The sequence below is a fragment of the Mustela lutreola genome, chromosome 3, assembly GCF_030435805.1.
Source record: "Mustela lutreola isolate mMusLut2 chromosome 3, mMusLut2.pri, whole genome shotgun sequence".
Lineage (NCBI taxonomy): Eukaryota > Metazoa > Chordata > Mammalia > Carnivora > Mustelidae > Mustela > Mustela lutreola.
In genome coordinates this window covers 72,641,810-72,863,439 of record NC_081292.1, presented here as the reverse complement: position 1 = coordinate 72,863,439, position 221,630 = coordinate 72,641,810, and the positions used below count along the sequence as shown (strand labels likewise).

The window sequence follows — 221,630 nt, the reverse complement described above, 5'->3', positions numbered from 1 at the left end:
TTTTTACCAAGAACTAGTTAATTTTAATACTTTGTATATCAGTTGGAATTAGGCTTGGCTGCCTATAACAGAGAATCCTCAAATCACGTTAACATAAACAATACAGAAATTTTATCCCAGTTCTGTACAAGTTCAAGGACAGATGGTGTTGGGCTGATGTGTGTTTCACTTCAAATCTTCAGGCATCAACTTTCTTTGACTTTGCCATCCAGAGGCTTTGCTCCTATCTGTGCAGTCCGAGATAGAGGTTGGACTCATCTTCTGGACAGCAGGGTAGAGGGAGGACTAAAGAAAGGGTGAAGGGTGTGCACCAACTGTCTTTCTGGAAAGTTCTTCTGAAGCTCACATCCAGCATGTTTGTTTACACACTGGTGGGCTGATTGAATGACCATTAGGTGCAAGGGAGGCTGAGATATTCTGTCTTTGTTTTGAGCAGTCACATGCCCAGCTAAAAATTCTAGTGGTATAGAAGAAGAGGACCAATGAGTACTGGGGGCAAAAAAAAAGGGTGGGCCACCCCTGAGTTTGAAAATAAATGTAGATATGTCAAAATCAGCATCCAGATGAATCTAGATTTGAAATGTATTCTTCCCAAATCTTAATCTCCTTTGTTGAAAGGTCATGACATTTAGACTCAGGAGTTTTTACAACAAGCAGGTCATTAAATTTCCAGGGTCTCTCCTATTAGCAGGCAATGTAAGAAACAAGTGCTACCGATTCAGTTTGTCTTTAGGATGAGGCTTGGAGGTGAGGTGATGGTGGGGGAAGGGTTGGAAGTGAAGGGTGTGTTTAGAGTGGAGGGCTCAGAAATAATAGAGAAAGGATGGCACATTTTAACCTTCCTAATATGACCCTGAGTCTCCCTGGCTGGATTGGTTTTCCACTTGGCTCTCTGGGGAGTGTTCTAGCCCTTCCTTCCTCAAGCCCCTGCAGTTCCTCCCTGGGGAAGCTGGAGGTCTCTGTTCCACCACTGGCTGCCACGGATGCCGCTTTAGTCTGGGTGCCAGTGACCGCCTTTCACCCATGGCCCCCCACCTTCTCCCATTGTTCCAGTTGAGGAGTCTAACAGCAACAGGACAGGTTGTACACGCCGCCTGCTTGACCCTCCGATAGTGTTTGGGACCCCAGCCTGCACTCCATAAACCTGCCCTCACTCGGCCCCAGCCTGGTTGTCCTTGTCATTCTCGGCCCCTCACCCAGACGCCAAGCCCCGTCCTCAGCTAGTCTCTCTTTCGTTCTCCTTTCCATGCTTCTCTTGTTTCTCCCTTACCTGACCTTTTCTCTCCCTCCTTCACAGTCCTTCCAGTGCTCTTGGAAACCCCGATTCCTCTGGAGGCTTCATCCCGTTTTTATTCTCTACACCTCACTCACTGTGAATCAGCTTCCCTGAATAACCTCACCCAAAGGTCAGCTCTCCATCTCACTTCCTGAGCTGAGGACACCGGTCCTGCCTCTGGGCTGGGTTACTTGCCCTCCATGGGCTGCTTCCTCTCTTCCCATGGACTTGCCAGAGCTCCCTCACTTTGAGAAAGGGCTCCCTTGTCTTTGCTGCTCTATCCCTTTCCTTTCTTTCGTGGCCAAATGCGGAGATACACCGACTCCATCGCCCCTCCCCCCTTGCTTCCCCAGTCCTCCAACTCAAGTCCCAGTCATCTGGTTGTACTGGCCTCATCTTCATGAAACTAAGATGTTGCCATCATCCATGACCTCCAAACCACCTAATCAGATGAAGGCATCAGATTCCTTGATTGTAACCTGGCACCATTGTTATTGCCCTGTCTTTAATGAGTTAATTAATTTATTTACTTGAGAGAGAGAGAGAGAGCAAGAGATCACGTGTGTGGAGGTGGGGAGGGGAAGAAGGAAAGAGAGACTCTTAAGCAGGCTCCGCACCCAGCACAGAGCCTGACAAGGGGCTCAATCTCATGACGCTGAGATCATGACCTGAGCCAAATCAAGAGTCAGATACTTAACTCATTGAGTCACCCAGGCACCCCTATTATGGAACATTTTAAATGTGTGCAAAGGTGGGGAGACTTATGTGATGATGCTCCCCTCCCCCCCAGGTATTACCAGCCACACCCAACAGTCACCCATTTATGGGCACTCCCATTTCCTCTGTACCCCACCATTCCCTGTGTCCTCCTCGCACTGCATTCTTCTGAAGCAGATCTCAGAAATTTGATCAGTTCATTTGCAAATGTTCCACTATATATTTTTAGATTTTAAGGACTCTTTCTTTAAGTCTTAACTATAAAAATATTAATATGTTTAAAAACATCCAAACATCTAATCAGATCCAATTTCCTCAGTTATCTCATAAATATTTCGAAGAGTCAGTTTGTTCAGAGCAGGATCCAAATAAAGTCCACAAATTGCACTTGGTTGATGTGTTTTTTTAAAAGATCTCTTTTAATCTTGAGATTCTCTTTCCCTCTCTTTTTCTTCCCCCTTGCAATGTATTTGTAGCAAACACTAGCTCATTTGTCCTGTGCCATGTCCCACATTCTGGAGTTCGCTGATCACATCCCCACCATGTTGTTTAACACATATCATCCCTCCACCCACCCGAGTTTCCAGTAAACTGTAGAGGAGTGATCTGATTTGAGTTGATTTTTTGGCAAGAAGATTTCATAGGTGAAATGATGCACTTCCATCAGTTTGGATAGCTTCATTTGGATAGCTTCATTCTTTTATCATCAGCTAACTGCTGGATCATTTCCCTGGGATGATCGGCCGTCAACTCAACATCAGCATGTCTAAAAACAAATGTATCTTCCCCCACACAAACGATCCCTATTGACACGACGTCTGTTTCTGCAGTTTCTATGGTCCTCTTAAATCACGTGGGCTCCCGGTCTCAGAGCCAGCCTCCACGTTCCCTCCGCTCTCGTGTTCTTCTGTTGGGAAGACCTGCCAGTTCTCTCTCTACAGAATGTGACGGATTTTCCCTTCGATTCTCATACCTATTGCCCTACTACAGGCTTCAGAAATATTTCAATACCTTCTCCCTTCTGGTCTCTTTTTCCTCAATTCCACTCGAAACTGCCCCTGGCTTAACCACCCACACATCACACGCTCCTTCCCATGTACTTCCTACTTGCAAACCTTTGATGGCTACCCATTACCTTTGAAGTGAAGTGAACTATTGAGAGTACTCTATATAGGTACTCCATTCCCAACCTACATCCCCCTACTCCCTCAGTTTATCTTGCTTAGCATTAGATGTTTTTCTTTTCTTTTCTTTTTTTTTTAAGATTGTATTTATTTATTTGACACAGAGAGAGAGAGAGAGAGAGGAAGAGAGCAAACACAAGCAGGGAGAGCGGCAGGCAGGGGGAAACAGACTCCACACTGAGTAAGGAGCCCCATGTGGAGCTCCATCCCAGGACCCCAGGATCATGACCTGAGCTGAAGGCAGCCACTTAACCGACTGAGCCACCCAGGCTCCCCAGTATTAGATGTTTTTCTAGAGCCATGAAAACCAAGTGACTTGAAAACGTGTAGACCAATGTCCTATCTGACATCCTCTTTTAGTGCTGAACACCAGAGAGTCAAGTGGACAATGATCCAAGGACTGTAATAAGGCAAAACTTCTCTCTGAGGATAATTCTGGATTTTTCTCAAGTGACACCTGTGGCCCCATGCTGGGGAAGGAGAAATTGCCTGTCATTCTGGCAAAACACCACTTGCTAGCTTTCTCAGCTTTCCTAATAAGATGTTCACACTTCTACCTATTGTCTGGTCTTAAAACATGTGGCTGACCATTGACAAGTAATACAGAATGCCAACCACTTAGGCTCTGTCCTGTTACCTGTTCTCTGGCTCTGATTGTAAGTCAAACACACAACCCACCTTCCTTCCCCCTCACCCAACACAAAGAACTCCCAGCTAAGAGAAGGATATTCAGGCAAAATTCTCTAGGAGACATGATATTCACCCAGTCCTTAAAGAACTTTCTTTTTTTTTTTTTTTAAGATTTTATTTATTCATTCAATAGAGATTACAAGTAGTTAGAGAGGCAGGCAGGGAGAGAGGAGGAAGCAGGCTCCCTGCTGAGCAGAGAGCCAGATGCGGGGCTCGATCCCGGGACCCTGAGATCATGACCTGAGTCAAAGGCAGAGGCTTTAACCCACTGAGCTACCCAGGCACCCCTTCTAGAACTTTCTTGAGACAGACCACTGAACATCTGCATCCTGGGTGACCTTCAACCAAGACGCTCCTGATCATGATGCTGGCTTACACGGATCCTGCCCTGGGTCACGACTCACTGCCTTCTGTGTGAATTCTCATGCGACACTTTCTTACAGTTTTTTTTTTTTTTTAATATAATTTTTTATTTTTTATAAACATATATTTTTATCCCCAGGGGTACAGGTCTGTGAATCACCAGGTTTACACACTTCACAGCACTCACCAAAGGACATACCCTCCCCAATGTTTTTTAAAAAAGATTTTACTTATTAGTTTGAGACAGAGAGAGAGTGTGGGTGTGTTCGAGCAGAGAAAGACAGAGAAGGAGAAACAGACTCCTTGTGGAGTGCTGAGCTCGATGCGGGGCTGGATCCCAGGACCCTGAGTTCAAGACCTGAGCTGAAGGTAGATGCTAAACTGACGAAGCCACCTGGGCACCCCACTTTCTTATGAAATTCGATTGAAAGAACTAGTACTCAGAAAACTGCCCTGCATCCTTCCTTACATAGCAAAAGCCATGTGTTTATGGTTTCCTTTCTTTACTCTGGCCATCAAGAGGCACAGCCCCAAGTGCCAAGCTTAATAACTAGTTACTTCAAAAGTTTGATATTTCCCCCTAAGTCGCGATTTAAGTTTCTATTTTTAGAATTTTGTGTTGCTTTTTATTTTAAAGATTTGTTTATTTACTTGACAGAGAGAGAGAGATCACAAGTAGGCAGAGAGGCAGGCAGAGAGAGAGAGGGGAAGCAGGCTCCCCAATGAGCAGAGAGCCTAATGCGGGGCTCGATCCCAGGACCCTGAGATCATGACATGAGCAGAAGGTAGAGGCTTAACTCACTGAGCCACCCAGGTGCCCCTCTTTTTCACCTTGTAACTGTCTTCAAATGCATGTTGGAATGAGCCAGTATATACATTAAGTAAATAAAATATTGCTACATTCCTCCACCCAGGCAAAGGTCAACGGATTTACTTCCTAGACTCTAAGTTTGCTTATTGTGTGCCTTCTCTTTGGACGGCTGTCCCACCCTATCTCCCAACACTCCTCCCCTTGCCCAAAGCCTGCCTGTTTGCCCTTCTCCCTTGAAGGACTGCTCCACTTCCAAGAACCTTCCTGATGCTCCCCCGCCACGAACCAGCCTTCCTTCTTCTGAGAGCCTTTCATGTTGTTTATACACGATTCATTTACCACTTCCCATACTCTGTCTTCTGTTGTTAGTTTTAGAAACATTTTCTTTTAATTGGAAGTGATGTGTGCACACAGTCAAAAATTTAAGCTGTACAAGAAAAGCTGCCTGGGAAAAAGGTATTCCGTCGTCCACAACTGCCTGAGAGGCAACCATGAGTGTTGGTTCTTTGTTCGTCATTACAGAAATATCTGTGCATTTACAAACGCACACACAAATGCACATATTTTATGTGCATACATAAAGTACATATGCATACACTTCTGTGTGTGTGCGCATTTATAAATTCGTTGGTCCTTTTCCCCCCAACTATGAACATACCATATGCATTCTTCTGCATCTAGACCTTTTTTTCCCCCTTATAACAGTAAAGCTTGGAGATTATAGCACAACAGCCCAAAAATGTATACCTTAGTCTAATGCCTATGTAGCTTCTATTGTAAAGATAAACCATAATTTATTTGATTAGTTAGACCATCATGGTCCATATCTGAGACTAAACATACTCTCTCTGAGGGCAGTGAAGGGGAGGGAATATGTCTACATTTAGTCTATTCCTCCAGAAATCCCATAGAAAATGCTTAATAGGGGTGCCTGGATGGGTCAGTTGGTTAAGCGTCTGCCTTTGGCTCAGATCATGATTCTGGAGTCGCAGGACTGAGCCCATGTTGGGCTTCCTGATGAGTGGGGAGCCAGCTTTTGCTGCTTCTTCTGCCCCTCTCCCTGCTCCTTCTCTCTCTTTCTCCCCTCACTGTTTCTCTCTCAAATAAATAAATAAAATGTTTTAAAAAGGGAACAGCTTACTAAATGATTGTCAGTTTTTATCAGTAAATAATCAAGTAGCAAGCAATCCTATTTTATAAAAAATATTTAACTTAAAAAAAATATTTAACTTGAAAAAGTCTTACCGCATTATCCAATCAACCACATCTGCCTTTCACTAAAATTTTGCATGTTGTGGTATACTTTTGCTATTATCTACAGCACGTTTTGAAAAGGTCTGACCTTAAGGCATACTAAGCTTTAGCTCATAAAGAGAAGGGCTGGATATGCCTGATGTTGTGGCAATGGCTTCCAGGGAAGGCAAGGAATAGGTCAAGCTGAGCCCACATCCAGAGACAGGGAGCAGAGAATCTGCAAGGCCAAGTGCAAGAGAACCACTCCAAGGAGAGAGCATAGTAGTACATGAGGAAGCCAGCCTCAGTTTTGCTCACAGGAGGTGAGGCCTTCACCGTGGAGTAGGCAGAGTGACAGGGGAGCTGGAGTGAACCGGTCTGAGAAGGAGGAGTTACAGAGTGGCAGGACCTTGGATCAGTGAGTCCTGATCTTAAAAAAGATGAGGCAGGTGATGGGTATTATAGAGGGCACGGATTGCATGGAGCACTGGGTGTGGTAAAAAAATAATGAATACTGTTTTTCTGAAAATAAATAAATTAAAAAAAAAAAAAAAGATGAGGCTTGGGGCGCCTGGGTGGCTCAGTGGGTTAAGAGTCTGCCTTTGGCTCGGGTCATGATCTCTGGGTCCTGGGATTGAGTCCCGCATTGGGCTCTCTGCTCAGCAGGGAGCTTGCTTCCCCTCTTTCTCTGCCTGCCTCTCTGCCTACTTGTGATCTCTCTCTCTCTGTGTCAAATAACTAAATAAAATCTTTTAAAAATTTAAAAAAGATGAGGCTATGCCCATGCTGATAGTGGTGCTATTCACAGCAGCTACAAGGTGGAAATAGTCCTGTTCCCATTAACAGATGAAGGGTTAAGAAAATGTGGCACACACTATAATGGAATATTATTCAGTCTTAAAAAGGAAGGAAATTTGGACACATGCTATGACATGGATGAACTTTGAAAACATGTGCTAAGTAAGATAAGCCACACACACAAGGATGAGTATTATATGATTCCCTTTACGTGGGGTACCTAGATTTGGTAAATTGACAGGAGAGTACGGAGTGCTGGGGGCTGCTGGGAGAGCAGAATGGGGAGTTAATATTTAATGGGTACAGAATTCCCATTTGGGATGACAATAAAAGGGCTTCAGATGGATTAAAGTAATAATTGCACAACATTGTGAATGAACTTAATGCCACTGGCTTGGACACTTAAAACTAGTTTCTTCTTATTCATTTATTTATTTTGGGGGGAGAGGGGCAGAGGGAGAGAGAGAATCTTAAGCAGGTTCCACGCCCAGCTCAGAGCCCAACAATGGGCTGGATCTCACAACCCGGAGATCATGACCTGAGTGGAAGACAGGCACAACCCACTGAGCCACCCAGGCCCCCCAAAATTCAGTTGTTCCTGTGCCACGGCCTCGATCTATGTCATCTCTGAGCCTGCATGTACTATTTTATCCTTGATGATTCAGGTCTGGTAATGATACATTTTCTTTTCCTGGAGGGGTAATAAACAAACAGGCTGTTGGTAAAACATGTGAAATTGTACTTAATTGACTTTAGACACAGGTGACTTTGGAGTGACTCAAGGGCTGTGGCTTGTGAGGGCCCCACAATGGAACCAGGAGAACTGAGGACGGGAACAAGAATGGGATGGTGGGTGCCTCTGCGGCCAGTTGGCTTCTGTCTTGTTGATCCCATGAAGCTCTACCCTGTGAACTGAAGTTACAATGGCTTACACCACGGAGGAACTCCAGGAAGGAGCTTAGGAGCTGGGTTAATACAAATTCTTGCTAGCTATCTAAATGAAAAGCCCCAGCCTAGCAGCTCAATCATATTATAAACACATTAGAACGATATTAAAAAGTAATTACTTTGGAGGAACTTTACTACGTTAAAATACAAATGAAGATAAAATTAGGAATGTTTCCTCCTTTCAGATTCAAGCACACAGAATCTTTTAAAAATTAGTTTTGCCTTTCTGTACCCAGTCATCCCACTCCTTAAATGTAACTCTCTTTGTGCAAGCATTAGTCGCTGGCCTCCTCCGCGCCAGACACTGTCCTAGGAGCTGGTACTGAGCCGACTGCTCCCATATCCGAGTGGTGGCCTGGAGAGGTGTGTCCCTGTGACCACCATATTTGAATGTGGAGCAGTTAGGCTGAGAGTAGTGATTCCACCCTGGAGAAGGGATTGTTTGTCCAATTCTCGAGTCCATCTTATCTGGAGATGCAGCCTCAGGCAAGATGTTGTGACAGGGTACAGACCCGTCTATCAAATGTGACTTTTCTTCCTTTAAATAAAGCAGAGGAAATGGCAAAAAATGGGTGTAAAGGAGGTCAGCCTGAAGTGGCTCATGGGAAAGCCAAGTAGTCCTTTGGCAGGTATTAGATTTCTGTTTGGGAGAAAACACCGAACAGGGGTTTAGGAGGCGTGAGTTTGGCCCCACCTTTGCCTTTCACAGCAGGGCAATCTCGCAAGCCTCTGATTCTTCATCTCTAAAAGAGGGTTATTGTGTACACGATCTGCAAAACCCAGATCTTACATTCTATCTACCGTGACCAACGAGGAAAATCCTGGAAAATCCTGGAGCATCATGTAATAGCAATAATTACTGGCAAATATCTAAACCAGAGTTGAATGTAGGAGTATCATGAGATCTGACCCATGAGATACAGAATTAGGCGACCTTAAATTATGACCTGTTCTCATTTTACATCTCAAAGTACATCTTTGAGTTTGACATAGTTTAGCCTAGAACCGTCCAAGCACTTGCAGCCATAATGCTATATCCCACTGTCTGACGTTGTCACTCCTGAGGTCACCAGAACAAAAACAACACTCAAGCCTTTGTTTGGTCTGGTTAATGTTCGAATCCAACCTAATGGGCCAACCAGCCAACCAGTCTTAATGAAACAGAAGGAAGAGGAGACATACTTAGTTATTTACTTGTTGTTACGAACATATCTATTCCCCAAAAAGGGATTTGAGATGGCCAGAAATCTCCATCTATCGCATTATTTCATATACGACTCATGTCCTACATTTAAACAAAGGACCCATGATTGTGGCTCCTGCATGGCTCCAGGCCACAGTGCTAGCTGATCTGGCGTGGCTCCAGGGAACCCTACCTTGGCCATGCAGCCAGTGATCCTTCTGAATCTCCGTGGAAGAGACTAACTGCCCCACTCTGGAGTGAACCTGAGAATTCACCATTTGTATTTCTTTTCTCCAGGGGTGAAAGTTACTTAAGAAAGTTGCATAACAATTTAGTGCTACTACAATCTCAGCTCAGGACTCAACGAGTCTTTTTACTTTCTTTTTGCACCTTCTTTCTTCCCTGTAGGGACTGTTCCAAAACTTGAACTCTTTTCTCAGATCTCATGACCATCCATGAATGTTTTAATCTCAGTAAATGATCAGCCACTGAAGTAATAAGAAAACCAGAAGCGACTATAAATAAATTTGCTTAACTTTCTGTCATCTCTCCCTGCCCCCACCTATAAACTTACTGCCATTTTCACCCACCTTTCTTGGGTTCTAGAAAGACAGGTGTCTTCCCTGTCCTCCGCCCACAGCTTGATGACCTCCTGTTCCCCATGAGCCTCATTTCCTGACATGCTTGCCCACTCCCCTCCTGCTCCTGTCTCTCACTCTTCGGGGAAATGCTTGTCATCCTGATGGTTGTTTTTGTTCTGTTTTGTTTGTTTCTTAAAGGCTGCTATCCTCTCTTTGATATGAGGTCTTCTCCAGCTACTATCCCATCTCTTTTCATTTCAGGACTACACTTCTACAGTCTGAAGTCTACACCAACCGCCTACACTTCCTCAGCTCCCATTAACTTTCTCAGCTTTCTGCAATGTAGCTTTTGCCTTCAACACTCACAGCTGAAAGGTTAGCAAAGGCCAAATCCAGTGAACGCTTTTCATTCCTTTCCTTCATGCTCTCTGTGACATTTGACATGTTGCTCCTTTCCTTCTCGAAACTCTCCTCTCTTGAGGTCTTATTTTCCCCTTCAGATTTGTGAGTTGTCCTCAGTGGCTCCTTTTTTGATGTCTCCCTTTATTATTTTTTTCTGCCCATCTCCTAACATGTGTTTCATGTGGATAAGTCATGCTCCCCAGTGAATTACTCCTCAGGGTGGCCATGCAATTTCCCACTTTCCTTCTCGAGTCACATTGATTCTGGGCTTGACCTTGCAACTTGCTTTGGCTGGTGGAACATCAGTAAACACAAAGCCAGCAGAGGCTTGGTAGGTGCTTGTGTTTTGGGAGCTTGCCTTCTTAGAACACTCCTCAGAGACTGCCATGTCATCTGGATGATGAAGATAAAGACCAAGTGGAGAGAAAGGGGAGAAGCAATTTCCAATTGAGCACAACCCCCAGTCAGTCCACCAGATGAATAATAAATTTTTATTTTAAGCCACAACCTTTAGGGGTGGTTTGATACATAGTAATAAATAACTGAGAAAACACAGTATTTTAAAGATTCCTGTTAGCCTGCTTTGGTCTCACGTTGCTTATCTTTCCAAACAATGCCATCCATGCTAATGGATTTTTTAAAAAAAGATTTTATTTATTTGTTTGACAGAGAAAGAGAGGCAGTGAGAGATGGAATACAAGCAGGAGGAGTGGGAGATGGAGAAGCAGGCTTCGCACTGAGCAGGGAGCCTGATGCGGGGCTCGATCCCGGGACCCGGGCATCATGGCCTGAGCCAAAGGCCCTGCTTAAACGACTGAACCCCTCAGACCCACCAGCTAATAGATTTAAGTACCATTCATACTTCATGATTCTTACACCTACATTTCTAGATGAGATCAGTCTTCTACATTCTCATATCTGACTTAATGGGCAACCCCACTTGAATATTCCACAGATCACCTTGAGTTCCCACACCAAAGCACTGTATTCTACAAACTGCTCCTGCCCCTTCTTTTGTCTTTGTTAATGGTGCAACTGGTTACCAGTCACTCAAGGAGGACACTTTTTTTTTTTTTTAAAGATTTTATTTATTTATTTGACAGACAGAGATCATGAGTAGGCAGAGAGGCAGGCAGAGAGAGAGGAGGAAGCAGGCTCCCCGCCGAGAAAAGAGCCCGACATGGGGCTCGATCCAAGGACCCTGAGATCCTGACCTGAGCTAAAGGCAGAGGTTTAACCCACTGAGCCACCTAGGCGCCCCTCAAGGAGGACACTTAGAAGTGAATTTTCATCCTTACTTTTCACTCACTTAACAATAATCAGTCATTCACCAAATCTTATCATATCTGTCACCTAAATATCTCTTGCATTTATTCCTGTATCTCCATCACCTCTAATGCTGCCTTGGAAGGGCTTTGTCAAGTCGTACTTTGACCATCAGCGATATCTCTTCATTGTCTCCTTGCTCTGAGGATCGGCTCATCTGGCCAATGCGTCCATGTCTGTCCTGATCATTTTCCCAGTGATAATTCTTTAGTGCCTCCCTTACCACATATGGAATAAAGATTTCTGAAGTGGTTACAAAACCCTCCCCCACCTGGCTCTACCTATATTTCCAACCTCATCTCCTGTCCTATCCCTGTTTATGCTGTCCTTGTGCCAAATTACTTGCAGTGCTGACACCAGCCATCTGCCCGGTAGATGTCCTGGACAGTTTTCCTGCCTGGTGTACCTCTCCAGCCCTGCCATCTGCAGAGTCCTTGAAGACCCAGTTTAAATGTCACATCCTCTGTAAAGCCTCCCCTGCCTCTCTGCGCAGAAGCAAAATTAGTTGTCCCTTCTTCTGTGTGATCACCCTGCCCAGTAATACCACTATTGTATGCATTTGAATTGTAACGACATATTTCAATGTGTGTCATATCTGGTACATTCGGAGAACTCCTCTAAGACCAGGGTTTGCTTTATTTCTGCTTTTCCAGCACCCAAGCAAGTGCTCGACCACTATTGAATAGAACACTATATTTTGCCACTTTAATGTCTTTTAAAAGAATCTGATTATAATTGGCTATGTTAGCACAAAGGATTTTCATTTGTTAGTCAGAAAGGGAGACAATGAGAGACTTGGGTTTGGCCCCATATTATTGAGGGTAAGTTCAGTGACGACAAGTCACCCAATTTTGGAGCTGGTACCTGAGGGAACAAGAGACAAAGTGGCTCTCTCCAGACTGGGCCAGGCTGGAACCACAGTCTTCACCCTCCCCATCAGTGCTCCTTCCAGAAAGAACACTGCCTTCCTTCACCACAGGGCGGAGCGGTTCTTCAGTTCTGCTTTGTCTTCCCTATGGGATGACAGCCCAGGTGACAAGCATCTAGTAACTTCTTGAGTCTGAAGAGTTCAAAGAAGTAGTTGGTAATTGTTTCTATATCTTCGCTGTTCTTGTCTTATGGGGGCCACCTGACTTTTCTCCCTACTTCGGATCTAATCTCCTACATTCTGCACCTTGTCACAGAAATATGGGTCTGACTTGTTACTCTCTTGCTGGACTCATCAGTGACGCCAAAACCTTTGGAGGTGACATCTAGAGCTCTCCTTGGAACTATCTACTTCTCCAGTCTAGTCTACTACCTCGTCCCCACTCCCCACCCTATATATAAGTATGTGAGCATTTACTGAGCACCTTCATTTACTGAGCATTTACTGAGCATCTCTTGTTGGTTCTAGGCCAACAAGGGATGCTAAAAGACAAGGTGAGGTCCTTGTTCCCAACTGGCCCACAACCCAATGACAGAATAGGATAGCAATTGATTATAATCCATTGTAAACCAGTGTTGATGCAGATAGGCACTTTTTTACTTTTTTGAAGAAAAAAAAACTTCCTTAGAAGAAGAAAAAAATATCTTTATTTTTTTTTATTTTAAATTAACATTTAATGTATTATTAGCCACAGGGGTACAGGTCTGTGAATTGCCAGGTTTACATACTTCACAGCACTCACCATAGCACATACGCTCCTCAATGTCCATAACCCCACCCCCCTCTCCGTACCCCCACACTGCCCAGCAACCCTCAGTTTGTTTTGTGAGATTAAGAGTCTCTTATGGTTTGTCTCCCTCCCGAACCTATCTTGTTTCATTTATCCTTTTCCTACCCCCAACCCCCCCCCCCCACATTGCATCTCTCCTTTCTCATATCAGGGAGATCATATGATAGTTGTCTTTTCTGATTGACTTATTTCACTAAGCATGATACCCTCTAGTTCCTTCCACGTAGTCACAAATGGCAAGATTTCATTTCTTTTGATGGCTGCATAGTATTCCATTGTGTATATATACCACATCTTCTTGATCCATTCATCTGTTGATGGACATCTAGGTTCTTTCCATAGTTTGGCTATTGTGGACATTGCTGCTATAAACATGCGGGTGCACGTGCCCCTTTGGATCACTACATTAGTATCTTTTGGGTAAATACCCAGTAGTGCAATTGCTGGGTCATAGGGTAGCTCTATTTTCAACTTTTTGAGGAACCTCCATGCTGTTTTCCAGAGTGGTTGCACCAGCTTGCATTCCCACCAACCAGATAGGCACTTTTGAGAGAACAAACGAAGGACAGCCAGCCCATTCTGGGAGGATCAGAGAAGACTGAAGAAGATTGGCTCACCCTCCATGTTCCTTCCACTCAGTATGGAATCACTTGCAGTAACAAGTGCTCAAGAGGCTTTAAAACCACGGGACCACTTTGCTGTCTGTTGGGAATGCCTCCCACCCTCCTTGTTCATATTAATTCCTGTGCTTACTTGAGACCCAGGTCGAGTCTCCCTTCTTCTAGGAAACCTGCTCTGCTCTCTCAGGCAGCAAAAATCACTTCTTTCTTTATGTTGCTGTAAACCATGAGCTTCTTGAGGACAGGGAGCTAGCCATGTTCTCCAAGGCTAATAGATTGGCACATGCCAGGTACTCAACAAATATTTGCTGGAAGTAGGCATTCAAAACAATGTTTGCTAAACCTTAGTTAAACATGGTATCTTCGAGAGAAAACAGTGGCTAATTGTAACCCTAGTAGCTTTCTTTTCACCTAAAATCTTGACCTTAATAATCTTGGCAGTGGCTAGCAAATGCCCATAGCAAGTGCGTCCATTATGAGTAGAACATGGGGGGTGAGCTTACATATCCAACTGGATTCTTTCCCTTATGAAGAAATTACAGAGGAACATCAATGCTGTTTTTCTAGTAATGCAAGCAATGCTTTTTAGAATTTTCTTTTTGGAGCTTCCTTCAGCATTTTTGACCCTTTAAATATCTGTACCTTTATCTTTCTTTCTATTTTCAGTGGTAGTAAATCTTCATCATTCAAAGGCAAAATATATTGTTTGGAGCTTGCCAAAGTCATTTGGATATGAATTTGGTAACTGATGAAGTAGAATAATACATTTTTAGTGGAGAAAAAGAGAAGTTGTCCTAAAGAGAGTTGTTTCCTATGACTTGAAAATTGGTTGCAAACACATTTTCAAAAGACGAGTTGCAAAAATACATCAAAGTATGTCCTCAACACTTGATCTAGTGTAATATCTGTAATTTTTAAAAAAGATTTTATTTATTTGACAGACAGAGATCACAAGTAGGCAGAGAGGCAGGCAGAGAGAGAGGAGGAAGCAGGCTCCCTGCCGAGAAGAGAGCCCGATGTGGGGCTCGATTCCAGGACCTTGGGATCATGACCTGAGCCAAAGTTAGAGGCCTTAACCCACTGAGCCACCCAGGCGCCCCAATATCTGTAATTTTTTAAAGTTCATAACATTTGGAAAAATAGATAGGGCTCTAGTTTTAAATTGGAGGTGTTCCTAAGTTTGAGTAATTTTCCGTTGTTTGTTTGTAAGTGGTCTCTACATCCAATGTGGGGCTTGAACTCATGACTCCAAGATCAAGAGCAGTATGCTCAGGGGGTCCAGATGGCTTAGTCTGTACAGCATACAAGTCTTGATCTCTGGGATTTGAGTTGGAGGCCCACCTTGGGTGTAGAGATTACTTAAAACAAAACAAAACAAAAACAAAAACAAAAAAACCCCACAAAAACAAAAACCAAAATCTTTCAGGGCACCTGAGTGGCTCATTTGGTTGAGCATCTGCCTTTGGTTCAGGGTCCTGTCCTGGTCTTGAGGTCCAAGGATGGAGCCCCATGTCCAGCCCCTTGCTTGGTGGGGAGCCTGTTTCTCCCTCTCCTCCCCACCGTGCTATCTGTCACTCTCTTTCTCTCTCTCAAATAATTAATTAAAAATTTTAAAGAAAAAATTAGGGGTGCCTGGGTGGCTCAATGGGTTAAACCTCTGCCTTCAGCTCAGATCATGATCTCAAGGGCCTGGGATCAAGCCCCACATCCGGCTCTGCTCAGCAGGGAGCCTGCTTCCCCTGGCTCTCTCTGCCTGCCTCTCTGCCTACTTGTGATCTCTGTCTTGTCAAATAAATTAAACAAAACAAAACAAAACAAAAAACCAAACCAAACCAAAACAAAACAAAACAAAAACAAAACAAAACCCACCCCTAAAAAATCCTTCACATGTATCTCTTAAAAAAAAAAAAAAAAAGATTATTCTCTCTCCCTCTGTCCCTCCTCCACCTCTCTCTCCCTCTCTTAAAAAAAAAAAAAAAATTTTTTTTTCTTTTCAGGAAAAAAAGAAGAATAGCATGCTCTATCCATTGAGCCAGCCAGGCATCCCTCAGTTACTTCAGATATGCACATATTCCCCCCTTCTTCCCCTGCTTCCATGAAGTATTATATATTGATACATTATGGCAATGTTCTCAAACAGAGACAACTATTCATTCCTCTAAACAGTGATGCAGCTGAACTATTGGTCACTTAGTAACAGTTTTGATCCTTGGAAGTCTTTTCATCCATTTCTCCTGGGTGAGAAAACCTTTTTGTAGCAGGTTGTCTTAGGTATTTTTCTCAACTGCTTTCGGCAGGCACCCAATTCATACTTTTCCCATCTTCCAGTCCTTAGTAACTTTCCAATGCCTTCTGGCTGTGAGGAACAGAGGCCTGCCCTTGTCCCCCAAGGGCTCAGACTCCCAAACTACCATATTCTCTGACCACTGCATCAAAACCAACAATCCGTTAGACTGTAAACTTCAGGAAGGCAGGAATTTGGAGTTGTTTTGTTCTCTACAGCATCTTCAGCGCCTAGAACAGTGCCTGGAATCGCATAGGCACCGTGTTGAATGAATAAATGGATCTCTAAATTTGTTAGTTTCAGCTAGGTGTTGGGAGGAAAATGACCCATTGACCTAATTTACAATCGTCTGTGAATGACCACAAGTTCCTTACTGCTCCTTAAGGTATTTGCACATTTAAAGGGAACGCTTGTGAATTCAAATGATTCTCATTGGCAGAACTTCAACAGTGCAACAAATGGAGAGAAGACAGTTGAAGCTAAAGGGTAGTGGGGACGGGGACGGTGGTGGTGGTAGGGGTTAACGACTTCAGTAGGCCACAGCTGCCTAGAGTTTGCCCCAGAAGCTCCCTGTTTTTCAAGGCCTGTGAAACTCTGCAGTCATGCAACTTCTAAAAGCTTAGAGTCTTCTCCATCATGGCTGTCAGGACGGGGGTTGGGGTAAGGAGAGAGAATAAATCAGGAAGGGGCCATACAGCTGTTTTTTTTTTTTTTTTTTTTTTTCCACTTTGAGCTTTGGCTTTACTACCTTGCCATTTCTTGTGTTTCAAGAAAAATGTCCTACCTTTCTAGTTAAATTACAAGGGCACAAGGGTACCCCTTCATAGTCATTTAGTACTATTTGCTGATTAAAGATTAACTAATACACTTTCATTATATGCAGATGTCATTTTTGTTTTGTTTGGTTTTTGCTCAGAATTAGCCTTGAAACATATTTACATCTGACAGTGAGCTGGGGTATACTGCAAAAGATAAGAAATAGTTCCTTTTATGTCACTTTTATGTCCTCTGATATAGCAAGGTGCTAGTGATTTCTTTGTAGACATTGTATCCTGTCTTTAACCTTTCTCTCAAACACAAAACATATAGACCAAAGCATCCCCCAGATGCTTTCATTGAGAGATATAAGGGAAATGTAATGGAAATGTAAACCTAACTTCAGAATTCTGATTCTTGGTTTATGATATGTGGCTCTAAAACAGGGAGAAGTTGATTTTAGTGTTTTCTAGTATTTTCATGTCAGAATTTTCTGTAGTGTCAATCTTATTTCTGCTTTTTATCTGTAAATCTCTTGAATGAAACATTTATCTCTTTTAAAACACCACTCAAATGACAAAAGAAAGCCAAAAGCAATGCGTCTTAATAAATGGAACAAATCTTTAGAAAATTATTACTGATAACAGAAAAATAAATGTTTGAGTGGTTAAATCCCTATAATCAAAATTATTGAGTAGTTCTAGTTGTTATGCAGCAAACTGGTTTTGATTAATCTTTTGAGCAAGTAGAAATATTGTGATTAGTCTTAGCACTACAGGTGGTGAATGGAAATGTGTGTTTTGCATAGTTTTGCAATTTTCTCAGTTTATTTTGGAGTCTAATAATAGCAAGTTGCTTTACTCTATATCTATTTTAGGACTATCTTTGACAAAAGTCCCTTCCTTGAGACAACAATAAATGTCATCTTCAACCTAATAACATCACCTTAAAGTATACAATTGTTGAGCGTTTAAAAGAATAATAATTGCTCAGTAACTTGCACGCAGAAAGTGCTTCGTAAATGTTTGTAGATTTGTCTCCTGAAAGGAAAATTAATAAAGGAAGATTTTCTTCAGGGTTACTCTTCCTTTTGTACCGGGAGGAGAAAAAGAAGAGGTGTGGACATTAAAGGTTAGGAGATCATATAAAAGTGCCAATTTTTGCCAAAGAATGATGAAAACATTCTAGTCCTGACACGTTTAATAATGGGCACACAACCTATTTCTTTGTTTCATAACGATTGCCCTCTCTCTCCCTTTTTTGGCATGGTAACAAATTCAACAAAATCAACGCCATCTAGTTAAACTTTTTTTGATTTAGTAGTGGATCCGGCCGTCCTGTCAACGAGGAGGTAGGAAAAGCAGTGTGGAGAGGCAGGATAAATCTAGTTGACATGGTACGTGTCCATTCTGAATAATTTCATGTGGGAAAATAATTTCAAGTTGAAGGATAATTACAGAAGAGACATCCAAAGCCCTCGAGCCGCCGCCGTCCGCGGACCGTTGGAAACCCCTCGCCGTGGCCAGGAGGACCGCGGCCGGCTCCCAGCCGCCGCTTCCTGCCCCGGGGCGGCGCACCCTGACTCCGGGAAGGTGCCACGCGGGGAAACGTGGCACCCTCTCCAGCCCGCGCCCGGGGCGCTGCCGCGCGGCGGCCGAGCGCTCGGAAGAGCCGTTGCCAGAGGGGCTGCGCGGCGGCCGCGCACCGGCCGGCGGGGAGAACCGCCCGCAGCGCCGGCGCCCGCCCCGGGAAGGGAAGTGGCGCCCGGCCCGCCCTCCGCAGCCCGCCGCCCCGCAGCCCCGCGCCGCCCCTTTTCTCTCGGCCTCTCCCTCGGCCTCCGCCACCCCGGCCGAATTCTTGCATAAATTATGCCAGGCGCGCCTGACGTCAGGTGGCGGCGCGCGGGCGCGGCGCGGAGGGAGCTGCCGGCGGGCGCGCGCGGCCCCGCGGCCTCGGGCGCGCGCGGCGTGCCGGGCGCGCGCAGGCGCTGGCGTGCTGGGGCCGCGGCGGCGGCGGCGGCGGCAGCGGTGGCGGCGGCGGCGGCGGCGGCGGCGGCGGCGGCGGCGGCGGCGGCGGCGGCGGCGGCGGCGGCGGCGCGGGGGTTGAGCCGTGGTAGTGCGGACGCGCTCGTGCTCGGGAACTATCGGATTAAACTTGAATCGAGTGAAATTACACAAAGGAGCGCCGCTGAGGAGGCGGCCCGGGGACCCGGAGACCCTGAAACTCGCCAGAGCCCCGTTCGCCCCCGGCCAACTCCGCGCCCGTGGATTAGACCCCTGGCCGCGGCCGCCGAGCCAACTCCGGAGCCCGTTCTGCGTTTTGTTTTCCCCTCGGCACAGGACAGCTGAGGAGCCCTACCGACCGACCCGGTGAGTGCGAGAGTTCGCCGGGCGCCTCCGGGAGGGGCGGCGGCAGGAAATCGCTTCGGGCCGGGGCCGGGGCCGCGCGAGGAGTTGGGAGCGAGGAGTTGGGCGTGTGCGGGGCGAGGGGCGAGGGCGGGCGGGGGCCGGGGCCGGCGCAGGAGCGCAGCGCCGCCCGTGCCTTGTCGCCGGCGTCGCCGCCCGCGGGGCCCGAACCCGCGCCCCGAGCGCCGCCCGGCGCCCCAACTTTTGCCTGCGTCCGCGGGGCCGGCGGCGGCGGGGGCGCGCGGTCCGGCCGAGGGTCACTTCCTCGCATGTAAATGGCTTTTTGTTGTGCTGCCGGCGTGGGGGGGGGACGGGGGACAGGAGGGAGCGTGTCTGCGCGCGGGGGAGCGCGAGCGCGTTTCCTCCCGCCGGCGCCGAGCACGAGTTGCCGGCTCCATTCGAAAGAAAAAGGAAGGAGGAAAAGTTGGGCTCCAACTCAAGTGCGAGTGGGCGATGGGCGCGCGGGCGCGGGGCGGCTGAGCGGCGGCGGCGGCGGCTCGGGGACGGCGGCGACCCCCGCCTCCCGCCCCCGCCCCCCGCTCCGGACCGACCACGCCGCGCTCGCCGGGAGCGGCGGCCGCACCGGCGCGAACAAAGTGCGTCCCTCCTGGCGCGGTGGCGCCGACCCGCGCGGGGACGGCCACCGGGCGAGGTGGGTCGGCGGCGGGGAAAGTGCGCGGGGCGCCGCGTAGGGCGGGGGCGGCAAGAACACGCGGCGCTGGGGGCGTCCGGACCCCAACCCGTGCCGGCCGCGGGCGCGGAGTTGCGAGCCCGGAGCTGGAGGTTCTCGGGGCTCCCCGGCAGCTCCCAAATGCGCGAGGAGGAGAAGAAAGGGAGCGGGGCCGGGGCGAGCGCGGGGAGGCGCGGCGAGGAGGGGACCCCACCTTGCCGAGCTAGCCGGGCCGGCGGCGGCGACTGCATAATAGCGACTTTAACCCCCCGAGGCAATTCGGCTCCCCCACCCCCGACCCCGCTGGGGGTCAGCGCCGGGCGGGGGGGGGGTCACCAGGTGGCCCCCGAGGTGGCTCGGGTGCGCTCTGCCCCCGCAGAGATCCGCGGTTCGGAGCGTGAACGGCCGAGGTGGCTGGAGGCCAAGCGGTCAGCGGGGAGAGGAAGGAGGGCGGCGGGGGACGCGTTGTTTGTTTGGTTCGCACCGGGGACTGGGCTCACCGGGGGTGCGGGGGCTCGGGCACCGGGTGAGCTGCGGTGCGGCTGCGTCCGCGCGGGGCGAGCGCGGCCCGGGGGGGGTGGGGAGGGCGGCGGATCCCGGGCGGAGGGTGGAGGGGGGGGGTCGAGAGGCTCCGGGGAAGGAGCCGCCGGCCCCGAGCAGCCATCATTACCGAGCCGCCTTTCTCCGGATGGCTCTGCCTCGAGGAGCCCCGCGCCGTGGGAGCGCACCCCAAACTCCCGGCCGGCCGCCCGCTTTGTGAGCGCCCCCGTAGAGCGGGCGGCGCGGGGAGTGCTCCTGCTATGGGTCGGACGGTTTTCCCGGAGGTCACTTTTAGAGACTGTTCACGCCTCGATTTTAAACTAGTTTTTTCCCCCCTCTTCTGAACAGACAATGGACAAAAGAAAAGTAGCAACCCACATGGAGAGTTTCCTTTTGAATTGCTAGAATTAGATACACTATCCAGCTCTCTACTCGCTAAGTATACTTTTTAGTTTCCCATTGTATATTATCTAGCAATCGATTTAAATAACTTATCTTGAAATATGTCCATCCTCTGGGCTCGATTGCTGGGGTATGTTGAATATTTTAATTTATTTTAAAAGGACTTATGTGAAGGCCCTGATTTTTATTTTCTAAGATACTAATTTAAGCCGTCTTTGCAGTGGGCATTACCTTTCGAAGAGGTTGCGTGTATTTTCCCCCCAATTCTCTCCCAATAACGAGAGGGGGGAGTACTCACTATGCGTAATAATCCAATAGAAAAAAAAAATAGTTCTCTTTATTTCCTCACAGATCCATTCTAACGATGACAAACAAATCTTAGTGACTGGGACCTTAACAGCATGGGAACCTGATTTATCCCAGTTATAATTCTATTTAGATTGTAGTAATGTGTGAGTACTAGGTAATTCTTATTTCAGAAATAACTTGAGCAGTGATTTTATGAAGTTGAATCCGTCTCCCAGCCCCCAGAGTACATCTGTCGCGGAGTGTTTTTGTCTTGCTGTTGCACAACAGAAGCCCTCCAGTCTTTACCCTAAAATGGCAGCTTTCATTTGACTGGGGCCCATTCATTGACAATGATAATAAAGAGGCTGAAAGCTAGATGCTAGGGGCACGGAGCAGTACTCGGTTTGCCTTTCTAGGTGATAATAAGTAGGAGACATTTTATGTCTTCCAGATTTGCTCACGAAAACTTTATTTTCCCTGGAAAAATCTGTACTGTAGAAAAAAGTTACAAAGTAAACAGAATTTGAAAATGTATAGGGACTTGCAGTAAATTTTAGGAACCAAATTTTCTTATTTTGCCACTAGTTAAAATATGGCATTCTCCCCTCTTGGATGACCTGATAAAGGGAATAATGGATTTTTGTGAGGCTTGTAACAGGTGAATTTCCTAACCATGACACTTAAGAATTATTTTCCAGCACTGTGTATTTTATAATTTATATTCTCTTGATATGTTCTTCTTTTTTTTTTTCTTCCTCTGTGCAAGCCAGTAAATTGAAGCCTGAGGAATTCTAGGTTTTTCAAGATTCAAATGAATTTTTAGGTAAGAAATGAATAATAATAATATAGACTGGAATGGGAATTCCAAACTCTAGTTATATTGGTTTAATCAATAGGTGTATTTTTAAGTTAATTTAAAAAATTACTCCCTTTTCTATGTCTTGACATGGAAGTCAGGACAGAAAAATGATACAGGTTGTGTATCATACATGATGGTGATGGTTTAAAAACTCAAACATTATTTTCTTCTTTGAGGAAAAGATAACTCCTTTTCCCCAAGTTTAAAATACAGAAGTCAAGTTTAAAATGCATCTACTGACTTAGTTTTAAAATAGAACTTGCATAGATTCATCTGTACTTGGTTTAGTTTTTAACCAGTGGACTTAGAGGACTAGTTCCCAAACTAGTTCCCAAACTCCATGAGTTTTTCTTTTATTGAATTAAAATGAATATTGGTTTACCTTTATAATAATGTGTCAAAGAAATGTTACAACTTTTTTTTTTCATACAAACACAGTCAATAATGTAATATTTATAGTATGGTTTTTAAGCAATTAGGTCAAAAGAAAACGCGTTCTTCATTTGTGACAGAATACTATTGAGTGCTTCAGTGTATGAGTTGTGTGACCCATAAGAGCAATCTAAGTGCCAAGTTAGAGTAGTTATTTCAGACCTAGCTTTGCAACATTTTATTCCCTGTGCTTAAGAAAGTTTGCTTGAGATAAAGTCACCATCCATTTATTTACTCTTGTTTCAGTGATCCTCAGCCTTTTGGTGCATAACTGACAAAAAAGAGGCAGGACTTTCCCTCAGGGAGTTTACTGTCTAGTGGGAGAGAGAGTTCTTCAGGTAACCAGATACTCACATTTAACTTTTAAGGTTAACTTTGGAGGTAGTTATCTTTCATCCTTTATAATCCATATATGGCTTTTTGGATTTGATAGCAGACACCATGGCTATCCTATAAACATCTATAAATAAGGCATTGCAAGAATAAAAATACTTAGTCAGGGCAGAGTAAAGTGTGTGACTATAAAAAATGGCCCTTAAAGCTTCAGCTTTGTAATAAACTGATTTACTTTCGGTGTTCAGATGGTTTCTAGATATAAACAAACGTGCACTGAAATAGATATAGGTCACATAGCTAAATTCACTAAAAAAAAAAAAAGATGGCGAAGGAACATTTTGGATGATCTCGAGATGATGTCAGGAACACATTGGCCCTGTGTGACTCTTTCGTTGTCTTGTCCATTCTTTATGGACGTGTTTATGTATCTTTTTTAAAAAAGCTGTTCTTTTTTATGTCACAGGAAATTTTGAGTTTAGTATAATATCTTCTCAGGGTTCTAAAGCCATTATTGCTTTATTTGGGTGATAAAATTTTCCTTTTTTTCCTAGGAATCTTTATTATTTTGCATTGCTTCTTAAAAAACAACCCTTTGATATTCAAAGATGATGGATGATGTTAAAGTATAAAAGAAATTGGGAGTAAGTGATCACTTTTTTTCTACAAGAAATAAAAAGATGTCATGTTGTATTTCAGGTTGGTTTGCAATTATGCCAGGCAGAAGTCCATAGCCGATTATGGTGGGAGTTAGGAGCTGGGAAGGTAATTAAAAATGCTACTGCTGCTCTTTTATATTTTACTTTTATCAATATATTAAAATTCTTAAATGAAACCACACCTCTCTGATAAAAATAATGAATAGAAGTAGGAAATCATCATGATACTGTCAAATAGGAATTTATCTTGTGATCATTAGTGAATCTTTGGATATTTAGAGAGTTGAGGACCTTAGAGAGCTAACCTAACTTTCTCATTTTACAGATTAAGAAACTAAAGCCCAGAGAGATTAATTAAATGAGTTGCCTCTGGCTGGTCACCCGGGGCTGCTGGTCACCAAGACAGGGCTGTCTTGGTCATGGTTGTCTTCTTGGTGCCCAGCTTGGTGCCAGTGTAGGGGAGGTACTAGGTTTGTTTGTTTGTTTTTTGGATGACTAAGCTGGGTCTGGAAGAATGGAGCTCTACCTCTTAGGTTTTCATCAAAATCACCTTTGGCTTCAGAATTTAGCACCCCTCTTAAAGGTGTTCTGAAGCCTGTAAAAATTTGTTTCTACTGTGTAATGGTTTGGAGGTTTTTTGTTTTTTGTTTTGTAAAACTACGATTATCTGTCTAGAAAAATGCAGAGATAATTATTCCAAGATTTGATTACTGTTTTCATTTAAGAAGCTTGTATTCATTATCATAACTAGATTTCTGTACCTTTTAACTAATGTTAGGTGACTGGAAACATGATTGTTTTCCCAGTGAAGTATTTTTAGAGGGTTCTGTTAAAAAATAATGTAGAATAGTAATACAGAAGCATAACTTGGTAGTAAAAGTCTGATTGGTCCTTGGATTTGTTCAGTTATGTGAGGTGACACTTTCTTTAGTGGCCCTTTTAGCCTCTAAAGTGCTGTAGGTGTCAGCCTTGGCTCTAGTGGCAAGTGACTTTGGACCACAATCAGTTTTCCTGGTTTGTCTGTTTTCTTGTTCATCCATTCAGGTACTTACTTATTGGTTACCTTTCAGGTGAAGGGTACTGTATTGGGAAAACAGTGGTGCCACAAGAAGACGTGGTAGACCCAGACAAGACATGAATAGAGCAACTGCACTGTCCTAGGTGCTGTGCAGTGGGTACTGGGAGGAGTGAGAGCTAGATGGGGGCCCATCTAGCTGTGTGGGTTTTCAGACCTTAGGTAGTGGTTGTAGCACTGCCATCTAAGTGATGCTAGAAAAGGAGGGTAGCGTTAGCTAACTTAGAGGGAGGTAGTGTGTTTGAGGTCTACTGAGAGCCACTACTCTACTGAGAACCACTACATGCGACTCGAGACAGGTGGAGGCCAGCGTGGGTAGGGCCCGTGGAATACTGAATTTGGGATTTGAGAAAAAGTTACAGAGCTACTGATGAGTGTTAAGCAGTGGTTGACAGGGATGGATTTATTTTCTGAAGAAGATTGGATTAATGGGTAAGGCAGCAGAGGGAGAATAGGTTAGGGGCCGCATCCAGCCTGCTGTTGCTGTGCTCCATTTGATGGGGAAATAATAATGGTTTGGACGAATTTGGTGGCTGTGAGGATGGAGAAAAATAGACTTGCGTGAAAAGTACTCAGGAGGTATGATGGCTAGGACTTGGAGGAGATATTTCCTCTTGGGGAGCAGAAGGTGTCAGGGAAAATATACATGTACATGTATACATACATATACACACTGTTCAGCCAGCCGGCTGGTTGGTGATGTTGTTCACTACGGCAGGGAGCACCCCATGAGAACCAGATCTGAGGACGGTGCTGGTCTGCTCTTACAGCCTATGATTGAGGTAGCAGGTAACGGACCATGATGCCCTTGCTCAGCTTTCTTTCCATTGCTAGTGGCATTCCAAAACTTTCCCGAAATGATCTGCAAGCTTCCTCAAAAAGTGGTGCGTGGCGAGTCCACCAAGGAGTGCTGGTAAAGGTCCGTGAGATGCAGCGGGGAGAAAAGAGAAGAAACCATTGTTATTTGCCTAAAACATGGCACTTTGTTTGTTACTTGGCTGAGATGTAGCACTTGGAATGAATTTGCTCATCACAGACTGATAACAAGCTTATGGTAAGCAGACTTGGCCACATTTTGTTCTTCTGCATCTCCACGTTGTGGTGGTGGCTTTCTCTTGCTAGTTACGTACTGACCAAGGTGCTCAGGTTCCCAGCAGATAGCCCGTGGGTCGCACTCTGCTCAGTGAGGGGAGTTAATTGTGTTTTAGGAGATGCTTGCAGTCGTACATGGGTGTGGTGTGGATCCTACATTAGGATCCCTACCTGTCTTTTAGTGGATGATGTATAACTTTGCTGTGTAAATTATCTTAAAAGCCACTTTGTTCAATTATTATAAAAAGTGGATTATATAGCATGGTTAGTAGCAAATGAGAGATGCTAACTGATAAATCTAGAAAAGCTTCTAAAGAGATAAATTATGAAAATCCTGAATGTTTGTCTGGAAACAGTTTTTGAGGGAAGTGTTCAGATTTTTGTGTTTGTTAGTTTATGTAGGAAATGATATTACCCACTTATTTTTGTTATAAATCAGACTTTGATCTTGGTGTGCATGAAGATATCCTTCTTGGGACTCCTTGCCTTTTGGTAGGGTCTGTTTCAAAAGTACTTTCATTGACATTGTTCTTCATAGGCTTTTCTGGTGGCCAGTGTGACTTGGGCAAGTCTCTCCAAATTCTTCCTGGCTCCTTCAGGATAGGCAGGATTGTGTGGCTCTAGGGACATAGACTGATTGTAAGGAAATGCTTCATGTGACAGTTTTACCTCTCGTTCTGAACGATTATTTGAATAAGTTTTAAAATTCAGGAATAGTGTTTCCTGTGGTGGAAGAGTGTACCAGCTGGGCTTGCTTGCTCTACCTCCTGATAAACTGTTGTCACCTACTCCGTGCCAACTTCCTTATTGCACTGCTTCTTCAGCATGGTAGTTTTCAGTTTTTCAAAAACTTTATAAGATGCATTTTTTTTGTTTGCTTGCTCTCATCAACAGTACCTTCTCATAATTTAAGAAATCATTGCCTTCTCCGAGGTGTAGACACTAAATGGAAAGCTGCATGCAGGTTCCTGTGATGTGGGTTTTAGTGGAAGAATATAGAGGATGTTTATTTGTCCTGCCCCCTCCCACCTCTACTCTGCAACGCCAGTGAGCTAGCAGGTTTGAGTTTTCCACTGTGTATCTCATATATGGGGTTGGGGCGGGGCAGGTCAGGCAAAGAGCTACTGTCAGCATGGGGACAGTGGGATCTGGATTGCCACAGTGAGACTTTGTGGAGGGAAAGGCAGGGAATTAGACACTTGTGTCTCTCTCCCTGGGATCCACCACTTAAAATAGTCAGAGATTTTTACACTGTAGTTGCAGTAGGTCTAATAAAGGATACGGGATATCTTAGTGATCAGTTTTTTCCCCTAATCCTGTGGCAAGTTGGGGGACTCTTTCAGCTTTTTTAAAGGGTCCACTTTTTTCTCTTTTTATTCTTCTGTAAAATATCCATAACAGAATCTGTTGATAATTAGCAAGTGTGCTATGCTTTAAACGCACATAAAAACTATTATCTTTGATGTGATACTAAGAGGCAAATGGTGAGAAGGTCCCCTGTAGAATCATAAGCATGCTTTAGTTTCTAAGATAGTTCCTGCCATTGCACTAAGTGAATAATAAAATCAGTTTGAGCACAGGTGTACAATCAAAAATATGCCTTGCTTGGTGATGTATTTTAGGGTGTATGGGTCTAGAAATTACTTCATTTATGGATGGGACTAATATATTGAAACAGTGAAGCCTACATCCTCAAGGTGAACTTTTTTGAAACCTCTCTATTGCAGTATTTCATATTCTTGTATACTTGACCTTGTTTGTGCTTGGAATTTTGCTTTGGCCAATTGCAGGTGTATTGATCTTGTCAGAAAAATCATGCAGACTCATCTTGAGAATTTAAAAATCTTGATTAAATTAAGGAGCTTTATTTTTCTATTAGGTGTGTGTTGGGGCAGTCAGCTAAAAAGGTGTGGAAATAACAAAACAGCATTACAAATAACAGTAATAACTTTAGCTACTAACCAATAGTTAGTTAAGGAGCATTTCCAGTCAAGTAGGTATTATGCTAAGTATTTTAATGGATTGTTTCATTTACCTATCAAAACCTAGGAGAGAAGTAGAATTACTTTCTGCATTTATAGATGAGGAGACCTCAGTTGAGAGGTTAAATTGCCCAGGACCTTAAAATTCTAGCAAGTGATGAGGAGGAATTTGAATCCAGATTGGCCAGTGTCCAGAATCTGCATGTGTAACTGTCTTTCTCTGTTTTGTCCTCAGTAAGCTCTGAGACCATCATTTCTGTCTTAATAGACAAAGGTCTGTTAAAAATACTGGTAGCACCCTGTCATCCTCTGTCGTACCCTATTACTGTGTCCACTCAGTGCAGGTTATTTCTGTCCACACTCCCTCTGTTTGGCCTTCCTGTATTTCTGGGGCCATATGTCTTGATGTCTACAGTGACTAAGTCCCATGTCTTTCACTCTTTCTGTCCCTCCTTTGCCGTGGAGGTGAGAACAATTGTTCTTATGGTGGTTTTATCCTGTGGTGGCTGAGAACTTGAGTTCTGACATCAGATCAGAGTGAACCGTAAAAGTGGAAATAATACTCCTACCAACTGGGGCACCTGGGTAGCTCAGTGGGTTGGGCCTCTGCCTTCGGCTCAGGTCATGATCTCAGAGTCCTGGGATTGAGCCCTTCATCAGGCTCTGTGTTCGGCGTGGAGCCTGCTTCTCCCTCTCTCTCTCTCTCTCTGCTTGCCTCTCTGCCTACTTGTGATCTGTCAAATAAATAAATAAAATCATAAAAAAAAAAATTACTCCTACCAAGTAACCAGGGTTGTGATGGGAGATTGAGATACTTTAGCTAAAGCACTTGGTATAGCAAATGGCATATGTATTGAGTAGTTATTATTATTTTGAATAGTTATTATTATTTGCTTACTCTTAATCATTGAGTTTATCAAACCATGTATCTTGATTTTATTTTTTAAAATTTTTTAAAAAAGATTTTATTTATTTATTTGACAGAGATCACAAGTAGGCAGAGAGGCAAGCAGAGAGAGAAGGGGAAGCAGGCTCCCCGCTGAGCAGAGAGCCGGATGCGGGGCTCGATCCCAGGACCCTGAGATCATGACCTGAGCTGAAGGCAGAGGTTTAACCCACTGAGCCACCCAGGTGCCCCTTGATTTTATTTTTAATTTAAAAAGTCCCCATAACCCTAAATTATGACTGGAAAGATTAAGTGGCCTGCAGTAGTGATCGGCTATACCTTTTTCACTTTTCCCCAGGAATAGACATAAAATTATTTGTCCCTTGTCCTGGTGTATAACTAGACGTTGTTTAGCTAAGTTCTTGTAGTTACTGAGAGGCAGTTGTGAGATATCCCAACTACTAAAAATGACAAATTTGAGGAACTAGTTCTTCCTTTTGAGCTGTAAGATACCCATTTGCAGCCTGAATCGTGGCTGCCTCACTGGCAAACCAGTCATTCTTTCTTTTCCTCAAACCTGCACTTCTCCCCAAATGCCAGAGGATGTAATCTTAGGCCGTCAGTGGTGTGGGCATGTTCGATCAGTTCTGGAGTATTAGAACTTCCCAGTTCAGACTGGAGGGTTACAGAGTATAAGAATACTCTGGAGCTTTTGGTCTTCAAGTCGCTGATCATTTGTTTCAGCCCTGTCCTCTCCAAATTCTCTTTATTGCTTAAGGAGGAAACAAGATGGGATCTAAAATGAAGGTAGATTTGGGGCCAGGATTTGGAGTAGCTACAAGTGAATGAGATGGTTCCCTTCCTCTGGAAGGGTAAGGCTCTGGGATAGTTCTCTTGGAATTCCACTGCTATCTAGACAGACATGACAATGGAAGAGGTGGAGTATAGACAACTTTCATTTTTTAAGATTCCATTTTCTTTTCACTTAAAAGCAACTTTACGGGCACAATAAAATGGTCGGGCAAAATGTAAACACTTGATCAGTATGGACGCAGGGAGTTCCTTGTACTGTTCTTGCATCTTTATTGCAAACTTGGGAAGTTGTCCGCAAATCAAAGTTTCTTAAGTAACATGACTGACTCTAAGGGCTTGATCTTAGTAGCTAGCCCTTGGCGTGGACTTCTTGTGAATTCACATTTTGTTAAATTTCTTATTTATGTGAACTGTTTCCACTGACTCCTGAAGTAGGATTAATCAAAATGCTGAGGTAGCGGGGCACCTGTGTGGCTCAGTCGGTTAAGCATCTGCTTTCAGTTTGGGTCAGGGTCCTGGGGCCCTGGGATAGGGCCCCGATGTGCCCTGCTTCACAGGGAGTCTGCTCCCTCTGCTCCTCTCCTGCTTGTGCACACTCTCTCTTCATGTCAACTGAAAAAATAAAATCTTAAAATAACCAAAAATGCTGAGGTAGGTGAGGGAATGGAGTTTTAGAGTTTGTTTAATAAATTTAATAAATTTGCCCCAAATCACAGCTGTTAAAGATGGAGTTGGGCTCATTCATTTAGTAGCTCATTCATTTAGTAGCCTGTGGCATTAACCTCTCTGCAGAACTTGCTTTGTTTGGATGGACCCATCCAACAAACAGGATGTAGGCCTTGGAAGGGTAGGATGAACTTAACAAGATCTTACATTCCTGTGCTTTGGAGGGCTGCCTCCTGGAAAGAAATTGAGAGGCAGAAAGGTGTCTCTTAATGGCTTATAATTAGTGAAGTTTCTTTTCCTCAGATGTTATATCTTACTGTGAATGCTTTCAGCCCAGAAGACACATGTTCATTGTAAGACTTCCTGGTGTCCCAGCCCTGTTTTTGTTTACCAGTCCAAGACCTAGCCAGCATCAGAGTATTCAGCTTGCAACAGAAAGGTGTTCCCGAATGTTCCTTCCCAGTGTTTATCCTAGATGTGATTCACTTAGTATCTTTTCCTCCTTACACAGGCCTTAAGTTGCCTGGGCAGGAACCCAGGATGCTGCGTAGGCTCACTTGTTCCTCATAGATGCATTATTTGGGGGAATATGCATCCTCCTTGTAGACAGCGTCTGCTAACACATAAGATGGCAGGCCATCTTCTCCAACCATACGTTGCATGGTTTCAATTGGTATAAAATTCAAATGCATTAATCAGTAGACTTTTATGTTTTGGGGTAGATGTGGGTTCCTTTTCCAGAAGGTTAAAAAAGAGAAAAGAAAAAAAATCCTAAATGCTAATACTACTTTGCCTCATAGAAATATTTATGGTGATATGTTTCTACATTTTCTTCATGTTTATAGATTTTTCTTTCCCCTTTCACAACTGAAGAAACTGTTGCCTAGTTTGAATACAGTGAGCTTCTAGTTGAAACTTAAGTTTTGCCATTTTTTGGTACAATTAAAATTAAAATGTTTGTCTGGATTGTGTTAAGTTTCAGAACTGGGTTTATCACCAGAATTAGCATTTTAAGTTTTCCGTTTCCCCCCTCATTAAAAACCAAAAATAAACATCTGGGCTGGTGTCATAAAGAACTTTGTGGCCAGTATGGGCTGCTGAGAGCCATGGTGTTTAGCTGGGTGCTGCAGGAGAAGGAAGCGTCTGTCTTATGTGCTGTCAGATCCAGTTGTAAGGACACAGTACAGTAGCACAGTCGGGTGCTTTCCCCAGGTGGCTGAGCCCACCGGCGTGGACACTGCTGTAACCGGGTTGTGGGCTGGCAAGTGTGTGCTGTAGTGCTGTTGGACTGCTCTGTGCGGGAGCAAAGGTCATGTGCTGTCCAGGGAGCTGCACGGGAACCAGGCTTTTGCGAGCAGAATGGCTGATGTTGGGACCCCCTGTCATAGTCTACAGCTCAGGCTTTTCAGAACCTCGGGAGATGGCCATATTGTTGGGATTTTCCTTTATGGGTCACTGCTGCAAACCAACAGTAATGTCTTCCTTTAGCAGATCTAAAAAATGACCATTTCTTACCTTTGCCTTCTCTAAAAATGACTGCTTGGGCCAGCTGTTGGCTCCGGTAAGAGATTTGGCTCTTGTTTCACCTGCCAGGCTAGGGGTGAGAAAATGGGTCAGTGATTCAGATGATTAAGGCACGACAGCATTAATTCATATCCCTGTGAAATTTACTTAACTATTTCTTACTCCCAATGTTGTCCTTCGTGAGAGCAACTCCACCTTGCCCTTTTCTCACTGTTTTGAAGCAGTTGCATGGGAAACGATCGATCATTATCCTTGGGGCAGAAAGCAGCTTTTTAACAATGTTTTTATCTCCTCCTTTCTGCCTTCCCCCTTCCACCTCGCCAGGATTCAGAAGGTGTACGAGGCTGCTTTGCAGAAATAATGCAGTCATTGGTCTTTAGGAAGAGTGGAGTTTGAGCTGGTCTGAGGCACCTTTTTCATCTCTTTTCTTCAAGGGATTCATAAAATGAGTCCATGTGGGTGATTTTTTGGATTTTATGTAGTTATTTTACAAGTGCACTTGGTAAGATTCAGATAACTAATAAAATAGGTTTTTGTCATGCTTTAGAATTGACACAGTCCTCTGGCGTACTTGCTAAAAATGCAGATTCCTCTAGGTCCATCCTACTGAGTTGGAATCTCTGTGGGCCATCTAAAATCTGACTTTTTATCTTGGTGTTTCAGTACTCTAAAAAGCCACACATTCAGGCAAATGTGGTAGTTACACAGTGGGCATACCTGGGAAGTAGAAAACAATTTGGAAAAAAGGAAACCCCACTCATATGTACTCACAATATTTTTGGTGACTTGTGCAAGTACTGTTACTCGCTTACATGCAGAGGAGTGAGGTGTGGCTGCTGTTGGTGTGTCAGTTGATAGAAAAGGCGAAGATGGACGGGTGGATCAAGAGTTTAAAAGCATAGTCCGCTTTAGAGGTGGTGTCAGAAAGGAGAGGAGAATAGCTCGTTTGTATTTATTTGTTACATTTGATTTTCCTTCCTGCCATGGAATAATTACAACTTTGTTTAGTGTGTACTTCTGGTTTACATGGTGCGGGTGTGAACAGGGAATGGGCTGACGTGCAGCCGTGCTATTTTTGGGCAGCCCATTTCAAGCGAGTATCACTTCCAAGGACATGTAATAACTTTAAAATGAGAGTTCTCTCGAAACGTAATTTGGCGAGTGGGTTAGTGCTGTCTTTGAGGACTTGTTAGCAGAGTTCTCTGGAGGAGACTCGAAGCCCGTGTTGAGAGGATGGAAGGACGCATCCACACGGAGGATTTTGCTCAGCCGCCCCTTCCTCTCTGGCTTAGCACTCACAGTACTTGTCTCCCTGGACCCTGGCACGCAGGCTCCGTCAGGCTCCTGGGCCTTGCGTCCCATGTTCCCGCGGGTCCTCCTTCCTCTCCGTCCTGTTCCCTGCGGACGCCGGCACTCGGGGTTCCCTCTCGTCTGCGGCCAGCACTCGGGGTTCCCTCTCGTCGGCCCCCGGGCCTGGTTGAGCCCACAGCCTCGCTCTGGTTTCTGTGTGACGGACTCCTCAATCTGTATTCCTGTTTCCGGTATCTCTCCCGTCCTCTCCGCTGTGTCCCCAGACTGTGTGAAACCTGGCTTTTTAACACCTCCTCCTCCCTGCCCAAGCGTAACAAAAGCCCGAAGCTCCAATTCCAGTTCTTTCTCTTGAGTTCTGGCTGTCCTGAGGCCTGCACTGCTGGTGGTGGTTCCTGACTCCTGACTCCTGGCTCCTGGTCCTGGTCCCGGCCGCCGGCGGTATGTTGCAGGCTCCTTCTCCTCAGAGGGTGCCCCATCCTGGTGTCCTGGCATCCTGGCTCCTTCCACTACGTTGCACTCTCCCTGACGCCCGCTCGGCTATTAGAGCGCAGTCCCGGGCCTGCGGGGCCATCGCTGTCATTGTTAGTTGCACTGGAGGAGAGCAGGGCAGGAACCAGTGTCTGGTGGATCCCCCTCCACCCCCCAATCCCCTTTCCTGGCCTTTTGCATCTTTGGTCTGTGCCCGGGCTGCCACCCCAGGCATCCCCACCACCCAGGCCGGGAGTTTAGAAGGAGCCGGCTGTGGGGTGCAGCAGGCTGCGAAGCGTGGGCCCCGCTCCAGCTCTGCTCCTTGTGGGGCGGCCTCCGTGACGGCGGCCTTCGCGTGGTTGCTCTTGGGGCCCGGTGTTAGTGCGAGGTTGCCCTGTGCCTGAGGCCTTGCTGGCCTTCTCCGCGGCAGGTAGCACCTTGTGCCTGGCTGGCTCCTAGGTAGTTCAGAACCTGGGTGGGAAAGCAGGGGGAGAGTTACTCTGGCCTCCTCAAACCCCATCGTTGCATCCCTGGCGTTTGATCTGAACGTGGTTTCCCACCGTGGCATTGTTTTGACTCAGTACGGAAGCTGCGTCACGGGTTAATTCAGTGTGTTTGTAGGTTAGCCCAGTAATGTCTGTTTTCTAAGATTGTGTTGGAGGGAAAACTGTTAAAACTAGCTCCTGAAATCCTTTGGGAGGGAATTGCTGGCTGCATTGGGTGTGACCTAAGTAAGTACTGGAGTGGGTGATGTTAGCATGAGGAACCATTTGGTGACACTGGAATCTAGGTGGATGCCTGACTTCTGAGCTCGTGCGAGCACATCAGACTTTTAGAAATGGGGTTAGAGAAAACTGGACCCAACCTGATCTATGTTAGAGTGAGCTTTTAAATAAAGGGCCGTACCCACGTCATTTCTAGGAAGGACTTTAATGAATGCAGAGACATGGCCCGTAACGGCAGGGCAAAATTCAATAATGTTTTCAGATTTACATCTCTAAAGAGAAAAATGACAATTTCTGTGGGAGGTTTGTAATACAGTCTTTTTGGTTTTGGGGAATCTGGATATGCCTACTGAAAGCTGTTATTTCATTAACTCTTTCAAAGGTAATAGAATTATGAGTATGTAAATCTTGATAATATTTTTGGTGCCTAGGACTTTGATGTTTGTGAAGGCGTGCCCATGTAAAATTATAAGTTCCTTGGGAGGTACTGAAATTGTTCTGCAGCTCTAGGAATTGCAGGTTCATCCACACGTGACAGTGTGGGACAGGACGGCACAGTGTATGTCATTGAGTGCTAAAAAGGTGTGATGCTGTCAGTCTGGTAGCAACTGGAAGCAGCAAGTGCAGGACTTGGTAATGGAGGAAGAAATCAGGAGGTCTGATTTGCACTGTCTTTTGGGAGGTTGGAGTAGCTGAGAAAGCATATGAACAAAAGCACAGAGACCTGTCAGCCCAGGATCCTGGCAGGGAGCAGACAGGTAGCCCAGAGTAGCTTGAATGGGCCAGCGCAGGGGACTATTTTCCCAGTGCCCTCCCTGGGAGGACACAGCCGCTGCCATGCACCTGCCCCCTCCCCCTCTCTGTCCCTGAGTCAGTCCCCCATGGCTGAGTGAGGCCTGCCAGCTCAGGGAGGATCCCAGTAGGCCAGGAAGAAAGGAGCAGGGCTGGGAGAGACAAGAAGGGTGTGGGCTGTGGCGAAACTGGAAGTTCAGAGTGTTAGATCCTGACTTCCATTACGTGATGGAATGGAGTTGAAAGGTTAGTTTGGCAACATGTGATGGATTGCAGTTGAAGAGGGACTAGAGGCAAAAAGTCAGAGCGGCTGGAGTCGGCCAGCCGGCAGTGGTAGAGCCCTGAGTACCGGGAAGCTGAAGAGGAGAGCTTGGGACCCCGTGAGCAAGGGGAGGGCGGGGTGGGAACCCGTCACTCCAGGAGGCCTGGTATAGAGCTGAGAGTGCTTCGAGGAGAACTTAGGTTGGATATTGTGAACTGAGATTGAGAAGTAGAAAACATTGGAGGAGGGTAAGATGTATAAAAAGAGAAAGTGATCACATTAGAAAGGTTCCAAAGGAAAGCTTCTTAACTGGCGAAGTTGTGCAACTTGCACGTCAAGAAACAGCAAAATACTAAACGGTTTTTGTTTGTTTTAAATAAAAGGATCTTATGAAGATGACTTTGGAACTGTTTTCACATGTAGCTTGACTTTATTTTTGTAAATATCCTTTACAGCTTGGGCATCCTTGGAATAACGTGACAGTATCCTATGGAATATTAATATTACTCTCTCAGAGTCAAATCAGCGCCATGGCAATTTGATCAGGAGTCTGTAGGAAGGCCATACAAATAGTTACTACAAACCGAAGTTCACCAGTTTACTGTAGTTCAACTTTCTTTTAAATGTGTGTGTCCCAACATTAGGAAGGACAGTCTCATGTTTTATACTTCGTCTACTCTATGTGTGGATCTGTTAAAAAGACACATCAGCATTTTCGGGGAGAGAATACAGCAGAGACACAGTTACAGCCCAATGGAAAGCCATAAAGGGTATCAGTAGATAATGCATAGAAGAAAATTCAGTTGCCAATAAACATAAACATTTCCAAATTGTGGAGTAATAAAAGTGCAGATTAAAACGAGATCGTTGGGGCACCTGGGTGGCTCAGTGGGTTGAGCCTCTTCCTTCGGCTTGGGTTGTGGTCTCTGGGTCCTGGGATCGAGCCCCACGTGGGGCTCTACTCAGCAGGGAGCCTGCCCCCCCCCCCACTCCCCCCGTCTGTTGCTCTCCCTACCTGTGATCTCTCTCTCTCTGTCATATAAGTAAAGTCTTTAAAAAATACCAACAAAAACGAGATCCTTTTTTTCTCCTTGTCAAATAAGTAAAAATATAAAACATATTCTTGATGCTGCCAGAATATCGATGAAGCTTGCACACTCAGTGCTGTCTGAAGTTCAATAAATACAAATATTTTGGAATGAAACTGGGGATTATATGTCTCAAGACATTTATAAATAGCCATTGAAGTGTTAACCATGTATCCTAAGAAAGAATCTGAAATGCAATCAGCTATTATGAATAAAGAGTTGCAGCATTTTTTCTGAGTGAAAAATTGCAAATGGTTTAATTTGTGTTCTATCATATGTTAGAATATTAGGCAAACATCACAAATCACGTTTTTAAAAAAATAAAACTTGTAAGAGTAGGGTATAAAATAATATTAACTGTGGTCCCAATTTTATACAGATTAATTTATAAGCATAGGAAAAGACTAGAGGGAAATATATCAGTTTAAAAACATGAGTGATTTCAGAGATTGGCAGTTTTACTTAGTTAAAAGCTCCGATTCCTGAGTTAACTAGATCTGGTTTGAATCTCTAACAGCTTATTGGCTGTTTGACTTTTGGACAAGTGACTTCTTAGCTCTTTGTGACCACAGGCAAAGTTTTTTTTTTTTTTTTTTTTTTTTTTTAACTTAACTAAGACTCAGTTTCTTGAGCTCTAACTAGGAGATGATAATAGTACTTACCTCCTGGGCTTACTTAGATTAATGTAATAGTGCTTTTAAAATACTTCACACAGTGCTTGTTGTATCATTAGCACTCAGTAAATGTTAGTTTTTTGGATTACAGGTGATTTTTATTTTAATCTTTTTGTATTTATTTACTTATTTATTTGACAGAAATCACAAGTAGGCAGAGTGGCAGGCAGAGAGAGAGGAAGGGAAGCAGGCTCCCTGCTGAGCAGAGAGCCTGATGTAGGGCTCTATCACAGGACCCCGGGATCATGACCTGAACTGAAGGCAGAGGCCTTAACCCACTGAGCCACCCAGGCCCCTCTAATCTTATTATTTTTAAAAGTCTAAACTGAAAGATACTTTTACAATCAAGAAAAACAATAACCACCACCAAGAAGCTGTCTGGTACCTTATAAGGAAGGATGGACTGACAATTTTTCCCTCTTTTATGGTAGGGCTGGGAAAATCTGAAAACAAAACAAAACAAAACAAAACTTAGCTGGTTATTGGGCGCCTGGGTGGGTCAGTGGGTTAAAGCCTCTGCCTTCGGCTCAGGTCATGATCCCAGGGTCCTGGGATCGAGCCCCACATCGGGCTCTCTGCTCAGCAGGGAGCCTGCTTCCTTCTCTCTCTCTGCCTCTCTGCCTACTTGTGATCTCACTCTCTGTCAAATAAATAAAGAATCTTTAAAAAAAAAAAAACCAACTTAGCTGGTTATATTGTTTAAACAAATAGTCCCAACTTTTCCCTCTCAGGGTTTTTCTTTTTTCTAGGTCACTTAGCAATAATTAGCTTATTTTTTCTATCCCAAAGAAATTTTGTTCTGTAGTGAGTTGAATTTTAAAGACCCCCCCTTTTAAGTTTTCTGAAGTCAAAACAAGAATCATCTTTTTCCTCCCCTTGAAAACAAATCATCTTTAAAAATATTTCTATAGATGAGATCTGAATTTGGTTAATATTAACTGCACATTTAGCACTCAAATTTCAGACATATTTAGTGCTAGCTTCTGTACGTCTCACTTAATTGTTTAAATATGTGAGCATGATTTTGATATTTGGGAGGTGGAGGAGAAAGCCCTTGAGGTTTTCGAGCTTGAGTTAAAAGGCTTATTGTGTCTTGGAGCAAGTTGATGTAAGCTAGTAGGAAGACTTCAGCATCTGGAACTCTCTCACCTTGGAACTGTGTCTTTCTCGTAGAAGAAACACATCTGGGCTGCATGCAGCCTAGAGAAACAGTCTCTGTTTCCTTCACAGGAGGGTAACAGATTTGCACTTAGAATAAAATAACTTCAAAGCCTTTGTCTCCTTGAAGTTATGTTACCTTGCATTTATGGCACACATTCTTTATTATATCTTCTGTGGCAAACAGAGTAGGGTAAGAAAAGAATGGAGACAAGTTGTTAACATTGTCCCCTAAGTTAATTAATAAGAGTAACAAGTTGATGGTGATATAAAACTTGAAAACCGTAGAATCTGGAATATAAGCAATTACATTTTATTATTACACTTCATCAAATTAAGATGGCATCAGTCGTAAGACCTATTTCTGATGTATTGAAATGTGAAGAAAAAAAGTATGTCTTGGAATTGATGAAATACAGTGAGTAAAAAAAAAAAGCAAGAACCCTTCAGTTTACAGTTATGTGTAATTTTTTCAGTTTTGTTTACTGAGTAAAAAGGAGAATCAACTGAATGCATCTGAAATTGGACCCTAAGCCTCTAATCTTGAGCAGAAAGATTTCACAGTACTGTGTCACTTTGATCATACCTGGTGCCATCTCTAACCCGCCTTCTCTGTATGTTATGAGTGGCCGAGATGGACTGATGAATCAGGTATTTCAGCATGACCCTGCTTGGCCACTGGTCCTAATGGAAGCAGACTGTGGGCAACTTTCTGTAGTGTTAATCTTCCAGACTGCTCTCAACACATTGGGCACCATAACAGTGTCACTGAGACTATTCCATAAGACCGAAGCCAACCTTGATTAAAACTCACAGGAAAACAAGAAATGTACTGTTAACCATGAAAAACCCGACTTGACAAACGATCAGCTGTTTGAGTATAGATTCTGAGCTTCTTACTAGGCTAGTGCCCACATTTTACATATGCAAAAGTAGTAAAATAAATGGTTCCTGTTTATGAAGAAGTTTAAAATCTAACTACTTGGTGATAAAACAAAAGGAAGGACGCCTTTTAATATTTTTGTATTTTCGGATAATTTAAGAGGATTTTGCATCAGATAGTGAAGAATTCAGATCAGGTGGACTTCTCCAAACCCAAATGTGGACCTGTTAAAGGGACATCAGAACTTCCTCCTCCACCAGCCCTAAGAAAGAAAAACTGCAGATAAAATGATGCAGATAAAAATTCCTCAATGGGGATGCCTGCTGGCTGAGTCGGTTAAGCGTCTGCCTTTGGCTCAAGTCATGATCTCAGGGTCCTGGGACTGAGTCCCCCATTGGGCTCCTTGCTTGGTGGGATCCTGCTTCTCTCTCTGCCTGCTGATCCCTGTGCTTGTGCTTGCTCTCTCTCTGACAAATAAAATTCCTTCCTTCCTTCTTCCTTTCCTTTCCTGCCCTCTCTTTCTCTCTCTCTCTCTTTCTGTAAAGCTTCCCTAAATGTACAGTTAGAGATTGGAAAGGTAGCATGGCATAAATGTTAAAGACAAGACCTCTGGAGTCAGATGACCTGGGTTTAAAACCCAGTTCCAGCACTTAACTGTCTTTAGGACCTTGAGCAAGTTAATTCAGTTTCCTCACTTGTAAAATGCGGTTCATAATAGTGCCTTCCTATTTAGTGCCTGGCACATACTAGGCATTCATTAAAACGAGCAGTTACTGATATTGTTATGGCTTGCTGTTTCTTTGTAAAGAGAGGATGAAAGTGAGGGGTGTAAAGATTTCAGAGCCCTGGTATCTATTTGCATAACAAAGTTTCAAATAAAGATGGTAGCTAACAGTATTCTTGGCATCACAATGAGCACGAACCCAACTGGAGAACAGTTAGTTTTAGTATCTTTAAAAGGAAAGGTTGAAAGTATGATTGTAGCATTACCTTTAGAACATTTTGCGAGTAATATCTTGGTCAGGGTTTTCTGGATTTCTCTGTGTGTTATGTGGTTAAAGAAGGAGTGGTTTTAAGATGGCAGTGTGGATTTAGGATGTAGCCAAGTGTGAGCAGAATGGTGCTTTGTGTAATGTTACCGGCCTCTCCTGTTTTATCCCGTAGATTCCCTTATCAGTGATACAACCAAGTAATTTAATGTCACCAAAAAATTACGTGACCATCAAGAAGAACTGAGATGATTTAAAAATTGCCAAATACTGATATTTTAGCCATTGTTTCTAGTAATGTAGAGTGAGCCAGTGCTATGTGATGGGTATTATTACATGTTATCTTTTTATTTTTTTATCTTTTTTTTTTTAAATTTAAAGCCTCAGATGGCTTTTTCTGCATAGCCAGTCCTTTGTCTCCCCTCATTCCTATGGAACATGTCCCGGCTCCTCTGTTTCCTTCCTGAGGGTGGGGAGGGCATAGAAAACTCGAGTTAAGAAATGGGGCAAGACTTTAAGGAGCTTACAGTTGAATTAACTTTCATCTCCTCTTCAGCCTCGTGCTCCACTGACTTCTAGCGTCACCCGTCACAGGCCACCCTCTCCGCTGCCTCCTGGGTTAGGTCAAGTGTGTGTGTGTCTCCTCCCCTTCTTGTTTGTTGTTTCATAGCTAGAGATTGTTTCTATGGAAATATTTTAGATTCTAAACAGTCAAATTTCAAAAGATCATGAGGGATAAAACTAAATACTGAATTGATACTTGGTGATTGCTTGCCTTAGGTCTTTCCAGCCATGCTAGCAGCTTTTTACCTTCACGGATTAGGTCTAGGATGTCTCTAAAAGCTTATTACTACCTTAGAGTAAGTGCAACAGCCAGTGGTGTTCTGATGTAGGTACACATTATCTAGCAGGTCTTTTTATTAGTTGCTGTGCTGAGACGGGATATTGACCTGATGAAAGCCAACGTTCCATGAATCTGTCTTAACCCAAACTAGATGAAGACAGCACTAAACCCAAAGGAATCAGAACCACAGGATTAGGAGTTGACTGTGTTTGGGCTAAGACGATGAGCCGGTGGCACAGCCAGTGACTAAGTAGTTGTAGAAACTTAAAAATACAGTCAGCTGAGGTGCTGGCTGGGTGGCCGTTGAAACCAACTCAAAGGTCTGTGCATGTGAGGGAGTTTGCAAAGTCTCTAGCTGCTGTCAGTAGCCATTGGAGGCAGTATAACCTAAGAGTTAGGAGCATGGGTACTGGAGTGGGAACCTGGTTCTAATTTAGACGGCACACTGTACCACGTGACCTTGGGAAAGCTACTGAAATCCTCCAGGCTCAGTTTCTGAAGTGAGACCAGTGCCTGGCGCGCGCCGCTAAGCGCAGCCACGGGCACGATGACGATGGGCGATGGGGTCGCAGCTCTGGCAGGTCTGTCATTGCCTCCGAAGGTGATGCTTTCCAGAAACGGTGGGCTGGTTTCACAGATAAGAACAATATGCTCATCTGAATCTTGTGCTGAGTGAGGTTTGTGAGTAAGGTGTATTTGAGCTAGAACATACTTTGGTGGAAAGTGAGCACACGTGTGTACGCAGATGTAAACTGGAGGTGCTGCGGGATCTCTCCTGTGATGGGGGCATTTGGATCAGGTCAGCAGACAAGGTCAACTGAAATGAGAGTCACGGCAAACACGTCTTCATGAGCAGCAGCTCTGGCTTAGTGACTGTGTGGGGGGGAACCGCTGGTGTCCAGTGTCTTCAGGGGCGTGCAGACCTGAGTGCCCACCCAGGCCTCAGTGAAAGGCCGTCATAGTGGGAGAGATCCCAGCCCAGAGAGCCAGTCTTCCCAGTCACACGGGTCTGTTCACCTGTAGAGAGCCATGCGGTCTGTGCCTGTCTGAGGACTCTGCCTCTGATGGTTCCAAGTAAGCAAAGCCCTCACGGTGCAGTGGGTTGTTTTCCCTCCTGTTTTGTGCGTGCTCACACTTGGGCATTTGTTTGGGAAGAGAAGGACTTCCTAGTTACAGCGGAGGGGGAGGTCATCACCCCAAGATGATCCTGCGGCTGTGCCACATGTGCAGTTGTCCCATTGTGGGCTGTCGGGTCATAGCGTTGTTCCTTCTTTTGTGTAGCTGTCTGCATGGTACGACGGGGGTGATTTCTTAGTACGGGTTCTGTCTCGGAGACACCTTGTACCAGGTAAATAAAATCTTTAAAGAATGAATTTTATTTGGAAAACTGGGTTCACATGAGAAGGAAACTGCTCGTTTGAGAGGTATTTGATTTAGCGACAGCTCCAAATGAACTTAGAAGGTATTTTTAACCTTCCTGGGGATGTTGAAAAGCCAGTTGTCCCCCACTCTTTATGGGAGGAGACGCCCATCACCACTGTGACTTGTTTGGTTTCTCTGTAAAGGATGTTTACTTTGCTGTGTAGGGTTGTTTTCTGCCTCTTGTGCAAATCCTTAAGCCTCTGGTATAGCTGTGCGTGGTTGGTGAGGAGTGAGGATCTCTGCTTTCTTTCCTGCGGTGCCAGTTTCTGAGGTGGGACAAGATGAGGAAAAACCAGCTCCACTACTCACTAGTTTTTATTTTGGAGAATTACTTAATTGCTTTGATGTCATTTTCCTCATCTACAAAATAGGGAAGAGGGGCAGATAATACTTAAGGGGTATTTGTGAGGACGGTGGGGGTGTGTGTGTGTGTGTGTGTGTGGTGTGTAAAGCACCTAGCACAGAACTTGGTTTGTAGTGAGCACTTACTAAATGTTAGTTACTCCCCCCTTGCTTTAGTGGTGATTTCCCACATGTGGTGTATAATTGGGAAAATACAGGATTCTCTTCTTATGAATATTGCACTTGTTTTAGCCTAGGTGTCCCTACTGATTTCTATGTCGGTGAATAGTTACTGCGTCCGTATCACACCTCGCCTCTTGCAGCTCTTACTTTGGTTTCCTCCTCAATGAAACCATCTATTCCAACTTCAGAGAACAACTGGAATCTATTTAGTCCACTAAGTAAAGCTTTTTATGTCAAGACCTCCTAGCAACAAGCTCCTGAGAAGGTGGAGACTATGGTTTTAGTTGTGAACTTAAAAACAGAATCTCTTCTACTAATCCCTTTTCTATCCAAGCATTTCAGTTGCTGGTAACAGGAATGTGAAAGTGACAAGGAATTAGCCTGTAGTCTGAGATCTAGAGTCTCCCAGTGAGTCTCAGTTGTTTGCTCACTTGGCCAGGCAGTGAGGGAGGGTCTACTCTAGGGAGGTGTGAACGGACTGGGGCCATCACTGCAACTGGCTTCCACAGTGAATGTGCAGTCTTAATTCCCTTTTTTTTTTTTTTTTAAGATTTTATTTATTTATTTGACAGAGACAGAGAGACAGCAAGAGGCGGAACACAAACAGAGGGAGTGGAAGAGGGAGAAGCCCTTGATGTGGGGATCAATCCCAGGACCCTGGGATCATGACCTGAGCCAAAGGCAGACACTTAACAACTGAGCCACCCAGGCGCCCCCATAACCTTAATTCTTGCATGAAATACCTTTGGCCAGTTGACCAGTGATAGTGCTGAAATGGAGGGACGTGGGGAGAAGGTGTTAGAATCTCATCGTTTCTCTTCCTCTCATTGGTCAAGATAGGAAAACAGAAGAAAACAAAACAAGAAAAGAAGGCTATTTGTACTTTCATTTTCCCCATTATAGTACTTAAGCCTTAGAAGCTGTTTTAGGTAAATTCTTAAAATCCTATTTAGTTTCAGCTCTATCAGAAGAAATTACTGTCTCTACTCTAACATGCCCCGCCCCCCCACCCCTGCCAGGGAAGAAGATAGATTCCTAATGCTCTGTGACTGGAACCACTGCTTCAGCTCCCATCATAACATTAATATTACATCCCTGTCTTTCAGTGTGAACTGAATACTGTGTTGTTCCACCCTTCCTGGAAGGGCTGTTCCACCAGCAGCCCTGCTGTCCTGGTGCCATCTTAGACAGCTTCTTCAGACTTCAGTCTTCCAAACCACCCACATTCCCTGCAATCAGCCAGTTACTGTGAGTCCATTCTGTTGTTCTGCCTGGTTCCTGAAACACTTACGGCTCCTTTCTGGATCAGACTTCAGTCTGCCAAATTAATCTTGGTTTAAGCATGTCTCAGCTCTTGGATCTACAGTGTCAAATGTTTACTTACTCTTTCAAGACCCTCTGCTCCCATCGTCCCTTTTGTCCTAGCTCTCCCTTGCCTCTGTAGCATGACCTCCTCTTATGCCCTTCTCTGAACTGTGCCCAGTCCTAGGGCCTTGTTAACTGGATGTTCTCCCTGCCCCCCGCTTTGTCTTGACTTATTAACTCCAGTTGTAGAAAAATTTCTCCCTTGAGTTTCCTCAGTGCTCATGCTCTTGATCGTGAGTTTTATCTCACCCTTCCTGCGGTGTTAGCTATAGAATTAGTTGTTTCATGTTTATTTGCTGATCCAAAAAAGTAATTATGAATGTTTGTGGGATGGGTACCACGTTGAGTGTTGGATATAGAGGTGGGCCAACCTCTGCCAGGTGCCCAAGGCTAGTGGGATAGATGGATGTTAATCAGGTAATTACACAGATGTGTAAAGGTGCAGCTGTTAACACTTATTTTGTTTGTTTGTTTGTTTGTTTTTCAAGAGGAGCTATGGTGTAGGTGACAAGGCCTTTAACTTAGCTGTGAAGGACTGACTTACCTGAGGAGGGTAAGCCTGAGCTCTGGTCTTCCTGCCTGTAGGCTCAGCGGCTGAACTGGGGAGAGCTTGATGTACCACAGGAACGGTGGGGAACAGGTACTGTGATTGTGCTTGGCACTCAGACAGGGGCTGGAGATGGCGGGGGAGGACTGCTACCTAGTCTCGGGAGAGGTAACAGTGATCTAATGTGGTGTTCGTGGGGCAATATGGACAGAGACAGATGGGGCTGAGAGTGATGTAGCAGGTAAAATCAATGTGGTTTGGAAATAGATTGGATGTGGGGAGGTGGAGAAGAAAGAGGGTGTCCTGGGTGATTTCTGGGTTTCTGGTTTGCTTAAGTGGCTTGCTGGGTGACTCTGTTCATGGGGCTGGCCCTCACTCATAGGGCACCTACGCAATCTCATGAGAGATGCTCTTTCTCTAAGGCAGACGGCTTGGCTAGTGGAGTATTGCCTGGATTTTCATGCCGTCTTGCTTCCCCCAGCCTCTGATGTAGCGAAAGGACTCTGCAGTCACACAGCTGACTGTGGCAGCCCCTGGCCATCACCAGCAGGCCCGCTCACCAGCTTTTTCTGTTTTCTCCTCCACATCAGGTGGGATTTGTCTTTTGTCTTTTGTCTTTTTTTAACCAAATGGCAGAAACTAAAGTATATAGAAGCAAGTGGGAAAGGGTACACCAGAGAGATGGATATGTCGGACTTTGTGGGAGAGCAGAGGATAGCTGGTGGAGTAGGAGAGAGAGAGAAAAAGAGAGAGAGAGAGAGAGAGAGAGAGAGCAGGGATAGAACCCAAAGGTAGAGAGAGGGACCATGGCTGCTCTGTGGTAACAGGAAGGCAGGAACACTGGATGGGTACTGGTGTTAGGGAGCGTATTTAAACTTCGAAGGGCTCTTATTTTCCCTGTTGCAGAATGGAAGTGAGGTTACTTATTTATGCCTTGCCCCTTTAAACAGAGTATACATTCACTGAGGACAAAATGGGTTGTATGTGTAAATACGTTTGTTTCTTTCATTGCGCTAGGTTGGTAGATACTTAGTTGTTGGGTTTTGTTGAAAAGTTGGACTCATTGAAGATTTAGACTTGTTACTTGGGGTTCAGTATGAAATTACACATGAAAGAACTCACTATTTTATCCAGTTTTCAAAAATTCTAAATGTGGGAAACATGTGCCATGCTCCATTATTCCTAACTACATTCTGAATATTAGTAATTTACCTTATGATAAAGTATCCGTGAGTAAATCTCAGAGGGTAAAAATGGCAGGACTCTTGCTAATAGTTGGATGCCTGGACTTTAGAGAAATGCACACCATCTACTCTTGGAGATTTAGATACAAAGTACAGGAATAATGGTGACACATGCTGAAGAGAAAACAGGGAGGAAAGCTAGCTACATGGAGTAATGGTTCTTTACTTCAACCCATATGTTTTGGTCAACATTATGTAATGAATTACACCTGTACTGTGTTTTATTGCTTACTTTAACACACACTGGCACTATAACCTATATGGCATTTTATAGAAAAAGAAACTTTTTTTTTTTTTTAACCGAAAGCCACATACTTGAGTCTGGTCCTCATGGCTCCAAAACAGAGTCAAATGCCTTTTCACCAGGAGCATCCTGACAGGGTGAGTTAACGTTTTTCTTTAGTGGACCCTGGCTTTGCAGTTCTGCATATCCCAACATATCTAATACACACACACAGCCCCTTTTATGCACTAGTGATTATGTACATTTAATCCAATTGCTGTTGGCTGAGGTAGCAAGTTTTCTGAATAATGTTTTGTTTTTGAATCATGGTTGTACAAAATTATTTAAAATGGTGAAAATTTGAGGTTCCCAGGTGGCTCAGCTGGTTGTGTCCAACTCATGATTTCAGCTCAGGTTGTGATCTCATGGGTTTGCTGGGGCAGGCTCCATGCTCAGTGGGATTCTCTCCCTCTGCTCCTCCCCCACCTGCATGTGCGCTGTCTCCCTCTCTCTCTCTAAAATAAATAAAAATCTTAAAAAAAATAAAATGGTGAAAATTTGAATTTGTATTAGGTGGTTGAGCCATTATGAATTGCTTAAGTTGGCAACATTTAGGAAGCAGTTAGGAATAATTTAGCATGGTCTGTTTTTATAGTACTTAATATTTTTAAACCCTGGTGAAATAGCAAATTTTATGATACCAACCAATATTTTTGTGCTTGGATAGAATTTCACTATAATTAAAGAGAAAAACATGCTAAATAGAACACATGTTTAAACAGTGTCTGGATGGGATGCAGTTGGTTAAGCATCTGCCTTGGGCTCAGGTCAGAATCCCGGGGTCCTGGCATCCATGAGTCCTGTATCGCGCTCCCTACTCAGTGGAGGGTCTGCCTCTCCCTCTTCTCCCTACTTGTGCTCCCTCGCTATCTCTATTTCTATCTGTCTCTCAAATAAATAAATAAAATCTAAAAACAAAGCAGTATCTGGACATTGTAGGTGATGAAAAAACAAAGGATGACACTAGACCCGTTGTTATGTAATTGCATGTTATGGAACTTCTCGTTAATAGAGGATCTTGCACCACTTGTTGGATTGGCATAATGAAAAATGAGAATTAGAGTTGTAAGACATTAAAAGATAAATCAGAGAGTAACACATTGGACTTCAAATTATGAGGACAAAAATAATGTAATTTAGCTATGATTTGGTGACTTAAGTTTAAATCTATTGGTTAAAATATTTTGCCATTTAAAAATGTCATTTTGGGGGCACCTGGGTGGCTTAGTGGGTTAAAGCCTCTGCCTTCGGCTCAGGTCATGATCCCAGAGTCCAGGGATCTCGCCCCGCATCGGGCTCTCTGCTTAGCCAGGAGCCTGCTTCCTCCTCTCTCTCTCTCTCTGCCTGCTTCTCTGCCTACTTGTGATCTCTCTCTGTCAAATAAATAAATAAAATCTTTAAAAAAAAAGTCATTTTGTGTTAATTTTCAATAAGAAGAAGGAAGTACTTTTAACACTGCTTGCTAATCTGCAGAGATCTTTAAACATGCATGTTAATATCAGGATTTTGCATAGGAACTCAACCTGTGGTATAAAAATGGATTATTAATAAAACTTTTTGATGCTAGTATCTTGGAATCTGTTTATTTCTGCATCTACAGAAGCTGAAACAATGCAGATGTTGACAAAACTAAATTTATTAATAGTGATTTCAACTAAAATATTGTGTCTGTGCATTCCATAGTCTTCCCTGACGGGCAGCTCCCTCTATGGAAAGGAATTTGACTGCTTTCCTCCTAAGTGACTCTGCCCTAGCGCAGTTAAATTTAAAGATTATAATTTACTGTCTTACTCTTATGTCCTACACTTGTTCCCCCATCAAATGGTATAACGTTGATACAATCTTACAATGAAACAGATGTCTCAATTACTGATTAATGGATTGGATCAATGGAAAAAGTTTACAAGTTATCATTCTCTAAGAGTTTACTTTAAGGGGTTTTAATTATGAGGAATTGATTTTCAGAATTGGGTAGCTGTTGGTAACTCACCCAGCACATATCACCAGTCTGCTATGGCAAAGCGGGCTGGGTACATGCAAACTCACAGTTGAGTCAGACACTAAGGGTTCAGACCTTAAATGTTGGTAGTATTTTGCCAGTGAAAGTGTTGCAGAGACTCTCTGGAGGAAATGGCTTTTGTGCAGAGTTTATTTTTTTTATTTTTTAAAATTTATTTATTTATTTGACACAGAGAGAGCGATAGAGCGAGAGCTCGTGCGCTTAAGCAGGGGGAGGGAGAAGCAGGCACCCGGTGAGCACAGAGCCCAGTGCAGGTCTCTATCCTATGACCTGGGATCATGACCTGAGCTGAAGGCAGATGCTTAATCGACTGAGCCACCCAGGTGCCCCTTGTGCAGCATTTAAAGAAAGGGTGTTGGAAAGGAGGGAGGAAAGTCATGTGGGAAAAGCAATAAAGCTTTGTATAAGGAAATGGGAGGAATTTTATCTGGTGAAATAGAGGAGGTGTGAAGATTAGCGTAAAGAGGGCTTTTTGAATGAGGCTGGTTTTATTTTATAGTCAAAGGGAGCCCTGGAAGGATGGAGGACACTGGCCTGTGCTTTCGGGTATCACACCTTCAAAACCACATCGTGCTTTCCGGTCACCCACAAGTACTGTCTCCATTTCACTTTCTTCTGCTTTGACTCTCTCTCTTTCCATATCCAGAATGTTGTCCAGGTTTGTCCATTCCGTCTCCTCAGTGTGGTCTCTCAGATCCTGCCCACATTTCAGGTCTCTTGGCCGTCTCTGCTGGACTCTGGCAGCGACTTCTCCTGTGACTCCTCTACCTGTGCCCGGCAGAAGCCGCCCCACAGCCCACATCTCCCCGTGTCACACTCTGCACACCCTTCATTGTGTTTCCCCCTTGAAAACCAAGTTGCCTGCTTGTCCCTGTCCGGCCTTCCATTCTTAACACCAGTCTGACTTTCTAGCCATAGTACTGCCTCTTAAAATGGGTCCCGCCATCAGGCTTTAACTGGATTACTCGTGGCCCCTAAACACACAGTAGTTCCCCTCTTCAGTTTCTTTACTCTTGCTGACCCTGTTTCAAATGCCTTTTTGTCCACTCAGACCCATTTTTGCCTGTCAGAATCCTGCTTGCCTGCCAGTTCTGTAAAGACATTTGTAATTATTTTCAGCTGAATGTAACTTCCCTATCTCACATTGTCTTCTGTTTCTAGTTATTTGGGGTACATGTCTCCTTGTAGATGATTCGGTCAGTAAACAGGTAAACACAAGTGAGGTGCAGAGGTAAACATGGCCACACCTTGCCCTTGCATCACTTGAGTGTCCGTGGAAGAGTTCTCAGCCCTTTACCTCTGTAGGAGGATTCGGTACTCTGTCCTTGGTGCTCCGTCTCTGCCTGTAGCATGCTGCTTTTGCCGAATTTCTAAAACGGTATCACTGTACAGTGCTGTTTTCTCCTGTGTTAGGAGTTCTTTGAAGGCATCTAGGGTTACTTTATATATATATATATTTTTTGTTGTTGTTGTTGTTGTTGTTTTGTTTTTACTAATATTTTCCTGATTATTCTTGTTAATGGTTAAGTTCTGATTTCTAAAATAGGTAGATGTACACTTTTTTTTTTTTTTTAAAGATTTTATTTATTTGACAGAGACACAATGAGAGAGGGAACATAAGCAGGGGGAATGCGAGAGGGGGAGGCAGGCTTCCCGCTGAGCAAGGAGCCCGATGCAGGGCTCAATCCCAGGACCCTGGGATCATGACCTGAGCCAAAGGCAGATGCTTAAGAACTGAGCCACACAGGCGCCCCTACATTCTCTAATAAGTAACCAAAGTGCTTATGTAAAGCTTGCAATATTTTGATTAACTTGAAAAAAAGGCAGAGTCCCTTAAAGGAGGGAATCCTGTGAATGCTTGGCTAGAATTTAGTAAGGTTAGATAGAGGAAGTAGGGAAGGTAAATATAGTGTAAGAATCACTGAAGCTTATTGTTATTTTTGTATCCCCGTAGAAGCCAGCAAAGAGCCTAAAAGAGTAGGTTTATGGGTTTGATTGAAGTAGGTTTTGGTTTAATTGAAGATTAAATAAAAACTCTTAAGTGAAAGCTGTTACCTTGTAACTAAATTATTATAGTGCTAAATCACATTGTATTTGTAACTTTTTATTCCTAGGACCTAGCGCAGTATCCCTCACATCCTATATACGTTTAGGTTTTTAAATAGACTGTAAGGGTGAAGGGAAACTTTAGTTGCAATTTTTATCTCTTATTAGAGATGATAATAGAAATTGATATTTAAAGGTAAGTGATTTCTTACAGAGGAGTTTAAAGGTGTCTTACAGTAATAATTTGTATAAATTCAATCAAGTATTGTAATTTGTTATTAGTAGTGAGGTATTTAAGACTGGAGATTCAGAAATTTAACTTGGTATAGTTTTGGAGATGGTTTTAAATCTCAGGTTTTAATCTCCTTAGTTTATGGTAGTTGTTTTTCAGGTGATTACAGAAGTTCACTTTTAGTTTTTAGGAAAGAATTCTCCAAATGCCAGTTTCTTCTGTACATCTTGTTTGTATGAAAGCTTCTCTTATGTTGATAAAATGGGGAGTGGGAGGGTAGGATCCTTGAAAGAAATATTAGATCTCGAAATACCTGTTTTTTTTTTTTTTTTAAGATTTTATTTATTTATTTGAGAGAGAATGAGTGAGAAAGAGCATGAGAGAGAAGGTCAGAGGGAGAAGCCGACTCCCCAAGGAGCTGGGAGCCCGATGCGGGACTCTATGGTGGATGTCCGGGATCATGACCTGAGAGCCGAAGGCAGTCGCTCAACCAACTGAGCCACCCAGGCACCCTCGAATTACCTGTTTTTAACTCATGATAACTATTGTGTAGACTTTTAATTTTTAAAATCTGTCTTTGTCTTACTGATGATGGTCCTCACAGCAGTGCTCTTTTCAGTAACACAGCGTTCGTCCTTGAAGCACTGATCACGTAGAGGATGGATGCCGTGACTGCCATGTGGCTAGCCAGGAAGTGGGTCACTTGTACTCAGAATGCATCAGGTTAGCCCTTTTCTCTCTGTCTTGTGGAAAACGACATCTTCTCCTTCTTCACTGTACCAACCGTACTAAAGTTGGTATGTTATCGTTCTAGCATACAGTTGATTTTGCCAAATTTCTTTTTTTCCTGATCTTAGTTTTATTTTTTTTTAAAATCGAGGTATAGTTGACATGTGACGTTTTCTTAGTTTCAGGTGTACAGCACAGTGATTAGACAAGTTTATAACTGTGCGGGGCTCTGCACAAGTGTGGCTGCCCTCTGTCACCGTGTAACACTATTCCAGCACCACTGACTGTGTTCCCGGTGCTGTGATCATCCCTGTGACTTACTCATTCTCCTTTTCATTCTTTGAAAGATTTTATTTATTTGACAGAGAGAGAGAGTGTGTGTGCACAGGCAGAGGGAGCAGCGGGCAGAGGGAGAGGGAGAAGCAGGCTCCTAGGCAAGCAGAGAGCCCGATCAGGGGCTTGATCCCAAGACTGTGAGATCATGATCTGAGCTGAAGGCAGATGCTTAATGAACTGAGCCATCCAGACACCCCTCCACCCTTTTAAAGGATTTTATTTATTTATTTGAGAGAGAGAGAAAGAGAGTGCATGTGTGAGAACAGGAGCGGGGAGGGGCAGAGGCGAGAGAGAAGCAGGCTCCCCACTAAGCAGGGAACCCCATGCAAGGCTCAGTCCCAAGACCCTGAGATCATAACCTCAGTCAAAGGCAGAGATTTAACCCACTGAGCCACCCAGGTGCTCCGTGACTTACTCATTCTATAATTGGAAGCCTGGTATTTCCCACTCCACTTCACCCACTTTGCCCGTCCCCAATCACCCACCCTCCCCTCTGGCAACTGTCAGTTTATCTCTGTATTTATGAGTCTGTTTGTGTTTTTTGTTTTGTTTTTTAGATATCACATATAAGGGAAATCACAGTATTTTTCTCTGACTTATTTTACTTAGCATAAGTAAAATGTGTGTTGTCATTGTCATGCAAGTCTAGGTCCATTCCTGTTGTTAAAATGGCAAGAGCTCATCATTTTTTTTTTCTTTAAGATTTGAGTATGGAGGGGGAAGGGACAGAAGGAGCACAAGAGAGAATCCTAAACAGACTTCCCATTGAGTGCAGAGTTGATGTGGGGCTTGATCTCACCACCCTGAGATCATGACCTGAGCCAGAATCAAGAGTCAGATGCTTAACCAACTGAGCCAGCCAGGCACCCTAAGATCTCAATTTTTTATGGTGAAGTGATGTTCCAGTGCCTGTGTGTGTGTGTGTGTGTGTGTGTGTACATATGTACATATACACATACCCCATCTTTAACCATTTGTCCTTTGATGGACACTTGGGTCGCGTCTATCTCTCAGCTGTCGTAAATAATCTGCAGTAATCATAGGGGTGTATACCTTTTTGAATTAGTGTTTTCATTTTCTTTGGGTAAATAAGAGTGGAATTCTGGATCATGGCATTTCTTTTTTTAATTTTTTTGAGGAACCTCATACTGTTTTTCACAGTGGCTGTACCAGTGATTTTGTCAAGTTTAGAATCAGTTCTAAACAAAATTCAGAAACTCAGTGTATTCTTTTGTTGAGACCATAGATCTGTTTTTATCTGCTCTCCATTCCTCTTGACATTTAAAGAATCCTGTAGTTCCACACGTAAATCTTTTATCTTGAGATATTTTAAATGTGGATATGTGTATCACAGATACACATACATATACATATATTCTGTGAGGTACACAGAATGAAACGTGTACCTAACAGGGCAGTATGGTTGTCAGGGGGCAGCACCAAAACTTCACTGAGGAATGCTTCCAGATGAGGGACAGCCATCAGGTTCACCTCCTAAATTCCCGCCTGAAATACCTGATGGGTGCAGACACATGTCCATGTGAACAAAAGGGCAGGAAATGACACGAAAGAGATGGTTGAGTCGATTGTCTTTGGAGAATGAGATTAGCGTTGGTGGTGGAAGAGAAACAAAACTCGTGTTTGAGTTAAGTGTTAACAATGTTTACCTTGTATTAAGGACCTTTGCTAATAGATTTAAGTATAGTCCTCCATCACAATTTTAAAGGAAAAATGTGGTAGCTCCTGGGGAAAGCATCTCTGAGTGCCGAGTTCCGTTTCTGTGTGAATGAGATGAGAATGTTCAGGAATGGAAGTCCAAAGCAGTTTCAAGGCAAAGGGTGGCAGCCTCATCAGATAGAGCTTTGTGGCCTCATGACTTATAATGAGGGTGGCATGTAATTAGAAATTGTCCCTGTCTTTTCTGAGTACTGATGAAAACCATGGCTCAGAGGTTAATTCAAATAATAATTAATATTGGTCTCTGTCAGTACAGGGTGGTAATGAAATCTTCCGTTACTTGATGACTTTGACTTTAAATGTTGAGCGAGGAGTAAATGGTGTTATTCCTCACACTAATTGTGGGAATGCTCCAACAAACTGAACACAGGATGGTAAAGTATGCTATTCGGAAGGTGTTGAGCACAACATTTTTTGTAGCCTGTAATTGCCTACCATAGAAACTCTAACATGACGTAGAGATATTAGGGTTATTTTATTTCCTAGAGTGATAATTATTTAGAGATACTAGGAAGGCAGTGGACCAGGCAGGTTTTCCTGACACTTCACATATTCTGCTGTGGGGTAGTGTCTGTGGTGTGCAGCGTCCAGTCACCCACTAACACTTATCAGGTTACAACGCATGTTAATCTGAAAACAAAACATCAAACAGCTGGTTGACCAGGGAGCCTTGAATGTCCTTTCCAGCCACAAAAGTCAATGATTCTATAAGCCAATTCATGCTTAGTGACCATTTTTCATACACAGAGTTGGGAGTTTCAAATGAAGTAAAAGACATAAAAGTTGATGTAAGACGGTGACTTGGAAATGGATCTATTCCATTTCCAAATTATTTGCAGCTTTATAAATCCATATTGCTAAGAACTGTGGGCCTAAACTAGTTTTGGTGGAAGGAAGATATTTAGGCATGACTGTTTTTTAAAAAAAAGTCCAAATGCTTCATTGAGCTCTTTGCTCTAAAATTGCAGTTTTCTCTTTTGAAGTGCTTATTGACAGATTGCTACAGCTTGATTTTTGAGGGTTGCATTTGGTGTCATTCTAAGCAACATCATCTTTCATAGGGAAAAGTAACAGAACAGAGGAAGAGGACTTTCTGTTGAGTCTGAATACTTGGAGGCCCAAGCAGTAGAACCTTTCCACCACACAGAAGGAGACAGAATAGTGGAAGCACCGTCCCAGCCCGATGTGCTCCATTCCCGCCTCTGCCAGCTCCTGCCACATTCTGTTTAATTTAGAAGAAATCTTAGGCGGCATATTATTTCATTTTAAAATATTTTGGGGGCGCCTGGGTGGCTCCGTGGGGTAAAGCCTCTGCCTTCAGCTCGGGTCACGGTCCCTGCGTCCTCGGATCGAGCCGCGCATCGGGCCCTCTGCTCCACAGGAAGCCTGCTTCCCCTACCACCTACCTGCCTCTTTGCCCATTTATGATTTCTGTCAAATAAATAAATAAAATCTTAAAAAAAAATATTTTGGTATGGCGGTGCCTGGGTGGTTCAGTTGGTTAAGAGTCCAACTCTTGATTTCAGCTCAGGTCTTGATCTCAGGGTCCTGAGATTGATCCCCAAGTCAGACTCCATGCTCAGTGGGGAATCTGCTTGAGATCCACCCCTCTCTTCCCGCTTTCTTGGTCTCTGTATCTCCCTGTAAAATAAGTAAAGAAAATCTTTAAAAAAATATTTAAAAAAACTTTCAATATGTATCACTGAAAGGAAAGAATTCCTTCCAAATTAAGTTGCTGTAGAAGCTTGTGTGAACTTTTTTAAAAAAAGATTTTATTTATTTATTTGCTAGAGAGAGAGAGAGAGAGAGCGCACAAGTAGGTAGAGCCGCAGGCAGAGGTAGAGGGAGAAGTAGGCTCCGGGCTGAGCAGAGAGCCTGATGTGGGAAAGGGTCCCAGGACCCCAGGATCATGACCTGAGCTGAAAGCAGATGATTAACCGACTAAGCCACCCAGGTGCCCCTTGTGTGAACATTTTAAGGAAATTTTTGTTTTAATTTAGAAGCAGTGTTGTATTTTGAGGAGTGGCTTGTAAGCATGTTTTCTTTATTAGAGTATAGTGGGTGATGGGCGGTTACTGTATGGTTAGGATCAGTAGGCTTAGTGTGATTTCAGGAGCAGTCACAGCTCTGAGATGAGAACGACAGGATCAAAACATTGTTTTATTTGCAAAGGCATCATTCTCTACAGGGTGTCAGTGTTGTGCGTGTCTGGAGGCCAGAAGCTTTGAAGGAGGGGCCGGAGCTGATGAGGAGCTCTTCTAGAGTTGCTGTGTGTGGGCTAAACCGACAGACATGCTGCAGGAAATCAGGGAAAAAGCATCACATTGTAATTAAAATGACTTGCGCCCCCCCCCAAAGCCTGATCTTTTCAGTTCTCCCCTTAATACCCTGTGTCGACTTCTCATTGCCTTCGTGCAGGCCAGGAGTTTTGACGTGGTTTCGAAGGTGCTCTTGCCCGTTGGGCCTCCCGGACTTGCTCCCTGGCCATTCTGGTTGGCGCACTGCCCTCCTTAAGTATCCTGTCCCCCTCTGCCCCGTGCATACCAGCCACTCCCACCCATCTCCCCTCCTCTGGCTGGTTCCTGCCCAGCTGGAGGCCTGGTTAGGCCCCTGTCCCTCGGCCTCAGACACCCGTTCTGCTTTCATTGCCTTAATCCCACTTGGAGTTCGTGTTCCATGTCTGCTGGTGGGGAAGCGGAAATCTGAGTGCTTCAGATGGGCTTGGCTCTCATCGGAGACGTGCTCAGGGAATGACTGAATGAATGGAAGGAACTTAGCTGGTAAGGGTGGTCGGGGGCCACTGCGGCTGCTCATGGCTCAGTGGGCAAGGAGGAGGAATCTTGGCAGTGACGGAAGAGTCAGAGGAATAGTCGGGCGGAAACCATTGTTCTGTGAGTTTATAGGGTAGCTGAATTCAGTGTTCCTATGATCCACGAGAAATGTGATTGGAGAGAGACATGAGGGTTTTATAGGTGATGTTAAGCAGCTGTAACACTGACATGGATTTGCCTCCTTAAAGAGATCCAGGTAGATAGCTAATCACCGGGGGCTAAACTTTGGGGTGCATTTTCGATTAAATTTCAATTAAAACAGCAGACGGGTGAGCCACTGCTGTTCTTCTTGTTGTATATATTCCTTATAGAACCAGCTGGGGCCCAGCTACATCAAGGAGCTTGTCAGCTTACAGACAGCCCTACAGATGCCTGACGGTTTGGTGCAGGGCACCTTCTGACCTCTGGCTGCAGAAGCGTTCATGTTAGTGAAATGTCCCAGAACAAGGCTTCTCCGTTTTCTGAATATTCTGTATATGGTAACATTCTTCCAAAAAAAAAAAAAAAAAAAAAAAAAGGGAAACAAAAAGCCAGTTATATGATATAATGGAAAAACCCTAAACTTGGGAAGGAAATCTCGGGTTCTGTTTTGTTTCCAGTACTCCTATATATGGACAGAACACCTGTTCAGGCCTCATTCCTGCGTTTATAAAAGGTGGGAACATTAACCCTGCACGGCCTCCTTTACCGGACTGCGGTGCAGGGGGAAAGGGCATGGTGACATGAGATCCGTTCCGCCAGCTCTGCCTTCCTGACCTTTATGGCACTGAGGGCTTCGTGGGAGCCTTGGAGTTCTCTTTGACTCCTCTCTTTCTTTGACATACTGCCTCCGATTCGTCCTTAGCTCCTGTCGGCTCTCCCTTGGAAGTCTGTGCGTCTCCACTTCTACCCCCCTGCCGCAGTGGCTGTTTCTAACTGCTGGCACGCGGCTCCCTCACGGGTCCGCTGTCTGCTCCTGGCTCTGGCAGACTGTTTCCAGCAGAGCCGGTGGCTGAGCCTGAGTCAGATCGGCCCCTCCTCTGAAAGTGCTCCCGGGCCTCACCTTCCTCCTTGCTGCACCCTGTGCAGTGACTTCCCCCTGGGGACATTCCAGCGGGTTCATGGGCCCGTGGGACCTACAGGATCTGCAGGTGCAGGCCTACCTGGTGGTCTCTGCACCCGGCTCCCTGTCTGGGAGCAGTCCTCTGCCCGTGTGGCTTCTTTCTCCTCCTCAGCTCCTTCACATCCTCAGAGCCCTTTTCCCTGGGAGGCTTGTTTTGCCTTTTACTTATTTAACTGTATTTGACTTACTCTGTTTGAGTCTGTTGTCACTAAAATGCACTTGAGCTCCATGAAGGGGAGATTTGTTGTCTGTGATGTTTACTGATGCTTCCCCAGAGCCTAGAACAGTATCTGACCCATGGCAGGTGGTCAGGACATACGTGGTGGATGCAAGTATACGGAAGTTATACATTTGAGGGAAAATATCATTGGTTTGCTTCTTTGTAAAATAGTTTTTGGCATGAGTATAGCAGACAAAGCTTGATGAAAGATAGCAAATATTGTTATACTGTAGTGGCTTTCAGAAATTAGACATCTCAGGGCGCCTGGGTGGCTCAGTGGGTTAAGCCTCTGCCTTCCACTCAGGTCATGATTGCAGAGTCCTGGGATCGAGCCCCGCATCTGGCTCTTGGCTCAGCGGGGAGCCTGTTTCCCCTTCTCTCTCTGCCTACTTGTGATCTCTGTCTGTCAAATAAACAAATAAAATCTTAAAAAAAAAAAAAAAGAAATTAGACTTCTCTTTGAGGTGGCCAAAATAGTAACCTAATTAGCAAATTAGATTTTTTCCCTCCTCTTTAGAATTAGGTTAAGCCTTTTTTGGCCAGAGTAATGCATGGGCGATCGTGTGTCTTTCCTCAGGGTGCCACACCAGAGCACATGAAGTCTCTTCGTCCTGTTTACTGGTGTTGCTTTGTTCGGTCATTTGGTGAAGGTGCTGCCTTCTGTCTTGAAAAGCAAATTATTAGAATTCCATTCATAACCTCAGTTTATTGTTAAGTTAGAAGTATGGTGATGTATCTGCTTGAAAATGAAGGAAAATATATTACCGCAGTGTTTTTATTTAATTACTTTTGGTTATGATGTAAATGCCTTGGATAGTTACTAGACTTGGCTGTACCTTTGTATAGGGTTTTTTTGAGAACTCAAGATTATGTGACATTTGTTGTTTCACTGTGCATTTTGTTTGTCTAGAGAGAGGGGGTTCCTGTGGTCTAAATATAGATGGGCCCTTTGAAGTAGCCCAGGAAGGCCCAGCTTCTTCACCAGTACTTTGCTCTCGGAGCCCCTGGTGCTCCACTGGTTCTGTATTAAAGCTCAGCAATGCAGGGGTGAGGAGGTCCAGGGGAGTGCACTGTAGTTGGCAGAGTTAAGTCCGGGTGTGTGTCCGTGTGTAGCGGCATGCACTCTGCACTCAGGTAAATGCCTCTCACTGTTGGGAGGTGGGAAAGAAATTGTCACCCAGGGGTTGGGGAGCTTGGGAGATGACAGACTTTCTTTTTGATTCAGATAAGTCTAAATTATAATTTCAGATGAGTAGACTGAAGTATTTTTTAAACTTTCAAAACAGGAATGTGGAAAATGCGGACATCTTTCATTTTGAAACTCTGCAGTGAAGACATTTAGACAGGCAGAGCAGTTTTATTTACATGATTGTTTATTTATTTATTTATAAAGATTTTATTTATTTGAAAGGGAGAGGGCACACACGAGTGTGGGTAGGGGCAGGGGTATGGGCAGCCGGAGAAGCAGATTTCCCTGCTGAGTGCAGAGCCTACCTTGGGGCTTGATCCCAGGACCCTGAGATCATGACCTGAGCTGAAGTTAGATGCTCAACTGACTGAGCCACTTAGGTGCCCCGGTAGATCAGGTTTTTTGTTTGTTTTGTTTTGTTTTAGATCAGTCTTATACCTTTAAAATATTTGGAATGTGTATGGGGTTTCAAGGATTCATAAATGTTTTTTTCCCAAAATTCTCTTGAAAGCAAAGTATCCGCCTCAGACTGACACATTCTTACATTATTAGTATTGGCTAAATATGCTAGCTGTAGAGTATCTCGTTCATGAATTACTGCTCAACCAGTATTTTGTACGAGGCATTCTGGGGGACCCTGAGACAACAGAGGTGCACAGGGCACACAGACCTTACCCTCAAGGAGCTCTCCATCCTGCACGTCCTTGTCACAGTCTGCAGGGTTGTGTGGCCTGCCTTGGTGAGCACTGTGAGGGAAAGCCGAGGAAATATGCTAAGAGCAGACAACAGGTGTTTTTGCTCCAAAGTGGTTTGTGTGAGAAAATTGGGGCTTTGTGAGAATTAGTAACCCAGTTGAGGTTACCAGCTAGCAGAACTTGGATGGAAGCTGGATCCATGGGACCTGGGGGGGAAAATTGTAATAAAATTTTTCTTTAACATCTGCTGATTATAAGGATGCTTATTCCAAAATGTTTCACACCATGTAGTGTGTCTGAAGTAGGAAATGAAAACCCCCATGCTTTCCTCTTGGCCTTTTAGTGGGAGAGAGGTTTTCTTTTTCTTTCTTTCTTTCTTTTTTAAAGATTTTATTTATTTATTTGTCAGACAGAGATCACAAGTAGGCAGAGAGGCAGGTAGAGAGAGAGGAGGAAGCAGGCTCCCCGCTGAGCAGAGAGCCCGATGCGGGGGCTCGATCCCAGGACCCTGGGATCATGACCTGAGCCAAAGGCAGATGCTTTAACCTACTGAGCCACCCAGGTGCCCCAGGAGAGAAGTTTTCACACTGCAAACGTATTATACACATGTAATTCACTTTTTTCAGAATACCATGGCTGATCTCTTCATCAATACATAGAGCTGTACCTTTTTTTTTTTTTAAAGATTTAAAAAATTTATTTGTCACAGAGAGAGCGATCACAAGTAGAGGGAGCAGCAGGCAGAGGGAGAAGGGGAAGCAGGCTCCCTGCTGAGCAAGGAGCCTGATGTGGGACTGGATCCCAGGACTCCAGGATCATGATATGAACAGAGGGCAGAAGCTTAACTGATTGAGCCACTCAGGCGTCCCACTATACCTTATCTTTTCAGGTGACTCAAACAGTGGGATTGTGTACCATGGAACTTCACTTACCTGTCTACCTGTGATGGACATTTAAGTCATTTTTAGGGCTTCACAGTTGAAAACAGTGCAGCCACATAGCTTAGTCCTTCACGTGTGTCTCCATGCTCCTTCAGGATATATTCCTAGAAAGGATTGTCATGGGGTCACAGGCTGGGTTAATTTTCTGCACGGTGCATTTTCCTGGATTGCCCCGAAGGGCCACATTGTTTCATAATCTTTTTGGTGGTGTGGGAGCTGCTCATTTTTCCCTGCACTTGCCCACTTAGAACATTGTCCTTTTGCCAGTCTGATAGGCACGCTTTCATCATCAGTGACGTTGAGTGTCGTTCCATGTGTGTTTTGGTCTTTTGTGTTTCCTTAACAGCTGTTCTCTACACCATTGTGCTGGATGGCCTCTAGTGCCTGGGCCCGCTCTCCGTGATGGACGATCAGAGAGGAGCCTGCCCCCTCTTCTCCCTTTGAGTAGAGTGTAGAGGTTAAGATTGTCTTGGGGATTATTTTGCTGCTTCTTCCCAGCAGTGGCTCCTTGGCAGGCTACTTAACCTTTAAATCCTCCGTTTCCATTTCCATAATGGGGGTAACGCAGATTAAATGGACCAGTACATCGGAAGCCTTACCACGGGGCCTGGCACTGAGCAAATGCTTAGTGAAGGTTTACTGCTATCAGTTAGCATTAGGCACCAGTGTGGGAAGTGACTTTCCCTCCTTCCTGTGTTCCTGTGGAAATCCCCGGGAGTTCTTCTCAGCTGCTTTGGATCCTTTGCTTTGGGTCAGTGCTGGGATTCCCATGACAGTTGCTGCTTTCCCAAGTAAACATCTTTGTCTCTGCCCGTCCCATGTCTCGGGTTCTGCAGGTGAGGTCCTGGCCCAGCAGCAGCAGCCTTTGCATGGGGCCTGAACGTTTTCCTTCTGAAGTCAGTTAGGGACCGAATCTTGTCCCCCTAGATTCATAAGTTGAAGCCCCAATCTCAGCGTAATTGTATTTGGAAATAGGGCCCTTATGGAAATAGTTACCATTAAATGAGGTGGTATGGGTGGGGCCTGAATCCCATAGGATCGATGCCTTGTAAGAAGAGGAAGAGAAGGATTTTTCTCTCTGTGTACAAAGAGGTTATGTGAGCACGGATGAGATGGTGGTCACATACAAGCCAGGAGAAGAAGGCTCAGAATGAAGCCTGTCCTGCTGATTCCTTGATCTTGGACTTCAAGCCTTCAGAGCGGTGAGAAGTACATTTCTGTCTTTCACACCATTCAGTTTTTGGTGTTTCACATTGTATGAGTAGCAAGTTGTTCATATTATTTACACAATTGTCCTGGCAATTGTTTTGGGGTGTCATTGTTTCTAGGCCCTCATTCATACATCAGAATGACCTGGAAGGCTTTGTAAAACACAGATTGCTGGGGCTCACCCCATGAATTTCAAATTTAGTAGGTCTGGGTTGGCTTGAGAAGTCGCATGTCTAACAAGTTCCCCGAGGCATTGAAGCTGCTGATGCGGGACCACACTGGCAGAACCGGTGACCTAGTACTGTGTGGTAGAAATTTCAAACAAGAGCCCAGAGCACTCAGGATAGGGATATCAGTCCTTCCACCTAATTCTCAAGACTCAGTTTCACCATCTATAAATGGGGATAATATTTGTACTGCTTATCTCATAGGCTTGTTGAAGCTAAGAGACATATAAAAAAAAGCTTTTGGGTTCTTCTCTCATCTTCTTACAAAGCAGAGAGAGTAGATGTGTGGATATCTCATTCTTGTAAAAAGAAGAACAAATGGGTGAATGTTGAAGTGTTTTTCACAGTAAGCTCCAGAGCAAAAATAAGGTATTCCCTTCTCTTTCCTCCGCTGGATGAATATAACCTGGTTATTTGATCTGCCGGTTCTGGAACTTTTTCTTCTCTGCATTCCCCACCCCACATTTCTTGAAAGCCAGACATTTTAGCCAAATAGCCTTTGTCATAGAGTCTGTGGCTCCTTATTCTGGCTCTCCTTTGTCAAGGATGTCTGTGGCCTTTTTGGTGATTGTGGCAGTGGAAATTACTGAGTTTCTAGTTCTCTGTGGGTAAGACTTGTGGCCATGCTGTTCATGTCCAGGGTATCATATGTGACAGGTCTTTTTTGTTTGTTTGAATTATTGTTTTGCCGTGTTGAAATGTTTTCATGGTATCTAAGTTTTAAATGTTTGTAGGTTGTATGCCTCAGCAATGCTGTTGACCAACAATATATTACATATTAATACAAACAACTTAATTTTTATTTCCAAAGCAAAAGTTTAGTGAGGATGAAGGGTATTACTTTATGTTTTTATAAAATCTCTTTAGTGCCTGACTCAGTAGAAGACTGTTAGATTTTGATAGCTGCTTCTGCATTCCATCTGTTATAATATGTTGTTTTGGTTGAAGAACATGAAGAAAATCTGGCAGGCAGATTTGTAATTGAAAAGAGAGGAATATTTGAATAGCCTTTTTAGATTTTTTATACTATACTAAGACTATAAGGAGTAGTTTCTTACAGGTTAAGACTCTGAAGTCGTTATCAGTGAAATTTTCATATTTGGTTTCATTAAAATGCATTGGCGTATCCTGCACTTTGAATGAATCTTTTTTTTTTTTTAATTTTATTTATTTATTTGACAGACAGAAATCACAAGTAGGTAGAGTGGCAGGCGGGGTGGTGGTGGAGGCAGGCTCCCTGCTGAGCAGAGAGCCCGATGCGGGGCTTGATCCCAGGACCCTTGATCCCAAGACCCGAGCTGAAGGTAGAGGCTTAACGCATTGAGCCACCCAGGTGCCGCTGAATGAATCTTTTATCCGTGTGTCTAATTTTGTAACATCGTGCATTGGTGATTTGGAAAATATGGGTTCAGTGAGTTACATAAATCTTTCAGATGTCGACACATTTTGTTACATAGTATTTTAAAAAATCTTATTCTTCTTACTATCTAATCAAAAATTCTTTAAGTATTGGGAAGCTGTCAAGTTCATGATGGTGGATACAGATTTTTCCAAAATTCTGATTTTTGCTTGAAAGCTCAAATTTTATCATTGGCAACAAACGGTCAATTGTTTTCCTTAAGTGACAGACTTATTTTGTTCATTTTTGAGAAAATGCCTGCCACACACGAGTCTGAGTATCAGTGGTTTGTAAGTTGGTTTTTTTTTTTTTTTTTCCTTTACTAATAAAAATGGTCTTGTTGGGTCATGGGCATTAAGGAGGGTATGTGATACGATGAGCACTGAGTGTTATACGCAACTGATGAATTACCGAACTCTACATCTGAAACTAATGATATGTTGGCTAATTGAATTTATTTTATTTTATTTTTTTAAAAGATTTTATTTATTTATTTGACGGAGATCACAAGTAGGCAGAGAGGCAGGCAGAGAGAGAGGGAAGCAGGCTCCCTGGTAAGCAGAGGCCCGATGCCGGGCTCGATCCTAGGACCCTGAGATCATGACCTGAGCCGAAGGCAGAGGCTTTAACCCACTGACCCACCCAGGTGCCCCGGCTAGTTGAATTTAAATTAAAAAAAAAAAAAAAAAATGGTGTTGTTTGAAAAAAAGCTTGCAGCTCAGTCAACAAACTGTTTCTCCATCTACCCTGAATCAAATGGCTTATGGCATTAACCACCATCTAGAAAGATGCAGGTGTATAGAAATGATGCAAAGAAGGCAAATATCCTTGTAAAAGGCCTTAGCATTTGGAGACATTTTGGGGAAGCAGCTCCTCTGCTGGTAAAATAAAAACATTCTCATGACATAGTTGACTTTAATATGCCAGAAATTATGCAAACGAATGTTGTTTCCTTTAACATAGTGACCTTGGAGACACAACACCACATTCAGTGATAACGCCAAGGGTTAGAACACAACGTTTTTAGAATGTCACCTTATTTGGAATCGCTTCAAGTTCTGACTTTAGCTTACTCCGTAGATGGTGTTTGGATGTACTGTTTTAAAACTGTATTGCCTCAAATGTCTGTTAACATTTTTTCAGTGATATATACAGTTGTCTAGTCTGGGAGGACGCTGTTGCCTAGGAATAAGGGGTTACATTGGCAGCGGTTTACCGTATTTATTATAGTGAGAACCAGCACTGGTCTTGGAGTCTTCATACTCTCTGACTAGCTGAATGACCTTGAATAAAGCATTTACCTTCGCACTGTTTCTCTGTCAGGTCAAGTGGTTGGGTTAGGAACTGGGTCTTACAGCGCTCCTTTCCTGTGATTCCCAGATTCTAGATGCCTGAAAGCAGGATGTCCTTCATTGTCTGTGAAGGTGTCCACCCAGGGACTCACTCTGCAGCCTTCTGGACTCTTTCTGCCTGCCCCCTCTCTGCCCTGGCAAGGTGACAGCCTTCTGTGGTTGTGATTTTTAAAAGGCATTTTTGATTCTTAATAGGGCAGAAGAGTTAAGAAGTTGGTAAAATACCATTTTTGTCAGCTCCGGTGGAGATACCCAGTATATTTGGCGATGAAGCTGGGAGTAGGGAAATCTAGATGACTAGGTTAAGGTTGGTGAAAAATGTGGGGAGAACAGCTAATATTTACCATCTGTGGTGTGCTAGTCATTCTGTTAATGGCTGCTTGTGACAGATCAGTTCTAAGTAGCCCTTTGAAGGAGGTGATGGAATACTTATTTTCATAGATGAGGAAGCTGAAGTCCAGAGAGCTGCTTTAATTTGCTTGAGGTAAAGAGAAAGTGTTTGAGCCAGATCTGGCTGGCTTTACAACTGGTTTTCCCCAAATTTCTAGATGCTGCTTTCTTCTCCAGCACCAGCCCCCCACCCCGGCCATGATATTCTTTTCTTCTCATGTTTCCTTATGATTATTTTAAGCTTTTCTAAAGTGTTGAAGAGATGTCAAAATTGTGCAACATTAATTTTGACGAGAGGTGGTGATTTTATAAATAAGCTTAACGTTTATAAGCTAAATTTTTGACAGTGGTCAAAGATAAAGGTGAGAAAATGCTGACGTGAAATCAAAACTTGTGTTGAAACAGGGTCTGCCCAGGGCTATTAGATATGTAAAATCGAGGGGGGAGGTAAGCTTTGGGACAATTTCTGAAACAGTGGTGGGGTTTGCAAATACAGCATTGAGGTGTCTTCCAGTTTCCCTTTCCATATCAACAAGTAGAAAGTCAGATTTTTGTGGCTTATTTGTTGGGAAAAAAACTCTTTAACTTTTTATTTCTTCTGTAAGCGTGTGCGTGTTCCTGCTTTATTCTAGCCATGTTGATAAATACTGGGGATAAAATGATGACACAGAAGTGGTATTCCAGGAGTCCACAGCCCAGGCACAGCAATGGGCACAGCACCCTGCTGGCCACAATCACAGTTTCCCCACTTCTGGGGGCTCTAGAGAGGGGACCTGTTGGGCTTGTGGCTAAAGCCCTGAGAACTGAAAAGATGTGCTGTTCTAGATTTCAAATATGGGGAAACCTACTGATGGTGGCTTGTTCGGGAAGGAGATGTTTTAAAGAATTGGTCTGTGATCTTCTCTAGAAGTTTTTAAAGTTGTAGAAGCTGAAATTGTGTGTGTGTGTGTGTGTATGTTTTAAACTGGAGAGCTCTTCCATCTGTATAGTCAGGGAATCTGAGTAAAGAAATGTCCTAAGCTAGACCTTTAAGACTAATCATAATGGATAATAAAAAATTTTAATATATTTTTTAGAGTAAGTATATTTATGGTAGGAATTTGAAGAAGTTGTCCTTACAGTATCCCTGAAGATGACAGCTGACATTAACCTATTTTGCGTTTGGAAAAGGAAATTGAAGAGATCATTTCTCAAGTTTGTGCAGCAAATAACTGGGAAATGGGAAGAATACACTTAGCATCCATTTCTTCAGGGTTTTATAGGATGCCTTGTAGTTATATTCTGAACCCTTAAAATGTTAATTTAATGGAAGGATTACAGTTCTGTGACCAAGAGTTTATATTATTGGTGATTAGGGAGAGATTGTGTGCTGCTGGCCTTGTTTAGAAATAAAAAGAGGATGAGGTTTCATTCTTCTGAGAAATTTGCTTTAGGTGACTGCTTGGTCTGTGGACCAACACTTCAGACATTTAGGAAAGGACCTGGCAGGACTCTGAGGCTTTTTTCGTGAAGAGGTACCTGCAGGTGTCCATGGCCTCACCTCCCTTTGTCTAGGTGGCTTGAGGCAGAGGGATGCCCTGGGATGCCCCTTTATAGCCTTCCAAGGGAACGTGTTCTGAGAAATGGTGGTTTCCTAATCTTACAATGTAAACCGGGTGCTAATTTACCTTGGGGGAGAACATTTACTTGAGTGATTAGTGGTTCCCACATTTCAGTAATGGGGTATTCCTTCCAAAATGTGTATCTTTCTAAATAGCATAGCTTAAAAACTTTAGAGTGATTTACTTCTCCATGAATTCAGAATGAATTCTGTAGAGTGGTAACTGTACTTTAGAGTTACTGAATTATTTACATAATATATGTGTCAAATTTGATTTATCTGAATAGTCACTTTTTATTAATTATCTGTGTTTTCTGAAATTTTGATTACTTTTCTATCACTGGAAGTGTGAATTTCAGAAGAGGACATCTGTACTTCACCTATTTCTAATTACTTTAGTGGGTTAGACCAATAAGGCATTTGCCATTTTGTTCCACTACCTTTCCACTCCCCTCTCTACAGATGAAGAACCAAGAACCAGAGAGGCTAACTAACTGGATCAAGGCCACACAGCCTGATTGACACATTTTGCATATTTAAATTTCTCACATTGAAGGAGAGAGTTGTCTGATCATCTGCATTGCCTACTAACTGTGTGCCAGGAACTGTCTTAAGTGCTTTGTGTATACACTAATTTAGTCCTCATGAATTAGAGATAGATGGAATTACCATTTCTAGAACCAGATGTCATTTCACCGTTGGTCTCAGACCTCAGTGGGTTCATCATGCCCTGTGACCATGCCACTTTCTCTTTTGATGTGTGGATTCCATACAGATTTTGATGTGTGGTTCCATACAAGTTTTAGGCTTGTTTGTTCTATTTCTGTGAAAAATGCCACTGGAATTTTCATAGGGATTGTATTGAATCTAGAGATTGCTTTGGGTAGTGTGGACATTTTACTTTTTAAAGATTTTCTATTATTTATTTATTTGAGAGAGAGAGTGTGTGTGAACATACAGAGAGAGCAGGGTTAGGGGGAGAAGCAGACTCCCTGCTGAGCAGGGAGCCTGATGCGAGGCTCAATCCCAGGACCCTGAGATCATGACCTGAGCCGAAGGCAGACCCTTTTCCTGCTGAGCCACCCAGGTGCTCCTGTGTCTGGACATTTTATAACATTAATTCTTCAATCCATGAGCACAGTGTATCTTTCCACTTATTTTTTGTCTTCATTTTCTTTCTTTAAAAACTTATACCTCAGGACCACTGCCTCCTTTGGAATTCAACAAGCCAGCCAAAGCCATGGGAATGAAGCCACATTTACTTTTTGTTAGTTCTATCTGTGCCCATTCTTCTGCTTGTCCTGTTGAAAGAGGCACATCCCATGCCCGGTGCATGGGTCTTCTCCCACCCCTGCCCCCTCCTCTGACACTCATACCCTTAGCTGTTTCCCTTTTACTATGCTCCTCCTTGGACGTCTCACTTTTTATGTCTGTCTCCTGTCAGTGTTCTGTGTCTTACCTAAAAAATGCTTATACCTGCTTACCCTGTGGCAGGCACCCAGCACTTTACCAGTATACCGAATTCTAATCACCCTTGTGGAGTCAAGCTGTGGCTATCCCCATTTTACCTTGAGGCACCGGGAGACTGAGGAATTTTCCCCGGGGTTGCGTGAGTTGTGTTTGGGCACAAACCCCCTTTCTCTCATGTTGAGTCTGCCAATGCGTGTCCTTGGTCAGTGCACTCCGCTGCTGCCTGTTGTCTCTTTGCCTTCTGTGTGGGAGGCTGGCAGCCATCTCTGCTTTTCTGTCCTCCCATCACCACTTTAACTCCAGCCCTTGAGCTTTTGGCTCTGCTTCCTAGAAGCTGTTCTCAGCAGAGTTCCTGATACCTGCCTGTGGAGTCTGGTGGACCCTGTTCTTGCTCTGTAGCTTTTGAACCTGTTGATCACCTCCTTCTTAAAGCTTTACTCTTTCCTTCCTTTTTTTCCCCATGTTTGTTTTTGTTGTGCAGAGGGACGCTTCTGCCTGCCTCCTCAGTGTTAGTATTCTTCAGGATTCTCCCCTTATTCTTTCCTCTTATCAGTGAGCACACTTTCTGGGTGATCTGATCTGCTCCCAGCCTCCCTTCTTTTTGTCAGTGGCCCCGACAGCCTTATCTCTAGGTCAGCTTTCTTTCTTGAGCTCTTCTCCTTTAAATTGTATAGCTTCCTTGGTGGCTCTGTGTGCATCATTTCTACAACTCTCCCCTGCCCCGTGTAAATTCTGGTCGTCCTCTGTTCCCCATGTTTTGGTCAGTGGTATAACCATCTGCTCGGTTACCCAAGCCAGAGCCCTGTCATCCTAGACTCTTCATCCTCCAGTGTCTGATCAGAAACTGAGGCAGATGGTTGTGGAGTTCTGTCCTTCAGTGTGTCCCTCTCCTTTTTGCCCCTGCACCATCATCTTTTACCTGAATTCCTGCAAGAGCCTTCAAACTGGGCTTCTTGTGCCTCCTCTGTACCATTCCCACCTCTCCCAGTCTGTGATGCACACTCTAGTAAGGGGGATTCTTTCCAAAATGTGCATCTTTCTAAACTGTATGGGTTATAAACGGGAGAGTGGCTTGACTTTTCCTTGAATTCAGAATGAATCGTAAGGCCCTGCAAGATTGAGCCTCCACTTAAGGCATATCGAGGTATTTGCAGACATCTGAACCTACCCTGCTTCCCTAAGCCTCAGGAGTGGATTTCTTCCACCCTCCTACTCCCCTCTGCCTGCTGTTCTCCTGCTTGCCCTCTACATCTCTGCTTAGACAGAGCCCTCTAGACCAGAACCACCTGTATTTTCCACCGTGGTGGAAAGTCAACAAGGCTCTGTGTTTGCTGCATCCAGTCGATAGCCACTAGCCACGTGTGCCTTTGAGCACGTCCACGTGGCTAGCGTGACTGAAGAGGATTTTAACCTTTATGTAATTTCACTTAACTGAAATAGCTATATGGGGCTAATGGGAGGGTTCTTGTGCTTCTGTGCATTTTGTTCTTATCTCCTCCACCAAAGCACTTTGCCCAAGAACAACAAAATACCAAGTGATAGTATTGGTGGGGTCAGGAAAAATTCACAAAAAAACAAGCTCAAGAACTCAAAGTATATTTATATAAAAACAAGAATAGCATAATGCAGAAAAATAATTTTATAAAACATGATTTTGATTCATCAGGAACCAGTTATTATTTTTATCATGTTCATTCACATAGTTGTTTTATATTGCGTTTACATCTGAAATGCTTAAATATAAGCTGAACCAAGGAGCCAGGTGAAATTAACAATCAAAATTTATTTCAGATATTCTAGTGTTTGTGGATGCCAGATAACTTTTTAGTTTTCAGTGATAACTTGTTATTGGGTGGTTAGTAAATACTGATGGAACTTAAAATGGTTCATGATGAAAGAAGTATTGAAATATTTTTTATATTTGCAAGTTAACGTTTCAACAGGAAATCATTTATTCAAATGAAAGATATTTGCAAAATCAAAAAATTAAAAGTAACAAAATTTAAATTCATTCTACAAGAAAGTTGATTCTGATAGGTTAGAAGCTGCTAACTACCAAGTTTGTATGCAACTGATAACAATTATTTGAATACTGATTATCTCAGCAATTTGAAATATGAAATGGTATTTTGAAGCTCTTCTCTTTACCATGGTGAGAAACAATCTTTAATCTCCCTGTTTTAGTTTTAGTGCTAAGGGACGTTGATCTTGACAGCTGTCCAACCCAGGCATGGAGGGCTTGTGCGTTCACTTTTATTTATTTATTTATTTATTTATTTTGGTTAATGGTTTGCATTTTAAAGATTTTATTTATTTATTTGACAGAGAGAAATCACAAGTAGATAGAGAGGCAGGCAGAGAGAGAGAGAGGGAAGTAGGCTCCCTGCTGAGCAGAGAGCCCCATGTGGGACTCGATCCCAGGACCCTGAGATCATGACCTGAGCCAAAGGCAGCGGCTTAACCCACTGAGCCACCCAGGCGCCCCTGTGCATTCACTTTTGAGGTACAGTGTGAGGTCTGTGGTCTTCTGGAGCACTTTGTGCCCTTTCTAGGTGTTCACGGCAGTCTGGAAGACGTAGTGCACGGCAGTACTCTATGTGGTGTGATGCTCTGATTTATATACATAGTCTGTAAGGCTGTTTTAAGAGATTGGAGATGTGTTTGTCATAGCCACTGGTTTTTAAAGGCATTGTACTCTTGGTAGCGTGGTTAGACTAAAAACTTTATGTTCTGCGGAATTGCTTTAGAGGAGAAACTGAGAATATTTTCAAATTATTTCTGAGAAGTGGCATGGGACTTGGGTGTGTTTAGAGATATAATGAATATGGGGCAAGAACATGAACAATGTGGGTAGGTGTAATATGACGTGTGTATTGCTGATGAAATTTAACTGTTTTCATTTCCTTACCTGCACCATGATTTTATTGGCAAATGATGTATACTAGTTAAACTCGGAAAAGCCGTACCGATGGGTGGGTGCAGCAGTCTGAGGCCTTAGAAAGCTCTGTATTTTACAGGTGGGTAGATAGGTGTCTGTTCTTTTTGTAATTTTGGATTAAACCAAGTATAAATTTCAATGATAAGATCTTATTGGTGATCTTAAATTATCTTGATCATCCTCATTATGTGAAATAAATGTCTCACCTGGTAGTAGCTCCTCTTCTCACTGTGCCTTTTTTTGTTTGTTTTAAACATGTTACAGTCTCTTTTACCTGCTCACTCGAGGTGAACTTAATATTGATCTCTAATCAAAACGAACACAAAGTAGAAATTCCCAACTACATCAGTGGGATCTCTTTTCAATCTGAAATATAAAGTTTACCTACCAGTTAGAACAACAGCTTAGTATCAGGCATCTTGTACACTCATGTAAAAATTACTTAATCTGAGATATGTTTCATTGAATGAGTTTTAGGGGAAATATTTGAGGCAGAAGTGGCCATTACAGTCAGCTTTCAGCAACGTAGAATAGTATGGTGCTGCAGTAAAATAATACAGGAATTTGTTGCAGAATGTATTGTAATTTGATGGGGGGACAGATTTGGGTTATGAATGAATTTGCTTAGAATAGTATAAAAGATATTTCATTTTGCGCACAGTGCTCAGCTAGCTGGGGAAGGAAGCTCAGAAAACTTCTGGGTTAACAAGGAAAAGGGCTTGTTTAGTGTTGAGCCTTTGCTGTGGACACAGGAAAATGTAAAGTTAAATTATAGAGTTTATGGAGAAAACTGTTGTCCTTTATCACGTGCAAATATGAAGACGTTTAACTTGGCTAAAAGGTGTATCAGACTTGGGTACCTGAGTGTCTTAGTTGGTTATGTGTCTGCCTTTGGCTCAGATCATGATTTCAGGGTCCTAGGATCTAGCCCCACTGCATCGGGGACTCCCTGCTCAGTGTGGAGTCTGCTTCTCCCTCTGTGCTCCTCCCCCCTCTGCTCATGCTCTGTGTCTCACTTTCTCTCTCAAATAAATAAACAAAATCTTAAAAAAAAGATATATCGGGCTTGTTTAGCTGCTTGAAATTGATGGTTTTGATTATAAGTTGTTATATTTTAGAATAGTTTTTTAAAAATTTTAAAAAAGATTTTATTTATTTATTTGACAGACAGAGATCCCAAGTAGGCAGAGAGGCAGGAGGAGAGAGAGGAAGGGAAATAGGCTCCCCACTGAGCAGAGAGCCCGATGTGGGGCTTGATCCCACGATCCTGGGATCATGACCTGCGTTTAAGGCAGAGGCTTTAACCCACTGAGCCACCTAGGCGCCCCAGTTTTTTTTTTTTAATTAAAAATAATTATTTATTTGTCAGAGAGAAAGAGCACAAGCAGGGAGAGCAGCAGGCAGAGGGGGAAGCAGACTCCCTGCTGGGTAAGGAGCCCGATGTGGGACTTGATCCCAGGACCCTGGAATCACGACCTGAGCCACAGGCAGAGACGCTTAATGACTGAGCCACCCAGGCATCCCTGGAATAGTTTTTGGTAATGGTTTTGGTTATCAAATAGTTGTGATGATGGTGGCATTGTAGAACCAACTTACATTTATAAGTGGCAGAGGCACAGAAAAAAACGTTTCCAACCTTGTTATAAGTCAGAATATCACGATATAATGGATGTGAAGCTGTTTATTATGTATTCCAGCCTTAGTTCCATTTCCTTTGTTGGTATAATTTATATTGAAATAGAGATTTAATGTAGTTACTGAATAAGTGACATTTGTTTTCTTCCTTTTCCCCCTTTAGACTCACCTTTCTGAGAGCATGTGCAGTTTTCCAAAATAACTTTTTTTGTGACGCTTTTCCAAGGACCTCCTCAGCTTTCCTTTACAGCTCCTTGTCACTTTTATATCACTTGCTTCCCTGATAGAAATTTGGATTTTCAAAGTCCTGTGTATTCCTCTTTTGCATGAAATTCCTTTTTTTAAAAAAACCTTCCAGGTTCCCGTGTGACCTCTACCCGCGTCCTGTGACACTTGGCCCGTGTCTGTGCTGAGGTTCTTCATGATGGATAAGGCTTCTCCTCACATGTGCTCCTCTCTAGCAGAGATGATAAATTATTTTCAGCTGGGATATTGCCAAAGGTTCTTTTCCCCCTCTGCTAAGGAAAAGAATGTTAGTAGTGTGTATCAGAGAACACTGTTTACTACAACCTTTCTCTCTCTGCATTTCAGACCAGGCAGAGTTGGGTACAGAATTGGGAGTTTTTAAACTCCCCCTGGCAGATGAGACAAGATCCTCTTTTCAACTTTTTAGAACCCTTGAAAATGAAAAAGAATGTAGGAAGTTGCCAGATCAGTTAATCAGTGACAGCTGTAGTAAGTATACAGAAAACACAGTTCTTACAAGAGCAGTTGGCTGCCTTTTTTTTTTTTTTTTTTTTTTTTTTTATTAAAGTCCCTCAGCACTGTAGCCTGTGTCCCCCTGTGGCATCTCTCAGTGGTTCAGGATCAGCTTTATAAGGGTTTGTGACAAGCAGGGCGCCCCTGGACAGAGGGTGGCCCTAGGCAGCTCCTTCCTTCCCTCCTCCTATTCTCTTCTCACCCTGATGGGGTGTGTGTGTGTGTGTGTGTGTGTGTAGTCAGTTGCTTGAAATAGGTCTAGATAGAGCGAATAGGGAAATATATTTTCAAATAGGCTAATAAACATGTGACATATTTGCCTTTATAGATCACCCATGTTTTGTTTGTTTAAAGTATGCCAGGATATTTTACAGTATTAAGCTAGATGTACCCAGCAGTGACCAAATTTTGTAAAATTCGTATTACTCTTCCATTAGTCTGTCCAATAAACATCCTTGCTAGGTGGATTGAAATACTTTTCTGAAGTTTAGTTTTTCCCTGTCCCAGATAAATTACACTAAAAAAATTATCATTTATCTATTTGTGGACCTTTCTCTGTTTGGTTTCCTCCTTGTCTGTAATACAATTAAGATAGCATTAAGAAGATGGGGTAGATTCACATATTTTACAGAGATACATATCTTGTTTACATATATGGATATGGTGTGTACAGATATGTTTATAGGTGTTTGTTCTCATTTCTTTTGCCTTATTATGTTGAATACTTTCAGTGCTTTTAGAATGTACTGGTCTTTTGCTGGGCCATGCAAAGTTGTGTATGGAAGGAAGGTCACTATGGACTTGTTCTTATGTCTTGTGGTGGGACAAGCAGGTTAGCTGTCTGCTGGCTGCCTTCTCAGTGGGCTTAGTCTTTGAAGGAGATAATTTCAGAGTGATAATTCAGTGTGGAATTGCAGGGCATAAAGCTTGTTCTCTACGGGACATTGATTTCCAGGATTCTTGTGGTGTAGTGGCACAACTTATTTATAGGACAGTATGTACCTTTTGGCCAGTTTAGAAAAAAAAAAAATTAGTGTTGTTGCCATGCACTTGGTATGAACTGTTAGCTGAGTGCTGTTTCATGGATTGCCTTGGAGGAAACCACTGGCCCCATGGTTTGTGATCAGCAGGACATCCATGTATTATACAGTAACATTATATAGAAAAAAGAACCATCTTTATCTGAAAAGCAGTTCAGAATATGCAGACTCTCAAAGTTATGTAGAAATAACTGAAAGATTTCTGCAAGAAACCTGTGAAATAGTGTGTTAGGTAACACGGTGTTAGCTATCAATGTTAACTGCAGTTTTGGGCGGCGGGTCATGTAAAATGATTGGCAAGCAGATGGATGTATCTTTAAAATTAAGCCACTTTTAGAGCCCAGTCCTTGTAAACCATTGCAAATTAAAATTTGTCACTAAGGAGTCCTCATAATTCTCTGGATGAGGTCAGCATTAGTCTTGTTTCTTTGTTGGTCAGGAATGCCAGGACTACCTTTCCCAAACAGTAAGATAGTACAACTTTGTATTACTTGCTTTGTAATTCTTTGGGATGAGTTATTCATTGTTGGTTATTCATTCTCGTGTTGATTGAGGAGCACTGAGAGCCACAGCTGCTGGAGGGCCTGAGTCTTGAGAGCAGGACTTCCCAAATTTTCATCTGTGTAGGCATCAACGGGGTGCATGTTAATAAAATGCAGATTCTGGGTCAGGAGGTCTGGGTTAGGACCCCAGGATTCTGCATCTCTCAGCAGCTCCTAGGAAGTGCCCGCACTTCTGGGACCCCCTTCAAAAATGGCAAAGGAAACAGAGGAGAGCGACTGTGCTGAGTGGTTTTGTAGCCCTTTCCCCAGTGCAGCGCAAATACTAGGGAGGACTTCCAAATCAGCCGGAGGAGGAGAAGGGCTGAGAGTCAGGAAGTTTCCCCACAAAGGTGGTAACAAAGGAACTGAGAGGAAAAAGATGGCAGACTGGATAGTGATGGGGTGAGGATAGAGGGGTAAGGAGGCTGGTGGGGAGGCAAGGAAGGTGTGAGGAAGTGAGTGTTTGCTTGTTGGTAAACTTCCCGTGGTTTGATAGACCCAGCCCAGGTATTTGTGCTTGGGGAGTTTGGGGGTTAGAATGGAGTTGACAGAGATCCGATTATGAAGTGCCTTCCCCCATGCTGGAGCATTTGGACTTGATGCGAATTGTGGAAACTCCTTCAAGGATTTTAATCAGGGGAGAAAGATGATGTGTTTTGTGTTTTGGAAGATCATTCTGTCAGCTGGGTGAACTTGTCGAGACTGGACTTGGGAGAAACAGCCAGCCTTTCATGTTCTGTCCTTGACTAACACACGAAGGCCTGACTTCATCAGAGGCGGTGTGAACCAAGAGAAGTGCACTTGTGGGATATTAGGCAGGCCGGGTTAGCAGGTTGGTTGGTGGCTGGGATATGCAGGCCATCCAAGGGGCATTTATTAGAATAGCAAGCTGCACGGGGAAGGGGCCATGCCTGTCCTGTTCAACTCTCTGTCCCTGAGGTCTGGTAAATGCATTAAACAGGGTAGGCACTCATTAAATATTTTTTAAATGAATGAAATGAATGAATGAATGAATGCCGGTGTGAAGCCCACCATCACTTCATACAACGTCAGTTCTGAGCATAGTTTTTCCTGTACAAAATGTATCTCTTCAATTGATACCAGAAAATTGGGAGATTATCTAGTGTTATAAATGGAAGCCAACTGTAAATGCAATTTTACCTTTTTAAAAATTATTTTAAAAAAATTTTTCATAGGGTGCTTGGACCAGCATAGATCTTCTGAAGGACTTCAAGTCCTTTTTTGTTTTTTCTATATTTTTTTCAATTCCAATAAAATTGTGAATGAAAGTAATATACAAAGCCCATAAGGAAAATAGTAGCCTTACTCTATAGTTACATAGATTCTTGGTTATAAAACTTAAGCTTGCAAATACTTTATTAAAGGGCAATGGTAATATGGCAATTATAAGTGAAAAGGATTTTGAAATTAATTATTCTTAAGGGTTGTATTTTGTATAGTTGAGACTCATTCTTAACATAACAAAAATTAATTCATTAAGAAATAGAAATATATGTTGGGTGATATAACACAAAGAAATTTTATAGGTTGAAAAATAGTTAATTAACATAAAATGTGTTAAATGGAATAGGCACTATAAATTTCATTACAAGGGGTAGGTATGGACCTTTGAAGGAATGCTTTGAACTCTGAACAGGAGAAAATATTTTTCATCAAAGAAAATTTCTACTATCTAATATGGTGTTTGTCTAAAAAGGTTACCTCTAACAAGAAATATGTAGTAGTGCTGTCCATAGGTGTTTCTGCGATGACAGAAATGTTCCGTGTATGCACTGTGCATATATGCACAGCGAGCACTGGAAATGTAACTTGTGTGACTGAGTTCCTGAATGTTAAATTTTATTTAGTTTTAATTAATTTAAATAGCAACATGTGGCTCGTGGCTGTTGTGTGGGATAGTCCATCCATAGCATATTGGCATTGCCTGAACATACTAATGAGGAAGAAAATGTGGTCTTTCCCTGGGTGGGGGGTGGGGGCTTCCGAAGGGGCACCAATTGATCCATGAGGGAAATCTAGAATGGACTTGGGATCAACTGGTGTTTCTGACTTGGAGGAATTTCTGTTGGATACCTTCTCCCATGGTGAACATTGGCCTGGGTAGACTTTCTCTTTTCCAAGTGGCTCTTGGGGGCCATTAGCGGGCATCACTGTCCACAGGCCTCATGATATAGCAGATCCATGAATATGAATACTCAGCGGTGCGGAGTCCTTTATCGTGCGTGTGTTCACCCATCGGCTCATGGATTCTCCCTGTTTTTGGTATGATCTGTAACCTTGATGATGGAGAGGCCTCTTCCCAGGTTGTACTGCGGGTGGTTACATGTGTTTTTCCAGCTGCTAGACATTGCCACGGAAATGCTGATACATGCTTTACCCAATCCCAAGAATCACTGTCACAGTCACGTTACATGCCTCAGGCTCTTTGGAGGTGGGGGGGAAGAGACTTAAAAAGAACAATTACAAATCAGGCTACAGAACACAAAATAGTCTTCATCATCTAAAAGGCAGTTATTCTTTGATCCCACACTTGCCCATATATGTTGGCTATTTATGAAAAAAGTTGGCCCCAGAGTAGCACTCTACTTACACAATTGGATAAGAGGTGGCTGGACTGTGGAAAATACGGCTTCCCAGGCACTGTGATACCACATTGAAGCTTGGCTGGAGAACTGCCGTATTACTCTGGGAAGAGCAGCGGAGTTAAGCATTCATCTTTTATGTAAGTTTGAAGTGGTCAGAAATTCACTTCAAGATATTAATATATATTTTTGCACAACTTATTTCTTTCATCGTGGCTTGTTGTACGCCTCTTGCTTTCATCCCTGGTCCTCTGCATGCGGCTTACTTGTTTTGTAGGATCTGCCGGTTTTCATCCTGCTTATTCCCCCCCAAGAATCAACCAGGAGCCTCAATATGGTGCTAATAGGTGGTTGCTTCCTTAAAATTATAAATAGTATAATTAAAAACATTTGTCTGAAAGGAAACTCTCTTCTGTTTGTTGGTGTCAGCAATTTAGTGACTTATCTGAACAAAACAGACCCCAATTTAGGCCTTTAGTAATTTACTCTTACTAGTAAGCTGCCATTTCTTCCATACATCTCTCTTTCGTCTTTGGATATTGTTAGTCATGAAAATATTTTTTAGAAGACGTTTACTTCTCTTAGTCTATAAAAGGGTTCTTTAATCTGTTAGAGGAATAGGGGTTTGGATTAGAAGGTCCCCAAAGTACTTGCTAATTCTCAGCTTTTCATAACAGGTTTCACAGTGAGGTCTCTATTGCAGGCGGGCGATTCTCTTGCTTGAGCTGTCTCGTTGGGCCCCTCTTCACCCCCAGACGTGCATGCGCTTTCTGCACTGTCATTCTTGTCTCAGAAAATACCCCGTGCCCAGTAGGGCACTCCGTGGAAACTTACATTATTATGCTTTCACTGTATGCTTCCGTACTGTTTACTATCTAATATCACACATAGTTAAAACACTTGTCATTATAAATTCCCAAGAAATATTTTGTAAAATGTTATCCTAAATTTTCATTACCTCCGAATCTTTCTTCTCTAAGTGTCATCATTTACAGATGAGTTCCATGAGGATAAAGGGAATTTTGTTTGTTTTTATTCGCTGATATATCTCTGGTACCTAGATCAGTGGCTAAATCGTTGTAGGTACTCAGTACATGTATTTTGAATAAGTAAATGCGATTTGGGATTTAGCTTGATTTTTTATTTAAAGCCAAATCAAACATAAAGACAACTTGAATATTTATTATCTGAGTGATAATTATGAGAATTATTAGAGACCACTGACAACTTGAATTTCTAGTCTTCTTTTCAATAATCTGTAACTATGCTGTCCAGCATGGTAGCTGCTGTCCCCAAGTGCACATTTTTTTCTTGAAATGTGGCCAGTAGAAATTGAGATATGCTGCAAGTATAAAATACATACTTTGGGTTCAGACTCTGTATCAAAAAGTGTAAACGATCTCATCCATTTATGAAGTGGTGATATTTTGCATATATTGGGTTAAATAAAATTTATTATTAAACATAATTTCATTCTTTTTTGGTTAATTTTAAAATGTGACTACTACAAAATTTAAAATGACATGGCTCTGGTTTGATGGCTCATTGAATAACTGATCTATCTAGATATAGAAAATGTAGATACTGAATGTAGAGAAGCGGCCAGCCTCCAAAAAGGAGTTCTAAATGAATATCTTTGATAGAAACAAAATTATATGTTGCAGCTGTGACTTAGGAAAGTGGGTATTCAAATGGACTTGATCAAATTAAAAAAGACCAAAATAAATTAATTAGATTAGCTCAGATCAGAAATATGAAATCCAGCTACCAGATGGATTCCTAGCATAGTCGCCAGCCAAGTCTTGAGGTCAGAAAAGGGGCAGAAGGGTGGTGGTGGCCGTCCCGGCACGCAGGAGCGGTCACTAATGACAGGCTCAAGCTGCAGTTTCTGAACGCCTGTGCCCAGAGCTCACCTGATGGTGGGCTCAGTTGTGGTGGGTGGTGCGTTTGCTGGATACCAGGTAGTGCTGTCATTTTTCCTGCTGCTGGGAAATGGGAGTGAGTCTTTGTCGGAAAGATTGGCTAACTGGAAGCCTATGCGTCAGGTAGGATTACTCTCAGTGAGTGTTCTGTGTTGTCCCTTCCGGAGCCTGTAGGCAGGTTCTCTTTCTCCTTTCTGCTCAGCCTTAAGTTAATACAAAGTAGCGTCAACGTCAACGCCTGCAGCTGCTGCTCCAGGCTGGCTGTGCCTCTGGGCTCAGTGGACCAGGCCGTCCCCTCCCCATCCGTGCCTGTCCCCCAGAGCTGGCGGGGAGCCCCATGCACGCAGTGGCATTGCCTCCTGTGATGCGTGGGGGACCCTGGAGGGGGAAGCCGTTAACCTATGAAACAAGGCCATCCGTCCATATGAGTAGACGGTACCTTCCTTAAGCTAATTTGAAAGGTTCCTTTGGTAGGTGGTAAGTCTGCACGGCTAGTTTAAGCTATTAGCAAGTGCACTGTAAGATTTAGTTCCTTGAAAGCTAGAATGGGTCTTCAGTAAATGAAGACCGACTGCTTAGGCCGTTCAGAGGGAAATTCAGTTTATAGATATTTGATGCATTTGGCACTGAAGATTTCTGCGTCTCTTTATTTTGGATTCGAAAGTGGTCATGTAGTAAAGCAGCATGTCGGTAAATAAAATGGTTTTCATGCTCACCTTATTTTCACCCTTCTGACCTCTGTTTTGGAGAAAGTCGATCAGAAAATTCATGGCAGTTAGCGGCGGAGTGAGGAGACCTCTGACTTTAGCTGACAGCTGTCACCTGAACACTGCAGACCTGCAGACCTTCTCAGGTGTTCTGTCTGTAGTTCTGACAGTGAACAGGAATGTTGTTTACGTTTTCTGTAAGCAAAATTCTCCCCTTGTTAGGAATATGTTAGAGTAGGACAGGCAGAACTGGGTTTTCTTCCTCTCTCTCTTACCGGTAAGTTCTCAGCAGTGCTGGTTGCCCGTTCTTCATTCCCATGCTGGTATCGAAGTGTGTCAGTAGAATTTATGACTGAGCCTGTTTCTAACATCACTTTTGAAATTCTTCAGCAAGATACTGCTTTTTTCAAGTTGGGCAGTATCACAATGCTTCGTAGACTTCTGAAAGAGGAAAAATGAGTTAAATTCCAAAGATGTTTAAGATTTCGGACATTTTTCCTATGTGAATTAGTTCTTTATTAGGTTGTTGATTTAATTAGCGTTCGACAAAAACACTTTCCTCTTTTGATTGGTGAAGCATTCTTTAACTGCTTATTTTAATCAGATGCGCAAAATCTCTTAGGAACCGTTTAAATAAAATGTAGAGCAGTAGGTAGCATATATACCTGGTGCCATAAACACAGGATGCTGACGGTCTTGCTTTTCTCCCACGGCTCTCATCCTGCCTTATCTCTGAAGAGGAAAAAGCAAGAGGGAAGCCTGCATGGATAATTTGAACTTTGTTGCGTTAAAGTGATTTTCAGTTTTGACCGGTTTGGCGGGGGAAGGAGGAGTTTTCAGTTTCTTCTGATGAGAACAGTCATCGTCTAGTAACTCCATGCAGCTGGGGTCTCTCTGAGCGGTCACATGGGCTCTGGGTCCATCCCCAGGGTCTGGCACCTGCTGGGGAACCGTGACCTGTGATCGGACCTCTCAGTCTCCAGTGCAGAGTGGGGACACGCTGGGCCCAGAGCCATGAGTGAAATTGGTCTTCTTGCAGAATGAAAACTTTCTCTTTCTGCAACTTGTATATCCCTGCCATTGAACGTAATGGATTTATGAGGTTATTATACTGTTCGAGGGCATGCTTCCCACCATCATCACGGACGCTCTCTTGTCGAACGTCATCGTGGACATGTTCTCGTTTGACACCTCTGTTGCTGTCACGTAGATGTATGTGAGCCGAAAATATCTAATTTGTACGAAATGACTGATTTTGCTATTTGTATAATCCTCTAGTCAATTTAACTAAGTTGAGCTTTTCACAGCCCTCGGTGCCGCGGCTGCTCATCTGATTACACTGCTCAGGGGAATAAGGTTAAGGGCGGGCTGTTGGTAACCAGAGCATTTCCAGGGCTTTAGTTCAGCAGATGGGCTGCTTGGCTATATTCATGCATCTGCTTGCCTGCTGTGGCAGCTGCCGCTGCTTCATGTTGTGTTCTTTTGTTCTGTTCCATCCAAGAATGGAGCGCTAGGAAGTGGAGTGAATGGATTAATTTAAGGTTAAGGTTAGTGTTTTGCTTGCTTTCTAAGTAACCGATCATAATAATGCTTCTGGTAGAAGCTAATGAGTTTCTCTTAAAGTGAACTAGATTTATAAAATACAGCTCAGCAAGGGGGCTAGATTAGTATTGTTGATGGAAACCAAATTCAAATGTGTAAAATACTGGCAGTTTTTATCATTTGTTCCTAATTCTTTGTTTTCTTTCTCCCCCCCCCCCGCCCCCCTCCCCCACTCCCCGCTCTCTTCTAGGACCTATATCCAGACTTTGCCTGACACTGCAGGGTCCAAGAGAATTAAAGAAATACGGAATGACATGAAGAAGATTAGTTAAGGATTATAGGCTTTGAGGACAGACACCTCGGTGAGGTGAAGCCCAGACAAGCTCCTGAGCTGTAGTGTGGAGGAGCCGTGTGTTGGAAGAAGATGGCGGATCCGGGAATGATGAGTCTTTTTGGCGAGGATGGGAATATCTTCAGTGAAGGCCTCGAAGGCCTTGGAGAATGTGGTTACCCTGAAAATCCCGTGAACCCCATGGGTCAGCAAATGCCGATAGACCAGGGCTTTGCCTCCTTGCAGCCGTCCCTCCATCATCCCTCCACGAATCAGAATCAGACGAAGTTGACCCATTTCGATCACTATAATCAGTATGAGCAACAAAAGATGCATCTGATGGATCAGCCAAACAGGATGATGAGCAGCGCCCCTGGGAACGGGCTCGCGTCTCCTCACTCGCAGTATCACGCCCCTCCGGTCCCTCAGGTCCCCCACAGCGGCAGTGGTGGCGGTCAGATGGGAGTCTACCCTGGCCTGCAGAATGAGAGGCACGGGCAGTCTTTCGTGGACAGCGGCTCCATGTGGGGCCCCCGGGCCGTGCAGGTGCCGGACCAGATACGGGCGCCCTACCAGCAGCAGCCCCAGCCGCAGCCGCCCCAGCCCGCCCCATCGGGGCCCCCCGCGCAGGGCCACCCTCAGCACCTGCAGCAGATGGGCAGCTACATGGCCCGTGGGGATTTTTCCATGCAGCAGCACGGTCAGCCACAGCAGAGGATGAGCCAGTTTCCCCAAGGCCAGGAGAGCCTCAGTCAGGGCAGTCCTTTCATTGCCACGTCGGGCCCCGGCCACCTGTCCCACGTGCCCCCGCAGAGCCCCAGCATGGCGCCTTCCTTGCGTCACTCAGTGCAGCAGTTCCACCATCACCCCCCTACTGCTCTCCACGGAGAATCCGTTGCCCACAGTCCCAGATTCTCCCCTAATCCTCCTCAGCAAGGGGCCGTGAGGCCACAGACCCTTACCTTTAGTTCTCGGAGCCAGACAGTCCCCTCACCTACTATAAACAACTCAGGGCAGTATTCTCGATATCCTTACAGTAACCTAAATCAGGGATTAGTTAACAATACAGGGATGAATCAAAATTTAGGCCTTACAAATAATACTCCAATGAATCAGTCCGTACCAAGATACCCCAATGCTGTAGGATTCCCATCAAACAGTGGTCAAGGACTAATGCACCAGCAGCCCATCCACCCCAGCGGCTCACTTAACCAAATGAACACGCAAACTATGCATCCTTCACAGCCTCAGGGAACTTACGCCTCTCCACCTCCCATGTCACCCATGAAAGCGATGAGTAATCCGGCAGGTACTCCTCCTCCGCAGGTCAGGCCCGGAAGTGCCGGGATGCCGATGGAAGTTGGCAGTTATCCAAATATGCCCCACCCTCAGCCGCCACACCAGCCCCCCGGTGCCATGGGAATCGGACAGAGGAATATGGGCCCCAGGAACCTGCAACCGTCTCGTCCGTTTATGGGCATGTCCTCAGCACCGAGGGAGTTGGCCGGGCACATGAGACCGAACGGTTGTCCCGGTGTTGGCCTTGCAGATCCCCAAGCGATCCAGGAACGACTGCTGCCTGGCCAACAGCATCCTGGGCAGCAGCCGTCTTTCCAGCAGTTGCCAACCTGCCCACCGATGCAGCCCCACCCGGGCTTGCACCACCAGTCTTCACCCCCACACCCACATCACCAGCCTTGGGCACAGCTCCACCCATCACCCCAGAACACCCCGCAGAAAGTGCCTGTGCCTCAGGTAAGGGAACTCGGATCCTGCCTGCCTCGCAGTAGAAAGGGTAACACGGTAACCTTCCCTACTAGGTATTTTCCTTCGAGTTTCGCAGAAAGCTTTCTCGTTACGAGTGCCTTCATTTTTATCTTGTAAGCTGTGCGAGAATCTCAGTTTTCTCCGGGAGTGTCTCACTCGCTGGCCTATGTGTTTGTTCCCCGACTCAGAGCATCTCAAATCCTTCTGTCCCAGGCATTGTGGGGGGGGGTGTTGCGGACATGTCCTAGATACCTAATCCCTGGGCTCTGCTTGCGGGAGTTGCCGCTGCCTGCGGGGACAGGGACGTGGGACTCCTGTTCTTTCTCTTTGCCTGTCTGGTTTCAGAACACACCAGAGCTTGGTTTCCAGCAAAGTTTTCCATGTTTGTGGCAGTCCCTCCCACCTCTTTTAGAACATTATGGTTTTTTTTTTTTTCCCCCTGGGAAGCTTCAAAATGTGTTCTTCTGTAATATTTATTTTACCAGCTATTGGATTTATTTTACCAGCTAGCATGAACTTAAATTGCAAAGTGTAGAAAATCATAGGCGACATTAATCTGTAGAAAATGTTTGGTCTCTAAGAGATTTGGGTACCCAGCACCACAACAGGAGTCTTCCTTTTCGTAAGCTGGCATTTTTGTTGTCCTACCGAGTTTACAAGCGGACATTTACGTTTCAAGCCCTTGTAGTCACAGAGATGTCTGTCCCTTATAAATGTTGGTGTTTGTGCCCTCAGTCTAGGGAAGTTATATTGTTATCTGTATAGGTACAGACCATTCTGCACGCTCTTCAGAAACAGGTCTTCTACCATGATTTCTACTTAAGTTTGGATGGCATAGGAGGTGATCTTAGAGCTGTTCTTAATGAACTTAGAATCGGTGTGGAAGGAGAAGTCTACCGAAGGACTACACTTGGTTATGTGACAAGTGTCCAGAGACAGGAAATACCCGGGGATGTGGGTGGTTGGCATTTGGCTAGGACTTAGCCAGGAAAGTGAGCTGAGGACTGCATTTCTGGTTTGGGGATGATGTGATAACTGAGGACATGGGATCTGGAGTTTGCCACAGGGCACGCCAGATGGTGGAGGTCTTGTGTTCTGTTCTAAGGAATTCAGGCTTCAGTGGGGGGAGCTCGGGGTATTGATTAGACAGTCCACAGAAACCTGGGGGACCAGAAGTTGAACTTGAGCCTCTGGTGCAGGGCTGCAAGGACAGTTTGCACCGGGGATTGATGAGTGGAAAAGGAAGAGATTAAAGCAATGTGAAAGTAGAAAGTTTTGGTCAGGAAACAAATCTGTGTGGGGTAGCCCTAGTGGAGAGATGTTTACAACAGAGACTCTGAAGCCTCAGCCCTGGTGGGAGCAGGAGAGTGGAGATCAGGAAGGTCTCCTAGGAACCCGGGACACGAGAATACGTAGGGGTTTTGGGGGAAACTGCTCCTAGAGATCTGGCACACTGGGATATTCTCAGCAGGACCCCCGAGGTCAGTGGGAGCTGCCTGGGAGAGAGTTGCTCCCTGTCTCCCCTGGGAGCAGACACCCAACCTACAGCCCATGAGAAAGGACTTGTGAGCCCTGTGGCTCCTGCACCAAGTAAAAGGGGAGGTGAGAAAGCCAATCTGGCAAGAGGCTGGAAGCAGAGAGCCTCAGGGGGGGACATGTGTGCAGAGGAGTTAGTGGAGAAGATCGAACCCTGCTAATTTGTTTGCCCTTCTATCAATCTCAAGGCAAGATGCCCCTCTTCAGAACTCACTGAAAGTGCCATCCCTGAGGCCAGCCAGCTGGGGTGCTTTCTAGGGCAGAAATGAATGTGACTTCGTTTCCAGGAATTTTTCTTTTCTTGTTTCTCAGAAAGCATCTTATTGGATAAGGGATGTTTCCGGAGCAATGGTTCTGACTTCTTGTTCCAGCATCTTCTTGCTCCGCTGGAGGACGAGCACAGTTTGAAGAAGATACCCCTGTGGTTGTAATATGACCTCTAGGTGGGAATTGTTGATCTTCTCCAGCTTTCTCTAGTTTTCAGAGTATAGGACATCCCCACAGCCATTTCAGAGGATGGATGCGAGTCCGCATGGCGTTCGAGTCGCTCAGGACTGGAGGGTTTCATAGGTTCTAGACTCTGGGGGACACGAGATATAGCTCCCTTTATCTCCAGTGCCATGTTCTTGGGTATGCCATTATGGACAAACTCAGAACTGTTTTAGGGATGTTTGTAAACAAGTACATTTGAGGTGTTTTTATTTAAGTTCAGTTGCCCTTAAAAATGTTTTGTCTGTCGTATTTGCCTTCTCATTTCATTCTCTTCAGACTTCGAAGCACTCAGTTCTGAAAATAATTCTAGGGAGGTATAAAATCTTGTGAAAAGCATTAACTTTATAGTCAGGAAAGTGTGCGAATTTCAGCTCTGCTACTTATTAGCTTGGTGATCTCAGGCATTAAGTTAACCTCTCTGAACCTCAGATTCTTTATCAGCAAAATAGGAGAGAGAGTACCTGTCCCAAAAGGTAGTTGAAATTAATATATACCATGTGCTTAGCATAGTGCCAGCTGATGGGGTATACTCATGTTAATTCTCCTCCAGGCTTTCGTTCTGATCTCCTGCAATACGGACCTTACTTTATAATTATGTCATTTCACATGTAAATACAAAGTAAAATTTTTTATTTTTAAGGAACAGGTTAAATATGATTAAATATAGCCTGAGTTATGAAACATTAAATTTGATTTGTGCAAATATTTCCCCTCCTTTAGCCCATGTTGACAGGTGTGATGAGGATAATGATGTGGTGATTCGAAGTGCTGTCGCATAATCCTAAAAACCTCTCTCTCCCTGTGAGTGACTCACATTCAGCTCTAGCAAATATATCTATCTAATTATGTTTTGCTTTAGAATTACTGAAATTATTTTGCATTTCATATATGATAGAATGGTGGTTCAAAACCATGCTGTGTAGCAGGGGAATGGCCAGATGAGGTTGAAATCAGTGATGTGATTTGCTGAATTTCCACATTCAGATAGGATGGTTGGCTTTTTTAGCTTGAATTTTTCACTTTTTAAAAATGTAACTTGTGCCTTTTAAATGTCTCATGGTCTCTGAACAGGTATTTTCTAGTTATATAACACACAGAAGTATCTTTAAAGATGAATTTAACTTTTTGTTGAAGAGTCAACAAAGGAAAATGTTAGAAAGGCCGAGTTCATTGGACTGTAATGTTTGTTGTGGAGTGTGGCCATAGTTTTTGGTGCTAGCTCCAGACTATCCTGATTATTTGGTATAGTTTACAAGGGAAGAAAGAAACCTAGCTTATATTTGTTTTTAGTAGATAGTAAGGAAGGATATCAGCTCCTGAACCTTTTCATTGCGGACCCATTTACATGCTTAAAAATTATTGAGGACTCCACAGATCTTTCGTTTAGTGGATTATATGTGTTGATATTTATTGTCTTAGATTTAAACTGAGGACAGTTTGAAATATTTGCTTGTTGATAATTTAAAAATTATAAGCCAGGGCAGCTTAATAGGAAGAGGGTATGATTCTTGATTTTGGGGTTGTGATTTCAAGTCCCACGTGGGATGTAGAGATTACTTAAAAATAAGTAGATAAATAAACTTTATTTATTTCATTATTTTTGATGATTTTGTTTATTAGAGAGAGAAAGAGCACAAGAGGGTGGAGGGTCAGAGGGAGAAGCAGATCCCCCCCCACCCCAGCAGGGAGCCTGATGTGGGACTCGATCCTGGGACTCTAGGATCATGCCCTGAGTGGAAGGCAGTCACCCAGCTGAGTGAGCCACCCAGGCGTCCCAAACTTTAAAAATAATAAGCCATTGTGTGTTAACATCAGTAATAATTTTAAATGAAAAACAACTGTTTCCCAAAACAAAACAAAAAAAGAAAAGCATTGTTTTACATTTTCTCAAATGTTGGATTCTGACATCTGCTGCTGCATAGAGTCTGCGTGCCAGTTATGGGCCTTCAGAAGAGTCTGCTTATGCTCGTTTAGAGAGAATGAGAGGGAGGCAGATTCCATTGCACGGACCCCAGAGCCCCAGTCCCATTCTCAGAACCACCAGCATGAAGAGAAGCGTACAGGCTTTGGAGTCTGCAGCTTTTGAGTGAAAACACCACTAACCACTGGCCCTGTGAGCTTGGGCAGGTGGCTTAACCTCAGGACCTTGGTTTGTTTGTTTTGTTTGTTTTTTTCCCTAAAATGAGGGTAGGCTGGGGTGCCTAGGTGGCTTAGTCAGTTGAGCGCCCAACTCTTTATTTTGATTGAGGTCATCATCTCAGGGTCCTGGGCTTAAGCCCTGTGTCATACTCTACATGCAGCCTGGAGTTGACTTGAGATTTTTTTCCCTCTCCTCCTCCCCCTGCTCGCGTTCTCTCTCTCTCTCTCTCTCTCTCTCTGTAAATAAATCAGCAAACAGAGTCTTAAAGAAGTAAAATGAGGGTAGATTTACCTCCCTGGTTTGAGATGTAGCAAGACTAGCAATAATATCTTTTAATATTTAACATGGTGTTGGAGACATGGTGGGGACACAAAAATTATCATTGGGCCAGTGTTCAGAATTGCTTGTTGCAAAGTTTAAAAAAATCACTTAAACACTTATTGCAGTGTTAACTATTCTCAGAGTTGTTTCCCTTCATTTCTGTGATTTTAGGGAACAGTTACCAGATATTGAAGTTCCCAATAATATTGCCCTTTAGGAGAGACAGAAACAGCTTGTTTGGGGTGGGGGTGGGGTTGCTGGGAGCAGCGGGGTGGATGGTGTAGGCAGGCATCTGCCATGGAAGGCACTCGGCAAGAATAAGCACTGTGTGCTTTGGAAATAGCTTCCACTCCACTCTTAGTGAGGGTGAGGTGGGAGGTCTTGGGGGGGCGGGGATGGGCTGGGGGAAATGATGGCTTCAGTGAGAAGTGAGGGATCAGTCCGGGTTGAGAGGAGGCTGGGTGAAAGGGGGAGGAGGGAGAAGAGTTTAAGGCTTAGGAAATAGTGCGGAGATGGCGCCCCAATGCCGCAGTGTCATTGAGAAGTAGGGGCTGGGATGTGGGAGAGGAAGCTGTGTCGTCTCCTTGTGGGCAGGTTCTGTGCCTGTGGGGGGCACTGGGAGCTTTTTGGCAGGGATGTGGCACCATGGGGTTGGGAGGAGAGCAGACAACGGAATGTGTCTCCGTGCACGGTGGCTGCGGGTGAGAACCTTCTAGAAGGACAGTACAGAGCTTCGTTTTGTCCTTTTGAAGCGCGTATCTAAAAAAGACTGATTAAGTGGATTGTCCTTCAAGTTAAAGGCAAATCCCTCAGTTTCTGAGTAAGTTCTACTGCACAAGACACAGGTATCTCCGTTCACAGATTTTGCTCAGGGAGGGCAACTCCTGGTGGAATTTAGAATCTGCAGTGTTGTATCCTTAGAATACTTACATTTTGAATACATTTGTGCCCCTTTCATTAATTTGGGCCTGAAATACTGTCCTGGTCAAGTAAATAGAAGCAGAAAATTTTTTTAAAGAACCTTTAAGGTTGAGGAGATGGATAATAATTTCTGTGTTCTAATTTTTCCCCAGGAGATTAAAAAAAAAATTAATACCAACTAGACGAATCAGTGGTTGTAACTTTTCCAGTTCTCTCTCTTTCCATGACATCTTTTAAGTATCTTTTAAAAAATAGCCTTTCTGGGAAAATCCTTTCCTGGTGAATTTCAAGTAGAGTGACTATTCTGAAATTCTCTCAGTACAGCTAGTAAATACAGAATTCCAGACATGAGTGGAGTAATTGGCAACTACTAAGTAAATTTTATGGAAAATGTGGCTGTGCATCTCAAGCCTCATTTATGCAAATGGTGACCAGAAGTAGAGAAAGGGGCCTTTTTAATAGAGAGTAGATGCATCTCTGTGAATATTACTCTTGACATACTTTCGTACTCCCATAGATGTCTAGTGGAGATGGGGAGCGCAAAAATATATCTAAGGAAAACCCAGCTTTGACCTAAGTGGCATTCAGGGGCTGTCCTGAGTGTAACCATGTTCAGAGAACAGGCAGCCATAGTTAAGACCTTGGTGGAAAAGCCTGCCCTACCATGCTCCGCAGAGGTAAGGGTAGTCAGGGGAGGCGTCGCTTTCCCCACGTGCTGGTGGCTTGCCTGTTATTTCTTCAGGATACCTTGGTTACAGTAAGCCATCTGTCCTTGACTGGCCTTGGCTTTACTGGTGGATCTGGTGCTCTCAGCGGCCTGTTGTTTTCCGGTGAAGGGTGTTAGGTATTTCTTCTGTTGCAATTTGTGTATGCTGCAGCTTAATGAGAACCTCCCTGTGTCTTCGCTCAGCAGAGCTGGTTTATCCCAGAGGTCAGAGATTCAGTGGGTTAAAATGGAAAATACCAAGTGTAGAGTTAAAGCAAAGGAAAACAGTCTGCCCTATCTGTCCTTTCAACCCCGTCTGAAAGCATGAAGTGAGCCGCATACTAAACGGTAGCCTTGTCTCCTAGTGGCTTTTATTTTGTAAAAGGGTATTGTTTTCTGTGAGTGTCAAAAATATTGTCGGTAACAAGGAGTTAGTGTTTTAAATTACTTTTGAAACCCGGATAGTAACCATTGGCTAAGTGTCCTAAGCAGCCTATGAATTTTCTTAACCTTTAAGAAGCCGTGTTTCGGTACTGCATTTCAATCTTCTATCTTGTTGTTTTCATTCAATTCCATTAAAGAAATATTTATTGAGGGTTATGTGCTAAGCATTCTATGAAGGGCCGAGGTTGGCAGTGTGGGCAAAGGCAGGGAGGAGATACCGAAATGGACAGGGAGCTCTGTTTTTTAGGTAACAAAGGCTGTCGTCTCTTCAGGTACCGCCCGGGTTCTAGGCCAGTGCTGTCCCATGGAAATGTAGTAGGAGTTGCAGATGGAAAGGACACGTGTTGCTTTAAATTCTCGGATAGTTACATTGAAAAAAAAAAAAAAGAACTAGTAAAATTAATTTTAGTAATATGTTTAATTAACCCAGTATATCGAAGGTGGTATTCCAACACATAGTCAGTAAAAAATTACTAATTAGATATTTAAACAAGTACTTGAAATCTAGTCTAGCATGTATTTTCCACACGTTTCTCGTTGTAGCCCATCTGTGCTTGTCTCTCCATCACAGGCAGACCCGGAGCCCAGTGCGGCTGCCGGACGGAGGAGTGCAGAGCCGGACTCTTTCAGCTGCAGTTGCTTTGAGTTCTTTTTGAAAACAAGTCAGGTATAGATAAGTCTGTGCACATACAAATACGTTTTAAGCTGTTTAATTATGGCAGTAAACTTCAACGTAGGTGTTAGCGCCCATTTTGCTTTCTTGTGAGTTTCTCTGAAAGTGGACTATAACCATTTCCGAGATTCTTGTTTCAAGCGGCTTTCGGATACTTGTAGTGGCTCTTCTCCTCTTCCCGCCCCCGGCCCCCGCAGGGTCTCCGTGCGCCTCACCATCAGTAATGCTTATTTATGACATTGGTTCTCCGAGGATAAGGGAGTAAGCCCTCATCTCTGCTCTCACACAGGCCTCCCTTTCCTCGCCCCTTTTTTGTCTCTGCTGCTTTTTTCTTCTTTATCTTAGCAGTCACTCAGAAAGGCCATTTCTGGCCCTGCAGAGCAATAGTTAGCTGGGGAAGGAAAATTGGGAAGTGAGTCAGGAGGACAATTAGGGGAAAAGCATTGCTAGACCTAACTTGGGGAATTTACCTTAATCTTCACATCTTAATATTATTCTCCATTTGCTGTAGTTACAGCTGTCAATCTATTGGTAGTCTCTAAGTAACCGCGGAGAGAGGGCCCGCACTCTTCCTTTGTTACTGAATAGAGTTCCTTTATCGGTGAAGGAAGTCAGCAGCAAACTTGTGCTTTTGCCTTGCAAAACTTAAGTAGGTGAGGCTGCATCAACGTGGGTGAGGTTTCATGACACACACAGACACACACACACACACACGCATATTTATTTTATTACTATTATTATTTTTGGCTTAGTGTGAAAAACACAGGAGAGCCTTCTAGGAATTGGGGCATACTACTAAGAGTGGTGCTAGTGGAAAAGTTAAAGGAAGCTGGAAAAGTGCCGAGAGGTTGGCACCATTTAAAAAAGTCAAAAGTCAACAGAGATCAGAGATGCTCATTATCCTGCTTGCTTTCTTCCTGATATGATTGGATGGTGAGAGAGATGGCCAGGTCTTATTTTAAAGAGTGAATTTATTTATTTATGAAGGAAGGAGAGAAGACACATGCATGCACAACGGGGGTGGGGTGCGTGGCAGAGGGAGTGGGGCAGGCAGGCTCCTTGAGAAGTTTACAGCCTGCTGTGGGGCTCCATCTCAGTGTCACAACCTTGAGATTACAACCTGAGCGGAAACCGAGTCCAACTCTTAACTGAGCCACACAGGCGCCCCTCCCTATGTCTTCTTTTAATGATTGCATTAAAATCATCACCCATCCAGTTATTTAAAGGGAACATGCCTTTTTTTTTTTTTTAAAAGATTTTATTTATTTTTTTGACAGTGAGATCACAAGTAGGCAGAGAGAGAGAGAGGAGGAAGCAGGCTCCCTGCTGAGCAGAGAGCCCGATGCGGGGCTTGATCCCAGGACCCAGAGATCATGGCCTGAGCTGAAGGCAGAGGCCTAGCCCACTGACCCACCCAGGCGTCCAAAACATGCCATTTTGATTCCCCTGCTTGAAGAGCATATATCTGTTCTGCTTTATAGTATGTTCAGCCTGTTCTCTGCTGTCTTCTATGTTTAATTCTACGCAATTCTTACCACCAATTTCAGGAGAATTCTTAGATTTTAACGCTAACAGTGAAGGCAGAAAAATTTTTTGTTTTCATTTGAAGTAAGAGGTGTTAACCTTGAGAGTAGTGTTGTTTGTTTTGGGCAGGGGCAGAGAGTGGGAAGGGTATCGAGTATGTGGTATTGTTCGAAGCCTTGCTCAGAGTTTAGTGAATGGCATTCTAACTTAGCTTGTGCCCTTCCTGTCTCTTTATGGGCAGGCTGGAGCAGGTTTGTACCTCTGGGGTATGAATCCGTCCTTCAGCCATTTGGTGGGCTGTGGAGTCCCTGCTTCTCGCTTATTGGGACGGGGGTGGAGGGAGAGCTGGGAGCATGGCAGTGTGGATTTCTCAGCTAGTGAATAATTTCTTATGGTTTCTCCAAAAAATTTTTTGGAAGTTTATTATTTCTGAACTTTTTAATGACGGAGGCATGCATGGACTTGAAGTTCTTATCGAATATAGGAATATTTGAAAGTCAAGTTCAGTTTTTAGATCATGCATCTTCCTGAACTCTTATAGGTTAAACATTCTCTAAGTTAAAAAAGCAATCATATAAAACTGTAGGATTAGTCAGTTACGATGTGTTTGTTTTCACTGTTAATGTCAGTATGAAGAGATGGCTAAAGTTTAATACCACTGTGGAGGTTGACAGAAACAGACAGTGAGGACTAATGGAGAATTTACCGTAGTCTTGACATTTCAATGTTACTCTCCATTCTCTGTATTTGTAGCTGTAAATCTATAGATAATCTGTCAGTAACCACAGGCAGAAGTGGAACTGGGGCAATCACCAAGTCGGATGTGCTGATGTTGCTTTAAATTGGTCCATTACTAAGCTAACTCCATTTCTGGCTGCTCAAATATTGCAAAGACATTTTCACAAAGAGAGCTGTTGAAATGCATGGAGGCATACCGTGGATTAAAGGAGACAAGTGAGGGTTCTTTAGGGAAAAAGTTTGATGATTTAGAAGGAGTTAAGTAGTATTTCATTTTTATCAGCTGTTCCTCTGGATACTTTCCCCTTTCACTTCAGCTGTATTCTCTTAAGCAACGGGGACTGTTAACGGAGCGCACGTGCACACACACACCCACCCACCCACCCACCCACCCACCATGCTGGGGTCTGATGTGAAAGCAGCATTGGTGCTCCGGGTCTTATATCTTGACTTCTCATTCAATCAGGTGTCCCTCCTAACTTGGTAACAATGGTAGAAGACAACTGAAGGAAAGAAATACTCCAGAGCCTGATTTTGGAGAAGGTCTGTCCTTCGAGCTGGGCTTAAAGCTCACACCTTTTGTGTTTGCAAGAAAGTTAAAAACCAAGATATATAAATAAATATTCATGGTGAAAGGAAGAGGCAAAAGAGAACAAAAAACTAAAACCGGGCAGTCGTAGAGCAAAAATACGCCAGATTATAGGATCAGTTTTAAAGTTTCCCTCATTGAAGACTTAAGTAAGAATCCCTTTTTAAAAAAAGGATTATTTATTTGAAAGAGAGAGTGGGGGAGAGAGTGTATGTCGGTGTGTGTGTGGGGGGGTGGTGTGTGAGGGGTAGTGCAAAGGGAGAGCGAGAGAGAATCCCAAGCAGACTCCTAGTCAAGTGTGGAGCCTGGTGCAGAACCTGATCCCATGACTCCAAGATCACCTCCCCAGCCGAAGCCAAGAGTCAGAAGCTCAACTGACTGCACCAACCAGGTGCCCCTGAGTGAGAAACCTTTTAATGCCATGCCGTGTTGGATGCTAGAGGAAGATTTCAGATTAAATATGAATTTGGCTTTGAGAGTGAGTTAATGGGAAGAGGTGTTCCGTTTACTTGCTGCATTGCGCGTCTCCCCTGTCATGTCTGGGTGCCCCTGCAGCTCTGTCCAGTGGGCCACATGCTGGTTAGTAAGCCAGGGAGCTGCGGTCTCCACTGCCTGTCGAGGTGCTGGCATTCAGGAGTGCAGACCGTGGGCTTTACCCATGTGGGAATGGCTCCCGAAGCTTACTCTTCCCGTTTTTTGCCTCATCAGAAAATTGGGTACTTGGTGTTCCTAAACTTATTTCCTGAGGATAACAAGTACCAATTGCTTCAGATCATTGTGGGGGCTAAATGAGATAGTGGCTGTCAAGTTTTTAGTACAGTGTGTGGCGTGTAGTAAGTCGCTGATGAAAGTTAAGTATTTTATTGTAACCATTGCTAATGTGGTGTGTTGACATGAGTTCTTGGAATTTCTCCCCCACTTTCAACTTCTCACCTCAAAGTAGAAAAGCTTGCCCTTTATCTTGTGAAACAGAACATTATTATATCAATGGCTTAAAAATCAGTTTATTGGAATTCTATAAAGCAAACAGGAATTCATAATATTTTGAGGGTGGTTGGAAGTCGCTGTCATATTACATTTCTTTTTCATTTACTCTCTAGGAAATGGGGTACTATATATAAAATACCAACCTTCTCAGTGTTTAATTTCTTCCCACTTTTAACCAAGGTCAAATCATCTCTTAGATTTGGGAACTTGAAGTGTCGGAGGTTAAGTTGACATCCTGTTCTTAGGAATGTTAACTAGTATTTCCTCTAGCATCCAAGAATTATACACTCCTGTATATAGTAATTCTTGACTTTATCAAATGTAAACTTACAACTGTTAACCACAGTATGGCGATTCATTGTACCCCATTGTTTTTACCAGCATCTTCCTGTATTTCCATGCTGTATTCCCCTATATCTGTGATGACATCTTCCTGTTCCTGTGGAACAGTGCCAGTGGCAGTTTGAAACTCCGCTGGTTTGTGAGGGCCATCCCACTTATGATATTTTTAATGTTTCTTTATCCTAATCTGTTTTTTTTTTCCCTTAAAATGTAACTTCATTGTTTCAAAGTAAGACAGTCACAAAAGGGAAAAAAGAGGAAAAAAAAGAATCGTTGCAGTTTGTTGATTGAATAGCAACATTTTTTAAAAAGTGGTCAAAGAAGGTGGATCACATTTTTTTAGTATGTGGGGTTTGCAATTTGGGGAACATTTGTTGTACAACTCAATACCGTTGCCACTTAAAAAAAAATTATTTGGCGAGAGAGTGCATGGGGGTACAGGGTAGGGAGAGAGGGAGAGAGAGAATCCACAAGCAGACTCCTGCTGAGTGTGAGTCTCCTGTGGGCTCCATCCCAGGACCCTGACAGCTTGACCTGAGCCAAAGCCAAGAGTTAGCCACTTAACCAAGAGTTGGCCTCCTGAGCCACCCAGGCATACCAGAAGTTTACTGTTTAGAGGTATAGAATTTTAGAGCTAGATAGGAGAGCCATGTGATTTAGGAAAGATCACATATCTTTCTTCCATTTGAATGCAGGGGAAAGGACCTTTTTGCTTTTCATCTTCCAACTTCATACACTATAATTTTTCCTTTTTTATAAAAATATTGGGGAGCATCTGGGTGGCTCAGTGGGTTAAGCACCTGCCTTTGGCTTAGGTCATGATCTCAGTGTCCTGGGCTCAAGTCCCGCATTGGGCTCCCTGTTCAGCAGAGAGCCTGCTTCTCCCTCTGCCTGCTGCTCTGCCTACTTGTGCTCTCTCTCTCTCTCTGTGTCAAATAAATAAATCTTTAAAAGAAAAAATATTGAAGAAGAACAGGATTAAAAAAAGTAGATGGAAAACCTGTTGGTTATCAAATATCCATCATGTGTGTTTATAAAATATCATGTATAAAGTTTGTATATATTTATTGAACTATAATCTACATATACTCTGTGAATATTTGAAATGCTCCCTTCGTATTAAGGAAACACTGTAGAGTGGTTGCCATCCAGCCCTGGTGTATACTTTCATCTAATTCAAGATTTAGCACCTCTTCAATATACTTAACTGTGTACTGAGGTTTGTCAGAAAGTATCTAGTACTTTCCAAGTTGTTTTTCAGAAAAAAGTTTGCCACTTGTTCTTTGATATCACACTAATAATGTGTTTGTAGAAAATGTGTGAACTCGTACTGTCTGTGAACATTCCCTTGATGACCAAATGTTCTATATTTGCTCTGTCCTATATGGTAGTTACTCGCCACCAGTGGCTGTTGGGCACCTGAAGCGAGGCTCATGAGAGTGAAGGACTGAGCGTTTAGTTCTTTTTCATTTTAGTTAAAGTTAGCCGTGTATAGCTAGTGACATAGATATCTGACATCTCAGCCATAACAAACTCTTTAGATTACCAGGAAATAAGGTGTAGGGCACAAATAGAACCAGAACAGGTTTTTTTTTGTCACCTGTGTCCCTACTCTTTTAATCTCTCACCTCTTACCAGGTGGACTTAAAGCATGGGCACCCTATATCTTTTGGCCCTGTTAGATGGTGATAGAATGTAGTGATTCATACGTGGTAATGCTGACACAATGCCCATTGTTATTTTTGGAATAAATCCTTGCTGTCTATCAGCCAGTTGTTGCTAAACATGGCATACTATTTTAAGTAGTGTGAATAGAGTATCTTAGTTTAAAAGTATAAGTAATATTTCAGAAAGTTATTATTTAATTTTTTTTTTTTTTTTTGCCAAAGAAGTCTTAGCCATAAATGGTTTGTATGAAACATTTATTACTTGGTTTTGTAAGTTAGAAGCTATCACAGTTGATGAATTTTTTTTTTTCTCCCCTTGAAAAACATTTCTCACAATGTGATACTAGATTCAGTCTCCCTGTTCCTGGAAGAAAAATTTCAAAGTGTGTTTTCTCCAGTGCTTATGGCTGACAGCTATATCTTGCTTATTGGTCCCTTATGATATACTTCTCATATTTCGAGGTGGGTGTATATCTTTTTTTTTTTTTTTTTAAGTAATCTCAGCACCTGTGTGGGGCTCAAATTCACGACCTCGAGTTCAAGAGTTGCATGCTCTACTGACTCAGATGGCCAGGTACCCCTGTGTGGCTCTCTCTTGAGCAGAATGTGCTAGTGGCTATTTAGCATTGAAGACAAGTAGAGAAACATTAGTTGTTATAAGATGTTACTTTAAGGTAGATTAGTCATGTACTAAGATTGATCTTGTCCCCAAGTGGCAGAGGTTAAATGAAATAATAGAAATTTGCATTATACTCCTTAGTTGATAGTTTTCCAAAAAGGACTGGAGGGTGGCCGGAGATTGAGAGAGTTGGTGGGGGGGGTGAGAGAGAGAGAGAGAGAGTGTGTGTCTGTGAAGTAGAGACAAGAAATTGGGTCCTGGAAATATAAGGACAAGGAAATACCCTAATTTTTGCCTGGACTTAGCACCACATTATATTCTGAGCTTCCTGATTAGTGTACAAAGGGAAACATGGCAAGATGTGTAATTCTCATCAAAAAGAAAGAAATAATCTTTTTCTTCTCAGAAGGATGTTTTTTTCCTCACTTCAAATCCTAAAAGGAATTTTGTGTGGTATGTTTTCTATGTGTAGGAGATATGACTGACATTACAGATACGTTTCTTAGCTAGGGGTCGTTTTATAACAAATATAGAAATAGTTGTTTCCCTTCATGCTGGTTTCTATCATGCCCCTTAATAATCCTGTCTGAGAGTGACAATGAGGGCTACATGGTGACAGCTGTCTTGTGAGGGTTACATTGATCTGACCTAGGCAGCGCATCTCAGAGATCCTGCTTGGTAACTCAAGTGGACTTACACTGCCAAACACGGATGGGTTGCATATCTTAGGCAATATCCCCTAGATTTTTGTTCTTTTAATTAGGTCATGAATAGAACCTTGACAGAAGATGATTTGACAGATTCTTCAGGTCATCAATAATCTAAATTGTTGTGACTATATTAAATGCCACTGAATTGTTTACTTTAAAATGGCTTATTTTATGTCTGTTATGTGAAACTCAATAATAATTTTTAAAAAGAGGCTTAAGTACTGGTTTTCTGTCTTATCGGTGGAGAATAGACCCTCTTCTTTGGAAACCAGATAAGAGGGTTGTAGGGTGAACGTTTTGTTTTGGAAGTTGAATTCCTCACATGCATTGGTACCTGGGTAGAAATCTCTCACCTTCTTATGGTACTTGGGGGTCATAACAATGATTGTAGGTAGGTCCAGTATTTCCCCTAGAAAGGAGTTCAGTGCTTTACTAAACAATTAATCAGAATTCCAGAGTAGCTCTGTCCAGTGGAGTTTTCTGGTATGATGCAAATGTCCTCTATACTGTCCATTATGACAAGACGTGTTAGCACTTATGGTCATGAAGACTTAAAAATGTGGCTAGTGTGATAAAGCAATCACATTTTAAATTTTATTTAATCTGAACCAATTTAAATGTAAACAGCAGCATTTGCCTACTGATTACATATTGGACAGTGCAGTTTTAGTCGTATTTGATAGAGCAGTAGTACTTAAAATCTTTTGTCCCCCTAAGAGAGTTTTGAAAAATTAAAAAAAAAATTTTTTTGTTTTTGTTTTTCAGTTAGGATAAATGCATTAAAATTCTTGTGTCACCATCATTTCACTGAGTGGGCTTTTGTGTCCTTTCTTCACACCTCTTTCAGAGGAAGGCATTCTCAAATCGCCATTTGATTGGTGCCCCAGAGTTGTTTATAACTTAGGGCGATGTACTATAATAAGGTTTGGGATGAATGAAAGGCATTTTGGTAAAAAGAAGTGATTGTAAAAAGGAAGACGGAAAAGGAGAAGCAGCAGAAGGCTGGTCGTTTTTCTTAGAATGTGTGTGTTCCTTGGGAAACTGGAAAGTGACCCCTCAAATTCTCCCTGGCCTTCAGAAACCCCTCAGAGCTCTCCTTGCTCACACTCATCCTGGTTCAAAGACCACAAGAATGTCAGTATGATGTGGTGCTCTTAGTTTCTTCTGCACACCAGTGTCATCGAATGTTATCTAATCAGAGACGCCCAAGCTGCTGGTGTGGGCCTCACGGTCCCTACTCCAAAGCTGCTCAGTAGGGACTTGAATGTGTGTCCAAGGCTGCGGAGGCCTGCTTTTAAATACAGCGGGGATAGTTGTGGCCCCAAAACACTTGAGAGCAGGTTTTGCCACCTGTCGAAAATCCCGAGTAACTTTTCTGTAGATTGTTGAGTCGCCTGGTCTGCTCGTACATCCACTGGGATGAGTTCGGTAATTGAACAAGTTGGCTTTTGCAGGACACTATGTAGTTGAGAAAGGAGCGTGGTTGCCCTGGTGGACCTTGGAAGGTGGCTGGTCTTGGTGGGGTCGTTGTTTCTTCACTTCTTTCCTTCACCACACATGTTCAGTGACTGATGCATATGCAATAAGTGCTGAAAACGTGAAGATGAACAGTACCTTGTCCTTACCTCTGAGCTCGCCTGTAGCTGGTACTGAGAGGTTAAGCGTGTGTCTGTATCACCATGTAGTAAATGCCGGTGAAGAGGGAGTACTCTTTAGGTATGGTGATGGCACAGAGAGAGACCGTTTTGTTTGGGTTAGGGCTTTACAGAGGGTTCTAGCTTTGGAAATCTAGAACATATAGACGTTCAGAGTTGATTAGAATCTTTGGGATTGACCCAGTTTAACAAGATGGTACTTGGGTGTGTGAAGACTGTGGAGGCCACGCAGAGCTTTACATTATTTACAGTATGTACAGTTCCCACTGCTGCCTCTTTTTGCTGTCAGCGTACATGGAAGTCCAGATTCATAGTGCAGGGAGAACAAAGGTTGATTTCCTTGAGTTTTACTTTATTTAGGACTTTCATCCAGCCTCTTCTGTACCTCTGCCGCATAGCAGAGCTCCCCTTCTTGGTCGAATTTTCCTTGATCCCTTGTATCCTTTGGTCCTTGTTGGCTAAATGGCTAAATGAATGTCCTTTGAGTTCTTAGCAGACTATACCTTTCCTGTTAATACCTTCTTTCTTCCTATTAGGTTTGATAAAATTGATTATTGTGCAACTTTTTATTTACTTTATTTTTCTTGAATGCACTTGGCTCTTAGGGTTTCCAAAACTCGTATAGGTGCCTTTTCACTGTTCTTTAAGAGATGTTTTCTTTGGTAGATGTTTCTCTCATCTATATGTTTTTATCAATTGAACAACACTCAACAAATATTTATTACTGCTTGTTCTATACCGGGGATTGTTCTAGGCATAGCTATGAGCATAGCAGTGATCATGAAGCTAACATTCTAGTGAGAGAGGCAACCAGCCAGGTAACTTCAAAATGTATGTGTATGTGTGTGTGTGTGTAATATTAAGTGCTGTTAATTATGAAGAAAAATAGAACTGAATGAAGGGATAGTGAACTATAGAGAGTGATATTGTAGATAAGTTGGTTGAGGAATGCCTCCTTGGGAGGTAACACTGAGCAGAAAACCTGAATAAAGTAAAGGGAGTAAGCAAGTTATGCAAACATCTGAGGGAAGTGAGTATGGCCTGTGCAAATGCCATGAGGCAGGAGTGTGCTTGGTATGTTTGAAGGGCAGCAAAGAGGCCAGTGTGTTTGGAGTATAGTGAGTGAAAGAGAGGTAGGAGCTTCGGTTGCAGGAGTAACTGGGGGTCGGATCAAGTAGGGCATTGTAAGCCATATTGTATGGAGTTGGAATTTTCTTGTGAATGAGTTGGAAAGTTATTGAGTTCTGAGCACAATGTGATATAATATATTGTGTATTTTAGCAGGTTCACTGCTCTTCTCTATGAGGACTGGATAGGGCCAGTGTGGTAGTGCAAGGGGACAGTTGATCAGGCAAGATATAGTGGTGGCTTAAATTAGGGTTGTGGTAGTAGGAAGTGAGAACAGATTTCATGTAGTGCTGACAGGATTTACTGATGGATTGGAAACAGGGTTTGAGAGAATGAGAGACATGAGGTTTTCAGCTTGAGTAGTTGGGAGTTCAGGAATACTGAGAGAAGCGGTTAGGGCAGAAAACTCACATTTTACTCAGACATGTTAATTTGGAGCTGCTTACTGATGAGACTCAAGTAGAGGTTTCAGATGGGCAGTTGTGTAAGGGAATTTAGAATTTAGGGGAGGAATTAGAGTTGTCATTATACAGATGGCATTTTCTGCCATAAGCCTGGACCATGTTATCTAGAGTGGATGGGTAAGAGAGAAATGTGAGGAGAGGACCCTTGTGCAGTCCCTTATTTCATACTCTACACCAGGAGATCCAGGACAGTATGACGAGAAGAGTAGTCAGGAAGGTGGAACAGCATCCTGGAACCAAGTAGGGAAAGGGTTGCAGGGAGTGAGGGAGTCATCAGTTATGTCACGTGAGGCTGAATAAGATGAGGACAGAATCTTGCCTGTCTCAGTCTTTATTTTAAAGATTTTATTTTTAAGAAGACTCTAAATAGACTTGAACCTATAGCCCTGAGATCAAGAGTTATGTGCTCTTCCAGCTGAGCCAACCAGATGCCCTGTACCTGTCTCAGTCTTAGAGGCCCACCTTCATATTCTTATATGCTTCCACACAGCATAATGAATTAATTCTTCTTTTGTTGTTGAATTTTAACAGAAGTCTGCATCCGAGTAGTAGTTCACTGAGAGGTCGTTATAATAGCATTTAGCATCTGCCGTGTACTAGGTGGTATTGGCTCCTGAGACACAAAGATGAATAAGGAAATCCCTTCTAAAGTTCTCAGACTTGTAACCTTGGAAGAGAATGTATGTACATTTTTTAGGGCAATGCTCAGCACAGTGAATGTGAATATTGAATGAATAGCGTATAAAAGCTAACGATAAAATGGTTATAGTTCATTGGTGGCAAGACTAGGATTAGATTGACTTTTGGTTTCTATTCTCTTTCTTCCAGTGGACATCATTTTTTTTTTTAAAGACTTATTTATTTATTTTAGAGATAGAAAGAGAATATCGAGCAGAGAGAATATCAAGATACTTAACTGACTGAGCCACGCAGGCGCCCCAGTGGACCATCTTTAAATGTGAAAAATAGCCATCTTAAAGCTTATGAAAATATTTATGGGAGGTTGTCTGCTTAAAAAACAGCAGTGCTGCACTTCCAAGGTACCACACATTAGTAGAAAGCTTTCAGTCAAGATGAGCAATCAGATTCCCATGACGCTCTTGGATAAGGGATCATACCAGTTTTTGTGCATTGCTTGTTCCACTTTCCTGTTGTCTTCTTTTGCTAAAAGTGAAGGAGAATGAATGTGGCGGGGTGGGGGGCAGTTTGGGGAGGGCAGTCTATGGTATTGCTTGAATTGGCAAGCTAAGCATTTCTTTTGAATTCTTTTAAAAGCATTTCTTTCATCTTTAAGATGGATGTAAATTTTGCAATCCACTTAAGTATATCCTGTTTGCTTAGCTGTTTGGTTGTTTAACACCCCCTGCCCCTGCCCCATCCTCAGCTGCGCCCTACCCCCCCAAGGAAATATGTGCTTTTTTGGTTGTTTTGAAGCCCTGTTGGTATACTTGCCATGTGGTCTTGGGGAAGTGCTTATGTTGGTGGTTTCATAATATTTTTACTTCACAACCTTGTAATCAGACATTTTTTTAAAAGTTTAGATGCATGTCTCAGTTGTGTGGAGTTAGTAAAATCTTCAGAAACCCTTGGCCAGGGCTGGTAGAGAGTATCTGCCTGGTAATTCCTCTTGAGGACTGGGGATGCCCCGGTTTCCCTTTGGTAAGAAATGTGAGGTTCTGCCTAGACTCATCTGGATAAGGACTGCAGTACTCCCTTCTTTAACCTTTCAGATACCATGGGAGGGGGCCTGTCTCCTCTGGGTCTTCACCAGTCTTGTATCTTCATGAACTCTCTGTGCAGCTTCTCTCAAAAAGTTCCTCCTCCTCTTTTTTTTTTTTTTTTTTTTTTTTTTTTTTTTTTTTTAAGATTTTATTTATTTGAGAGAGAGAGAGAGAACATGAGTGGGGATTGGGGGCAAGCAAAGCCTGGCGGGTTCAATCTCAAGACCTTAGGATCATGATCTGAGCCGAAGCCAGATGCTTAACTGACTGAGCCACCCAGGTGCCCCTTAAAAAGTTCCTTCTTAAAAAACAACCAAAGCCCTGTCTTCTTCTAGATACAGCCCTTGCTTTCTTCTCCCCAGGCACAGTGAACTGATAATCAGTTCTTTCAGACCTTCTCACCTCCAGGCTTTTGGCCCAGAATAGTCACCTGCAGTTTAGAAATGGCTTCTTCTGCAAAGCCTGTTCTTACCTCACCAGTGTGGGCTCTGGACTGTTCCTCTGTGCCCCCACAGTGGGTCATGTCCTCCCCATGTTGTGATCCTTCATCTTGGAAGGCAGTAAAGCACAGTGTTGGACAGTGTGGCCTTGGAGTCCTGGTTCTCTCCCTTATGAGCTGTGTGATCTTGGGTGAACTGCATAGCTTCTCTGGGCCTTAGTTTCCCATCTCAAAAATGAGACTTCTACTAGAACCTGTTAAATCCTGTTGTCAGGAAGATGAAGTGAGGTAATACATGTAGTGTGCTCGCAGTTGTAGCTGACTACACAGAGTGTCTGTAAAGTCCAACTGCTGTCCATGTCACATTGTAATATTATCACTGCTACTGTAATATTTTTACTGAAATACTCTGCCCCCCTCCTGTGTATTCCGAGCTGAGTGAGATCAAGGTTTCTGTCTGTCATCTTCTTTTGTACCCTCAGTGCATGGCACATGTATTCTGAGGGTGTTTGTCCAGTGTGGTATGCTGCGGCAGGTGTGGGAGAGAAGAGGTCTGGAAGCTGTGGGGAGAATGACATTCAGGAACCCCCTGTGGAGGAGACACCTCCTGGGCTGTGTCGTGTCTGACAGGTAGAAGTTAGCCGGGTCTGAAGGTCAGTGGGCAGCTGCTCCGAGGGCTCCGGGGAGGGTACGTGGGGAAGGTGAGGCTGCACGGGTGGGGCCAGCAAAGAAGCTGAGCAGTGCCCCGGGCAGTGCTGTCCAGGGGGACAGGATGTGAGCCACATGTGTCATGTAAAATTGTCTAGTCACATAAAAAAACAATAGTGATAATGATTTTATAATATTTACAAAATATTTTTTCAGCATGTAATATTTGTATATTCTTTCAACAAATACTATTTAATATATAAATCTGAATGAGATAGAGGTTGTTTCCTTTTGCTGCTGCTGCTGTTTGAACTCTTTGAGCCCTGGTGTCGTTTTACCCCTCTCAGGGCAGACCTGCCACATCACAGGTGCTTGGTAGCTGCTGTCTGCCAGGGGGGCAGCGGATGGCCTCAGCCTCAGGAGGACTGGGTTGAGAGGTAACGGGTCTGGAACTGAGACAGCAGCAGTGTGCATGGAAAGGTTGAGGAGGGGGAGTAGGACCACCATGCTGCCCTCTTGGGTACTCTGTGAGCAGTGGCTAAACTGCTGGGCTGAAGAATTCAGGAAAAAGAACACGGGATTTTTTTGTTTGTTTTCAGGAATCAAGGGGCGGGAGGTTAGGATGGTGAGTTAGGTTTTGGGACTGGAGGTTTAGAGTAGGACCTTGGACTCCGTGGCTCAGAGCTTCATCTGGGGCTGTGTGATCTTGGAGCCTGGCAGGTGGAACGGAAGCTCTGTGGCACACCCAGCACCCGCTCCCTGGACCAGCCATTTCCCCCTCTGTCCACCGCCCATTCAGGTGTCCTCTCTGGTTCTCCCCCTCTCTCTGGTTCAAGTACTCCCTTCGAGGACTTCAAGGGAAAATAGATGATCAGCCCCGCACCCCCACCAGTAGATGGGTTGTGGTCAGAGCCAGCAGGAGAAACATATATGTGTCAAAATTTGCAAACATGTTTCAACCTTCCATCTAAAATGACTGAGAAGTGTTTTGCAGTTTGTAAGCCATTAGAGTTTTAAAGTTTATTTTAAAATGTACACACTCTTAAATTCTAACTATTTTTGATACAAAGTATAATAGTTCAGCAATTCCTAGAAAAGGTACTGTTTTCATTTTTAGAGGTCAAACCGAGAATTTTCTAGGTCTCTTTCCAGGGAGTGCTTCTGTTGGGCACTGTCTCTGTGGGAATGAGATGAGTGATTGCAATGAGTTCACAGTAGAGAGGCAGTGCTTGTCGTCTGTTGAGTCTTACTTAGGATAGTCAGAGGTGAGGTGATGATCTCACCCATCCATCCGTCCATTCATTCATTCATTTGTCAGTGAATGTTGTTGTGCATTTATGATGTGCCAGTCACTGTGAGGTTGTAGAGGTATAAAAATAAGCTATTCTTCCTTTAAAAAAGCCCCAGTTACACAGGAATGTAACTGCAATGAAGAGAGAGAAATGCAGACTTGTATGGCATTAGGTACTTAATTATTTCAGGGCCAAGAAGAAAAGGGATGGTTAAATCAGGGAAAAAGAGTGCTGGAGAAGTTTGTGCAGACAGAACCCAGGCCTTGCTGAAGGACCACAGACGTTTCAGCCTTGCCTTGGACCAATCAGTCCAGTGTGCATTATGTGTGCCTGCACTCTTTAGGTCCACAGTGGCCAAAGGCATTCTTCTGGGTACCATGGAGGTGCAGCAGCTCTGAGGTGTGATGGTGGAGGGCGGGGGATGGCTGTGTAACATCCAAGTGAGGCTTGGGGAGACTCTGACATTCACTCCGTGGTTGCTCAGCCTGCGGTGTCAGTCTCCGCTTTAGGTGTTAGGGACATGTACACGCGTACGCGCACACATGCACACACTGTGTATACATAGAAACAGGAGCATAACGTGCTTTCCTTCGGGGCTGTAGTGCAGAGGGCTAGAAGGATCTCACAGTAAGTAGTCAAGCAACGTGGTAAGTAGTCCTTGGCCTCGGAAGAGTGTTTGATCAGGCCTCAGGAGGAGATTATGTTTAGTTATATTTCGAAGATTGAGTAGGAACGGGCATTCCAGGCAAGGGGGTGACACATGTGCAGGCACTAAGTTGGGAGAGAGAAAAGTGTGTTCTGTGACTGTATTTGTTAGCCTGCGCCGGCGCATGTGTTAGGTGCAGAGAGCAGAGGTGATGGGAAAGATGGAGCCGGCAAGGACCCTGGCCAGCCACACTGGGAGTCTCTGTTTTAAATGCCGTTGGTGGGGATCGTTGACAAATTGTATGAGCAAAGCAGCACAGGTAGTTTGTGTTTTCGAATGACCTCTTTATTCCCATACAGAGAGCACACGGAACAAGGTGAACCCAGCGGCAGGAGGACTGGGAAGGAGAAGTGTGGGTAGGGTCCAGTGAGGGAGAGGGACAGACAAGGTTGCGTGAGTGGGAGTCATAGTGACAGTAACCAAGATAGGAAAGCAAGCTGGTGGAATAAAGTGTGTTGGATTTTTGGGCTGCTGATTTTAAGGTGCTGAAAGAAAATCGAGTCCCAGGTAGAATCAAGTATCTGGATTTGCTGCAAATGAGTGAGGAATGGTCAATGACGAGGTGTAAGGTGAATACTGGTGTGGTAGCACAGAGGTTTCCCTTCTCCAACTTTGATTTTTTGAAAAATTTTAAAGCTCTAGAAAAGTTGAAGGAATAATGCAATGAGCTCCTGTTTGTCCTTTCCCTAAAATTGCCAAGTATTATCACTGTGTTACATTTGTGTTTGTCTGTTACTGCCTAAACCATCCTGAAGGAAGCCAAGGGAGATAGCCATGGAGGTTTTGGGTAAAGAGCTCCGAGGGCAGAGGCAGCTCATGCAAAGGGCCTTGCCTTTGCCCTTTGTCGTTTGTCTGTAAATAAGGAATCTATGCAGTTGGGAGTGGAAGAGCACAAAGGAGGATTATAGGAGATGAGATCAGGGAAGCGTCAGGAGTCCATATCATTCACATCGTTTAAGGTCTTGTAGGCCATGGCAAGGACTCTAGATTTTACTGTGAATGAAATGAGCAAATTTTGGAGGTTTTGAAGAGAGCTGTGACATAGTCTGATTTACATTTCTAAAGGATCCCTCAGACTGTGCAGCAAATAGACTGGGGTGGAGGACAAAGTTAGAAACCAGGGGTTAGTTATAGAGGATGAGGATATAGAGGATGATGTATACAGACAAGGTCTTGCAGTGCCTGGACCAGGAGATTATTGGGAGAGTGGAAGGGGCAGCCAACGGGACTTAACAGATTGGATCGAAGGAGAACTAAGTGAAGAGTCAGGGATGACTTCATGTTTTTGGCTTCTTCTGCTGGTAGAGTAATAATGTATGGCATTGGAGTTTGGTGGACAGAATTAAGGATTTGTTTCAGAATGCATTAAGTTTGAGATGCTTGTTAGGACATCGAAGTGAATATATCAAGTAGACAGTTGGATAGAGAGGTGTCGAGTTCAAGAGCATGGTCTGGGCTCAGAAAGAACTATGGGTTTCATCAGTCTGTAGGTGCTCTGTAAAGCAGTGGAACCTGAAGAAAGGAGGAAGCCTGCATGGAGCGGAGATCCAAACATGGAAGCTTGGAGCATCTCAGAAGTCTCTTGTGGAGAAGTTGACGAGAAACTGGCCAAGAAAGAGCCTGCAAGGCAGGAGGGAGAGGACTGTCCTGGAGGTGGAGATCGCGTGAAGAAGCTCGGAGTGGGAAGTTGTGTCAGGTCCTGCTGTGAGGTGAGGAGCACTGAGAGGGAGAGGAGGCATTGGAAATCACCTTGATGAGAATATTAGAGTGGCTACATAGAGCAAAGATGGCAGTGAACGCAAGGAGGAGGAAGACAACAAATATGGTCACTGTCCTGAGGATTCTGCCCAAAGGGGAGCAGAAAAGATGGCAAGAGCCGGAGGAAGATGTGGGGTCAAGTAAGGGTCGATAAATATTTGAAAAACTGAATGGGCCATGGAAGGATGCCGTAGGTGGAGAGAAGAGTGTAAAGGTGACAGGCAGATCCGGAAGTGGGTTGGTAGACAAATTTGGAGGCTAGAGCTACTTGGTTCTTTGTGGCAGACTTCTGGAAGGGGCCAGGTAGACTTCTCTGAATTACTGAAGAGTGTTCCCTGTCCGGGAGTGGCTGGAAGCCAGCCTGGAGTTTGGCTTGAACTGGTGTCTCCTGGCTCGCGAGGCTCCCAGGGCTCTGGTAGTGCCCATCAGTGCTGCTGCAGCCTGCGTCCTCACCTGGGCTGTGGGGGGTTCGGGTCCCCGGAAGTTCCTTCCTTCCTTCCCTCAGTTCAACTCTGCCCCCCTGCCTAGAAGTGTCAGCACACTGTTTCCGGATGAGACAGCGTCAATTTCTTGGGGCTCATGCTGAATGACTTGGGGTTTTTGTTCTTTCTGCCTTACCCGTGCTTCCCCTTCCCTGTCACCTTTCCGTGGTTTATTTGGTGTGGATCTTCAGCTTCAGAGGTGTGCAGACATGAATGCATTTTGTATTCCAAACATTATTATTCTGTGCAGACGGAGATGTTTAAGACACATTACTTTAGGGCCGTTAGATTGAGCAGAAGCTAAGCTTACTGCGGGAAAACCTAGCAGATGTTACATGTCTGTGAAATGAGATTCTCTAGTATTGGAATACTGTTCTGAGAGTTTCCCTTTTTTACAGGAACGGAAATTGTACACTTCAACATTTTGTTACAGTAATTTGGGTCTATCTTATTTAATTTTGTGCTGGCTAATGCAGGTTTTCACATCGGTTTTACTCATTTTTTTGTATTTATCTGAGAAACTCTCTTAATATTTCCTTCTGAAACCATCTTCGTTTTCTAGGTCCATCTTTACAAACACTCATTTCTTTTTTAAAAGACAAGTTGCAGTAGCTGTGGTTTGAGCAGGACTGAAGTCAGGCTGTAATAGCAGACCCGAGCTGCGGAGTTAGGTGGGATTTTATAGATCAGTGCGTCTGGCTTGTCCGTCTCACAGATCTTGAGATGACTGTTTTCCCACTTGATTGTTAAAGCCCCACAGAGTAAATGGTCAAACACCAACCCTAATACTGAATCCTTGGGTCCATCCTGCTGTTCTTCCTTCTGACAACCTGTCTAAAAAGAGCTGCTAGCACAGAAAGGAATCTGCCCAAGTACGCGTCTGGCGCTCTCTGTCTAATGCTGGCGTACTCAGTGGGGGCTGCGGACCCGCATAACCCTGAGGACCTTGGCCATCTGGGCCGCGACCACTCCGGCTGCCCCGCCATCCCTCTTAGTTTGGTCTTTCCTGGTTGGAGGTAAATCCGTTCTGCATGTTGTTTCCTGTTTGCCAGCTGTCCCTGGAGATGATGGTGGTAACGGATACAAAAACTTGAGAGGCTGTTCCTAAGATCATTTCTATTTACATTTCTGAGTTTGCTATAAGAGAAGCTTAAAGAGAACATCTTTAGGTTCTTGAATTAGAGAAGTGTTAGCAGACATATGATTATTATGTTTTGTAACCACAGATCTTATTATCCTAATACTTTGAAATAGTAATGTTATAAAATATCATGAAAAATCTCCACTCCTTTGTTGGTGGATGTTCTGTATTGCTGAAATGCACCATCTTATTGTGAATAGTTAATTATTTGTTCCCTCTGAATTGTACTTTGAAAGTGCAATTTATATTTATATTAAAATATAAATACTGACATTTTAGGTACAAATGAGGATTTTGTCAAAAGTCATCTCAAGTTACACATTTTCAAAACATGGATTTTTTAAATATAAAAAGTTAAAGTAGAAACAAGTTGCCTAAATATAAATTGTTACATAGTAGCCTCATTGAAGCATTTTCAAATTGTTCAAATATTTTCAAATAGATACAAGTATCTAAGAACTATAAAGAAGGCTGCTGAGTGGATGTTGACAGTAAGACACAGGGTAAATCAAACGGCAGTTTAAACTAAAACAGCTTAGTTCAGAGGGTACTGCTGTTTTATAACCATATTTAAAAATTTGTTCCTCTTTTACTCCCTCAAACAGAGTTCAGGGATATAATGGATCCCATTATAGGTAAAAGGTCTGTGACTCAGCCATCGAGCTACTCAAACTCTTGGCTGTTTTAATTGCCACCATTAAAGCTTTAGTACTTTTATCTCATAAAAATAGATATCATTGATGTAAAATGTGTGCCTGTTGAAGATACATTTGTACCTCTGCCCTGATGGTTAGCTAATCATCCATTTGTGTTTGAAGTTAGTTAGATTTTTATGCAGATGGGAACTTGACATAGATCAGTGATTTGTTCAGATTTAGTCACTTAATTAAGGAAAAAAATGCCATGTAGTAATAAGGATAATGCCTAGCTAGAATATTTTCCCAAAAGAAACTTGCTTTGTTTTGGCTTGCATTTTAACTACATTTAATTGATGGAAGGATGGTGGACTTTTACCAAGCTTTGTCTTGAACCCAAGAGAGTAATAATGTTTCTCTAATCTAAATGCTGTGACTTTAACAATTCAAGGGAAATATAGAAGTCACTCTCTTGTGACACATCTGTGTAAACTTAACTATGGTAATTGGCAGTATTTCTCTGCCCATCTTCTGCAAAGGGGAAGATATCAAGGTGTGAAGGAAACTCCAAGAACACAGCAGGAACTAAATGTTAAAATGGGAAAAGCTACTTTGTTCTGGGCTTTTCCCTCCAGTATGCTAGGGAGTCATAGTCATTCATTATTCATATTGCTTTGCACAAACAAGGTACAATGTATTCATCTAAAATGAGTACATCTCAAGAAAGTTTAAGTTCCCAATTACTATGTACACACGTATTTCTCTGTAGTATAAACAGAAGAGCAAAAATTGGTGGGGCAGTTCATTAAGTTCTTTTCTGTTCTACAGCCGTAATTACGGAATTGTATTCAGATAAGAAAAAAAAAATCTGACTTTATAAAAGGGACTCAAATCTGAAACAGTTCTGAAACTAAAACCTACCCACACAAAGCATTTGTGAGCTTAATATACATAACCAGGCTTCTGTTCTTGCCCAGCTGTGTAGATTCAATTATAATAATTTTCTCAGTTGCATAACATTGCTGTTTGTTTATTACTGCGTTATTAGTCAGTGAATGAACCTCCCTCTTTTTGACCCCTCAGCAGTGTTTATAAAATACTTAATTGCCTTGGTATCTTCTGTTTCATGTGTAATTCCAGCTGGAAGGAGTCATCGGGACACCATCCCCTTTAAGTGTTAAACAGACTGTTTCTAAAATGCAATAAAATTTCTTTTAAAATATCTGGAACCTTTAATATTGTTTGTAGTGCAGTTTCTTACATTTTTTACTTGAAATGGAGTGGTTTTCTTAGAAAAATCCTTGTGATGATCTCTATGGCAGTTAACTGTGAAACAGTGTTGGGCTCCAGCCTTCCTGAAAAAGCCACCTTCTCTGAGTCGTCTGAGCAGGTCCCAGTGCCCCCAACACTCCTTCCCTTCTCTGCACCCCACCCCACCCCACCCCACCCCACCCCACCCCACCCCACCCCATCGTTACCTTACTCCCAGCTCTCCTGCCATCTCATCCTCCTGCGTCCTGGAGTGTGGGAGCGTCAGGGGTTAGGCAGCTGGTATGATGGCTGAGACGCAGGCTCTGCAGAGAGGTTGCCTGGGTTTAACCCTGACTCCTCTTCTAACCAGCATTTTGTGAACTTTGGCAAATGTTTTGATCTCTTTGTGTGCCTTAGTTTTCCTGTGCAATTGGATGGGGTAGTTTCCCAAGGTGCTTGTGAGCCCAGAACAGTGCTTGGCACCAAAGTTCTCAGCCTTAGCTGCAGTGGCAGCTTCACAAAGGTACACACAAAGGGTGCTGTCTGTTGTTATGTGGAAGGATCAATGTCTAGCTTGAGAAGAGGGGTCATTTGTTGTTTATTGCTGTGTAACAAATTACTGCAAATTTCATGGATAAGACAACACCCCTTTCTTATCTCCTAGTTTCTGTGAGTCAGGGTTTGAGCACAGCTTCACTGGTCCTCTGCTCGGGGTTGCAGCAAGGCTACAGTCAGGTGCAAGGACTGTGTTCTCATCTGGAGACTCGACGGAGGAAGAATCCATCTCCCAGACCATTCTGGCTGCTGGCAGAATTTGTTTGCCGTGACTGTACGTTGAGGGGCTTCAGTTCTTGCTGCCTGTCACTTGGGGCTGCGCTCCCCTCCTAGAGGCTGCCTGCTGTTTCTTAGCATGCTGGGTTCCCCCACTGTGGCCCCCTCACTCTGGTCACTTGCTCCCTGGGTGCCAGCAACAGAGAGTCTCTGACCTTCATAGAGAGCCCACATCCTCTTTACAAACCTTTCCTAGTTAAGCAAGGCTTATCCAGGAAAAATCTACCCTTTGAGTAACTTCAAACCAACTGATTTGGGACCTTAATCACAACTACAAAGTTCCATGACTTTTGCTATATTCTGTTGCCTGGAAGACATAGATCCCCTCTCCAGCCGGAAGGTGGAAATCCTTCAGCCATTTTAGGATTCTGTCTCCTATAAAAAGTGAAGAAATTTTTATAGGACCAAAGTAGTTTATCATTAAGCCATTTATAGCCAACTGAATTTGCTAGACTCAGTCTCTGGGTTCTGGAGAACTTGCCTGCCTGGAGTGTATAAATTAGCTTTATCACTGACCTCCTTATAAATTGATTTTTTCCCCTCAAAGATTGTTCTATTTCCATTTCTACATGAACCCTTGGGACTGGCCAGTGCTAGAGACACACCTTCCTTTCAGTCTACTGAGTTTGACTTTTTAAATTCATAGGAATAGCATAATAAGTTACATGTAATACTGACATTTATAGAGTGGTGGAAACTTAAATGCAAACTTGGTATCAGTTGCTTTACCAGAGCCAAACTGCATATGTTTCACCTTTCCAGTTCAAGAATCAAATTTGTTGTTGGGTATACCAGTGACAGCAAAGTGCACTGTTCGTGTACAGTAAAAAGTTACTGAAGTGAACTTAACTATTTTAGTATGTAAGTTTGGTCTTCATCCTTAAGTGTCTTTGAATAGGATTTATTTCTGCAGAACAGTTGCCCACTCTAGAAGCACTGTTTTGTGTTTTGCTAAGTTTGATCCCAGGTAAGCTGGGTTGCTTTGGGTCTGGAGGTCTGCTGCCAAATTCCAGCCCCCAGACACCTCTTTGAGAACTGCAGGCACCTGAGAGCTAACTTGAAATAAGGAAGACAAACGCCTGTGAACTGGGGATTTGTTCTGTAGCTTCTCATTCACTGAGACTTACTGAGTTGAGCCTGCTAAGGAAAACACTGTGCAAAGAGGTGAAGAAAAGAAAGAAAAAAGAAGGAAGGGAGACGCAATAAAATGAACTCATTAAGGCCCCTGAGCAAATTCGTTATCTTTCCTACTTTTACTTCTAGAGAGTAATGTCTGGTAAAAGATAATACTTGATGTTTTACTTGATGATATTTGATGTTTTACACAGTGAGGAACTGTGAGCAATTCAGAACAGGAGGCTGAGGGTATGACTGTGTCAGACTCTTTGAACGGGTGTATATTTAAGTTTGCTTGTTGTAAGTCAGCTGCACCATGATACCCTGCCTTTTTTGGGCATTTCTGCTGTGGGAATTGGGTGTAGTTTTTTTGGGGAGGCAGGCCTGCTTTCCTGGGGGGTGGGGGCACCCTCGTGCTTGTGGCCCCAGAGACCTGGGAAGCGCTTCACCATTTATTGTGTTAGGCTTTGGAGTGTGTTAAATTTGAAGTGGTTTCTGTTTTTCCCCTGGCCAGAGTAGCAGTAGGTTCTGTTGGCTCCCTCTCCATTTCCTTTTACCAGAAGAACTTCAGGGATAGGAGAGTCTTCTGACCAGGAATGCAGTCTGATTACCTCTATATACTTTTTGGAAAGCTAACACATGTAAAAACATAATTCAAGTCTTGTATAAACAATTAGGCTAATTTTTCCAAGCATTTATGAAGCAGTGGAGGTACATCAAAAGTATGTTCAGTTTACATCAGTTCAACTCTATGCCCTAGGGTGTGTGTGTCGGGGCGGGGGGGCATGCACGCATTTGTATAAACACGTTATTTCAAGTACGTGGTCCTTAGATACAAACCTATTACTTCACCTGGTGCTTTTCCTAAGAAGTAGAGTGATGTGTTACCAAACTGGGGAAATGAACTGTGTTAGATTCCTTGAAATATAGTAGATTGAATTTTTTTTAAATCATATAAGCTATTCTTTTTAAGTGGCTTTGGGAAAATTTTCAGAGCAGGGCAGAAAGTGGGCTAATTTTCTTCCTGTTCCTCGAAAACCCCATTCATTCCCGGTGACAAAAAAGCAGATTGATTGACTTGAATTCAGCTTCTGTCCGACAGAGTGATTTTGATGCTCAAACGGGATAATGTTTGTGAGCAGCAACCTGAATGCCAGTTCCTAGCTACACTTTTATCTTTGGGCAGAAAAGTTAGTGATTTTCCAGAGCTTTAGTTCAGAGTTAAACTAGAGCTCTCTTCTAATCCTTTGAAGGCAGAAGTCCCAAATTTTATAGTAAATTAAAAGCCATTTTAACCTGTAGATTAGTGTTAGGCTCTTAAAAGTAAGGCTGAAGCCGCAGTTTCCTCATTTATAAAAAAGCAAGAATGTCACCCACCTCGGCAAACTCATGTGGTTATTACAGGCACTGAAGGAGAAGAAGGTTGTGAATTGAAATGCACATGTAACTGTATAGTACATGGTTGAAAAACTTCATTTGGTATCGTGTCTAGGGCTGGCTTCAGGACTTCCTGTCAGTCATGCTGTTGTCTCTCCCCTAACTCCAGGGCTATTCCTTGATGCTCTTCCCTGTCACCCTGAGTGGGGCCAGCTGGAGGCAGCATTGCAGGTACCCAGCAGGGTTCCAGCCTGCACTAGAACCCCTGTCTCCCTGAGGCCACCTCCCGCCTCTGCGGGTCATTCCCAGCAGAGTGTGACCGCCTGCACAGAACAGAGACAGGGAAAGGGAGATGGCCAGAAGGGCAGCGATAGGGTGGCCCGGAGGGAGGTATGGTGCACAGATGCCCCTTTGTCCAATGGGAGGGAGTCTGCTGTGCTCAGGGTCTCACAGACACTTGGAAAGGATTTAGCATTGGTGGAATTTCACTGCTCTGTTACTCTAGCTAAAGTGACTGTAGAAACACTACAGGAGAGCCTTACAAATGAGAGATGTAGTCTGACTGTTCCTGTGGTATAGTTTTACTCCTACATAGAGGATGGGCAGTATTCAGTATCCAGTGTGAACTATTTAATATTAAATGTAACATGATTGCTTGGCTCTTTATTTTCATTATTTTGGACTCCACTTATATTCAAAATGTGTTTATAATTTAGATGCCATTAAAGTGGTTCATGTTAATTTGCAGCTATTTAAGATTTTGTTTGTATGACACGTCTATTCTAAGGGTGGATTAAAAACACAAGCAGAAAACTGAAGTTTTGGAAATGCCTTCAGATGATTTTTAAATGAGATATTTCAGCAGTAATTAAAATTTTCAGTTCTAAAATTTAATGGTTCTGAAGCACTCATAAAGATGACTCAACATTCATTATATTTAACTCGGTAATTATTTTGACTCTATCCAACAAAAATTATACAAGTCGTCTTTATATGATTATACCAATATTCCTATTTTATTCCTACCCGTGACTTAAATTGAGCATAAAAGAAACTGCCAATTCAGTGCAGCGTTTGAGCACATTTTATATAAAATTAGCTTTGTTTATAGAGTTACACGCTATATTGTAAAATATTTGATAACCACTCTTTGAGATACATAGACACATGCGCACACATACTCTCCCCACCCCAGAGAAGCAGATGAATTTTCCCCACTTTAGCTGTATTGGTATAATCCGAAGTGTATCTTGAAGAACATTTTTATTCAAGGTATAGTTAGAAAAAAAGGATGGAGTGGTTAAGTACCTTTAGGAGCACCCTGCACATTAATCCGCCACTCAAGGTAGTAAGGGCTGGAACTTTTGCAGTAAAGAAAATTACTTATTTGGTTAGCCCAGGATTCTCTAAACTTATGTGACCTGAGTCATCTTTTCATGTACAACTTTTTAATATCCAAAACTTTAAAAATGTTGTTTTACACATCTTGCCTTTCCAGTTCATATGACTCACAAACTTGATAATTATGCATTTGGGTGTTTTTGTTCATAAAGGTACTCATTCAATAAATCATTATTCCTGGAAATTAAGAATGAGCTGAATAAAACTAACTGACATTTAAAGGCTTGACCTCAAGGCCCTGACTCTAATACCAAATTTAGCCAAGCAGAAAATAGTCCAACCTTTAATTGTCATCTGAAGAATATTTTTATACTTATTTTTAATTTTAATTTTTTTAAAAAGATTTTACTGATTTACTTGGGAGAGACTGAGAGCGGGAGAGCGAGCGAGCGCAGCAGAGAGAGAGGGAGAAGCAGGCTCCCCACGGAGCAGGGAGCCTGATGTGGGGCTGGATCCCAGGACCTGGGATCCTGACCTGAGCGAAAGGCAGTCACTTAACTGATGAACCACCCAGGGGCCTCATACTTGTTTTATATCAAATAGTCATAGTTGAGAAGTGTATCACTTGACTCTTGAAACTCCTGTCTGCTCCTCCATAAACAGGGCTTCACAAGCTTGCTTGTCATACATTATATATGCTTTCAGTCACCTGATCTCAGGCATGAGTTGTCGTTCAGGCCCATGGAAGAAGTGACCTTTGGCCAGCACCAGGCTGACCACTTTCAGGAAGCCCCCTTAGTGTCAGCCCAGGTCAGGTGCCCTGCTTCCCCCCGCTGGTACCGTGGCTGGCTTGTTTACTGTTGTATCCCTAAATATTTGTTGAATGAACAAATGAATTGGACACCAGATACTGAGTGCATCTTCTTTTTCTCAGTGTCACTGACAAGAAAAGGGTGGTTCAACAGGACTCACGGAGCCTTTGCTAAGTGCACCCTGTGTGCTCTTTTGGCTGAAGATTGAGCTTCAGTTTTCATACTGGAATTCCTTTTTAAAAGAGTTGTCAAGGGACCAAGAACCTGGGGAGTGATACTGGAAAAATAAAAGTGAAGCGCGTCAATAAAAGAGGTGTTTCCAAAGCCACCAAAAACCAAAACCAAAATCTAAAAAGGAAGCAAATAGTACTTTGCAATCTTAAGTGAACACTTTGTATTTTTACAAATCATTGAAATCATAGTTTAGCATGTTTTAAGTTTGTATCTGTCGTTCCTTTAGCCTTGGGTGGCCTGCGGCTTCTCCCCCAGAACCTCAGGTTCTCTGAGAGCACAGATACCTCCCTTTGGCTCAATGTGCAGGGAAGGGACATGCTCCCAGAAGTGCGATGTCGTTACTACAAAGTAGCATTTCGATTTTAGATTTGTTTGTATCACTCAGTAAGTACAATGTTTTGCCCTCGCTGTCCCGCATTACTGAACATTGTTAGTTTGCAGAGCTTATACCTGTTGGAAACACTGCAGTGTTACTCTCACGTGGCTCGTGCCTGTTACTTGACATTGCTACCATTTTGAGGCTTTACGGATGTAATTAAGGCAAAACATGAGTAAACTAGCTTTTAAGCCAGGCCAAGCTGATGAATGTTGGATGGAAAGCATCCCTGAGGTAAATGAAAAGTTTCCTTTTAGGTACTTTCTCCTTTTCTTGCGAATGCTCCTGAATACTTTGGGTCTCGTTTGATTGAAGGTGAAAGAAGGGTTGCCTTCACTTCTTCATCTCTGCCCTCCTTTGGTTAACTTTGCATCTTGTCTATTCTGTGGTTTTACATAAGGTGACTTGCTTCTGTGTTTGCCTGGTGTGTACATTTTGAACAGTGGAGTTAAGGATAAAAGTGATTATCTTTAGGTTCTGGTAATTTTTTTGACAAGATACACGTATACACACCTTGAATCATTTTTGTTTACCGTTTAAATATTAGTCATGCTGTTTTCGTTCTGGAAGTCCATGGCACCATCCTTACAAATCCCATAATATTCCAACAGGCACATGGAATTGCGGTAGAAAATGTGTCAACTGCAAAGTCCTATGGTGTGTATTTAAAAATACCTTTGGTATCTAACATTCTCCACGTTGCTCTAATAAATGAGGGGTTTTGGCAGTGCCCTATATGGTAATATCAGATGTTAATGGCATTGATTACCTGTCAGGCAGTGGGAATTGATGGGAAAATGTCCGCTGTAAAATTAAATAGCATTAGAGAAGACTGTACCATGCGTGGGGAGGGGGGGCACGGCTGGGCCTGGGAGACTTTGTCAGGGTATTACTGTGAGCTCCAGGTTTTTTCCCCCACATGATTAAGGCAGGCCATCTGTTCTTTGTTAAATGTTTACAAAAACAGCTTTTCTCTAAAAGATTTAAGGAGATGTGGGTCTGGTAAACACTATAATATTTCTGAGCACCTTTTTCACCCTATTTCATATAGTACCAAAACATAATTCTGCTGCATATCAAACAGGATTAATACTTTTTTGTATTTACTCTTTATGTTTTTTCCTTCTTATGGAAGATTAAAAATTTTAAGGGATACTAATTTATGGCTTCATTTATTACCGGAAGGAGCATCTAAAATCATTTGTATGCTAAAATGTGTAGATAAATTTTCAGTCTTTTTGTATTAGATGCTCTGTGCTTTATCGAGTTCATGAATGTGTACCAGGTATTTCTCATTAGAAGCTGGCACTTTGTTGCTGCGGTTAATGCCATGCAGATTAAAGCAAGGTATGCATACGTGGGATTAATTCACCGTTCTATGCTTGAAGCTTTGTTTACTGGTGGACTTTTCTCTTTCCATCCCTTTCCAGGAAGTACTTTTTCTTCCATTTCCTGAAAAATAGTTTGTCCCAAATAAGTTTGACCTCTAAGTCTCTTAGAAAAAAAAAAAGGCTTTTTCCTTTTTCCTTACCTTGGAAATAATAGGTAACAATTAACTAGACTTCAGCTGAATTTGAATCACACAGTTAAATCAGATGCTGTGAATTCTCAGGTAATGGGAACATGGGCGGCACCTTGGTTGATGTGTGTTGAGTGTGTGTGTGAGGGGGAAAGGCAGGACAGAGGGTGACTTCTCTGAGTGTTTGGCTTGCTGTGCTGTTCCTGTGTGGGAACCTGCTCGCGGGGACTCCCTCCCAACGTGTGCTTTTCCTCAGACTTCTGCTCTTGCTTCTTTCTCTTTCTGTATAGCTTTAATCTTCTGCAGGTTCATCCTCTTTTAGCTGTGACTAGGAAAAGGCCATATGCATTTTAAGATTTTCTAATACCATTGAATTTTAAAAGAGACTTTGGAAATCATCTGACCGAACCCCTTCATTGTGCAGATGAAGAAAATGAACCGTGGATGAATGAAATGATTTTTCATTGATAGTAGAGTTAACGGCAGGACTCAGACTAGAGTTTGTGTTTCTTACCTTGTAATTCTGGGCTCAGTCTCTTGCACCAGTGCAGATGGGAGAATTGAATGTGGGTTTCTTAAGTTACCACGGTAAGGGGTAGTGGGGATAGTATGCCCACTTTCTTTTCAGACAGTAATGTCTTAAAATGTTGGGATGGGGGTCACTGGATACTTGGGAAATCAAATGAAACCCATGGAGTATTTCCTAGAAGGATGCCCATATGTAAGATTTCAGAAGAGGGGGGAAAAAAAAGATTTCATAAGCACAGAGCCTGAATACTGGTTTACTGGTTTAGAAAACCTAGATTCAGATCACAGCTCTGTCTCATGCTGTGTGACCTTGGGTGATCACATAACCTCTTCAGACTTCCCTTCCTTTCCGAAAGATGAGGGCAGATCACCACATTTTTGTTGGTGAGATTCAGGTGAACTAATTCTTGAAAGTGCCCAGTTCAGTGCATGGCCTGGAACAGATGCTCAGTTATTCGGACTGGAATTTGATTTATAGTACCTTGCTGATGGGGAGTACAGCTTTTGGGTTACTCATGAGTCCTCTGCAGACCTGGATCTGGGCTCTTCTACCCCCTCTCCCCCCACCTTTTGGAAGTGGTATGGTCAGGAGGCATGTAACTTCTTGGGAATAGGACTGCATCCTTGAATGTCAGAACCCATATCCAGCTCCTGATTGGGGCTGGTGTGGGGGTTGAACGGTGTCAGGGGTATCAGGTGCTTAGCATGTGCGTGGCCCATAGTAAGACTGTTCAGTAACCACTAGCAGCCATTATTGTTACTGTTTCTGTTATACTTACTATTCAGTGTCTGGAGAAGCAGATGAAGAAGTCAAAAACAAACCCAACCCCGAGTGACATTTGAAGATATGACATTTTAAAGTATTTCGCTGAACTACAAAGGTTCACGAGATGTCGTAATTTGTAGTGCAGATGATACTCTACCCCTGTCCTGGTTTGGAGTGGACTCTGCTCTTGGCTGACCAGTTAACATCTCATCCTAACTGTTAATGGTCTCTACTGTGTTAAGCCCATCTCTAGATGCACTTCTTGTGAATGTCAGAAATCTGCAAGACTTACCAGCTTGACTGTTTGGATTTTCTGTTCCTCAGGAAAATGTGAAAACGTGAAGCTTCAGTAACTTAAGATAAACACTCTCTGCATTTCATGTTAGTACAAGAAATTTAACGAATCGCGAGTCATGAAGTTTGGCTATGTGCTTTTAATGTGTCATTTTCATGTCATTTAAATCAGAAATGGCCTGTACCATATAAGATTTGTGTGTGATATTTGGATTTCAAACTTTTACAGTACCTGAATCATGCGGTGCTCAGTATACTTGTTCTTGTTAAAAGCGGCTTAATTATGTATCTTTAATTTGAGTTCTCATTCCCACAAGAGGAAAAGAACTCCATTTAAATTCATTCTTTGGGTTAGCTTCTGCCGCTGTTCTGTCATTCGCCAAGTCCCACACACGTAGGGGCTGCTAAGAAAATGGACAGTGTCTTCAGGTGAATGAGAGTTATTTTTCTTCCTGAACCAGAATTTTTACTGTATTGCTTGGTTGCCCTTTTTCTTTTTTAACCGTTTATGTAAGTGCTTTCTTGTCTTTTGGGTGAGAGAAAAGGATAGATTTTACAACTGTATAGTCGGTAAAATATTTGCTACTTTGAGTGTAAAGTTTCAGAAGCATCAGCTACTAACTTTCAGTTCCTTTCTTAAGTATGAAGAATGATAAACTAATTTCAATTCCCATTTGTGTCTCTTAGCATTCTCCGTCGGAGCCCTTTCTGGAGAAACCAGTGCCGGATATGACTCAGGTTAGTGGACCGAACGCTCAGCTAGTGAAGAGTGATGATTACCTGCCGTCCGTAGAGCAGCAGCCACAGCAGAAGAAGAAGAAGAAGAAAAATAACCACATTGTTGCCGAGGAGCCCAGTAAAAGTTTTGGTAAAGATGACTTGCCTGGTGGGGTTGATAGCCAAGAACTAAATAGGAACTCACTAGATGGGTCCCAAGAAGAGAAAAAGAAAAAGAAAAGGCCGAAGGTAAAAAAAGATCCGAAGGAACCGAAAGAACCCAAGGAGAAAAAAGAGCCCAAGGAACCCAAGACCCCGAAAGCCCCTAAGATTCCCAAAGAGCCAAAGGAAAAGAAAGCAAAAACTGCCACGCCAAAACCCAAATCCAGCAAAAAGTCAAGGTAGGCTGTGGGCAGAAATAACCACCCTCAAACGCAGTGTAGAAATGAGTGGGGGCAGCGACAGCCCTTGAAAGGGGGCGGGGTCTGGGGATGGGGGAGGGGCAGCACTTTGCTTTTTGCTACCGGGTTCCTTTCTCTGATAACCCAACCTGAAAAGTGAAAGAGTTTTATACATTCTGGGATTTAGGACTCAATTACCACAAGCTGTTTATTTGGATGGTACATTGTAGACTTCACTGGGTAAAAATTCTTTGTAATTTTAAAATCATTTGCTGCCTGTATTTTTGTGAAAGTTTGCCATTGACCAAATAGAACCAGATTACCAGCTTACTTATTTATAAGCCTAGACCAGCAACCTCATTTTCAAGGACAATGCAAAACAGGGAAAGAAGGATTACAGGAGCAAGATAGGTCACTGTATTTCACTCAGCATTTCAGCCCTGTTTCCCAGAAGTTGAAACAGGAGAATTAATTCTCTCCACTCAGCGGAGTAAGCCTTCCAGGGGCAGGGTTGAAATGCTAGTGGGCAACGTGGGAGAAATCAAATAGCAGTTATCCATTAGATATGCATGCAAGAATAGCACACTCTTTAGCTTCTAGGAAATACCCTCCTCCACTCCATACTTCCCTCTGTACTTCCCCTACCGACTCTGACCCCCCAGAAGGCATATTTACTCAGTAAGAAAAGCTGAGAGGAGAAGACATTGAAGACTAATTTTTTTCATTTGTACTGAACATTTCTTACAACCGTTCTGAACCAATTCCAAACATCTGAATCTATTTTTCGGAATATGGCTCATGTTAGAAAATATAGTTTCCAGATGGAAGTATGGTCAGACTTGGTTAATCTGAACCTGTTTGCAAACTTCATTAGAAAACACACTCCCCCTCTGACCCCCATGCACATGTGTACACACACACCCGCGCTCGTGTGTGTACACACGCACGCTCAGGTCTGCGACAGACGTGCTTGATGAGAACTTTTTGAGCTCGCTGGCCTGCAAACCTTTGACTTGTAGGCTTTCCTGTGGGTGCATATGCAAATACAGAGCGGAGATGATTTCTGTGACTATGGAGATGTCCCTGCAAAGGGAAAGAGCAAAGTTGGATTTTCAAACTTCTGCTCAGAATATCTATACAACCCCCAAATAAGTTACTCTGTAGTGTTTTGAAAGTCTGTATCACAGTCATTTAAAAATTTTTGTCATCAGTACTTTTTATGGTGCCAAAATAACAGAATTCTATTCAGTAACTCAGTCTTACAGGTAACTTAACTTAACTTAGGAACCTTCTTTGATGCCTCAGTAAGCGGTTTCTTAATTAAAAACCATTTTTCTCCCATGTGAACACTCTTCTAAACTTACAACCCATTATAAATTTTGCTTTCATTTATTGAAATATTTCATTTATTTAAATGCTTCATTAAGTACTTATTCTTTGTAGGTGCTCTGTTAAGTGTTAGGATGTGAGCAGGGAGGGTATGGGTAGACTTTCAGTCTGATTTATCAAGGGTTTTTTAGAAATATAATTGCCTAAAAGCTAAGTATTGTGCTTTTGGTAGGAGGAACCATATGGTTATTTTTCCCAAGGAGAAATTGTAGCAAAATTTTAAAAGAATGTATTATTATCACTTTAAAACTTGAAACGTAAGAGCCTGTGTTCTAAAGAAGCTTCCTAGAACTCGGAAAATATGTCACCAAGACTAGCTTTAGCCTCAAGATCTATCTGTCTTTTTAGTTTGTATCCTTAATTTTTTGAATCTAGCACCTAATGATAAACGTCGATTAAAAAAAGAAAAAAAAAAGAAACCCACTGTGTCTTGGATCTTGTCATAAATTTCCAAGTATGTTACCTTCAGGTTCTGAGTCTACCTTGACCTAGTCCTGTCTTTAAAAACATACTTTTAGCTTACCCTTGCCTCTTTTGGGATATATTAGGGCAGATATCAAAATGCTGTATTGAACAGTGAAACTTACTGAAAATTTCCCAACAACTGTAAACAAGTGTTAGGAACTTGGGGCATCAGATCCAGTCAGTTCTGATCACCTGGGCTGCCTCGGTGCGGAGAGAGGCCCTGTGTTTACCCACGAGAGAAAATTCCAGTGTGTGCTCTCAGCTGCTCATCCTTAAGTTTGAATTGTCTGTGCAGAGTAAATTTTTGGCATTGCTGAATCCAAGTAATGGCTTTGCATTAGAGTCACATGTTTTTGATAGGAGAGAGGGCATGTGATTATTTTCTCCCAGGAAGAGTGTTGGGCACCCCCCCCCCATTGCCTTAGGGTCATAGTTCAGTGGATGCCTCCTAGAGGTGACAGTTGTTAATCCCCAAGTGGTGTGCAGATAATCAAATGAAACATTTCCACTGAGTGTTAGGTAGTTCATGCAGAATGGGGGCTGTTGTAACGGGGCCCAGAGACATGGGCCCTGTTGAGGGGTGCCAGGAGTGTTTGGAGGACCTCTGTTGGCCTTGGTGACTTGGCCAGTTACTTGTTGGGCCACCTGCTGAGTCATGACAGAGTGTGATGAGGACATCCCGGGAGGCTTTCCTGTCATTGATGCTCAGATGGAGGTGGCTGTCCAAGAAGATGGTAATCGAATAGAGATTTTCAGTAAATTAACAAACCAACCCATTATTTTGTTGAGCCACAGTTTCTACTGGCCAGATGAATTGAGTATGTCAAGTTGTGGTCTTGCGTTCTGCTGAATCTAGGAAGGAAATCATGTCCCTGAAGTGCAGATAAGTAGAATGCTATACAACTACATGTAAATTCTGAATAGCATAGCAGAATAATTATGTAAATTGAATATGCAGTGATGAAGGTAATAGGGGGTTTGGGTTATGTTAGCACTGGGGTTGAATTGCCATAGCAGTTTGCTTTTAAGCACTGGAATACAGCAGTGGCAATTTTGTTTTGCAAAATGTTATGTGATACCAGTTATTTCCATCCTTGAATAAGTTAACTTGATGAATTTGTTTATACAGAAAATAATTTTCCTACAGAGGGCTGAAATAGAAGGGAATAAACAGAAGTGAAATGAAAAATTTAGTGTAGAACTGCTCGCATCTTTCCCACTCGGCCCTGGATGCCGGATCATTGGTGACGTTCCGCAAACAAATAACGCTCTCTGAGCGGGTGGTGACAGAAGTAACCACTGCTGGTCTGCCTGGCTCTGTGTTATGTCTGTGGCAGGGAGAGAGCTTGTTCTGCCTCAGTCACACACTCTCGATGCTAGAGCACATTTAGAAAGGGTGGCTGTCCTCAGGGGTCTGACTCTGTATGCCTTTGGGATGTCTGTCTCACCACTTGCCATTCTCCTGCATTCCGGAAGGCGGCTGGGGCTTGCATTTGTGGCCATTCCCAGCAAACTGGCCCTTTTGGCAACCCACATACAATGATATTGCCTTGCCTGTGCAGAAAAACTCACAGAATCCACCTAGAAGCTGGGACATAGAACGATAGAGAAACAGAAAAAGGTATTCAGCACTTCAGGAAAAGGCATTTAAAATCTTAATAATGAGAAAAATGGGCCACATTCCACTTTCCTATTAGAAATGTATCTTTCTTTCCTCTTTCCCTTTTATGTTAAATATATATTTTTCTACCCATTTTTTTTCCTGGTGCTCTCCCCAGGTGTCCTTATAGCCTTCAAATATTGGCAGTAAATATTGAAAATAAGAGCTAAGACATTTGTGGGCTGGAGGGGATGCCATTTTGCATATTGGAAGAATTCAAGGAGCTGACACAGGAGAATTTTGCATTCTTCTCTTCAGTGTGTTTTCTGTTGTGTAAGCATGGGCCTTGTGCAGTGAGAGAGAATTTGGAGGAAGCGCTTCCTTTGAATGACTCTTGAAGGATTTAGTGGTCCATTTAGCTCTATAAAGACTCTTTGAATGGGCATAAAGAAGGGAACTTGGCCCGAGGTTGTGACTTGACTGGTGAAGCCCTGGTTCAAGGGAGCCGCGGAGACTCGCTTCTGGTGCAGCCTCCTTGCCGTTTCCCAGCCTCGGCATCCCAGTTAGCAGGAAACTAAAATGCCGTTTCTCAAGGAGGATGGACGCAATATTTTAAGTGGACGGCAGATGTACCACTCTTATTTTTCAAAAACACAAAGTGCTAAAAATATGTAGAGTACATTTTTGGCAAACCACACTGTCATTATCATTATTAATGTGGCAACTTTCCTCTGAGGATCTAAGAAAGTAGCAGCGTTTTACCTGAGGAATACTTTTATTCAGCCAACAAGCCCCGTGGTGGTTTATGTTAGGTAACCTAGTACATAGTTTATATAGTGTGCTCTTATACACATAAAATTTCTCAGCAGAGATTAGACACAAAAGCAAACCATTAAACTAGTTTTGCTTAATCAGTACAGAAAGCCTGGAGAGTCAGATACCTCTCCCTCAGGTACGTAGGTAATAAAGTAAATTAAACCTGCAGATTTTCTTCTGTTTCTTTGTTCTTTCTTTTATATCCTATGATTTAGTTTTGATTTGTGGCATTGGATAATTGGAAATACTGAATTAGGTATTTTGGACAGTGTGCCTGCAGAAGAGGGTACAGATTTTTTAACGTGTGGTCACAAAATGGACTTTCGAGCCCTTTCAGCATTGGAGAGGAACAAGGGGGAAAATGTGCCTGTGGGCGTTGTGCTTCTCTGCCCCTGGTCTGCCCTACCAGTCTCTGGTTCATTAAATCCAAGCTCCAGGTCAGGGATACCTGGAGGTGGCTGCCTTCCCTGGTGGTCTCAGAAGTTCTCTTCTCTTTGAAGGGGGGCTATTGAGAGTCTTTCTTTCTCTCTCTCTCTCTCTCTCTCTCTCTCTTTTTTTTTTAAAGGATTGATTTATTTGAGAGAGAGCATGTGAGCAGGGGGAGGGGTTGAGAGAGAGGATCTCAAGCAGATCCCCACTGAGGGTGGGGATGAGATTGAGTCTCAGGACTCAATCCCACAACCGTGAGATCATGACCTGAGCCAAGATCAAGAGTCAGATGCCTAACTGACTGAGCCACCCAGGCGCCCCACCATTGGCTCTTAATCCCAAATCCTTCTTTTGCTTCAGGATGACCATCTCAAAGTCTTTCTCTTCTCAGTGACAGGCCACCTTATCACCCTTCCTCCGTCTGATTTGTCCTCAGTTGGCTGAGTGAGCAGAGAGGGAGTAGTCATCAGGCACTTTTTAGTACAGACTGTGCTAGATTTAGCAACACGTGGTTTGTTTGCTAGTCCTCGGGGCAAGAGAATGCCCAGCACCACTGACCCTTACAAAGCAGGTTCTGCTGACTCCTTCCCTGGGCCTGGCTGACCTTTGTTTCTGCCTGTCCAGGGAGCTGGGGTGGGCTTGAGAGTGGTGGCCTGCTGCCTCTGTGGTTGATGTGGGAGAGTGTGGCTTCGACCTTGCTTCCAACTCTCATTGTGCCCATGTGATGGAAGTTGAATTGGGGAGGAGGCTGGTGGTGGCAGTGGAATGCTAAAGGGGGTTATTTTTAGAGATGTGTTCCTTCAAAGACTTTCTTAAGTGGCATTTTAGGGTGGGGCACATGTTGCCATTCTACATTGTGGTGGTGACCTTAGAATCGTAGGATAAAGAGCAGGAGGAGTCCTAGGCTGATTGTTTTTTTTTTTTTTAAATGATTATTAAAAATGTCCATATAAGGGACGCCTGGGAGGCTCAGTGGGTTGGGCCTCTGCTTTCCACTCAGGTCATGATCTCAGGGTCCTGGGGTCAAGCCCAGCATTGGACTCTCAGCTCAGCGGGGAGCCTATTTCCCTCTCTTTCTTTAAAAAAAAAAAAAAAAAAAGTCTATATATGAAAATGCTTTTGAAAGGTATGAAAATCTGTACAAATGCAAAATTTGTCACATGATATAGAAAGATCTTTCTGGGGGCGCCTGGGTGGCTCAGTGGGTTAAAGCCTCTGCCTTCGGCTCAAGTCATGATCTCAGGGTCCTGGGATCGAGCCCCGCATTGGGCTCTCTGCTCATCAGGGAGCCTGCTTCCTTCTCTTTCTCTGCCTGCCTCTCTGCCTACTTGTGATCTCTGTCTGTCAAATAAATAAATAAAATCTTTAAAAAAAAAAAAAAAAAAGATCTTTCTGCTAGTTGTCTTCTGCCCACCCAGGTAAGGGCCCCTTCAAGTCTAGATGCTGTGCAAATCCACCCTGAGCATGTCATCAGCCATCTGAAGCACCAGCCCTCCCTCCAGCTTCTCATACAAGTCTGTGTGGCCTAGCTTTAAAATGTTAACTGGGAGACAGGTGGCAGGGGTGCCGGTCCTGGGGGGCTCAGTTGGTTAAGCATTTGCCTTTTGCTCAGGTCATGGTCTTGGAGTCCTGGGATGGAGCCCTTTGCTGGATTCAGTCTCCCTGCTCAACGGGGAGTCTGCTCCACCCTCTTCCTCTGCCCACCCCCAACTCTCGTTCAAATAAATTAAAAAAAAAAAAAAAAAAAGAATCTTAACTGGGGAAATAGTATGAATTAAAAAAGACACCATTCTTCTTAATTTTGATGTTGGAGAGAGAACTTGAACTTCCATTAGAATGCTAATTGTGTATGTAGCCCCGAAGCCTATATGAACAGTATACCGTCATGGTCCTTCGGCTTCTCCTGTTAGGATGGGTAAGAGTATTTTCTCCTTGTGGGTTTTACTGTTTGCTCTGCCTAGTTCTCTACCTACCTGTGGCACCTGTTTAAAATGTGGACAAGCTGCCCATCTCACTTGTTGTGTTGGCCATGCTGGCCGATCTGAGAAGATCCTTATGAATCCAGGGGATGGGGTTCTAACTGCCACAGTTAGCCCAGCATCAGCCCTCTGGGGTCATGGGAGCACAGTGCCTAAAAATAAGAGTGGCATCTGAGAATTGGACACTGACAGTTGGCACTTGGGGGATATGCTCTAGGATAAGGGTGTACTATTTGCATCCATTTTGTAATGTCTGATTTACTCAATTCTTTATGTTCCATCACAGTGCCAGGCGGTGCCATGTAGCCAGAGCGGCTGGTGTTCATGTTGGCTTCTGGGATGTGATAACGTGTTAGCTAACTAGAGTTCTTTTCCTTGTCACTGGCAGACCTTAATTCAGTCCATAAAACTCAGTGACCCTGAGGTTTTCGATGACAATTCTTGACTACATGAGGAGTTTCCCCCCAATATATTTAATATATTAAAAATGAATTTGGCTGTTTAGAAGGCTTTCTAGCTTTTTATTATACTTTCTTTCCCTCCCTTCTGTCCTCCTCCTTTAAGTAAGGGGCAGCAACCCTGTAGCTGTCCTCGGGACTGGGTTCTGATGAACCAGGGGCCCCAGAGATGGTCCCAGGTAACAGAAGACATTCACCAGGACAGGTCGAGGTCTGAAGTGTACCCCCAAAAGGCCAGGCATGCACTGGACTCTTAGAGAGAGTGTGTGAGGAGGTTGGATGCCTTAGGCCAGGTCTCGGACTCAGACCTGGGCCCAGGAACAAGACAGGTATGGCTCCCGTCTTAGCAATGCCACTTCTCTGACTGAACATGTTGCCTATCTGGCCCTCAGCTTCTTCATGCTTGGAAGGTTTGATTGTAAAATGTAAAAGCGAGGCACGTTGAGTTGAAATATACTTTTATTTTAAATGAAAGCAAATTAGGTTTTTGTATCTTTTCTAACTTTCTTTGTTCTTTCCTAAAAATTCAGCATGGTTAATATACTTAAGGAGTACTTGATGCTAGAAGAGCTATTTAAGGTAACAATTTAGATTAAATTCAATGTCTTAGAGGTGTTTTCATCCAGTGACTTTCAAGGAACTTAAAAAAAAAAAAACCCTATTAATTTGTCACTGAAGTCCTATGTTTGTTGTTCAGAAATAAGATAGAATCCCCTCCCCTTCTCTCTCTTTTTCTCAACTCTTCTTTCTCTTTCTCAACCAGAAGAGCTGGGTGAAGAATCTCTAGGTGGAATTTAGGAGCTGGCGGGGGTGGGGGGGGTTGGGCACCCCCTTGGAGTGACGCATGTGACCCCCAGCAGGCAGCTCAGCATCCATAGGCGGCCCTGAGGGCGCAGAGCGCAGGTCAAGGCTGGTGCTCCATCCCCCCATCCCGCCCAGATGCTCCCAGATGCTGTCTGCCCAAGATCGCCCTGTGGAGCATCTCCGGAATGCTCCCAGGCCTTCCCCTTCACCTTGGCGGCTCTGATCACCTTTGTGGGAAGGAGCTGGCTTTTGTGTCCACTGTCTGCTGCGCAGTTTATCTCTTCGTCCTTAGTTTATTCTGTCACCGGCATTTCATTACGTTCTAGTTCAGCCACTGCATAAATCTTGGCCCAAGGACTTTCTCTAAAATTTTTATTTTGTTTTGTGGCTTTAATTTTACTTGATGTATCCTATTTTATGTTGCCTTAATTGACACTTTTGAGCTCTTAGTGCTTTATCTTGTCTCTTTTTTCCTTCACTTCTTCCTCTTTTAAATTTCTTTCTCATGGTTCAGAAACTTAGAGGAGAATCCTACACTCACGTTGAAAGGCTCGATGCTTTTCTCTCCACCATGACTGGGCCCTTGACCCTCACAGCTTTACTGAAGTTTTTCTTACGGCGCCTGGATCTTTTAGAGCTGGAGCACACTGCAAACGCCCTATGCCAGGAACGTCTCTCTCGCCTCTGGCTTCTCATCCATTAGTTTTGAGTCTTTATTAATAAAGCCTTTTGAGCATATAAAATATAAGGATATTTTTCAATAGCTTTTACTCTTCTTTTAAAAGATTATAATATGACATTTTGGTTTGAGTCCCTGCAAACAGATCTGATTAATCCTCACGACCTAAGCCTCAAGGTTGATTTTCCCCAGGGTGAGGCGACTCTTCACGGACTTCTTCCATCTGAAGTGTCTGACTGATGGAGGATTCCCGCCCGTTGTCCAGACCTTCACGAACCATATGCTCATCACCTGTGGTTCCTCTTCAAACTGCCTTTTTGTGGAGGACTTAGGTCCCTCGGCCAATGCTGTCAGTGTTTAACTGCATTCTGTTTTGCAAGACACCAGGGCAGCTAGTGGGATTTCTTGTAAGTTCTGGCCCTTGGCTTGTTTGAAAAGCGTATACTTGTTCTCACCAAAAAGAATTCGTTATCCCTGTGCTGTGTCTTAGGTGGAATGAGGTCTTGCCACCCCGTTTTAGGTCCCGCCACGTAGCCCTTCAGTGTAGACCCTTACAGTTGGAAGCTGACTACAAACTCTTCCGTAAAGGGCATGAAGTGTCCTTAGTTCATCCCTCCGTATAACATGTGTTCTCTGAAGATAAAGTTTGGGTTCTCAGAGTTCTCATCAAGGCGGCTTGTGTTTTGACCATACTGGGGGCCATTATAGCACTTTTTAGAGCCTGGTCTAATGGTGGTGACCTAAATGTCACTAAGCTGTGGACCCTCAGCACGTCCAGCTGGCCACCCGTGTGACCTGGCTCTCATGGTAAAGTGCACAATGGAAATAAGTCCTTCAGACTACTAGCACCGTCCCCAGAGAAATGTGCTGCTTCTGAGGGTGTAGGGGTTTGCCTGGCCTCAGGAGTGGGTGGCTCCGTATCTCGGTCACACCAGCAATGGCAGAGATAAGGCTGAGGAAATAAAAGGACTTGGTGAGGGGGGGGCGTATAGCGATGTACTGGTTTTGAAAACTTGCTAAGTCTCACTCTATTTCGGTAGCACATCAGTCCTATTTTACTGAGCCTCATAGGTCTTTCATCATAAAGATAGAATCTGTGGGGTTTTCTTAAATGAGTTAATGAGAAAAGCACTGGCACATCATAAGGGCTGTATATGTGAGTGCTGTCGTGGCTGTGACTTGTGCTCTTTAGTGAAATCGATCTGCTAAAATTGATAAGGAGCCTACCTGACCAGGCACCAGGAAAATAAAGATAAATAAGACAGACTTCTTCCTCTTTCTGAGCTTAAGGGCTGGTTGGGGAAAGACCTGCACTCACACACACACTCAGGTCCATATACAGCTTTGGTTTTGGATCACTGCGGGAGTGCGACCACCACATTTTGTATATTTTAAATACCCCTTCCTTGTGTGGGGTCCATATGACATGTGGCTGGTGATCCGGTCTGCGTTGGCTAGGAGAGGCTTCCCTGAGTGTGTGATGGCCGTAGGTGGAGTGGGGAGGGAAAGGAGGTGGAAGAAACAGGCGGGTCCCTCAGGGAGCAGTTCTGGGTGTCTGCAGCATAAAGGGGAGTGGAGGGTTTGGGGTGTGAAAAGAGTAGAAATATACTGTTGCCGTTTGCAGATGCTGCAGAAGGCCTGACAAGCTAGTGCAGACTGGCAGGCCTGTTAAACATGGGATAGGACTTCAAGCAGGATGGTGCGGTCAGGTCTATACCGCAGCTGGTCACCGTGGTGATGCGTAGAGGGTGGGTTGGTGTTGGTTTTGGTGGCAGCGCCACATCCCTGAATTAGGAAATGTGGAAGCAGAGTGGGTTTGGGAGAGCAGAATGGAAGCAGACAGGATTTCTCCGGGGCGGAGGCCGGTTGGGGCTGGAGTGAGATAGTGGTCCCTGCACGCCCCCAGTCATCCTTGTGATCCTCGCCGGCAGGTCACCTTGTGGAGGCCAGTATCACCTACACCCGTGTGCAGCCAGCACGGCAGCTGCTAGAGGTTCTGTGGACTGTGCCAAGCCACTCGGTGGCCCGGTTCTCAATATTGGAGTGTCAGCTTAAGGGATGTTTCTGATCAGTAATATTCTCTTACCCTCAATGGGAGGACTGTCCTGTTTGTACCTTCCAGCTTTCCAAATTGTAATTTGGGGAAGGAATGTTTGTATGGCTGTGTTTTGGCTCTGACATTAGAAAAGACTAGCTTTGTGCCGGAGCAGTTTATATCACGACAGTGGAGGTGCACTGTGTGCCCTTTCCCTAGCGGTCTGAGAGTGGGCCACGCTGCCCGTGGGACCCCAGAGGCAGCAGTGGGAGGGGGTGTGGGCAGTTGTGATGGGCAAAGTGGGAGATGACACCTGCCTGGGCTGGAGCAGTGGTCCTGGGCTTGGAGAGGAACGGCCTTTGGGATTGTCTGCTGGTTTGTTCTTCCAGCTTGTGTTGGGCACGGTGGACAAAGGGCCTTCCTTCTCATGTTGCTTAGAGGAAATGATCTGTAGCAAGGTGGGGTTCTGTTTCTCAGTCTTCAATTGATTTGGCCCAAGCGGGTCTGAGTCATGTCAGAGGATTTGTTTGCAGACGTTTCAGAACACGTTCCCAGCTGCATATCTTCCGGATGTGTGTGCATCCTTGGCCATTTGTGTCAGACATTGCCAAGGCCTTCATCCACTATCTCACTTAGACCTCCTAATGAATCTTGGAGGAAGATAGAATTTCCAACCTCCTTTTACAGAAGAAGAAACGGAGGCGCAGGGAAATGGAGTGGCTTGTCCCAGGTCCCAGACAGAAAAGGTTCTACATGACAGAGTCAGAACTTGAACTAAGGTGTGTCTGACCCTCATCAGTGCGCAGAGCACCGTTCTGCATTACACCTCATTTGTTAAAAATTCTGACTTTGGCTTTTTCTGGGGACAGAGCAGTTTTAATATAACACTTAGTTGAAAATCCAAATGAGCTTCTTGCACAGTAGCAAAGGCGGTTTAAAAATCAAAGTAACTTCATCTTGTCCTCAATTGTAATGTGTTTGGGTTGGACAATGAGGATTTTGTAGCTTTTTTTGACTTCTTGACATGTTTTTGATTTGTATATTGATGTCATGAGAAGATGTCAGCGTAGAAATGCTTAGCTGTCTCTGAGCAATATTAATAGCGCAAAGTCTAATGAGTTTAGAAATCTTTCAGTAATCAGATCTGGGGTGAGTGCTTCCCTTGGCTACAGGCTTTTTCTTCCGAAGCATTTGGAGAGGTCTTGTCTGACTTTTAACAGCCTTGGAGGTTCCACATAGTTCATTCATGGGAAGGGCAGATGGAAAATCATTAGCACTTCTTTCCTTCGGCAAATTGATATTTCATCAAACCTGGGCTCTGGTGGCTCTAAGACAGTAAGCCTTTTTACTCCTATAGGATAGTTCACACAGGGTGCAGTAACCCCACTAAATTAAATTGTGTACTTCGTTCTGGTGCGGAGAGGTCACCGTGAAAAGCACCGGCTGCCGACTTACTTTACCTGGCAGTGGTTCAACTCTGTGACAGGCCTACCTCTGATTTAAACAAATTTGAGAAATATGTAAAGTTTTGGAAGCAGTTTTGCACTGATTTGATAAAAGAAACCACAAAACACTGCAGCGCAGGTGTTGAGAATGTTTGAAAGCTGATTGAGGGAAGCAGATGGCTTTAGTCAGTGGCATCCAGCCAAAAGAGCAGGTGCTGGTCATGTGACCGCTGGTTACCAGGGTAATCTGATTGCTCTTGGCGTGCAGATGAAAGGAAAGGGGCCCAGCGTTCAGCTGTAGTATTGTATAATTTGTGGCAGTTAGAGCGGAAATAAATGCTGGAAATGGAGCCTCATGGTAGGGGAGACTTCTGTCCATGTGTAGCGTAAACACTAGGACAGTCGGATGAGGAACTGTTGTATGGATTTTTTTTTTAATTTAAAAAATATTATTTCCATGAATCTTTTGGGGACTTCAAGTTTTTCAGACACTGCCTTTAAAAAAAAATTTTTTTAAATAAAAAAGCTCTTTAAATCTAACTGCCCTTTGCTGTAATCTTGAATTCTTTTAAGTTACTTCCCTATGTGGCTATTTACCATGCTACAATGTTCACAAAATAAAAACAAGCTCTGAGTATTTAGAAAGAACTAGTTTAGGATTACCAAATATTTTATTTACTCATGATAGAAATTTTAGGTGAGTGATGGATACTTTATTATACTAACATACTTCTGAAATATTTTACGTGTTATGTTTTATTGAAATAAAAGCAATAGAGATGTCTTGGTGTCCTTTGTAGTAACTGAGGCTGAAAAAATGCTGTTTAATGCATTCTGTCAGCATACTTTTCTGGGATTCATAAACTTCAATAAATAAACTTTTTAAAGGCTTTTGAAATACATCTTTTTTTCAAGTTTCTTAGAATTTTAGGTTTTCCAGAAATAATAAATGTAATCATTACCAAGGTTAGATGAATCTAAATGTTGGATAACATGATAATGTTAGAAAACCTTGGGGCTTGTTTAGAAATTGGAATGGAAGATACCATTAAATGTACATTCTAAAAGAATGTCAAATGAAGGTTCTAAAGGTAACGGTAAAAAATTAAAAAAAAATTTTTTTCTTAGAGTTCATTCATGTCTTTTGACTTATGTAACATTCAAATCCTATCAACATTTGACAGAAACATAGTATGGAACATGCACTTTAATTATTGGGGTCGCCTTGCTATATTTTTGTATTTCAGAGACCTAGCTTTTAAAGGAAAGGCTATTGTGACTGCGTCAAAAATGCCTAGCACCAAAACAAAGATTATTTTAAATGAAGAAGACAGCATTAAGTAAAATTATGTAGTACAGGAAATTGCCATATATTTTGTTATATTTTAAAAGGCTGTCATTGGATAATAATATAGCTGGATGACATAATAGAGGACACCTAGTAGTGTTGGTTATGAAAAGGACTTAAATAGGAGTATTTAAAACTCTCTGCAAGAGAAACAAAGAAATGATCATTATAGTGTCGTTTCCTGAGACATTAAAAAAAAAATCATTCTGTACCTTAAAAACTTAATAGCAAAACTACTTCTTGATCTGATTTTTCATTCTACCTTGGTGTATTGGCAGGGATTTTGCATTGTCTAGAAGAACAAATGTATTCCGGGTGGTATTAGGAGTTTTTGCATGAAATTTCTTTTTAATTAGGTCAGATATTTGCCAGAGGTCATCATTGTGGGGTTTTGCTGTAAAAACTTACTTGAGAGTGCCGTTTAACTGTAAATGGCCAATGTGCATCGATTTATCAGTTGTCATTGATACTTTAGGGATATTAATGCGGGAAATATAAGGCATGGGGACATGTGGAAAACCTCATTAAAAAGTGAACACTAAGTGATCCACTTTGAATTCTAGTAATAAGAAACCTGATTCAGAAGCAAGTGCTTTGAAGAAAAAGGTCAACAAGGGAAAAACAGAAGGTTCTGAAAATTCAGACTTAGACAAAACGCCCCCACCATCTCCTCCTCCTGAAGAAGATGAGGACCCAGGTGTTCAGGTAATACCATCATTCTGATCCCGAGCCTTGGTTATTTAGCATGGGTAACTTTAGCTGCGTATCAAGTACACTAGACCTCCCCTGTCTTTGTTATAGAGCTGCTTTAAAGGTGGCTTTATTGTTGTCTGGAACACTAGAGCCATAATGGTGAGAGCTGGGGGCCAGCACGAAATTAGACCCCCGACTTCTTGGTTTTGTCATCTTTGACCCCGTGATAAAGAAAACGGAGGATCTTCATTTACTTCTGTAAATGTATCTTTCGATGTTGATGTATATATTAATGTTAACACGTTGTTGATATATTGGTTTGTGTAAAGCTGCTTTCACATTTCTCATTTTCTCTGATGTTCGGTTGCTTGTCAATTCTTTTATTTTGCAGAATTAAAAAAACCAACGTGTAATCTGTAGCTTGTCTTAAGATTTCTGACATTTGAAGGCCAGAGTTGAGCTTTATAGTCATATAATAAGTTTCTGTGAACAAGTTTGTGACTTTCTGGATGGCAGCGGTGCAGAACTTTTCAGTATTAGATTCTCCTGACTCTTGGAGAATTTTGTAGGAAGCAGTTGAAAAACTGAAATAAACATTAGGAATTTAGATTCTTACCTGTAAAGCACACTGCCTTCACTGATTGGACTACAAGGTAAGAGGCCCTTCCATGTGACTGTTAAAAATTATTTCCTTGTTACGTTCTCTGGAAGCATGCCAGTATGTTACACTGGGATGGCTAAGAATGTCACTTCAGTGATTGACATCTAAGTTATCAAGGAGCAGTTACTGAGGAGCCCTGCTCAAATCAGAAGTCTGCCCCTAACAGCCTGCTTGCCTTTTTCTGAGAATTTGGTCCACTCAAAGTACTTGCTATCTGTACTATCTACCAAGTCGCTTAAAAGTTAGAAAAGAAAAAATATGCCACTTGCAGCTCTCTCCTAAAGAATTTCAGAAAGTTAGGGTTTTGTTTTGTTTGTTTAAGAGATTTTATTTTTGAGTAATCTTTGCACCCAATGTGAGGCTCAAACCCACAATCCTGAAATCATGAGTCATGTGCTCTACTGGCTGAGAACTCCCTGATGTCTAAAATGTCACGGAATGGCTTAAACTAAGAGGGCCCAAAAAGGAGAGGAAAGATAGAGTACTTGTGAATTAATGTGGTTTGGTTTGATTCTTTAACTAACTTGTGATGCCTCTGGCCGTTTGGGTAAATTTTGTAATTTCCTTTTACACATCACTGAAGAGATAGGAAAGGTAAGTGGATGTCTTTTTTAATTGCTTAGGGACTTTTAAACTAAAGTATTTGGATGGTTTTAAATTTTATTTTAATGCGCAAGTCTGTTTTTTCCTGCATCATGTTTGCTTCAACTAGGGCCTTTATGGCAGTAGTATCTGGACAACATTAAACAGATTTATTCATACAAGTCAAGAAAATTCTATTGTTTCCTCACAAATAACGCTGCTGTTTCTTAAAAGTGTTTGTATTTATAGAGACACAGTTGGACTTTATGAAATACTCATTTTTTTCCTTCTGCGTTTCAGTTCTAGAAAAAGGCCAGTCTGTTCAAATGAACATCAGTGCATCCTTTCTAATTGGCTAGTGCATAACTGTTGCAGGTTCAGTAGCTCATATAAACAACCACACAGGGTTTGAAGGCAGGTCTTCTTCTGTCTCCTGACACAGGAAGTGATGCTGTCTGCTGTTTGTTGTTTCTTCCTGTGTCCTATGCATAAAGGGCTAACAGTTCTTGGTTTCTGTGATTGGTTTAAACTAGTAAATGCCATATAATGTAAACTGAAAATTGTATCTCAAAGTACTATTGCGGAGAGATATTGAAAGCATGTGTAAGTCTTCTCTTTGGTGTAGCCATGTTAATTATATGCAACTTTTCTAAAGCAATCCAAGTTTAACAAGTTGACCTATTATTTTAGTGTCAGTTCAGAAGTTTTGAGTTATGGTTAATTTAATTTAATTGTATTTTATTTTATTTATTTTTTTAGATTTTAATTTATTTGAGAGAGAGAATGAGGAGGGCATCCAAGTTGATGTGAGGACAAACTTCCACAAGTAAAACAGTTATGTCCACCAATCATAAATTTCTGCTCAAGAAAACCAAAAGCTTCCTATTTTATTGTACTGTAACATTTCTTCAGTAGTGATATTTAGTGTAAAGGGGATTTGTCTTAGGCTCCCTGTAAGCTGTTCAGTTACTTAGGCTGGACGAAGTACTGTGACATGACCCCAACCAGGGCAGCCTGATAAAACATCACAGGTGCATCACTGGTAGCACATTCCTCCTTAGGTTAAGGACGACAAGAGGAAAATATAGATCAGTCCATTTCAATTTAGTTAAATGGATATATTAGATGAAATACAGATATTATGCTGAATTTTATAAAATTGAAATATTGTTCCTCTTAACAGCCTTTTATATCTGAAAGAAATGGACAGTTGAGAAGTAAGGGGAGGTTAAATGGGCACAGGAGCAGGAGTTAGGAAGAGAGATCAGCTTTGTGAAGAGAGAAGGGAAGCTGTGTGCAGGGTAGTCTGACCTTGTAGCCTCAGTGCTTTCTGATTTTTTATTTTTTTGGAAAGGCGGAGCTAGTTAATGATGACTTTAAACCTACTGATTTCATTTGTCATTCGTATGTACCGTGCACTGTTCTAAATGTTTTCAGTGAATTCTGTTATGTAATCTAATTGCTTTATGTGATCTTCAAGTATACTTATGACATAGTTAACTATCATTAACCCCATTCTGCAGACCAGGAAACTGAGGTCCACAAAAGACATGTCCAAGGTCACATAGTGAGAATCTGGGCTAATTCAGACACTCAGCGCTCATTTTGATGGCCCACAAGTTTAAACTGCCTTGGTGGTGTGGAGAAGGGTCACAGATGGCAGAACCACTGCTGATTTTTGCGGGGAGTTGGGGGAGGTTCCCCCCTCCCCAACCTGGAATTGGTTCCAGGCGGGGCTGACAAGAAGGTTCAGTGGAGGACCTCTGGTTTATGTTACTACTGCTGCTGGTCTAAGCTGCTAGGAAGTCTGTTACTAAGAGGTTATTCCACAAACCTTGAGTCAGAAAGGTACTTTGCCCCTCTACAGTCACAACTGTGTTAGGACTAAGTGCTCATAGTCTCCAACAACTCATTTGATGGTCATATTATATCGAGTTGGCACTGTGAACTGCCTCACATTCCCTCTTGAGAGCAGAGAGAGCAGAAACATTAAAAACACAAAACAAAACAAAAACAAAAAAAACTGTCTTACCCTTTGAGGCAAGGTACTAGGCTTCCTTGGTCCTGACTTGAGCCACGAATGTCTTGCTTGTTCCTCCTCTGCTCTGCATGGTGGGGTGACTTGCCTTTCTGCCTAACTGACCAACTTTGCAATTCATGAGTCTCTTTAAAAAGTTTTATTTTGGGGTTGCCTGGGTGACTCAGTGGGTTAAAGCCTCTGCCTTCAGCTCAGGTCATGATCCCAGGATCCTGGGATTGAGCTCCGCATTGGGCTCTCTGCTTAGCAGGCAGCCTGCTTCCTTCTCTCTCTCTGCCTGCTTGTGATCCTGTCTGTCAAATAAATAAATAAATAAATCTTTTAAAAAATTTTTTAAATTTTTTAAAAAGTTTTATTTTGTAGTTCTTAGTAAAAGGTTCACTAGTGTTACTTTTCTCAGTATTTTTATTCATTCTGTGTGCTTCCTAAACTCCTCTACAAGCTATAATCTTACACTTACCAGTGATTTAAACTTACATATGTCATTTTATAGTTACGTTAGCTTTTATCAAATACACATATTAATGAAAAGTTATTCCTCCCCATTTTTCATTAACTCACAAAACTAATTCTTCATCAGAAAGGTCTAACAATACAGAATTATTTTGAACGAAAAGTGTAAAAGTCCTCCTGCTCCATTCACTTCACTCCCTAGAATTCATAGCTGCTAATAATTTATGTGTCTTTTCAGATTTTTTTTGTGTGATTGAAAACGTAAACATATACATTCATTTTTTTTTTTTAAGGAAATGTGCACTGAGTCATAGAGAAGTACACAAAACATTCAGTGTCCTTGTCTTGAGTTTATGTATTGATGAGCCACACAAAGAGATCTTATATAGAATTATAAGCTACTTCTTATTATGTGACTTTCTTTTCTTTTTATTTTACAATTTATCCTGCAGCTATTCTGAAGATCTAAAAGTTTGGGGCTAAAAAACAATTGCGGTATCTTGCAGCTATTCCGAAGATATGTTACGTACCTGACTAGAAGCGTCATTGCTAGGTCAAAGGGTGGGCATGTTTTAAATTTTGATAGCCATGGCCACACTGTCCTGCTGAGGTGGAGTGGGTTCTTTTGACCATGGGGTGGCAGGGAACCTATTTTGCCAATAATCTTACTAATACCTATTAGCTATAGGTAATAGTAATAGCTATTACCAGGATTTCACATTTTCATCAGTGTGGTTAAAAAAAAATTTTTAACCAAAAAAAGTAAAATTACTTTTCATAGTCATTCATTATCACTTCTGCCATTTAGTCCTTCATCTTTTCAAAAATTTTCAGACTGTTGCCAAAATTAAAATGCAGACCTTTTATTTAAATGGCCCTCTGAAGTACTATTTCAGTATTTATGTGGAACTTTATAATTTGCAGGTTATCTTCTAATACCTTTATTTTTGCAGACCTTTTATTAGAGGAAAAATTTTAAAACATACAGAAATAGAATAGTAAAAGGAATTCCTATGTAGCTGTCATCCGGCTTCTGTACTGTTTTCACTTCTGAGCAATATGCCACCCAAGTAAAGAATCAGTTACGTGGTTGCTTATAGTCTCCAGCTGAAGGTCTGGTAGCTGGAAGCAGCCCAGCCTCGCCCAGTCCCCGGTGGCTGACTCCAGACTTCCCCCATCTCTGTCATGTTCATTGCCACTCTGGTTTCTTAGGCAACGTACAAGCTTAAATTCATCAGCTTTTCTTCAAGATTAATTTAAAAAAAAATGTACACGTGTATCGTACCATCTGAAAAGTTATCAAGAACGTCAGTGATGGCTTTTTAAACCTGCTCCGTTGGGTTTGTTTGTTTGTTTGTTTGTTTCTGTTTTAGAAGAGACGTTCCAGCAGGCAGGTGAAGAGAAAGCGATACACGGAAGATTTGGAGTTCAAGATTTCCGACGAGGAGGTAGATGATGCGGACGCTGCTGGGAGAGACTCCCCCTCCAACACCTCGCAGTCGGAGCAGCAGGTCAGCGGCCCTCCCTTGTGGTTCTCACGTGCCTTGGAGAAGGTGGACCAGAGAGCTCCTAGCTGGAAACCTGGGATTTGAGCCGGAGAACATTCAGCTACTGTTGGCTGACGTGCTGTGGGGCTGTGCTTGTGCAGTAGTATCTTTTAGAAAGCCCTGCTTGCTGAAACTTATTTATATAAGCCTATGATATGTAATTTGACACAGTTTTGGAGAATTAATGGTCTGTGCTGAGGAAGAGTCAGAGCTAGGATGCAAGGAGGGTGAATTTACCTCTGAAGAATTCAGGGCTGCATCTTCTGGGACTTTAATAAACCACTCAAGCTTGTCTCCTGCTGTTAGGCACCGTCGGAACCCCTTTATGAAATTACTGCCTTGTAGTGCCCAGCAGGGCATACTTTATTTTCTGTGCAATGTAAATGATGGATGAAATAGTTTGTATCAAATATGGGTAGTAACGTAGGATTGATTATTGTAAAGATCTTTTATTTTTTTTAAATGCCCTTTTGTTACCATTACTGTACTTTAGTTAACAAACTGGTAACCCGTTGCAAAGTATATTAAATGCAGTTCTTTACTTTATTTGGTAATTTGTGCTATGTTAAGTTGTTATATAACGTTTTATGTGACCAACATAGATAAAAGCTGCCTACAATAACAAAATGATGACTCTATTTACCCCATGGGTATAGATGAGGAAAAGTTATATTTTTGACTGCTGTCATGCGGAGATTATTTTCTTTTGGCAGCTGGAGTTTCTGAATGTTCTCTGGCTTTAGGGACCCATGCTAGTCCACGTAATTAAACCACATAATCATGAAGTAATAAACACAGATCTTCTTTTTGCCTATCTGGAGAGTGAGGGTCTTGTTCTTTTCAGTCATATTTCCCACTGGCGACTTTGAACCCAGTGGTGTATAAAGGGCAAGAATTTAAAGGGGATAGATGTGCAAGGGGAATGATCTCTTTTTCTGTAGCATGGAATGAAAGATTTCCATTTGGACTGATTTATTCTACTTTCTTTGATTTTGTTTTGTTTTGTTTAGGAATCTGTCGATGCAGAAGGTCCAGTGGTAGAAAAAATCATGAGTAGTCGTTCAATAAAAAAACAGGTAAGCACCATTTGGAGTGATCCAAACCTATGGTGTACGTCTGACTCTTAAATTGTTTTTTGCTTTACAATCTCCTTTAAAAAGTTCACTAATGTACAACAACCACTATTGTACAATAACACTTTTGGTGATATTTCTAATCCTGTTTGATTTACTAGCCAAATATAAAACTTTGGGGAGATTTAGCCCCAAATGAAATGGAAATTTCAGTCAGTGCTTTATTATACCATTTAGAGTAGACAAGAGACTCAAGATGTCACCAAAGAACTATATTGGGCTTTTAGAGGCTTAGTCTGCCTTTTTCAAAAATATTCATAAAAATCATAGACATGAATTTACCCCTCATCTCCCTTAGGAAAGTTTCCTGCCTGCCCCTGACACCCCCAAGATGGAGGTTTATCATTTTAGTGAGCAGGTGTTTTCTCATACTTTTCGTAACATTCTTCATATCCAGTTAAAATACTCACTGAAATCTTTTATTTTTCAGTGCAAAGGTGAGACACAAAACCGCTTCCAGTGTAATTTTTTTTTTTTTTTTTTAAGATTCCTTTTTTTAAAAAAAGTAATCTCTACACCCAGCATCGGGCTTGAGCTCACAACCCCAAGATCAAGAGTTGCATGCTCTTACTGATTGAGCCAACCAGGTGCCCCTTCAGTGTAGTTTTAAAAGATAATATGACTTTCTTCAATATGATTTCTTCAAAATTAGTCAAAATTTATGTTGGTCTTGCAAAGATGAGTCTGGTAACTTTGTCAATGAGGAACACATATCATCAGTGACAAAGTAGTCCAGTAACACTGCATTTTCTTCCATCTCAACCATCTCTCTCTTGCCCAGTTGGAGGAAATGCTTTATTTTGTTTGAAGAATTACATAGTCATCGAGATACATCTCTATATTCCGGCATACAATTTACGGTGTCCTGAGAAAATGATATCCTTTACATATAGGGCGTCTGTCTTTCAGCTTGAATCATTGTCAAATGCAATTCTTTCTTTCGTATTTGCTTTCCAGGTTGGTGGGAAATCAGCCTTTCTCTCTCTCTCTCTCTTTTTTTTTTTTAATGTAAGATGTATACAAAGTGTAACTTCCCATTGAGGGAGAGGAGGCATGGAGGAATCCGTGAGAAGAGACACAGGCTTATCAAATAGGGAACCTTTGCTTTTCAAATGCTACTGTCTGGAGACCCTTGAAAATGGTATTAGACCAGCAGGGCATTTCTCTTTACCTTTGTTGCAGTACTGTTTGCTTTTCTATTGTGTTATTCAGAGTGTGGATTTTTATCAGAATATGCAACTGTAGTTCACATGAAAATAATCAAGAATGACATATCAAGATATTTTCAAATTGAGTGTAGGAGATAGCAGGGGTATAATGGAGTGGCTTTCTGTTGACTCTTTGAACTGACGACTTCCTCTCTGATGGATTAAATGATGAAATTTCAACCAAATTTCCCACCTGTTCAAGCAGAAATGAGCGCTGTTTAACTCATTAGAAAGGTTGTGTTTTTGTCCTGCTAATGACTCTGGAACCGATAATTTGCGAATTGTAGATATGTAGTAAAATTTAAATCCTTGACATGCTTCAAAGAACAGTACCCTTCACAGAATTGAAGTGACTTGTTGGAGTGAACAGCCTGTGGTTTGGTGGGATGTAGGGCTTCTCACCTAGTTGATGGTGCTTCAGCAGACATGCTTGGCAGGTTTGGGGGTGGACGTTGTAATTAGCTCTATTATTCAGAGCTACCTAGAGTGCGGGTTATGTAGGACATTGCTTTTTCTTTCTGCTTTGCGCACTTTAAAACTCATTTTCTTTTCTTATGACCCTTGAGAGGTAGGTATCCTTGGTTAGGAAATAGGTATTATTACCATTTACGGACAACCGGGGTGGTTTTCTCATAGGAGGTGAAAAATCACTTGATTTTTATAGGAGGGTAGAGTGTTTGTTGAGTAGGTAGGAATTTTCGGATGGCGAAGATGAATGGAGAAATTGCCCCGGAAGGGGAGGGGAGCCTTGAGGTGTGGTTTAAAGTACGGATGAGATGTAGAGCCCACTGACGCATCTTGCTTGTATGTGACTGGTATTTCATAAAGTGTGATAAAAACCGTCCGAATGTTGTAAACATGAGCAGGTACCAACTTTCGACTGGTTGTGTTCTTGAAATAGCTACTTTAGTTATCAGCTTTATTAACATTGGAGGAAAGTGTGGCAAATAGAAACAAAAGGAAATTTGAGATTTTCCTGTGGCTTCTAGCTATGCCTGCTGGTCTGCATCCTCTTACCATGAATAATTGAAGAAGTAGCTGCGAGAAGAGGCCTTTATCTCCCGCTGGCAGGGCTACAGAAACTCGCCGGGAGCTCTCCGAGCGTACCCTCCATGGTGCTGACACATAGTGGGGACTCAGATGATGGTTTTCCACGTCCGTTGACCTCATCATTGTAGCCTGAGAATCATTTCCCATTGTGAGGGAGTCATGTAGACGCAGAGCTCATCTGGCAGGGCCTCCACGATTCAGCGTCTCGTGCTGACTAGGGACGGCTCAGTCCCGTGTGTCATTCTAAACTCACATTCATGTGCGTGAGATCCAGCGGAAGGGATGTCGCTAATTCTTGTACTTGAATTTTATGGTACATTTAAGAATGGACTTTTGGATTGTACAACGTTTTAATTCTTTCGTTTTCCACATTTAGCCCATCATGTAGCCCTTTCTGCTTGGAGCCATCCGTCCTTGGGGAATGATGATTCGAATCCTTTTTGTATCGGAAGGCCAAAAATAGTTTTAAAAGTGAATTCTGATTCTATTTAGTGGAATTCTTTGTTTCTTTAAGTTATCCCATATGTTTTCTTAAGAGCTAATTTAAAATTCCAGGGTATTTGTTTTAATCCTCTTCAGCTGAACCCACTAATAAAAACAACAAATAGTATGTAAAGCAGGCAAAACGCTTCATCGCATTTATTATGTCCTCTTTTCTCCGTAAGTGAACTATGATTTGCTATCTCTGGTAGAGTAGAATAGGTTGGGTCAGGAGGAGGAAATGATTTGTACCTTTGCTTTATTGATATATCAAGGTGTTCTCTCTTTCTGTTGTAAATTATGCAACAGCATTTTCCCTTTTGGCACTATAGTTTAGCTGCAAATGCTTAGGAAAGGTCATTCATTATTTTAGGCTGCAGGATTATCATTTACCTAGATTGCTGTTGTAGAATCCAGGTGGCCAAAGGTGTCGATTTAATACCTGGTCAAGGTTTCTGGTTCCTGTGAACAATAGGAACAAGTATAGCTTAATATATTTGTAACTTCAAATTTCATATGAATAATAAGGATTTTCATAGACTAGCTTTGGAGTCTAATGAGATATACACATTTTTGTTAAATGTTCCATTGAACACATAAAATTACTTTAGAGAGCTCTCAAAGGTGTGGTTTAAAGGTGCGTGCATGCGTGTCCAGAAGTAGTGCTATGAGTCAGTTATTCATTGGTTATGCCCATTACAGAATGGTGTCTGAAAGTTGGACATGGGGACATGTAGTTGTTGGGGCTGTTTCCAACTATCACCAGAGGCTAAACTGCCATTTAGTGAATAATTAATATCTGAGGGCTTATGAATTCACAGACTTTTGTTAATTGTTTTGCTATTAATAAAGGAGAAGAGGTCAGCAGGAGCGTATTTATGGGAAACAAAAGGTACAAAACAGCTCTACTTACAGCTCTAGGGGCAAGAAGGTGATCCAGTATGGGTGGGCACTTAATCAAAGAACAAGCTTATAATTTGGGGCATCCAGAAGAAATAGGCCCTGGTAGAATTTTACACCAGCTCCCGGTGCTACTACAGAACTCCTTGGAACCTAATTGCTGCCCCTCAGACAGTTCTAGACCTAGAGGAATAGCTGATCATGACAAGAAAATGGGTATTGATGAAAGCCTGGGATGGACAGCTGATGGCTTTGAGTCAGAGCTTTCTGGCAACAGGATTTGGACAGAAGGAAAACTATCCCTCTGGTTCCAGAGTTGTTCCTGTGTACCTTGGTGCCCACTTAGAAATTAATGGGCCAGTGAGACTATTTATAATGCAATGAGAAAGACAGTATAGGAGGAAGGATTGGGAAGAAGGAAATCAGGAAATAATAGACCTAGAAATGATAAACCTTGTGTTTTTGTTTTGTTGTTTATTTTGTTGTTGTTGTTTTATTACTTCAAAGATAGCATAATTTTGAAACACCCTTTCTGAATTGAAAGAAATATAGTCAGCATCAAAAGAGTAAAAATGGTAGACCAGATGTTTGAATTCCATTCTAGGACTGAATTTCATGATAATGCTGTGACAGGTGTTAAAGGATCTAGGCTCATGCTGGCTTTCCCTTTACCCTGGCTGTCTTCTGATTTGTCTTGGCCTTTCTACTGGAATAGCCAGTTGTGTGCAGAGATAATACATTTCAAATGACTGCTGAAACGTGTGAGTAGAAGAGGGAACATTGGGGCTCGAAAAAAGTAAAGTGGGGGCTGGATGGATTGTCACTTGAATTGACTAGAACTTATTTCTAAATTGATTGCAGATTTACCTTGCTGTTCTTGAGGGTATCTGACAAACATTTCTTTTCCTATTTTGGACATCCAAACATTTGGGGTATTGATGGTGTTCTCTATATGTTGGTTAAAAAGCTGTTGTTTATGGTTATGATCATTGATAGGTGTTAGGTTTGAACCAGTTATGAATGGGCTTTGACTACACACTTGAGTATCCTGTCTTCTAATTGCTGATCTCTACGCAGGTGGAAGAAACAGTGTAAACTTTAGGTTTAACTGATACAAGTGAGGGTTTTAAAAAAAAGTTGAAGTTCACAATCTTTGATAGCAGCTTGGAGATTAGGGATTGAGGGAAACTGTAGGCTCTTGGAGCAGAGCCTGTGCCTGCTCGTCATCCAGTCTAGAAGTCTTTGCTCCTTTGTTTGTCCTCTGCCATGTTCCTGCTTGCCTTAATTTTCTGTGCAGCATCTCTGAGGCAGCTTCGCCAAGTGTGACCCTCCAGGCAGGTTTGGGTGCACTTGTAAGAGTGTAAAAGCAAGCCTTAACCCTCTGTAAGTGGTGTTTACATTTTCATCCCTGATTTATCTGATCCAACGTTCCAGGAGAAAATTACATATTATGACTTGTTTAACAGCCTAAAACCAGAAGGGAAAAAAATATTGAAAGAGATACTTAAAATATCATTTGAGCAGTATCTCCTGCATACACAGCAGTAGGTGGGATCAAGGGAGATGGTGTAGATAATCTTACCATTGACCTCTTGATTCGGCTGATGCGTATCACGATTCTAACCTTACCTAAATGTAGTAGTTGGAGTGTTAATTTTATTTGGCTGCTATGTGTGTGAGACATCTTGTCTGAGAGATTTTAATTGTACCATTGAGTAAAACTAAAACTGTGAATTGTGATGCACTGATATTACAGCAGAAGAACAAGGTTTAGTTTTATATGGTTTCTTGTTTAGAGTTATTAACTATATGGAGGAATAAATGTCTTTTAAATATTTTAAAACATTACAAAACCCACAATGTAAAGTTGCCACGAGGCAGCCAAAAATAATACATATGGCATTCAGGAGAGCAGTTGCTAATTGGCTGCTGCCTGAGAAAATGGTACACTTGGCGTCTACTTAACACTGTGGGTTTGGCAGAGAGCCAGGTTTGGGGTCAGGTTGTTGTGAATGAAGCTGCATGTGGTTAGGGAGGAGTTAAAATGATTCATGTCGTAGGAGCTGTAGCCCATCGAGTAGCAGCATGGGCCTAAGTGCATGAGTCCTCGTCTCCCTGGCCGCCTTCAGCTCGCACCGCACTCATCCTCACAAGAACGGCCCGTGCTGCCTTGGTCCTGCCTGTTTTGTGTTCCTTTGGGAGTAAATCATTACTTTTGGATTATTCTGATAGTTGGTTTTAAGCATGTGCCTAAAAATTATCTTTTGTTGCAGAAGGACTCTGGAGAGGAGGTAGAAGTTGAGGAATTCTATGTGAAATACAAAAACTTGTAAGTAAACTCTGACTTTTTTTCCTTTTAATCGGGATTCCCAATTAAGTTCCAAATAAGGATTTAAAAAGTAATTGGAAAAATGAAGCAGGAAGTGGGAATTGGGAAATATTAGTATGGTTTATTTAGTGCTTTGGAGGCCATTGCTTACTAACTCTTTTGTCTTTGAAATTTCATGAATTTAATTTTTCTGGAAAATGTGTGATTGGTATAAAAGTTGAATAGCTTACATGTATAACCAAGAAATTCTTTTCAGAAGGGATAAAACCTCCTACAATAAGAGAAAAGTGAGTCAAGTAATATTTGCGTGTCCTCTGAGAGTGACTCTTCCTCCTCTGCCAGGCACTTGAGATGAGATATCTACTGTCAGGGGAGGGCTCTAGAAAATCATGACATCATTCACGTTTTGAAATGCAGTCAGCTGTGATTTTGTTTGTCTCTTTTTGTTTAGTAAATCCGAATGCATAACTTTTTAGGAAACTGAATTAAGAACACAGTGGGTTGTTGTTGTTTACTGTAGACTGAAGACCAGACTCATTTTGAAAAGGCAGTGTGGTTATGGGGATCAGTAGTCATCTGGCTGAAGAAGTTTGTGGCCTTTTTCTAGTCTAAGCAACCATCACAGAACAAGGACAGAAGTCTTCATGGATGATGTAAAAATTAAACCTCAAGTACCGTATTAATAGATTCTAGAATTTAAAGAGAGGCTTCTGGGAGTTGCTGTCAAAACAGCCTAAGAAAATTTACCCCACTGTTAGAATGTGAAAGCATCGGGCCCATGGTTTCTGTCACCCTCCTTTGTGGCAACCAGCACTGTGTTAATAAGCTAATAGAGTTGTGCACTTCTGAGCAGGACCTCTCCCCAAGTGAAAAGATGCAGAAGTCTCTTGCCAGTGTCATTGGGGGAGTGCAGTGACATACAGAATACAGCAATAAAAAAATGCTTGGTCTGTATTAGACGGGTGTTGTCATCATTTTGTACTTAGAGCAAGATGAGTGTGCGCGTGTAGAGATGATACATATGATGGGATTTCCTGCAGGGTCATTTGAGGGAGGTGTCAGGATTGGTGAGGAGATAACTACGTTAGCCAGAGTGAGTTCTCCGGTAGACTTATCAAAGCAGACACAGAGCAGAGAAGTTTAAGTATTGATTCCCACAAAGTGGCACCACCAGTAGGCATCCATGTAGGACAGCCTGTAGAAGCAGAGCTTCAGGGGCTTGACTGGTTCGTGACTAGGTACCGCTGCCAGGCCAGGGGAGGCCTGCCATCGTTTGTCGTTCATGGGAGATGATGCACATGGAGTTCTGAGAAAGAGCTTTTCTGTCTGATAGTATTGAGTTCTAAGGGAAATTAAAATTTCCATAAAATTAACAGTTTCCATTGACCTTTTATTTTTGACATAATTTCAGATTTACAAAAAAAATTGCAAAATGGGATAAAGAATTCCTATTTTCCTTTTTGTAATTAAAAAAGTATCTTCTGGAAAGATATTTTTGAGACTCTTAAATGTGCTAATGGTTGCTAAGTGGTGATTTACTAATTCTATCACCCATTCTAAATGTATTAGTTGGGTTCCTGCTGTAAGGGAGAATTTGACCTAAATTTGCTTCTTTGTAGCTCTGTAGACTTGCAGAGTCTTATTTTATTCAGTGGGCCATCATTATTATCATATCATTATTTATGATAAAACTATTTGCTCACATTATTTCAAGTTTGACCAGTGGGAACCCCTTCAGGCTGGGTCCTATTTCCCTTTGCCTTGTCCCCATCCTTCTTTGAGCACTTCCTTGCTCTCTGGCACCAGAGGATATTCCAGACTCATGTTGTAATTTACTTCTTTAAGTCCTGGAATAGGTAATTTCTCCAAAAGCCTTGGTTGTTTCTACTGGAGAACGGCATTTAGAAACCACAATCTGAGTCCTAGGTGTGCTCATTACTGCAGGGGAGTCAGTGCTCCTGGGGCCTCTCCGTGGAGAGGGCTAGGTGGGCCCCCTGCACATGTCCATGTGTGTGCGTGCACATGTATGCAATACAGGTTACATGTACACACATATGTTTGTTACACATACACACATAACTTCTGTGTACCTACGTGTCTACTTACCTAACAGTGGTGAAAATCAATGCCTTTATAGCAATAGTTTTGGTTTTACATATTATTTTAAAGATTAATTTGACAGAGACATAGCGAGAGAGGGGATACGAGCATGGGGGGGTGGGAGAAGGAGAAACAGGCCTCCTGTCAAGCAGGGAGCCCGATGCAGGGCTCGATCCCAGGACCCTGGGATCATGACCTGAGCCAAAGGCAGACACTTAACAGCTGGGCCACCCAGGCACCCAATTTTGGTTTTATTTCAGAAGCATGACAGGGTTCATTGAGTCCTTTCACCTTCCAATAGTAATGATTCCCTTCTTCAACCAGGAGACACCTGGCTCTTATTATCTCTACTGTCTTTGTTTATTTGTCAGTTCTATAATATATAGGAAGTGTTTTCTAATTTATTAGATCATATTTTTTGTGAAAAAGAAGGCTACCAGGTATAAAGTTCATTCAGTGTTTAGAATTTTTTGTGCTTAGCCAAAGGGTTTTTAGAAGCTAAATACTTGGTTCAGAATTTCCTTGGGTTAATTCTTCCCCTCCCCTTGCGCCCCTTTCAGGGTGACTGTGTTATTTATTTGATACTCAGTTTGGTCTTTAGTTTCTATCTGTATCTGTATTCCATTTTAGCACCCCATCATTCTTTTTCTTTTCTTTTTTTTTTTCAAGATTTTATATGTTTATTTGAGAAAGAGAGAGAGAACACAAGCAGGGGGTAGGCCAGAGTTTGGAAACGGACAGGCAGACTCTCCGCTGAGCAGGAAGCCAGACACAGGGGTCAATTCTAAGACTGTGAGATCGTGACCTGAGCCAAAATCAAAATCAGACTCTTAACCACCCAGGTGCCTCAACTACCCACCATTCTTGTTGATCTTACTTATTTTCTTTATTTCAAGGTCACAAATTATTCACATGGTTCAAAAGTCAGAACTTCTACATAAGGGTACTCAAAGACACATCCTTTTCTCTTCCCCTCAACCCCTCAATCCCTACTTACCGTCTCATTACTCCCAGATTTAGCCTTTCTGTACTTTTGGGCATGAACATGCAGATAATGTGTGTGTGTGTATGTGTGTGTGTGTGTGTGTGTAAATATTTATACATAAAAAATATTTTATACATATAAAATATTATTTTCCCCCTTTTCCTTACATACAAAAATAGCAATGATCAGTAGATATTTGCACTTGGCTTGTTAATAATACTATATTTTGGAAGTTACTCAATATTGATTCATAAGGTCTTCTTCATTCTTTGTTACTGCTGTGTAATACTCCATGGCATGGCTGTATCATCGCTCATCCAGCCAGTCTCCTGTGTGTGTGGGCGTGTAAATGGCTTCCGATGTTTTATAGCTACAGACAGTGCTATAGCAAATATTCTCATGCCTGTATATTATCAGATTGTTGGAGGCACAGTTTGAGGATGAATTCCTAGGAGTGGGGTTGCTGTATTCAGAGGAGAAAATATATGTAGTTCTGTTAGGTATTGCCACATTCCCTTTCATAAGAGTATGGCCCTCTGCATTCCTACTGACGATGTAAGAGACCACCTCTCTGCCTACAACCTATCCAGCGTAGTGTGGTGGTTTCACTTTTTGCAAGAAATTGTATTTCGCTTTTGATTTTTTTTTTTAAATTTATGAATGAGAATATCTTTTTGTAAGTTTTATGACCATTTTTGTATTTTCTTTAATCAGTTGCATGTTCATGTCTTCTGCCCACTTTTCTGTTGTGCTTTCGTCCTTATTCTGTGTTCTATGTTGCAACTGTGATTTCCTAGTTTCAGTGGTCCTTTGACTTTTTGTTTTTATTGCACTGTAAATTAATTTTTTTGTAGTTAAGTTTATTAATCTTTTCTCTTATTGGACATTGCTCTTGAGCCATAGCTAGAAAGCTTTTCCCTACCACCAGCTTAAAGAGGAATTTGCTGTGTTTTCCTCTGGTATCTGCATGTTCTCGTTTTCTGTATATAGGGGCTTAAACATCCACTTGGTGTTTATTTTGGGTATGGTATAAAGTATAATAATTCTTGTTCCAATTTTATACTTTCCCAAATATTGTTGTTCTAACACCATTATTGAAAAGTCCATCTTTGTCCTGGTGGTTTGAGATGTAACCCTTATCATGTGCTAAATTTACATATTTATTTGGAAACATATTTGTACCTTTTTTTTTTTTTTTAAGAGAGTGAGCAGGGGCAGGGCAGAGGGAGAGAGAGAATCTCAAGCAAGCACTGCACTGGGCTTGATCTCATAATCCTGAGATCCTGACCTGGGCTGAAATCAAGAATCGGGTGCTCCACCCAGGAGTCCTGTATCATATTTTAATCCTTTGGTCTGCCTGTCTGTTCCTGAGCCAGTAGCACACTGTTTTACTCATAAAGGCTTAAATTTTATTTTAATATCTGGTTATGTAGTTTCCCCTAAAAACTCTTCCTTTTTAGTATTTTCTTGGATGTTCTTGCAAGTTTATTTTTATATATAAGTCAGTATTAACTTGTCTAGCACCATAAAAATGCTTGTTTATGGGACGCCTGGGTGGCTCAGTTTTTAAACATCTGCCTTTGACTCATGTCATGATCCCAGGGTCATGGGATCGAGTCCCACGTCGGGCTCTCTGTTCAGTGGGGAGCCTGCTCCTCCCTCTGCTTGCTCTTTCCCTGCCTGTGCTCTTTCTGTGACAAATAAATAAATAAAATCTTTTTAAAAAATGCTTGTTTATGCATTTATGGATTTATGGTTTATGACGTTGTGTCATGCCATCTAAAAATAAGGATGTCTTTCTAGTTGGTTCAGCTCTATTTTTGTGTCTTTTAGAAGGGTTTTAAATATTTCCTTACATAAATTTCACACATTTTTTGTTAAGATTTATGACTAAGCATTTAATCTTTGTTGATAACGTAAAAGAGGTTTTCTCTACTGTTGTTTGTGTAAATGGAAGCTATTGATTTCTGTGTGTTAATTTTATATCCTGGTACACTGCTAAATTATTTCATTTTATTATTTGAATTAGTTTTCAAATTGATTCTCTAGGATTTTCCAGTAATATAATCATACCGTTTGCAAATAGAGATAGTTTTATTTCTTACTTTCTAATTACTTTTCCCCTTGTTGTTTTCTCTTGTCTAATAACATTGGCTAATGCCTCAAATACAATATTGAATAATAGTAGAAGCTGTGGACATCCTTGCCTTGTTTCTGATGTTAGTGGAGGAGGCCGTGGCTTTTCTCCATTTAGTAAAACAGAGTCACTGTCCAAATATTTCAGCCCAGTTTGCAAGAGGAAGAATGACACTAGAGGCCTGTGCTCACGTTCCAGCCACACTGATGGTGCTGGAAAGGCATGTGTACCTCAGCAGACACACATTGTTGACTTGCACCTGTGCCTTTTTCTATCCAAGAAGGAGATTAGACTCAGTTATTTTTAAAATACTTGTTTCTTGATAATATGCAGAAACAGTATTGCGTATTACTTACTGGAAATTAGGAAAATACTTGAAAGTAGAAAAGAAAATACTTGCAATCTTACCACCCAGAAAATATCATTCTCAACATATTGTTGCATTTTCATCTAGTCTCTTTTCTCTGTGTGCGTGTGTGTACAGGTTTTATATCGACTCCCAGCCTATCAGGGCATACGTATTTAACGTCCTTATCTCCCTCAGTCAATTGTACAAGCACTAAATCAGTCCTACCTTTTGCATATTAGACTTTACATAAATATAAATGATACAATACTTAATATTGTAAGCCTTTCCCATGTCATTAATCATTTTTGACAGATTTTAGAATGGCTGCGTAACTTCTAAGAGTAGTAGTACCTTGATTTTGAAATAGGTGCATATTCAGGCACCTCATTTCTTTTCAATGTCCTCACCAGAAAGAGAGATAAGAGATAGTCCAGGCTATCTGGGGCAGGGAGAAAATGATGGTACAAAAGAATATTGAAATAGCAAACCAAAGAATGTCAAAGCTACCATAAAATATTGACTATATACCTTTGAGTCTCGGAGAAGTAAGAGGGAGGGTGAGAGTGTTCGAGATAGGGTTAGAGAGAACACCTGTGCTTGGAGCGGGCCGTGGGAGTCTGAGGAGGAGGGCCTTGCCCTGAGTGAGGACCAGGTAGACAGTAGAGAGCGACAAAATCACAGTGTTCCAAGAGACGGCATTTCACAGCTCCTGGAAGAGTGAGGCTGGGCGGGCAGAAACTGCCCAGGGGCTGGTGGGGCATGGGTGTTCAGACAGTAGGTGAGGGTTTTCGTCCTTTGGATTGCTCTGGAAGGACTAAGTTATGTTTACCTTTGCTGTTTTAAATCAGAATTCTCTTAACTTGATAAAAACCTTTTATTTCTCAATTAATGATAAAAGGCTCAAAATGTAAATTCATAATTAAGGCCACCCTGTAGTGCTAATTGTTTTGTATTGAAGTGTAATCCGTTCACTTATGAAAACAGCTTTTGTTAGTAGGTCCTTTTCTTTTTTTAATGGGAGATAAATAAGAGAGCTGGAGCTCAGGACGGAAGACAGATTTCAGGCACAATTATTGATTTTTTTCTTATTCTCAAACATGAATAATTGTATTGAGTGTTGATCAGCAGCCTCTATTAGTAGGTGAACTGCTTATTTCATTAATTATTTAGTTGATTTTGGGGGAATAACAAGGTTATTTTCTACATGTTTCAAGTATATTATTTTATTCTTTTAGCTCTTATCTTCATTGTCAATGGGCATCTGTAGAAGATCTGGAAAAAGATAAGAGAATTCAGCAAAAGATCAAACGATTTAAGGCAAAGCAGGGCCAGAACAAATTCCTTTCAGAGGTATGAAATACCCAGTTAATTTTCTTAAGTAGTAACCTTATTAAAATGTTCTGAATTTTGAGTTTTAGGTTAAGCAAATTACTAAGAAATACTAGTTTCCCTCATTTGGTGCTGTTACTTGCATATTGGTAACTGGTTATTGCTAAAAAATAATTGGTAAACAGGAAATTTCTCATTCTTCCTATTGCTTAGTCTAGAAGATACTGGTCCCTATGATATTATGTGGAAATATGATGGTATCATTAAAATCTTGTAATGAAAGTCCAGTTAGCCGATGATGATAAAAGCTGTTAAAAGTTCTATTAAGACTTAGTGAGGTATAAAGACTCTACAGTGACTATTAAATACAGTTTCTAGAATATAAGTTACTTCTGTTAAGGAAAGTATGTGGCCGATTTCTTCTGTTCAGGTTAATGCCTGATTACAGACTTTACCAAACTTATTCTTACAAATAATGTGCTATGGTATAGAAATTGGTGTTGTGTCTTTGCCTGTCTCGCTTTATCCTAAGTTATTGATGATGAAAACGTAACCATACCTAGGGCAGGGAAGAAAATCTGCATTTTTTTGAAAGAAGTGTTATGATCCCCTTCAGCCCACTCGATTGCATTAAAAAATGCTTTTGCAGACTACTTACTGGGGTCTCTGGACTTTTGCTCACCAGTTTGGTTTCACTTACAGCCTCAGGAAGATAAAAGAGAAACCTTCACACTGAAAGATTAAACTTGCTGATTTATTAGTTTTCCTCTCCATAAAGGAGTTAACAGAATGTAAACTGTAAAGAAGTGTGAAATTTGATGCAAAATAATACCTGTTTAACAACCTACTTCACACCCCCTCCCCTTTTTGGACATGGAGGGGTGAGGACGGAAGAGTGTTCAGTATTTTTATGTCATAAAATCCTTATAATCTGAGGTGAGAAGTCTGTGTTCTCCTGGAATCTGATTTCCGTGCTCCCAACAGGCAGATTGTAAAGTTTGTATTAGATGTGTGATTAGGTGGTGGTGGTTTTATTGGGCATATGTCTCATCACCACCTTTCCTGATCTGAGTATTCAGCTTCTTTGCAGTGCAGTAATTAACACTGAGGGGAATGGCGTCATCACATGTGACTCACCTCTTGGAGAATATCTAAGTGTTGTTTTTTTTGGAAGGGCAGTTCCTAAGAAATATCATAAAGTCCCCTATTTTTGTGCCCTTCTTGATGATTAAATGTTGGTGACATTGGGCAAGTTGAAATCATCGGCTTTCTTTTAGAAAGAGACATATGTTCTGTTGACTTTTTTTCTATGGATCAGTGTAGGGATAAGGAAAGAGTGTAGTGGTAGCTGTCTCCCCCATCCCCGGCCCAAACCCCATCCCTAAGTCCTGGTTCTGTTTATGAAATTTGTTTGGACTCTGCTGGTGTCAGTTGCAATTTAGGGATTTGTACCTAGCCCTACCTATGTAGCTTTATCTATTTGGGTCTCCCTATATGAATAACCTGTACCACAACTGAAATACATTATCTTGAGTGGTAACTTGGCAACTAGACATCTTAATTTTTGTCCCAAGTGGAAGTAGCATAAACTCCCGTCTGAAAAAGTGATCTGAGGGCAAGCCCAAAAGGATAGCAACTCCCTTCCTCTTTCTCGTTTACAGACAGACACACATACGCACACACATGCGCAGACACACACATACAACGGGCACACATGCACGCACACTCGCGCGCACACACACACACACCCTGTTCCATATACAGTCCCGGCTTCAGGTGTCCCATGGTTCTGCTACTTTGGCATTTTTAATTATGACGGCTTTTGCATTCTTTGTTTCAGCTTAGGCACCCTTGTAAGTCCGCTGCCACTGAAATCTGTGTTTAAATTGGAAATTGCATCTCATGCACGATGATGCAGGTTACTCACTAGCAGGTTGGAAGTGTTCAGGAATAAGGTGAAGGATTTTAATTCATCAATGAAAGCTGCTGTTTAAGAACAAGGTGTCTTAAAAGGAGCTTTTATCATCAAAACCTAGTTTATGGAAAGTTTTCAGTGTTCATGCTGTATATGAATAATGCATACAGTTGTATGCCTGAACCTAGAAGCTTTTGACAAAGCCAGTGCATTAGTACATTAACATTTTAAATGAACTGAACATTTCAATGAATTTTTTGCCTTACTAATCAACGCTGTGTAAGGGCCCGAGGCATTTGAAACACATTTTTGTATTTCTAATTCTTTTTTTCATAATTCAGAGTTCAAAGGACCCAAACCAGATGTTTTAAATGGACACAGTAGCCCAGAGAATGTTTGCTATCCTTGAGCCGACTGTGACCAAACAGCTTATCTTTTCAACCTGTAATTTAGAGGATATGAACAGTGTCTAAGTGACTTCTAATATGTCTTGCAGAAGCCTTTTAATTGCAGTTATGGTACTGATGAATATGTCTTCTGTTTTCTGACTGGCCTGACTCTGACTTCTTTAAAGTATGGCATAGTCTGTAATTTCTCTTTGAGCCATATTCTGTTACTTTATTATTTTATAGGCGATAACTTGCAAGCAAGTTAGTATTACTATACTTTTATAAAGATTGTTAATGCGTTGGCTAAATAACCCAATTATTTAAGCCTCATTTCTTTAGCCTTAATATTTTTAGCCAGATGCTCTATTTTCAGTGCAAATAAATCATTAGAATGCTTAGATTAATGATAAGACTATATTCAAATGAGGTACTAATATTGATAGGCAAAGATGACCAGACCCACTAAACTGTTCACACTAAAATAGGAAATTCACTGGTTTCAGTGTTCTTAGCTTTGGAATAGCATTCTGTAAATGATGCTAGAAGGCCTCAGACAACTCCAGCAGTTCAGAGACTCCAATCGCACTTACTGTGCATGGCTCCGAGTCTTTATTGCAAGCATAGTTTCGAGAATGCTAAATGCAGTGCATGCCATAAGCCTTTTGGATTGCTCATTAGTGAATTGTAATTTCACACTTCATTTAAAATATTCTTAAACATTCTCTCACAGTAAAAAGGTTTCACACAGTAATTAAAAGACCCAGTTAACAAAGTCTGAGAAGTCTGATTTCCTCATGGGGAATGATTTTGCTAAATTGTAGCATTTCAATTAATATAATAGAATTTGCCAAATATCAGTTTTATTTTGCTGTGACCCAAAATATTATTGTCTGGCGAAAAGTGAAATAACGTTTACTCTCAGGAATTAAATAAACATTTTAACTTTTTTGTCCTTTGGTGCAGATTGAAGATGAGCTTTTTAATCCAGATTATGTGGAGGTTGACCGGATAATGGACTTTGCACGTAGCACAGATGAGCGGGGAGAGGTAACAGAAGATCATTTGTATTAGGGGGCAGTGACTCAGACGGCTTATGTGTGTTTACAGAGAGTGATTATAGAATCCTAGATCTCGTCCTGGTTAGAGCCTTGGATCGTGATACAGTTGGTCTAAATTTAACTGAAACTTATTGACTGTTAGTTTTATGACCTAATAATAGTGCTAAGTGTGTTCTTTGTTTACTGTGAGAGCTTTTAAAAGAAATCAGTTTTCAATATGAATCAAATACATTGGCATTTTACATGATTTCAGAATGTGATCAATAAAGAAGAATACAGTACGGTTTAGTATAAACCCAGAATGAAGCGCAGATTTCCCATACATAATTAAGAGTGCTGTAAGATGTAGCAGAATGGAATTTAATGTTACTTAACATTGTACATCCTTAGTGAAGCTGATGAACCTCATTTAATGTACTGCACAGAGGACAACGTAAAATAATCTTTATGAGATCTTGGCATTTCTCATGTTGCTTTGCAAAACTCTGTGAGGTTGTAAGGATGGTTGATTAGGGCGGTAAAAGTGAGGACGAGTCTAGTGCCTGAGCTTACTGTCTCAGTAATGATGTATGCACCACCATGAGTTCTGTCATTCCTGGCTTCTTCAAGTTAAGTTCGTCTTATATAAAATGTTTAGATCTTGCTTATCTAGTGAGAGTCTGCAGTGAGCTTCCTTTTTTCCCCCCCAAACTCTGTGTCATGAAGTCCATGATTTTTTAAGGACCATATCCGTAATGTGATGTTTACTTTTCTAGCTTTACTTGGCTGTACTTAAAAGAAAATTGTTTTATCGCATATTTATGTAGTACAGTGAATGTTTTTAACATCACTACCAGGTCAGAGTACCTTAATCTTGAAGTGAATGCTTGACAACCCAAGTATTTTCTAGAGGAAAGACAAAGGAAATCCTGTTGATCTGCATTACCCCAAATATTTTGTTTTCCAGTCTACAAGAGCCCACTTTATTATTTATTTGTTTGTTTTTTAAAGTTTCAATTATGTAATCTCTACAGTCAACATGGGGCCCAAATTGACATCCCCAAGATCAAGAGTTGCCTGCCTTCCGACTGAGCCTGCCAGGCACCCCTCAAATACTTTATTTTAATGTGATTGAATACAAGTAATACTTACTCTTTAAGAAAAAGGCAGAGATGGTAATAAGCTTGTTTCTCATTCCTTAAGAAACTAGCCAGTATTGTAAACATACTATGATGATTTACCATATAAGTCTGAATCAGACACCTGATAAATGATTTTGCACAGGTAAGAATAAGGCTTAAAATTCAGCTGTGTTATTTCCTGGCCATTTCTTCATATTTTTTGGCTTTTCAACATAGCAGTGAATTAGATAAAAATTAGCTGGTTCTCATGATACCTAGTAATATTATTTCCAGTTTACACTTGTTACGATTTAACTAGGGATGACTGTGTTATGGTCGCAGTTTTAAATAAACTTCTCCCAATTCACTCTCACTGTTGCTGGGGTGTAGTATCTATCAGGAAGTAGGGGTGTGTGTGTGTGTGTGTGTGTGTGTGTGTGTTTCCATCCAATGAATCCAATTCTAATTTATTCCAATCTGGCCCAGCCGGTGACTCACTACCTGGTGAAGTGGTGCTCCCTGCCATATGAAGACAGCACTTGGGAGCTAAGGCAGGACATAGATCAAGCGAAGATCGAAGAGTTTGAGAAACTAATGTCCAGGGAGCCAGAAACAGAGCGTGTGGTAAGACTTGGCTAACGGTGAAGGATTTAATTTGAAAATAGCCTACTGTGGTGTGGCCTTGGAGAAACCACTAATGGGATTTACTATATTTGAAACAGGAGCGACCTCCTGCTGATGATTGGAAGAAATCGGAGAGTTCCAGGGAGTACAAAAACAATAACAAACTCAGGGAATACCAGTTGGAGGGAGTAAACTGGCTACTTTTCAATTGGTACAACATGTATGTACAGCACGTTTTTCTTCACCTGTATGAAGGCCTGTAGCTGTTCTCTTTTGTAGTCACTGAAAATATTGATCAAGTAATGTCACACTTTAATGTCTAAAAAGAATGATGAAAAACAGCTAGGATTGGAAGTATGCTTCATATTTATCTGACAAACATTAATGGAGAGATATTAATAGAAGTATGTAGAAATGATTTTTATGCCTTAGAGGATTTTGTTGAAAAAGAAATGTATTTGGTCGAACTAAGAGAACATTTGAGATATGCATTTGTGATTATAATAGTATGTATTTTGTGAAAAGAAAGCAGTGTCTAATATTTGTGCTTACTAAACTTCTTGTGTTTTATTTCCTTCCCAAAGGCGAAACTGCATTTTAGCAGATGAAATGGGTTTGGGAAAAACTATCCAGTCCATTACATTTCTCTATGAGATATATTTGAAAGGAATCCATGGCCCTTTTTTAGTAATTGCCCCATTGTCCACAATCCCCAACTGGGAAAGGGAGTTCCGTACCTGGACAGAGTTGAACGTGGTTGTGTATCATGGGAGTCAAGCTAGTCGTCGGACCATTCAGTTGTATGAAATGTACTTCAAAGATCCCCAGGTATTCTTTATGCCTGTTATATACGTTTCAAGGTTCTGGATAGTAAAATGGTCTATGACATTTTGGGGGAAGGTCTAGATTTTACAAAATTGAGAAATTTGCTCTAGATTTCTTACCCAGTTGTGTTATATTTTCACATCTTGTAAGTATGGCTAATTTGTATAGCTTTGGTTATTCAGATTATCTGATCAGAATAAATGAAATATTTATCATTTAATGTTTTGATATGCTAATTGGTTTTATTTTGCAAGCCTAAGAAAAGCTAAACAAAAAATGGTGTTATTAAATATAAGTGGAAAGAATATTTTGTTAAACTATTACTAGAAGTAAAAATTACTAGGCATGCAATGAGTGAAATATACCCAAAGGGAAGAGCTTCTGCCCTCTTAGGAGCACTTGGTACAATTTTTTACTTATTTTTATTGCCTGTATACAGTTATTCTAGGATACCGACAGTAAAGCATTGTAAATGACAGGGAAGAATAGTATCTGCTAACATAGTTTTAAGCTGTAGGTGGTAAGGAGAAGTCATATTACTGGTAATAGGACAGAGTTTTTATAGTTTTGCTTTAAGTATAAAATCTACAGTTAAATACTTCAAGGAGAAAAATAATTGAAATCTGTTTTAGTATTTATCTCTACATTTGAGAGATAGTTAAAAGTAAATTTTTTTTTTCATTTTAGTACTTCAATAGTCAAAATTAAGTTACAAGAAAAAAAAAAAAGGTTTAAAACAGTAGTAAAGTTTTTAAAAGCTACCTTAGTACTTAATCCCCTTGGCTTTTTGCCTCTTTGGGGTCTGTAGGCTATAACTGGAATGACCACACTTCATGGCACTTTATTACATAAGATCTGTAGGGAAATTAGGTAGGAAATTTTACTAACAAATTTCAGATTTCTTTATAAAGGAAAAAGTTTTTAAAGCTCCCCTGCCAAACACCTGAAAAACAAAATACAGGTGTTACGTAAAATAAAGATGTCCCCAAAAGATAAATACATCTGTTTTATGCTATTTATTAATCAAAGTTAATGCAGTCTCTAATCCTAAATAATAATTTAGAACTGTTCTCATAGGGTCGAGTGATAAAGGGGTCCTATAAGTTTCATGCCATCATCACTACATTTGAGATGATTTTGACGGATTGTCCTGAGCTGCGAAATATTCCATGGCGCTGTGTAGTCATTGATGAAGCCCACAGGCTGAAGAATAGGAACTGCAAGCTGCTGGAGGGGCTGAAGATGATGGACTTGGTCAGTGATCGTCTTGATGACTCCATTGAACCCGCATAGAATCGTTACTGACTCAGTGTTCCCACTGCTCTGAATGTGACTGATACCTGTGTTTGCCAAGCCTGTCCAATATGGTGATACGTCCTCTCGAGCTTTTAGTTTCTCAGAAGTTGGTGCCATTCTTGATTCTTATGTTGTTGGCTGGTGACTTTGCACAGTTACAGTAGGGGATAGTCAGGATGCTTTCTCTGAAGTGAGTTTCAAATATTTGCTTTTGCCTTTTATTAATAAATATTGCCATTTCATAAACTGGTAGGCCAGGCTTTGTCCCAATCGTTATAGTGAAGCTATATTCTAGGGCTCAGTGGTTTTGACACATTGGATCCGGTAGGACTTGTAGGTGCAAGTTTTTTGCACGGGTTAATACCTGGCATTGGTCAAGTTCACAGAGATGTGTAGACGTTTGGGGCATTTTAAGACCTTGAATTTGATCTGGAGTTTTACGCCACACTTACCCCATCCTCTCCCTGCTTCCTAAGAGGTGGTCAGGTTTTCCTGATGCGATTTTTCTGGATTGTTTTTGGTAGGAGTATTATGGGATAATGTAGAGGTGTTAGGATTTGTTTGATTTTCTGTTCCATGCTTCTGTGTGTTTGGTTTCCTGGCAGAAATGACTTCAGTCATCCTCAGACTTCTTTGTTCTCTGTAGTTTGCAAGGTGGGTTTTGATCACTTGTTTTCATTTTTAATGTACATTTTAAAAGCTATGTTACTGTCATTCAGTATGTCTTGGATGTTTTGCTGAGTTTTTAAAAAGTGCAAAAGATTTTAAAATCTCTTTGATGTTGACTTCTGTAGATTAATTTGATCTCTTGTTAATTGAGAGTTTGAGATGGGAAGAACATTCTATACGTTCGTGGCTATAAATTTTTTTACTGAAGACTGGTGCCACCAAAAAAAACACTTAAAAGCTTTCTGTTGCAGCTGGTTCTTTGAAGCAATTTCTTTTATTCATTAGCCAGCGATTCTTTTAATTAAAAACAAAATCTAGTTTTATTTAAAGGGAAAAAGTCGGACTGAATTATTCTCTTAAGGATGGGATTTCCCATCCTAAGACCTTTCTCAAATCAGTTTTTATTGGTGACCAGTCCACAAAAGAAAGGAGAGCACTTACGAGACACTGACTAGTCTTGAAGACATAGGTGAGCATGTGGAAAATAGAAACTCTGCAACTGTATTTGGTCTTTCTGGGCAGCACCTGAGCTTTAACGTTTGCAGGCAAATGTGAGCGTTGGTGAGGTACTCTATGGCTACCTGAGTAGGGACCCATCTTCACAGTGGTCCATAGAAAAGACAGTACTATTTTCTGAAGGCTTAAATAGTTACCTAAGCGTATCTAAGTTGTTTCCTATTATTAGTTTCTGTGCTCCCAGGGAGTTGATTCTAACTGCAAACTATCTTCCATTGGTGCATACAGATGAGTTAAATGCTTCAACATCATATGGTCTGATTGTCATTGGGAGACGCGAAATGATTTTCTGTTGTTTATTAGTAACCCTTCATTAATGGATAGAATCTCTTACCCAGATAATTTTTCTGTTACATACTGCAGTGTTCCCTTTTTTTTCACATAATGGCACATCTAGAAAGTGGTAATGTTCTGTGTGTACATTACAGTATGTCCTCGTGGGGCAAGCTGAGAATGCTGCCCATGGCCGCAGGTGACTGGCTCTGGGATCCTGACTCTCAGCCCTGCTGGCTGCCTCAAGGACTTGCATACCTCTAACTCATTCTTGGCTCACCCACTGGGAATCTATGATAAGCAGATGAACAAAATAATAGTTTTTCTGATGATCAAGAATCTTAGAGGAGATGTTTTCAAGATGGAACACAGTATGGTTGTTTTGAATTAGAATGCAGTTGTATTTGTCTAGTTCTGAAGAACTCATTGGTTGGCCTTTAAGTCCTTACTTACAGTAAACACTATGAGAACTTATACACTGGCCATTTCTTATTCTTCTTTCCTGGAATTAGTCACGGCAAGAATAACAACCAGTAAGTTTACCAGCTGCAGAGGAGGTCGGAAGGGACCGCTGTTTCCCGCACTAGGACTCAGTGAGGATGAAGATGGGCTTGAGGAGGGTCATGTTCTAAGTGCATTCTCAGAAAGAGAGGGCCACTGAGTGTCTTCAGCTCTCCCATTGCAAAGGAAATGCTTGTGAAGATGATCTGTAGAGGGACAATTGTGGTCTCCACCATCCTCCACAGGAGCTCCGGAAAGCAGAGCTGTCTCCTTGTCCCTCGGTGACAAGGAGGGGATTCTCTGGAGGTGGTAGGAGTTCTTCATTGATTCTATCATCTCGTCATTGTCAGGAGGTCTCATACAAATTAAGGAGTCTGCTGAAATGAAATTAAATGGTCATCACTCCAGCAGAGCTAAAAAGAATGGTAATGTTTTCAAGCCAAAAGCATATTTGCTGACATAGTTGAGCTTGGAGGTGAGAAGCTTGCTGGTCCGAGTCTCTTACATGATGTTGCATGACACTCTGTGTATTCACCACGTGTTATTCCACAGTCACTTTCAAACGGAAACCTGGTTTTATTCCACTACTCATATGTAACCGTATGAAAATGTCTTGTGTGTAATCATTTGGGATAACTGGCTTTCAACAGCCCTTGAGGGAAAGTAGCGTAAAAAAGGAGTCCCTCTCGGGACGTCTGGGTTGCTCAGTTGGTTGTGGCCAGCTCTTGATCTCTGCTCAGGTCTTAATCTCGGAATTATGACTTTAAGTCTGCTGTTCAACTTAAAAAAAAAAAAAAAAAAGAACCCCTTTCCTTTTTTCAGGTACACTTATTTTGAAATGAGTAATTTAAAAAGGTTTTTTCTGAAGTATTTGTTTAGAGGTTAAGGATTTAATTCAGTCATAAGGGATAGGAGAAAATTGTGAGATAGTCTTTAGTATCAATATAGCTCTTTCCTGAGTCTGTGACAGTTTAAAAAAATTCTTTGATAAGGTAATTTAAAACCAAAGTATGTCAGAGACTATGGCCCATGTTACCCACCAGTATGGTTATATATTAGAATATCATCTCTCTTTTTTTTTTGAGAGGGGGGTGGGTGCAGAGAAAGAGGGAGAGGAAGAATCTTAAGCAGACTCCACAGCCAGCATGGAGCCCAATGCAGGCCTGGATCTCACAACCCTGAGATCATGACCTGAGCTGAAATCTAGAGTTGGACACTTAACTGACTGAGCCATCCACACACCCCTATATTAGAAAACCATGAACTGATTTGCAGACTCCTTACTCTTTGTGAATTTAGTGAGTCTGAAGATGACTTTGGTCTGTGTATCTTCCTGAGAGACATCTTTATTCAAAAGGGAGAAGAGGAGAAAGAAAAGCAAACTGAACTGCTTTACCTTACTTTCAGAGAACTTCCTTGACATAAAAGATATGGTGGATATTACAAAAATGAGTGTGTTTTTACCCTCCTTACATCACTTATCTCGTATTTACTGAGCATATATTCTCTAGTCGGCAACCAGGTCTTGTCAGATTGCACGTTAAGTCCGAATAATTTGAACCTACTAGAAGGTAGGGTCACTTTCTGAAATAGTTTTATTTGCTGTACTATGTATCAAGTGGCCAAACAAAATACTAAATAATAAGATCCTTAAGATTAATAAACTCACCATTGTTAAAACTGGTCACTGAGAAATAGCTCCTCTGTGTTGGATAAAAAAAAAAATACAAAGACGAGGATACAGATGCATAAGGAAAGTTAGAGCAAGAGCTCGTAAACAGGAAGAATTATCTTAAAGAAATAACCTAACTTGGTTCAAAGAAACAAAGTTAGAAATAGCATCTGCTTTAAAAAAAAAAAAAAAAAAAAGTGATTGTGGTATTTAAAACCAAGCTGACCTCTTCACTAGTTTGAAATTTTTGCAGAACAAAATAGTTTTTCATATGCTGTTGCATGTAGAAGAACTTCTTTTGTCTCCAGAGTGAGTCATGCAGGAAGCGGATGGGGAGAAGAGAAAGAGGCATGTGCGCGTTCTCGGAGTCTAGGGACTTTAGGAAAAAAACTTCGGTGGAGAAAAAAGCATTGGGACCCAGGAGACTTGCAAAGCCATGGCTCTAAAATGTTGACCTAATAACCCCAGGAAGAAATGAAATGGTGTGGCATGTTTATGGAGTCTGCCGCGTTCTAGAGGGCCCACGCTGTGAGTCTGTCTGAAGCAGGGTCCATGATTTTCTCGTGTCTCTGCCTTTGTGCCCTCTACCTTTACAAATGGTGGATGCTGAGGGAGCATTCATGAGATGTGGGGAAAAGGATATCTAGAGAGAGGTTTTGGCTTCATTTATTTATTTTTAAACATTTCATTCATTTGAGAGAGATAGAGCATGTGTGCGATCAGGGCAGAGAGGGAAGGGAGAGGGCGAGAATCTCAAGCAGAGTCCTCTCTAAGCACGGAGCCCGTCTGGGGCCTGAACCCGCGTTCCCGAGATCATGATCCGAGCCAAAATCAGGAGTTGGGCACTTGACTGACTGAACGTCCCAGGCGCCCCAGGGGAGAAGGTTTCGTTTTAGGAAACTTTCTGTTCAGTTGCCTTCCTTGCGCACCTGCAGGAACACAAAGTGCTGCTGACGGGGACGCCTCTCCAGAACACTGTGGAAGAGCTCTTCAGCTTGCTGCATTTCTTGGAACCGAGTCGCTTCCCTTCAGAAACCACCTTTATGCAAGAATTTGGTGATCTGAAAACAGAAGAACAGGTACTCATCATGTCTACTTTGTACTTGAGTCATGTAACTGAAGGTTAACCCATTAAATGGCAAAGCATTGCTGTTTAGCTTCTTAGAAAAAGTCAAGTCAAGTGAGCTTTGTATCTCCTTTCCTTGAACGTTCCAAGTCTTCATTACGGAGGTTTTCTTGTTTGTCTCTTTGCCCTCAAGAAGGGCAGTTGGAATTTGTTGGGAGAGGTTACTTACCTGTTCATGTTCAATTTTCAGAGACTGCCGTGCTATTCAGGTCAATGATTTTGCTTTGTGTACTTTTTTTTCTTTCTTTAAGATTTTAGTTATTTGGGGAGAAGCAGGCTCACTGCTGAGCGGGGGGTCTGATGCAGGGCTTGATCCCAGGACTCTGAGATCATGACCTGAGATGAAGGCAGAGGCTTAACTGACTGAGTCACCCAGGCGCCCCTGCTGTGTATACTTCTGAGCACAGTGTTAGAAGGCATGGGAATTTGTAGTTATCTGCCTCCTTGAGTTTTGGGATTCTAACTTTATTTTTTAGCTGTGTATGCTTGGCCACATTGCTTACTTTTCTTGTCTACATATTTTCATTTAAACTACTTGAAAAGATTTCTGTGATAAATAAATGAAGTTTGTGTATGAAAAGCAAATAGTTATTTTATACATCCTAGGAGTTATGGGAATATTTTATTATTATACTGGTTTTGAAACAGATATGCTTGTAGTTTTGGTCTTGGTCTTTATGTCCGCCCCTCTACAGTTTACTGTCTGAAGCCTCCTAGTTTAGTTCAGAGCGAAGTCTGTTTTGTTTTGGTTTTTGCTTTCTTAAGATAAAAATGATCTTATCTGCTATATATCCTATTGCCAGTCAGTAGAAATGGGAATCAGAGAGCGACATCTCTGCTTATTGATGCAGGGACTAGGGAACTCTTGGCCTACTCATTCTGTTAGCTCTTTCCAGAGTGGGAGGAACCTGAAGCCTAGCACTCCCATGTCCCATGAGATCACCTCTTCCCTCTTCCTCATCATCCCTGTGGCTTAAGACACACAGAAGGGAAAGTTTGGTGAATCAGTTGGGTTCTTTTCTACTGTTGGGTTCTTTTCTTCTGGCTGTTCAGGCCCCCAGGCAGCTGAAATAGGCCACCTAACATGGCCTCATTCAACCTTCATGCACCTCTGTCATGAAAGCTGGGAGATTAGTGCCTTCGTGCCCTTACTGGGCTTTGACAAATAAAAACCGATGCTAAGTGAATAAAATAATCCTGATTTTTCATGTTAAAGTATGCAAGCGAATCACGAAACCGGCATTGACCTAAGGTCCTTTTGTAGGTGCAGAAACTCCAGGCTATTCTAAAGCCAATGATGTTGCGGCGTCTCAAGGAGGATGTGGAAAAGAACTTGGCCCCCAAAGAAGAAACTATTATTGAAGTTGAGCTAACAAACATTCAGAAGAAATATTACCGAGCCATCCTGGAGAAGAATTTCACATTTCTCTCCAAAGGTGGTGGTCAAGCTAACGTCCCTAACCTTTTAAACACTATGATGGAGCTACGGAAGTGCTGCAATCATCCGTACCTTATTAACGGTGAGCCGTGGCACCGGTGGACGTGTTTGGGCGACTCCAGAAATCCTCTCCCCCCTCCCAACGGAGGATTCGATGCGTTGTGGTCGTTACTGGATCCTGTCGCCTCAGCACGGGTTTCACCAACTTCCTGTTCTTCCTGACCCCTCCTTCTCTGGTGGCTGCGAGTGAGGGACCATTGCCCCTGCTGAGCTCTGCCACGGGGCCTCAGCACACCATTCTCCAACTTCTCTGCCTCCGTGTCTCACCCCTCGGAAGGAGGTGTTGGTACTAATGCCTAAAAATCATCAGAAGTGCTAATAGTTAACGAGAGATTGGCCTCAGCTGAGACTTTTTTGCTGTGTGTGTGTGTGTGTGTGTGTGTGTAAATCAGAGAAGTTGAAGAGGAACTGGTGTGAGAAGGCAGCTGTCAGCTGTCTGGAGTCTTTGGCAGGAGGGAATTTCGGTCTAGAGACCTCTAGGACCTATTCCCTAGGAAGGAGAGATCATTTTAAAACTTTGATAACAGTTTGTTTCTGTTACTGATGGGTACGTTATGGTCTTCCTGTTTTCTTAACTGAATTGACAGTGTCACATAACTGATTTGGGTAAAAACCTATATTGTATACTTCCCAAAATCATTAAAAGGGTAAACATTGCATGCCTGGGATGTGTGGGACACTCTGGAGGATACAGGAGGCTCAGGCTTGTCAGCGATGGAGATGAGAGAAGCCACAGGGAAAGCAGTGGCACTGAGACAGTCCCATGGGGGTGGGAAGGAGTTTGCCAGTCAGGGTCAGAAAAAGGAAGGGCATTGAGGCTGATGTAATAACATGAGCAAAGACAAAGAGACAGGAAAGCAAAGGGGAACTTGCCCAAAGTGTAAAGTCCGTGTCAGAAACAGTGGGGCAGTGAACGTCAGGCACATACTGAGACCCTGCTGTGGAAAGCCTCAAAGCCCGGGCCATGGGATTTGGGCTTTCGTCTGCAGGCCCTGGAGAACCAGGGCTTGTGTTTGAGCTGAGAAATGATTCAGGATGCTTGATCTGGCAGCATCGTATAAAACAGATGGGAGGGAGTAGGGAAAGACATATAAGCTGAAAGACCTGCTCGGAGGCTCTTGCTGCCTGCTGTTGTGGCCGGAGCTCATACAAGTTAAAGAAGGGGGCTGGCCCGCCACGTTGCGGTGTTTGTGTGCAATTTGGTTCCCTTGCAGGGGAGTAGGAACAAAGATTGGTTCACAGTCCATGAAGTTCAAGGACAGCTAATTTAAAGAGTTCTTGATCTTTGACCCCCTGTTCCTGAGGGACACACCTGTCAGCTACCTCAGCCCCACAAGTTCCTATTATGAGATGACAGAGTGGCCCACCCCTGCAAGACCACCTCAGCGCTGCCTCTGTGGTCACTGCCGTGGTGTGACATCGATGAATTCCCTGCTACGATGTTGTGCTTTTAGCTCTGTCTTCCATAGAGAGTGCTGTGCGTGGTGATTCCGTGCTTGCTTGCTGCCAGCAGCGGTCCTGCCAAGCACCACGTGTTTAGGAGCCCGTGAGGCCATTACAGGGAGCGTCAACCAGCCTGTGCCTGAGCTTGGGAGCTGGGGTTGGCGCCTAGGGTGACTGGTGGTGTGAGTACAATGCCTGTGCTTATGTGACACACACACATGCTTGCATTTAATGTTTGCTAAAAAGAAAATGAGGAAGAGTAGCCTCCAAGGGGGAAGCGAGAGCCGTCGCAGAAGAGCTGAAATGCCGCTGCAGGATGCGTGTGAGAGGGCTGACCTCGGGTGGCCGTCAGTTCCGTCACGTCTGCCTTGTCTGCTTACATACTAGTCACCCGCATCGAACACGTCGAGGGAGGAGTTTTGCGTCTGGTCCCCCTCGCCCCGTCCCCTCCCCAGCACAGCTGGTGGGTCCTTTCCTTGGCTGATTGCTCTGCAGGGTCATCTGCTATACTTCTTGGTTTACCTGGAGTCTTTTAGGACTTGTGAGACTTGGGTCTGTGGCCATTGTCCTAATTGATCATACCTTGGGGTCAGTGTTTCTGCCTCTCTAGGTGATGAAGTGTCTGTGAAGCCCAAAATATGCCCTTAGTTGAGAAGTCGTAATTTAAAGATACATGTGCACCCTGCCCTCCACGTTAGGCATTACAACTGCCTAGATAACTTAACCTGGATGTTGGGGTTCACCGAGGTTGCTCCATGGCCCTATCGCCCATTTTCATCTGCAGTCTGGAGCAGAACGTATACCGACGTGCTGGCTCTCCACACATGTATCGAGCCAGTTCAAGGGCATTTTCAGTGTGGCAGTTTACGTTGACATTTATACGGGCGGTGGCAGGGTCAGGCGGCCCCAGCCAAGCTCAGGTTCATTCCAGGAAAGCACGACACACTCTGTAACTGTGAAAAGTGGAAGCAACTATACGTGCAAGTTGGTAAGCTGTGGTAATGTAAGCAAAGCAGAAGGAAGAAAATTAGAAATGACAGTAGAACACAAACCGAGTAATATTTTAAATGTGGGTTGATGTCACAGTGTTTGGGGTGCTCTGTGAGCACTTGTAAGTGTCTGCAGCTGCTGCTTTACTTCAGTAGAATGGAATATCCAGTTTTAAGTTCCTGGTGTGAGAGTGCAAGTGATGTCGGAAACTTGGTCAAGGTCCCCTAAGGGTCATTTGTTGTCATTGCTGGGGGCCGGAGGAGTTACTGAGAAGAGCAGACAGAAAGAAAACCAGCCAAAGCTTGCATGATGGAATGAATTTCAGATAGAAAACTGTAACTGTTTTCCTGGTAATCTTCAAAAGACAATAATACCTTGTTTGTGGCTGGATGACATTGGCTAGATAATAACTTCTCGTGAAAGCTAGCAAATATTGCAGTTCCTGTCCTCACCATGACCATCTGTTTAGTGAGAAGACTTCCATGCTGGTTTCAAGTTGTCTTTGATATCTGCCCCCCCACACACACACATTTTGAAATATAGCATGAACAATAATTTAGGACAGTGTGAACAAAGTATTTTGGCTTGTGATAACCTATTTCCGGTTAATTTTCACACTGATATTTAGAAATCTAACATCAAGGTAAATAATTGGTAAACTTGGGCACTTTGGCTATGACATCGAAAGGTAGAAATTGCTTTCCATCATCACCTTCCCCGACCTTCTTTCCTTTAATTTGTCTATAATAAGTACAGTGCTAGGAGAATCCTATAGGAAATCTGTTTGCTGATATCTTTAAAACTGGCTGCGGTTTTAAGAACCTCAAATTCATAGCAAAGAGCTGGATTGAGTTTCAGCAGTAGCTTTTGTCAGGTAAGAACAAATGTATTTTAGTTTTGACTGTTCTTTATAAGATGAGAAATTATTAGTAGCAGTCAAAAAGCAAAGAAGTTATTTTTCTTATCTCTGAATAAATTTAAAATGAAAAATATTTCTCTGCTAATTTGAGAAATTATTTGTATTTTCAGTTTTTTACTCAAATATTCTAATGTCTGATATTTATCTTGTCAAATGATTATTTCATTTTTGAAGACTTCATTGACCCTTAGCTTGTTTTAAACCAATATACTGATTCTGAGTTAGAATTTTCACATAGACAAAAAAATAACTGCCCAAATACCAGGAGTAAAATCTATTTCTGAGTTGTAAAGCACTTACACTGTCTTGCACATGAACAAATTTTTTAAAAAGACATACCGTAATATATAGACTTAAACCTATTTCCCTGTCTCCTGAGGGCCACCTTGTCCTGAATCCAGAACCTAGATTTCTGCATTTCATGTTTTGAAAAATATGATTCAGCTTTATTCAAGAATATTCTTTATTCAAGAACTTTCCTATTAATGCTCTTCCACAGCATTTTGTTTTTACCTTTTCCTCATTAAAACCTGTCCCCTCTTCTCCCCACGTGGAGGAGGGTCTTGAGTGTTAGTTAGCCTCTTACTCCTGCGGAAGAGGGAGCGAGGCACTAGCGATGCCAACCCGGCTGGCCTTCTCAGCCCGGCCACCTTCCTCCCAAGGAACAGTGTGCTTTGCAGAGGCCTTAGTGCCTGGGTAAGGGCATTAAGTGACTTTAATCTGTTCTCAGGGAGAGTCTTTGTTGATTAATAATTAACAAGCTGTATTTCCGCGTATGGCCGTGCTGTAACTGAATTTGCACAGGTGCCCTTTGAGTGGAAATAGGACGGTGCCTTCCTTCCTTCCGCTGCTGCTGGTGGCAGTTCCTACGGGCTGTGTGGTCTCCCTCACCTAGCCTGTAAGCCCCGTCCGAGACTTCCACGTACTCCTCTCGTGTGTTGTTAGTTCACACATGTTTCAAACTGGTGGTAAGAAGAGTAGTTTACACTCTGGCACAGTCGAAGGCTGGGAACCAGTTGCATTAGGTGGATTTGTTTGTTTTTCCTAAAGAATAGTGACACCCCTCCCCCCCTCTTTCTGGAGAGGCGCTGAGCACAGCAGCCCTGGCCTGATTAACTCCCCAGACGGGAGGCGGCCAGACCAGGGTGCCCTCATGTTCTAAGCTCAGCAGCTAAGCAGTTGAAGGGAGCTTAGCCTGGGTGTGTTTGGGGAATGGGGCGGCGGGCATAAGCGCTTCTTCCCTGGCGATGTTGTCATTCTCTTGAGGCGTCTCTGCCTCAAGCCGAGTTCTGCAGGAGGCTAAGAGAAAGAGGGCTAAGCATAGAAGCCTTATGTGAGACAAGGTCGTTTCCTGCTCTTGTTTTTGAAACGCTTGAAAAGCTCTGGCTACTTCAAGATAAGAGTTTTTGTATCTCATGAAACTGCCAGATGAGAATGAATGTAGAGTGGGGGTTTAGAGATTGCAACAGAAGACGTGTGTTCAGAAACCCCACCGCCCCCCCAAAATCCCTAAGAATTATCCTGAGAAATGAATTTCCTTTTGTTGCCCTCCTTTGGGCTGTATTTACACGCGATTATATACAAAAATTACTGCCCCGACACCGTCATTATTAGAACCCGATTCCCTTGTTTCTTAGCTTCAGAACAGATTTTGTTGTTTGTGTTTATATTCAGCTAGTAAACAGTTCTTCATTTCTTTAGCGATTGAGTTCCAAATTTTCTGTAGGTATCTGGCCCTTGGCTTGTTTCTGCCACTTCTGGCTTGACAGTCTGTTGTTGAAATTCAGTTTCTACAGACAGCAAACATTTGTTTGTTGGAAAATGTGGGTTCCCCCCCCCCCAAATGTTTAAATGTGTTGTGCTTAAAACTTTGATCCCTTTTATACTTCCGTGGTTTTGTTGTAGACCTGACTTCTAGTAAGTGGCCGGATTCATGTTCATAAGCACGAGTGTGGCATTCTGGTTCCTGTAGTTAGCAGTGGGTTTTGAAAGCAAGTTCATTGTTTTTAGTAATAAAAACCTTTTACAGTATTCACGTTATGCTGTCCAATCTCTGCAGGTGCTGAAGAGAAAATTTTGGAAGAGTTTAAAGAAACACACAATGCCGACTCTCCAGATTTTCAGCTCCAGGCGATGATCCAGGCTGCTGGCAAGCTAGTGCTGATTGACAAGCTGCTGCCAAAACTGAAGGCTGGTGGCCACAGGGTGCTTATCTTTTCCCAGATGGTGCGCTGCTTGGACATACTGGAGGACTACCTCATTCAGAGACGGTGAGGCCACTGTGCCATAAGAATAAAAAGGAAATAAAAATGACCTTTCATGGGGCTCCAAGTGGCTCACCTCGAAGTGACATTCATAACAGAGGGGAAGGAGGGGGGGAGCTGTGTCATACCCCTCTCTAAAGACCGTCGGGGTACAGGGCCTGGTCACTGCATGCGGTGACTACAGTAGGACTCTGCGTACTTTGGACGGCCATTTTGTTTCCCACTTCTTTCTTTTGGCTAGGGGAGAGTGGGTCTCACCGAAAAGCAGAATCATTTGTTATTTGACTGCTAGAGATGTCAGATGTTTTTAGACTTGTTATTTTACTAGCGAGGAAGTAAAGTAGAACTTAATTTTTGAGGATTCCACCAATTATATGCCAAACTACCATTAAAACCTGTCTGCTCTGAGATGATTTCTCGGTAATGTATATCCTATGTTGTAATACTCGCTTTACGAAAAGAAACAAGCTTGCCCTAGTCACGTGCCTGTTCCTGGCTTCCTTGTTAATCCTGACGTTTTCTAGGTACCCGTATGAGAGGATCGACGGCAGAGTGAGAGGAAATCTCCGCCAGGCAGCTATCGACCGATTCTCCAAACCTGATTCTGATCGGTTTGTTTTCCTCCTGTGCACAAGGGCGGGAGGTTTAGGCATTAATCTTACTGCTGCTGATACCTGCATCATCTTCGATTCCGACTGGAATCCCCAGAATGATCTCCAGGTAAACACACAACAGAATCATCCCTGGATGCCTTTTTTTTTTTTTCCAAAGTCCTTCCACTATGATGAAAACTCCCTAGTCAAACCAGTAAAGATGGATGGTTACCACTCAGGTGGTGTCCCACGATCGGGCAAATGAACCAACTAGTAGTCACTGCCTTGATAATGCCCGAATGATTTCTTAGTGTGTGAACCTTCTGGACTGCGCCTCTGCGTGTGGGAACGGGGGCCCTGGAAACGGGCACGTGAGTCTTTTCTTTCTTCGGTAGCCATTCGTTTTCTTTTTCTTCCAGGCTCAGGCTAGATGTCATAGGATAGGACAGAGCAAATCTGTGAAAATCTACAGGCTGATTACGAGGAATTCTTACGAGAGGGAAATGTTCGACAAGGCGAGTCTGAAGCTCGGCCTGGATAAAGCTGTGCTGCAGTCCATGAGTGGGAGAGAGAGCGCCGCCAACGGGGTAACGCGCTGGCCTGGGCCCTGCTGCTCTTCGGGCTCTCCTTAGCCTGGCTTAGCTAATGGGAAGAAGTGATCTGGCAGCGAATCACTTTCCAGCCTCACTTTTTTCAGCCTGTTTTGTTACAGTGTCTCTTTTTTTTTTTTTTTTTTTTTAAAGATTTTATTTCTTTATTTGACAGAGAGACTGAGCGAGAGCAGGAACACGAGCAGGGGGCACGGCAGAGGGAGAAGCAGGCTCCCCGCTGAGCAAGGAGCCGATGTGGAGCTCCATCCCGGGACCCTGGGATCATGACCTGAGCGGAAGGCAGACGCTTAACGACTGAGTCACCCAGGCGTCCCTGCCACACTGTCCTTTTTATGAGTCCAGTTTATCCTCCTTGAGAGGTGCCGGGGTGGCTCTGCCTGTGGCTGCAGTCATGATCTCAGGGTCTCAGGATCCAGCCCCACATCAGGCCTCAGTCTGTATCCTCCCTCTCCCTCCCCGCTTGTGGTCTTCTTCTCGCACGCACTCTCTCTCTCTCTCTCAAAGAATTAAGTCTTCCAAAAAATAAAAAATTCCTCCTTGAGTACAATGAGGCATTTGTTTTGTCTACAAACATTTTCCCATTCTAAATGACTTTAAATATCTCACTAAAACAGGTACAGCAACTTTCCAAGAAAGAAATAGAGGATCTGCTCCGAAAAGGGGCCTATGGTGCCCTCATGGATGAGGAGGATGAAGGGTCTAAGTTCTGCGAAGAAGATATTGATCAGATTCTCCTGCGCCGCACCCACACTATCACCATTGAGTCTGAAGGGAAAGGTTCCACATTTGCTAAGGTGTGAATTGACCTGAAGAGGCAGGTTTTCTATAGAAATGTACTAGAGTTTGCTTAAAGCAGGACCTTATAAAGTGCCCGCAAGGTGCATACATAACATTGGCTTTATAACTGAGAATTAGGAAAGGACTTACGACCGCCCCTGTGGAGCCCTAAGGCATAGAAGATGCTCTGTATGCTTTTGGGTTCCCTTCTCTGTGTTTGGCCTTGGTAGTCCCCTCACCTTGGCCTCATATCTGCTTCCTGTGTCCTTGGCCCCACCCTGTCCACTCTGGAGCTCCTGCTCTGACATCATCTTGCTTCCTGAGATCCTGATTCCTGACGGAGCCTGTAAGAACAGTTGAGTCATTCCTATCTTCGTAAAAAAAAGCCTCTCATCTGTTTTGCCCTCCAGCTTCAACTCCATAACCCTTCTTTTGTAGCTAAAATCCACATGGAGTGGCGTTTGTACGAGCTGTCCCCACTGCCTCTCTTTCTGATTGTTTTTTTAGCTTCCATCCAGCTTGCCCCCCACCCCGTCCCCCCGATCCCTCTTTCAGACCAGCCCTGGTGAAGGTCACCACCCAGCTTCCCTTCCCACTGCTTGATTGAGAGTGCCTTCTGAGGCTTTCCCTGCACGTGGTTCCACTCATCCACACCCAGGCCCTCTTTATACCTTGATTTTTAACAGCTTTATTGAAATGTTACTTACTTGCCATACAATTCACCAATATCAAGTGTTCGGTTCAGTGCCTTCACCAGATTTGCAGACTTGTGCCCCCATCACCACATCTAAGTTCAGAGCATTTCCATCACTCCAGAACCTCTTGCCCATTAGCAGTCAGCCTCTCCGTCTTCCCCTCCTGCACCCCTCCTCCCCCCAAGTCCTTGGCAACCTCTAATCTACTTTCTGTCTCTATGGATTTGCCTACTCCGGACATTTCATAAAATGGAATCCCACAACACGTGGTCTTTTGTTTCTGGCTCCCTTCACGTTAGCATAGTAGCTTTGAGACTCACCCATGTCCCAGCATGTGTCAATAATTCCTTCCCCTTTTATGCTGAACATCGTTCCTATTGCATAGGGTACCTCTTCTAGCAGTTAGGAGTGGGCATTGGGGTTGTGTATCCATTCACTAGTTGATAATGATTTTGGGCTGTCTCCACTTTGGGGTTATTATGAATGTTACAAACATTTATGGACAGGTTTTTATGTGGATGTATGTTTTCATTTCTCTTACATATAGACCATAAATAGAATTGCTGGGTCAAATATATGCTCCATGTTTAACCCTTCGAGGAACTGACAGACTGTGCTCTAGTGACTGTACTGTTCTCTCTTTATACCAGCAGTGATTTTTAGGGCTCTGGTTTCTCCATATCCTCACCAATACTTTTTATTTTCTTTTTGATTGACTTTTGATTATTATAGCCATGTTTGGGAATGTGAACAAGTATCCCATTCTTGTTTGATCTACATTTTCGGATGCTGTTGAGCATCTTTTCATGTGCTTGTTGGCCAATAAGTATATCATTTTGGGGGAAATGTCTCTTCACATCTTTTGTTCATCTTTTGAGTTACTTGGCTTTTATTATTGAATATTAAGAATTCTTTATATATTCTGGATAAAAGTTTCTCCTTAGATAAAATAATTTGCAAGTGTTTTCTCCTAGTCTTTTCTTAACGGTGTTTAATTTCAGTGAAGCCCTGGGTGCCTGGCTGGCTCAATCAGTCAAGCATCTCCCTTTGGCTCAGGTCACCATCTCAGGGTCCTGAGATTAAGTCCTGCATGGGACTTCTTCTCAGCAGGGTGTCTGCGTCTCCCTCTGCCTCTGCCTGCTGCTCCCCATGCTTGTTTGTGTGTGCTTTCTGTCTCTCTGTCTCTCTCTCTCTCAAATAAATAAAATCTTAAAAAAATTTCAGTGAAGTCCAGTTTATCCATTTTTTTTTTCCTTTTATTGTTCATGCTTTTGATATGTTGTCCAACGTTGTCATCTAACCTAAGGTCATATAGATTTGTTCATGTTATCTTCTATGGGTTTTATAATTTTTCACTCTTACATTTAGGTCTGTGGTCATTTTGAATGAGTTTCTGTATGTGCTGTGAGATGGGGTCCGTCTCCTTCCCTTTGCTTGTGGACATCTGGTTGTCCCCTGCTCCTCAGTCTCCAGAGGCTTCCTCCTCTGGGCTCTGTGCCCCAGCACCTTCTCTCTCACGTCTTTCAGCCTCTTTCCAGGTTCTGTTCTCTGTCCTTAGAGGCACTTCACATTCAGTGAGTGCACAACCACATTCGTCATCCCTGTCCCTCTGGCTCCATGTGCGTGCACACGCTCGCGCCCCGGGGTTCACCTGACTACTGCCATTCAGATGCCCAGCTTGGCTGCTGAGGCTTTTCTTGGCTTCCTCTCCTCCTCCTCCGTGCTTCACATCCACCTCGGTTCTAACTCCTTCCACTTTACTTTTTAAAGAATATATTTCTAGACCGTCTGCTTTTCTCCACTTCCGCTGGAGCCATTTTCAGTCTTCACGGCTTTCTCTCTAAACACTGCAGTTCTACCTTCCCGTGTCCTGGGACACCAGTATGATTTCTCCAACAGGTGGCTTTGGATAGGACTGTGTCCATCCTGAGATTATTTCTATTTTGAAAGAGTTCGTGGCTACCTCAGGATAGAGTTCGGACCCCATTAACAGGACGTGCAGGGCCCTGTGTGACCTGGTTTCTGCCTGCCTCACCAACCTGACCTTTAACTACTCTCCCCTGACCACGCTTATCACCAGTCACATGGCACAGTTGCCTCTCTTCTCTTCCGAGCCTTCGCACATGCTCTGTTGTGAGCGTGTCCACATACTTTCCTGTTCTCAGAGTTTTTAACAGTCAGGGCCAGACGTTATATTCTGGGGAGCCTTTTCCCAGCAATGCCCTTCCTGCACCCCCTCGTGAACCTGGCTAGATCCCTCCTCTGTAGATTAGCTGGACCTGTATGTACCATTGTCACCATTGTTGATTACACCGCACTGTCATCTTTTGCTTCCTGATCTGTTTAAACCCCTGGACAGAGAGCTGCCTGGGGACGGTCTTTCGTCCCAGCCCACCGACTGCAGCATCTGGTTCACAGTGCAGGAATGCATACGTGCTTGGCTGAATGAGTAAATGAAAGCTGCTTTGCATTTTGCCTCTGAGAAGAGCATCTCAAAGTAATGCATATTTTTTCCCCTTTAGGCCAGTTTTGTTGCATCTGGAAATAGGACAGATATTTCCTTGGATGATCCAAATTTCTGGCAAAAGTGGGCAAAGAAGGCTGAATTGGATATTGATGCCTTAAATGGGAGGGTGAGTGAGAGGTCCCATTCAAACTCTACCTAATGTAACCCAAGGGATTTTTTTTTTTAAAGAAGTTTCAAATGTATCTGCTGTCTGTTCTAGAACAACCTGGTTATTGACACTCCGAGAGTGAGGAAGCAAACCAGGCTCTACAGTGCAGTGAAAGAAGACGAGCTGATGGAATTCTCAGACTTGGAAAGTGATTCCGAAGAGAAGCCTTGCACAAAGCTGCGGCGGCCTCAGGACAGGTCACAGGGCTACGCACGGAGCGAGTGCTTTAGAGTTGAGAAGAATCTGCTCGTTTATGGGTAAGTCAGGCTTGTGTGAAAAATGGAATTTTATTTTAAAGACGAAATTCTAATCAGTGTGAGAAAGTGTATCTGGGTTGGGATTTCTGTGATGCCCCATCGTGCACTCAGGCACGTGACCGAGCAGCCAGTGTGACAGGATCCAGGGTGGTTTGGTTCAGGGTTTGCTTCATGTCCTTGTGCATTTGAAGGAGCACGAGTTTGTCCCTTAGAATTATGTCAGATCCACATTTATTTTTTGGTGACTAATAGCTCAGAACCACATCTCAAAATTACAGAATCTTTTCCTACTTTAGCTTCGCATAAAATTTGAGACTGTGGTAGTCTTTTAGTATTTCTCTGCTATGAAAACTTGTTAAAGGCAATCATCTCAGTTATAAAGCTCTTCTAACTCATCTGGAACATAAATGGATGGTTATTTCAACTCTGAACGTGTTGTACTTTTCCTGCTGGACAACGTGTCTCTGAAAGGCAGGGTCCACATCACGTTCATCTCCGAAGAGCCCTCATCACACAGTGCTCGGAATGATGGCAGGGTGCTCACGAAATATCTGAATCTGCAAATAAGAATTCTCTGGCATCTTATGAGCCTCCAGGCAAGTTCCATTCAAATAAAAAAAAAGCTACCACCAAAGCGGTATTTCTGTAGATCTGATGACATCCTGCTTTTGATGATTTCTTCCTGCAGATTGTCATGAGTTTCAGAATGAACACGCATCTTCCGTTAGCATGGCATACAGGGCTCTCTGGTCTGGCTCTTGTCTGTCTTGTCAGTCCTTTCTGTGGGTAGCCCCAGCTTCTGTTGGGACAGACCGCTCCATCTCCTTCAGTGTGCCGTGCTCTGTCTCGTATCTCATCTCTGTCTTTCTACAAGTTCTTCCACTGCCTAGAGCAGCAGCCCCCCTACCCCCGCACACACAGCCCACAGACTTGATCTGCCCACAGCTCCTGTCGCTGACCTCCAGCACCTGCATCCCCAGGCACCCTGCGCCAGAGAGTCTGGCTTGCACGTTCATCACACTCATCGCGTTGGTTTAGGACTCTTGAGTAGCAGGCTTCTCCTGCGGGAGCCCCATGTAGAGCTCCATGAAGCTCAGGACTCTCCTCTCTATGCCCTCAGGGAGGACTGCAGTGCCAGTAGACCCACAGTGAGTGCCAGATCAGTGATTTCATACAGAATCAATGAAGTTCAACTGAAGTCCATTCTGTAACTCAAGCTAATTGTCTGCAAGTTAGACACTCTTCCCTGTGTTCTTAGGTCGTGGGCAGACGCTGGACGCTCTTTCCTATGTTCTTACATAGTGGACAGACACCTGAGCCCTTTGTTCCTTGCACCTGCCTGCATGTTTCAGCCCAGTGATCAGAGTGGAGAATTTTGCTGGTGACTTTAGAAACGGAGTGTCTTGATAATTCCTAAAACTAAGACGTGTGCATGGAGCGCCATGTCTTTGAGGAAGGGCCTTCCTTCCTCCCCTAGGCATCACTGTGTAGGAAATACCTATCAGAAGCTGGGCATCATGCTAGGATCCTCAGAGACTGGGCATGCACCTGTGAGCAGGACAGTCACGGCCCCCTTTTCAAGGCAGGTGGACAAACAGAAATGGCAGGAAACTGTAATGGTGTTATGTCTGGGAAGACTGGGGATGGAGGGTAGAAGCATGTCTCTCTCCTGTAAGATAGCTCTGGTATCATCTCCCTATTTCTGAGGCTTAGGGTTATACAAGAAGGGATTCCACAGGGCAACATGACTTGATGGGTGGACATCATGGCTTAGCGTGGGTAGAAGAGAGAGTTGGACGCTGGGCAGGGAGGAGAGAGTTCGTGCAGAGAGGGCAGTGTGTCCGAAGGCCTGGAGGTGAGGGTTGGCCCTGCAGTTTGAGGAACAGTTCACAGAAGCCAGAGAGGACCAGCCAGGACACATCTCCTGGCCTGCTGGGGCAGGTCCTGTGCCTCTCCTGCCGTGGCCTCCCTGCTGTGAGCAGCCCTCAGTCCTTGAAGAAGGCAAGGGAGTGGCTGGCTTCCATCCTGCGCGGCAGCCTTGGGGGAGACGAGGCACGGACAGGATCTGCCCGGCTGTTGTATGCTCTCACACCACAACACCCTGATCGGGGAGCACAGTGCTGTGTCTAACTGGGATTATAGCCCCGAACAGTCTATTCAGGGTCAACAGTGTGCTGTCTGTTGTGTACCATGTGCGGTTTACATGAGGGCTGCCCGTGAATGCTCTTGTACTGGGGAATTAGCACTCCCTGGGTTGAAAGGAAAGTCGAACCTGTTCACAAGTCTTCCTTCGTTACCATTGCATCCCACTGAGGTAGATTGAAATAGGACCATTCCTCCTCAGCATTGGGTCCCAGGTGTGGGAGCAGCCACATCCCCTCAGGTCACCGTGTGTCTCAAATAGCTGGTCGGTATGGAAACGTGCCAGCCGTGACAGGGTGACGCAGATGCAAGGTGTCCCGGTCCCGGCATCCTTTCCCCCCAGAGTTGTGGCCCCGCCGGAATCTGACTGAGAGAGCCTGTGTCAGGCCCGTGGGCATTACCTCCATGATGGTTCAACCCAGCACCGAGGCGGCGCGAGCTCAGGCCCTGCTCTGTAACGAGTGTTTTTGACTCCTGCGCTCCAAAGTGCTTTCCTGCCCCCTGATGTCAGATACTGCTAGTTTCGAGCCAGGAATTCCTAACACTGCTACCGGACTGTGGAAGGAAAGCCCCAGATCTAAAACGAAAGGTACCATCTACATGCTGAACGTTTGCTTTGCAGCTGGGGACGGTGGACAGATATCCTCTCCCATGGCCGCTACAAGCGCCAGCTCACTGAGCAGGACGTAGAGACCATCTGCAGAACCATCCTCGTGTACTGTCTCAATCATTACAAGGGGGATGAGAATATCAAAAGCTTCATCTGGGACTTGATCACACCCACGGCGGACGGCCAGACGCGAGCCTTGGTCAATCACTCTGGTAGGTCTGCGTCATGCTTTCTGTACCACAGGCTCTCAGAGAGCCACCTCGGACCCTCACAACACCAAGACCCTATGTCTCCCTGCCACATGCATTGCACTGAGTCCAACATTGTAATTGGGATTATAGAAAGCTTCTCTGACTATTGTTATCATTGCTCCGATTCTAGGTTTATCTGCCCCAGTGCCAAGGGGCAGGAAAGGGAAGAAGGTGAAAGCCCAGAGCACACATCCCGTGGTGCAGGATGCCGACTGGCTGGCGGACTGCAACCCGGATGCCCTGTTCCAGGAGGACAGCTACAAGAAGCACCTGAAGCATCACTGTAACAAGTACGTTTTGAGAGGGTCTGCACGACTGGCTGTGACACTCTGCCTCCCGGCTTCCTGCACCTTTACCGTTTTTTCTGCAAATAATGGTGCTGGGCCACACGACGGAACACCTTCAGATGGTGGATTGGTTTGTCTTTTTTTTTTTTTTTTTTTTTTTTGGCATGGTAGATACATAACATGGTCTTCCCATCTTAACTGTTTGTTAGGTAGACAACTCAGCTTTAGTTACGTTCAGAATGCTGTGTACCCATCAGCACTGCCTGTCCCCCAGACCTTTTCACTGACCCCAGTGGAACCTCTGTGTCTTTGAGACAGTCACTGCCCTCCTCCCTCCCTGCCCCAGGTCCCTGCAGGTGCGTTCTACTTTCTGTCTCTAGGAATTTGCCCATTCTAGGTACCTCCTAAGTGGAATCCTAGAATATCTGTGATGGCTGGCTTATTGCATAGCATAATGTTTTCAAGCTTCATCCGTTTTGTAGCCCGTGCCAGAATTTCATTCCTTTTCGTGGCTGAATAATACTACATTGTACATGTATACCACGTTTTGTTTATCCGTTCATCAGTTGACGGGGACGTGGGCTGATGGACACCTTTTTGGCTGTTGTGAGCGATGCTGCTGTAAATATTGCAGATAACTAAGTTGTAACCAAGATGTGTTAGAGAATTACTGTTTGCCCTGTTTGACCCCGCCTTCAGCTGACTGCTTCCAGTGAAGGGACCAGGGAGTTTACAGGGAATTTTTTGCTTAATAGTACCTCGATGTCTGGGTCCTTTTTTCTTACCTGTGAGCTTAGAATCCCATTCCTTATCTTTATGTCCAGAACTTGATCATGTGTAATTGAAGAACATTAAATCTGTGTTTCTTTCATTGGTGGGAGCTCTATTCACCATCTTCGTACGAAACTAGCATCTGTACGTGGCTATTCTTGTTCCATGGCTGTGAGCATGCATTTCCGAGAATCCGTCCAGCCAGCACCGAACAGCTCCAGCACTTGTAGCTTTGTGGGGCCTTGAGCAAGGTCCTCAGCCTCTTCAAGGCTCCCTTGCCTTGTTAACCACCTAGAGCTCTGCAGCAGGACCTCAGCTGGATGAAGCAGGATATAAACAAATGTTTATCTCTCCTAAAAAGGAGGAACAAAAATCTGAGAACATAATTCCTGGCGGCGTGCCAAGCCCTCCACGTGCGCGATCTGTGTGACCTGAGACAAGTAGTGCTCTTTTATCCCCCTTTGCCTGACAGGGAAGTGGAGACTCCGGCACTTACGGTCTCGACTAGTTTGGGAGCAGAGCCAGGGCGGGAGTCTGGAACAGAGGAGGGCAGTGCCCTCGCTCTCTGGGACCCCCCCCCACCGTGGAGCCTGCCAGCCCCACGGGGTCATCCCAAGCGTCACGTGAAGCAACTCCTGGCTGGCAGGGATGAATGGTTCTCATCCCTTTTCAAACATGGAAGTGCCTTCGGGGCCCACCTTTAATCGTTTTCACTAGATTTTGACTGACAATTTTTTTTCCTTTTTGAGTCTGTGAAAAACCATTACCTCAAACCATTTTGGTACCTCGGAAACTGTCTGTTGTTACTACTGTGGCGTAATAGTTCTCCCTAAACTCCCGTCCCACTGAACAGCTGTCAGAAAACTTATGTTTCCTCTGGTTTATGTGAACTCTTTGGGTCAATAGCCTTCTGGGTTCTGGAGTCAAACCAGAAGTGGGATGGTTTGGTGTGGGAACAGCGGCTCCTGTGCCTGGATCCTAGAGTGATGGGGGTGGGAGTTTTTAATTTCCCATTCTCATACCAGTAGCGGACTCCATGAGTACCCTTCCTGGTTAGTATGTGAGATGGTGCTAGTGTGCTCTTCCCCGTGGTCTCAGGGGAAGACTGGCAAGGCTTGCCATCTCCTTTCTGGGATAGACAAGTGGTCCATTTCTTCTTCCTGGTGGGTCATGCCCTGAGACTTCTCAGGATCTAAGGTGGGGAAATGTCGATGAGAAAATGAAACCCAAATCAAGGAACCTCCTAGAAGATAGCTAGCTGGTTCTCTTCAAAAGTTTCAAGACACAAAGACAAGGGAACTGTCTTAGGTTAAAGGAGATGAAGAGGCAGGGCAGTCCAGTGCTCTGTGTGGCCCTGAACGGGATGCAGGTCCAGAAGATGGTCATAGTGAGATAGCCAGTCAGATGTGAGTGAGGTCACAGACTACTAACGAGTCTGGTCTGTCAGACTTACCAAGTGCAAACTCTTTAAGGTGAGAGCCCACCTCCCATCTACTGTGTTATCCTCCTAGCACCACTGAGCTTGCCAGTTGCACTGGTTTGAATTTTTTCCTCTAGAAGAAAGGTGATATTCACAGTTAATTCATGAAAGTCTCCACATAACTAAAATTCCTCCCAAAGAAGAAAACTGTATCTTCTATCAAAAAGGGAGAGAAACCATTCAGATCATTGCCACTGTGCTGTTTTGGTTAAAAAAAGAGTATCCAGCCGAAGATGGAGGGTATTTCCTTTGGAACTACCCTTTTCTGAACATCCTCTATAAGGAGATCCTGGCCGGTGAATTCTTGCCTAAGCAGAGAAGAAACAAGGTGCCTGCCATGGAGGCCCAGACTGTTAGTTTTGTTTTGCCAGTTCTGTGTGGCACAGCCAATTTTTAATCTTATCAAAAGAAAAATCTTAAAAAACTAAAACGAAATACCTATGATAATTGTTTACATTGATGCTTACTCGAAATTGACAGCCTCAGACTGTCCATCTAGAACACATGTTACTCCAAAGCAGATACCGGATGGAGAGGCAGGTGTATTGTGGGGTACCTGTTAGTGTATGTGGGAGTAGTCTGTTTTGGGGAAGCTGTCCTTTGTCCTCCTTTTGACATTTTCAAGGACCCTTGCCACGTCCCGAGAGACATTGTGAGGTGCTGAAGTCAGAAGGCCTAATCCAGTCGTCCCTGCTCAGCACAGCTGTGACCTCGGCTATGTCCCTGGTCTTCTGTCACCCTCAGTTTTCACATTTGTGAAGTGGGGGTTATAACGCGCCCCACTTCACCACGGGATCATTGTGATGATCCGATGAGCTAGTACACGCAGATGTGATACATCAACTGTAAACCATCCTATAAGTGTGTGATAGGATGACCCAGCTACAGAAATAGCAGTTAGAATTATCATCCACTCACGGCCGACAGGGTGAGTCTTCAATAGTCAGTCCTGAGTGCACACTGGAGGCCGTCCAGCGGGAGATGCTAGCCTCAGAGTAGACATGGGCCTTTGGGATTTTCCAGGTGGGCTTTACCAAAAGAATTAATCTGGGTCCTAGAAAAAATCTGGTTCCTAGAATTCCATGGATTTTTAGAAACTTGATTCCTTGAAAATGACAAGGAATGGCAATGAATTGGCCCCATTTTAGCCTCCTTTGTGTCATTTTGTTATTTTTTAAGCTACAACCTAGGCTTCCAGGTAATATGAACTAGAAGGAATAAATAGTGTTTAATACTCCTTAAGGGAGACCTGTGAAGACCCACCCCTGGCCCCACCCCCATCACCATCTTCCTTTCTCGGAAGCAAAGTTGTATAATCTGAAAAACCTGACATTCCATATTGAGGGTTTATTGTAAGGTAGTAAAACCAGATTTTATATCTCGTTTATTCCTACAACTTCTGATGTGCTTCCAAAAATGGTATTAAGGCAGCAGCTGAGGAAATTTTATGAGATAATGAAGCAGAACAGTTACTGAAAGCCATCTGCTCAGTTGTTTACAAACTTGCTTCAATACTTCAGAGGCAATGGTAGGGTACGTGTCTAAACTTCACAAGCTGCACTAGGTAGGACTAAATGAAGTGCGCCTGGGCTGGGCCGTGCTCGGTCCCTCTCCATGCAGCGCGAGCGGTTGCCAGGCAGGCCTGTTGGAAGCCAGCAGAAAGCACCACACAGAGGTGATTATGTGCCACCATCTGTCACGCTTCAAGCCTACCATACAGCATGGCTAATCAGCCTTGGCAGGATGATGGATGAACAGCAGCAGCTGCCAAAAGCCACTGTTGGCAAACAGTCCTGAAGTTAAGAACTTTTTCCCCCCTGTCTTCCTCTCCAGGGTCCTGCTGCGTGTCCGCATGCTATACTACCTAAGACAAGAAGTTATAGGAGACCAGGCGGATAAGATTCTAGAGGGTGCTGACTCAAGGTTAGTGCAAGTGCACGCCACTCCATACCTCCCTGTAGTGACCCAGGCAGCCCGAAGACCCTGCCGAGTATGTTCCGGAACCTTCCTAAACCATTAGTGGCATATCTCCTAGTTTGCACCTGGAATGGAATTTTCACCCTGTGTGCATGGGGATGCGGAGGGAATCGGGGAAAGCATGTTCGCATGTCCGTGTTCCATGGAAAAGGTGGGAACTACGTTCCTGGCATTCTGACATTTAAAATGGGATCCTGTGTGATGAAGTCCACTTCCGACTATGGTAGAAAGCGACTGGCTCGCACCCTTCCCTTCAGCCTTCGCTCAGTGCTCCCCATGATGCTCGGATGCGTGTAGCGGGAGGGGGCCTGTGAGCCTGCACATCCTGTCTGTGGTTCCTGGGGATTATTCCTGTAACGTGAGCGTGTGCTCTGAATACCGTGTGACTGGTGTCTTTGTAGTGAAGCTGACGTGTGGATCCCTGAGCCCTTCCATGCTGAAGTCCCCACAGACTGGTGGGATAAGGAAGCAGATAAGTCCCTCCTCATTGGAGTGTTCAAACACGGTAAGTGATGTTTCCGTCTGACCACATCTTGACTCTGTGGCTTCGTTGTCAGCGCTCTTTCCATCCTCTTTTCCAAAGTCATAATATTAATGAGGATAGTTCCAGAGGACTCTTGGCTTCTATCATTTTCCTGTACTAAAAATCTAATATGAACTGTAAATATCAGATGCTGTTTTTGAATGTTTGTTGAGTATTTGAGAAGAAAACATTTCTTTCTTGGCTGTAAATAAAACCAAAACCATATTTGTTTTAATAATAGCCAAGTTGTCCTATAGCTCTCCCTAAACTTTGCTTCTAGCGTGGCTCCCCTCGCTGGCTCTGCCAACCCGTGTCAGAGTGGACGGTGGGCTTAACCTCTGCTATTAATCTGTACAAGTGCCTCCTGGGCTTTGTTCCAAGCAATATTTCACAAATGTCAGTGCTGAGAACTCACGGCTCCCCTGAGTGGATGCAGCCTTGTTAACTTTGAAAGGCTGGGGATGCAGAACTGGCATGATATATACAGTGAGCGATTCCTGATTATAATCCCAATTCTCTGGAGGTCGCGGAGGTATTCTCAGCAGCCCGGCCTGACTAAAGGGGAGAATGATGGCTTATAAAACCTTTCATGATTACAGTTTGGCTTGCGGCTCTACAGCAGTTAGGAGCGGTGTGTTGTAGTACACATCCTAATTGAATTGTGCTGTTCTGCCTACGTACTGCAGCCGCGTTTTGTGAGCTCAGCCTCAAAATCATTTTCCCGCAGTGCACTGTTGGGATCTGCCATTTTCCATCTAGTCAACTTGGGCAGTCAAAAAGCAAATTGCGGTTTGAAAACCATAGAGGGAACAGTGTCATCTTACTGACATGCATCGTCCTAAACCTAATAAGACAGGTTCGCTGGCCTTACGTAGACAGGGATTTTCAGCCAGTGGCTCGACTTTCCTGCAGGACTGTAGCCGCTCTTGGGAGGACGGGGTGGGCATAGCGTGGCCCGCAGAGGTCATGAAGGAGCATAAGGAAGCCTTTTAAATGTCCAGCAAAATTAGCTCTTGGGGAAAATAGGGTCGGAAATCTCCCCAGGCATCTTGCAGTTAGTTTGAACCTGTTTCTCTGCTCATCTCCGTGGTCATTCGGATACCCCCCTGAACTATAACTTGACCCCCTCCCCCAAAACCTGCCACGTCATGAGCATTGTCTAGAGTGGTTTATGGAAAGAAGGGTTCCTAAGTGGTCGTCTGGGTTGAGAGCTGAGCCTGGTGTATTGTGGCAGTGCTGTGACTTTGTGAGTGACGGCCCTTTTGCTGTTTCTGCGCGTGTCCTCTGTGGGCTGCTGGGGATGGCACAGGCTACGAGAAGTACAACTCCATGAGAGCCGACCCCGCGCTGTGCTTCCTGGAACGCGTTGGTATGCCCGATGCCAAGGCCATAGCTGCCGAGCAAAGAGGAACAGACATGCTAGCAGATGGCGGTGATGGGTAAGAAGGACATTTAAAGATTGTAATAAACTTTATGTCAGTGTCACATCTATTGGCAGGGTTCGGTCCTTCCACTGCGCTGTGCACTCCACTGATCTGATTTCAACTTCGGTGATGTTTCCCAGAGTAGTCTGTTTATGTATCATAATGATTATTTAAATGCAATATATTATCTATATCATCTGAAACTTGTTTGTTTTTTCCAAGTGGTGACACTTCCGCCCACCCACCCGCCCCTTACCCCGTGACTGCGTGATTTAAATATTGATTGGGTTGCCTTTGATGTCAAACCCAGAATTAAAAGTAGCATCAGGCAGAGGATTAGTTGTTCCCAAGCACCCCCCAGCCCCCCAGTCTCTTGCTTATTTGTGCAATTTAAACTTTTTTTTTTTTTTTTAACAATTTTAACGCAGGGGAGAATTTGATAGAGAAGATGAGGACCCAGAATATAAACCAACCAGGACGCCATTCAAGGATGAAATAGATGTAAGAACTTGAGTATACTGACTTTTACAGCAGCATTAAAATATCATATGCCCATATAAGACTTGTTAAACTTTATAGATAATGGCCGTTTCTTTGAAAGGTAATGCAAAATGAAGCCCCAAATTAAAATAATCCTGTTTCTTGCTTTGCTTTCAAGGAATTTGCAAATTCTCCTCCAGAAGATAAAGAGGAATCCATGGAAATTCGCACCACAGGTAAGGCTCCATAAAAAACCCAAAGAGCAGGGCAAATGTGTGCTATACAGACATTATTCATGGACCTGCACTTTTGCTTCTTTATGACAGTGGTATCTTAAAATATCGTTTTTTTTTTCTCTACTGACTCATCCCTTTTGTGAATGATTTTAATTCTTATTTATTGTGGGTTTTTCATTACATTGACTTTCTTTGATGAAAGAACTACTTTTGGGATTAAGATAATTCGTATATATTTATATACCAGTTAGTGGAAACTTTTAAGCGTCTTCAGAAATGTGTCTCGGAGTAGGGCATTTGCTGGGTATCTGAAATATTGCAGGTTTATAGAACGGTACCTTTTCCCTAATGTCAGATAGTTAGCTACCAATTACGTGATTATGTTTTAGGTTCAAGATTATTATTCTAAGTACAGTACAGGAGAGCACCCTTATATTGTAGTTCATGGCATAAAGTATGTTTCTTTACATAAAACTGATAAGTAAATTTGCTTCTCCCCCCTAAAGAGTTAAAAAAGAAAACAGTTGTTAAGTTTCATACTAATATGATTCTTTATTTATATTTTAAACATGAGAGCACTGAGATGCCCTTCCTCACACTGTCATTTGAATGTTAATGAGTCATCTTGTTTTGATGGAAAATCCTGTGTATTGCAAGATTGCAGCTACACATTTTAGAAATCTTTTTTTTCCACTTCCCCAGGCAAGCCCAGCGAGAGTACTGCTGAGTTAGGCCAACTCTACTGGCCCAGCACCTCAACCCTGACTACCCGTCTGCGCCGGCTCATTACTGCCTATCAGCGCAGCTATAAAAGGCAACAAATGAGGCAGGAGGCTCTAATGAAGACTGACCGGCGGAGGCGACGGCCCCGGGAGGAAGTGAGAGCTCTAGAAGCGGAAAGGGAAGCTATAATATCTGAGAAACGACAAAAGTGAGTTTCTTCAGGGTTTTACTCAGCTCTTAGGATGGGCCTCTTTTTTCTGTCCTCGGCCGGCCGGAGGCCGGAATCACTTCCAGACGGTGATCAGAGAAGGTCTCAGTACATGAAAGCACTCTGTCTTCTCACCCCCAAAATAGGTCCCGTGCACTGAGTTTAGGGGAAAAGAGGAAAAGAATGAATAAGCTTTAAGCCTGTGTACACAAGTAGGGTTCAAGCTAATGTCTCCTTGCTCATAGGTGGACGAGAAGAGAAGAGGCTGATTTTTACCGCGTGGTATCTACTTTTGGAGTTATTTTTGACCCCATGAAACAGCAGTTTGACTGGAACCAGTTCCGAGCCTTTGCCAGACTTGACAAAAAGTCTGATGAGAGTTTGGAGAAATACTTCAGTTGTTTTGTGGCCATGTGTAGGCGAGTGTGTCGAATGCCCGCCAAGCCAGACGATGGTAGGTTCTCTTCGTAACACAAGTTCTCTATAGTAAAAGGCCCGCCCACTACAGTGAAAAATAGAGCGTGAGCAACTTAAAGCATACTTAGGGTTTTTCCAAGTGAATACCGTTGTTTTCATGTTACAGAACCCCCTGACCTCTCCTCCATGATCGAGCCAATCACAGAAGAGCGCGCCTCCCGAACTCTCTACCGCATCGAGCTGCTGCGGAAGATCCGCGAGCAGGTTCTTCACCACCCTCAGCTGGGGGAGAGGCTGAAGCTCTGCCAGCCGAGTTTGGATTTGCCAGAGTGGTGGGAATGTGGGAGGCATGACCGAGACTTGCTGGTTGGTGCTGCTAAGCACGGAGTTAGTCGGACGGATTATCACATCCTCAATGACCCCGAGTTATCTTTCTTGGATGCGCACAAAAACTTTGCTCAGAACAGAGGGGCAGGGAGCATGTCCTCCCTGACCCCACTGGCCATCGGATTTTGCCAGACTTCTGCCGTCCTCTCATCTGCTCACGTTCAGGAGGAGAAGGCGACAGGACAGAGTGAAGGCAAAGTGGAGGAGTCTGGAAGCGCAGCTGCCCAAGAGAAAGCCGAGGGGAAGGAGGAGGAGGAAGAGACCGATGGTGGGGAGAAGGACAGTAAGCAGGGATGCGAGGCCGAGGCCAGCTCTGTAAAAAGTGAACTGAAAGGGATGGAGGTCAGTGCAGATACAGGGCCCAAGTCTATTTCAGAAAAAGGTTCTGAAGAGGACGAGGAAGAAAAGCTGGAGGATGATGATAAATCAGAGGAATCTTCCCAGCCTGAAGGTAATGCTGCGCCATCCGGGCCCCCTCCCCGTTCCACTGCGGCAGCTGTGACGGGCCCTGTCACATGACAGGGGCTCTTGTTTACTTTTTAAGAGTAATTAGTGTACATTTTGTTCTCTGGATAGGTAACTTCAGGTTGTGCTTAGGTGTATGTGTTGCTCCCGTGCCACACGTGAACATGGAATTTCGAACAACTTAAGCTCTCTGACGAGTGTTATGGGCATGTAACAATTTCTCGATTAAGAATAGGAGTTAACTTGGGATGCCTGGGTGGCTCAGTCGGTTAAGCGTCTGCCTTCGGCTCAGGTCACGATCCCAGGGTTGTGGGATGGAGTCCCACATTGGGCTCCTTGTCCAGCAGGGAACCTGCTTCTCCCCCTGCCCCTCCCCCCTGCTCGTGTGCCGTCTCTCTCTCTCTCTCTCTCTGATAAGTAAATAAAATCTTTTAAAAAAAACTCAACAGAATAATAGGGGCTAACTTAAAAAAGAAAAAGGGATAGTGGTTAACTTTATAGTAGCAGTGTATTGAGAATTCCAAATGATTTTAATTTGGACAATTTAATGTGAAAGAGAAGAGTCATTCACTGGTAAAAGCACTGGTAATTATTTTTAAACAAATGATGCTTAACTTTAGTTTTAAATCAGAAGTAAAGGTAGAAGCAGAATCTGAAAATGACTGGTTTTCTTTGTAAGTCATGGTTAGGTTGCTGTTCCTGACACAGAGTAAAAATAAAGCCTCCTATTGTACTGTTCTGGAGCTGAGGCTCGGTACTCCGGCCAGTCGTCAGCCCTCTCTCCTGTGTGGAGGGACGTTGTGTGGAGTGGCTCTTGAGTCAGAGACTTGGTTGTCATTCCGCCTCCTCTGAGATGTACATGCTCAACATCCGATGACTAGTGATGTCACCTACCTAAGCCTGTCTGCTTTTTCATCCGTAAAATGAGAATAACAGCGTCTATATCAAGGGGCCATCACCAGCTTTAAACAAGACTGTAAGATGCCTAATGCCATCCTAGCCGTATAGTAGGTTCTCAGTAAAATGGAGCTGATTGGTATTCAAATTTTTACCATGTCCTTTCTAAACTTCTTTTCCCTGGTTGTGAGTAATGTATATTAATTGATTTCTCAGCAGGAGCTGTCTCTAGAGGGAAGAATTTTGATGAGGAAAGCAATGCTTCCATGAGCACCGCTAGGGATGAAACCCGAGACGGGTTCTACATGGAGGACGGAGACCCTTCAGTAGCCCAGCTCCTTCATGAAAGAACATTTGCCTTCTCGTTTTGGCCTAAGGTTGGTGGGTTTCTTGTTATTTTTGTTTTGTGGACCAAAAGAGAGTGTGGGGGATAGGAAATCATTCTAGTTTGATTTTCAAGTAATTTTAAGGTCAACTCTGACATTGTATGAAGACTGGATTTTTCTCATTTTAAAATCTGTGCATTTCTTTTGTAATAGGGTAGGAAAGGTAAAATGAAGGAAAGATAAGAAGTAGAATGTTTTGTATGGATCTTTGGCTCTTTGAGGTTTTTCAGGTTGGCCATCACATTGTCCAGGATAGTGTGTGGATTGTTGTTTCCATAGACACACCTTTTAGCAAAATGAAATGTGTGGGCTCACTCTTTCTTTCTCTCTCTTTCTTTTTTAGTTTATTTCTATTGTGGTAAAAAGTACGTAACATGGAATTTAACCAATTTTCAGTATATAGTTTTGTAGTTTTAGATACATTCATATTATTGTAAAACAGATCTCCAGAACTTTCTTTGTCTGGCATGACTCAAACGTTACACCTATTGAATAGCTCCTCTCTTCTCCCTTCCGCCTCTGGCAACCATTTCTCTACTTTCTGTTTCTGTGAATTAGACTACTGTAGATACATCATCCTGTATGTGGAATCCTGCAATATTTGCCTTTTTGGGACTCATTTATTTCACTTAATTTTACCTTGTCGTCAAGGTTTATCTGTATAGTAGTGTATGGCAGGATTTCCTTCCTTTTTAAGACTGAATAATATTCCATTGTATGTATATATCACATTTTCCTTATCCACTCATCTGTCGTTGGGACATTTGGGGTTCCTTCCCCGCCTTGGCTTATTATAGTGCTTCTGTGGACATGCGTGTAGTAACATCTCTTTGAGACCCTGCTTTCAGTTCTTTCGGATATATTACCAGAAGTGCAATTGCTGGGTCACATGGTGGTTCTGTTTTTTAAATTTTTCTGAGGAGCCTCCTACCATTTCCTATAGCAGCAATTACACCACTTACAGTCCCACCAACAGTGCACAAGAGAAAATGTGGGGACTTTTTAAAATGTGTGTTTTAATGTTTTTAAATCCCAGACAGAGCTTCCAGATTTAAGACATCTCCATAGGTTTGGAAACCCATTGTCTTCCTAACGTGGGAGAGGGTGGGTTAGTGACCCATTTGCTCCAGTACATTACGAGATAATTCCAAATGTAGTTATCTGTAACCAAAAGCAAAATGGAAATTACTTTTTTGGCTAACTAGCGCAATTTTATAATAAATCCCTATGTAATTTGGGTCTGCTTTTCAGGGTGGGGATATAATCATCCTAATCACCATAACAGGGCTGTCTGGTTTAAAACAAGCAGCACAAAAACAAGCTTCAGTTGACTCCTCCTGAGGCTGCTCTTCCATAGTGAGCAGAGTGTTCTCTCAAAGACATTTTTTCCTCCCTGTACCCTGTTAGGCTGATCTCCCTCATTGAGTACAGAAGGGAGTTTCCCAGATCAGTCAAAAGGTCTATCGCAGCAGACACTTTTAATCTATGGAATCTGGGACTAAGAGCTGTAATTAGAAATTTTTAATGTACACGCTTCAATGAAATTTGAAGTGAAAATAGGTGGGGACTGCAAATTGACATTCATTAGGTGTTCCTCGGTTGGTGCCCGTTTCGTAATGCTGAACTTTATTAATAGTGACGCTAACGATGTCCCACTTCCCGGGACAGACTGCGATCCAGCCCGTGGATTTGTAGCACCAGAGCGTCCAGAAGCTAGATGCAGGGCTCCATTGTTGTCTGCTGGTGTTCGCCAACAGTGCTCTCGCCTGAATAAAAGTGACTTTTGAAGTATTTTAGAGGTGGCTATGTGATGTGCTCCAGTGCTCAAATTTTAAAAAGAGTGAGTTTTCTGTGTTGGGGCCCCCTTCAGGACCTTCCACCAGAGCAGAGCAGGTTCTGCGGATTCTGGTTACTCAGTCGCTTCTTTGTTTTCTTTTTACCTTTTGCCCATGGATTGACTTTTAAACCTCTTATGTGCTTTAGGATCTTGATGGAAATATTTATCCGGTAATTTTCACCAGGTCTTCATTACAACAACGTGTGACTTTCCTTCTCCCTCCAGGACCGAGTAATGATAAACCGATTAGACAACATCTGTGAAGCAGTGCTGAAAGGCAAATGGCCAGTAAACAGGCGCCAGATGTTTGATTTCCAGGGCCTCATCCCTGGTTACACGCCACCCACCATGGACAGCCCCCTGCAGAAGAGGAGCTTTGCCGAGCTCTCCATGGTCGGCCAAGCTAGCATCAGTGGCAGCGAGGACCTCACGACTTCCCCTCAGTTGTCCAAGGTATGTTTGTTTCGCCGCGTAAAGGCGAGCCGTCCAACTCTGGGAGCTCGCGGCTCACTGGTCCTCCCCGGAGTTAAGATAAGGCTGCCCTTTCCTTAGCTCTCTTCAGCAGTTATGAATGGTTAATTCCTGAAGCTTCTAATTCTTTCTTTCTGAAATCCAGCCTGTGTAGAGCAGATATAGTTTGGGCTCATTATTTTTGTTGGAATTTTTCAATAGGAAGACGCCCTAAACCTCTCCGTCCCTCGCCAGCGGAGGAGGAGGAGGAGAAAAATTGAAATCGAGGCCGAAAGAGCTGCCAAGCGGCGGAACCTCATGGAAATGGTTGCCCAGCTGCGGGAGTCTCAGGTGGTCTCAGAAAATGGACAAGAAAAAGTTGTAGATTTATCAAAGGCCTCAAGAGAGGCAGCAAGCTCTACCTCAAATTTTTCATCTCTTACTTCAAAGTTTATCTTGCCTAATGTCTCGACACCGGTGTCCGATGCCTTTAAGACTCAAATGGAGCTGCTCCAGGCAGGCCTGTCACGCACACCCACGAGGCATCTGCTTAACGGCTCCCTGGTGGATGGAGAGCCTCCTGTGAAGAGGAGGCGGGGAAGGAGGAAAAACGTGGAGGGTCTTGATCTGCTTTTCATGAGCCACAAACGGACGTCATTGAGTGCAGTAAGTTCAGGAGCTCACTCCCTTTGTGTCTGCCCACAGTGGCAGCCAGAGTCCTGCCATTCTGACGACGCCGGCCTGGGCTCCTCTCAGTGACTCAAGCTGGCTTCTTGCACTAAAGAGATAGGATCACAATGTACAGTCATGGTTTTGAACTGAAAATATGTGTTGAGCATTGATACAGATCACTCAGCCTGAACCAAATGTAGCTTGAGGATTTATTCCTCCCAAGATCCTAATATATTGATTACTCTCGGAAGAGTAGCCCAAAACAAAAACGTGTTCTTCTGAGCCTATAATTGTTATCTCTGAATTCCTGAGGCGGAAAAAGCTTCTGCTCTTAGAAATAATGTTGTTTGGAGCCTGGCATCTATTAGATTAGTATAAATATTTAGTTTCAGACTCAAGATTTGTGTTCAGATACAAAGCTAGTGATCGCTAATTCTCCTACCTCCGTACGTGTAGCTGTTCTATAAAATCTCAGCTGAATAAAGCTCTGTGCTAGTTTAGGTTTGTATGAAATGTATGTGCCGATGGATTTTGACATTTTCTTTCTCAATTCAAAGGACATGAGTGCAGTGCAATCAAAGGAACTCTCTTCCCTAGTCTTCTTCAACCATGCTGCCTAAAAATGCACTGCCCGCTTAAGGATGAGGGTTTTACCCCCAGAGAACCTGCTTACGTGTGCTCTCTTTCTAAAAGATGCGTTAGTACTGAGTATCCTAAGCCTTATTGATTTGGAACCCGAATCAGCCTAACGGTGCCGGAGCTTGTTTGTGTGTGAGCCGCTGGCATTCCAGGAACACTGGGCCTGTTCCCTGCGGATCACAGTTTGCGAAGCGGTGAAATTTGAAACCGAGAAGAGGGCGACATTTGTTTCAGCATTTTTTACTTTTTCCATCCCTCTTCTTACTGCCTCTGTGCTATTTCTTGAAACCTCCAGAAAGTTTAATGACCTAAGTAAGGGGAATAAAAGTGTGGTCGAGGTAAAGTTTAGGAATGACTAAATGGCACTCACTGGAATTTGCTCTCCGGTGGGGTCTGAGGGAAACAGAAGCGTCTCGGTAATTAAAGGTTAATTTTCAGGATTCGTTACCATGCACCAAATCGTAATAATGTTTCTTTTTTGTGGAGCATATGATTCCTTTTAGAATCTTATAAAAATACACCTTGTAATGGATCAGCTGTGACTGCTTATTCTGTAAGTTAAAAGTGCGGTTCCGAGGTGTGTGGTCCCCCGCATTGTACCACTAGTGATTAATTAGCCTCTGTACAGGAATCCACCAGAACACATCAAACCACTTTGATAGATTTTGTTCCCTGAAATTCCTTCCTCCATAAGCATCAACAAGTTAGTGAGTTTCTGCATCTCATGCCTTTGTTTACTCTTGGGTTTCATATATGAATCCCAGCACAAAGCTGTCTGTGGTTCAGGCATCAGGAATTAATAGTGTGAGCCAGGTGCTGTTTTCCTATTGTAATTATAGATCCTGTATTAAACTGCAGGCTGATTTTGCTCATTTTACACATTTTAAGTCATCCTAAAGAACATACTGATGTTTCTCTTTTTCTAAAGTCATATGAGCTACCCAGCCTGAAACTCCTAGTAGAGGTTAGAAGATGTATTTTTTTTGTTTGTTTGTTCATTTTACTGTCAGATGTTAGAACTTAGGGATTACTCAGTGGATATTGTGGATAGTTGTGTGCGTACACATACAATACAAGGTAAATGCCGATTAATCTATAGATAAACGGAGTACTGAAGAGGTGTAAAGGTCAGCAGAGTTACTTGTATGGACTGGGACAAATCCTAAAATCTTGTATTATGTCAGAACTTGGACTAGAGACCATTTTGCATTGCCAGGAAAAAGTAAGGGCGCAGTCATCATACTGCGGCAATACACCTGGGAACATGGTGGAGGTGGTTCTTTGGGGTCTGGCCCCGCCCCCACCCCCAAGGACAGGGATGTGAAGAATAAAGGTCTAGCAAGAGCTCGCCCTAGAGAACTCAGTGTTGAAGTTGAGTGACAGATAAATAGTGACGTCCCATAGCTGGGAGGCGTGCCTGGAGTACTTTGGGAGCCCAAAGGAAGAATGGAAATGAAGGGAAGAGGATATGGGGAGACACAGATCAGGAAGTTGCCTTGGACACGGCCATCCTTTGGTTGACTTTTGAAGATGGTATAGGAGTTGGTCCTTTGAAAAGAGGTAGCAGGGAGAATGTATGCAAAGGGACAGGAGACGGAGAGAGACTTCCACGTTTGCTGAACTGACAGTCACTGGCAGCCCGGGAATCTGATGAGGAGATCAGGTTTGACAGTAGCAGGCTGGGACACAAGGTACGATGTAAATCAGGGAGGTTCTCGATTGCCATCCAAAGGACTTGGATTTTATCTTGAAGGTGAGGGGGATTCAATTATCAAAAGCCTTTAAACAGTTGATTTGGTTTTGACCTAGGAAGAGTGCATTTTAGAAACCTGACTCCGAAGTAGCAGTGATGGAAGTCAGAGTCCAGAAGGGTGGGAGTAGGATCGGGGAGACTGTTTAGGAGTACTGCAGTGACATAGGGCCGGGGCGGCGATGAAGAAGGCCTGAACCGAAGTCAGAGCCATGGGAATGGACAGATGGGCTGCCAGAAAAGAAGTCTGGTGGTTGGAGTAACAGTTTGTGGCCCGCCGGCTGGACTTCAGATCAACGCGGTATTTTCAGGGTTGCCAGACGGACCTGCCACAAACGTTGTAGCCAGTAAGATCGTATGGTTCAGAGAGATCTGTGTACAGGTTGGCTGTGGGAACATTCCTTTAATTATAACTTCTTGGAGCACCCGGGTGGCTCAGTCAGTTAAGTGCCCCACTCTAAATTAAGGTTCAGATCATGATCTCAGGGTCATGAGACTGAGGCCCCATGCTAAGCTCTGTGCTCAGGAGAAAATCTACTTGAGATTCTCCTTCTCCCCATATACCCCTCCACTCGCACATGCTTTCACTCTAAATAAAAATAAATTTTAAAAGCTGGGGGAGGGGGGGTGGGGCGCCTGGGTGGCTCAATTGATTAAGCGTTTGCCTTCGGCTCACGTCATGATCCCAGGGTTCTGGGATCGAGCCCCACATCAGGCTCCCTGCTTGAAGCACATGTACTCTCTATCTCTTTCAAATAAATAAATAAACAAGTAAATATAATTTATTTAATGAGGTTATCCCGAGAGCCCCGAGAGAGATTGAGAGGGTACCTTCCATGCATGTCCAGCTCAGACTACGCTGTCCATGGCCTAGTGGCTTGCTTAAGGTTTCAAATATGGAGCATTGATGGACTGTGAATTTCCTACCTAATTACCAGTTCTACAGTGTGGAGAATAATATTAAAGTTTCATCTTCTAATTTAATAGCTGTTCCAAAACTGAGATTGTTTCAACTAACTTTTTTCCCTTTTTGGCCCAAGATCCATTATGCTAGGATAGTGTTTTCTTGAGGTAAGAGGTCAGGCATTTTTGGAATCTTTCTTCATATGAGAAGAATTGAGACCCCTGTCAACTTTCTGCAGGAGGACGCTGAGGTGACCAAAGCTTTCGAAGAAGATATAGAGACCCCGCCTACAAGAAACATTCCTTCTCCTGGACAGCTGGACCCAGACACACGGATCCCTGTGATAAATCTTGAAGATGGGACTAGGCTGGTGGGGGAGGACGCTCCTAAAAATAAGGACTTAGTTGAATGGCTGAAGCTGCATCCTTCCTACACTGTTGATATGCCAAGTTACGTACCAGTAAGTACCCCAGAGTTCAGGCAGGAGGAGTCCTGCCCCAGAGTTCAGTCAGGAGGAGTCCTGCGTGGACAGCCCTTGCAGCTCTTCTGCACAACGCAGAAGAGATCCCTGGTCCCTCTGCCTTTTGCTTAAATGTCTCCTTACCGCGGACATTTTCCAGTTTCTGTCACTGTTTATCTTACGTTCGAGAAACTAGCTTCAGAGCTGATGGGCAGGTTTGTAGTTTGTTGAAGATGCCTGTTTTGCACTTTCTTTCCTTTCTCCTTCCACCAAATAAACATGATGTCTTTGGTTATTCTTTTCATCACCTGGTTTCCAGGTGGTCTCACCAGGGGGGTGACACTCATGAATGCACTTTTTTTTTTTTTTTAAGATTTTATTTATCTGACAGAGAGAGAGAGATCACAAGGAGGCAGAGAGGCAGAGAGAGAGAGAGGGGAAGTAGGCTCCTCGCTGAGCAGAGAGCCCAGTGCGGGGCTTGATCCCAGGACCCTGAGATCATGACCTGAGCTGAAGGCAGAGGCTTAACCCACTGAGCCACCCAGGCGCCCCTCATGAATGCACTCTTAATTGGTGTCCAGACCAGGTCTGAGCAGCACAGAATACTGTGAAGCTTGTTACTTGTAGAAATTTGACTAGCTAATACAGCCAAGACTTCATTAGCTTCTTCTTCTTTTTTTTTTTTTTTTAAACAACTCCTACTTATGTCCTATATTAAACGGTATCTGTAGATGATTCCATCCTATAAACCGCTTGCTAGCTGGCAATGCAAATCTTTTACTCCGTGTATACCTAGTGACTGTTTTTTTGTTTTTAAACTTAAGTGTAGGGGGTTCTCTGGGGGGGGGGGCAGTCTGCCTTTGGCTCAGGTCATGATTCCAGGGTTCTGGGATCGAGCCCAGAGTAGGGCTCCCTGCTCAGCACCCTGCTCAGTGGGGAGTGTGCTTCTCCCACCTCTCTGCCATTCCCCCTTGCTTGTGCTCACTCTCTTGCTCTTGTCAAATAAATAATAATCTTATTAAAAAGAAGAAGAAGAAGAAGAAGAACCAAAACTGTAAGTGTAAGATTCAACATTTTATTTTGTTGAGTTCAGCTTTAGTTGAGTTCTTGCCTCTCAGAACGTCCCCTCCTGTGTATCTTTTTACCTGTTGCCTCTCAGGTACAGTCTCATAGATGGGACATCATCTCCGTATTTGTCCAAGTCACCGAGTAGAAATTAGTTAGCAAAGGTCCTTGAGAAAGTTTCTTTTGAAAAAACCATGACTTGGGGGTGCCTGGGTGGCTGAGTTGCTAAGTATCTGCCTTTGGCTCAGGTCATGATCCCAGAGACCTGGGATCAAGCCTCACGTTGGGCTCCCTGCTTAGCAGAGAGCCTGCTTCTCCCTCTCCCACTCCCCCTGCTTATGTTCCTTCTCTTGATGTATCTCTCTCTGTCAGATAATAAATAAAATGTTTTTAAAAAATACCATGACTTGGTTAAAAAAGATATGAACATAAAAATACCATGGCTTGGTTAAGCATTGGAAGAAAAGACTTTAAGCGGGGTTATTGGTAGACAAAAGGAAAAGCAAATACTCAGCTTAGGTGATTGTTGAGTTCCTCAGTGTACAAAGAGAAAAATAGTTTTTCCTTTTAAAGAAAAGTGTGGTTTCTAATAACTAAAATGATTGCTGAAACTTCTATAGCTATTAAAAATGGCTTGACTGAGGGTGCCTGGCTGGCTCAGTAGGTAGAACATGTGACTCTTGATCTCAGGGTTATGAGTTCGAGCCCCACGCTGGGTGTAGAGCGTACTTGAAAAAAAAAAAAAAACTGCTTGACTATATTCTCTTTGTCATTTATGCAGGAAAGTAATTACTAAATACATTTTTACTAAATCCGCATTTTGGGTTTGTTTGGGGTTTTTTTGCAGAAGAATGCGGATGTGCTGTTTTCCTCATTTCAGAAACCGAAACAGAAACGACATAGATGTCGAAACCCTAATAAATTGGATATAAACACTTTGACAGGAGAAGAAAGGGTTCCTGTTGTCAATAAACGAAATGGAAAGAAGGTGAACGTTTGGGAAAGGGAGTTGATCTCCATATGATTTCTTATCCCGGAAAGAAGCATTTCATCCTGACATGTTTTTAAGGAAGAACAATAATGTTTCTTCTAGAATATCTGTATATGATGTGTGTGTGTGTGTGTGTGTGTGTGTGTAGGTGGGGTGGGGAGCAGGGGGGATATATGTGCTTTTAGATCATTTTCCAAATGCCTCTCCCCAGATGGGTGGAGCTATGGCACCTCCAATGAAGGACCTGCCCAGGTGGCTGGAAGAGAACCCTGAATTTGCAGTTGCCCCAGACTGGACTGAGATAGTGAAGCAGTCTGTAAGTACGCACTGTGTTTCTGTCGGGAGAGGTTTCTGTACAAAACTGTTGTCCTGAACTTTTCTTTCTTTTCTGTCGACCATCAATTTTTCTATTATAATTTATTCATAGCTTAAAAGAATTGACATAATACATCCTCATTTCTTATATCAGTATATCATTAATCTGAGGTAGATTCTTTGGATGGCTCTGATTTTAAAGGATTATATAGAAATACACGTTCATAGTCTTAAAGGTAAACCTCGTTAAGAGCCCACCTGTGGGATGGAATTCATGGTGGTTGAGATCATTAAGATTAACTGGGACTTTTTTAAAATTTTAAAATAAAGAATACAACTTTGCCTAAAATTTTTTTCCACTTCAACGTCTTTTTAAGATTAAGTGGTCAATGTCCTGATTTCTTCCTGTTTATTTTTTTTAAGATATATAGTAAGACTTCTTATTTTTCTTTTGTGTGTAGTTCTATCAGTCTTAATACACGTACTTTCTCGAACCACCACCACAACCAAAATACAGACCGTTCCACCACCCTCCCCCACCCCACGTTCCCTCATACTACACACCCCCACTCCCAACCCCACCCCTGGCCCCCCACCACTGCTGATCTGGTCTCCATCCAAAGTTTTGTCTTTTTGAGGGTGTCCTATTAGCAGAAGTATGAATTCTGTGACCTTCGTAGGATGACTTCGCATTGAGCTTTATCCACGTGGGTTGCACGTGTCAGGAGTTTGTCCTTCCAGTGCCTGCGCCTGCCCCTGGGTGTGGTAGGCCATCACCCAGAGCAGGACGGCTGGGTGGTTTCCAGACTTGGGCAAATGGGGGTACAGCTGCTAAAAACATTTGTTTTGGGGTGACCGTAGTTATTGTCTCTCCAGGGTAGATCTAGTACGCTGTAATTTCAGTTAATGTTCCCAGCATCTCATAAAACGTCATGACGTTTTATTGTTCCTGGAGTTCTGGATGCTGGTAGCTTGACATCTCCCTCACCGGTAGAGTAGACTTTAACAGTTTTTCTGCAGTCCTGCATAATTCAGTGAGTTCACATAGTGCAGAGAGATAGACTTTTTGCTTTCCTGAGTTTGGCCAGAGTGCTCCTAGAAGGGGACAAGTCGCTGCCGCCCTTGCATCCAGAGTTCTGCTTTCATGCATCAAGAGGGCCTGTCGGGATCGCGGTCTCGCCGGCCGCCCTTATAGCCACTGTTTGCCTGTCCGTTTGCTTCAGGGTTTCGTTCCCGAGTCGATGTTTGACCGGCTCCTCACCGGCCCCGTGGTGCGGGGGGAAGGAGCCAGCAGGCGAGGACGGAGGCCCAAGAGCGAGATCGCCAGGGCGGCGGCGGCGGCGGCCGCGGCCGCGGCGGCCTCCACGTCGGGCATCAACCCTCTGCTGGTGAACAGCCTGTTTGCTGGGATGGACCTCACGAGCCTGCAGAACCTACAGAACCTGCAGTCTCTCCAGCTGGCGGGCCTCATGGGCTTCCCCCCGGGACTGGCCACGGCGGCCGCGGCCGGAGGCGACGCGAAGAACCCCGCGGCCGTGCTGCCGCTGATGCTGCCGGGCGTGGCCGGCCTGCCCAACGTGTTCGGCCTGGGCGGGCTGCTCAACAGCCCCCTGCCCGCCGCGGCCGGCAACGCCACGCCGGCGCCGGGCCAGGGGGAGCCGGAGGACGGCGCCTCCCAGGCCGAGGAGAAGGGCACCGAGAACGAGGACGAGAACAAAGACTCCGAGAAAAGCACAGACGCTGTTTCGGCCACTGACTCCGCGAACGGCTCTGTTGGTGCTGCTACTGCCCCGGCCGGACTGCCCTCCAACCCGCTCGCCTTCAACCCTTTCCTCCTGTCCACCATGGCGCCAGGCCTCTTCTACCCGTCCATGTTTCTACCTCCAGGACTGGGGGGATTGACACTGCCTGGGTTCCCCGCGTTAGCAGGACTCCAGAACGCCGTGGGCTCCGGCGAGGAAAAGGCCCCGGACAAGGCCGAGGGGGCCGCCTTCCAGGAGGAGGAGAACCTGGAAGGCAGCGACGCCGAGGAGAACCTGGACAAGACTGCGGAGTCCTCCGTCTTCGAAGACGAAATAGCACAGGGTGAAGAGCTGGACTCGCTGGACGGGGGGGACGAACTAGAAAACCATGAAAATGATGAATAACCAGTTCCAGTTCCAGTTAAAGTGTTTAAAACTTTTGACAAGTGGTAGTCCTACTGTTTACACTCACAGTTAATGTTCATACCTAGTTTTATAAGCTGTTCTGTAACATAGTGTAGCAAAAAAAAAAAAAGAAAAAAAAAGTCCAAGTCATGTTATACAGGTGTGTCAAAAGGTATCTTGGTCATTAAGTATTGTGCAGTGCATTATTTATTATCCCTAGGAGAGATGAAATTTGAGAGGTGATCATGTCTTTTTAAGGAAACTTACATAATGCTCTGCTTTTTTTTTTTTCCTTTTCCTTTTGGTACCATTGGTATTATAATAAAGAGCAATTTGTAACTGAGTGGCACTAATGGAAGGAAGTGCTGCTCAAAGGAAGTATGAAGTTATATATTTAATTTTTTAATTTTAATTTTTTTTTTTTTTTTTTTTTTTTTTTTTGCTGTGAAGGTCAAGATGAAATTTACCATACATATCATACTTGCTCATTGGTTTCCCTTTTGACTGTATGGGGGTTCCCACCCTTGCGCATCCACACACATCCATACACTCTGACAATCTCCACGTTAGTGTGAACGTCTCTGTCCCGAGGCGCAGCAATAATAAGGCAGCTGTTGAATGTGAAGGGTCCCTTTGGAAATTAACCTACTGGGAGGGTTTTCTTGCCAGACAGAACTACAGTTCCATTGTCTCGTGGTCTTGTAATGCACTGGTATAAACAAAATAAATAGATGAATAAATAAAGAGTGAGAGAAGAAAGAATCAGGTACCTTTTTTAAATTAAAGGACTTTGTTACTTTAGCCACAAAGCTAAAACAGCATTACCTCAGCTCTAAACTAGCCTTGAAGTTTACAGACATGACTTTGTAAATGTATTGTTTTTCTTTGTTGTGATGTCCTTTTATTTTTTTCTTTGAAAACTGCTATCATGTAAGATAAAATGTAAATTGCTGCCAACTGTAGTAATGATGCTTTTAATAAAAGTGACCCATGATATGCAGAGATGTAATTAGAGAATGTAGTGTGTAGGGGAACTGGTGTTCACTCTATTTTTTTGTATTCGCAATAGATGCAAATACAGCACTCTGGCCTTTGTACAGTTTCTTGATATATCCTCTTATGCTAGATTAGCTGTTAGTAATACGCTAAACTGATTGTCTTCAGACGAGACAGGAAGAAAAACCTTAAATTACCTTCACATAATTCCACTCCAGATATCTCCGCAGAACCACACACAAAAACCTCCTATTACTCCCTCAAAAGGGCATCTGAGACTGAGAATACTTTAAAATGTGTGCAGCGTCTGATAATGTGGTACACTAAAGAACAAAAGGGCAAAAGAAAAATGAGGCTTTAATAGGCAGAATATCTAGGTCATTTATCCTTGGTTAATGGGCAGAAAAACACAATGCCGGAGTGTCAGCAAGGGACACAAAGGCACTCTTGGTGTCCTGCAGACCAGTGCTTGATGCCAGAAACTGTGTGGAAAACCCATGTGGAATGAAAAGGGGCCCACTTAAGCTGCCGCGTGCGCACGCGTGCAGTCTGGGGAGCTGCTGATGTGTGCACCCCTTCGCGACCTCTGATATTTGAGGTTAAATATAATTTGAGAGCTACTGTTTTCACCTTTTATGTCACCTGACTGAACACAAAGCCGTTATTTCCGTGCAGCTGGAAACGGAGAGGAAGGGATGTGGATGGAGTTGTTGTGTGTGTGTCGCCTCCGTCCATGCCCTGTACACACACACACACACACACACACACACACACACACATGCACACACGTAGTCCATCTCTCACTGGATGTGTGAATGTGTTACAGGACATTGTCTGAATTCCTTGTAGACACTAACGTTCAGTTAATTTATATCCCAAGATGGAAAATCTACCCATACCATTCTGGAAAGGGAACAACTGGAAGCCTCCATGTTAGAGACCCTCGGGTTGCTTTTCTCCTCCATCGTTACTGTTCTCTCTTGAAAGTTAACAAATGGGTCATTTGCACTGGAGGGAAAAGTGCCTTTAAGAGACTGTTCTGAAATGGAAGTCTTTGAACATGGGCAGGGGGGTGGGGGGGAGAGGCTAGATCCACACGAAGTATAGGGAGTTTAAATATTTAAAACAAAGATTTTTTTTTTAAGCCTTCAAATAAGATATTACGTAGGGAGAGTATGTTTAATAAAATGAGTCCGAGAAGGGCCTTTTTCTAAGATACTTTATAGTACTGGAAGTTTTCCTATGACCTTGTGTAAATAGAACACGCGATGGGACTCTCTGTTAGAGAAGAAAATGCCAAGAGCAAAGGCATTGGATGCTTGTGGCCAGAAGGAGCCCTGAGTTGAGAGATGGGTCACCAGCTGGCTCTGAGTTATCTGGGATTTATTTGTTAACAGGGCCTCAAAGTCATTCACATTTCCATGTTGGAAAATGCACTTTTTTTTCCTTCTAATGGTATCAATTCTTGATGTTAGATTCTTGAATTCACCTAAGTAAGAAATATTCTAAGTCTGTTCATTAATAACTGGTGTTCACTGTGTGCTTAGTGTCATAAAGTACTGAGGTGTTCCGTGCTTTCCTCGGTGTCACTGCCCCATCTCCCTTCTCTGGGAGGAAGTGCTTTTCTTCCAGGGGAAAACCGAGCCTTACAGAGGTTGAGGAGTCGGCCAGCGGTAAATAGAGGAGCTGGGTCGGAACTCAGGCTGACATCAGAACCGACTTATGGCTCTCTCCGGTCTCTGAAAGAAAATTAGTACAAAATGACGATGTGGAGTGTTTGGAGCTTCCCTAGTCTTATACCCACGCCTCACCCACCCACAGGGGATCTTAAGTTTCAGACCGGGATTTAAGGGAGAGCCTGTGTCAAGTAGAACAGTGTGAGTGCTGGCTATGGATACTTGAGTCCCAGTTACCTCATTGAAATTTCGGTTTATCTTGCACCATGAATATTTGCACTTTATAAAGAAATCAAGTCCTTGGAAAAGAGAAGCTTACTCAGGCTTCCAAGTTAGTAAATTGCCGCTCTTTGAATCCAGGTTGATCCAACTCCAAAGCCCAGGCACTTAACCTCGGGGCCAGTCTACTTTTCATCAACAAACATTTGTGGGGTGTTAGGTGAGGTTGGTTTCAGTGCCAAGAATATCACAACAAAAACAAAAACAGACTAGTCCCCTACTATCATGGAGCTTACATTCGAGTAGAAAGAGACAGGTGATAAGCACATTACACATAAAACTTTTATAGATCAAGGAAGACTATTAAATAACGGAATGAGACAGGGAGGTGCACGTGGACAGGGCAGCTCTGCTTCCTGCTTGAATGACGAGAAGCAGGAGCCAGATGAAGATCTGGTTGGAGGTTGTTCCAAGCAAGGGGGAGAGACCAGTGCAAGGACCCTGAGTTTCAGAGTGTGCTTGGAAGAAGGGGCATCTGGGGCAGCTTCTCTACCTAGAAGAAGTGGGAGACAAGGACCAGGATGACCCTGGTGGGGGACTTGGATTTCCTGTTAGGTGCTGTAGAAAGTGCTTGGTCAAATCCATCTTTTTAAAATAAATAATCCACAGTGCTCACAACGTGGGGGGCTGGGGGGGGGATGGCTTGTAAAGAGGAGCCGGGAATTCTAGTCGGTGGGGGGCTGCTGTAGCAGCCTGGGATCAAGGAAGCAGGTGTTAATAGAGGCAGAAAGCTGTAGGCAGATTTGGGATATATTTCGGAGAGCTAGAGCCTCCAGTTTAAATTATGTGAATAATTTGAATTAACTTCAGGATTACTCCTCCTGAAATATATCCAAAGGTGAAACCAATGTTTGCTATGCTTTTTTTTTTTTTTAAGTGTTACAAGAAAAAATACTGAGAACAAAATTTTCCTTCCATGTTCTATTACAAAATTCTCTCTTCAGTTCAGTGAAAATTGTTAATTATCTTTGGGAAGAGTTCTCAGACATTATTTCTAACAGGTAGGTAGGGGTGGTCAGAACGTATGTGCATTGTTGAAGCGAGGTGTGTGTGCAGTGAACATCACTGCGTCTAGAGTCATCAATAAATTTAAATTAGGAAGTGAAACAATGTAAATGACTTCTACTAACAAGCACTTAAAAGTTAGAATATATCTTATTCATTCAACGGGGCTCTCTAATGAGCAATTTTATGTATTTTCTTAGCACAGATAAGATTTACCGCAGTTTTATAGATATTTTATAGGAAAGTAAACTACATTTGGCAAAATAGATGAATAAATTTCCTTGTGGAATATTTAATGTAAGACTCCTTCAGTGAAAAGGATTTCATCATTGAATTTTTTTGTTGAGAGAGTCATCCAATTGGAGATCTTTCTGGCAAGGGTTAGGATAATGATTTACAAAGTAGTCTGGACTATTTAAGTCATTTGTGTGTTTAAAGGTTTCTCCTTAACTCTCCTCTTGCTCCCATTCTTATTTTTGAGTCTCTAAACCAAAACTAAAACAACTCCTTGTGTGTATATGTGTTGGCAAGGTAGCTCTAATCTTCCAATGGGTCTGTTGACCAATCTTGCTTTGGATCAACCAATGTAGAGTTGAATTTTAATATCCATCTCCTCAATGAATGAATGCTTACCATGTAATTTAAATGAAGTCAGAGACTAGGGTAATGACAATTAAAACTTCAAATAGAGTCTTCTTTCTTTTTTTTTTTAAATATATTTTTTTAAGATTTTATTTATTTATTTGACAGAGAGAGATCACAAGTAGGCAGAGAGGCAGGCAGAGAGAGAGGAAGAGAAGCAGGCTCCCTGCTGAGCAGAGAGCCGGACGTGGGACTTGATCCCAGGACCCTGAGATCATGACCTGAGCCGAAGGCAGTGCTTAACACACTGAGCCACCCAGGCGCCCCTAGAGTCTTCTTTCATCGGCCATCTTTATCTTCAGAAGCATTTACTTGTATAATTTCTTTAGCTCCTAAGCTGGTTGAAATTTTATCAGCTGAGCAAACATTACAGAACCCACCTCCATATGCTTACAGGTGGCTCCCCTCCAGGTTCCTTCCCATGAAACTTTGTTATTCATGAGGTCTTTCTGGGCTCCAGGTTAAATGTTGTAGGGAATTTTGACTTAGAGCTAGAGAACAGCATAATAGGTTTCTAATGTATAATAAAGACAAACCCAAAGTCAAAACAATGTTTAGGGATCACTTTGAGCTCTCCTTTAGATGGCTCCCTCCACTGTCCGTTGCCCCCGCATGGATTTCAATTTGAAAGCTCGATTTTGAAGTTACAAATGAGAGAGACCTGATTCTCTTGTGACATGATCCAGGTCTGGTGGTGGCTTCACACTCCTTGCAGCCCCAAACCACCTCATCATTATCAGCCGCAGTTCAAGAGACCTCAGCTTGGATGTTGGCTGAGTTACTGCAACCTTCAGCAGGCTACAAATGTCATAGCCGGGAGAGGACGTGTCCCGTTTTAGGACAGAAATTTCATCCTGTCCGACATGTTTCACCATGTTTCCCTAGGAGTCGGGAGGCTCTTCACATTTTAGAAATCAGCATTTTCCTTTGCTAAAGGGCACCTATGAGCTAACCCACATTACATACCAGGGAGGTAGGTCAATGTTCTTCTCACCTCCCCTGTTTAGATGGTGGGGTGGGCTCGCTCTCAAGGCCACGTGGACAGACCAGCATGGTGGAGGGGACTAGAATCGAGGCTTCTCCAGTGTAAGCCATATGGTGTGGTGGACTGTCTTAAGTAAACACCTGCCATTCGTGTAAGCTTAGGTCTACAATCTTAAAAACCCCCAACAACTGATGTTATGATCTGAAGAACAAACTGGAAGTTTCCAGAATCTCATGTTGCAAGACAAAAGTACTAGTAAAGGATGACTGAAAGATGTTTAAAAGAAAAAAAAAATGTTTAATCAGATCAGGCTTCACATCTGTGTTGATTTTAGGGCATAACCTATGCAACTGTGTGACAGTCCACGTATTTTTGCACCATTATTGAAGCCTATTCTCTAGGATCTTTGGATAGCGGACCTTGTATCTGGTCTTAAAAGGCCAGCCCAGCAGAGCCTGGAACTTCAGGTCCCCAAGAGGTTGGGAAATGGCCCTGGCAGAACGGGAGTGCTCCCTCAGCCTCCCCCAACCCCCCAGGCTTCCCCTGGGCTGTTGGAGCACTCAAAGCAGATTTGCATATCTGTAGCTGCTGAGCTAATGTTCTCTCCCTAGCTGGGGGCCCTGTGAGGCAACTCCAGGATCCTTTCCATCTTATTGTAAGAGCTCCTGGAAAATGAGAGGCAGCCATTGTGTCTGACTGCGGAGGCATTGTTCTTCCCCAGATGAAGCTGGCCTGTTTCTCAGCTCCTCGCTTTCTGCTCCTTCAGCCATGGCTAGCTTCTGAGGAGCAGCTGGGCTGCCTCGGAATAGCCTGCAGGGTTATGTAAAGACCATCTAAAAAGTTCCCTTTCTCCTTTACTCTCCAAAATGTAAAGCTGCACACAAACCCCCAACCCCCACTTCTGTGGAGTCCATTTTGTACAGAACCTGCTTGTTCTGGGAGAGAAAACAGAGTAATACAGCAATGGTGACCCCATGACAATGTGCTTGGCTCTGCCCCTCAGGCCCTAGCTCACTTTTTTTTTTTTTTTTTAAATTTACAGACATAATTAAAAAAAAAAAAAAAACAACCTTATTTATTAGAGGGCACCAGGGTGGTTCAGTTGGTTAAGCCTCTGCCTCTGGTTCAGGTCATGATCTCAGGGTCTCTGGATCCAGCCCCCTGTCTGGCTCCCTGCTCCGCAGGAAATCTGCTTCTCCCTCTGCCCCTCCTCTGCTCCTGCGCACACTCTCTCTCTCTCATCTCTGTCCTATGGATGCTCTCAAATAAACAAGATTTTTTTTTTAAGTGTATTTATTTGACAGAGATCACAAGTGGGGGGGTGGGGGGGGAGGAGCAGGCTCCCCGCTGAGCAGATAGCCCGACATGGGTGCTGGATCTCAGGACCCTGAAATGATGACCCCAGCAGAAGGCAGAGGCTTAACCCTGAGCTGCTCAGGCACCCCTAAACAAGATTTTTTAACAACTTAAAAAAGTATATTTATTAGAGAATGTGGACCTGAGATGGGGAAGGGGCAGAGGGGGAGGGAGAGAGAAATTCAAGCAGACCCTGCCTTGAGCGCAGAGCCCTAGTGGACCCAAGGGCGCACCGATGTTTAACCACCTGCGCCATGGGGCGCCCTACATGCGCCCCCCGCCCCCAGAGAAAATGTCATCGGCCATCAAATCACATGGCAGTGGGAGGGCGACTACCATTAAAGCCAAAAATGTCCCTTTCCATTTCAAATGAAAAGCTATCGACTGGTGAGGTACAAGCATGGGTCGTTGGCTGCCACGCACCCCCTCTTGTTGGGGACAGTTCCGCAGTACACCCAATGCCGTTTGTGATGTCAGGGAAACAAAAGCCTTTTGTAGTTGTGTGAGTCTTTCATGCGGTTTGGGAGCAGGCCAGATGCACAAAACAACGCTGACCCGCGAGAGGTGGGAAGGAACTAGGACACCGAGGTGTAAAGTGCACACACGTAGAAAGGCCACTCTGCCGGTCCTGGGTGGTTTCTCGGTGGGTGTGGAGCTCAGACGACCGAATGGCTAAAATCTCCTCTCCAGCTGAGTTTCAAACATTTCATGTTTCAAAGAGCCCTGTACTTTTGTGTGTCCAAAGCCTCATCAGAGTAGCTATCGATTCGATTCTGCCGCAGGCCATGGCGGGGAGGCGTGGAGTAGCAGGGGCCACACAGGAGATACCGCGGCTGGGCCGCGCTCCGGACACTTGCCGCAAGAGCCCACGCACTCGGGGAATGGGGCACATTTATTCCCATGGCGGGTACAGATCATGGCGCCTCTCCCTGCCCTCGCAGAAACACAGAGACAGCCCCCAGAACTTGAACGGCCAGCCAGGCTTGAGCTTGCCTAGCGTTAGAGCTACAAATGATCCCAGCCACTTGATTGTCCCATATGGCTAAATGGGTCGTATGACCAGCCCATACGTGCTGGGAGAGGGCAGGCGACAGGACTGGTTGTCCTCAGCTCCAGGTAATTTCAGTCCCCTGGACCTGACAACCTTCATCCAGAGCACGAACAGCTTAAACCAATCTTCTGAAGGCGAGACAGCTAGGCTTCTGAATTGAACCACAAAATTTAGAAACTTAGGTTAAACGACTTGTGTATCAGCCTCTCCTGCAGGAATGTGGTCCTGACCCCTGCCACCTCTCTAGGAAGTACCACCACCTGCAATCGAAAAATGGCTTCTGTGGGGGTCCAGGATAGCATCCTGGGGCCGGTGTCCACAAGCTGATTTCCTTCGAGGTGTGGAGACACTCTTGCTGGATGGATTCAAGGCAGCGAGTCTGTGCTTTCTCCATGAAGCCTCCTCTCTCTCAAGGACAAATGTCAGGGAGTCTTTTTTGTTGTATTAAGGGCACTTTTTTAAAGCTCGCTAGAGAAAGGGAATAATAGGCATCATTCTTGTCCTTAAGCAGCAATCAATTGGCAAATATTTAATGTGCAGCTGGAGGGTGTGTCGGGGGATGGGGATGAGGGACAAAGAATGCAGTCAGGGTCCTTGCTCTCAAGGGCCCTTGCATGTCGCTGACTGACGTAGTTTACAGAAATAGCACATAGCTGGCTGCAGTTTACAGACTTCAAAGCATGCATGCATTATCTCAACTGATACAACTTCGAAATCGCAAGTTCCTCGTGACTTCAGAGATGAAAGAGATCAAATCTCAGCGATGTCAAGGTTAGCGAGTGGCTGAGTTGGGTCTTACAGGCAGGTCTTTGGACTCTAAAGTCAGAGGTCTTCCTAGCACACTGTGACACCAAACAGGGCACCCCCTCCTAGGCAGGCTGGGTCCTGCTCACAGCCTCTCTGTGCTCATTTGTAAATCTGGAATAATAATACACCAATCAGGATCATGCCTTCCCTGTAGTGTGGTGTGAGGATTACAGAGAGTGAATATGCCAGGTCCTTATTGCCACAGCTGAACTGACACTAGGTAAATGTTGACCTTACACCCATCACCATCTAAAGAGTTCCAAAAGTGGCTTCAGAGAGTGCAGTGACGAGGGGCGCCTGGGTGGCTCAGCTGGTTAGACGCCTGCCTTCATCGTGGGTCATGATCTCAGGGTCTTGGGATCAAGCCCTGCCTCGGGTTCTCAGCTTCCTGCTTCTTCCTCTTCCTGCCACTCCCCCTGCTTGCGCTTTCTCTCTCTCTGTCAAATAAATAAAATCTTAAAAAAAAAAAAAAAAAAAAAGGTGCCGATGAAGTGGCTGGGGTGATCTGGTCGGTAGGGAACGTCTGCAGAAATGAGGCTGATGGCGGCCGGCACAGAGCAGCGCAGAGCCCGGGGAAGGGACTCAGGCTGGGTGTGACTCTCGCAGAACTCTCGACCTCAAATCCTGGAGATGCGCACAACTGCCCCTGGGACCCTCTGCATATTCATATTCGATTACGAATTGTTTTCCCCAAAACTTCATACAGCATAGTCTTACTCCCTTTCATATACTCAAATCCTTTCTGTTGTGTTTTATTTCAGTAAAAACATAAATGGTCATGACTGTCCAAAGTGATTTTATGATTCAGTAGGAGGTGAGGGCCTGCTCTTGAAAAATCGTGCTTTAAGCAAGAATTCTTTTTTTTTTTTTTTAATTTAATTTATTTATTCGACACACACAGAGAGAGAGAGAGAGCACAAGCAGGGGGACTGGGAGAGGGAGAAGCAGGAGCCTGATGAGGGACTTAATCCCAGGAATCGTGACCTGAGCCGAAAACAATTACTCAACTGACTGAGCCACCCAGGTGCCCCTAAACAAGAATCCTTACCCTGGGTTTCTGGATGGGCTTTGTGGCAGGGAGGTGAAGGCAGCCTCAGATCTCCCGAAGCTGATGCACAATGGTGTATGTGCATTTTTCTGGGAAGGGTGTCCTTCAGTTTCACGTGGTCCTCGAAGCACCTAAAACTCTCTCTTTGTTTGTTTGTTTGTTTGTTTAGAGAGAGCAGGAGCCAGGTAGGGCAAAGGGCCAGGGAGAGGGATACTCTCCAGCAGACTCCCCTCAGAACACAGGAGCCCAGGCCAGGGCTCAACCTCAGGACCCTGAGTTCAGGACCCTCACCTCCTACTGAATCATAAAATCACTTTGGACAGTCATGACCATTTATGTTTTTACTAAAATAAAACACAACAGAAAGGATTTGAGTATATGAAAGGGAGTAAGACTATGCTGTATGAAGTTTTGGGGAAATCAATAGTTGCCTGCTTCACTGGCTGAGCCGCCAAGGCACCCCCGTGACTCCCTCTTTGAGAGGGTTGTGTGAATGAGGCGAAAATTTGATTTGAGTAGGATGTAGAGGATCCCCCCACATGCTGCCTGGATGCGCCCCCCCCCCATTCTATAAGGGCCCACGGTCATCGGGACCTCCCGCTGGCCACGGGGATGGTAACAGCAGCCACCAAGGGGGCCTGCTCTGAAGACTGAGTGAGATCATGGGTTCGTACTGAGCCCGCTGACCCAGAGTAAACACTTCTACAATGTCGACTATTGTGCACACGGTCCCCGCGCAGTGACAGGCCCACAGAGAAGGTTGTACCCATTGTATCAGCCCAGTTCTTGTGTGAGTTGTGTGTGTGTTTGGGTGAAATGAATTCTTTCCCTCTGTCATTAGCATGGAGGCCAACAGAAACCCAGGACCCTCTGGGGTGCCAGGCAGGTTCTGTCAGGAGAACATGTGACTCTCAATCTAGGGGTTCCTGGACGGCCTTGGCTGTGGTACACTCATGATACCCACTCCTGTCCCCATCTGCCATTTGGGGTAAAAGTCAAACCCAAACAAAACCAAAGGTCCAGGGGCGCCTGGGTGGCTCAGTGGGTTAAGCCTCTGCCTTCAGCTCAGGTCATGATCTCAGGGTCCTGGGATCGAGCCCCACATCGGGCTCTCTGCTCAGCAGACAGCCTGCTTCCCCTCTCTCTCTGCCTGCCTCTCTGTCTATTTGTGATCTCTCTTTCTGTTAAATAAATAAATAAAATCTTAAAAAAAAAAAAAAAAGAAAAGAAAAAAAGGTCCTAGAGACTTGCCCCCAGTTTTCCATCCTTATGAGAAACAAACTGAGGTCCAAGCAAAAAGGCCTCTTTACGTGAGTTACTTGTCTTTGGGGGAGTCTGAATTTCTGCCTTCTTATTTAAATCTACCACCTCGGTTGCCCCCATGCTGCTCAGTCCTGAATTCTAAGGCCCCATGTGGCAGCGACCCCATGGGTGGATGTGGCAGATTTAGGCTCCATGGGACTCCATTCAGCGATGGGCTCAGGTCCCGGGCTCCAAGGAGTGGATGACATGCACACAAACGGGTCCTCTGCCAGGAACCAGCTCTTGTTTTCCAAAGATTAGTTTCAAAGGACACGAAGACAAAGGCTTTGCTGATTTCAACAGCTCACAGCTGGTAAAGAATGAAGATTTATACCCCTGTAAGTACTGAGCCCGTTTGTTTTTAATTGGGTGTTTTTTAGAACACTGCGTGTTATAGCTGAATTGTGTCCTGCCCCTCTTAGTATATTGAAGCCCTAACCCTCAGTAGGTCAGAATGTGACTATATTTAAAAATAGATTCATTAGGGGCACCTGGGTGGCTCAGTCCGTTAAACATCTGCCTTTGGCGTAGGTCATGATCCCGGGGTCCTGGGATCAAGTCCCTCATGGGGCTCCCTGTTTGGCGGGGAACCTGTTTCTCCCTCTGCCTACTGCTCCCCCTGCTTGTGCTCTGTCTGAGAAATAAATAAATAAAACCTTAAAAAAATAGGATCTTTAGAAAGGTACTTAAGGTAAAATGAGGTCATATGGGTGACTCTCATCTGATGTGACAGGTGTACTTATAAGATGAGGGGAGATTAGGAGACAGACACAGAGGGAAGACCGTGTGAAGACACAGAGAGAAGACAGCCTTCTGTGAGCCAAGGAGAGAGGTCTCAAAGGGAACCCAGCCTGATGACAGCTTGGTCTTGGACTTCTCACCTTTAGACTGTTGGGGAATAAATTGCTTGAAGCCACGCAATCCACAGGACTTTCTTACAAAAGCAGTAGTGAACGAATACCCCATGTTTTTTATGAATTCATCTAGTAACAGTTTACAAGTCGGGCCACCCACGTCAGGAAAGGAAAATGTAAAAAACCATCTTGCAGAAGTAAAACAGTGTATAATGTTGTGGTTAGAAACATGGATTTGGGCCGGAGTGAATCTGGCTGAATCCTGCTAAGCTGTGTACCCCAGGGCAAACTGTGCCACCTCTCTGGGCTTGCTTTCCTGGATGTAAAGGAGGGATGGATCATGATGGTGAGGACAGTGCCCACTCCATAAGCCTGCAGTGAGAATTCAGCGGGATAATGTGCGTGAAGCACTTAGCAGAGCACCCGCCTCTAGGAAGCACCATGCGAGTGCTCTTATGAACCCGAGACATGGCTCCAAATCCTGAACCTCCTGGACCTTTCCAGCAGCGTGACCTTGGGGAAGTCACCACCTCCCTGGGTTTGCTCCATCTGCACAGCAAAGATGTCTGTGATGTGTGAGGACTTTTTGAGCTCTAAGATTTTATTATTCTAATGTTGATAAGAACCATTTTGTAGAGAAAAGTGGAACATCTTGGTAAGTTGTGAGAAGCACAATGCTTTCTGGGGTTTCTGTGCTCCGTGTATTCATGGTTGGCAGACCCAAGTAAATGGGGATGCCCTGAAGGAATGACCTTCCAAATGATTTCCTTTAAACACACACACACACACACACACACACACACACACACTCTACCCTTGGATTCCATAGGCATTAACCCCCAAAGGGGGAAGAAAGCAAACTTCTATTTTTAAGCCGTGCAAAGTGACTGCCGTAAATCTGTTCAGGTATCATCATGTTTGACTTTAAGAAAATGGCTGAGCTATGGGCAAGGTAATTCAAGAAGATATAAATGGCTGCATTATAATAAGCAGACACCTATTTTAAGCATGATCTATGTTTTTGAGAAAATTCATTACAATGAGTCTTACAATACCAACCTCTTCAATGAATTTTTCATGTCTGCATACCAAGATATATATAAAACGATCGTAATCATATACCTTTGGGGCAATGCTGAGCGCCAGCTGTTTCGGGGATGATTTATAGGTTGCCACACTCAAGGTTAATAATCAGGAGAAACAGGTTACAGTATGCAATGTATTTATGTCAGGTTAGAAGTTCAGTTAGTAGAGATAGCATGCTATAAGGAGGCACACACTTTTAATTATTTTCAAAGTGCCCCCCCCACATTTTTCTGCAATAAACTAAACATAAATGATGTTTTATGCAGGGGAACTCTCTGCCAGACATAGCCGCTGGTTTCTGTTGGCTTTATTTAAAGGGGAAACACAGCTAGGAGTTATTAGCTGTGAGTACGAAAACACAGCTTGACCATACTTAGACATCTGTGCAATGGGCCTACATAGTGAGTGTGATTGGCGTTTCATAAACTTGGAAGTAATTAAGCCCTTATTCGGATGGCAGCATTTCCCGGCTGGCAGGATTTCTAGAGGCTTCTCAGAGCTGTGGCATATACAAGCCTCAAGTGGACCTCCAAAAAGCGCTAAGATGTAATGCATCCCCCTTTGAAGGCAAAGGATACAAATTATTGTATCCATTTCATAAAAGTCTCAGTGATATTCCCTTTCTGGATTGAGGTAAGAATTTCCCTTGCCCTAAGTAACTTCTCTTAAAATAATCAATGAAGGGAAAATAACTATTTTTTGAGCAGAGGGTGGGGTGTATTGTGTACCTCGCTCATCTTTATTGGTCTATATAAGTCTGCCTTTTTTTTTTTTTCTTTCTTCATTCTGTTTCACCGGGTTCTGATTTCTCAGCGGGTAACGTGTGCATATATAGGTGTGTTTATTTTTGCTTAACATATTTCCAAAATGAGTGTCATTTTGTGTGCATCTTTAATTACATACATGGCATTTGTTATGTATCTTGTTCTACCTTCTTAACTTTCGTGGGTTTACCTTATTTTTTCTTTTGGGTTTTTGATTGTTTGCTTTTTGTTTTGGGTTTTTTTGTTTGTTTGTTTGTTTTATCTCATTTTTAAGAGTCTTATTGTGGTCTTATTGGCATGCGTTATACTGAACATGTTGTGTCAGTGTGGACACCTGTGAACCGTACTCTGCTCCGCTCAAGACAGTGAACATATTCATCACCTCCAAAGGTTTCCTCTGGCTTCTCTTAACTCCAGCTCTTGCCCTTTGCCATCCTGTCACCTCTAGGCGACAGAAGATCTGCTTTCTATCACTAGAGATTAGTCTGCATTTTCTAGAACCTTATGTAAATGGAATTAGATGGCGCATACTCTGGTGTCTGACTTCTTTCACCTAGCAAACTGTTTTTGAGATTCATTCATGTTGTGTGTATCGGTGGCTTTTTGTTCATTTTTCTTTCCTTTTTTGTGGTAGAGTAATATTCCATTGTATGGATGTACCAGGTTATTTTCCTGGTCACCTGCTGGTGGACATTTGGGTTATTTCCAGTTCCTGGCTCTTAGAAATAAAGATGCTGCAAACAGCCAAGTACTACTTTTTAAAAAGACATGTTTGTGTGTATGTGTGTGTGTGTGTGTGTTGATAAATACATAAGAATGGAATGTCTGCATTATATGGAAAGAGTATGTTTTATTTTTTCAAAGCTGCCAGACTGACTTTCCAAATGGTTGCATTGTTTTACGTTCTCGCCAGAAGTGTCCGAATGCTCCCGTTCCTCCATAAACTCACCAACACTTGGTGTAGACAGTCCTTTTAATTTTAGACATTCTAATAGTGGTATCTCCTTATGGCTTTAATTTGCATGTCCCTAATACCTAACAGGGTCGAGAATCCTTTTTATATGCTTATTTGCCATCTGGATATCTTCTTTGGTGAGGCGTCCTTTCAGATTTTCTGCCCATTTGTGAAGGAGGGTGTTGTTTTCTTATATTGAGTTTGAGTGGTTTTTTTTTTTTTTAAAGATTTTATTTATTTATTTGACAGACAGAGATCACAAGTAGGCAGAGAGGCAGGCAGAGAGAGAAAGAAGCAGGCTCCACGCTGAGCAGAGAGCCTGATGCAGGGCTCAATCCCAGGACCCTGGGATCATGACCTGAGCTGAAGGCAAAGGCTTTAACCCACTGAGCCACCCAGGCGCCCTAATTTTGAGTTTTTTTTTTTTAAAGACTTTATTCATTTATTTGATAGAGAGGTCACAAGTAGGCAGAGAGGCAGGCAGAGAGAGAGGAGGAAGCAGGCTCCCTGCTGAGCAGAGAGCCCGATACAGGACTCGATCCCAGGACCCTGAGATCATGACCTGAGCCGAAGGCAGCAGCTCAACCCACTGAGCCACCCAGGCGCCCCTTGAGTTATTTTTATAATCTGGATACAAGTGCCTTGTTAGATATAAAGTTCATAAATATTTTCTCCTAGTCTGTGGCCCTTATCCCCACTCTCTTAATAGAGTCTTTTGAAGAGCAGAAGTTTTTAGTTTTCATGAAGTTCAATTTATCAATTTGCTTTTTATGGATCATACTTTTGGCATTTTGTGGACCCTGTACTCTGTTCCATTGATCTCTATGTCTGTCTCCATGCCAGAGACAGACAGTCTTGATTACTGTGGCTTGATAATAAATCTTGAAGTCAAGTGATAAAGTCCTCCAACTTTATCCTTCTTTTTCTTTCTTTCTTTCTTTTTTAAAAAATATTTTATTTATTTATTTGAACAGAGAGAGATAGTGAGAGAGGGAACGCAAGCACGGGGAGTGGGAGAGGGAGAAGCAGACTCCCTGCAGAAGAGAGAGCCTGTGGTGGGGCTTGACCCCAGAATCCTGGGATCATGACCTGAGCCGAAGGCAGACACTTAAAAACACTGAGCCACCCAGGGACCCCATCCTTCTTTTTCTAAGTTGTTAAAGTTTTTCTAGTTTCTTTGTATTTCCATATAAATTTTAGAATCAACTTGTCAATTTCTACAAAATTCCCTACTGAGAATTCTGTTGGGACGGCCTTTGAATCTATATGTCAATTCGAGCAGAATGACATCTTACCAATATTGAGTTTTCCAATCCATTGACCATGTTTTTTTTTTTAATTAAAAAAATTATTTATTTTAGAGAGAGAGAGAGAGAACGTACAAGTGGGGCAAGGGTCTGAGGGAAAGAATATCGAAGCAGACTCCCACTGAACACAGAGCCCAACTCAGGCCTCAATCTCAGGAGCCACGAGATTAGGACCCAAGGAAAAACCAAGAGTTTGACACTTAACCACCCAAGCCACTTAGGTGCACCGAATATGATTTTTTTTTAAATTTTTCTCTTAACATTGAAATTTTAATTAATTTATGTTGCTATGTATTTACTACATTGCTTTGAACTCTGGCATCATCTCAGCGTGTATTAGTTTCTTATTCCTGCTATAACAAGTTCTCCGCACTTATTGGTTTCCAACAAAACAAATGTGCTCTCCTAGAATCTGAAGTCAGTTTCACTGTGCTAAAATCAGGGTGTCAGCCAGACTGATTCCTTTGGGAAGCTCTGAGAGGAGAATCGATTACCCTCCTTTTCAGTTTCTGGTGACTGCTTGTATTCTTTGGCTGTGGCCTCTCCCCATTTCCAAAGCCTGGCATTCTGATTTTGGTTTTCTCATAGCATCCCCCTCTCACTCCAACTCCCCTGCCTTCCTCTCGTAGAGACTACTGGGATCCCACTGGACCCACCCAGATAATTCAGAGAATCTCCCCATTTCAAAATCCTTAACTTTATCACATTTGCAAAGTCTCTTTTGCCAGACAAAGTAACAGTCCCAGGTTCCAGGGATTAGGACACAGGGACAGATTTGGGCTATCCAAATGAACATGCATCCACCACATTCTAGGTCCACACTTTCCCAGTGATGGACACCGGGCGGTCCCTACCCCCTCCCTGCCCC

General features: G+C 43.3%; 1 protein-coding gene and 1 long non-coding RNA gene across 9 annotated transcripts; one reads left to right on the top strand and one right to left on the bottom strand.

Annotated features, from left to right (window-relative positions):
* Nucleotides 1-18,935: 18,935 nt before the first annotated feature.
* CHD7 (chromodomain helicase DNA binding protein 7) lies at nucleotides 18,936-205,649 on the top strand. 8 transcript variants are annotated; one of them, XM_059166373.1, is made up of 40 exons: nucleotides 18,936-19,259; nucleotides 21,966-22,018; nucleotides 23,519-23,584; nucleotides 81,760-83,595; nucleotides 121,218-121,648; nucleotides 135,659-135,800; nucleotides 140,896-141,033; nucleotides 142,080-142,145; nucleotides 148,114-148,169; nucleotides 154,976-155,090; nucleotides 158,337-158,420; nucleotides 160,018-160,155; nucleotides 160,254-160,375; nucleotides 160,740-160,983; nucleotides 162,058-162,234; nucleotides 166,843-166,986; nucleotides 168,298-168,553; nucleotides 173,943-174,153; nucleotides 174,672-174,867; nucleotides 175,160-175,327; nucleotides 175,966-176,145; nucleotides 179,346-179,456; nucleotides 179,550-179,755; nucleotides 182,520-182,719; nucleotides 182,889-183,048; nucleotides 187,130-187,219; nucleotides 187,675-187,778; nucleotides 189,106-189,235; nucleotides 189,649-189,721; nucleotides 189,879-189,936; nucleotides 190,639-190,867; nucleotides 191,113-191,321; nucleotides 191,451-192,122; nucleotides 193,250-193,410; nucleotides 195,482-195,709; nucleotides 195,929-196,372; nucleotides 199,910-200,131; nucleotides 202,044-202,184; nucleotides 202,399-202,503; nucleotides 203,726-205,649. In XM_059166373.1, exons 4-40 carry the CDS (start codon nucleotides 81,934-81,936, stop codon nucleotides 204,647-204,649), a joined length of 8,997 nt encoding a protein of 2,998 aa, XP_059022356.1. In that variant the 5' UTR covers nucleotides 18,936-19,259; nucleotides 21,966-22,018; nucleotides 23,519-23,584; nucleotides 81,760-81,933; the 3' UTR covers nucleotides 204,650-205,649. The 8 variants fall into 8 exon arrangements, with proteins under 8 accessions (XP_059022356.1, XP_059022357.1, XP_059022360.1 ...); XM_059166374.1 differs by lacking the exon at nucleotides 23,519-23,584; XM_059166377.1 differs by lacking the exons at nucleotides 21,966-22,018; nucleotides 23,519-23,584 and having other exon boundaries at nucleotides 193,253-193,410.
* LOC131826791 (uncharacterized) lies at nucleotides 166,550-168,895 on the bottom strand. Its single transcript, XR_009351750.1, has 2 exons — nucleotides 168,544-168,895; nucleotides 166,550-166,968 (listed from the first exon to the last, which is right to left on the bottom strand). It is a non-coding gene; the product is annotated as an uncharacterized LOC131826791 (long non-coding RNA).
* Nucleotides 205,650-221,630: the final 15,981 nt, after the last annotated feature.

Bases quoted from the DNA above. Each gene is read 5' to 3' on its own strand.
- CHD7 (XM_059166372.1), top strand. From the start codon at position 81,934: ATGGCGGATCCGGGAATGATGAGTCTTTTTGGCGAGGATGGGAATATC. The intron at 83,596-121,217 runs GTAAGGGAACTC...TGTGTCTCTTAG, and splicing joins AGAAAGTGCCTGTGCCTCAG to CATTCTCCGTCGGAGCCCTT. The intron at 193,411-195,481 runs GTTGGTGGGTTT...TTCTCCCTCCAG, and splicing joins CCTTCTCGTTTTGGCCTAAG to GACCGAGTAATGATAAACCG.